Below are 288,358 nucleotides of genomic sequence, written 5' to 3' on the forward strand. Positions count from 1 at the left end.
CCAGTGGACCACAGTGTGTTCAGTGTGTTCCTAAACATGCTCATGTAACTTTATTTGAAAAGTAAAGGTGGCCCTAATTATAAAAGGTTAGTTCCTCACAAAAATGAAAATTAGACCATGATTTAATCACCCTCAAGCCATCCTAGGTTTATATAACTTTCTTTGTGTCAGAGTTATATCAGAGTTATATATTAAAAAGCGCATTTTTACCTACCCATCCATCAGCTATTCTATCCATCATATAACTGCCCCACACACAAGCGCATGTCGACTTGCATACCGCTGAAAGCTAGATATTTTAGTCTATACAGTTTTAAGTATGGATATTTTTCTTACACAAACACGCTACTTCGCTTGAATGAATGAATGAATGAATGATACACTTTTATGATGGATAGATGCACTTTTATGGACTTCAAAACAGAAACCACCATTCAATGCCATTATAAAGCTTTGAAGACCCATGATATTGTTTTATTTAACTCTGCGTATATGAAGAATGTCCTATACACCTAGAATGACTTTAGGGTGAACAAACCATCGGCTAATTTTCATTTTTAGTTGAACTAACCTTTTAAGCTTGTTCAAATTCAGCCATTGAACTAAAACTGATAAACATATTATATTTCCCAAGCCCAAACACTGCCACACCTGAACCTGTGCTGTTAGAAGCCATTTCAGCATTGATGTAATTACAATGCTGATTCAACAACAACTTGTTGAATTTGTGCTCTCAGATGAAATCAAACTGATCACTGAGAAAGTTTCAAATATGATTTTTCAATTTAGTATTTTTTACCATGACTTTGTACCCTGCTTTCGTCCCTTTACTCTGCCTTTTGGCTGACAGAGAGCAAATGATAAGTTTTGTATACCTAAAAGGACCTGATAAACAGCTGAACAGGTAAAGTATTTCAGGCATGAGTGTATATGCTGATGATGACACACATCATCTTACCAGGCAAGTCTTCAGGATGTTTCCAAACTTTTCTCTTATAAACAAAGGTCCCTCTGAAAGTTGTGGCCTTTCTTTGAGCAAGTACAATGGAGTGACTGAAAGACAGAAAAAACAAATATGGAACAAGTAATATCCAAGTTATATCCAAAGAGAGGCATGGGACTTAGCTTGACAGAGAGATGACACCATTCAACCTTTAATCAAACATATATCACATGCTAAACAATTACCTGATGTTCATGTTGGTCTAGTAAGAACTTCATCTCATCTCCATTCTCTGGACAACTAGATGTGTGTTCATCCAATGAAGGGAAAAGGTGCTCTCCTGTAATACTCAGCACAGACCCTGAAAAAAACAAAAACATTGTTATAACAGTAAAAATTAAGTGTACACTTCATTTAGATCTAAAAATAATAAACTCACCTGATCTTTCAAAAGGTCAAATTTTTTGCACATCTGCCAGATTTTTGTCAATGCATCACTGATGTTTGATGTTGTTGCTTTTTTTCTTTTTTTCTAAACAGGACAAATACAAAAACAAACACAAAAGCAGTTACAGTGTGTTAATTTAACGCGTAGCATTACAGAAATGGAATAATACAATGTGAAAACAACCCAATGCATAGTCTTCACTGTATTAATTAAATATAAATGTATTTATAAAGATACAAAAGAGCATTAAGTGATTTTGTCTTGTTGTTTGAGTAACAACAAGACAGCAGGTACATAGATTGCTGTCCCCTTAAGAGCTAAGGCACATATCTAATACATCCTACTAAAAAATCTTGGATTCACTAAATTATTTATGTTCACTTAAGACATAACCTACTGTGTTTACGGTAATGTTACCCACTGTGAGCTTTTTGACAAAATAGACCTGATAAACAGGTGAACAGGTGAAGGCATGAGTGTATATGCTGATGATGACACACATCATCTTACCAGGCAAGTCTTCAGGATGTTTCCAAACTTTTCTCTTATAAACAAAGGTCCCTCTGAAAGTTGTGGCCTTTCTTTGAGCAAGTACAATGGAGTGACTGAAAGACAGAAAAAACAAATATGGAACAAGTAATATCCAAGTTATATCCAAAGAGAGGCATGGGACTTAGCTTGACAGAGAGATGACACCATTCAACCTTTAATCAAACATATATCACATGCTAAACAATTACCTGATGTTCAAGTTGGTTTAGTAAGAACTTCATCTCATCTCCATTCTCTGTACAACTAGATGTGTGTTCATCCAATGAAGGGAAAAGGTGCTCTCCTGTAATACTCAGCACAGACCCTGAAAAAAACAAAAACATTGTTATAACAGTAAAAATTAAGTGTACACTTCATTTAGATCTAAAAATAATAAACTCACCTGATCTTTCAAAAGGTCACATTTTTGCACATCTGCCAGATTTTTGTCAATGCATCACTGATGTTTGATGTTGTTGCTTTTTTTCCCTTTTTTCTAAACAGGACAAATACAAAAACAAACGCAGTTACAGTGTGTTAATTTAACATGTAGCATTACAGAAATGGAATAATAACAAGATATTACAACCCAATACATAGTCTTCACTGTATTAATTAAATATAAATGTATTTATAAAGATATAAAAGAGCATTAAGTGATTTGTCTTGTTGTCTGAGTAACAATACACAAGACGGCAGGTAACGTACTTAGATTGCTGTCCCTTTAAGAGCTAAAGCACATATCGAATCCATCCTACTAAAACATCTTGGATTCACTAAATTATTTATGTTCACATAAGACATAACCTACTGTGTTTAAGATAATGCTACCCTTGAGCTTTTTTGACAAAATTGGGTATGTTTCACTATCAAATTGCAATAAACACAAAAAATTAGCACTTACATGCTGTCTTTAACATTTTTAACATCATGCACGTCCTTCTTATTCTTTTCTCGTTCAAACATGTGTCCTCACACTTGTCTAAGTTGTCAATAACGTTGAAGCTGTAACTTTTGGCGCGCGTTAATCAAAACAAAACGGTGTGCATGCGTCTTGCGGAAGAACATTGTAGTCGGAACTACTTCTCTGTTTATGTCTATGAGGACGAGTCACGCCGAAAGTACTGTGCTACTCCGCATCGACGCCGACTGAGCTAAAATAATCTCAAAATAAACATGTATTATAGGTGTAGCGTAATGATTCAAGATAAGACAAAAACATGGTTTGAAAAATGGATTCATAAAATACTTTTTCATTGTATCTATTTCGTCAATTTTGAACATAAAAAAGTGTTTACAAAGTGCAGCTTTAAATAGACGTTACTGTGCTACGTGGACAATCTCTAGCAATATAGACCTACATTTTATATAGTCTCCACAAAAATATAGTCCATCCAGCCATACTGTAGCTGTATATGTACATACCTTCAAATGTTAACAGACTGCTAAAAGCATCACCGAACATAACAGATAACAAACAAGATAACTAATAACCACATGCTTTAGTATGAGTTTAGTCTTTTAACATTTAACAAACAAGGTGTACCATGTACCTTAATTTATTCATAAAGCTTAAAGAAAACTTACCTCAACCAGATGAAATCCAGTCCCTTCCAAAGCGTGGTTGAAGGAGGAAACCCCGTGCAAGGTACAGCGCTGACATTCTGCGCATGCGCGATGACGGGAAGTTATGAATAAATTAAAACATTACGTTTTCTCAACTTACTTGTTTGTGTTCAGTGGACGACATATTAGTAAACTTGCAGTGAAATCGTTCTTATAAGTAAACTCAACATTGTGGTCAAAAATTTGTCCACTCAACTTAAAATCTGAAACTGAGTCAACAATTTGCAAGTTGGATTTTTTACAGTGTAAATTACTTTTACTTTAAAGAGAAAAAAGTAAAAGTAAAAAAAGAAAAAAAGAGAAAAAGAGAAAAAAAGAGTAAAAGTATATATTTTTAAGTTAATTAAGTATTTACTAAAATTCAAAATGAAATGTATTGCTGTAAAAAGTACAATATTATGTTTTTGGTAATGTTGTGAAGTAAAAGTTTCCCAAAGAAGAACACTGATAAAGTAGCCTACATATACTTGAAAAACAGAATTACTTGGAAAGTAAAAATAGGGCCTACTTCAATATTGTCTTGAGGTTTAAGGTCCGAAAAACAGCAGGGTGAGAAGAAAGAAGGATTTTTTTTTAAATTTCAGGGTGAACCATCCCCTTTTATTTTTTTAATTTTTTATTATTAATTATTTTATTATTATTTTATAATTCAAAGTAGAGTGTATACGTATAATTGTTAAAAAAATCAAATATATATGTTTTGGTTGTTGCAGGATTTACGATGCTGATGACCGTTAAAACGCGTCATCACTGCTTTTGTGAGAAGATCTTTGAATCATTCTCCCATCTGATTCTATCAAGAACGAAACAGCTGCTTCACTTCATGTGGTCTTGTCTGGAACTATTTTCGTTGGTAGACCATCTAAAATATTTCTTCTGAAATGTAAGTTAATGGTATTTGTTTCTAGTATATTGAGCTGTTGTCCTTTACAATGGTAATGTTACCTCGTGACAACAGCCTAAACAATGCTCGCACTATTCGCTAGCACTATGTCAGTAACTTACATTTAGCGCGTGTCAGAACCGAATTATTTGATAAATTAACGCGCAATCTTTTTTCAACTGGTGAATTTGACTCGGCGTGTTTGTGTTGTGTTTGCTTGGTCGCTATGATTGATAACTTCACCAGCGTGAGCTGTAAACTGGGAGGGCTTGAACAGAGACTGGGGACGTGGGGCGGCGATCGGAAACATATGCTGTTAGGAGAGGAGACAGATTACAGAAGAGGCCATGTCACAGATGCTGGTTTATCATGCCATCTTTTCTCTTTTTTCCCCTTCTCGATTCTCGTTTCCCCCTCACCTGGTATTTTTAGTCGAACCACTGACGTTTTTGTCAGAAAGACGCTGGAAAGAAATGATTACATAGGAGGGAGTCTCCACGCGTTCGATGGGAGGAGAGAGAGATAGAGACTCGTCCCCGGTGATTTGGATGACACTGTTTTGCATTATCATAATTCAAAAAGACAGAATGGGTTTGGCTTGTCGTGAAGACAACAGCTGTTTTGCTCCGCTGTGACATTTGTTGCCAAATTTCATCGCGCGGCTTTGGAGGGGCGCTGCGCGTGTTCACCGCTGACCTGCCGCTGGGTTTGGCACACTACGGCCCACACCGGGGAGGAACGTTGTGAAAGCCAGCAGGTGACAGCTTTTCAGAGAGAAAGAGAGAGAGAGAGAGAGAAAGAGAGAGAGAGAGAGAGAGAGAGAGAGAGAGAGAAGAGAGAGAGAGAGAGAGAGAGAGAGAGAGAGAGAGAGAGAGAGAGAGAGAGAGAGAGAGAGAGAGAGAGAGATGGAAACAGCAGTCCTTTCCATTGTGACACATCTGGTACACAGGATCATATTCGCGCTCTCCTCCCTTCAAAGAAAAAGAGCGCGAGTGAGAAAGTGCAGTGTCTCTAACTGTGTAATGATGGGGGAAAGTTTGTTCTTGATTGACAGCGTCGGCCTTGTCTTAATTGGACATAATTTGGTGCAATTTTGAGAGGTCCCTTCGACTGACCAAATAATAACAGAGGAATGGACTCTGCGTTGTTTTCATAAGTAATAGTCAAAAGACCCCCACACATCATTAGTTCCATTTTCACATTAGAAAAATAAGCCTTTTGAACTAATACACCCTTCAAAACACCCAGAATGAATGCGGTGGGTGGGTACAAACTACACGGCATCTCAGCGATACAAAACGTCAAGGCGCTCTAAGATCAAAAAGACAAGGTAGGAAGTTGATATGTGCATTTATATCAGTTACACTTAATTTTCCTCGTAACACATGAACTTTACATAAAAAGAGAGACCAAATACAATCCTATTTTATATAAATTAAATTGTATATAAACTATTAACATTTACTATACATTTAGTCAAGTTAGTGTTACTTTTTACGCAGTTTTACATTTATTCCAAAATAATAAATTGGAAGTAACAATTTAAAACATTTTTTCAAGTTTGATTTTGACATGACATTAAGCAGTACTATCTTTTATCTTAATTACTTTTTTGAATTGATTACCTTTTAATGAGTATTTCCATTAATACCATCATTGTCTTCATTCAGGTCGATCTGAGAAGACACACGAAAACAAGAGCATGATTTATCGCACAACCAATCATATCCAGTCATAACCGATCATATCTATTACTGAGATCATATCTATTCATTGTCAAATTACCCCCACTAAACCCAGAGGAGGCACGAGAGACTTGTGGATGTCGATGTTGGATACTGTTTATAAAAACAAGTGACTTTTGCACTTTTTTTAACGTCACATTTTTTAAATATTTGTTTAATTGTTTTGTAGTTTTTTTAAAAAGAGATACTGCCTCCCTGATACACACGCACGCACGCACGCACGCACGCACACACACACACACACACACTCACACACACACACACTTCTCTTTAGTTAGAAAAGATTTCTATTTTGAATAAATACTGTTCTTTTTAACTTTTTATTCATCAATAAATCCTGAAAAAGTATCACAGGTTCCAAAACAATATTAAGCTAATATCCATTTACACTGATAATAAGATAATAAATCAGCATATTAGAATGATTTCTAAAGGATCATGTGACACTTAAGACTAGAGTAATGGCTGATGAAAATTCAGCTTCTCATCACAGAAATAAATTATATTTGAAAGTATATTAAAATAGAAAACTATGAATTTAAATTGTAATAATATTTCACAACATTACTTTTTTTCGTTTTTTTTTCTTCTGTATTTTTGATCAAATAATTGCAGGCTTGATGAGCATAAGAGACTTCTTTAAAAAAATTAAAACTAGTAATGTTTCCAAACTTTTGACCAGCTCCAGTCTTCACTATCGCATGCGGCATGATCCTTCAGAAATCATTCTAACATGCTGATTTGGTTTCTTATTATTGTTGAAAACCATTGTGCTGCTTAATATTTTTTTATAAAACTGTGAACCAAGAGTCTTTGATTAAAGAGAAAGCTCAATAGTAAAGCTTTAAAAAAAAAAAAAATTAATCTCAATTAATCTATCAATTAATAGAAGATCTTCGTATATAATGATGGAACACAATTAAATGTAATAAATAATATTTTTTAAATAATTTTAGCAGGATGTTATGTTTTTTCTTGTTCTATTTTGACATGATCTTTGCTTGTTTTTGTACAGGCGAGTTATATCACTTCAGTTGTACAGCAAATGTGAAGACAGATGAGCAGCAGTGAGAAGCTCTAGGGAGTGACGGTGACATCCACTGCGTTCAGGTCAGTGTTCAGGTCAGTGTCTTCTCTGGACATACACACCTGTCATGCAAGACGGCTCAAATCACATGTGACATAAGAGAAAACAGGGCAGCATGTCTGTCCAAGGCCAAGAGCATGACACATTGCAGCCTGTGTAGTGCTGGACATGGGATTTAAAAAAATATCTATCTATCTATCTATCTATCTATCTATCTATCTATCTATCTATCTATCTATCTATCTATCTATCTATCTATCTATCTATCTATCTATCTATCTATCTATCTATCTATCTATCTATCTATCTATCTATCTATCTATCTATCTATCTATCTATCTATCTATCTATCTATCTATCTATCTATCTATCTATAATGGTGTAACATTGTTATGATTGTGACATCAGCATCCGATTCACTTTTGCACTGAATAAAACAACTTTTGTTTTAGGTAGTAAACTTTTACACATGCACGGTAGAAGAAGTATCAACTTTCAGTTTTATTTTTTTCCGCTTTCTCACACGTGCCGTAAATTGCACGTATAGTGGTTTATTTGAAAGGCGGCGACTTGAAAAGAGGAAGAAAAAAACAGGGCAGCGTAAACATGGTATGGGAAAACGCATGGCTGGCCCGGAGCTCCTGGAGGAGTTGATTTCAGCTTCACTTCTAAAAGTCTCTTTTAAAGCTTAATGGCCTTGATTACAAGAGTCTAAGCACTGAAAGAAAGAGGGGCGATCACTCGCTCTCATCAGCTCGCGCTCAAACGACTGCAAACTCTGCGAATATAATTAACTAAATTAAAGCGCTGAGCCCACAAGTTCTTCCCCTGCAAGCCCGGCTCATTTACATGCCGGATGTTTGTAATTTAAAAGAAGAGGCCTTTGGTTTCTCTGTGTGTTTGGGAAAATATGAAGGCTGGGACTGGGGGGATGAAGAAAGAGAGAAGGAGCAAAGAAAATTAGTCAAGTTGCAGAATTTAGGAGCAATAATATGCAAAAAGCTGAGGAGCATGTTTTCATAACAGCCCTGTGGTTATGAGTGAATTGTTAATTATTAATGGGATCTTTCACCCTCTTTGTTTCATCCTATCATGTATTCCAAAAGAAGAACAATCTGAGAAACTTCGAAAGAGCAGAGTCTGTATATTTTACAAATAACACAATGGATTCATGCCCCCGATACATATCAAATGCACGTCGCTGAAAATGTCACGCACGAGTGTGCAGACAGGTGGAAATACTTAAACGAGTAAATGTGCTGTAACTTAAATGTTTACCGCAGTAATCCGAGCTAAGTTGTGGTGTTTTTCGGAGTAGACAGCGAGAAGCGCTATGCGTGTGTGTATATAAACTCTTTGCGGTAGTGTGACATCATTAATAATTCTTCTTTTTTTAAAAATGCAATGTGATCTTTATCTTTCCAACTTCTTTGTTCTGACAACCCCATATCTCTTTTTTCTCTCTCTTTATCTTCCTTTTTCCTCCTCTTCACATGCTCGAGAGTATTATAATCATCTGTGTTTATTTTCCTAAATATTTCACAGATAAAGCATTCCGAGTGAAGGATTGCCTTAATATCGTTGCCGAAATTAAATGATAATTAAAAATTGTTAGTTTAAAGCAATTGCCCTCCATAAAACTTAGATTACTTGAACATTAACCACATTTCATTTTTATGGCTTTACCCAAATGATTACTCAATAATTTTATGTACTTTCCAAAGAGTATGTCAGAGAGAGAGAAAGATAACCAAGTTCATCGTCTGTAGTGTAAACACATGGAGTCAAATTAAGTATGTCTATTTCAAACTTTTTTGACAATAACAACGTTAAGGTAACAATTTCGAATGTGGCAGCCCAGGCAGCGTGAGGCAGTCTGTCAAAAATTTCCCTATGTTGCTCTGCCAACATCTGCGTTTATTTGTGATATTGTTTTTCTTCTCTCGGTTCTTCAAAGACAGAGAAAGAGGGATGTGCGGCGGAGAAGCTCGGGGGCAAGCTGCGACTCTCCTGCGTTGCCTGTACGACTAGTTTCCTACATTACTTAGGGGAAAATTCCTTTTCCCAATTCAGCCTGTCAGGGCCAATTTGGGTGAACAGTAAGCATGCGCCTCCTGCCCCTCCCGTTCGGCCAAGCCGCTCATCGCCATGGTGACAGCTTGATTAGATCATCAATCCTGGCCGTGAACAGCGTTCTTCCTGAACACCTGTGCGGCCAGGTCACCCAAGACTCTTAGCTACCGTTGTTTGCGTGACCCCCACATGCAGCTCCGGTCCGCAGTTACATCAACCTGGAGTGTAAAAAATGACCTGCGTGTGCGACGGACAAAATGAAGGGACGGATTCTTTCAGAGCGGCTAATTCAGGATAAATGTAAACAATATGTTACCGTTGTTGATGTGTCTTCCTCTTTCCCTGGGTTTGCATGCAGTGATAGAACGTGTGGCATAGTGTGTGTATAGTAGTAAAGTGGCATAGTAGTAAAGTAAAACGTTTTTCTGAAGGTCACACATGCCTGTCACTCATTTTTGCTACTTGAGTAGCACATTTTTTTTCACAACAAAAGGTAAAGGAATATAAACAGTTTATTTTCCTACAGTGTCCACAGTTAAAGAAACACTCATATTTTCCCCCATAAATCTTCAAAATTCCTTGAAAGTCATTTGCATAAGCTATCAGACATTGCGAATATGCTCTAATGCACTAATTAAAATGTAATTAAATGTCCTATTGAGACCCAAGAGCACTGGTGAAACACTATCTGAGAGTGAGATTCTAAGAGAGAACGTCGTCGGTGGATTGAGCTGCATTAAATGAGCCCGCTCTCGATAAACACTACGAACAAAGCGCTGCCCATTTATGCAGCGAGTCATATATCACAGAGGCTGAGATTAATTCTCCCCGAGCGTTAACTGGGTCTCCTGCCTCCAGTGTGTCTTTAGGGTAGTTACGAGTTTGGATCGTACAGGAAGTGCTCTGCTACTTTGTCCTAGCATAAGGCTAAACACGCAGATATTTGACAGCAAAGTCAGCAGAGTTGTACAGCATTAAACAAATTGTGTTGATGATCTGTTTGATTTTTGCTTTCAAAGGCTAAAATACTTCAATCAGCAGTTTTTATTTGGTGGTTAACTACGCAAATAGGTTTAGATAAATTAGCTCAAGTACTGTACTGATCACTAACTAGAAAATGCAGTTACATCAAACAGTTTGTAAACCAGGAATCTGCTCTAAAGAGAAGTTTAAAAAACGGAGAGGCAAAAAGGAGTTTGTTCCACTTATGCACACTCTCATTCATTATTTTGAAGCACCTCGCAACACCAGAGGAAAAACACATCAGGTTTTATGAATTAGCAGTTATGTGTGAGCATGTTTTTATTTTTTTCCTCTGATGTCCTACTTTCGAGAGGCTTGTCCTGCTGAGGGTGAGTGGAACAGGAACTCATTGAAGATTCTGTGCTGACACCGAGACCTTCCCCTGATACAGTCTTGTCTGTCTGTTACATGCTAAGAGGATTCAGTTATATCTGCTTTTTTTCCGACATACAGTCGGATAAATCAGACCCATATTCTGCCGTTTGTGAAATACATGGTTAATGAGTTTATGAGTGACCACAGTAACATAGATTCAGTATCTAAGACTGGTTAATAATTTTGACCCTGGACCACAAAACCAGTCATAAGTCACACGGACCGTATAGTTGTGGCAACAGCCAACAATACATTGTATGGGTCAAAATGATAGATTTTTCTTTTATGCCAAAAATCATTCGGATATTAAGTAAATATCATGTTAAGTAGAGATCAAGAAGATGTTTTGTATATTTCCTATCATAACAATATATATATTCTTTTTTTATTATTAGTAATATGCGTTGCTAAGAACTTTTAATTTGTAATGCGATATTCTTTATCTATCTATCTATCTATCTATCTATCTATCTATCTATCTATCTATCTATCTATCTATCTATCTATCTATCTATCTATCTATCTATCTATCTATCTATCTATCTATCTATCTATCTATCTATCTATCTATCTATCTATCTATCTATCTATCTATCCATCCATCCATCCATCCATCCATCCATCCATCCATCCATCCATCCATCCATCCATCCATCCATCCATCCATCCATCCATCCATCCATCCATCCATCCATCCATCCTACCTATTAGAACAGTTTTAATATTCAGGAATAATGGTAAAGCTAACTAAATAGCCTTGTTGTAGATGACAATTTTATAATTCATTTTAGATTTTAGATTTCTGTGCCAAGTTAACGTTGTTTTATATATTAGATGTCAAGGCATGTGATTGTAAAACAGCATCTGAAATGCAGTAAAGTTGTCTTCTCAAATCAACGGCACATTTGGCTACTAAAAATGAGTTAGTACTTCCAGTAATTTTTTTGTGTTTATTTTCACGCTAATGACAGATTAGGTTTTAAATGGCTCCGTGCCAATTATAAGACTGTTCGATATCATTAATTTTAGGCCACGTCTACATTGAGCATCTGTATTATAGTAAACAGCAGAAAACAACAGATAATTCACACAATGATGCTCATTTGTTTGTTGGTTATTAATTGCGCCCAGGCAGTTTTTCCTCAACACCAATAAACCAACAATAGTTTTCAAATCACCTGAAAAATGAGTCCAAGGACGAGGCGGCCCGGAGAAAGGCGTGGTGCCCAGCCTGAAAAACGATCAGCCACATTGACCAAGATGAATGGAGCTCAGATGGGTTTTAATTAGTGCAGCTGGGCTCATTAATTATAAACCCCCAATACAAATATTGTTATATTTGAGGAAATTTGTGATTTATTTTATTTGGTTGGCTGTTAGATGGAGATGAATGGTAGTTCGTCGTAAATGTTGCAGGGACACAAAAGCACATGAAAGGAGAGAAAAGAGAAGATCAGCCACAGGGCACATCGGTTATTATTCCGCACACAATCAAGCAAAACAAAAGGGAAGTAACCGCAAATAACCAACGAAAAGCTGCGTAACAATGCCTTTAATCTTAAAGGTGAAGTTTTTGCATGGTCCAAAACACCCCTGGAGCTTAAATCTGTTGTGAGTTATAAAGCAATCCAAACGAATAAGAATTCTCAGCTGTATATTTGTACAACTGGTCTTACAGAATAACATAAAAATAAGTAACTGCGTCATTAAAAAAAAGAAAAAGAATTTAAAAACATTTACAGTGGCACCAAAATATACACTAAAAAATAAATGATGCATTTGGCATATATACAAATTATAAACAAAGTTTTCAAGCAAAATCTTTTACAAAACTTTCTTTGGGCTTCAAATTCTAAATGAATATGATACTTTTTAAAGTTCTTCTGTTTTTTGATATTTTCTAAAGCAGTGACACCAGGCATTCGTAAAATATTTAAGTGACTTAAGAGTTCAAAAGTGAATTTTTGGCTATTGTATTTAAACATATTTACTGGAGATGCATAGCACATGGTGCCAATATTTCAAAGAACGTCTCTTTAGAATCTTTCTAATATTTAGTAATTTATTTTCCCTCAACTACTTTTCTCCTGCTTTTCCTGTCTACTTTGTCCAACAAACTTCACTCTTGTTCGCGTCAGCTGCATCGGTTGTGTGTGAGAAATGGAGCTGCGGTGAATCACGGCATGAATCATTCGCCCCAGCCCAGCGTGACTGTGGAGCGCCTGCCGGAATCCAGCGGAATGTGCCAGAACTGAAGCCTGCTCGGCCCAGTCATCCTTAGCAGGGAGACATTAGTTACGATACATTATCTGAATGGCCTGCCATCTTTTCAAAGTAAACCTCATGGATTTTAGCCTGTGCTGTTTTTTTTTTTTTTTTTTTTACTCAAGTGCACTTGCGCACAGACACACACACACACACACACACACACACACTCACAAGCGCGCACTTTCGAGTGGACACACGGGAACACCTATAATAGGCTTACACGACCGCGGTTAACTCGCACACCCTGCAATTACAAACATACAAACACACACACACTCACTCTTTATGTGGACCCCCACCCCCTACCCCGCTGCTCACACTCCTTGGGCTATAATAAATTTCTTTGAAACATGACTCTACACATGAGGGGATGGCAATCTAGAGAGCAGAAATTAAAATTTCATTATTTACTGCACTTGTGTTGCAGGGTGCAATTAGTATCTACAGAGCATGGAGCAGGAATATTTAATCTTTCTTTCTTTCTTTCTTTCTTTCTTTCTTTCTTTCTTTCTTTCTTTCTTTCTTTCTTTCTTTCTTTCTTTCTTTCTTTCTTTCTTTCTTTCTTTCTTTCTTTCTTTCTTTCTCTATATCTCCCTCCTTTCCACCTAGAAAAAAGTGTGACCATGGTAACTGCTGCTATGACTACTGCATTGACCTTAGGACATAGTGGTAAATTGTGTTTTTTCTTCCTTCCTTTCAGAGTTCTTTTCTGTACACTTAAGCAGCGAACTAAAAAGAAAAAGAAAGAAAAATAACATCCGGGCATTGGATTAAATGCAATCATTGTCAGCCCACAACCATGCCATTTATCAGCGTACTGTTTTGGACTGTATAATAAGTTTCGTATATTAATACAATTTTTCATGTTACACCACTGGCTGAGATTCATGACCAGCAGGTGATCTCAGGTGATCATTGAATTACGTGACCTGTAATGGGAGAGAGAGAGAGATAGATAGATATGGATATGGGAAATGGAGGGCGGAGCATGCCGATGTGCTTTGGTATATGTGAGCAATAATTTTTGAACACTACGTATTTTTAAGAAAAGTGTTTTTGCATTGTCTGACTTTTCTTTTTTGGGAATTTGGAACTCAAAACATGCTTAATTGCAATGTTTTTTGCATGAACTATATTTTTATGAATTGTATTTTGTTTGTCATTTTTATCAAATTTATAATATAAATTAGAAAATAATACCACATAAATGTTAGCATTTCAGTATAACAGTCTGTGGGAAACTTTTAATACTGTTCACATTTGCTTATTTAATTGGTACTTATTTCATTAGAAATTGAAAACCAATTTTCTCAAATTAGCTCAAATTAGCTTTTCAGCATAACAATTTGAGGAAAACATTGAATATTACTCAGATTATTTAATTGCTTGTTTAATTATTTATCAAAAGAAACAGAATCCGTAATATTGTGGTTTTTATATATATAAAAAAATTGTGCCACTTTAAAAAAAAAATATTTTTAAAATAAAAAAATATATATTTTCAATGTGATCTAAGACATTTAGACCCTACTGTATCAATTAAATAAACAAAAAATCTTCTTCCTTGTTACTTTGCAATAAAATAATGCATTTCGGTAAATATCACTGCCACCTCACAAACTCACGTGGACTCTTAAGGACCATGTCCTTTTCTACCTTTTTTTCTCTCCAATTTTTGCTCTGAATTAGCAATTATTTTGTGGCCATAAATTATGTGGCATGTGTTCAAATCCACTTACAGAGGGAATAACGGCCATGGCCTTATTCTCTGGAAGCCGTTATCCAAATGTTAACTCCTTGAAAATATTTTACTAAACAGTCCCTAATTCGTTTACGATCGACGTGACTCCTAGCTCAACCCTTACCCCTGTCTGATCCCTGTTCTGACGGCTACTCTGACAGCAACAGTCTCTGTCTGGTCTGAATTCATTCTTATGATTCATACTGACTGTTCTGATCGTCATAGTCATTGTCAAGAGGTGTCGTCTGTGAACATGGAAGCTTTCTTTAGTGCCGATCATCCCCTTTAAGTGAAATACTGTGCCAAGCATCAAGCACTGTGATATCCCTGATTCAGGTACAGCTGTAGAAAAAAGCTGTAGAAAAAGTCTGACAAATTTCTGTTGTCAAAGGCATCTCTTAGCATCTTCCTGTAATAAAATGGTAAAAAGGAAACAAGACAAATCTAAAAGAACCCAAATGAAACAAAATGGGTTTCCTCTGTTCTCTAAATCACTTGTTTCCCTCTGGCATAATTAAAATCCAGGCCACAACTGTTAATTTCCTTGATGTGCAGGTCTTATTAGCTTCTGTACTGGAAAACAGCAATAAAACAACAATAAACTGTGTTTTTAGATGATAAACGAGAGGTTTGTACAGCAATGTTTTCTTCGTCTCATTCTTCGCCCCCGGGACAAGGCAGGCATAAGTATTCATAAGATGACTGATATCAGACATACAGGATTAAACTGATATCTGATCTTGTAAAAATCTATTACAACTCTTCTTACATGTTGTTTGTGTAGAAAGGGAGCAATTTTTAATAATTTGGGGAATTATAGGAAAACATTGGCATGCAGGACAAACAACTGCTTATTTAACTCATAAAACAAGACTGTTAAGCATAATATTTACACACAAAAAATAGAACCACCATACTTCTCATTTATTTTCTTAGTATGTGAGTTAAATGTGATTTAAAAAGTTGGATAAATGTATTCATTATAAATGTATTAATCTGTGGCTGGTAATTTCTCCATTTACTAATACATTATTGGGCCCCACTTTATATTAGGTGGCCTTAAGTACCATGTACTTACATCAAAAAATAAGTACAATGTACTTACTGTGTTCAAATTGTATTGCCAAACACCTTTGCTGATATTGAGGTGGATACGGGTAGAGTTAGGGACAGGTGTGGTGATATGGGTAAGTTTAAGGGTAGGGTTAGGTGTAAGGGAAGTGCCAACGGAGTAATTACAAATGTAACTACAGAAATTAATTGCAGACGTAATTACATGAAGGCATTTTTTTAAATGTAAGTACAATGTTAAAACATGTATGTACACAATAAGTGCATTGTATCAAATGAGTAATTAAAATGTTAGAACATAGTAGTTAAGGCCACCTAATATAAAGTGGGTCCCATTATTGAAATCAAAAGTTGCATCTGTTAACATTAGTTAATAATGCACGGTGAACTCACATGAACAAACAATGAAAGGATTTTTTTTATTATTAGTTGACATTAGTAAAGGTTAATAAATGCTATAAAATATATTTCTTATATATTGGGTGAAATGCTGTTTCATGCATACTGATCTTTTTACACTGTTAAAGACTTGGAATCCCATACTAAACATGGACAAAGTTTCAAAAGTTAAGGTGGACGTTTGATGGGAGTATTTCTTTGTCAAAAATACTACTTCCGGTTAGTCATAAGTTTCGGCAAGTTTTTTGCGATCATGCGTCCCCTTTGACGTTAATGGGGGCGGAATTTCCTTGTATGGGCCGTACGGACAATTCTACCGGAAGAGCGTGAGAGAGAGAGAGAGGGAGGAGCGAAAGTAACAGGCTACGCCCATCAAAGCGCTGGCTTGTAGGATGCGCTGAACAGGTGATGTGCACAATTAACAATGACATCAAAAAGTGCGTTTTTGGTTGCCAGACCAAGACAGTCCTGCACAGATTCCCCAAAAACCCCGCGTTAAAGCAGCACTAGGTAACTTTTTAACCTTCATAATATATTTTTTAAGACTCTTGTGATGATAAATCGACTTACAATAGGTTGAATGACACGTCTGCCATAGCCTGATGGGGTCTGTATCGTTTTTAATCGTACTTTTAAACTTCGGGTTTCGGGTAGTAACCCGAGAAAAAGAAAAGAACTACAAAACTCGACTGCTTTACGGCATATACGTCACTTCCACCAACACACACACTTCCTTACATTCGGACGTGCGAGCCCAACTTTGTTCGTCGGATAATATAGTCATGTCTGAAGCAGCAGAGACAAATAAGAAAGAAAAGGTTTTGTTGGAGGAAAGCAATAAGAGGAAATGAAAAAATGATGGGATTAAAGTCAGGACGAGGATCAAAATGTGACCAGGGTTTGCTCGTCGGCGTGAGCTGAAGGAGGCGTGCCCGACCGATGCGGTCCTGCTTGTTACGGTGAGCTACCACTCAAACATTGAACTGAAGTATCATATAGATTGTGTAAAACGGTAACCAATAGACTACTATAATGACGCTGGCTTGTAAACGTGAGCATCGTGATTATTTGGTGTTTGAAAGAAAAAAAACCCCATGAAATTATATTCATATGACATGCTGGAGCATATGCCACTGACTGTAACGTTACCTGGGATGAAGACATTTCACACGCGCCGCCAGAAGAACTCCTCTTGCAGTTTTCAGGGGAACTGCTGCACCGACCCGCGGGACGCTTTTATGAAGTTATTTGGCCGCACCGCACCACTGTATATATTTTTACAACCCGCTGCGCACCCGCGACCATTAAATAGACATACGGGGTCCGCGGGTTATGAGACGAACCGCGCATCACTAGTTCAGGGCTATCAGGGCTGTCATGTCAACAAATGCATGCGCGATGGCATCCCCTGATGTAGGAGGACAGCTCTTACGACAGTATTTGAGGACATTATTTTTTCCAAACTGTAGGGGGACCCCGAGAGCAAAAGTAGCCAAGTGGGGCTTTAAGGCAACAGTGGATGGAATTTGCTTTTCCGGATCAGCAACTGAGTTGCGCGAATGTTTATATCTGTTCGCTGCATTTCGGTGCCGACTGTTTTATAAACAAGGCCCAGCTTGACGCCGGATTTTCCAATCGCCTAATGCTGAATTATGGAGCAGTCCCAACGATAAAGGTCCCAACGTTAGAACCGCGGGCGGTGAGTTAGACTGCTTCAAATGTCTGTGTTTTTGCCTATGCTCATCAAGTAGCCCAAACATGATCATGTATAGTTAATTGATCAATGGAGCATGCGATGTGTAGTGCGTGTACATTTGTTTAGCTGGCCACTATATGTGTAACTTTATGTTTGTGTATTGTAAAAGCACTCCAAACAACAATACACAAAGAGTGGGGAAATATGTTGAACTAAATAAGCGCGCTTCTTCATTCAAATGTGCTACTATTCCGTGTCTTTCTATATAAACACTAACTTAGCCTGCCGTGCAAAACCAGTCCGCTTACTAACGTTACAATTGTCTACACAAACCATGCGTAAACACACACACACACATGCACAACTGCACTTCTCACATGTACACCTTCAAAGACAAAAATACGACGATATAATTCAAGTATAAATATGTAAATAACACAAGCCGCTAAGCATATTATATAGTTAGTGTATAACTTGTACCACATAGAGACGTCCTGCTCTAGTCGTTTTTGCTGCTGCTCCTGTTCAACTGCAGCCTCTGGGTCTGATTCCGGATCATAGATGTATGGCTGTATCTGATTAAAAGCCATATTTTTATTTTGAATAAAGTTTTTCCCGCTGTTAGGGATGACACAGCTTTACGACGCACTCAACACAACAGCGGCGCGCACACGTCACTCTTTAGCTCCGCTCACACGATACGCCCCCACCCGCTCGGCTTTTTTCGGTAAGACTCGGAACAGCGCATCTTTCTTATATAATTATAAAAAAAATAAAGACTTTTCGGAGATATGCAGGATGCAATGCTACTCTATAGGTACTCAAGATTGACATGACACTGACTGAAACTGAGTGTTTCACCCCCCCTTTAATGGACCTGAGTTATATATAAACTAACAATGAACAAAGATTAATAAATGCTGTAACAAATGTATTGTTCATTTTAGTTATATATAGTTTAATTTTTCATTTGACAAATATGAATCAATTATGTAAATAAATGCGTGATGGAATTTGTGGACATCCCCCGTTATTTCATGTAAAGACGGTTTACCTTCATGTTGGTTACCATGTTGAGATCACATAAACAGGTGAATATTTCTCACTTGATAACCCTGTTATTACTGGACTTTTGATTGTGAAATAAATGACTTAAGGGTGGCTAATACACCTGCAAATAGAGTGTATCTGCTGTACAGTACGCATTAATATAAAGTGCAAGATTGTCACTGTCACTTTAAGATGCTCAATAAATACTTTAGCCAGTTACTGATTAATTGAGTACCGTGGGCTGTCACGTCATCCAGAGCTGGTCTGAGTGAAGAGATGTCGGCAGGCAAACGAGATGTGATTATATCTTTCACTGCTTTTGTTACCCAGTTTAGCTAATAAGTACTTTTCAAACCGTGCTATCATTTTGCGCTCGGTCGGGGAGCGCATGCTGGTGATGTTAACTTGAGTTTCCACCTCAACACTGTTATTAAAGATCTCACTCAGCTCTTCAGGGAAACTCACCTCAGTCGTTCACATCCCTACTCAAGCGCTGTATCCGATGGAGGTTTGCTTTGTGTTCTCGAGCCTTGCTCATCCTCTACCTGTCCAATCTCACCCTGCTGTGATGTGACAACAGGTCTGAAGGAAAGTTTTTAAGATTTGGGGCGTTTCAGGAAACTTTTTCAAGTGTGAATTGAATCCACAATCTTACAGTCTTAGAATAAATTTAAATGGTTGCAGGTTGCATTCCCTTGGGGTTTAATTGTGACATTTATTTTAAGATGTGATCGTTAGGTATTTGGAGATTGTACTTTTAATTGACTACGGTCTAGATTTGTGACCTCATTCTTTAAAAAAGGTATGCAGAGTCTGATTTGAGGGACTTTAGCAGTAAATTAAGTCGATATTAATGAGCAAAACGGCATATTATGCTTTGTTTTCCACATTTGTATGTTTACTTTTATATGGACAGCAGTTAACATTTTAGGACGTTTCTGCAAAAGGTCCTTACTCCAATATGTTTTTATGAATGAACAGTAGGGGTGTAACGGTAAACAAATCTGACGGTTCGGTACATACCTCGGTTTTGAAGTTTTGAAGTCACGGTTCGGTATGGATTCGGTACTGCAGTTTTTTAACTAAATAAAATTGCTTTTTATTTATTTTTATTCAACAGTGGTATATATACTGAAAAAAATGTGTCTGTCCTTACAATTATTCAATTATACTGTAACTAAAAGTTTCCTAAAGATAATGCTGTAAACTTTATAGGGAGTCCTTACTTAGGCTACACGTTTTAATAAAGGTTAAAAACAGAGCCCAACTGTTTGCCTCAATTCAGTTATTTATTTTTAGATATAATAATCAACACTCATAGCTTCACATAAGGCAGTTTTTGCATTAACTTCTAAGTCTAATTATAATTTTTTTAATAATTCGTTGTTGAAATATAATCATTTATACACGGCTGTCAAATCGTGACAGATTTATTTAAACATACATTAAATAAACAAGACATCACTAACAGGTTAAGTAGAATATAATGAATAGGCTAATATAATGCATTATATTTAGTGAAAGAGTTTGTTTCTCTAGTGAACTGTGGACACTGAATGACTGCCTGAAGTAAATGTGATGCTACGGGACAATGCAAGCTGTTTTGTCTTTCCACGACATTGCACAACATTTGAGTAAGTTGTAATGTATCCTCAACATACCTTAAGAGATATTAATTCATGTTTATTTTTTAGGAAGAGATGATTGCGTTCCCTCGCACACTGCGCTGCCGTTTGAACTTATGCGTTTGACAGTCATGTCACATTAAAGACAGTCAAAACGGCATTTATCGCACAATTTTTTTTTGATGAAATGGACTGAATACCTAATATGTTTGTGTGGGAACTCACCTTGAAGTGTGTTCCGTGCTTAAAACAAGCCGACTGTTAAAGATTGCATGTTCGGTACCATGTGCATTGTGCACTAAACCAAAAGCCCTGTACTGAAGTGGTACACCCCTACTGGACCGAATTTCTGATCATAAAGTAGCCATTTTGCACATTTTTCCTGTGTTCTTTCTGTATGGCAGCATTAGTTTATACACAGTATTTATTCATGTTTTGAATAATTAGCTTTCCAATTTATAATTTTTAATTTTTAGTAATCTTGTTTTGTGCTTTTGTGCTTTTTAAATTTTTAGTATTCTTCTTTTATAATTAGACTTTAGCTTTAATTATTATTTTTTTGTTTATTTTGTAAATAAATGTTTGTAAATTAATTTTTAGTACTTTAAATTATTTTATTGCCGTTAGCTGCATGCAACATTTCTTCAAAAGTTGAAATGTTTTATCTAATATCTTATCTAATTGAATAATGTTTTTTCTTTCTTTTTGTTCTAATTTTATTTCAATTAATGGAAATTATTTTAAACTGCTGTTGTCAAGATTATTTTGTTTGTTTTTGCTCCTGTTCTCTGTCATAGTACGTTGACCTAGGCTGAATCCGATATTGCCCCCTAATCCCTCAAATAGTGCATTATTTAAGGGGAAAGCCATATTTAGTGGTGTCAAAAAAACATAGTGAATTTTATCAAGTGCACTCATTCTCTGACTCAATGGCTGTCTGAATTCACTCACTGGTTTTCATTCACTCCTTCAAGTGAACTGTATTACTTAAGGGAATAGTGATTGAGGGTTTAGCATTTGTGTAGTGGGTGCTGGTGAACAACGATTCACAGAGGATGACATCAGGCCCACTCCAGGCCCAGAGCCCAGTCAGCCTTTACCCTGTCGGGCGAGTGCTTGTGGAGTTTGACGGCATGGACGCCATACCTTTGCCACTGTGAATGAGTTATGCCTGGCCTTTTAAAAGGTTTTGGGTGAATTTGAGGAGAAAATATCTCTTAATCTGCCCTTTAAGTCCTGCCCAGGTCTCTTGCACTCCCTGTTAAGCCTGTCTGAGTTTGTAGTTGGTAACTTATTAGTTAATCATTTTGTACAGCTGTTCCTGTTTAGTTCCCTTATTTAGTGTATATATGCTCCGTACTTTGTTCAGTTCTTTGCATGGTCTCGTTTATGTCCAGTCTCATACAGTCAAGTGTTTGTGTGTGCTTAAATCTTATTCGATCTTCTTTGATTTAATATAGACTGTGTTTGTTGGATACTCCTTCATTGTGCATTCTGTATACAACAGCCAAACGTTACAGCCGTATGCTTGTTTTCTAATAACTATATGGTACTACTGTATATGGTATTGCTGAGTTCACATTTTCCCTCCCTTAAATAGGGATGGAAATGATGAAGTGTGTTTGATAAGTCAGTCAGCTGGCCTGTCCTTGTCATGTGGGCAGGTCTTTGACAGAATAAGTAAAGTTGATCAGACTTGTAAATTTCAAATATAGTTAGAGGCCATGAACTCCATATTTGTTTAGGCTTAGTTCAGACCAAGTTCTTGTTTTAGATTAGCTTAATTCAGATATTCTTGAATGAGTTTGGGCTAATAGACGTCCTTACATCTACTGCAGTAAATTTGACTGTAACTTGCAAAAGCCCTGGGGATTTTAAGGTTAGAGGAATTTTTTAATTTAGATTAGCATGAGGGTTAAGGTGAGCAGCATCTGGGCTTCACACCAGATCTCTCAGAGTCCTATCATGCTGTGATACCGCAGTGGAAAATAGCACAAGTCTGTGTCAGACGCTTTCAGGTAGAGTGACAGCACTGTGCCGTGGTGTGGTCTCTCTCTTCCTGCCTCTCTCTCTTCTGTGTGTGCGTGTGTGTGTGAGAGGAGATGTTCTGGGCCTGCAGGGGGGCTGAACTGCCAGCTGCCTCATCGTGCCTTTTAAATCACACTCTTCACACACTTCACTCTTCTGACAGCTACTGACACACTGCGTATGTCCTCTGTCCTCCCTTGTTCACCCCCTCTCTCCTTCACTCTCTCTCTGTCCCTGTATCATCCTTCCGATGCAGGGATTCAGGCTCCTGGCTAATCTCAGCTGTGTTTAGAATATACTTTCCACCCTTCACTATAGATTTAAAGGGACAGTTCAACCAAAAAGTCATACTTTACTCTCCTGTCTTTCCAAACTTGAATGATTTTCTGTTTTCTTCAGAACACAGGAGGCAGATTTTGACATTTTAAGCTCTGAAAGCTCTTTAAAAGTAGTGACTTGAGCATTATAGATGCTTATAATGTGGTTCATAATTGATAATTATATTTAAAATCTTAAAATGAGCAACAGACGGACATTTAAGTTGTAAAAAAAACAAACTGTTTTCTTCTGTGTGAAGTTGTGATGCTCAATGTGTGAATTAATCATTCTTTTGAGTCTTGAGTGGATCAGTACAATACGTCCAGTTTGTAAACGATTCATTCAGACAGGTTTTGTTCATTGGATCAACTGGTATCTTAACTATAGTAATGTCCACACCAATGAACAATACCTTATTTTTTATGATGTCTGCTGCTTTAAAATTCTTTAAATTACTCTGTCTTTATCATAGCTGTGGTGTAGACTTCCCTGTTTTCTTAAATGTTTATAAAAACTTTTTAGTTCTAGTCATTGTCATGGGTGTGAACATGCCTTTACTGTCACTGAAAGTCAGCTGATTTGCAAACACAGTTTTTTTAACATCATGTAAATGATTATATTGTGTGTAATGCAGCTTTATGGATTTATTGGGACACTTGGGATGTTCTAATTTACTTTTGCTTTTCATTTAAGGTAGAATTGCCCAGAGGTTCAAATATTGATCAAGCCTTATTAATTTAGTGGAAAATGTTTAAGGGTGGCTTTTGAAACAACCCTGGACAGTGGTGAGCATGTAGAAGTGGTTGTCCCTGGATTTATGTTTTTAGGTTTTCAATGTGTATGTCACATGTTGGCCCTGTTTCTTTCTCAGGATCTCTTCAAATGCCTTGAGTTAGAGAAAGAGGAAGACTCTTTATGGATTTTAGGTTGTTTTGGATCAGGAAATGACTTTGGTTTCTCAGATATTTGAGTCTTTTATTCTGAGTAGTGAAGGACATGCAAAGAATTTATAGTGTTAGAGGGCATTTTTGTGTTCTTGGATTTTTTTTTTTTTAATCATCTGTCACCTTGCCATCTACAGGGGGGGTCATGTTGATGAGCTGTCTCAGCTGACAGTCCCATGTCTGGGCTTTTAAGTCCAGGCCACCAGGGGATGCAGTGGAAGGTTAGCACCTCTGCAGCGAGGTTTGTGTGAAGCTTTTCATTTAGCGTTGGGCTGTGACAAGACCCCTGGCCCAGATAAGCGGAGCTTTGCCTCTTTTACAGGTGAAATCTATTCTCACATTTGCCTCAGGGGCACGTGGACTGTAACAGAGTTTCTCGGCCCCTCTGGGTCCCACCACAAAGCCAGAGAATAAATGGTGAAGGTGGCTGCAGTGGACAGAAAAATCAATGCCTGTTTATACAGACATGACAGTCCTGGAGCCCCTGCAATCGGCCCAGCCGCCCGCCTGCTCTCCCACGTACTTTTCCATTCTCCTGCTTTATTTCTCTCTCTGTCACACCAAAACTGTCTCCTCTAACCTCACGGAAAGGTGAGAATAGACCCTCAGGTGGTCCTGCATTTGTTTTCTCAGTTTCTGCTGCTGTAAATCCTAGTTCTGCTGCAATCCCATTTCCTCTGCTCATGATGTCTATTGTTAAAGGGCTTTGACTTAAATGTATTATTTAAAGTTTAACTGTATATATGCTGTACATTGCTTTTCAAAAGTTTGGGGTCATTAAGATTTTTTTTTATTTTAAATAAACATATTAATTTATTGTCTTTTAATAATATTTAATAATATTGGGGGTTGCTTGAATGGTGGGTTTCATTAGCCTATTATTCTTAATGAAAAACAAAACAACAACAAGGTACAATGACAAACTTTACATTTTGCTTGGAAACCAAATGTTCTACAATGATCTTGTCTGTCAGCTCTTCGCTCTTGTGACAAAGGAAATATGACTCCTTCATACACTTCATACCCCCTGGCTTGCCCGTCGTCCAGGGTAGTGAGGAGGGAGGAGCCACCAGGTCGCCCTTGGGCGCTAAATGGTGTTTTTCACGACCTAGTAAGCTCCTCATGCACCTTCGGGAAAAAAGGCACCAGGGCAGGACGTTGAGAATCAGCGCGGCCCGCCCCGAGAAACCAATCATCCAACCTAGAAGGTTCGGGACGTGGTGGAGGGTTCCACTCAAGCCCGACCTTTTTGGCGGCCCGGGAAAGCATAACAGTCAACTCGGGGTCCGACTCGACCGTTGCCACTCTCCCAGAGGGAGGCAGTACAGCCGAATCTTCATCCTCCAAGGACTGAAACTCCCCCTCTGATGCAGTGATCGACATCTGTTCGCCCGCAGGTGCCCCAAAGGACACCATCGGACGCCCATGAGAGGGGCCGACGGAATCCTCCGGAAGCAACCCCGGTTGCGGCGCTTGTGAGGAAATAGGGTCCCGCGGAGGATTGCTCGGCGGGTTTGCCCTAAACGTAATCCTCAGGTCACCCAGGCCATCCATCGAAGTAGGCCTATTCTGCTGGGCAGGAATAGACTTCGTTCGAGCTATGGGTAGAGGGACTCCACCCTCCCGGAGGTAGGTTAGTCTCGACCTAAGCGCCGAGATAATCATGTTCCCGCAGTGAGAACATGAGCTATCCACAAACACCGCCTCAGCGTGCTCTAAGCCCAGACACGTGATACAGCGTTTGTGACCATCAGCGGGCGACAGGGAACGACCGCATCCAGAAACGCACGGGTGGAATGCCATCTTGAAAAAGACGGAACGTCACTCGTGTAGCTCTTTTAGTGCTGAAGCACCCAGGGATCGACCGCAGCAGAAATACAGGAGAATAGTGCAGCCTGTACCTGCTCTCACCAGTATGAAACACGCCCACCGAACCAACTGTGTGTTGTGAGCAAATTGCTCAGTTTCTCTTTTGCTGTTAAAACAGCAGCTCTCTCAGCAGCAGTGAGATCGCGCTCGCGCTGTTTTGTGCTGTCTGGACAACACAAGAGTAATTTTCCCTGGCACACGCTCTCTCTCTCTCTCTCTCTCTCTCTCTCTCTCTCTCTCTCTCTCTCGCTGAATGACAGGCAGTCAGATGCTTCATCAACGGCTTTCGGCTCCGAAGTGAATAACAACAGTGCGTGGGGATCACTTCCGCTTTATACCCGGCGGGGTGCAATATGCAATGCACGCACGCCAATGTTCATTGGCCCGATTTCTATATCTCGAAGCTGATAGGAGCTCCCAGAAGTGATCCCAATTCGTCGGTCCTTCCGACGTACGTCGAAGTGACCGACTGGAAGGGAACTAGTTGGGGTCTTGATTTAATAAAAAAGTAAAAGCCTTACTTTTTATACTGTTTATATATCAATAGGCGTTTCTCAATGTCAAGGAAGGATCCTCGGAAGCCAGAATTCCGAGGATGCCACGTCATCAACACTCGTCGAAGGACTGTTCCAATGTCGAGGATCCTCGAATTTCAACCAAGGACTGAGTCCTTCGTTCGAAAAATATGTCATATACAGGAAAGGATGCATATGAGTAGCCTTCGCGCACTTCGCGTTCTCAAATCACCCACAATCCTATGCGCGCAGCTTTGCTATCAGACGTTCCCGGAGTCGGAGCGTGAACGGGGCAAATATGCTTGTATCGGGGTTTGTCGATGGGAAGGAAGGAGGCGGGAACCGGCGAACGTTCAACAACTTTATAATAAATAATAAACAAAACGAAAGTAACGCGGGCGACTGCCCGCACACACATAATAAAACATAAACAAACCATAACATAAAGTCCAGGTCTAGTCCTTCCACGCTCCTCCAATTATACTCCCGTCACTGCCGTGAGCCGAGACCGGTGTGGCGATCAGCTGCCGCTCATTATCACTCCACCGGCCCGCTCTCACGGTCCCTCACCTCCCTGCTTTCCACAATGCTTTTATTTACGTTTGTTATAACTGTAGTAAATATAAGAAAAGTTTACAAATTACTACTGTATTGATATAAAAAAATATACAAATAACGTTACACATAACGTTATTGATGGCCAACAGACCTTTTCACTGACGTAATGACGCAAAGACATGCACTTGCTAGCCTGTTCCATTTACGTGTTCTTCGAATGCTAAAGAGGAGCCTCGCCTAGCCTCTGAAGGAAGTGACTTGGAAGGATCAGTCCTTCCAAGGAAGCATCCTTGACATTGAGAAACACCTAATATTTGTCATTTTGCTTTTTCAAAAAAAAAAAAAAGTGTATGTCAAGTAAAGTGGGATGGTACTTTTGTGTGTCAATTATTTAAAAAAAATAAACTGGCTATATTTAAATTGCTAAATATGTTGGTGTTAGCTTAATGACCATGGGGAAATGTGACATAGCCTAACCAGTTAAGGATATATAAACCTTAAACATAATAATAAAAAAAACCTTTGTTTTTATTTATTTAATTTCAAACTAAGGCTATCAATTAATCTATGATTTTTAACCAGTCTTTAAATTGAACTTTTACATTCCGAAAATGCATTAAAAAAAATCTTCTTTCCTCTCCTCAAATATTCTGTGAATCCTCAGTCATCCCCTTGCGGGCTTCTTGTGTTCCAGATCAGTGTAAAATCTCCTAAATTAGCGCCCAAAAAAAAGACTGCTAAATTGTCCACAATAAACCCTGGAACATTTATTAATAAAATAAATAGTCAGTTTAGATCTTTCTGTAGGCCACAAACTGAAAACAATCAAACAAAATGAAAAGCAAAATTGGAATAAAATATTTCTTAATGTTAAAATGCATAAAATAAGTGATCAATATTGCCGAGCTGCTGCCCTTGATTAATGCAAATCTGAGCAGAGAGAAGATGACTTGTGTGTGAAAGAGCTCTAATGCTCCTCTGTAATAAATGCTTCCGTAAATCCGTCTGAGCAGTGATGCAATACCAGGCAGACGTGCCATAATTAGGCTTTTTACTTTCATTTGTTTTGTTTTCCATCATTCGCCATCGCCGGACGACCGTTCGGTGGAAAAGTGGGGGTGGAATCTCTTTGCAGATCCAGTACAGTGCGCTTGTGTTGTGTAAGCTAATAAATATGGAGCGTGTATTTAATGTGTGTGTGATGTACCGGCATCTGCGTGTGTGTTTAGAGATGGAAGATTTCCTCAATCACAGCGTGTGTAAAGTGTCAACAATTTGCCTGAGCATAAAAAGCAGTTCTGGGTAAAACGAATCAACTAGGATTCCTCTCTTCTCCTCTCGTGTGATTAGCTGCTATTACAGTTTCCAGTGGAGGATACAACAGCTGTAGTGACTGAGGCATTAATGTAGTAATGGGAGCATCTGCTTTAACATGACTGCGTCTTCTCTTTCCACACTAGTTGCCATTACCATGCACTGTATCTTCCTCAATTTCTTAGTTTCTCTGCTTTTTTCTCTCCTTTGCGCATACACTAAAGCATCCTGTATCTTCAATCTGTCATCAGTGACGTGAAAAGCTCCTTTCTCACAGGCCCTTTCGTCAAAATATAGAACCAGTTATAAATATTCATCAGGCACCTTTATAGGCTTTTTATGAATGGAACATATTCAATGTAAATGTGTGCAGCGATTTATCTGTTTAGCATAGATTTATTTGATGACTAATTCAATTACACAAATTGTTTTTGTCTATAGGTACTGTAAGAAACCTGAGGTGTCTAACTCAAAATATTTAGAGACTGGTTGCATGTAAAATTCTAGTTGGCTTACTAAAAGCCCTGTAGATTATTGAAATGAGAAGTATTTTGGCTCAAATGTAAAAACATGTATTTATGTATCGCAACAGATTTTGTAGCTGGAACAGCAGTGTAATGTTACAGTACATTACAGTACAGAGGCATTATCTAAAGCATTTTCCCTGAGACTAAAGCATTTTCCCTGAGATTGAACCCATCACCTTGATGTGAAGATGTGAAGATTCTCCTTATGTGAGTGATGCCACCAGATTTCATAATCGGTTAGTATTGTTAAAGCCCAGCTTTAAACGGATTGTAGTTGTTCTGTGATCCGTACGGAACTGGCCCCCCGGCTCGGCACATGTGATTCATGTAATTGCCAGTTTAAACAAGTTAGAGTGAACGTTTTGTCTTACACATTTACATTTTCACATCTCCTTGCATTTGGATGGACCTTTGCACACAAAAATTTCATCAAAATATCTGTGTCAGCAAGTATTCTCGTAAACACAGTTGGTTATGTCTTAAAGGGATATTTCACCCAAAAAATATATATGTAAAATTGCACGTCCTGGCACACGAAGAACACAGTCGGTGTATCTTAAATTAACATATAAAGAGTTGAATAATAAATTGGAGTTGTTCCAATTAATGTGGTCCATGCATTTTTTAAAGGGCCAGACCTAATATCTTTTTTGATTACAATTAAACAAACAACAAAATAAAAATAGAAAATTACCCCATGCTTGACTTAATAACTTTAATATAGAGCTCTGGGAAAAATTAAGAGACCACTGCAAAATTATCAGTTTCTCTGGTTTTACTATTTATAGGTATGTGTTTGGGTAAAATTAACATTTTAGTTTTATTCTAAAAACTAATGACAATATTTTTCCCAAATTACAAATAAAAATATTGTAATTTCGAGCATTTATTTGCCAAACGAAACAACTGGTCAAAATAACAAAAAAGATGCAGTTTTGGTCTACCTCGAATAATGGAAAGAAAATAAGTTCATATTAATTTTTAAACAACACAATACTAATGTTATAACTTAGGATGAGAATTTGGTGGAATAATCCTGATTTTGAATCACAGCTTTCATGCATCTTGGCATGCTCTCCACCAGTCTTTCACATTGATGTTGGGTGACTTTATGCCACTCCTGGTGCAAAAATTCACGCAGCTCGGATTTGTTTGATGTCTTGAGACCATCCATCTTCCTCTTGATCACATTCCAGAGGTTTTCAATGGGGTTCAGGTCTGGAGATTAGGCTGGCCATGACAGGGTCTTGATCTGGTGGTCCCCCATCCACAACTTGATTGACCTGGCTGTGTGGCATGGAGCATTGTCCTGCTGGAAAATCCAGTCCTCAGAGTTGGGGAACATTGTCAGAGCAGAAGGAAGCAAGTTTTCTTACAGGGCAACCCTGTACATGGTTTGATTCATGTGTCCTTCACAAAGACAAATCTGCTTGATTCCAGCCTTGCTGAAGCACCCCCAGATCATAACCGGTCCTCCACCAAATTTTAAAGTGGGCGCAAGACATTGTGCCTTGTAGGCCTCTCCAGGCCTCCTGACCAGGTGTTGGACAAAGCTGAAAATTGGACTTATTAGAGAAGATGAACTTACTCCAGTCCTCTACAGTCCAATCCTTACTGTCTCTTGCTAACCTCAGCCTGGCTTTTCTTTGCATCTCATTGATGAAAAGCTTTTTTTTCTAGCTTTGCAAAACTTCAGCCTTGCCCATAGGAGCCTTTTTCGAACCGTCCTCGCCATGTACTTCCCCCAGCTGCCTTTTGCCATTCTTTTTGTAGGTTACTTGATGTCATCCTATGGTTGTTGAGTGACATTCGAATGAGCTGGCAGTCATTCCAGTCAGTAAAGAGTCGTTTTTGCCCTCTGCCGGTCTGTAGCTTTGTTGTCCCCAATATCTGCTGCTTGACCTTGTTCTTATGAACCGCAGTCATAAGGTTGAAATTTTAAGGATGGAAGCAACACGACACTCACTGTAACCCTCTGCCAGTAAAGCCAGAATCAAACCCTTCTTTTCCTCACTCAAAACTTTCCTTTTCAACTTTTTTGGCATGGTCCATAGTTATTTTTTGATTCCAATTACTTTTGAGGTACTACTAGCACTGTTTTTGCCATCCAGCTGGTCCTACTGCTAGGCCTGTCACGATAGTCAAAAAATCAATTAATCGCACGATAAATAAAATGAGCTCGATAGTTTTTCCAGCCACGATAATTTCCATTTGTTTTCCTCGTCTCTCTCGTTGACTCCGCACGCGCCTTGTTTTGGGAGGTGTTTACTTTATTCTCGATGTGCAGACCGGTTCCCGGTGTTATGAGCCTCAAGCTCGGCCAGATTCGTCTGGAGCTCGTGCATCTTCGGTTGTGGAGTCGCAGGCAAAGTTAAAAAATTTGACATGCACAGCGCCATGCGAAATGGGGTCTCCCGCACTCCACGTTGATGTTATTTTTGCCGCACGCACCCTCGCGCTCGTGCAGACCCGCCGAGTATAAAAGAGGATTAAAGCTACACTGAAGTTGCCAGTTTGATAAATGCAAGTTAATTCTTCAGTTCAATCTTTGTGTGCTAAAAAAGGCACATACGATCCTGTAGAGATAGCAATACACATTCTCCTTTTTTTGCCAAATAAATGAAAAGCATGTCATCAATGTTTTCTCTCTTTCTGTATCAAAATCTCACCTAGCTTTCCTCAGAGATTGGGGAACAACCTCCTTCCCTCAGTTAAAGCATTGAAGATGGGTCGAGACTGGGTCTTCCAACATGACAATGACTCAAAGCACACAGCCAGGATAACCAAGGAGTGGCTCTGTAAGAAGCATATTAAGGTTCTGGCGTGGCCTATCCAGTCTACAGACCTAAACCCAATAGAGAATTTTTGGAGGGAGCTCAAACTCTGTGTTTCTCAGTGACAGGCCAGAAACCTGACTGATCTAGAGAAGATCTGTGTGGAGGAGTGGGCCAAAATCCCTCCTGCAGTGTGTGCAAACCTGGTGAAAAACTTTCTCAGGTGTTCAAATCCTTATTTGCTGCTGTATCATACAAATAAATAGTAAAAAAAATTCATACATTGTGATTTCTGGATTTTTTAAATTTAGATTATGTCTCTCACAGTGGACATGCAACTACGACGACAATTTCAGACCCCTCCATGATTTCTAAGTGGGAGAACTTGCAAAATAGCAGGGTGTTCAAATACTTATTTACCTAACTATATACATATATATATATATATATATATATATATATATATATATATATATATATATATATATATATATATATATATATATATATATATATATATATATTTATTAAAAAATCACCCGCTATATTGCTAAATGTACCCGATTTTTTATATTATCAGAAAAATATACTTGGATAACCTGGCTTCTATTGAGACTGCCGTTTCGCATCATAGTAATGATATGCTGCAGCGCGTCCAGACATTTACGTAATTGGACACAAGGTATTGTGACATAAGGAACAATGGCTATTTCAAAATGTTTTTTTTTCCACTACAGTTGTAAGGAGAAAATACTACCAATGGTGTTTAGGGCTGGGCGATATGGCCAAAATTTCATATCCCGATGTAGCTCATTTGATATCCCGATAACGATATACATAACGATATAGCATTTTAAAGGTAATATGGACTACATTTTTTTTTTATTTAGAACCTTTTTTTCAAGCAAGACTGTTGGTAAAGTTAATACCTGCCTAGGGATGTTAACCGATGATCGTTTGACCGATGGTTAACCGTATCAACGCTAACCGATCAAAGTTGTCGGTTAAAAAAAAAAAGTGATCTCTAAATTAGGCTATTATACAGTGGACTAAACGCGACTACAGTTAGCCATCTCATTCCAAAATCTTTTTGTGTGAAGTGAACATATCTCTCGCACTCAATTTTTCATAACTCGCCTGTTTGTACTTAATAAATCAATAAAAACATTTGGCGCGAGATCACAGCATTTGGGTTTGCGCGATCACGGTTTACAAAAAGTAAACAGGCTAAAACACTCGAGGTTAGAGTCAGGGCAGACGACAGTATGAATCGTCATTCCGCATAAGATGGGCTTACATTTGGAAATATATTACATCTACATTTCAGTGGTAACACATAAGGTGTTGATCATCTTTCTTAATTATATTTAGCACTACCTCGAACTAAAGCGCCTTCTCTTCGGAGCTGTCATTTTCTTAAATGAGCCGCGGCAATGTTTCAAATGAGCTTCTAACGCTAGACAAATGCCTTTATTTTCCATGCGATCACCTTGTACCCAAACAATTTTGAAACTAAGGAGCCATTGTCCTCAGATTACAAACAAGCTCCTCGGCGGCGCGTTTGCGGGACTCGTGTTTCGCGCTGTGGGGGATTTAAAAAAAGTGACGTGAGTGGAAGGGAGGCGGCAGCGCTAGGACAGTGTGTGTGTGTGTGTGTGTGTGTGTGTGTGTGTGTGTGAGAGAGAGAGAGAGAGAGAAAGAGAGAGCGAGAGAGAGCGGGAGCGCGGCTGTTATTTCAAATAGCGCAGCATATTTTAAACTAATCGGTTAACCGGTTTCAACCGCATAATGAGGCTCGGTGGTCGGTCAAGAAAATGTTTAGTTTTCGCCATCCCTACACCTAGGGTTGGGCATCGTTTTGATTTGAACATTTCTGATTCCGATTCCGATTCTTACTTTCGATTCCGGTTCTTTTCGATTCTCGATTACGATTCTTTGAGGGGTGGAGTCAAAACATGTCACATCGATATTCAATGCTATTTTCAATACCACGGGGGAAAAACGCTGCATATACTGTCAATTAGATATTTTTTATATAATTATTATTTTTTGTCTTTTTTTTTAAAGTCTCCTATATAAACATTGATCCATTACTATTAAAATTCTCTCACAAATATTTGCTAACTCAATGTATTTTTTACAACGGGGTAATTGTGTTGCATAGCTTACACACAGCACAAGTAAGCTTGATTCCGAATGGTAAATTTAATTTAAAAAGACGACTAAACAGTAATTAAACAAGAACAAATAAACATATTACAAAAAATAGCACAAATAAATAAAATAGAATAAAATATATAAATGAAATAGACTGCTTTATTTTTTCAGGTAGGTCTAACATTCAGGTAAGAAACTGAATTAAAAAATGCAAAGTGGCTAATTAAATTTAAAATAACATTGGATAATTTTTTTTGCAAAAAATTAAATAGTTTCATATAAAACCATTAAAGTTGATCAGTTGACACTATAAAAAGCAGTGTGATCATTTGTCTTTTTGTAGTTTGACTTTGAATAACAAATGACTGCGGTCCTTTTAAGAACTGCCGCACTCATGGATCCTGAACACTGCTCCTGTTACTCATTCTTCATTTCTTCCTGAATTGTTTACGACTGTGTTTACATTAATACTCTTCAAAATGTGCACTGACAATTTGGTTGATTGTATTTGACCAATAATAGGCTGGAAAAAGAAGCAAATATTTGCACTTGTATGTCAGAGAGGGCTTTATTACGGTATGTGTGTGTGTGCGCTTCAGATGTGAGCTTGAAATCTGAGGGATTCGTAGAATTATGTGCAATCCCGGGCAATATTCAGACCGATCACACATACTAACACTAACACGCTGTCGTAAGGAAAAGTCCAGCAGAACGCGCGTTCGCCGTGTTCAGAGGGTTAACCGGGCTGAGTGAGAATATGCGGCTGCGCGTCCACTCGCTGTCGGTCAGAGAAGGAGAGGAGAGAGCTGGGATCGATACTGTAGAAGCTGAGCAGGCTATCGTATCTTTTCAGATATTTCAGTATCAATATTTTTGACAACACTAGTTGCACTGAGCCGACACAGGCTTTTTAAAAGTGAAATAAATCCACACTTCAGAGCGCCGTTTACCGGGCTTCCATGGCTAAAAGAACAAGCGGGCGCGCAAGCACCGGAAATCAGGTGGCCATGGAAACCAAAACTTGCGCGTTAGGAACCGATGATCGGAACCGAAAACAAATTTTCTAAACGATTCCAATGGAATCGTTATTTTTTAAACGGTTCCAAGTTGGAACCGGTTCTCGATGCCCAACCCTACCTACACCTGCCATTAAAATATTTTAATATATGGCTATATGGTGTGCCACGCGTAAAAGCCCGTTGCAGCGTCTGTGTCTGAAGTTTGTTTTGAGCGCTTATGCCACCACTCTGGGATAATTACTCTGAGAATTACCCTGGTCTGAACCGCGTCTACTACCGTCTTCCTCCATGTTTGTTTATGTATTGCAGCGTGCATGGGCATGCCGTGGCGTGAGGTGCATCTTGACGTAAAATTCTGCCGTAAACGCCTTATCGTGGCGTAAGCGATATAGCCTTATATAAAACGATAGACATTTTCTATCGTCCAGACGATATATTTCGTCATATCGCCCAGCCCTAATGATGTTGATGAATTTGCATAAGGTTTGTCTTAAATCATATTACAAGCAACACATAGACATACAAACAACATTAAATTTTTATTTTATTTTTTACCACAGGGGGTCTTTAAGACTACGTTCTTACGTAATTTCTGTATTCTTTTATTTCTTATTTCCTAAATAATTACACAAAATTGCTGTTAAATTGACAGCTCTAAAAAATTACATGGTGACTGATAAAGCACCTTCTTTTGTGTTTTTTTTTGTGTGTGCCATTTTTTGTTTCTTTTTAATCTCAGCATATATATATATATATATATATATATATATATATATATATATATATATATATATATATATATATATATATATATATATATATATTATTATTATTATTTATTATTATTTTTTTATTTTAATTTTTTTTACAGTGTATTAACATAAATCAGAGCACAGTTAGATCAGGTTTGTTTATTATAACCCCAAGGAGGCTGTTTTTAGTCATTTGAGTGTATCTGCATGCGCGTTAGTGACAGAGATAAGTTGAGGGCTTGTTTATGTGTATTATGTGTGTGGTATATTTTTGTGCACTAGAGAGGTTTAATGTGCGTAAGTGCGTGTGTGTGTGTGACAGAAAGAGGTTGAGCGCTTGAGTGTATTTATACATGATGCGTGTGTGTGTGTATGTGCTCATGTTCGTGCATGCAGTGCGTATGGTGTGTGTGTGCACCTGCTGTGAACTGCGAGGGTCATTTGTAACTCATTCTGATTAATGGTAGTTTGAGCTGAATAAATGAATGAGATGCAGAGAACAGTCAGTCTCACGGCGAGCTCGCAGCTCCACTCAGCACCGTGGGATTGCTTCCTGTCCACAGCTCCACAATTGATTTCCTCATTGCTTCAATTTGTCGCTTAATCTACTGATATGTTGATAAATTTTTCACACTTTGTCAATTAATTTTCTTGAAAAATGAGGCCCAAAATGGCGAGCGCATCAATACAGCCGGGCAGCGATTCTGTGACAAAATTAAGTGATAAAATTAATTGTCCCCCATCTTTTTCCTGTGAAAACAGAACTAATGAGAGTAGCAATTAGACTCACATGTGCTCTCCTCAGGGGGGTTGGGGCTAAAGAAAAACAATATATATAAAAAAAAAAACACTGAGAGAAAGAAACTCAATATAAGAGACAGAAATATGACAGTCGGCCTCTTGAAATGGCCTCTTCGAACAGGTGTTTTTCCCCTAAATTGATCCTTTTTTTGTGATCAGGTCTTTACTTCATAGAATTACAGAGTATTTATTTTTACCTGAATTGTGATTTTAAAATTGTGAATTTTTATTGTGTTTTTTAGTTGACAATCTACTCAGCAATGTTGTAGCAGTATGTGGCACTGCCATGATCTTTCTTTGGGCCATCTATTCCATTCAAATCCAATTCTATTGACTCAGTTGAGGGTTCTGGTGAGTTAAGATGCAACCTATTTACTTTCATAATGCACGTTCCTGGTCTTATTGTGCACGAATTAGTAATGCACGCAGAGATGGGTAGTAACCGATTACATGTAATCTGGATTACATAATCAGATTCCAAAAATTAAGTACTTCTAATTAGATTTTATTAAGGGTGTATTCACACTAGGCACAGTTGTCTTGTACTGTCCACAAACACGATTGCCTCTCTCCCCACTCCACCGATGGTCTGCACACACGTTGCACTTAACGTCATTTATAATGCAACTTTTTGTTTTGAAGAAAACTTCCTCTAATAGGGTGCCTAATTAATAGGAGGAATTTGCAGTTTTACTCGCAAACTACAATTCCTGTTCATCAATGAGAACCAGACCCGGAATGAGCCTAAGTATGCACTAATTAATTGTAAAGTGTAGTATAGTAGTATTAGAAGATGTTTGCTGTCTTAATGATGACAGTAGAACTCACAATAGTTGTAGCTTTTCTGTGCTCTGGACACAGTTAGAGCTCACACTACATATGTACTATGCCCGAGCCCAACTGAACCATGCTCTGGCCCACCTCTTCCAAGCCGGCCAGGGACAGATAACCGAGCCAGGCACAATACAGAGCGATTACACTTGTCAACTGAACCAGACTTTGGGGGTCAAATACGCTCTGGCACGGTTCAGATCACGTAGTGTGAGTACACCCTAAGCCTACTGCTTGTATATGTTCAGAGGGTCTTCCATGTTTGTGGAATTGCACACACAGACCAGCCACTGTGAAAACTGAGACCCACTCCGCAACTGAGTCACACTTTAATTATCTTTTGAATTATCACTCCGTTTTAGTGAGATATTTAACCATTAATGTCTTTGGAAGGCTTTTGTCTTTCAAACACATTACAATTTACAAATTCACATCATTTTATATATTTACAATGCAGGGATTCACCAACTTTTTTGTAAGAAATGTTTTAATGCTGAAATATTTATTTGAAGTACTCCCTGAGATTTTAATTTGTAAATTAGGTCAAAAATAAAAGTAGAAATTTTATAATAAATACTTATATATAATTAAATAAAAGTTTTTATTTTTTTTATTATTTTTGCATAGTAAATATTTTGTATTATGGTATATGTTATTTATAGAGAGTGTATCTTTTTTTTTTAGAGAGCTCTTAAATAGATCTTACATAGATAATATTTTTCCTTTCTGCTACTTTTCATGTCAGAAGATCTCTCAGCATGTCAGGATAGTTTTTAGTGAAGGACTGTGGGATATACGCTAGTGACAGGAATACTAACAAATAGTTATTTTTCAGCCGTGAAAGAGAAAATTATCCAAAAAAGGATTTTTTTTTAAACAACGTGCACAAATCAATCATTTATAATAAATAATGCAATATTCCATGCAAAATTAAAATTGTCAATTTTGAATTCATGGTGACTTTTAGGGGTTAAGCCAGGCTCTCACTACAGGAGTTTAAGGCCGATTTATCCCAGATTTTCTCCTCCTGAGAATCAGAGAATGATCCTGTAGCTCAAACAGTAGAGCAGGGTGCTAGCAACGCCAAGGTCATGGTATCGATTCCCAGATAAAGCAAGAACAGTAAGAAGTAAAATGTGTACCTTTAATGCTATGTACATCGCTTTGGATAAAAGTGTCTTCCAGATGTATAAAAAAAGTCATAAGCTACTTTTCAAATTTCAATGAAAGTTGAATTCACTGCATTGCTTTTTCCAATTAATATCCTGTTTTATTAAAAATTACATTACGATGTAAAATGGGTTGTGAATAGCATTACGTTTTAAGAAGTGACCATATTGGGCTTACTTTTATTTTGAAATGGGAATAGTGTCTGTAGATCCGAGGTTCTGTTGTGTAAATATAGTCGTTGCAGAGTAGTTTGTGTAAGAAGGTCTGTAAGTGGCCCCTCTCTCTCAGCCCACCTGGACAACGAAGCAGACAGCGATGGCCATGCTATCGAACCGCAGCTGAAAAGCCTGCACTCATGTAATTTATTGTCAGTGTTTCCTTCACAGGAATAATTGTGGCGACTGGCTGTAGATCAATAGTGTATAGATTTTCAGACACGGGTCTTGTAGCGCCTCTGTGTAAATGGGGGGAGTGGAGACAATGTGACCGAACCGTAATGGACGAGTGAAGGAGAGTGGATTCACACGTGCTCATCCTCAAAATAACGTGGTCAAAAGATTAGATAGACAATTGTGCGTGTGATGGTGTGAAACAGCATCCTGTGCTCTGAAACTGCCTTGCTCTAAAAATGGCCTCCTTCATCTGCGGCATCAGTGTAGCGCTAGTCTTGTGATTGCAGCAGAGGCAGACTAATCCACTAAGGAGTCTTTAACAGGAAATGGATAAGAGGTGTGCACACTGGATTTAAGGGTCCCCGGTGGACTCAAGCAGCCTGGAACAGCCACTTTCCTGAACAGAAACAGCTGCCGTGCGGACTGGCTGCAGGCCTCACAAATCGCAGCGAACGGCAGCACACAACAGCGTATTGTTCTGGGACATGAACGCATCAGCCATGACTCAAACAGCACGCAGTGCAGTTAAGTTCTGGAAGCAGAACAGATTGCGTCCAGCTGAAGTCGCTTCAAACTATTTATCTGACTGGCTGTACGCGAGTGTTGTGTATACCCTAATGAACAGACTAGCATAAACTAGCATAGATGGTCACCATCATGTTGTGTTTTTAAAACTAGTTTTCAACACCATGCATAACCAGCAGCCCGTCCTTTGTCAAACAGCTTCAGCAGATAAGATATTTGCCCAGGAGTGTCTTTGTGTGTTTATTAGTATATATATATATATATTAATCGCAATGAAAAACAGTTTATATATTTTTTTATACTGTAATAATTTCACAGCTCCAAATGAATGTAGAAACAACTTAAACATATAACAATCTTTACTTAAACCCATTGGAATAAATGTCATATTTACCTGTGGCCTTCTGTCTAACAGGTAGGGAATATACAGAAATTGAATAAAGTTATCAAAAAGTCTGCACTGCATAAATAATAAATGAAAGCTACAATTCTTTCTTTGTTACCTTTGCTCTTTGATTTACATTAATGATAGACAAGTGGATCTGATGCACTACCATGCGCATCTCATTTCCTCATAAATCATCTAATCTTATTTTTAGCATAATTCTGTTTTTGTTAGTTCAAGCGCGAAAAAGAACTGTATTCTGGCGCTCTGTGTGCGTGATACTGGTTTGCGTCTTTCTGTGCGTTGTATGTCACGCATTCACAGCGCATTCTCTTTTGTCTTGTGGAGCTTGAATGGTTTGAAAGCATTTGCATGAATTTGAGCATGTTCATATCATGTAATGTTGGCCCAAAGATGACAGCAAAAATGGTTGCTGTGTTAATTGCGTTAATGTGTTAAACTGAAAAAATGTATCATGCATTAACGTGGTAATTTTGAGACACTTTTTTTTTTTTTTTTTTAAAGAACTCATTCTGTATGATTTCTAAGCTTTTGTACCCATGGGGACCTCAAATTTAGGTCCCCACAGTGACACGAGCCCCCATGAGTCTGTGTGCATTCAGGTTAAAGTCCCCACCAAGCTAGAAAAACATGTACGCACGCACGCACGCACGCACACACACACACACACACACACACACACACTGGGCACGGAAAGTATTCAGACCCCCTTACATTTTTCACCCTTTTCAATGTTATATTGCATATTGTTGTTATATTTGCTAAATGTATTATTATTTTTTCTCATTAATGTACACACAGCCACCCCAAAATTGAATATCACAAGTGTTGCTTTCGTCAACGAAAAGTATGACTAAATATCGTCGTCCACGACCCTTTATCACATGACGTAAACGAGACGAGATGCAACGTTAATGCGGTTTATGTGATGATGACGAATGAAATCTTTGGGATATAGGTCAATTTTTTGTTGACAAAAAGAAACGAAATGTTATAAAATTATTTAGTTGTGTTATTATTAAAAGTTTGCAGTATTTCTGTGCGTCTCATTTAGGGCCTCAACGCACGCAGCGACTCCAACGCAGGAGACGTCACCCTCTTCAAACCCCACTCGCGGCATTATTTGGAAGATGTAGCTGCGGTGAGTTATTGTCACGACAACAAACAAGTTGAGGTTTGTAAGCCCTGGGGTCGTAAGGTGTTTTCATCATTGACAGGGGCTAGTCAGAGATTTTATTGTCTTAATCCAGAATATACGTGTTTTTCTTACACCACCCATGTAAAAATCCCTGGCTGAATTACCTTCTGTTTGACAAAAACCAAGGTGCTGTTTGAAACCACATCTCTGAGTTTTTAATAATATATCACTTCAGAATTCGCTGTTTAAGTTGCATCCTTTTTGCCCACTGTAGAGCACCGTACATGCTTCGCTGTCATCTGGATGCTTTGCTGTCATTCGGATGCATTTTAAAGATATAACGTTAACGTTAGACTTTACAAGAGCAAGATATTTCATCACTACTCAAAAAAAAAGCACGTAAACATTTGTAATGTGCAATTATAAAGGCAGCAATTATATAGGCCTATGTTAAAATAAGCCAGCATTATGTTTATCTCATAAGCGAATAAGAGTCTGTATTTACTTATTTTCACTCAGTTTCTTGCGGAATAAAAATTACCTTCATTTGAGGTAAAATGCAAGACAGACAGTCATTTTAACTATAATGTGGGTCTAATTTAAATAATTAAACAGATGTGATATGTGACCATGTGATATTTCAGGTTCTCTTTTTTAATAAATCGCCAAAAAGGTCAACAATTATTTGTTTTTCTGTCAATATTGGGTGCTGTGTGTTCATTAATGAGAAAAAAAAAGGTTTTAGAGGATTAAAGATCATTTTAGAAAATGGCTGCAATATAACAAAGAGTGAACAATTTAAGGGGCCTGAATACTTTCCGTACAGACAGGCCAAAACAATCTGATGCTGTCAAAATAGATAAGCTTAGACTGTAGTCTTAGTTTAAATGCAAACACATCTGCCACTTGTTTTATATAATGTGCTTCTTTGTCCTTCATTTTATTTCAAATGTTTAACTTGATCTTCTTATAAACAATGCTTACTTTTAAACATATACAATAGCTGCTTTTCATCTGTCAGACCAAACCGTTCTCATTGCTTAATTGTTCCATTTTTGTCTGTCTGTCCATATGTCTGTATGTTTCAGTCTTTTTTGACCTAATAAATTCAGCCTTGGAGAGTTTATAAGACTTCACTGAAAAACATTTGAATATCTTAACGGCACCACATTTTTGAATAGTAGTGTAAAAAATATACAATGTAAGTACGTATTTATAACATTTATTTTTCCTTTCCTGAATAAAAATAAAAATAAAATAGTAATGTAGAAAGAAGTAAATGTGTATGGTGCTTCTGAACCAGCATAAAACAGACTGGACCATCATGGAGATAAATTTTTCAGCAGAGTATCTTGTATTATCCTAAAATATTCTCTAGTCATCCACTCTGTTTGCAGTTCTCCTAAAACTATTTCCTGTGAGATTATATGTTGAGGGTCCTCTGCTACTCGCCTCATTTTCTTTTTCTCCTAAAGGACTCACTGAGCACTGCCATTAAGCATAGGTGTCTGTTTTAAAAATGAATCCATCTCCTTCTGCTGAGACTTGTTACCTCAATAATTCAGAGCCTGAGAGAGGTGCATTATGGGCCTGATGTAGATGTGACATGAGTAGGCCCGAGACAGTGACGATAATTGATATGATAATGGGGCTTGAGGAACAGGAACAACAGCAACAAATAATAATTAAAGTATGAATAAATGATGGAGGTAAAACTGTTGGTGCAGAGGAGTAACAGCACACACAGATGGGACGGGATGTGTCGACGTCTCTCAGCACGTGTTCTGGGACTCTGGTGGTGTGTGTGTGTGTGTGTGTGTGTAAATGTGAGACTTGGATGGATGACATACATTGGTGCCTCAACATGTGAGCATTTATGATACGTTTTTATGTTTCACAGCCCTGAAACGTAAACCAGGCTGTGATTTGTACGGTACGTGTTATATTAGGGCTGCTTTTACTGCTAATAATATATCAGACTTCTTTTCCTGTCACTGTTCGATGGAAAGCTGTCTTATGTTGCACAATGTAACCAGTTTTCTAGGTTTCAAGGAAAAGTTTAAGAAAATTGTCTTAAGTTTGGGTAACTTTACATTAATTGTGATTTTTTAATATGTAAACTAACATTAACTTACAATGAGTAATACATTTGTTACATTATTTATTCACTTTGTTTATGTTAGTTCATAAAAATACAATTCATTTTTAGTTCAGACCCATTCAATTAAATTAACAGATACAGACTTTTTTTTGTAAATGTTGGAATTAGCATTAGCATAGAAGCGTATTTTCATTGTTAGTTCATGTTAACTAATATAGTTAACCGATTCTAACAAATAGAACCTTATTGTAAAGTGTTTGTTTACCAAAATTCGTTTTTATTATCTTGGCCCAATTTTAAGTCTTGGCTGGACCTGTGACCTTTTTAAAGGCGAACACTAGAAGCAGAAGCAGTGTCTAAAAATATTCTGTTCCAGGTTTCCACCTACTATGACTTCACAGGAGTAGGGGCAAGCCCCGCCCGTTACTGGTGACGATCTAGTCTGCCATAGTCTTCTAATTTCTGCGCCACATAAACATAACGGATGTTCTATTTTTGGATGTACCAATGAACATAAGTGTCTGTATAGACTCTCAGCATCGGAGACACTAAGGACACAGTGGATGAATTTCATTTATGAAGGAAATATGCAGAAGAAATGAGGCGAAGTTTTATGATTTCACAAATTATTTTACACTGGACTGCATCGCAAATGAGGGTCAGTTCGGTTAGTTTTACAATCTTTTTATGAACTTTTTGAAGCACCAAAGTAGTAGTTGCATGGACTGTCAATGGAAGGCAAGAAAATCTCTCAGATTTCAATTAAAATGTCTTCATTTGTGTTTTGAAGATAAACGGACGTCTTCAGGTGTAGAGTGTCATGCAAGTGATTGATGACAACTTTTTCATTTTTTTGTGAACTTAACCCTTTGATTTTTGCCAGAATACATAGCTACTTTTGAGTCGTAATCAATAGTGAAACTTGCTTTTTGGCTACATAATGGTGTAGTTATAGCATCTACCAGCAGGGGCTAACTGTCAAAACATACTAGCTAAACGTAGATTTAAAAAAAAAAAATCCCAAAATGATTTTGTATTTTCTTTTTCCTTTTAAGATCTAAGATTTCAAGAACTAAAGCTTGTCAGGTCAAAAATATGATAAAAGTAGAATAACAAAGTATTTAAAGGCTCTATATTGCATGTGCTTTAGCATGTAAAAACCCTTTTAACTGAACTAATGTAGCATTCAGCCTCAACCTCTCTCTCCCTCCCTCTCTTCATTGCATAGACAGATGCATGAGATAGTGAGAGAGAGGGAGTTTAAAAAAAAAGTTGAGATCTGCATAAAAACTGTTCAAGTGCGTAAAGCAGCCCCATCTGGAAGGCATCGAACAGGAATGAAGTTGTACAAAACCATTCCATTGATAATAAAGCTAATTTTTATGGCTCTGACAAGTATGTAATTATGTTCAGTGGCGCTTTTCAGATTTTATCACAGTCAATAAAGCGCGGTGGTAATTTCATTCCCATTTGACATATTTACATGGCAACATTTGACTGGGAGAATTAGTAACCACGAAAGGCTTGATAGATATGTTTTAATGATCTGTGACCTCTCATCTGTTTCCTGCCTGTCCCCGGGGAAAGCAACTTCCTGTTTGACCTCTGTCCACATGTCGTCCCCTGCAAACAGCAGCTGGGTGCAGGTAAATCACGTGCCGTCCCCCTCCTCCTCGAAGAGAATCATGTGTTTTGTGTGCTAAGTAGGATTTGGGGTAATACAATGATTTAGGACTGCCATATAAAGTTTAACTACTTCAGGAACATCTGAGATTACTTTCAGCATCAGCACAGATGTGTCCACAGAATATCCTTGGTGTAGTCTTGCAGAGTTAAGACTGAAGGCTGTTCATTGTGGTTAGCTTTTGCACAATTAGCAAAACAGTTGGATCCTAACCAGTTGCACAATATGTTTGACCCCTATTTTTCCCTTGATCTTTTCAGGCTTTTGCGAACTGGTGTCCAGAAGGAATGGGGAATGTATTTTTTACAACTATGATTATTACTGTATTTTCTTATATATGGTAATTGTTTTGAAAATAAATCTTAATGATTATTTTATCTGTAAATTTAAAAAAAAGTTACTTTATAGTTCCAAAAATATATATTTAAAAAAATAATAATAATATTATTATGGTTTCTTTCTGCCTTTCTGGGATGACTCAAGAGATTAATTTAAATTTTATATCAATTTTATTCTGTTCACAGAAATGACAGAATTGATAGTTTGTAAGAAACAGTAAGAAACAGATATAATAAAAACAAAATCTGTATTTGACATTAGTTTAAATTGTTAATTCACCCAAATTTTTAATTCTGTCATTAATTACTCACCCTAATGTCGTTCGACACTCATAAGACCTCCGTTCATCTTCGGAACACAAATGAAGATATTTGTGTTGAAATCCGATGGCTCAGAAAGGCCTTCATTGACACCAATGTCATTTCCTTTCTCAAGACCCATAAAAGGCACTAAAGACGTTGTTAAAAAGCTCATCTCACTACAGTGGCTCTACAATAATTTTATGAAAAGACGAGAAAAATCAAAATGGTGACTTTATTCAACATGTTCTTATCTTCCATCTGGACCTCTGACGTGAACTCATGAAGCACCACGATGCATGTGCAAGAATTAAAAAACAACCATATACTTTTTAAGAGTCCTCAAAAATTCTGTGTTGGATATTTTCTGGTAATCAAATGAAGACATAAAACATTAATTTGAATTATCTTTTAATTTAATTAAACAAACTTTTTTTTCAAACAAAGTGCTGCACAACTGAGCTTACTGTTAATATTAAACTTTTTTTTTTTATTACTTAAGTAAAGTTTTAATAATATATTATTATTACATTAGGGTTAGTATTGTTATTGCATTGATGTATCTAAATTCTACTGTACAAACTTTTATTTTGATGGGTTGCAGTGAAGACCTTTGAGTTTCTGTGTGTTTATGATATGACGGTAGTTTTTCTCAAATGAAACGGTAAAATGCTTATGAGGTGACTCTCAGAGCTGCTCTGGAGATGAAGTTCATGCATTCCTGTCCTCGTATAAGATGGCAGAGATGAAAACGTGACGCACGCGCGATTTAGTGTGTGTGTGTGAGGTAAATTAAACCGCACGTCTATGCCTTTCATTCACCTAGAACATGTAGGATTTGTATTTAAATAGTCTTTTTTATGCTTTAGTATTAATAGACACTAGTCTATATCACCAGATGTTTTTTTTCATGTACCGAAATTTGGTGCCAATTGATTTAACGTGAATGGGTACTACTCGGTAGTACCAACGTAATTCGTTCAGCGCCCTTAAAAGTACAGAGTTTGGTACGCAACCCTATTTATAGCTAGTTTTGTGGTCCAGGGTCACATATATGAAGACACATTACTTGTGTACATGTAATATGGTCATTTTAGATGGAAAGGAGGTAGATCTCTGTAATTGTGTTCATAACTAAAGTATTACTGATTAAAGGGGTGCTTGAGTCTTACTGATGGGCCCGTGAGGGTACATAAGCCAAGAAAAAGGTTGGGAAATGCTGTTTTAGAGTGTTTGAAGCACAGGACAATCAGTGTCGGCCCATCTCAGTTAGCATATCCCAGCGGCCATCTTGCCTGCTACCTCTCTGCAGTGCAACATTAGCACTAGTTCATTGACCCCCACCTGGGGGGCCACCACAGGAGTTGATAGCAATGTGTGTGTATGTGTGATCATCCCATAGCCCACCGCTGAGAGGCAGAATCAGGTCCATGCCGTTAAAAGACCATCAAAAGCAGCTGTAATTACGCAGGAAATTGGCAGTGAAATTGAAAAACTTTGACCGGTGTGGCACTTCCTTTTCCTGAGATCCCTCTAGTGTGACAATCGCATTTGAAACCGCTGATAAAGAAAGGGCTTGATGACAAAAATCAAGAGGAGACACGGCAAGGTGCATCGTAGCCCACGCGGATGCCGTTTTGTCCTCTGCTATCCATTATCACCTTCTAGCACTTTATAGCGTCTCAGTTCTTTGTTGATAGATCATTTCGGGATATTTAGCAAATTGCCACATTTACAACTTTCAAATTCAATTTCCGAATGGCTAGCTGGAAAATAGATTTAAATGGGCATCATCTAGCATGATATGGTGGTCCGGGATTCATCTGGCTGCACAATGGAGCGCGCGCACACACACTCACACGTGTGTGTGTGTGTGCACTCAGAATTAAAAAGCCAGCCGATGTCAATGTTTACACCCGCTAACATTTTTCTGATCTTGGGGTGGTCCACTCAGGCATAGTTTATGAGCATTACGCCTGTCAGAGGGACACTCGCAGTGGCTAAGTAATGCAGCATGTCAATAATAATGAAGCAATGACATCCTCAGGAATGACCACGGACAAACACGCACGCAGCCATTGTTCTAATGATCCGACGTCCATCTCCATAATCAGACTGAAGCCCCTCACTGTGTGCCCAGACGCTTGCTGTGATGCTTTTGCAGCTGACTGATTGATTGAATATGAAGTAATGAGGGTTTCTCGGCCCTCTCCTGTTCATCTAAAATTCCACATTGGAAATCAAATGGAAATTTTATGCAATGAGATGGATTAATGGAATTCGCCACGCATTTTTAAGTCTTAATGTACAGCAATAATCCCCATAGGTTGTCGTAGGGAGATGGAAAGTTGGAGCTGTTTATGGGCCATTTCGGTGCATTACTGTCAGCTTGATGGACGTCACACAATATTTTTGCTCCAGTACAATTGAGCTTAAGTTTAGAGCGAGGTCCGGCAGGTCCTGGAGCACAGACAGATCAATCCCTCGCTGAAACGTTGGATTACTAATATCAGACACATTTATCTGCGCTGCGTCTTCAGAACGCGCCTGCCTCAAGCCTTAAAACCTGTTCGGCCCATTCAGATGCCAAACGTTAGTATTTTAGTGTTAAACGAATGGATCTGATTGTTTTTATTGGGAATGAAGCCATATTTAACCCCCGTATAGTAGACCCAAGCATTGATATATTATATGATGTATTATTTATTATTATTTTTTCACTCTTAAACTTGACTTTAGGAAATGACTTAAGTTATTAATTTAGTTTAGGGTAAATATAACCCTACAAAATAGGGTAAAAGGTGAAAAAACCTTAATGGTTGCAAAATTGCACCTATTTTTTGACACAGTAATTCAAGTTTTGAATTCACATTTTAGTTCGTTATGAAATGTTTAGAAATTCCACTATTTGACCATGTACTCATCAAAGCATATTTTAAATAATGCAGTACTATTAATATAATTTTAATATAATATATAAAATAATATAATATAATATACATATTTAAATTTTCATTTACAAAATATATTGTTATATCCATGACACAATGACCATGAATACACTTTTTTGTAACATTCTTCGAACAGGCTCCATTGTGTGAGAACAATAAAAGAATTAATGTCCATTAATGTGCATTTTTGCTTTTGAGTTAAAAAAAAAACAAACATTTAAAATGATAAACAAAATATTAGCGCCTTTTCCTATTACTAGACATAGAACAAAATAAAGAAAATATTTGATGTCATATACAAAATAAAATGTTTTCCCCCCCATCAAAATGTTGTTGTGATAAATTTTGGAGTGTCAGCTACTGTTATGTGTATTTACTGAACACTGGGTATTATTTAATTGCTTTGCAGTTCTGCTTCACTGGGTCTCTGAGCTCACGTTAGATGTAAATTTGTGTTTATTTGAATACACTTCAATGGCCATGCCACTTCCTGTGCCGCTTTTCATACCAAGGCGGGCGGCATTTTAATTTTAAAATCATTAAGATTATTATGTGATTATTGTCTTTAATTGATGTGTCAAGTGGCTGGTGAATGAATGAATAAAAATGATGTGTAAGGAAACTGTGAAAACAGCAATGGTCTCATCCAATCAACTGGCCTGAACGCCTGGGTCAAAGAGGCTTTTGTTTCTCCACTGATGGTAAATGATATATACAGATCGTGGCAAATAAAATAGCATATTTGAAGCCCAATTAACATTTTGTTAGCCCAAGGCTGTGTGGGGCCCCAGCTGGTTGGGCTACATCCATGTGGGGAAATTTTACATGGGCACCAGACAGCCTGATCATGTGACCGGCATTCTCATTAATCTGCTTGCATTCATTTTAATCTCATTTAAACGGACCAATCAGCAATTAAATCAGCTGAGCCAGAATAATATTGTTTTGATTGTACAAACAAGGGGTTTCCTGTGACCAGAAATGCTCTTGTCAATCTTAAGATATTCAGAAACCTAGTGATATTTATGTTATTGACACTTGCGGAAAAGTGTTTCCCCTGCACTTTTTGCTGAAGTGACTTTTTAATTTATTACAGTGTCTCCTTTTTCTTTTTCTCTCTCCCATCTTATTCCTCCTCATTTTCTTTCATTCCTTTGATATTTTGTGCAGGCTTATGGTACTTGTGTTTAAATATGCATGAATTTTGCATGGATAATTAACAGCTTTTCTTCATTGAATGTTTATGAACTGTGTACCCATACTGTGTAATTTCAAACTAGTTGCTAAAGTCGACTCATTTAGAACCATTTACTCAGGGGCGAATGGACATTTTAGTTAAGTTCTGGGAAAAGAATATTCAAGGAGTCATTTTATCCCTTTTTAAAAAAGTTCGGTAAAAACAAAAAACGTTTGTTTAGAATGTTTTAATCACCGGCTTAGTGACAGAGCCCACTGCTGACCTTGTTGTGACATGCTGAGGCAGAGAGAAATGCAAATGGCCTCCTTGTGTCTTCCTCTCCTCACTTCACTGATTTTTCAAACTCAGAAACACACTTTTTCAACTCTAATTAGCGGCTGCAATTCCATCCAAACAAAGAAAAGAGGAAAGCAAATTCAAAAGCGTTTCAAATGTAATTTTTGTTTCTTTTTCTGTCATCAGTTTAAAAGACAGTAACTAATCTTAACTGCATGCTTAAAGACCAGTCATGGCTTGGGAACTTAGCTAAACCAATTAATATTTTTAGTGCCTTCACCCTGATATGCAACTGACATGCAACGACTTTTACATTCTCGGTTTATAGAAATGACAATTATGTTATTTACGGAGTGAAACACTTACATGTCAATGCTCATCGCAAGGACTGGAGACTCGTAAAGTTGTTATTGCAAACAGTTTTTAAATCTAAATGAGGTCTTTCCATAGACATCTCTTGTTTTTATTTGATCTTAATTATAAATAGGTACTTTTTTTGGTGTACAGATCACAGATACTGATCTATTTGAAGCCTTCTTTTTTATCATGTATAATTATTTATAGGGATGCTCCAATTTTAGACATTATTTCAGGGCCTGAATTTCATTTTGGAAAAAATCCTTAAGCTCAAGCCTGATTTCAAATATTTCAAAAATGAATTCACAAAAACTACTGCTTTCAAAATTAACGTGTAAAATATTTAACGCAATGAATGCAGCATGTTTTTTTTCTGTCATCCTTTGGCTGCGCTGCAGTACATGATCACCTTTTAAATTCATTCAAGTGCTATTAAACCATTCAAGTGTGACAAGACTCAAATCTTTACTAGCACAATGCAGCGCTCCCCTGTTCTACATCAGAATGGCAGCTCTGTACTGGCCACTGATTGGCCAGCTCCATGGCATGCGTTGAACCTGGAATTAGAACCTGGAAGCGCTGCACTGTGTTGACTATGTGAACAGTGTTGGAGACTGACATGGAAGAGAAGAAATTGTTGATTCAAGTCATTATCTTTTTATTCCACAAAAGTATTCTTGTGGCTTCATAAAATTAAGGTTGAACCACTGGAGTCACATGGACTATTTTAACAATGTCTTTACTACATATCTGGGCCTTGAAAGTGGCAATAACGTTGCAGTCTATGTGGGGTCATAAAGCTCTCGGATTTCATAAAAAATATCATAATTTGTGTTCTGAAGATGTTGCTGGTTTGGAACGGCATGGTATGAATGTGAGTAATTAATGACAGAATTAAATTAAAAAAAAAAAAAAAAAAAAAATATATATATATATATATATATATATATATATATATATGCGATTAATCTTGATTTCAGAAAAAAAAAATCGATCACAGTGTGTAGTGTGACATCACAACAAAAAAGACAAGTAAAATGTTAGTAATAAAATAACAACAAATAAATCATTTACAAGGAGTAGCACATATAAATAAAATAGAATAAAGATACACATGGAATATATAGTGCTTCAATTGGATTTGGAGGCCAGGGCAACACCTTGAACTCTTTATCATGCTTCTCAAACCATTCCTGATCCGTGTGTTCAGTGTGGCAGGGTGCATTATCCTGCTGAAAGAGACCACTTTCACTAGGGAACGGCATTGTTGCAGGCGAAGCGCACCCAGAAAAAAACTCTCCGAAACTTGTGAGAAACCGGAAGGAGTATTTTTAAAACAGAAATACTCCATCAAACGTCCAACTTATTTTTTGAAATTTTGTCTATGTTTAGGATGGGAATCCAAGTCTTTAACAGTGTAAAAAGCTCAGTATGCATGAAACAGCATTTCACCCCCCCTTTAATGAAGTTCCAGCTCACGTGGGGAAGACATATTCACTTCATTTCACTGCGGGATCGTTTGTAAACAAATCTCCAGTCGATGCTAGATATGAATCCGACAGGAATGGTGCAACACACACACATGTGAATAAAACGTGTTTTGATATGTGATAGTATTGCATTGCTATAGATCGTTTTGCTTATGTGTACGTGTCTAACAGAAACATACCTTTAGTAAGCTGGACTCAGACACGTATGGGCCAGGGTTCACAAAGGCCGGCAGGCCGATGAATCTCATAATATTCGGTTCTTGTTCGAACGTGTATGTGTGTGCGCACGGTTCGCGCTTATATCGTCCGATCTTGCGGGCTATGTGTAATATAAAAATAATAGTCCAATCAATAGCAGGTCGAAGAGAAATAAAAAATTGTGTTTGTTTGATAAAGACGTTTACAAACCCTGTGATCGAGATAATCATTCTGGTTGCCGATTCTTCCACATTCTCTCCTCTCTCATGTCACTGAACTGACAGCGGAGCTGAAGTGTCACATGCCTGTCCTGTCTTGTGTGCACATGTGGGTTTTGTTATGTTGAGCATGTGCTCGTGTCATTGTTAGATCCCTCCCCCTTGTTATCTGATTAGTGTTATTATCCTGTGTTCCCTGAGTCCCTTTTGATTTCTTCTCTTTATCAGCTCCTTGTGTTTGTCAGTCTTGGTCCGATCGTTGTATGTCTTTTCTACGGCTCCCTGTGTTGGCATGTCTTCAGTTTATGTATTTTGCCCCTTATGGGTTTTGTTTTGTGTTTATGTTTTATTTTGTCATAATCAATTATAATTCTTGTGCACATGAGTCTTCACCTCAGTTTTCTTTAGTTATAACGTGACATGAAGCTCATTTAATATGCAAATCTTCTCAAATCCTAGTCGTGGGCATTTGCTTCCTGGTCTCTAGTGTGGCACCCCCATCAGAACCCAGCGTTTTGGAGAGAGCCTCAAAACCAGTGTAGAAAACAGTCTATTACTTATTAGTTATGATGTTTTTGAATGTAAAAACCACACAACGTCATTAGTTGACCTCAGACAACAGTATAAAAAAATAAAAAAGCCAGTTCATGACACCTTTAATTCTGCATTTTCTCACTCTCGTGTTGTTCTGGTCTGTTACGCAATCATCTGAATGTCCGTGTTTACTACAGTATGAGCGTCGTTGTAGATCTGTTCATCATAAGCCATCATGTCACTTCAAAAGACTTGGGTTTGGATTAGACATCGCGAATCATAATGTTTCCACCAATGATACATTTTGGCACATTTTTATATCGCCATACATCGTTTTACGATATATCGTTACACCCCTAGTGATTTTTGATACTGTAAAAAAGACGTGTCAACAAGTTTGTTTATTAATTTATTGCTCAATGTTTGCTTTATATATATTATTTATATGCATATAATGCAGTGTATATGTGTTTTGAGGACAGCTTCCCAAATTTTTTACCCGATTATTAGGTAAAAAGGATCAATTTATTTTTATATTTATATATATTTTTTTTAAATACTACTTTTGTCTGTGAATGGACGATGTCATTATTATGGCACTGATTTTATTTCACGTAGTCAGCGAGCACTCAGCTGCTCGTAAAATTCAGCCAGTGATTGTGCGTTTTGCTTCAGTTAATCACAATAGTGTCGCACTGGATATTTTTCTTCTCCCCACTGTGTTTGTGTGTCCTTCAGGAACAGAGTTATTTTGGATATGGTTCCCTTAATTCTTATGGGATAAACTTGCTTCAATTACGTCTCCCAGCTCTCAAAGCCATTATCATTCTCCGATTTTAAGCAGGCCTGAGGGAGCACCTGTTTATAAGGCAGTCGCGTCAAGGGAGCCTGTTAACTTTAACAATGAGCCTAGTAACTACTGAACCTTAATGAAGACACAAGTTTGCTCCCTCTAACTGATAGTTAATGGAAACACATGGATTCAAATGATAATCTTTGGGCCGGAGGGCGGAACACTGTTAAACTAGTTTGGATTGAGATTGGCAAAACTTTTTATGACAAGGTTAAATGACAGACGCTGAAAGAATGTTGGGGGAATTTTTGTAAGTCAGCCTTTTGAAAGGCATCATGATGTCCAATAAATGTGTTGAATATTGGAACCTTAGCAGCTACAGTATTTTCCAGACCGTGCTAAATTATTTCCAGAATTGTTTACACATGGCAGCGTCTCAGCACAAAATTGTGGAATCGTGTTACTTGTCACACAAAGATGATGTGTAAAAATGTTTTAATGTTAAAATAATCTCTTATCCTATTTTATTATGCAATTATTATTATTAATAATAATTTATAATAAAATGTTAATATCATAACTGATAATATATAATTATAAAATATAAATGATATAGTGTCATAGAATATAAAATAATAATAATAAATAAAATAATAAAAATAATTATTGATTTTAATTATATTAAAAATAAATGTATTATAATTGTGGATGTATAATATTATTTTATTATGAATTTATTTAATTTATAGGTGGAGTATATGAATTTTAACGGCATCACCCAATGCTCACCCCTCCCTTTCGAAGCACAAAGAGAAGCTGCAGTGGCCGACACAGGACATAAATGCCATCATAGGAGAGAGCAGAGAGTGACTAGCACTCTTTAGAGAAGTTTGTCCATTTAAGGCTACTGTAGAAACATGATGCCGCAAAATGGTGTTCACTGGGTATGGAGATAGAAAAGTTAGGTAATAAAAACATAACAGTACATTATGTAAGGTCTTTATACTCAACTGAAAACATAGTTATGTATATTATATTGCATTTCTGTCAATAGATCCACATAAATACTTCACATTGAACCTTTAAGTACTTACAAAAAGTAACTCAAACGTGTCTAAAATGTTACTTTTTAAATTCCATGAAACTGTAATTATGCTTAGTGAGCAGAAGTACTACTTTTCAAAGTAACATTCTTGTCAAGGGTGTAGTTACGCTCTCATTGCACAACTTTCTGCCAGCTTGCAGACCCAAACAACAGCCTGTGATGAGCGTAGCGAAAACAAAACTAATTCTGCTTTCATCCGTTTGAACTATAGTTGGGCTGGGAAGCTTTATTGTGGCTGGCAAGGTGATAAGAGAGAGTGATCGTTTATTCTTTGGTTTCTTATGAATTGCCTCAGCTTCATTTATCATAGAGAAGGAGAATACAATACAATAGATGCCTAGGGCCAACAGTTGTGTGTTTGTTTGTGTCCTTGCGTGGTTGTCCCGAGGAGGGTTTGCATTGGTGTGTTTAGATTTGTATGTGTGTATGTGCCTGTATGTGTTATCTGCCGGTCCGTTGGGCCACTCTAATAGCAGCTATGCTTGAAGCCACCTTCATTTTTCTCTGTTCCTCTCTTCTTCTGCTATAATTGCAACCCAGAGCACGACTATGATTCAGGTCTGTAGCCTGTCTCTCAGCAGGCTAAACTACAACACTAGATCCCCTGAGACAATTCCTCCTCCTGCAAAGCACAGGTCATCCAGCATATAGCCTGGCAGAAGAACTCTTTCTCTCTGCTGTTATGTCTCTATAAAATGAGACATCTGTATATAGAGCTTCTGAAGACAATTAATATAGGCTTGCTTCCTGTAGAACGATATGTGTGTGTGTGTCATTGCATTTATAATGCATTTTATGAAGCCTTTTAGGCTTGCTAGCTTTTCATGGCCAGCAATTAACGACATCTAACACTCCAGCAATATGGCAGCTCTTAAGCGAAGTCAAAAACCACACTTGAGGCGGGCAGCGTGTTGATTCTTTGTGAGGAAGGAGAAAACAGTACAGTGAGCTAATTAAGCCCTCCTGAATGGAAACCAAGGTGATTTTGTGATCAGCCTTTAATTGCTGATGTTAGAGCCGAGCTCCTTCTTCTTTCCAGGCAGTCAAGTGGAAATGGAAGAAGGCTTGATAGAGATGTCACTGTTTGTAACGCAGTAATGAGACAAGGCAGCCCTCGCTAAGGTAACTATTATGATGTCTGTTTTGTTTCACGTTGGGCTGTGTATTGAGAAGATTTCTTTTGTTAACTTTATCTCTGGTTTCTGCCATGTGTGGTATTTTTTGTGTGATGGCAATAAATTGGTTTTGTCATTTACAGTCATCATAAATGAGCCCTTTTCCCTTTTGATGTGTGTTCTTTTTTGATTAATGATCAGTATCAAACAGAATGGAAGAATTTGCTTCCTTTTTGTAATTAAAGTCAGCTTGAGGTGGAAGTTGCGATATTCTTTCTTTAAATAAAACTTGCTGCCTTAAACTTTTAAGTACAATTAACTTGGCTGTGTGGTCCGATCAAACAGATGAGCTACTATAGCTCAAATTGCTCAAGAAGTTAATACTGGAACACATGGCACCAGAATGCACAATGGGAAGAAGGCAAACCGGTGGAGGCAGTGTGATGCTTTGGGAAATTTTCTGCTGCCATTCATGTGGATGTTAATTTGACACGTACCACCTACCTAAGCATTGTTGCAGACCATGTACACACTTTCATGGAAACGGTATTCCCTGGTTGCTGTGACTTCTTTCAGCAGGATAATGCATTCTGCCACAAAGCAAAAAAATGGTTTAGGAATGGTTTGAGGAGCACAACGAGTTTGAGGTGTTGATTTGGCCTCTAAATTCCCCAGATCTCAATCCAATCGAGCATCTGTGGGACCAGAGGCCCCTCCTTAAAGGATCTTCTGCTTGCATCTTGGTGCCAGATACCACAGCACACCTTCAGGGGTCTAGTGGAGTCCATGCTTTGGCGGGTCAGGGCTGTTTGGCAGCAAAAAGGGGACTAACACAATATTAGGAGAGTCATAATGTTATGCCTGATCGTTGTATGTTGTCATGACTTATTGATCATGTTATTTTTTCAATCAAGAAAAAAGGGCCTCTTTTGAACATTCTGTGCTGTATACATTACTTTGCAACTACTATCTCTCATTAGAGTATTAAAGGTGTCATGAGGTATCTTATGTCTACTTATGTCTAAAGTCAACTAATGATGTTTGTTTGGTTTTTACATTCAAAAACATCATAAGTAATTTACTATTTTCTACACTGGTTTTAAAACTCTCTCCAAAACGCTGGGTTTTGATGGGTGTACTGCACTGGAGACTTGGAAGTATACGCCCACGGCTAGGATTGGGTAAGATTTGCATATTTAATGAGCTTCAGCTCTCCTGTTCAGTTCAGTTCACATGATGAGGGAGGGATTGTTTTGAAAGCGGCAACCGGATTAAATGTTTTTATCAAACAAACACAATGATTTATTTCTCATCCACCTGCGATTGATTTAACTATTATTTTTGTATTACATGGTCCGCCGATTGGTCAATATAAGCGTGAACCGCGCGCACACACACATGTTCAAATGTCAAGTCAAGAAAGAGAGAGAGAGAACACCGCAGGACAAGAAAGGAATATTATGAGATTCATCGGCCTGCCGACGGGCTTCCGTTTTGGTTAGCCCGTCTGGAAAACACATAGCCTCGGGACGTTGGGCTTTGCGAGCCCTGGCCCATACATGTCTGAGTCCAGCGTGCTAAAGGTATGTTCTGTTAGACACGCAAGCAAAACGATCTGTAACAATGCAATTCTATTACATATATATATATATATATATATATATATATATATATATATATATATATATTGTTTTACATTTTACTCACATAATATAGAAGAAACAACATTGTGTTTTCATCTTGAATGTCTACAAATCCAGCTAGACCTGAGATTTGTTTACAAACGATTCTGCAGTGAGATAAAGTGAACATGTGTTCTCTATGTCAGCAGGAACTTCATTGAAAATAAAGTTTAACCACACATTCCTAATATTAGGATCCGAAGGAAGCTTATGCAGCGACTGTTCTTCCACAACCAGGAATAGCGCAATAGCTTGCTATCTTCTTCGCAGCTCCATGAGTCGGTGGGTGAGGCTACTGAATTAGACCCGCTGTAGAGGTGGTGTTTTCGTCGCGCAATGATTTAAGGATGAAACGCACGATCGTTTTCTGGGCCTGGTGTCTATAAAAGCTTTTCTTTAACTAACAAGGACGTTTTCAGCTCTAAAACATACAGGATATTTGGTAACACTTTAGTATGGGGAACACATATTCACTATTAACTAAGACTTTTGCCTCAATAAATTCCTAATTTACTGCTTATTAATAGTTAGTAAGGTAGTTTTTGTAGCATTTAAGTTTAGGTATTGGGTAGGATTAAGGGATGTAGAATAAGGTCATGGAGAATAAGGAGTTAATATGTGCTTTATAAGTGCTAATAAACAGCTAATATCCTAGTAATATGCATGCTAATATGCAACTAGTTAATAACTGAACCTTAAAATAAAGTGTTACTGGATATTTTTATATTACCATGACTTTTATAAATCAAAATCTCAAGAGAAAGTTGATTTCTCAATTCATCACCCCTTTAATAGACTGCTTAATATCTGCTGACACTTTATTATGATGTCATCTAACAGACATTCTACTGACTATATATGTTAGTTTGCAACCCTAACTCTACCAGTCTATTAATATTCTACTAGCACTCTATTGAGAGTTAGTAGATGTTACTTATAATCATTTAACAGAATGTGTTAAAGGGACCATCAAAATAAAGTGATGTCTACAACTGTTTTCAAAGTTTTTGCTCAGGCAGACAAAAGCTCATCAGAGGGATCGGAGCGATATTGTAAAGAAAAAGATTAACAGAGCAGATATTGAATTAAGCCGCATATGATTGGTGGCTGTCACAGAATCCGTGAGTCTCCTGTGGAGAGATAAATGATTTCTGATGGCCACTCTTTGCTCTTTTCCTTTGAAAGCCGCAGATCAAATGGACTGCCTCCCGTCAGTGCCTCGGCACGGAGCTCTCGGGCGAAGCAAGGCAGAGGGCTGACTGACAGGAAGACGCCTGCTCCGTTTTAATATTTCTCATCTCTTCGTGAATTAAACCTCCACCTGGGATGAAAGACTCGACTCCCAGACACTGGGAAATGGACTCGGAACACCGAAATGATAGGTGGGGAAATTATGATTGGGGGTGAGAGGAATATCATATTAATTCAGGATCTTCAATATTACTGATGGCTCAGCTTTTTTTCAGATAAAATAGTGATGACAATTGTCTTTTCATGAGTTTTTCCATCAGAGCGAGACTGAGAGAAATTATGTCTTTCAGGGTCATTCTGTGAAACAGGCGCTTTTCCAGTTTGATAAGGTGATTTTAAAAGCCATTTGAGGTACAATCTCGAACATGCTATTAGACAAATAATGTTTTTAAGTATTAAAAAATTGCATCTCAAGCTTTGTTAATGTTAATATATGCAGGGTTATAATTATGATAATTGTAAAACTATATTTAAAATAGACATACCAATAATAAAGAAATAAATGCAAATATATACAAATATTATATCTAAACACACAAGGAGGAATAAAAAAAAAAAAATTGGCATCAGCTATTCATTAATGATCATTTACCAAGTTTTTTTTTTCTTTACACACATTTGTGAGTGTGGCAAATGGCACCTGTTTTGTGGAATTACTGTTTTACCCTTTAGTCCAACAGGAAGACCAGTCAAAATCACGTTTGTCCTTCTTGCATGGTGGATTTTATGACCTCTCCAGCTCTAAGCTGAAAAATCTCGTTGCGCCCACGGCAAACACTGTCTCTGTGGCCTCAATATTCTTTTCATATTACCTTAGTTAGCAGTAGAGAAAAATTTAATATGTTTACATAAAATAAGACATTGATCAAACTGTTTTTGCACTCGCTCCAGTACACCAGCATTCATAACCAAGGGGGCAATTTTTAAATTCATTATACATTAATTATCAATGCGCAATAACGATGATGAGCCCTGGTAAATGCTTTCTTAAGCACGGCCATGTTCACCCATGCTCTAAACATTAGCAGGGCCCGTATAGCATGCTATACGCTAATTAAAAGCAGAAATGGGAGTTGTTTCAGCTGAAGCGAATGTGACATGGGCGACTGTTGTCATTGGGGACGTGTTAATAAATGAGCCAGGGCTTCAGCCACTCATGTTGTTTTACGAGACAGCACACATAAAACGCGAACACTGTAAACAGAGGCGCTAATCATCAAAAGAGCTTGTAAACACAAAACGGTTGAGAGCGGTCTGGCGATGGACCACATGCAGGGCAATAATCTTGAATGTTGCCATCATACATAGAAGACATTGGTTATTTTTTATGGAGTAACACATAAAATGAACTATTATTAGATGTTATTAAACTTTATCTTTGTTAGATACAAGGTATCATGTGGAAATGAAAGTGCCATTCATATTTCGTCCGTATGCTCTTATGACTTACAGGAAGTACAGAAAATGTGTTTTTGTTCTGATCATCATTTTTTGTTTATCAATTTCCCAAGTAACAGGAAAAGTAATACACTCATTAAATATACACTACCTTAAAAGTTTGTGGTTAGTTTTTTATTATTATTTATTATTCAGCAAGAACTAAAAAGTGTCAGTGAAGACTTTTACATAAATTATTTTGATATATTTATTTATATACAAATACATACACACCCGATTCCAAAAAAGTTGGGACACTGTGCAAATTGTGAATAAAAAAGGGATGCAATAATTTTTTACAAATCTCATAAACTTATATTTTATTCACAAATAAAATAAAATATAGATAACATCAAATGTTAAAAGTGAGACATTTTGAAATGTCATGCCAAATATTGGCTCATTTTGGATTTCATGAGAGCTACACAGTCCAAAAAAGTTAGGACAGGTAGCAATAAGAGGCCAGAAAGGTTAAATGTATATATAATGAACAGCTGGAGGACCAATTTGCACTTTATTAGGTCAATTGGCAACATGAATGAGTATAAAAAGTGCCTCTCATAGTGGCAGTGTCTCGGAAGTCAAGATGGGCAGAGGATCACCAATACCTCCAATGCTGGAGTGAAAAATAGTGGAGCAATATCAGAAATTAGTTTCTCAGAGAACTTTGAAGTTATCATCATACAGTGCATAATATCATAATATCATGTTCAAAATGTAAAAACAATGCATTCTGTTTTTATGTACAATTTGTACAGTGTCCCATTTTTTTAAACTAGGTTTGTACATTGTGTGTATTTGTACTGGTAAAATAATATATTTATATACATAGATTTACATTAATCATGTTTTATTTCCCTGTCAAATTTACTTATGCCATATATATATATATATATATATATATATATATATATATATATATATATATATATATATATATATATATATATATATATATATTTTTTTTTTTTTTTTTTTTTTTTTGACTGACATGTAATGCAACCAGTCACAGTTAGTTTTGTTCCACATCATGTTTAGGGGCATAAAAATGTAAAGTCCCTGCAATAACAGAAATCTATCATCTAGCATCTGTGTTGCATCTATAAATGATTAATTAAAGAATGTTGTTCAAGTTTACTGCAACAATGGAGCCGCCAACTTCACATACTTTTGAAAATCCAGCGTTTAGTCGATCTATTAAGTGTTTATTGTCACAGTTGTAAACACAACAGCGTTCTTCTTCCACGAGGGAGTGGTAGTCACGCCGTTTGTTTCCAGACGGACCGTTAAATAACGCATCACACACATCTCGTGGACATCCTGTAGAATTCAACCAATCAGGTGACGACTGTGAAACTCCTGAAGTGTTTCCTTGACGTCTGAGGCTGAGACTATGTGTATCATATCTATCAGTGACATACAGTTTTATCCATCACACCTGAGATATTTGGCAAAACATTTTGTGAAAAATGTGACACAGGTACATGATGTTTTGTTTCGGCGTGAGTGTGATGTCTGTTTAAATATATTTGTACATGCACTTGTGCTGCAATAAAATATTTTCACTATTTTTTTATGTTATTGTATACTAGCGATGTTTACTCCTTTCACTGGAGTCTCAGTCCACTTCTACTGTGGAGAATCAGTCAGCTGTAACTTTAAAAAGTAACTTTATGTGTATTCCAAAATAGGTACCAATGTAACGTAATCATTTTCTTTTTATAATCAATATCCCAATATCGTATCATTTTTCTTTTTAAAAGTAATATTGCCCAATGCTGTTTTTAAGATCTTTTTTTGCTGTGATTGTGTTTGGCCCTGCAGGGGCAGATATAGCAGAGCTGCTGATTTGACACTGACAAACACACAAGCCACAGGCCTGAAAATGACAGCCACTAAGAGCCTCTCCCTTCTCTTAACCAGCGCGATATTGATCTGATCCACAGGATTTCACTAACCGGCTCTGACACTCCAACTGTAGCCTATCAGATCAGGAGACGAGACTCTAACCAGGGCCTACAGGTCTACTGTTTTTCAATATAATACAGTCCTTGAAGTCATTTTTACTTTTACATGATAAATTAAAGCAATCAATCACACAATATTGTGTGTTGTAGTGATTTTACAATGGCTATGGGGTCTTGTAGGCCCCAAAACTTCCTAACCATGATAAAATCACTGTAGTGAATAACCTTAAGGGATACCTCACCCCAAAATGAATATTTGATCATTATTTACTCTTCATCTTGTTCCAACCCTTTTGGACTTTTCTTCTTTGGTGGAACACTAAAGAAGTTATTCTGAAGAATGTTAAACTATTTATGTCCATACAATGAAAGTCAATGGTATCCATAACAACACTGGACCACTGAATTTCATTTACATTTTTCAGTTATCTTTTCCTTTGAGTTACTTATTGCTTTTATAAAATGGCAGCTTCGATTATGTGAGAATAGACAGCAATTTTAAATAATTACATCTATTATTAATAATTATCAGGTATTTACTGTTATTACTATGGTAAAAACATGTAACGTATGTAACAAGGACACTGTAAAATAAAGTGTCACCATACTCCGTAATAATTATGAACTTCACTTACTATGGGTTATGGTTAGTTACTTGTAACTATGCATTATTTGCTGTTATTCCTATAGTACTTTGTAACATGTAAGAACATGTCACATAACTGTCACACTAAAATACTGAAAATACTTTTTCAGTTGGTCAACGTCAAAATTTCACATTTTATTTAATGTCTTTCTAAGTAAATTGTACACCTGGATAGGTACGATTGTGGAAAAATAAAATAAAATGCATGCTTGCAAGTGCAAAACTTGCCACCAGAATGCAGAACCACTAATAAACATTTCTTCCGCTTAATAATATAGCTCATTAGCCTAACTGTAGGCCGCGTATGGTTGCCAAGCAACATTGCATAATATAGAATGCAACTAATGTGCAGTCACAGGTGTACAATCACAACAACTCATCCAGTCAGATTTTAGAGCTCCTGTTAGCATGTGATGTAATACCCATCGGATCCGTCAAGATTGATGCTATAGTTTCACAGCATTGCAACAGCAGCGGAGTCCAGGCCTCTCTGTTGTAAAGACTGTGCTGTAGCGCTGCAGTCACTTACGGAGTGTTTGTGTGCCGTGCATCGCTGCCGAGTCTCTATGAAGGCCGGCGCTGTGCTGACGGTTGTGTGCGGGAACCCTCAGCCTGCTCATTAATCTATATCACCCTCCGTCACGGCAGCAGACGCGGAGAACAGCTCTGTCTCACTCACAAACTCAGTCATACTGACGACAACTCGCCTCCTCAATTCTCTGAACTCTGGCCCATCTCTCTCTTTTTCTGTATCTACTTCACTCCTCGTTGTTTCCTTCTACTCTTCATCCTTGTCATTATTTCTTTTCCTGTTCACATTTTTGCTCCTCCTTACTGTGTGCGCATGTATGTATTTGTTGTGTGTGTGTGTGTGTGTGTGTGTGTGTGTGTGTGTGTGTGTGTTTGTCAAAATGACTGAATCTGAAGATGGCAACTGTGTGTTTGGGGGTTCTGACACTTTCACTTTCTTTTTCCACACAAACATTTTCTTTCGAACTGCAACTCTTTCTCTTTTATTCATTAACCAAACCCTTAAGGCTCCCACAGCCACAGAAAGCCTGGAAATATCAGCAAATTTTACAATTGTGATTTCCAGGGCTGGTAAAGTCATAGAAATAATAGAATATTTTAGTGGTTATACTCAGTTGTACACACACACACACACACACACACACACACACACACACACACACACACACACACACACACACACACACACACACACACACACACACACGCAAATATAATTATTGTTTTTAAAACTTGTTCTCTAGGAAAAATATATTTTAATCTAAAAATAAGAGCTACATTTAAAAATGTTAATGGGTCATTCCATGGCTACAGATTTTGATTTTTATCTTTTTTTTCTGCTGAAAGAAATACATAAATGAAGAAACAAGCCCAATATTAAATGCACTGGCTGTATATTTACTGAGTAATCTACTATTTTGTAGAGGGGGTCAATATGATGATTTTCAGCTGAGATTTGGAGCTAGATTACAGGTGGACAAACATTAATTTAGAAAGATCAGCATGATTGACAGCATCATTTTTTTATTTTTACACAGAGATTGGTAGGTCTGTTAGTAAAATCTGTTGATTTTAGCAATCTTTGTTGCATTATATGCCAATGGTGAATGTTCAAAAATGGGGAAAAAAACACGTCTTGTGTTTTTTGCCTGAAGTTTGAATGCACGTACCTCAAGAAGTTTTAAAGATATCTTAATATTCTTTTATATTCTGAATCTTAACCAACTTATCTTTTAAATCAGAATTGTTAAGGCCCAATTAGGTTAATTTCCAGACATTCTCCTAAATTCAGTGTGGCTCCTAAATTGTTAAATTGTAAACATTTTCAGTGGTCAAAATAAAGAATGTAGGTGACTTTGCTTACAGATACTTTTTTTTCTTTTAAAGATGGACTATCTGGAGGAAAAAAAAAATTGAAACTAAGTATGTAAGTTTTTTTTTTCTTTTTTCGATCAATATATTTGCATAGAAGTCTTTTTCCAAGTTTGTGCACCTGTAACTCTAATCTTCTTCTAGATTCTCATTCTTAATTTTGTAATCTTAATTTTTAAGGTCCTATATTGTTCTCATAGATATGGGGATCCCAATGTGACTCGATGTCCAAACTGTTGGATTTTACCCATTTTTAATGGTCAAAAACCAAATGTGGGTCACTTTTCAAAGATCTGATGCTTATTGTGTTAAAAAATGAAGAAGAAATATTGTTGAAACTAGAAACGTATCTAGTTTCCATAACTCTATAACCCAAGAACTGACAATGATGTAAAAATGTGTACATTGAATGCAATGTAAGTCGCTTTGGATAAAAGCGTCTGCCAAAATGCATAAATGTAAATGTAAACTCTAAGGTCTTTGATGAATAGACAGTTCAAAAGAAGAGTGTACATTTGAAATATTTTGCAACATTCTAAATGTTGTTACGGTCACTTTTGATCAATTTAATGCATCCTTGCTGAATAAATGTATTAATTTCTTTAAAATAAAAAAATAAATAAAAAATAATGTCCTTACTTTTGAAATGTATTTCAACTTTTGAAATGTAGTTCATATTTTCTAAAAGTGTTTTGCAGCAGTGTTGCTTCTCAAACAAATTATCTTCAAGGATTACATTTTTTAAACTGGGAAATTAGGCAGAAATATTCTGTTTTTGGTGTGTAAAACATCTCATCAAAAAGTAATGGCTAGTGAGTGATATGATTTTTTAAGTCCTTATCTATTAATCATGATGACCCTCCATGATAAAATAAAATTGGTCAGTTCAGTCGCCGAACAGCTATTTAATATCCATGAAGCTAGCTGAGAGAGTTTATAATCGGTTTCCCTCCCATTTTTTTAAAGATCATTCAAATGTTGCAAACACAAGCGTCACAATATGTCTGAGCATGCACTTTAACTGCTAGGCCACGGTTCCTGACCAGAATCCTTAGGGTTCTAAAGCACTGCAATCCAGAACTTGCTGCTGCATTGTCATTATGAGCAAGCATTTATTAGAAAGGTTCGGCTCCTTAAATGCTTGTCTTAATTGCACAGCTTTGGGGCACAATAGACACATTCTTAATTACGGAGGAGGCTGGTAACCATGGCATGGAAGTAAGTCGCCACACGGCCCAGCTCAAGCATCGCCTTCTTATGTCATTTAACCTAATCATGTTTGATTGATTACTGCAGTCTCCAAACACAGAGCCCAAATGAGGGTCATTTTACACAGGAGGACCGCAGGGCACAGGGGTTTGTGTACACATACAGGAATTAATTGAGAGGTTGGATAATTCCAGCATTTTGTTCACATTACTATTTACATTCAGTACGTTATGCATCATCCTAATTGCAGTAAAACAGAAACATACAGTAAAAATGCATTGGGAGATTATTTTTTTTGCTTATAGCGTGATCTTCTCAAAAATTCAAATAAGCCACAGTAAATTGGCAGTATATTAAAGCCACTTGATACTGACATTTTTTTTTCTTCATTTTTCAGGTTTCTTAATGATTTTCTTGGATATCGAGCTGTTGAATTAGCCCATAACTTGCTGGATGAGACACACCACCCCCCTGTTCCCAGCCTGGTCTGGGATCTGTTCAATATTTCAGCAGGAAAACATTTTGGTAAGTCGCAACGTAATTGAACTTTCAGTGCTAGGAGTTGAATAAACATGCTAGCAATGATTGCACTACATAAATGGCTCTTTTACAAAAAGGGCGGCTCCTCTGTTAGATATGAAGCTTGATCAGTTCCTTGTAAAAGCAAAAACACTCATTCAACTTTTGACTTTTTTACATTATGTAACTGCTGTAGACTTTACTTTTGTGGTTTAGATGCATCAGTAGGCAGCTATCGAAAGTCTGGCTTATGTCAAGATTTGATCTTTTGTGTAGCTTCATGATGTTTAGAAACATTTTAAACGGATGCATTGCACAAAATGTCAAAGTGCAGGAGGCAACGATGGCCACCATTAACCTTTCGCAGGTAATACTTCTGTTTATCGCGTCCTTATTTTGCTGTGCTTCTCAATCTCAGTTTCTTTCTGTCCTTTATTCCGTCACGCGTACACACTCACAAAAACAAAACCTCTCCCTTGTGTCTGTGAGCTGCGTATGTAGAGAAGGCATAATGAAGGAACTCAAAGCAGGTTATGATTGATGCTGTCCAGACCCTTGCAGGCCTGGTCTGCCCGTGCCAAAACTAGCACATTCAAAGACGGCTGTTTTCAAAACTTTTTCCTCACCAGCTTTATATTCGGCATGAAGTCTTTCAGATGTTTTTCTTCACTTGTATGCTTATACATAACCCAGTTGTCCTAAAGTATTGAATTTTTTTAATTTATTTTTTTAGAATTCTTCATTTTCTGATTATGAATTTGGGAGCAAAAGAGGAAGAGTGAAACACAGGAGGGACGTATATATAAGGGAATAGTTCATTTACTCACACGTAGGTTATTCCAAAGTTCCAGGATTTTCTTTTTTCTGTGGAACGCAAAAAGAGACGTTTGGTGTCTCAACGTTTAATGTTCATGCAGCCATTTGAAAGAGAACAGGACTAGAAGTTCTCAAGCTGCAAGAATGATAAGTCGTTTATAGGGCTGTGTATTTATTTTATATATATATATATATATATATATATATATATATATATATATATATATATATATATATATATATATATATATATATATATATATATACATATATATATATTTTGTAAAGATTTATTTTTGGTGATTTTTGGCTTCATTATGATAGGACAGTGTATTTATTTGATTATGTTTATTTTATTCTATTATAAAAAAAAGAGCTGTGTTTTTATATTTTTTTTAATTTTTTTATTATTATTAATTTATTCATTTTTTAAATATTTTATTTATTTTAAAAGAGCAGTGTAAAATCTGCCTAACATTGTCTTTTGTGGTCTATTTTATTTTTTATATTTTTTATATTTTATTTATTTTAAAAGAGCAGTGTAAAATCTGCCTTACATCATCTTTTGTGTTTTTTATTTATTTAATTTAATTTAATTTATTAAGTTATAACACTTATAACATAAAAATAAATAATTTAATTTAATTTAATTTAATTTAATTTAATTTAATTTAATTTAATTTAATTTAATTTAATTTAATTTAATTTAATTTAATTATTTTATTTTATTTTATTATGTTTGATTTATTTTAAAATAAATCCGTGTAAGCAGTGTAAACAACCTGCCTAAAATCATCTTTTTTGTCGTCTTTAGAAAAAAGTAAGTTGTGAATTTGCAACGGCATATGAGTAAATGATGACATAATTTTCATTTATGTGTGAACTATCCCTTTAAGATCTTTCTCTCACATTTGGCAACATTTATGTAATTTCTGCGAGTAATATCATAAGTGTTTAGTGAAACCAGGGGAGACGGCCGAGCACATCTACAGAGCGGCTTCACTTTTAATTTGAGGCAGTTTGGTGTCAAAGTTCTCAGCGCAGGATCAGGCAGGAGAAACTGGCATATTGTCCAGGCTGTCTTTACTCTCTCTTCTGTGTAATCATGGAAAAGCTGAGGCACTTCCTGGGATGGTGGGCTCTGTCCTTTATCTCAATCCTTTGCTCCAAATTGAACATTTTTGCATGTGAAAGCAACTGAACTGAAGGCATCTTCTTGTCTTTTTGACCTGTTAGTTTGTGACTAACAAAGTGTGTGTGTTAGTGTGTGTGTGTGTGTGTTAGTTAGCTTGGACTAGCTGATGCACTCGGTCAACTGTCGTTAACGCTGCACAATGGCAAGTGGAAAAAATGTGTTTAAATCAGCCATATATGTTTGAAACAGAAAATGATTCAGGAGAAGAAGAGGAAGAGTAAATTATACAGGGCTGTTTACAAGTCAGTGTATCAGAATGGTAATGCATTTTATATATTGCTCTAAACAAGAGTTTTGTTTAGAGCAATTTTAGAGCAACAAAAGTCTGGACTGCAGTCTGGACTGCATCTCATTTTCCACATAAAAATCTGATTAGAGCACAGTAAGAAATATTAAATGTGACCCGTCATGTCAAAGCTTGGTATGACCAAAATCACAGTCATGGTGGTCTGTCTCTCTCTCTCTCTCTCTCTCTCTCTCTCTCTCTCTCTCTCTCTCTCTCTCTCTCTCTCTCTCTCTCTCTCTCTCTCTCTCTCTCTCTCTCTCTCTCTCTCTCTCTCTCTCTCTCTCTCTCTCTCTCTCTCTCTCTCTCTCTCTCTCATGACACTTTTACTCTCATTCATAGAAATCCAGGCGTAGATCTCCTACCTCTGAGAGGCTGGGGTCTTCCTCCAAAGCTTCTCACTGTCCTCAGAGGGGAAGGACAGAGTCCATGTTGTGAAAATTGACCCATCTCCTGCTCTTTCCTGTGGAGGTCAGCATTAGCGTGTGTGGCGAGGACTGAGGTTTAGCTATTTGCTCTGCCCCCTGGTGCCCCTGAGGGCCGTTTAAAGGCGTTTAAATGTCTCTCGCCCTGGCTGCCATGTTTGTTTTTGTTCTGTAGCCGGCTCATGCTACGTTTAATGACGCAGGCCTGGGTTTTGACTGATTTATCAGGGGCCATTAAGTCAGCGAAAAGGGAGCTGGAAAACACTTTTACGTCTGTTTCTGAAAACACCGCGTCTGCCAAAGCTTCACACCGCCATGCTGCTCTTCTGGGAGCACAGCGATCGCAGGGTACATAAAGTTTTAAAGTTCCTGCTGGTGGTTGATTGTTGGTGTTTTATTCACGGTTTGTAGAATTGTCCGTGTGGCTAGGGGAAGAGGAAAAGGCTTAAAAACCCAAAATCTGGCCATTTGGATCAGGGTATTATTATGTTAGCGGTTAGCTTAAATACACAAAGACTGATTGATTAAGAATCTGCACACACAAAAGTAATCAACTGCCTAAATTAACATGAAATAGCACTCCAAATAACACAATAGTCTCAAAAAATATGTACAATGTCTATAACAGTGGCCGTCAGAAAGCTTGTGAAAATGAGCAGCTGTTTCCAATAAGGACGTGTTACAAATGACAGTTGTGTGTGTGTGAATGTACCTTTATCAGGAAGTGTTGTTGCCTATTAAATGAACCATCTGTAGGACAAGATTTTTGGGGGCCTTAGGGACACGGTTCGTTCCTGATAAAATGCTAGGAAATCAAAACCGCGTGTAAAAACGGCCCTGTAATCAACATCTGCACGAGCAGAACAAGTCAGAATTGGCTGTACGTGTCCCCGTCCTTGCCCTGTCAATCACTAAGGTGAGAGGAGACCGCCGCTGACGGATGCCGAGAAGATGAGCACGTTAAAACGTCTACGCCCACGGCTCACTTTAACTTCCCCTTGAAGATCGCTGGTGCCTACGCAAGGCTCATCTCCAGACCTGCAGTATCTGCTGAATTTCCAGATATAACGGTGTCGCGAAGTCATTAAACGAAGCGGTTCGCATTAAACTCATTAATCGCAGATTGCCGTTGTTCTCTGAGGTTTATTGCAGGATGAAGAATATCGCCGCGTCTGTCACTTTGAAAACTTCTCACCCGAGGTGTCACCTTATTTGTCAAAACAGTTCATGAAAGTGTTTCATCTTAGCTTAATTCATTCAACGCGAAGGCGCTACATATCCGCCACAGAGACACACAGTAGAACATGCCATTGCTCGACATTACACAGCGTTGTTTTCCAGCATTGTTTTTTTTTCTTGTCCTGTGTATTTTTGTTGTCTTGGCAGGAAGGGGTGGGGGTTGAGACATCATTAAGACTGGTGGGATGGCTGGTGTCTTTCCAGATCATTCTGTCAATGAGAGTGCCACTGACGGTAGACCATTGTTCGGCATGGCAGGCAGGCAGGGCCTCGTCTCCTCTCATCTGCGCGTGAGGCGGGCAGGCGGCCCGTCCCAGGCTCCGGTACCGGGGCGTTGATGATGTAAAGTGACACTCCGTCAGCTCTCATAAGACAACGGCCAGGCGTCGGCCCGCGCTTCCAGAGGCCATGCATAATTCAACAACAATGCAATATCCCCCCTCACCGAGACGCAACATCTCTACGTCCTCTCACAGTCCAAACCCTCTTCAGACCCTGTCTGACACCAGCCATGAGCCTCAGAGCAGCTACGCAGCCTCAGACACACACATGCATAGGCACATGCACAAATGAGCAGGTTGCCCCGGTAGTTAATGAACTATATGAACTGAGAGTGTCTTGTAAGGCATTGATCACATATACTGGGGATATTGGAAGGGCATTTTTAAGCTTTATATGAAATATGTAAGCAACTTATGGTCAGATTGAGTTTTTATATTTTTTATTGCTTTTATCGTTTTAATACTTCCTTTTTAAGAACCAAGATTTTACAATAAACGTCAACTGGCAACTAAAAGTATTTAACAGTATCATTTTATTTTTTATTTTTGTATAATTGTAATTATTATTTAAATTATATATATTTATATATTTTTGTACATTTTTAAATGTACACATATTTTTACATGTACCTTTTAGATATTAATATAGATTGTATGTAATATAGATGTACATTTTATATGTATTATTACATCAATTATTTATATATTACATGTATACTGTATGATATATTATACAAATATATTTTTTTATTTTTTTAAATTATTACATTTTTTTTTTTTGCATCACCACTCAAATGAATCAGGTTTTTTGAACGAATCTGAACAACACTTGTCACCACCTACTGTCATTTAAACACTTTAAGTGTGCGACATTTTCACCTCCCTTTTAAGTTGATAAGCCTAGTTATTTTGCTGTGCTATGTATTATTTTATGGTTACTTGTATTTTATTATTGACATATTTAGCAATGTTTTTCCATGACCCAAGATCTGCGACCCAAAACAATCACTCAGGAAGGGTTTACGTACCTCACAGTGACATTTGACTTGTGGGTAAACGTGTGTATGACACAGAGAACGCGTTTACTGGAGGTAAACGTAGAAGAAGAAAAAAATACTACAAGGAGTTTCTCTCACACAGGGCCACACATTTTAAAACACACAGGAGCTCTCTGACATTAGATCAAAGAGGAGAATAGCAGAAGTGTGGAGGGTGTTGGAAGTGTGTGTGTGTGTGTGTGTGTGTGTGTGTGTGTGTGTGTGTGTGTGTGTGTGTGTGTGTGTGTGGATTACAACATTAGATGAAACTAAGATGGAAGGGGCCTTTTTCACGCATGTGTGAGTTTGAATGTAGCTCATTCATCGCGGGGCTCAGAGATCCTGCGTAATAATAGGTGATGCTGTAACCGAGTCAGACCGGAATAAAAAGACAGAATGGACAGAAAGAAAAAGAGCGAAGGCAGCGTCTGCCAGTCCTTTTATTATATTGTTTTCTCCCTGTACCTACATGAAGACATTCGCTCACCATGCCGTTAACTCCAAACTACAGGGTGTGTGATGATAGACAGAACCGTCATTTTGGCAGTTTAGACTAAACAGGTCTGATGAATGTATCGGTGGAAGCTAAATGTGGATCTTGTTTCCCGCCTTTTCTGCAGCAGGTTTATCTGTGAGTTCTGTGGCTCAAGAAAACCTCTGGGTTTTGGAGCCTTGAAGCAGCATTTAGCACATGTTTAGCACAGACTCAGTCATATTGAGTCTGAGTGCTTATGTGTGTAGGTTCTAATCTCGCATTTGTTTTTGCCTTATCCTGTTTACTGTCTTTGTCCCCAAGAATATATTGCCTTCTATAGTGGAAAAATAATTTATTTATTTATTTTATTTTATTTTATTTTTCAATGTTTTGATATATATATATATATATATATATATATATATATATATATATATATATATATATATATATATATATATATATATATATATATATAAATATTTTTTTTTTTTTTTTGTGACTACTTCTATTGATCATACAATTAAGTTATTTGTTTTTTTAGATAAAATAAAATATTGCCAAATTCCCCTAAAATTAAACAATTAATAAATAAAGAAAAATCAAGATGCTGATTAGACATTATGATTATTGCAGGTGTGCCTTAGGCTGTGCACTAATCATGCTGTCTAATCAGCATCTTGATATGCCACACCTGTGAGGTGGATGGATTATCTCGGGAAAGGAGAAGTGCTCACTAACACAGATGTAGACACATTTGTGAACAATATTTGTGAAAAATAAGCCTTTTGTGTACATAGAAAAGTCTTAAATCTTTGAGTTAAGCTCATGAAAAAAAGCTTTGTTTTTGCCCCCATTTTTCATTAGCCTAAAGGGGTTCTTCAGTAGCCTAGAAATCTAGAAGCACCCTAGCGGCAGCAAAAAAAAATTGCCGCGATTGTTGTCTAGCAACTCTCAATTCACTTCTGAGCTGTAAACGCCAAACTCTTGTCGGCCAATCACATCATGTATAGAGTCAGTGGGCGGGGCTTAATAAAATGACGAGTTGCGCTTGCGAGTGCTTCTAGTAAACACAGAAACTTTCGAATCAGCTTTGACCGCGACTCTGGAAGTTTTTGAAGAAGTTAAAACACTTACATTGCTCTGCCCTCTGCACCGTGTCCATGAATGCCTGAGGCTGCAGCTGCGAGCTGAGTGCTGTGAGTGCGATCTCCCATCCCCCACGCGCGAGTTGAAAACATGTGGAAATGACTCCCTCTGCTGGCTGTAGTCTTTAGCCTCTGGCCAAAAATTTCTCCGGTGACGCAAATTGACGATATACAGGGGGGTAGTATGATCATTTGAATATAATCCAGGGTTTCTACTGATAAAAAGCCATATGCTAATCGTTGAAGTAAACCTTTAAATCAAAGATTTAAGACTTTTCTATGTGCACAAAAGGTCTATTTCTAAAAATGAATAAAAAAATAATCATTGTAGGTGCATGTCTACTGTGAGAGACATGTCCACTGTGAGAGACATCCAAAAAATCCAGAAATCACAATGTATGATTTTTTTATTATTTATTTGTATGATACAACTGCAAATAAGTGATAGTGATATAATTTGATACCTGAGAAAATCGATGTTAATATTTTGGTACAGTAGCCTTTGTTTGCAATTACAGAGGTCAAACGTTTCTTGTAGTTTTTTACCAGGTTTGCACACACTGCAGGAAGGATTTTGGCCCACTCCTCCACACAGATCTTTTCTAGATCAGTAAGGTTTCTTCCCTGTTGCTGAGAAACACGGAGTTTGAGCTCCCTTTAAAGATTCTCTATTGGGTTTAGGTCTGGAGACTGGCTAGGCCACGCCAGAACCTTGATATGCTTCTTACAGAGCCACTCCTTGGTTATCCTGGCTGTGTGCTTCGGGTCATTGTCATGTTGGAAGACCAAGCCTTGACCCATCTTCAATGCTCTAACTGAGGGAAGGAGGTTGTTCCCCAAAATCTCGCAATACATGGCCCCGGTCATCCTCTCCTTAATACAGTGCAGTCGCCCTGTCCCATGTGACGAAAAACACCCCCAAAGGTAGTAGGGATGGTGTTCTTAGGATGGTACTCATCATTCTTCTTCCTCCAAACACATTTAGTGGAATTATTGACCAAAAGGTTATATTTTGGTCTCATTTGACCACATGACTTTCTCCCATGACTCTTCTGGATCATCCAAATGGTCATTGGCAAACTTAAGACGAGCCGGGACATGTGCTGGTTTAAAGGGATCCCATGGTGTTGAGACTTGTATGGCTTAATATAACATAAATGATGTCTCTTACTGAATTATGTGGTAGAAAACCCATGAAAGATCTACGTTATTTAAAAAATCGATTTTATATTTGGACCATGGGCGGCGCCATTTTGTTTGCGTTCTAGGTTGATGACGTAGAGTGGTTGAACTCCTCAATCAGCTGGCGTTACCCGTTGCTATTTTTACCACAACGCAACTCGAAAATTGTTTCAGAGTTAAACAAAACAAATGAATTGCTTTGTAATTGTACTTAAAACACACTCAAACATACATGTGCACACAAACTCACCTACACAAGTCACAAACAGATCGGCGGGCGCGCACACACACACCTGACTGCTCTGTCTCAATCGCATGCATCATCACCAAAACATCCTGCCTCTCTTCCTCACGTTACTTTATCCCATCGTCCTACCTAGATATTTCCCTCTGCTGGTCACATTAGGCATTATAGTTAATCTACTATCAACAGTCTATCTGGGGAACAGGATGTGTTGAACAGGATATACACAGGGAATAGATTGAGGGTTATGTATGCGCGCGCAGTGCGTGCGTGTGTGTGTGTGTGTTCGCGCTGATCTGTTGGGCTGTGTGTGTGTTCGCGCCGATCTGTTGGTGTGTGTGTGTGTTGCTGTGTTCGCGCCGATCTGTTGGGGTGTGTGTGAGTCTGTGTGAGAGAGAGAGTTTGTGTGCACATGTATGTTTGAGTGCGTGAAGTCGGACAGCTGTTTGTAAATCGGCTGTACACTCGTTATTGCGGTGGAACGTGAGACTGAATGACTGCACTCGAACATGTCCACTATGGTGTCGGACAACACTACAAATGTCCGTCCCTTCAAATAATGCCCTATTTAAGGGTATAGGGGTCGATTTCAGATTCAGCCCCTGTCGTGGAGACTGAGCAGCCCAACATCTCGATTGAGACAGAGCCTGTCGTGTGCGCGCCCGCCGATCTGTTTGTGACTTGTGTAGGTGAGTTTGTGTGCACATGTATGTTTGAGTGTGTTTTAAGTATAATTACAAAGGAATTCATTGGTTTTGTTTAACTCTGAAACAATTTTCGAGTTGCGTTGTGGTAAAAATAGCTACGGGTAATGCCAGCTGATTGAGGAGTTCAACCACTCTACGTCATCAACCTAGAACGCAAACAAAATGGCGCCGCCCATGGTCCAAATATAAAATCGATTTTTAAAATAACGTAGATCTTTCATGGGTTTTCTACTACATAATTCAGTAAGAGACATCATTTATGTTATATTAAGCCATACAAGTCTCAACACCATGGGATCCCTTTAAGCAGGGGAGCCTTCCGTGCCATACATGATTTCAAACCATGACGTCTTAGTGTATTACCAACAGTAACCCTAGAAACGGTGGTCTTTTCAGGTCATTGACCAGCTCCTCTCGTGTAGTTCTGGGCTGATTTCTCACCTTTCTTAGGATCATTGAGACCCCATGAGGTGAGATCTTGCATGGAGCCCCAGTCCGAGGGAGATTGACAGTCATGTTTAGCTTCTTCCATTTGCTAATGATTGCTCCAACAGTGGACCTTTATTCACCATGCTGCTTGGCAAATTCCCGGTTGCCCTTTCCAGCCTTGTGGTGTACAATTTTGTCTCTAGTGTCTTTGGACAGCTCTTTGGTCTTGGCCATGTTAGTAGTTGGATTCTTACTGATTGTTTGTGGATGGACAGGTGTCTTTATGCAGCTAACAACCTCAAACAGGTGCATCTAATTTAGGATAATAAATGAAGTGGAGGTGGACATTTTAAATGCAGACTAACAGGTCTTTAAGGGTCAGAATTCTAGCTGATAGACAGGTGTTCAAATTTGCAGCTGTATCATACAAATAAATAGTTAAACAATCATATATTGTGATTTCTGGATTTATTTATTTTTTAGATTATGTCTCTCAAAGTGGACTTGCACCTACGATGACAATTTCAGACCCCTCTATGATTTCGAAGTGGGAGAACTTGCAAAATAGCAAGGTTTCGATCTATCTAAAATTATTTAGATGTTTTATTTATTCATTTTTCATTTCAAGGCCCTTTGGCTACTTCAAATTGATTTGTACAACTGACTTTTAAAACAAAGTGCATACATTTTTTTTAATTAAATGAAATGAAAAACACAAATTTTAAACAACAAATGAAATGAGATTATAAAATTTAAGAATTTAATTTAAAATAAAAAAATTCTTCACATTTTGAGGCAACACAATTTGTTTTTAAATATATTTATGGATTTATTTTGGACCCTGTTGGCTACTTCTGTTGATTGTACTTGAGTGATTAAGTGATTTCAAAATAAAATCTTGCCAAAAATGTAAATAACAGAATATATAAAACATTTGATTGAAATTGACTGATCTGCCCTCACACATAAATGTGATATAGCTGGAATGTCTGTCACCATTTTACATGGTGACAGTGTATATGTGTGTGCATAATATTATAGGTGTAGATTTTTTACCCCCTTTGTAGGATGGGCTCGAGGGCGGACAGTTCACTGTCTCTGAAAGAAGATAGATGAGCCATCACATCAGTCATCACCCAGTTTAACATGCCGCCCCCAGTCCTGCTGGGGGCCTGTCAGCGAGGCCTCCCCAGTCCCACCCTTCACCTCTGTCTTCCTCTTCACCCTTAAAGCATTCCTCCATTACTCTCCTCTTGTCCCACCTCAATTCTATTCTATTCCCCTCTTTTTGCCTTCCTGCTGTGTGACTGCATAATAAACTCAGGTAGCGGCCCTTCCTGCAGACAAATGAAGCCAAAGGTTCCTCCCTGTCAGAGAGGGGAGTATGATTTCAAACGCACAGACAGGCGTCACTTCCAGTCTTTATCCGTAATTCGTTCTGCTGCGGCGCACAGAGCGAGAGGCCTGATGAGGAGGAGGCGCTGTGCTGTTCTGCTCGGCGTCCCACTAAATTCGGCACTGTGGAGGTGAATATGGAATAGGGGCCTCCGCCGGGAGCCCTTGATGGTACAGAAAAGATTAAAATCACAGGGAGTTTTTTTGTTGTTGTCCTAAAGCAGTTTTTAGGCCCTGATAAGTATTTGGTTTAATAAAGTGTCCCCTGAAAAGTATTTAGAAACTTCAAAACGTATGAATGCCACTGTATTTGATAACAAATCATAACCAAGTGGAATTTTATTGAAAGAAAGATGTCATAAGCACATTTTTAGTTAAGACAAAAGTTAGTTAGGTATTAAAAGATTAAACTATAGATATACTGTTCAAGATGACTTTCGTGTTGTGAAACGTTAGTCGATCATGTGACCTGTTGTTTCTTTGCTTGGACACCTGTGCGGAATTGAAGGGAACTGACTTCATCCCCTAAAAATAACAAGTTACCTGTTGATTATATGTAAAAATCACAAAGATTGATATCACATAATATTCCACTCTGTGCTTAGATTGGGCCGGTATATTTTAAAGGGTACATACACACAGTTTCTGCCAATCTCATGTTAGTCTTGAGTACCTATAGAGTATTATTGCATCCTTCATATCTCCGAAGAGTCTTTAGTTATCATATTTATAAAAGATAGAAGCGCTGTACCGATTATTTCTGAAAACATTGAACTTGTGAAGCCTTGCAGTGGGTTTAGTTTTAAGAGTCACGAGTATTACACACACCCACAATACATCAGGGCATTATCCCTGGATAACTTTTGATTCACTATATGTTAGTGTTGTTTACATTTGTTTGCACTTAGACGTAGATTGCCAACAAAACTTTTGATGCAGTTTCACTCACCGTCTGCGGTTTCTACTCATGACCGGTGACTTGACTTCAATAACGTAAATGAAGTTCATTGATGGGCAAGCTCTTGCTCTCGCTCGGGTTGATGTGTGCACATGCTTATCCAGGAGAAGTGCCCATACAAGCAATTTTGCCCTTTATGATGTCATACAGGGCCATACTTGGAAAACGTTCTGAAATTTCAAATGGGCCAGAATTCAAATGGGTCCGATGTGTTTGTTGTTTGCGCGGACTCGCGCATAAGATCTGCGCTGCGCTCTCGTGTCTGCAGTCTAAATTTAGACCAGAGCCGTTGGTGTGTGTGCGCTGCCGTGGTGCGTGAAACTAAAATGAAAACAAACTTCATTCGCCTCAAATGAAAGCATATTTACACTGACTCGTTTCCTATCATATATACAGTGTGCTATGTGCCTTTCACCATGTAGAAATTAGTAAATGTGTGTGAACAACTTACCGATTTCTGCCGCAGCTTTGGCAGTGTAGGGGGCGGGCTTTAGATTCTAGAGAGCAGTTTGATTGGACAGAAGATTTGACGAGAAGTTGAAGTCTGCGATGATGTCATCAAAATCTGAGATTTGTTTTAACGGAAGTGAGAGACTGTACATTTTGAATCTCCTAAATGCAAATTTTGTCATTGTTTCGGAACATACCAGCTTATTCAAACAGTCATACTAAAAGCTAAAAAACTTCAATCTTGATTTCAGTGGGCCTTTAAGGTTGTTTCAGCACTTCTCACTTGTTTTATTTCTACCCTTCTTTTAGTCAGTGCTATTGAGCGTGTTCCTCAGTCTGCAGCAGTTCAGCGGCAACATCAGAACCAGAGGATAATGTGCTTATCGATAGATTGTAGCGATATCTGCATCTGCAGTTCTTTGTCATAAGTGGCATTTACATAACGTGCAGGAGACAGTTTCCCATCCACGTAAAGCTTTCATTGCATTCACCTCTCATCACACTACTCTTTTCCTCAAGTAAAAATGGAATGCAAAAACTCTTTAGAAATGTTATTTTCATTTGAATATTTTGAATATTTAAAACGTATTATTGTTAATGTGGCATTAGATTCACATCATGCACAGCAATTATTTAAGACACAATCTCTTAACATTGTGTGTTCATTTAAACTTTGTTGATGCAAAGAAAGATATTAGTTTAACAGAAACAGAAATATTATGTTAGACGAACAATGTTTGTGAACCTAAGCTGATAGCACTCAGTAAATGCACAAATTTAAAGGCCACTTATTCCACAAAATCCACTTTTATATAAATATGGTTTGCATATAAATGTGTTGACAGTGTGTGAACACATCCACCTTACAATGAGACAAATCCAACCGCCCACATTAGACAAGACGTTTTGATTCTCAGAGGAATGTGATGTCACATTCCTCATGCCCCGCCCATGGCCGCCGACTGAAAGCCCTTAATTACCATTTTTTCCGAAAACAACAGGCCAATCAGAAGAGATGCTCATGAATATTAATTAGGCCGAAAAGAAAATGAGCTATAAAAATATATTGCAATGGTTTTTGCTACTTATCCTGCAAATATGTATTCTTAAGGACATCAAGACCTATAATTAAAAACTCAAGAAAGTTTTACAATATGAGACCTTTAAAACTGCTTATCAGAGTGAATGACAGAGAAAGAAGCATCATGTAGTTATTTCGTTCCGCTAAATAATGACCCAGCAGCTAATTGTTACATTTATAGCCGTAGAGTAAAGGGATTTGTGTTTTTTTAATGTCACTTTGAATTATAGAAGTGGCAAACTGATAGATTCATGTTCTGTTATATATAAAAAAAACAAGACAAAAAAGGAATGGTATAATATAGGGCAGATTAAACATATTGCCAATCTTCTAGACAATTAGAGTAATGTAAGGCTTTCTAAATTAAGATTTTTTCCCATTTCAATCACTGATTTAACTTACAGTAGGTTTGATACTTTGTCATTTATATGTCTCAGCTCATACATGTTATGTTCCCTTGCACCTTTTAGATTCAGTTGTTGAGTTTCTTTAGTTTAAATAAAGGTCCTATTTTTTTTATTTTTTTTTATTTTACTATTGACCAAAGAGAGATTGACATATATTGTTGCTCATATGCATGAAAATTGATACTCAGTTACTTAGTTCTTGTAATTTATATTGTTATCCTGTTGCATGAGGTAAAGATGCATTTGTCAAGCATAAAACAAGTTAAAAGGCAATTAACACATATACATGTGTTAAGTAAATTTCTTTCTTTCTTTCTTTCTTTCTTTCTTTCTTTCTTTCTTTCTTTCTTTCTTTCTTTCTTTCTTTCTTTCTTTCTTTCTTTCTTTCTTTCTTTCTTTCTTTCTTTCTTTCTTTCTTTCTTTCTTTCTTTCTTTCTTTCTTTCTTTCTTTCTTTCTTTCTTTCTTTCTTTCTTTCTTTTTTCCCTTCTTCCCTCGGCTCTCCGTCTCCCTCCGGCTCCGCATGTGCAGGGGAATACAGATGTGTCTCGAAGTCCTGATTGCGATCACGTTGTAGCTGGTGCAACGCTATCTGCCCGAAAACCTGTGAATTGATAATCCTCCTTTTTATTACAAAGCCCAGGCCAGCTACATGTAATCATTTATACTTGCTGCTATCTCTCTAGAACAATACATCAGCTTGCTTCATGAAAGATGGTGCACGCACAAGCTCTTTTTCAAACCCTGCCCCCTCCGTTTTTTTTTTTTTTCCTGGTGAAAAAAGAAATAACCACCATGGATAACCGGAGGACGACAGACAGGTACATTTTAACACAACGTATGAATTTGCATTCTGTCGTGTAATTAAGGGGAGAGAGGGATTTCCTACACAACAACGACTAGCTTAACAAGCATGTTTAGTCAGCTATCGTTTACCATGCCAACACAGCAGTGTGCAAACAAGCCGACGATTCTGCTGTCCCCCCACTGATCCCAGCATGCTCGGGAAAAGGAGGGAGGGAAACGAACGGAGAGAGAGGCAGAAAGTAATGTGAAACGGAGTGATAATGGATCAAGGAACAGAAAAGAGGATTTTAAAAAGAAGGTGGCGGGGGTTTGCTTAGTGACTCCGTCTGATAAACCGCCTGTACCTATTGCGTACCGCATTGGGAGCCGTTCAAACGGGCGGCGGCGAGTTAAATCACATGAAACAGGTGATTACACTTGGGCTTAAGAAGCGTTTCAGACTCTGACTTGGAGACAGTATTGGCTCTGACACCTTCAAGAACACGGAATTGTCAATGATATTGAATTCCAATGGACTTTCAGAAGGTTCTTTGCCGCCCAATGTCACAGGGCCGTCACGAGAGACGGGATTGATTTTGTCATGCATACGGCCCTGCTATAAAGTACTGATACTCTTTGAAGGTAAATGCTTCGAGCAAGGACTCTGCTTATTTAGGGCCCTTTTTAGTTGAAATGTTTGTAAAAAAAAAAGTGTTGCTAACTTATTTATTGCTCTTTAGTGTGCAATGTTGCACATTGTGTAAGCAATAAAATGTAGCGCCCTATGATTTGAAAAACGCAGTTGCAGAATCAAACATACAAATGGAATTTACTGTAAACCTCAGAATGTCACAGAATTTGGCTGAATAAATCAAAAGGTATGCACACTTAATCAAATTGCAACATAATTAAAGCACAAAATGACTGCTATTTAAATATAAAGTCTACATGTTCTGCACGTCTTTGCGTGAATGAGCGGCACAGTTTGTCTTCCACACATTGTCAAGCATGCGTGGAACTCGTGATGTTTTTTAGAATCCGTCAACTCACAATATTAGGACACTCCACATGTACTTCATCTCTAAAGCTGCACTGAGCGCCACTTCACCATTCATTTGATAAAACTTCACACAGAAACTCAAAGCTCTATACTGCAAACCCACCAAAATAATAGTTGAACTTGAAGAAATAATGACTAGAGTCATAGTTATGACTGGAATATATTATTTGTAAACATTATTTTAGGACATTTTTTTTCAACCTTCTTTTAATTTAAAGGGATAGTTCACCCAAAAAAGATTTACTCACACTAAAGTCATCATCGTTTTTTTCAGACAAATACAATCAGAGTTATATTCAAAATATGGCTCTTCCAAGGCTCTTCCAAGCGTTATAATAGCAGTGAATGGCAGCCCAAAATTTGAAACCCAAAAAAGTGCATCCATCCATTATAAAAGTACTCCACACAGCTCCGGGGTGTTAATAAAGGGATTCTGAAGCGAATCAATGGGTAAAGTAAAGTGTCTACCTTCCAGCAGACCGCCTTCCGTATTCAACTTATGATAAAAGTATAACTGGCGCAACGACGTCTTGAGGTAAATTATGGGATAATTTTCATTTTTGGTTGAACGATCCCTTTAAACAGTAAACCTCTTTTGTGAAGCAAAACATTTTAAAGGATGAATTAGATGAGGATGTTGTTAAAGGATGTTGAAGTTGCATTCATTTCACTATTTTTGGTAATAAATTTGTATTAAATCATAAAACACAATTAAATGTTTTTTTTTTTTATTAAAACAAATTAAACTTTTCATAGGCCAATATACCTGTTAATATTATTCCATTGTTAAAGTTTTATGAAATCAGTTGACATTGACATATGTTTTTTGATTAAACCATTCAATAAATATTAAAACCGAATTTAAGAAAAAATCTCCTTGGGCCCTAGATATGGGCAACATCAGCCAGAGGACGTTTTGATTCCCACATATGTGTGTGCGGCAGTTTGTGCATTTCTGCTTTTGTCTGAACTTGTTTATGTGCATATGTGTGTGTGTGTGGCATCTGTGGAGGCCGTCCTCCCCTCTCTGAGTGACCCTGTGTTCGGGGGGCTTATCTCTGTGCTGTTTCACATTATTGATAGCCTGTGTGGGTATTGACAGGGGCATGTGGGGCGGAGGAGCGAATCCAGACTTTGATATGACATATTGTGCATCTCAGCAGCTCTCATAAATAATTCTGACACGTTTTTGTATGCATGGGAAGGTCTGTGATTCGGCCTCCCCATAAAAATAAACTTCTATTATGGAATGTATTTGTCAAGTGGGTGTTTGATGGATGGGGCGGCGTTTAGTGCATGGCAGGTGGAAGGCTCGCAGACGCACTACCTTCTGGGGAGGATTTGCCTGGGCCGAGCTGCTATAATTATTCAGTATGAGACGACATCACACACAGACACACACTCACACAGACACACACACACACACACACACACACACACTCTCTGCACCTGTATTCTCATCTTCTCATTCCACAACTGCATTATCTGCAACTGCTGCATGACGACATAGAGGGACTTAAAGAATGAAGGGATTCAGAGAGAGAGAGAGAGAGAGAGAGAGAGAGAGAGAGAGAGAGAGAGAGAGAGAGAGAGAGAGAGAGAGAGAGAGAGAGAGAGAGAGAGAGAGAGAGAGAGAGAGAGAGAGAGAGAGAGAGAGAGAGAGAGAGAGAGAGAAGAGAGAGAGAGAGAGAGAGAGAGAGAGAGAGAGAGAGAGACACAGAGAACATAAATCAAAGGAGAAACTTTCTCTGAATAATGCAGGAGGCTTGTACTGTATCTGGGTTGCATTATGGATTATTATCGGTAAAAGAGAAAAAAGGGAGAGTGACAGAAAGACAGAGAATCTATCACCCCTGAAGTGGTGCTCTGTGATGATATTGAGAATTCAGTACGTAGGAAGGACAAGGATCTTGTTTTGTGGGGTGACTTTCAAGCTCTCGTATTCCCAGCAGGCATATTGGTTCAACTGTTTGCTGGTAATGTCGCACAGCAATCATTCTTATTTATTTTAAAGGTGTCTTAGACACATAGGTGTCTTATTCCACCTATAATGATAGTAAAAACAAGTTTTACATATAATTGTCACCTTTTTGACTTTTTAAAACAAGAAGGGCTGATACCTTAAATATCTATGTAAATAACCTTTTACGACTTGTGAAACTCCGCTTATCATGGTAAATTAATCAGGGCCACTTGATTCAAAGGATGAATGCAAAAAAGGCATTTGTGCCTTTTAGTTCATTTAAATGTTTGTTGTAACACTGTAAGTTTAAAACACTGTGCTCATCAGACCTGCATTTATTTGATCAAATAGATACAGATTTCTTTTTTTAATATTGTGATATATTATTACAATTTAAAATATTTGGTTTTTAATTTATTATACTTTCAATTATCATTTATTTCTGTGTTGCAAAGCTGAATTTTCATGATCATTACTCCAGTCTTCAGTGTCACATGTGACATCCAGTCTATCACATGATCCTTCAGAAATTAATTCTAATATTCTGATTTATTTTGAGTGTTGGAGACAGTTCTGCTGCCTACTATATCTGATGAATGAAATGTTCAAAAGAACTGCATTTATTCAAAATAAAAACATATTTCAGATAATATAAATCTCCTTTTCTATCAATTGTTATCAATTTAACACATCCTTCATGAATAAAATTATTGATAAAAAAAAAGACTGACCCCAAATTACTGACCAGTAGTGTATATTGTTGTTACAAAATACTTATATATTTAAAACATTTGCTTCTTTTTTTATTTTAATTTTTATTTTTATTCATCAAAATATCAAAATATTACAAAAAAGTATCACAGGTTATGAAAAAATATTAAGCAGCAGAACAGTTTCAAACTTTGAAAATGAATCATCATATTAGAATGATTTCTGAAGGATCATGAGACAATGAAGACTGGAGGAATGATACTGAAAATTCAGCTTTGCATCACAGAAATGAATTTAAATCATTAAAAGTATAATAAATTAAAAACAATTTATTTTAAATTCTAATAATATATCACAATATTATCATTTTTTTCTGTATTTTTGATCAAATAAATGCAGGCTTGATGAGCTGAAGAAACTTCTTTCAAAAACATTACAAATAGTAATGTGTCCAAACTTTTGGCCTTTACTATATATGTATATTAAAAATCGTTAAAAAGTATTTTAGACTTATTTGAATATTATACATTTATATTAGTGCTGTCAATCCATTAAAGGATTAGTTCACTTAAAAAAAAAAAAAATCCTAAAAATTTACTCACCCCCATCTCATCCAAGATGTTCGTTAGTTTTTAAGGGAAACATTCCAGGATTTTTCTCTACATAATGAACTTCAATGGCAACCAAAATGTTGAAGGTCCAAATCAATGCGATTTTAAAGTGTTTTGATTGGCTTCAGAGGCTCTGTGCGATCCCAGTATAGGAATAGGGTCTTATCTAGTGAAACATCTGTCATTAAAAAAAATAAAACTTATCAAATAAATAAATGGTATATACTTTTTAACCTAAATTGCTCATCTTGCACTGCTCTGCGGCTCTTGGGTAATCAGGCTGGAATGGTCACGCTAGGTGGAAGGACAAGTACCCTGTGTTTACAAAGCAAACATGGGTAGACTAATACTAATGTTATTTACCAAAAAAAAAAAAAAAAGGTAAATCAACGATGTCGGATGATTTTGAAGTTGAGGATGGAGTGTTTTTTGGTAAAGGGCACTTATATTAGTCCTTGCACGTTCAGTTGGGCCAGTACTTCTGTCTACGACCATTCCGGCATGATTGCGCAATCACTAGAGCAGCGCAAGAGGAGCAATTTAGGTTAAAAAGTATATACATTTGACTTTTTTTTTTAAATGACGGATGGTTTCCCTAGATAAGACCCTATTCCTCAGCTGGGATCGCGCAGAGCCTCTGAAGCCCTTTGAAACTGCATTGATTTAGGCCTGGAATCCTGCAATGTTTTCCTCAAAAAACTTAATTTCTTTTCGACTGAAGAAAGAAAGACACAGACTCCTTGGATGAGATAGGGGTGATTAAAATATCAGGATTTTTTTTAACATTTTGAAGTGAACTAATCCTTTAAAAAAAGTTACTAATCACATATTTTCACACATTAATCGCACAAAATATTAAAGTTTTCAATATATTTTTGATATCTTCACATTTAATCTCAAAATGAATGGAGACTCACAGTAGCCTATATTTTAAATATTTGTTTAATGGCATCTTTTTATTAAAAGAAGCCCAGTATCACCAATACCAATACTGCTACTGATGTCTCTATGAAATAGATTTTTTCAACATTTTAGCCATTTAGCATTACAGTATAATTGATTACATCATTTTATTACGCTTTTAATTCAAGGCCACATCCACACAAAACCAGAGCTTTCCCTGTCCAATCTTTTTTTCCCCTCGTCTCAAGATATATCTGCGTGCACACGAAACCACTGAAACCCACTAAAAACGATGTATTATACATGCCAGACCAGTGTGTGGTGCTGTAATTCTGCCACAGAGATGCACTAAAAATGGAGAAGAAAACATGCAGTGGAGTATGCAGTGTCTCTAGATGGATCCCAAATGACACACTTCATGTGCACTTTTGGTCTTGTGGACTTATAATGGCTGCCGCATGCAAATGTCCATTAAGTCCACGAGACCATAGGGTGTCACATTCCTTATGTTAGGTTTGAGAAGGGTGCTCATGAGCACCCCCTTTGTGGCCGTTATGGGCTCTCGATGCACACTTAAGCTGAGGCCGCAAGTTTTTGAGCTACACAAAAGACATTACCTGGCAGTCAAAGTGGAATTATGTCACGAAAGTTCGGGAGGGTTTAGGGTGCCATTTGGGATCCAGCCTTACTAGGGTTAACGCGTGGGGTAATGACATCATCATTTCACAAAATATACAGATTGGTATAGTTAGGCCTAGCAGGTATGATATATATGGAATAAATTATCAAACACTTCACAGTCTATACTGAATAAATAAAACATAGATTCATCCTTAAAGCTACAAAAGTTAGTCAGTCAAGAGCAGTGAGTGATTTTCAAAAAAAAAAATTGTTATTTGATTATCCTTAAAGCTACACTGTGTAACTTTTTTAGTTTATTCTTAGCTAAAAACTCTTAGTTCTTTCGGAAATATATGTGCTCATTAATGTATATTTACTTTTTTCAAGTAATAAAGTATTTTCATAAGTTTATAATATGCTATTGAAAATACTTACGGGTGAGGGGTTCGAATGCTGGTCGCCATGCTGCCCCTCCATCTTGAAAGTACATTAGCCAAAGAGGGACATACCCGTAAATTCAAGCTTCTCTTCTCACGTTTTAACAGTCGATGGCAGTCATGAACGAGGTCGAACTGGAAGCCATGTTGGACTAAATCGTCCACCGTAGGAGTTAAAACGGAATCGGAATTGAGAGGAACAGAAACTAATATTTACTGGATTGTCATATACCTTTACACCGCTAGATGGGGGAAAATATCACTCAGTGTAGCTTTAATAACAGACAGCAGCAGGTTTTTAGGCTGTTGTCACTTTAAGACCTGCTGTGAATATGACACGCTTCCCATTTTCTCACAACTCTTTACGTTGATTTAAGACTTAAGATTTAAGTGTGTTTTCGTCCTTTCAAGAGCTGTCAGAAGTGGCTTTTTGTGCACGCGTGTGTGTGTCACGGACACAAGATTCAGAGATGCGTGTGAATGGTTTAAAAGCATTTGCATGAATAAGAGAGTGATAATATAATATAATATAATATAATATAATATAATATAATATAATATAATATAATATAATATAATATAATATAATATAATATAATATAATATATATCAGTAATATAGGCAAAGGATGATGGGAAAAAAATGTGTTAATTACGTTAAACTGAAAAAAAAAATGCATGCCTTAAAGCATTAATTTTGACAGCACAAATATATTATTTTTTTAAATTTACTTTTTATTCTAAATAATGACTATTTTTACATAGCCTAGTTCACTAAATGCACTAGAAGGGAGATTTGCGTAGAATTTTATAGTATAGCTACGTATAGAAGATTGTATGCTTTTATTTCAATTATGCCAGAAAATCATATTTCCTATGCTAAATAATTATTATTTATTATACTTATTATAACTGTATATAAATGCAAGAGAAAACGAAACACACATCTAATAAATCCTTTGACAGTAACATCAACAAACTGTAATATACTGAAGATGGTAGTTTATGTGAATGCCATGAATCAACAATAAAACAATAAAACGGGCCTACCACGATAGAACTGTCACGCTCACAGCCACTTAACTCAGACATACAGAATGCCCATTTACATAATAGATTATGTCTTTGTTGAGATGCGTTGCAGCTGCATTCATAATGTATTGCACTCACGGGCATCTAGTGTGTCTGCCTGGTGTGTTGAGGGCACTGAGTGAGTCTTGTGATGCTCAAGCGTAAGCCTCATGGGGGTTTTCTCTGAAATCACAGCAAAAGAGCACTAGACAAATCTAAATTGGCAGTTTGCATACATTTATATTGTCTGATGGCTCTGTGTAAGTGTTGCTTGCAAAAATGGCATCTAATGTCAAATTCTGTCTAAGACGTTGCAGTCCAAACAAGCACAGGGGGGCATAAGCAGGGGTTAAATTGTGCCATAACGTCATCTTTAATTAATCTTTAATATTTTTTTTTTTTTGGTCCACTCCACCCATGAGTGCTCCAGTCAAGTTTTTGTTTGATGCACGTATTCTGTACCCATTTGTTTTGCTCACAAAAAACTTAAATTACTTATACTTAACTTTAAGTTAATTAAATATATATATATATTACATTTTAAAATATATTCAGATACAAAACAGTTGTTTTACATTTTAATAATATTTCACAGTATTGTTTTGTATTTTTAAGAAAAATAAGTGAGTTATCACCAAGTTATCACCAATAACTTGGTGAGCAGATGAGACTTAAAAATTCTCACAAAAAACATTTCTGTCATGACAAATCTTACTGTCCAAAACCTTTTGACTGGTAGTGTATATAATTATTAGGGGTGAGATAAAATGGGACGAGATTTCTCGTCTCGCGTTATAGTCATGACGAAGTGTGGGGGTGAAGTTCGGTTAGAACAGTGTTTCCCAACATTTTTTCAGTAATGGCACCCTTTGAAAATGTTCACAATTTCGTGGCACCCCCTCGCATATGTTACGCTAGGGATGTAACAGATTGCTCATAATTTGGTTTGCAGGGTGTGAACTACGGGGGAGCTAGGGGGAGCTCGGCACCCCTAAATAAGACATGGGCAACCCATATTAAAGATACGTCATCAGATGTGAGATGAACCGCGGTGCAAGTGCATGCCGGCACCTTTTATACGGCACCCCTGCACACATCAGTTGGCACCGCAGGGTGCTACGACACCCCGGTCGGGAAATGCTGGGTTAGAATTTGCCACCACTATGTTTACATTACACCTCTACTGTCATTTTGCTTTTTATAGAAATAAAAACAATTTAATTCAGGTGGATAACAGTCGCTTCAATTCCATCAGCTCATCCAACACGAGCTGTTGAGTTGTATTTTTTTACGGTCTATGGTCATACCTAGTGCACATCACTGATCACTGAACATGTGACGAGAAGACTGACAGGACTGTGTTGGAGGAATCGTTGTGCAAAAGATGAGTCAGACAAATGTCCTGTTTAGTAAAATCCAGCCTGCAGCACAAATAACTGAAGCCTCCACGCCTCGATCGCCACAGGTGGCTGGTCCCTGTATAGCCGCCCCGCCGTGGATTCTAATGGACATGAGACAAACGATCAAATTACACTTCATGTAATTTTTTTCCCAACGTTGCTTTTTTGTCAATTTAGGCATTTTTTATCTTGATGGTTTCATTTCAAGTGTTTTTTTTTTTAAATAAGTTTATTTTTGTAGGTATTTGATGCTATAAAAACGGGGGCTGTGACGTCATGATTGAGATCGACGGCTTCTCTGAGTGAAATTGTCACTGAGTTGCCACTAACTGACTTTTCTCAGGATTTTCGGGAGGAGAGTGGAGCTTTCCTTTCTACATTTCCATAACTGTTTACTTCACAGCGACATAATGAATTGTTCTGCATCTGCGAGAGTGTGGGTATCGCGCCTCTACTTCCTGCTCTCTACCGCGCAGACTCCGGTCCTGAGATCACTACTGCGCAGTCTCTGTCCCAAATCTGCGCAAGATGTCAGTGCCGTGTGTGGGCCTCTGGAGGTTTCAACTCTCATCAGCGGAAGCCAATTAAGTCGCATCATCCTTATTTTTTTAATTGTCTATGAGTAAAATGCGCGTTTAGTACCACTGCTCCCTGTTCACAGAGTACAGACGATAGCGGAATTAAAAGTAAACGCGAGCGTTCATTCAAACATGGATTCAATACGCTCTCCTGAGGCATGCAAATATCTCCCAATATGAAACCTATCTTAGGCTGAGCTGTGTAGTTGTAACAATATCTTAGCTCTGTGTCGTGCTTGAAGAAAAATGTGGTCTCTTTTTGCACTTTGAATATTGAGATTGTACTTTGATTATGGTTGCACTTATTGTTTGCTCTTAATATCTATGATCAATTTGTGGAAAGGAGTTCAGTTAAGATGTCAAAAGTTGTAGAATCTCATACATCATGTGCAGTTCTAAGGTCTGAAAAGACAATCATACAGGAAAGAAGCCAGGCAATTTACGGAAAAACCTTTTACAGTGCTTGAGTTGTCTTTCACTGCATTTGATAATTCAAACTAAGAAAGTATAACTCAAATTACATTCATTACAAGATAATGAGTTAAAACATTTCAGATGCACCTGCAAACTATTTTTCTAATCCTGTGTTTCGTCATTGAGGATTTCTTAAAAAATTAATCTCGTCTAATTCTTGTGAACTCAGTCTCGTGTCTCGTCTTGTGAGCTAAGGGTCTCGTCACACCCCTAATAATTTTATAACAAAATAGTCCGATATAAGGCTACCCAGTTCATTCAACCTTAGGATAGGAAACATCCCCTTCTTTGCACTAGGAAATGAAGACCGTAGCTGCATAGCAACACGGGAGTCACAAAGATCAAAGGCTATTTGAGGAGGCCCTTAAACTAATCCATCTATCATAAAATCCTGTGCATTATTCTTCAAGGTCATTTTTGCTTAGGAGTACCTGTCAGACATTGGACATCATTATGACAAACTGCCAAGAGGGTTCAATCTTATTTTGTCCGGAGCATTGCATTTATCCAAAATTCAAAATGAAAAAAAGAATAATATTGATTACCAATAATGCCATTTTCATTTGTGCTAAGTATTTTTATGCTTATTAGAATATCATGCAGCTTAGATTCAGTGCGAAGAGCTTACATGCAGAGTTTCTGTCTATGAGAGCTTTCCAAAACAGTTACTTGTAAGGTTTCATGTCAGTGACAATGGTATCTTAGAAGGCAGAGAGACAGTTTGCTAGGTTTGGAGCAAAAGCCTTTGTGTGTTTGCATGCAAATCCGTGTGTTTGTGGGATAAAGTGTTTTACAGGAGTGGGCGTCAGGGTCAGTTTGCGGTACACATTCAGGTGGGTGTGACACCTGTTCGCCTGCTCTCTCGTTCTGTTTCCAGAACATCTGTTTAGACCCAGGCTACAGGACCTCTGAGAGCACACCAGGTTTCTTTCAAAGCTCACGCCGAGCCATTGACTGGATGATGCCGCCCACAGAACCAGCTCATCTGGCATAAGTCCATCTGCCGCATTCTGTACACCCTCCAGAACTGCACAAACTATCAACAAGTCTCAAAGGTGTCAGAAACTACACCATCTTGCAACTTGTTTCAATAATTTGTTTTATTGAGTCCAAAGATTTTAGGGCCGTTCACACAGGATGCGTTCATGTTATTTTTTAATCTGGCCTATATAATCATTTGGCTGATGCATTGTGTCTCGTTTTTTCTTTTTTCTTTCTTTCTTCCCAGCACAGTATTATACTACAGTATACCCTTGAGGGGCCTTCATCTCCTGAAATGCTCTCACATCAAGTCAATGCTCAGTGTCAGTCTACTTCAGCTAGCAGCTCTCTGATTGCTATCGTTCCTGAAGGCTGTTTAACTATGCACAGCTCCCTTTCTCCATTCGCACAGGCAGAAATGCTTAATCCCCTGTAAGAGTGTCTGTTGCAGCACAGGGTCGAGGTGAACCGCATGATTTGGTCAATAGGCTTACAATACTATCAGGGACTATTGATTTTGCTGGACCTTAACGCCAATGCTACGCTAATTGTTTCTTTTACTTGCCTGTAGCAAAGAAAACATTAAAATCACTGCTCATGAATTTTAAATCCTCCCCCCGGCTCGCAGTGGTGTTGAAGTTCACGTGAGAACCCCGGGACATGTGCAGCGTGTGTGTTTGTATGGGTATTTGTGCACTGAATGCATTGAAGGTTGATGGGTGGTCAGTTAATCACATTAAGATTATGTTTTACATAAGAACATATTAGCATTGTAGAATAATATAAAAAAGAGCCTGCATGGTCACGTTCCGCTGCATCATACAGCCAAATATTTCATCTTCTCTGAATCGCCAAGACTCTAGAGATGCTACCTGCCGGAGGTAGACGCTTTCAGAAAACCCAGAGTTAAACAAAGAAAAATTTGATAATATGCTTCCTTTGAACTTTGCAGAAACTGCTAAGCAGCATTGCAGGATTCTTCCATGACCTGCTACGACCTTCATGCGGTCACAGAATGCTCTGTTATGCTCACTTCAGCTGGGTTATGACATTTGGAGCTTGTTGCATATCAATTGTTTAAAATCGGGACCTAATCACAACTGGATTGCATAACTAGATACACGTGAGATCATTAAAAATGTAAAAGAGTCAATGTTCATGGTGACAGCATCAATTTTTTAAGAACATCATGATGTTAATTACATTAATAGCTAATGTGATTTGTACTCATTTGTGTATTTTAAGCTCAATTCTTGAGACTTTGTGTTTAGTAGTTTCCCCATTCTTGTTCAAACATGGACACGCAGGCAACAGACTGTAGTTATTTTATCCAATCACACCCTTTCGCGATCTGATAAACACACTAAACCATATCATGGGGATTGTAGTTTGATTGACAGATGTCAAAGCAATGGTGCAGAACACAAGGTTAGATATATTTTGTTATTATGAGAAGTGTAAAAATATTTTCAGTTCATTATGAAACAGTGGGGGGACAGATGACAGATGTGGCGGGTAACACTAGTTAATTATGTTATTCCATATTTAGTACTCTATTTATAGTATAGTAGGAAAACAGACTTTTTAAATATTTTACTGTTTTATTATTATTATTGTAACCCTTAAGTATAATGCAGTAGGTATAAGCATATTAGAAGAGCTTAGTATAGTTAGTTCTGGTGCTTTAATTTGATTGGCCAAGCAACATATTGTCACAAATTATATTCCGTATAGTTTGGTTTGCTGTCTTTATGATGATTTCCTATCTGTGCGTGTGGTGATCTGGTGTGTCTGTTTTGATGTTGTGGTGATGTAGTGCACATTTTTGCAAATCTGATTGTATTGTATTATCCAGCTGTGTTCACCTAGTTAACCTGTGATTTTAAAATTCCTGTGTGAATCCTCATTTGTCCGGTATCGTCAGTGTTATATGGCCTTCCATTATCTAAGTTTGTTCTGTGTGTAATTACTATTAAAGACTATTTAGTCTCTTAATCCTTCTCATCATGCTTTGAACTTCCGCGAGTTGTGACACATATATAAAAGCAATATCGCAATTGAATTACCTGCGGCCAAACAGCACTTTGCCCATGATGTTTTTGTATAGTGTAGCATAGCAAACCTGTCCAAAATCTCTCTCTCTCTCTCTCTCTCTCTCTCTCTCTCTCTCTCTCTCTCTCTCTCTCTCTCTCTCTCTCTCTCTCTCTCTCTCTCTCTCTCTCTCTCTCTCTCTCTCTCTCTCTCTCTCTCTCTCTCTCTCTCTCTCTCTCTCTCTCTCTCTCTCTCTCTCTCTCTCTCTGTGTGTTTGTATGATGGAGGACACTCAGACTTTCTCATCCAGTTCACATTTGTTCCAATCAATTATTCAAGCAGACAGCCAATTACAAATGAGAGGATTTGAGTGGCTGAATCCAGCTCTCCAAAGGACTGCATTCGAGAAGTCTACCAATGACTAATCGTAGCAATTAATTTGCTATTGAACACGAGAGGTGTTTCCTCTCTCCTCTACCATTAAACAGCATCGAACACAACCCTGCTCCCATTAAAAGCCAATGGAAAACTCCAACATCACAGCAAATACCTCATCAGGTCTCAACAGCCCAACCAAAAGACTTTTTAATTGTGTTTTTGATCTCTGATTTTGTGTGATGCTTTGTCCCACCCTGGTTTGATCCACAATTATTCTTTGTCCTTTGAGCATTTGAGCAGTATTATTTTCAGGTAGTAGTTAATGCACAGCAAAAAATAAAAGACCTCCGATTTATTCATGCCGTCACACAGAGAGGAATTACAGTGGATTTTTTTTTCTCCTCCATTGATCAATCCCACAATCCCCTGTCTGCTGTTTGATGGGTAGATTGACATGTGAGTAATTTATCTGTCTTCCGTGACTGACAGACTATAATGGAACTGCATCTAAGAGTGCTGTTACCTCTCTGAATAATTTCCAATTTACCACTCATCAGCGACACACTCAAAAGACATGGAGCGAGAGACAGCGATGACGGAAAAAATAGATTTATCACCTCAATTACTGATGGGTTCTATTGCAGCTTTGAAGATATGTTTTAAAATTTGACGGCCCTGAAAGATTCAGAGACACGTTTCAAAAGGGACTACTCCCAATCAAAACAATGTCCGAGGACATGAAGTGTCTTTACCGGATGGGCGACAAGTAAGTAGGACATAATGGATGCACGGTGTAAATCATTCTAAAAGGCCGTACTAAATGTTTGTATATATATATATATATATATATATATATATATATATATATATATATATATATATATATATATATATATATATATACACACACAGTTTAGATTGCATTTTGTTTCATTGTCCTCTTTAGACATTCTATTAACTATAAATAACTTTGCAAAAATATGTCAACTAACTCTCATTAGAGTGTTAGTAGACTGTAAGGTTAGTGTGAGGGCCCAGGCTAGTAGAATAAGTTGACAAGTAGTTGCAAAGTTACTTCTAATTCTAGCCATCTAACAATCAAAATAAAGTGTTAGCTGATATTAAGCAGACAGTCTAATACTCTAATGACTGATAGTTGACATGTAGCTGCAAAGTTACTTATAGTTAGCTAAAAGAATGTCTAAAGTAAAAACATAAATTGTTACCTTATTTTATTTTTTAAATGTGTCTAAAAAGTCTTTAACTCTTTCATCACCAAACCTGGATTTTTCCATTATTTGTGAGAAAGCACTTCCCCGCCAAACACAGAAATTTCCAGGTTTCTGTGTTTTCACTGTTAGATGCTAGGGGGCGCTTTTACGCATCTTCTGAAGGAGTACAGAATCACCTGTACACACGTGAGGAAGACGGAGTTAAACAAGTTATCATATGTAAGCAGATGTATATGTAAAATAACGTGATTGTAATACCGTTTGTAGATATGGAAAGGAAGGAGGCGGGAACCGGCAGACATTCAACAACTTTAATTCAGTAAATAAACAACACGAAAGTAAACCTTGGGCAGCCCCTCATGGACGACTGCCCACACACACATAACAAACCATAAATAAAACTCAACATAAAGTCCAGGCCTGGTCCTCTCTCGTCTTCCACTGTCTTCGCTCCTCCATTTATACTCCCGTCACTCCGCCGCTCTCACGGTCCCTCGCCTCGCTGCTTGCCACAGTGATCATCAACATTTAACATCATATAAATCAAAACTATCTAATGTTACTGAATGAAATGTCAATACAGGATGAGCTACAGGACTGTGCAAGCATTAGGGGTGTTGATTCGCTCTGAATTGGATCTGGATACTGTCTTTCACAAAAATGTTATTTTCTCAGCTTTTTGTTCAAAATGTTGCTTTTTTTAAATAAAACTTACCCATATTCAAGTGTTGATAAAAAAGGAATGCATGAAGCTAGAATAAAACATTTTAAAAGAAGAGAAGAGTTGAGCTCTTTCTTTTGATATATTGCATGCTAAGATATTCATAAAACCAAATATTCTATGGGCTATTCAATTTTTGTGAAAAATGGTCTGGCAACTTTTTTTTTAAAGGCTGGCAGGAAAAGAGTCAATAGGCTTTAACATTGTTTAATAGCAGCCCGTTGTGACAACTCACCCCATATGGTGATGTGATGTGTTTGAAAAAATGCATCTTTTCCCCCAGTCCATAATGGAAAATTCTGTATTTTTTAGCCACGACTTTAAGCTAAAATTGACTGTGAGAAAGAATGTGACTACTAGTCCCGGCCTCTTCTATTATGGTGCAGTTCCTTATGATGTTTTTACTTGCACTTGACAAGTGAATTACTGTATGCAGCCCAGCGGACTATCCTTTACAAATCCTTTATATTTTGGTATTGTAAGTCTTTCTCTCTTCTTCTTTTCTCTCTCGTGGTCGGAATCAGTCCACGGCAATGATGGAGTGGAGAGGTAGGGGCGAACAGACGGGACAGCTTGCTCAAACCCAAGGTGCTCAATCACTCTTTCCCCCTTCCCTTCTTTCATTTATATACCTCCAAAAGACCATATTCCCCTTTTCCCCTTGCCCCCGGTCATTATTACGTGCACCTGAGAAGCGTAATAGCATTCAAGTTGTAACACGTGCTATGTATGTACAGTATGTGAATGTGCACGAATTGTGAATTTCTTCAAAATGTGCCATTGTGTGTCACATTCATATTTATAACCCAAAGGTTAAATGCGTCCATGAGGTGAAGTCACATATGAAAGAGATATTTTAAGAGTATATAAAGAAACATTAAAAATCTATCTTCTCATGCACTGAAAGAGAAGACCATTTAAAGAACTATCAAATTGCAAAAAGGTCACCCTTATGACTTGTGTTGTGTTTGTGTTATATATAGTCTATTTGATAACTTTCACAGAAAATGAAATTGCATATAAAAGTGCTGATGCGCTGATGCCTCATACCAATTTTTGACGTAATTGACCAAATGTGAGGGGTTTGAAGATTTTCTTTGGTTAACAACAGAAGTTTCAGTCTGTTTTTCCTCAATTGTACATAGTGTTTTGGTGTAAATGGTGTGTAGTATCAATGACTTTGTTGTGGTATTTGTAAGTATCTGAAGCATTTTCTTCCCAGTTCATCCTTTCAGATTCCTCGGCAGCTGCTGTTCAGCGTTTGACAAACAAATAAGAGGCTGTTGCTGTAAGCTGAGCACTTGAAGACAATGATTCCTGGTAAAAGTTTCGAAGCTGTGTTTTGATCAGATGCTCCAGTGGGAATCAGAGAGTTTCCATTAGGCTGTTCTGCCCGTGTGTTTCACGGCTGGTTATCTGGCTGCGGTTGACAGGCGTTGAGCCACGGCGCTGGTGTTTGAGGCCTTTCTGCCTGTTCACCTCCCTGAGATGACATTGAAGGGAAAAGTAGCACCCGGGTACGTCTAAACCCTCATCAACATGCCATATGCCAGTTTAGGCTAAACGTACACACAGGCCTCAGCGGTTCTGCTTTGATTCAGCGCACAGAGGAAAGTAGCAGATCGTCCAGGTATTTCCTTGTCTGTCCTCTGATCAGATCCGCTTCTTTGGGAAAGAGAAATGCCAACATAAGCATTTAGCATTTCTTTTGTCTCTCTTGGGTCTGAAAATAGGACACAGACTGCAGCTGCGGTCTCTTCTCTATTTCACTCTTTTAATCCCACAATGCAGCGATTGGATAATACACAAAACGATTAGATTGAAATAAAGAGGGGGCTGAGGGTTGTGCCCAGTTGTACCCGGCAATAAGACATCGGACTCTCCTTTGCATGCGAATGCACGGTGGTACCCATCTCTCCCTCTCCACCTCTCCATATCCACTTTTATTCATATTCCTGAGTTCAACCTTGCGGTATTCAATCATTTTGATTAAAAGACCGATTTCTTATAGAAGTGGGCAGAGTTGGGAGCGGTGGAGCCAATGGCATTTGAGGATTCATATATTTTCATAAACTTTTAACAATGTCAATGAGACATGTCTTCAATCTTGGCTGCGCAACAGCAGGGCACTCAATCTTTCTTTAGCTTTCGACAGAAAATTTGAATACCAGCATAGGGTTATTAATGTGACAGTTCACATAGAGAGCTTCATGGGGATTCACCAGCTTTTTATTATTTCTCCCTCTCTCTCTTTCTCTTTCTCTCTCTCTCTCTCTCTCTCTCTCTCTCTCTCTCTCTCTCTCTCTCTCTCTCTCTCTCTCTGTCTTTGTCTCTCTAGCTCTTTGTGAAAGAATGAAAAGTTTTAAAACATATGAAAGTGACAAGTTGGGAATGTATAACCATGGACATTTGCAAGCTCAACTGAGCTTAAGACATACATTTAAATTAACCCCTAATTCTTTTGTCATTTCGAGCAAGCACAGAGCCGGAATATTAATTTCTGTTGCCCATATTACCTTATCCGACTGGTAATGCTAGAAAAACCACGTTCAGTTCGCATTCGTTTATTGTTTACCATTTTGTAATGTACAGTATTTTTATAACCCAATACTATTGTGCCATATTTCCGGTTGAATGCAGATTCATTTGTGTAGCAGCAAAAACAATAACTGATGTTAGCTCCGTGGCAACATTGATTCTTTTCTATTACCTTTTTGCTCTTTTTCACTAAGGATGTCTTACTCTACAAAAAAGAAGCAGGAAGAGTGCAGTTCTCATTCCGTATGTTTAACTGATTTAGGAATGTGTCTATATCTGGCAAAGTGGGAGCAAAAACAATAACTAGTTTAGTTCCACTTTGACAAGAGCGTCTATATGCTTACAATCAGTGACCCAATAGGGACGGCCTAATACATCCATTTCCATTTATTTTCTTGCCATAATATTATGCTTTCTTACCAAAGTGACTTACTGTGCAAGAATTTTTTGTGTGTGTTTGGGACTGAACAAACAAGAGAAATTAAGTAACTTGCAAAGAATTGCCTATATCAATGCAGTATTATTACAATTACATATTATTAATATGTGCTATTAGTAAACTAAGATACGTGAATTTTAGTTGTTGTGGCGTGGCATGATGCAACGCGTCAACGTTCTCGCCCGGTGTAGACTCTGTGTAGAACTGTTATACAAAAAGGTAGACAGTACATGAAAAAGTATTTTTGCCATTTGGTTGATGTCCAATGTCACTAGCTGAGCAGAAATACATAATCATGTTTCACTTGATCCCCTCAAAGTTGCATTGGATTTTTTCCTTAGCCTAAAGGTGGAGAGGTTCATCTAACACTGTTTTCCATGTTCATGGAGTAAATATATACATGTCAATTACTGTAACTCTCATTGGTAGACTGTATGGGTTAGCAAAAGAAGTTGACATACTTCAAAAGTTACTTGGGGGTCCATCAAAATAAAGTGTTAACAGATAGAAAGCAGTAAGTCTACTAATACGGTAATAAGAGTTAGTTGACATGTAGTTGCAGAATGTCTCAAGTGGACAATGTGTGCTCTGCTTCCACGACTTTTAGGCAATTCTGGCCAAGCAGGTACGTCTGTGCCGGCATCTTACCAGCTTATTATGATATTTTATTTCTTTAGAAATGTGTAAAGATATATCTTATATTTAGATGGCAGAAATAAGCCTTTTTAATAAAAATAAAGCTCCATGTTTAAATTGTTTTTTAATTAAAATAAATGAAAATATTTAATGTAATTAGAAAAAAAAGTGTTTTATACATATGTTCTCACATCCATACATTTGTTCTAATGTCACAAGTGATCAGTGCTGAGCAAGTTACAGAAAAGTAGTAATTATAGTTACTAGTTACTTATTTTAAAAGTAATTTAATTACTTTACCAATTACTGTATACCTAAAGTAATTAGTTACGAGGAAAAAAACCTTTTAAGTTACTTTTATGTATGCTTTTTAAATGTAAAAATGGACAGTACTGAACAGTCAAACACAATAAAAATAATTTTTAGAACTATTTATTGTAATCAACAGGCCTTCAAATCGAGCAGTAGTACGGTGTTTAGTGTCCACCAGGAGCAGCAAGCATTCCTTCGGCGCAGCTGGGAGAGTTTTTACACCTGGTCGGCAGAATTTTTTTGAGATGGGTTTAAATCACTCAAACAAACCAATTCAGAAGGTGGTCTGGGACACATTTAAGGCGAAACTGAAGGGAAAAGGCATCTGGTTGTTTAATCCACATATGTAAATGTTACTCCTGCTAAATTGTTAAAAAATAAACGTGAGAGCGTGTTTTAGGCTATACATGTTGTAGTCAGATATGACAGCGCTACCTACTGAAAGTAAGTCATAGATGCCCAAAAACACAAGGCTTGAGTGATTGATTACATTTTTAGGTGAACTAACCCTTTAAGAAGTTTAAAGCCGATTCAGTCCTATAACTTATAGCTGAAATTATAGTATGATGTACCAGGCCTAGATCCCCAGTATCACAATGGACTTGTCGGGCTGTGCTGAGTTGGACAGAATCTGGCTGTGGGTCAAAGGCAGAAGCTCAGAGCACCTGGACAGATCGAGAGAGCTCATGGAGGTCAGTACGTACAGACCACACCAGCTGTGGATCAGACAGAGGGGCTTTTACAGTTCATCTAGTTAGTGCCATTTTCTATTACAGTGCAACAATGTTTTTTTCCCCTTTTTTCTGAAACAATATTGATGTCGTATTTGTTTCTGGGGCTAAAAATCTCCTTCTTCCGAGGATGTAGGTTTGAGCGCAGACAGCGTTTTCCTCCCCAGCTCCAGATGACCATGTCCGCCGAGACCATGTTATCGGCCCACCACATCAATCCGCATCTAAGAAACGCAACCAGTTTATCCATCTTCTTCCAACCCCCCTAGACTCTCCACCTTTCTTTCCTTGTCTTCTTTGTTATACCTCAAATTCAGCAACTTTTTTTTCTCGTTTTTATCTTTTTTTGTGTTCGCAGTTTGTTCCCTCCTGGGCAGTCTCTTTCTTCATCCACCCCTCCTGCTCCTCCTCTCCCTCTTTCTGCCTGTATCAGTGCATCCTTGTCATAAGAATGAATTGAATTTGTCCCCTTTAGTGCAAACAACAATGGAGTGGGGGAGGCTGCTGGAAAACAAATCGGCATTCCGTCCCTTTTGGGGATGTGGGGAATGGAAGGGGGGAGAGTAGGCTGGGGACGGTGGATGAGGAGCAGGTCGGATGGCAGAGTGGCGGCTGTACTCGTTTATTAACATGTCGTCTTCATAGCGCCGGCTGAAAGCAAAGGTGCCGGGCGCATGATACAGACAAATGATGTTAATAATAATAGCTGGCCCCGTGGCGAGAGAACAGTACCTGGGGCCAGCCGAGCAGGAGCTCACACCTGATACTCTCTATGCTTCTTTTATTCTGTTTATCCCTCGCTCCTTCCTACATCCTTTTGGAGAGAGAAGAGAGGGTGCTGTGAAATAAGAGCGATTGTGGTGAAGTTTGAGTTTCGCTTTTCAAATGTTTATGCTTTTTTAACAGACTGTTTTAATGAGATATTTTTTAAAGCCAAGCAGTGGAATCTGGAAGTATTTTTAATATTATCAGGGTGTCCGCGGGGTTTTAAAAAGTATTAAAAAGTGATAAATCAAATTTGTCAAATTTAAGGCCATTAAAAGTGTTAAATGTGGTCTCAAAGGTATTATTTTTTCAGAGACTATCAGGTGTCCTATTCTGATTGAAACTCTATCTGCGTTCGCGTTAGTTCGTTTAAATATGGGCTTCAGCATATCTGGGCACATAATCAAAGATCTTTCGTCTCCGTCTCAACGTATGTTTGATGCTGACGTCATATTCAGCGGTCGTTCGGCATCATCTCAGAACACTGCGCACTCAACAAGTGGCTGGCTAACGTTTTATTTTAGACTTGCTTCAAGGCATATCTTCAACGACTATCCTCATAAGAGCAATCTTAAAGGATTTATATAAAGCCTAAAATGAACAAAAAGAGTTGTGAGAGAATGAGGCGCGATCTATATAAACAGTGAGATCTGCGTGTCTGTCTGCTCTTAAAGGGACAGCAGCCAATAAAGCTTCCTGTCAGTAAAGTTAAAGAACAAAGGGAACAGAGAAAATGACTCGCTGCTCTTGACTAAATAACTTTTGTAGCTTTAATAAGGATTAACTATTTAATTTATAGTTTATAAATTTAAGACAGGAAGGGCAGGAGTAAACGTGACATTTATTATGGGTTTATGTTAGCATTGTTTTAAGTTTACTTAAATTAAAAACTGTTATATTTTTGAAGCCTAATAATGAATGTAAAAAAAAAAAAAAAATCAGTAGCTGTATTAATATCAGTAATACTGGCCTTCATTCATAAAAAGATGCCATTTAAACAAGTATTTAAAATATCCTGTCTTTATGTTGTTTCTATATTAATTTGAATAACTGTGAAATTATTATATAAAAAATAATTAAAAACGTACAAAAAATCTTTCTTTATTGCAATTAATTGCGATTAATCACAGAAAAATATGTGATTAATCTAGTTAAAGTTTTTAATCGATTGACAGCACTAGTTTTTAGTATTTTGTTAAATTCAACAATTTATCACAGTTATAGAAATGTAATATTTGTCTCAAGTTTTGTTGTTGGAAAAAACACACTAAATAATTTAATAATTTAATTGCTGAATTGCTAATTATTAATTGAAATCAAATGTGTGTGCAGTAATGCTTCTCCTGAACCGACCTTTGTGAATGTTGAGATGTATTTTACTGTCTGAATGATAACTTATAACAGATTTCCTCCTGCTGTCGATTCTAAATCTATTCTTTTTTTGTATGTTATATATGTCAAAATCGGTGTAAATAATAGAAAGGTCGCTGATTAACACTTGCAATTCGGTGTGGTGATGGTTTTAAAAAATATTCTGAAGGTAGTAAAAAAGGTATTAAAAAGTAGTAAATTTAACTTAAGGATTGCTGTATATACCCTGATTATATATTTTTATTCTTTTTCTTTTTATAATTTATTATCTGATATGTATTATTTTATATTTTTAATTGTTCACTTTTCAAATGGGAAATGTGATCCAAGATTACTAATTTATCAGCATAACAGTTTGATTAAAATGTTATTGAACTTCCTATTGTATTGAATTTTCTTTCCTGTAAAAATGAAATAAAAAATGTGGGGGTTAGATTTAATTAATTAATCTATTAATTAATCTATTTATTATTAGTATAATAATTTAATAGATTACAATTAAATAGTAAGTATTTTACAGTGCGTTTTTATTACATAAAGTGATCTTATATATAAAGAATTAATTAATTAATCAATAAATTTATTTATTATTAGTCTAATAATTTAATGGCTAATAGATAAATTAATTTAATTAATAAAAAGTATTTTACACTGCATTTTTTATTATATATAGTGATATTATATATAGTGATATATATATATATATATATATATATATATATATATATATATATATATATATATATATATATATATATATATATATATATATATATAATAATTATGCTGGGCTAAATTAACCCAGTGGCATTTTAACCCAGCATGCTGGGCTGTTGAGAAAACCCAAAATGTAGTCAATTTTTTACCATTAAAGGTGCCATGTGTAAAAATTGAGGTAAAAATATCCAAAAAATGACCTACACGTATCAAAAGAATGAGAAGAAATAAGGGCGATGATGTCATTAAAAAAATGTCAAGTTATAGTGCTGCAGAGATATCAACTTTAATTAGCAGTAGCATACAAGCCTGTCAGGTCTCGTAATACCAGTCTCGGCCATGGGAGGCGGTATGTGGGCAACAAAACCACCAGCCAACCTGGCGTACTTGAACCTGATGTCAGTCGTGTGAAAAGTACTGCCCGTGTTTTTACATGACCGGAAAAAGCCGAAGTGCGGGCGCCCGGTGACTGTGTTCCGTCCCGTCATAATAAAAGTCCTGGTAATCACAAGCCGTTTAGAATAGGCGCCCTCCAGTGGACAAAAAGTTGCATAGTGCACCTTTAATGGATTTGCTATTCTGGGTTTTTCTTGCTGGGTTGTTCTTAAAAAATCTCCTGTGCATTAGCCTACTGTAAAACTAGACAATCATGAAAGAACAAATGAAGAATGCACGTTTAGACTGTTAAAACAATCATTTTTATTGCTTAATACACAAATGTATTAAAATTGGCAACAATGACAACTACAAACCTAATATATTCTGTCAATTTATTCACGTTGAAATCGAACTTTTATTTTTTACGGGTTGCCTTGACTTTTGAGTCTCTGTGTTCATGACACGCGCCCCCTTCATTCACACAGAGACGCAAAACATGGAAGAGTAACGTTAATATTTAAATAGTATTTAATATACACAGACACTCGTAAATATTCGGCTACAGTCTGGAGCCCTGCGTGACGCGACTGAATGCAGCTGCGGGACCGAATATAGTCTACTTGTGAGTCGATGCTATAACTTACAGATACTATCGTCACATTTTTAACATTTCAGTATGTACTTGGTACCGAAGTACCGGTACTTGACATCCCTACATACAACCATGTTTAATTTTCGTAAGGGGATCATGGTTCTGTGTAATCACAAACTGTATTAATCTATCGTCTCACATGCCTACCTAAACTAACACGAGTCAGTACATTGCATCGGATTCTGAGGTAAAACTTTTGTTGTCTTAACGTCATGTAACGTTAAGCTTAAGAATTGTTGCCGCGAAGAAGAAAAAAACGAATTATGCTAATTAAAATGATTATTAATGAAAATATATGAACTTATCTTAAAACATCTGCAACCAGTGGCTTTGCCTTTTGCATTGTCCTTTCAAAATGACAGTTTGGGAGCGAATTTAAACTAATCAAGGCGGGAAGCACGTGAAACAACCAAGCGCTGGGTAGAATCAACCAAGCATTGCGACCCAGCAAGTTTAACCCAACGACTGGAAATTTGAAACTACCCAATGGTGTTTAAAATGTGATAAAATTAACCAACAAAAATTACCCAACAGTCTTAACCCAGCATTTTGGGTTAAAAAATAACCCAGCATTATTTAGAGTGTAAGTGATTGTGTGAATTAATTCCAACCAATCACATGGCAGTTGCTTTAATGCATTTAGGGTTGTGGTCCTGGTCAAGACAATCTCTTGAACTGCAAACTGAATGTCAGAATGGGAAATAAAGGTGATTTAAGCAATTTTGAGCGTAGCATGGTTGTTGGCGCCAGATGGGCCGGTCTGACTATTTCACAATCTGCTCAGTTACTGGGATTTACATGCACAACCATGTCTAGGTTTTACAAAGAATGGTGTGAAAAGGGAAAAAAAAACATCCAGTATGTGGCCGTCCTGTGGGCGAAAATGCCTTGTTGATGCTAGAGTTCAGAGGAGAATGGGCCGACTGATTCAAGCTGATAGAAGAGCAACTTTGACTGAAATAACCACTCGTTACAACCGAGGTATGCAGCAGAGCATTTGTGAAGCCAGTACATGCACAACCTTGAGGCGGATGGGCTACAACAGCAGAAGACTCCACCGGGTACCACTCATCTCTATTACAAATAGGAAAAAGAGGCTACAATTTATATGTGCTCACCAAAATTGGACAGTTGAATACTGGAAAAATGTTGCCTGGTCTGATGAGACATTCAGATGGTAGAGTCAGAATTTGGCGTAAACAGAATGAAAACATGGATCCATCATGCCTTTACCACTGTGCAGGCTGGTGGTGGAGGTGTAATGGTGTGGGGGATGTTTTCTTGGCACACTTTAGGCCCCTTAGTGTCAATTGGGCATCATTTAAATGCCACGGCCCACTTAAGCATTGTTTCTAAGCATGTCCATCCTTTTATGACCACCATTTACTAGGGGTATGACAAGATCTTGTGCCACGAGATCTAGGAGCCTTAACTGTGACAAGATTTCTTGTCAAGGTGAAAAGCTGTCTCTTCATATTCTTATGACCTGGTCATGACGGAGTGTGAGGGTGAAGTTTATATTACACCTCCACTCTAGTTTAGCTTTTTATAGAAATAAAAAACTATTTAATTTAGGGGGATAATTATAACTAAATAAATTATATAATATGCTCATGTTCAATTTTACATTTCATTTTTTATATTTGTAATTATTCATTTTCAATAGGGGCAAATATTTTTCATGTCAATGTTTTATGAGGTCTGTTTATTGACTAATGGCAGACCAGGGCAGTTAATTTTTTTTAAATTGATTTTCGCTATTTGTTTGGAAATTACACTTCACATTTAATAAAATGTATTAAAATTCTAATTAATAAACATTTTTTAATTCACACTCTCTGATTTCATCATAATTCTTAAATAGCTTGTTTTCTCCCTGTCTGCTATACAGGTTAATGTCACCCTTTCATTCTGTTCCCACCAATCTACGTTGGTTTTTAGCCTCATTAGTGTTGGTATTTAAATGCAGCAAAGCACTCAGAGATGTCTACTTGTGCTTGTCTTCATACAGCTCTAGCTGTTCTATCAGAGGTCACAAAGGTCAGTGCACACTCTCCTGTTCTACTGTCATTAAATCAATTTGTTTGAAGGCCAATCATCTTTCCTTTTCAGATGTTGTAACTGTATTCATCAGAACAGTGTGCACCGATGACATGTGAGGTCTTTGACTGATGTTGGGGTCATTTTGAGAAAAAAAATGTAGCTGTATAAGTAGAATTTATTTTACTGAATTGCATGTCTATGCATGCAGACCAGACCCAATTTATGAAACTAAACTGCAAATTATTGAAAAAAATGCCACATTTTACTGCAAAAAGCTGTCTTATTCCCTGAGACAGAATTGTTTTGTACTAACTTTGGTATATCCCACCAAATAAGCCAGTGTTCTGAATCTTAAAAGTTCACCTTGTATTTATAGACGAAACCATCACGAGATGATGCATGATACGGTCACTGTTCTCTGTTTGACATGCTGGATGGATTGATCGGTCAGTCTCCGAGAAGCTCAAAGTTGGGTGCCGGTCTCGGATATCTGCGTCTCAAGCACCATTAGCACGGCCGATAGCACATTTATCCTTCGCTCGTTTCTCAGAACAGCTCCGTTTCGCGTCACTCCATCAGGACTCAGGAGACGTGCCGATTCTTCACCTTTAGCCCTGTTTAGCATTTGCATTTGTTATGTCTGTTTTTGGCTATGCTGACCTCGCAGCGGTCGTGGCTCTGGCGCCTCACTGCCTCTGTCCGCATTGATTTGATATGATATTTCAGAGCTCGGCTGAAGCAAGCCGGGAGGGGGACGCGGCCCACGATTCATTGCAGAGGGACCTGTATGAGGCCTTGGCTTGTAGTGTCAAGATCACATTGTGTATTATGGCCTTGTGATAATTTTTGGCCAAATCATGCTGCTCCTGTTTTGAATTTTACTTTTTACTTAATATTTCTTTCTTTCTTTAATTATTTTAGAAATTATATATATATTTGACTCAAACATACATACAAACCCGATTCCAAAAAAAGGTGGGACACTGTACAAATTGTGAATAAAAAGGAATGTAATAATTCAGCATCTCATAAAATTACAAATCTCATAAACGTATATTTTATTCACAATAGAATATAGAAAACTGAATGAAATGTCATGCCAAATATTGGCTCATTTTGGATTTCGTGAGAGCTACACATTCCCCAAAAATTTGGACAGGGAGCAATAAGAGGCCGGGAATGTACATACAAAGGAACAGCTGGAGGACCAATTTGCCCTTTATTAGGTCAACTGGCATCATGATTGGGTATAAAAAGAGCCTCTCATAGTGGCAGTGTCTCTCAGAAGTCAAGATGGGCAAAGGATCACTCACTTCCCCCAATGCTGGAGCGAAAAATAGTGGAGCAATATCAGAAAGGAGTTTATAATATCAGAAAACATTGTCGGTGAACACAATTCACCGTGCCATTTTCCGTTGCCGGCTAAAACTCTAGTTAAAAAAAAAAGCCTTGTCTAAACATGATCCAGAAGCGAAGGCATTTTCTCTGGGCCACGGCTCAAATAAAAAAAAATCAAAATTTGAAGTTCTTTTTTTGGAAAATTGGGATGCCATGTCATCTGGACTAAAGAAGACAAGAACAACCCAAGTTGTTATCAGCGCTCAGTTCAGAAGCCTGCATCTCTGATGGGGTTGCATGAGTGCATGTGGCATGGGCAGCTTACACATCTGGAAAGGCACCATCAATGCTGAAAGGTTTATCCAAGTTCAAGATCAACATATGCTCCCATCCAGACGTCTTCTCTTTCAGGGAAGACCTTGCATTTTCAAACATGACAAGGCCAGACCACATACTGCATCAATTACAACATCATGGCTGCGTAGAAGAAGGATCCGGGTACTGAAATGGCCAGCCTGCAGTCCAGATCTTTCACCCATAGAAAACATTTGGTGCATCATAAAGAGGAAGATGCGACAAAGAAGACCTAAGACAGTTGAGCAACTAAAAGCCTGTATTAGACAAGAATGGGACAACTTCCTATTCCTAAACTTGAGCAACGTGTCTCCTCAGTCCCCAGACGTTTATAGACTGTGAAAAAAGAGGGGATTCCACACATGGCCATGTCCCAACTTTTTTGAGATGTGTTGATGACATGAAATTTAAAAGCAGCTTATATTCCCCTTAAAATTATGCATTTTCTCACTTTAAACAATTTATATGTCATCTATGTTGTATTGTGAATAAAAAATTGAAACTTCCATGTCATTGCATTCTGTTTTTATTAAAAATTTGTACAATGTCCTGTGTTTGTACAGTGTTTTTTGAAACCAGGTTTCTGTATATATGGAATATATACTGTATATATATATGGATGGAAGTAGCCATCAGAGGATGGCTACATGGTGGTTTTAAAGGGATGGACATGGTCAGAAACAGTGCTCAGGTAGGCCATGGCATTTAAACGATGCCCAGTTGGCACTAAGGGGCCTAAAGTGTGCCAATAAATCATCCCCCACACCATTACACCACCACCACCACCAGCCTTTACAGTGGTAACAAGGCATGATGGATCCATGTTCTCATTCTGTTTACGCCAAATTCTGACTCTACCATCTGAATGTCTCAACAGAAATCGAGACTCTTCAGACCAGGCAACATTTTTCCAGTATTCAACTGTCCAATTTTGGTGAGAATGTGCAATTTGCATTTTCTTATTTTTAGTGGAGTTGAGTGGTACCCGGTGGGGTCTTCTGCTGTTGTAGCCCATCCGCCTCAAGTTTGTGCGTGTTGTGGCTTCACAAATGCTTTGCTGCATACCTTGTTTGTAACGAGTGGTTATTTTAGTCAAAGTTGCTCTTCTATCAGCTTGAGTCAGTCGGCCCATTCTCCTCTAGCAGCAACAAGGCATTTTCACTCACAGGAATGCCGCATACTAGATGTTTTTCCCTTTTCACACCATTCTTTGTGAACCCTTGAAACTGGTTGTGCGTGAAAATCCCAGTAACTGAGCAGATTGTGAAATACTCAGACCGGCCCATCTGGCACCAACAACCATGCCACGCTTAAAATTGCTTAAAACCACACCCCTAAATGCATTGAAGCGACTGCCATGTGATTGGTTGATTAGATAATTACATTAATGAGAAATTGAACAGGTTTTCCTAATAATCCTTTCAGTGAGTGTGTGTGTATGTATATCGAGAGAGAGAGAGAGATTTTTGAACATTTATGTATTTATTTATTTATTTATTTATTTATTTAATATATTATATAATAACATAATGGAAGTGAAAAGTATGTAAAAAATATATATATTTTTGAATTTTGTCAAGCATATCGATACAAATAATTTTAATTTGTACTACAAATTTCTTTGTTCTCAAATTTTTATCCTTTTTTAAGGATTTACTCTTGTTTATGCTTTCGGATGGAGTTATATGCCCAAGTGTTTTGGCTATATTGAAAGAATACGTCAACCATGGCTACAATCTCCTTTACAAGATTAAACTCCTATCCTTGACAGCTATTCAGATTTTTTTTCTCCCAATGTATGCCTGCTTTTCTCCTGTTTTTCCCTCAAAAACCTCTGGGTAAACATTTATTTTTTCCTCCATTGCCACATAATCCACAGGTCAAGTGTAGTTGCAGGCTAGTATACATCATTAGTGTGAGTAAAACTCAAGTGGGAGAGCGAGCATGATGGAGCTTTTTCACTTGTAGCCGGTCGGACGTTCCATTTGTCATCCTCGCCGTCTGTAAAGGCAGAAATTAGCCATGGCAGGCTTGGAATAATGTATAGCCCCAGTTGCTGAAATTAACCAATGAATCACCCATTTTGGCTGATTAGGGCCAATATATTCACGCTCTCTCGTGACACATTTTTAGTAAAACAGTGTGGTTTATTTAAAAGTTTGCCCCAATCTTTTGGCCTTTTCGTGCATGTGTTGCGGAGCGGTTGACAGTAGCAGTATGCTGTTGTTGTGTGTGCGTGCGTGTTTGGAGGGAAGAGGGAATTGTGGGTAGTTCAATTTGTTGTCAGAAAGAGGGATTATTTATAGATTCATTTACTTCCATTACTTGGGCAGTCAGGACATCATGAGTTGTTAGACCTCTGGAAAATATTTTGTTATAGGAACATAACTCTGGTTTTTAGCCTTCAGCACAGCACAGAGTGATGTACTGAGAGAAAGAAAGACAGAGAGAGATAGAAAGAGCGAGAGGGAGAGAGAAAGAGAGCTCGTGCATTGTGCCAGAGGCTGCAAGTGTTCTTTACCTCGTCAATAACAAATAGATTTATGACTGATTTGATTCGATCACATGGAGAAAATGGCCCTTTAGTATGACACATTTCTCTCGTTCCGACAGCTGTGGAAGGAGATGAAGCGGGTGGGGTGGGGTGGAGGGGTTGGTTCTGTTGCTTCTTTCTGCAGGACGACAACAGCCTGGTTTCTTGCATCAGCCCTTTATGTCAACGGATCCTGTTAGTCACAAATAACCCATTCTAAGTAAAATTGCACTTTTAAGAATTTGAGTAAAGGTAATATAAAGTAATTTATATCATTACTTCATACTGTAGATGTTTTCTCCCCAACCCCAATGAAAATTGTTCCAAAAGAAGCTGAAGCCAATCAGATTAGAGTACCAGAACTAACTGTAGCATAATACAGTGCAACAGTTGGGTTTGGAAGTAAAAACTGCTCTCATTTTCTCCATTGCGAAATTGATTTTTAACGATAACTCATAAACCATTAAAGACAGACTGAGCTCTGAGGTTGTTAATTGATGGAACATGCTGCTGTTGAAGCCATCAGCACACATTATTTCATTTTATTATTAATATAATCATGTTAAATAGCTCAATTTGCTGTGAAAACTGCATTACCCATAATGCTGTACAGATAATTCCACCAATCAAAGATAAGCAAATTGTGCTTAAGAGCTTGCCCACTCCCACTGTGAATGACATAACCTAGTCTCCCTACCCTGTTAATATATTTACTATTTGTATATACAGTATGCATATTTTACTGTATTGTTTCTATACATAATTAATCATCTTTATATTAGTTTTATATGTTTGATTTGATATTTGTGCTTCATGGGGTTTTAGTTCTTTCCCTCATTAAAGATGCTAAGTACATAGTCTTGTAACTTTTGTCTTTTTGTCTGATTTTTAAATACTTTTTTCATCTTTTTTTATGTTTTTATTTTGTTATGATTCACCATGTAGCTGATAGGCTTGGTTCATGGCTTATAAAACTTTAACAAAGACTTTAAAAAAAAAATCAATGGAAAAAAATAGCTCTGGAAGCAATGCCGCTGAAAAAGTCAGCAGGCTCTAATGTTGTCTATAATGACTTATATTTATAGAATGTTCAGCATTTATAATGCAGCTGACTGCAATGTCTTCATCAGTTGCATACTGGATTGTGATTGGTCTTCCTTCTTATGTCTATTTGCATACTGATCTTGTCACAACTGGTCTGTGGGCTTGTCTGTCTTGCATATATTTACCATTTTGTAACACAGTTTGTTTGTATGGGAAGGAAGGAGATGGGAACCGGTGGACATTTAAAGACTTTAATCAAAATAAAACACACAAAATGAAAGTTACGCGGGCAACCCCTCACGGACGACTGCCCGCACACACATAATAAAACGTGAACAAAACACAACTCAAATTCCAGGCCTGGTCCTCTCTCGTCCTTCACTGGTGTCGCTCAACCTTATATGCCTCCGAGCTCCCTCATGAGAGGACTCGAGACCGGTGTGGCTCGCAGGGGACACTCATTTCCACTCACGCCACGGTCTCGCTCGCTCCTCCCATGTCTTTCGCTCATCCACCTGGCCACACATTTATAGACACATTATCCTACATGATCAGTGACTATCATGTGCCTGAAGAATAGAATGACTGGAAACTTTGATATTGTATGAAAACCATTTTTTGCTACCCCGTAATATCCCACTGGAGCTTAGAAGCAATCACAATTGAATACTGAAGAAAAGAATTTGCAGCTCTTTACAAGTTAAAGTGCTTTTAGATACCAAGAAAGTTGTTCCTTGTTGGCTCGAATTGGTCGAATAGAAGGTTTTTGTTGAAATTAGTAGGTGCTGAAGTTGGTGTGCAGCTGACTAAAAACATGATGCATTTGATTTATCACCAAGCCTATACTTACCCGAATATCAAATGATTCTTTTGCTTTGTTGAGAGCACTGGTACTTCCTTCAGGACATGCAAATCTAGAAATCTTCAATGTTATGAGAGTGAATCAAGCAGGAAAAGGTCAAAACTGTCAATTTAGAACTATCTGCAATATGATCTGTTCACGTATTTACTGTTTCCATGATATATGTAAGCATTGGGGCAGATTTAAAGGCAAAAAACTTTGGCAGGGTCGCAAAAGATTCGTCACATTTTTAATCTCCTGTATCCGCCATCTCAGTGTAATTCATTCAGCCCCTGCAATTTCCAAATATGACTAGATCGTATTTCCTCAGGGCTTTGCCACTTACAACATGCACCTACACCTCATTATGGACAATTGTTGGCTGAGCATTACAATTCTCTAAACATATTGCCTACGTTTTAAGAATAACAGAAGACCGCTCGACAACGGCGGAAAAAGAAAAGACGTTTGCTGCAGTGGAGCGGGGATTTGTGCTGGGCTTATCCGTGGAGTATTCTGAAAGGGCTTTTAATAACCAGCATCGGCCAGCAATTAGAGAAAGAGAGAGTGTGTAAATTGATTAATGAGAGGGAGAGAAAGACGAATGCTAATTCAGGCCTGTAGGAAATCAATGCGGCTGGAACAGGGCAGGGAAACAAAAGAAGCCTTGAAGAGCCGTGCCGAAGACACCGTAGTAATTTCATTTTGATCATGAAACAATGATACCAGGGGTCTGTCATTTGTATGTTTCTGCAACGATTATATTAAACACAATGGAACTTTGTGAGAAATCACGACTGGACTCTAATTCTAATATAATACTGTCATTTCACAACAGGCCAATAGTACGGCACGCCTCTATAGCCGTCACTTTAGGGTCAGTCAGGATGTGTATAATTTCTTTTGAAGCTTCTGTGTAATTAGCGAAAAGCAAAGGAGAGAAGACAAAATGGCTCCCGTCTTTAATCGGGTTTAGAGACCGTGCTCGTTATTCAGCCTCTGTATTTCACAGAGCCAATCGGACGCGTCGTGCAAATGCAGCGTATCCCTGCACAGGCACAAAGAGGAACTCGTGTTCTTGGGATGATGGCTCATGAATACTGGCTTTGCACAGGATGGAAATGATTTTATCTGATGAAAGCAAAGTTTTTGATGATTCCTTGAAGAGGAAAGTGACCTCACAACCCTGTCAAAGTTTTGATCAAATGTAAGTTAATGCACTTTGAAAGGAATCACAATCCAAATGCATTACTGTTACATTTTTTTCTTCCACAAACAAGCAAGTAATGGCAGTTGTTCAACCAGTTGGATTTTGAGATATAAAAAAGGTTTTGTTCCTAAAAGTGGCAGACATGTTACTTACTTTCCGGTGAAAGTTCTTATTTAGGTTATACTATAAGGTGTAGAATCTATGATTCTGAAGTACAGTATCCACACCGGTGCGGTAATACCTCATACCTTGTTTGGAGGTTTTTTTCTTCTGGTTATTCAAGTTTATATGTAATCTATCAGTTGTTGGACGAAGAAAACATGATGATTGCAGATGTCCTGTGTTTGGTTAGTTTATATTAAATGCCCCCCCCCCCACACCCCCGCTTTTTTTTTATAGCCAATAGTGAGTTCAATTACATCACAGCCAAGAACCAGAACTTGTAAAGTAAAAAAGGGAAGGGACATTCTTATTCTAGGGAGCATTTGATTTGGCAAACATATGTGTAGCGCATGATGAATGTTCAATATATGTAGTGAAAAACTACATTTTAAAGCCACCAAATGTAATTTTTTGCTTCTGGAGTTTGCTCATTCAAAACAAAGGCATAGCTTGATGACGCCTGGATTTTGTAGAGCTATTATTATGCTGCAGACGACCGTTTCTGCTTTTTCCAGTCATGTGTACACAGTGCTGTTTTATTATATCAGATAAATTAATTGAACGTGTTGAAAGTAATGTTATAATGCTACTTTGTGTGTTCGCCCGGCAGCTAATATGAGACACTTGTTGAACACTGCAACAACGAAGATCGATGTTAAACATGGTACTCACGGTAAATCAAGAAAAACAGATTTAAACAATAAGACTAACTGTGTTGAGCTATATAACTGATTAGTTTTCTGTCAATGAATGCATCCAAACAGTTGCTCCCCTGTCTAATAAAACACATAATATATCAAAGCGTATTTGGTGTTTACATAGTTTTCGGAACTCGAGGGTAACGGGTATGGTGTCATCAATAGGTGACGGATTTAAACATTCTTGGAAACGTTTGGGCTAATGTAAGTACAAAAGTCAACAAAATATATAACATTGTTATAGTGGTTTTTGGATATTTTACCAAAAAATTCAAAGTTTTGTGTTTGTTTTTTAATGTCTCCAAGGATGAATTTATTTTATCAAAATACCAGTTAAACAATATTTTTTATTATAATATATTTTAAAATTGCAATTCATTTGTAATATGGCAAATTCATTTATTACAGCATCCTTACTCCAGTCTTCAGTGTCACATGATCCTTCAGAAATCATTCTGCTGATTTGCTGTTAAAAAACAACATTTCTTATTATCAACATTTCTTATTTTTCTGAAAACTGATAGCTATTTTTGGGATTCTATGACAAATAGAATCTTATGTAACATTATAAATGTCAATTTAATCTATCCTTGTTAAATAAAAGTATTAATTGAATGGTAGTGCATATCTGCCAATAACGTACATCATTTTATTATCTCAGAATATCTCACAAATTTGCTTATTGGATTTGTGACAAATAATTTAGAAATGTATATATACTTTTCTTTATATCATAGCATTTCTATGGATTTAAAAATATACATATTTTCAGATTTAAACCTGATTTCAAATCCCAAATTTGTTTTGTTGTCTCAGACTTTTCATAATGTGAGTTATGAAGGAAAATGTAAAAATGTTGCCCTTGGTTTCCCCCATTTATTATCCAGTAACACACTTTTTTTTCGCACACACTTTTATCTATCTCTGTCTCCTCTCTTTCTTTCTCTCTCTCTTTCTCTGTTTGTTTCTGCTCTTTATGCTCTGTCATTCAAATTTACCTGCAGTTGTGATATCGTGAAGCACAGCTCAGAGGCAGGACTTATCCCAGCTTATATTTATTTCATGTAAATTGGCCGCGTCATGCATAGCTTTTGGTGATTATGATAAATCCGATTATCTTCCAGATCTTGTCACAGTCCCCGATGGAAAATTAAAGGTGAGAAATGTATGAAGAAATGCATTTAAAAGGGTGAATTGATAAAAAGTGCTGACGTCTCCAGTCATTGACCCTCTCTGTGCATCCAAATATGTTTGTGATTACTGTAAATTGATATAAATATGAACAGAAATGTGCCTGTTTATGCGAAACGATGAATATGATGTTCAGCTATTTGTTCAATCATTTAAGAAATCGCCCTTCTAGACAAAAACAAACACGCTTTGTTTGAGATAAGATTTATACTGAGCTTACGGACCAGAATGGGTTTTTTCAGTCGTATATGATGTCGTCCAGCATTATGGCAATTCAATGACCATGATAGCTTGTAGTCCACAACCTCTTATGTTACCCTACGGATAATCTGGTCTCCTGAATTAGCAATGTAGCATTAGTCATTATGGTTGGGGATGAGGGACAGTTCAAGCGAATTATTCCAGATCAGTTGTAAATAGCGGTTAGTCACCTCAGCCCTCAATCTGCTCTGCAGAGCCGGGCGGTACTTACATAAGGTCTCTGGATTGTCTTTGGCAAGCCTTGCCACTGAGGCATCAATCCGTCCATCTGGGTAGAATCAGCAGCCAAGTCCAATGTGGCTAAATATTTACTCAGTCAAATACACACAGCCACACAGATGAAAAGAAGCATTCATCAGGAATTCTGCCTCTTGTCAGCCTAAAGACCAACAGTTGAACCGAACCTCCCACAGTGTCGCTGGGTGCCGTGGCTACACGGCTATATTTAGCCACGGTGCAGCGATAAATATCGCTGTATTGCTCCATCTAGGTAAACAGAAGATAATCATTGGAGCGTTGATTCATAGGTAATGTAAATAAAAGGGGATGGCTGAGGACACTGCGATGAGCCTGCCTGTGTTCTAAAACTTAGTGAGTCACCTCCATAGGCAACATTTTAAGCTCCTGACAGGACAGACCCTGTTTCAAAAGGTAGGCGATTTCACTGCCTCCTAAGACTGCAGAATTGCAAGTTTTCTACAAAGATATTACGAAGGCCCAAACAGGATATAATTATATGACATTTAAATTATAATATGAATAGACACTCATCTAAAGGATTATTAGGAACACCATACTAATACTGTGTTTGACCCCCTTTCGCCTTCAGAAGTGCATTGATTCAACAAGGTGCTGAAAGCATTCTTTAGAAATGTTGGCCCATATTGATAGGATAGCATCTTGCAGTTGATGGAGATTTGTGGGATGCACATCCAGAGAATGAAGCTGCTTGAAATGAAATGCTCTATTGGGTTAAGATCTGGTGACTTTGGGGGCCATTTTAGTACAGTGAACTCATTGCCATGTTCAAGAAACCAATTTGAAATTATTTGAGCTTTGTGACATGGTGCATGGTGCATTATCCTGCTAAAAGTAAACATCAGAGGAAGGGTACATGGTGGTTATAAAGGGATGGACATGGTCAGAAACAATGCTCAGGTGCTAAGGGGCCTAAAGTGTGCCAAGAAAACATCCCCCACACCATTACACCACCACCACTAGCCTACAGTGGTAACAAGGCATGATGGATCCATGTTCTCTTTGTGTTTACGCTAAATTCTGACTACCATCTGAATGTCTCAACAGAAATCGAGACTCATCAGACCCGGCAATATTTTTCCAGTCTTCAACTGTCCAATTTTGGTGAGCTCGTGCAAATTGTAGCCTCTTTTTCCTATTTGCAGTGGAGATGAGTGGTACCCGGTGGGGTCTTCTGCTGTTGTAGCCCATCCGCCTCAAGGTTGTGTGTGTTGTGGCTTCACAAATGCTTTGCTGCATACCTCGGTTGTAACGAGTGGTTATTTCAGTCAAAGTTGCTCTTCTATCAGCTTGAATCAGTCGGCCATTCTACTCTGACCTCTAGCATCAACAAGGCATTTTTGCCCACAGGACTGCCGCATACTGGATGTTTTTCCCTTTTCACACAATTCTTTATATATATATATATATATATATATATATATATATATATATATATATATATATATATATATATATATATATATATATATATATATATATATATAATATGTGTGTGTGTGTGTGTGTGTGTGTGTGTGTGTGTGTGCGTGTGTGTGTGACCCTGGACCACAAAACCAGTCATAAGTCCCACAGGTATAGTATGTCAAAAATCATTAGGATATTTTGTAAAAATCATGTTCCATGAAAATATTTTGTAAATGTCCTATGTGTATATATATATATATAAAGAAAATATTAGTAGTAGTAATATGCATTGCTAATGACTTAATTAGGACAACTTTAAAAGTGATTTTCTCAATATTTCGATTTTTTTGCCCCCTCAGATTCCAGATTTTCAAATAGTTGCATCTCAGCCAAATATTCCTATCCTACATACATAAATAGAGAGCTTATTTATTCATCTTTCAGATGGTGTATAAATTTCAATAAAAACAGAACAAAAAAAAACTTAAGACTGGTTTTGTGGTCCAGTTATCTCAGAATGTATCACAAAGGTGTTGTGAAAATATGCATGTTTGCTATGTATTCTTAGTAAAATACTATGCCATTAGCTTAGCAAGATGCTAACTTCAACTCAAGTTTCTCACACATGGAACTTTTTTCAGTTAGTATGCTGCTTTAGAAGGCAGCTCACTAGGTTTTGGAACAGAGCTTTGTCTGTGTATTTTTGTCACCCATTTAAGATGAATATAGCGGTTTTCATCACTGGCTTCCCCTCACCTCTCTGTTCCAGTTCAAAGACAAAGAATGGAGTCCTGCTTCAGCTGGGTTAACCAGGTCTGTTTACACTACAGGAACTGGCATGATTGACGAATGGCAAAGTAGACGGATACATTGACATATGGATAGATTGATGAGACCGTCACATTTCGCCCACGTTACGCCATTAGCTCAATGCAACATTCAGAAAATCCTCAGCGTGACGCGTCCCAGACGCAATGTAAACATTGTGTTAACCTTTACCGTTCGCTGCGTCGCATCCCCCCCCAACGATTCTTCATCGCTCAACACTTCCCATTCACATCCAACAAGCAGACGCACGCCCTGTGAAGACTAAAAAAATGGAAACTTTGTGGTTAATTACACCAGATAATTTAATTTTGATTAATAATTAACATCCCTTTTCCTAACTAAATATTCATAATTAATCAACAAATCATAAAGAGAGGGAGACGACTAATTAGCTCCCAGACCCAAACCTGACCACTTAATCCATATCGTGGAGTTGACACTGCTAATTGCGGGAGTAATCAACGCAGGGCCCGGTGGGATTTGATGAAGGAGTTTGTAAATGGGAGGGAGCACCAGCCTCCTCTGAGCCTCAGTGATGGCTCCATTTGTTACCATGGGGGAGCGTCGTCACGGTGACAACACGGGAGTGATGTCACGGTGAGGGAAAGGAGTTTTGATCCGACGGCTCTGGCTTCACTGATGTGCGTTGATCTGGTGATAACTGATTGTTTTGACTCTGAGGGAAATGTTTAGTTCAACTCATTTGCTTTTCCAAACTTGTGCCTCTGCTTCCTGTAGCACAACAAACGCACATGTGAGTCGAATTAAGCTCTTCAAGCGAGCCAAGATAATTGTTTTCATGCTGAATGTCGTTTTTTTGGATGTACATAGATACTCCATATGTGTTATCATAAGCTAATTAAAGTAATGAATGTTAATGAGGGCTTTTTCTAAATGTCATGATTCTGTTTAAACATTTACAGATTAGGGCATTAGTCCTTTCTAGCCTGATGTGTGTTTCAGAAACAGGACGAAGGTCACGTAATGCAAAGTTTTCCCAAGACAATTCTGCTTTTCTAACTTAATCAGTAGTTGAGCAACAGGAAAGCCACAGAAATACCGTTTAAACTATGATGTCATCTTGTGTCTAGGACTGGACTGGTTTTGTGTTTGCAGTCGTGGTGGTATTTTTGTCTGGTACTTTGTTGGCGCTGCTGCTTTAGGTCTAGTATCTTACTTAAAATTGTTTTGAATGAATAATTAATTATAATATTTATCATTTTATTATTAAAACAATCACAAGATCTGTAAGATTTTTAAAATGCATTTATTTCAGTAAGCGTACAGTAAAAAGAGTAATATTGTGAAATATTACCATTTTAAATAACTTTTCTATTTTGATATGTTTTAATGTAATTTATTTGATTAAAAATGTAAAGCTGAATTTTCAGCATCATTCCTACAGTCAGTGTCACATGATCCTTCAGAAATCATTCTAAAGAAACATTTCTTTTTATTATTAATGTTAAAACAGTTGTACCGCTTAATATATTATGGAAATCTTTTTTTATGATTTGCTGATGAAATTAAAGTTCAAAATAACATAATTTATTCTTATTTTATAAAAAAAATTATAAAAATTTTTTTGTGTCAAATTGTAAGTGTTTACTGTCAGTTTTGATCAATGGAATGTGTTTTTATGCTGAATAAAACTAGTAAGTAAAAACAAATCCTACTTACCACAAACTTTTTATCAGTATTGTAATAATTATAAATATTAAAAACTATTAATTCCATAAGTTTTGCCTCTTTGTCGCCATCTTTGATTGAAACCTGCAATTAATTGCAGTTATTTGCGGAGTTGTCATCTGTACATGAGTTGTGCAATGGCGGCACCCCTGTGCAGATGAATCTAATGTTTTGAGGAGTATGTGAGGCCAGGTATGAGGTATTACCGCACCGGTGTGGATACTGTACTTCAGAATCCCAGATTATACACCTTATAGTATAACCTAAATAAGAACTCTCACCGGAAAATGTCATCTGAACAAGTAACATGTCTGCCACTTTTGGGAACAAAACAAAACAATAAAATGCGCTACCAACTGATTAAATCTAACAATCACTCATATCATATCAAACCATGCTTTTTATTAGTATTATTATACTTTGTTCTCAAATTGTTAATGTTAACAGATTTAGCATTGTGGGACTACGTGTATTTAGTGTGTATTAGCATTGCCTGTAGATTCCATACAGTCTAAACTTTTGCTTTTGACTATGGGTGAATCTCCAGTTGTCACTAATGATGACATTTGGGCCTTTCTGGAGTACAATCCACCATCAAAATAATATGTTTAATTACTCCGGCTGCTGTGAGAAAAGGCTATTAATGTTAATGATACTAATGTTGAATGTTAATGATATTAATGCTGCAGACGCATGCTATAGCTTACTAGCCGGACTTCTCTTTTATGTATACAGATGTAACGTGATGACACAAAGACATGATTAACCTATGGAAATCCACCATACCACTCTAATTAATGCATGATTATAAGCTTAACGTTGTGAATGGGGCTAAGGTAAGGAGATAGTTTTGGATCATTTTTAACCAAAAAAAAAGTTATGGACTGCAACTTTAAATATCTTGAAATACTTTCTGAATTTTTAGTAAGAGACGACCGTATGTAATGTATATGTATACTTTTTTAAACACTTGCTCTTTTGGTTTGAGCGACACAGCCCAACAACCAATGGGGTGAGTTTGGGACAGGACTGTCAGTTTGTACAATCAATGGGGAAATGTTCAGGGAACTTTTTGGTGATGCTTGTGGTGCTGATTCTAATTTCTCAGAGGCTATTTCGATTACAAAGCATCTCGTGTTTAATTTTATAATTTAAAGGGGGGTGAAACACTGAGTTTCAGTCAATCTTTCATGTCAATCTTGAGTACCTATAGAGTAGTATTGCATTCTTCATATCTCCGAAAAGTCTTTAGTTTTATTATATATATAAAAGAAAGATTAGCTGTACCGAGTCTTTCCGAAAAAAGACGAGCGGATGGAGGCGTATCGTGTGGGCGGAGCTAAAGAATCACGAGTGCGCACAGCTACTGATCATCTAAAAGCGGTGAGATCCTCAAGCGTGGAAAAGAAAACGTTACCCTAATAAACTATGGCTATCAATCAGATTCAACTAATACATATATGATCCAGAATCAGATCCGGAGGCTGAAATAAATTGAACAGGAAAAGCATTTTATAAGTTTATTGCTTACCGCTCCATCAAAAACACACTTCTTTGGTAACAATGTTAATTCCGTTAAGTCCTGTGACAGCAGTGACTGTGGAGATCAATTTTTGCGACACGACTTAAGCGTGATGTTGTGACGCTTCCCGACATTTCTGCCTTCAAATCGGTTCAAATGAAACGATGCCTTCCCGAAATGCTATTCGGGCGTGTTAAAGTCGCTTGACGTCACCCACAGGAATAAAGTGGAGCTCAGCGCAACAGAAGTGTTGCACGGACGAGTGGATCTGCAGCTTGAGAGCAGTGTTTATGGGCGTGCATTTTTTATCTCGCTCTGGTCGCTCGCGCGTGCACCCTTCCGGGAGAAGAGCCCGTACGGCCCATACAAGGACATTCCGACCCGTTGACGTCAAACGGACTCATGCTCGAAAAAAACTCTCCGAAACTTGTGAGAAACCGGAAGGAGTATTTTTGACACAGAAATACTCCATCGAACGTCCAACTTAGTTTTTGAAACTTTGTCTATGTTTGGGTTGGGAATCCAAGTCTTTAACCGTGTAAAAAGCTCAGTATTTTTTTGTATTTTTAAAAAATTAAAATACAGTAATAGAACATATGATATTAAAAATAAGTATTTTCAAATCAAAGTATTTTATGCTGGCTTCATGTAAAAAAAATGTATTTGAGTTTTTGTCTATACTAGGATTGAGAAAAACAATCCTTTAATATCTACACCCACTATTGACATAATAAGTGCTACGGTGTACTTTAAAGAGCTTTGATGTCATTGGGAAAATATAGGGATATATATCTTGTTTCATTTCCACAGACCAGAGTCTCACCTCTCATGAAACATTCATGATCCGTTCAAAGGTATAACACCAGGCAGTGGCATCTTTAGCACTTTAGGTAAGAAGATGTCTTGAGATACTTTCGAATGTGAAAATGTTCATGCTTGAAAGAAATACATTAACCTGTTCAACAAGATTTTTTTATTTATTAATATGCGTTACCAGACGTATGGAGTCATTATGTGAGTATGGGATGTATAATAGATGAGTTAACCGAACTATGTTGTGTTTTCATTATTTTCTCTTCAAGATATTAAGTTTGTGTTGTCTACAATATTCCTTTAATGATTATCTAAAAGTTTGATTTGAGTATTGGTGATAGCCTGAAGGTTATGGAACTGGGCTTGGAGGTTTAGTTTGAAATAGGGGTGACCCGGGAACTGGAGAATTGACTTGAGATTACAGCCCTGTTCTATCAGCATTATGCCCTTGAGCACAGCACTTAACCCCATGCGGCTCCATGGAGACTGGCCCTGCAATTAGTGCGTTGCAAGTTGCTTTGGACAAATAGTATCTGCTTAAGTAACAAGTGACTGATTAGAGCTTCCATCACTAATTAGTGGATTTTACTATAATGTTGTGTTCCGTTCATCAGAGAATTTACTCTGCTTGTTGATGGCATGATGTAACAATTGTGTGAAACATAATCAGCTATAGGGTTGAATCTAACCTGTCAAGAGCATAAGTTACAGCATTTTCACTAGTACGATGAAAAATATTGGTTACACTTTATTTTACGGTGTCATTGTTAATGAGTAATATTAATTAACTACATGCACTTACTATAGGGTTATGGTAGGATTAGGGTTTGGTTGAGGGTTAATTGCATCTAATTATGCATAATTTACTGTTATTATTACTATGGTGAGTATATGTAACATTTAACATGTAAGGACACTGTAAAATAAAATGTTACCAAAATATATTATAGAATGTCATGAGGATCACCATTCAAGGGAATAAAACATATATAATCAAATATATAATATAATCAAAAAATATTATTATATTATATTATATTTATATATTATATTATTTGAATTATATAATTTTATAAATTATATATTTTTATATTATATTAACAATATAAATGATTAAAACTATATATATATATATATATATATATATATATATATATATATATATATATATATATATATATATATATATATATATATATATATATATATATATATATATATATATATATATAATGTGTGTATTTTTAAGCTATGGGGCTTTCTAACAACTATATGTTTTGAAGTATGTTTTGATCTAAAATATAAATTCAAATGTACTTTTTGTATGCTTTATTTTGTAGTATTTATTGATGAATTAATTTTCTTGGCTGACCTACAAACTTTATGTCATGACTAAACAGACTATAGACATTTCCTTCACTTGCAAATTTGGGACTCATTAGAGAAAAAGTAGCAATCTAAAATCTGTAATCTGAATATGTATAAATACAACAGAATATTTGCATTCCATTGTAAACTTTACATTGTAAATATTAACTGGTTGTTTCGTATAGTAGTGAAGATTTCATCATAGAGATGTCATTTGGTTTAACAGTTGAGATTAGCTTTGTAACGTCTCACCTCATATTTAAAGAGTTATAGCTTTTAAGTTCTTAATGAGTGTACCGTCCCTTCTCCATCACAACCTGAGAACTTATTTCCCAATCACTCCGATTATTATGCCACTGACGTTCATTAGCGGCAGACTTTGTCCTTGAGGCAGCATTCCTTCTTGTATTTTTTTTCATACTTCCCTCACACACCTTTCTTTTTGTGTCAATTCCTTCTTAATTGGACGTTTTGTCACCAAACAAGATTTATTACATGGACCAGAGTGGGACCGAATAGTGCTGAAATTAGAATAAGGTTCCTTCTGAGACTCGGGCACGTCCACTGAGGGTTCCGACCTTGCGGGTCGTTCCCCTGCCGTTGGGTGAGAGGGGGAGGGGGAGGAAGCTCACACCCCTTCTGAGAGAAAAAGGGGGTGGGGGCGGTGGGAAGGATACAGAGAGAGATACAGAGAGGTTTGAAGGGCTCTTGGGATGCTTCACCAGTGGCCTGAATACTCAGTCTGAAGCTTTATCTACTTATCCATGTCACCTTCAAACCTTAAAAACACAGACACTCTTTCCTGCCTGTCCATACAGAGCGATTACAGCTGATCTGGACTGTGAGCTGTGGGGCGTGGTCAGAGGTTACAGTGGGTGGAGTTATCAACAACTGCAATATCTTCTGCTGTTAGGTATTTTCTTATGTAGAATCTGTGTGTTGTAAACAGGGCCTAAACTGAATTGCCAATTTAAATAATGTGTGGGAAGTTATGTGCACACTCATCCGAAGCAATATAGTATACTGGATCCATGATTTAGGCCTTAAAGTGACAGCAGCCTAATATTTCTCCTGCTGTCAGTGTTTTTAAAATGAATCAAACAAAAATGGACAAAGAAAATTATCACTAACTTCTCTTGCCTGAATAACTTTTAAAGGGCACCTATTATGCCTCTTTATACAAGATGTGATATACACTCACCTAAAGGATTATTATAGGAACACCTGTTCAATTTCTCCCTTTCTGAATGTCAGAATGGGAAAGAAAGGTTATTTAAGCAATTTTGAGCATGGTATGGTTGTTGGTGCTGAAGACGGGCCAGTCTGAATATTTCTAGGCTCTAGTCCTGTGGACGAAAATGCCTTGTTGATGCTAGAGTTTAGAGGAGAATGGCCGACTGATTCAAGCTGATAGAAGAGCAACTTTGACTGAAATAACCACTCGTTACAACCAAGGTATGCAGCAAAGCATTTGTGAAGCCACAACACGCACAACCTTGAGGCGGATGGGCTACAACAGCAGAAGACCCCACCAGGTACCACTCAACTCCACTACAAATAGGAAAAAGAGGCTACAATTTGCACAAGCTCACCAAAATTGGACAGTTGAAGACTGGAAAAATATTGCCGGGTCTGATGAGTCTCGATTTCTGTTGACACATTCAGATGGTAGAGTCAGAATTTGGCGTAAACAGAATGAGAACATGGATCCATCATGCCTTTACCACTGTGCAGGCTGGTGGTGGTGGTGTAATGGTGTGGGGGATGTTTTCTTGGCACACTTTAGGCCCCTTAGTGCCAATTGGGCATTGTTTAAATGCCACGCCCTACCTGAGCATTGTTTCTGACCATGTCCATCCCTTTATGACCACCATGTACCCATCCTCTAATGGCTACTTCCAGGAGGATAATGCACCATGTCACAAAGCTCAAATAATTTCAAATTGGTTTCTTGAACATGAAAATGAGTTCACTGTACTAAAATGGCCCCTACAGTCACCAGATCTCAACCCAATAGAGCATCTTTGGGATGTGGTGGAACGGGAGCTTTGTGGCCTGAATGTGCATCCCACAAATCTCCATCAACTGCAAGATGCTATCCTATCAATATGGGCACACATTTCTAAAGAATGCTTTCAGCACCTTGTTGAATCAATGTCAAAGGCAGTTCTGAAGGTGAAAGGGTGTAAGTGTAAGTCTCAGGTGTCCCCAGAGTGTACCTGTGAAGTTTCAGATCAAAATTCCTAACAGATAATTTAATATACAATTTTTAAAATGGCATTTTTTGGGTTAAAAAAAAAAGCTGGTTGTGTGTGTCTCCTTTAAATGCAAATGAGTTGTTGCTACCTGACCCAGAGGGCGGAGCCTTCACAGCTCGTGAACACGCAAATGAAAACTGAAACATGATATCTGTTTGTTTTGATGATCGTCTCTTATTGCAGACATGCTCATGTGACCTTGCAGTTCTTCATCATCATGAAATATTATCATCTGCTTGTGTTTTAAAGCCACATCACTCTCAACTTGAGCACACACACCCGACGTATGTGCACAGAGCTTATTGTTATTTTATTGTTCTATCATTCTATCTATCCTCTTAGGATATCCTAAATTAATTTGAAATAAGTAACATTATTAAAGAAAATGTATTTATTTATTCATTTTTCATGCTGACTTGTAAGTTGGCATTAAAAAATAAAACTTCTGAAATGGCTTCTCGAACAAGGGGAAAAATGTTGTATGTAGTAAAGGATTTGATTTGACCTATCAGAAATTAATTGAATTGTTGTCTTTGCTTTTGCTGTGATCTGATGTGAGTGACAGGTTGTCTTGCATTCACGTCAGTAAACACGCCATCAGAGAAGAAATTCAAGAGGGAGGGGTTGTCAGTTACAAAAATATGGGAGGGGATGTGAATTTCAAAAAATATTTTGTGCCCATAAAAAAATAAGAATTGTTCATTTTGATTACATGGGGACTTTAAGCTTGTGCAACTAACATTCTGTGCACAAACTTTTCTAAAATGTAAACTATTCCATATTTAACATCGCAACAGGATGACACTCCTAACACACAGATGTTTTTCATATCCATCAATATTCTGTCATCGAGTTATTCACCTTCACTTTAACAGAATGAATGTCTCTCGTCTGACTGCACATATCCTGTTCACAGAGTGCTGAGCAATTTTTTTCATCCTCTTCTCTCCACGCAAACGACTGCCGAGGTAGAGCTGGCAGGTGTCGTTCCAGATGTTTCTCCCACACTGATGTCATTTAGAGCCAGCTGTTGAGGGAGAGGTGTCTCTGCTCCCCTGTCCGTCAGCATGTGTGTGGAGGAGAGCAGGGGGAGGACTGGGGGTGAGGAGGCTAATTTCTTTAATTGATTGTAAGTACAGCATGACAGGTCTCCTGATGCGGATGTACAAGCACGGGCCCGGCACTTAAAACTCAGCCACCAGGGAGGCGATTGATCCGGCCCATCGATCCTCACTCTTTTGCATCAGGCTCTCGAGTGCGGCTGAAGTTCTTGAACAGTTCTAATGGAGAGAGGCTCTCCTGTATGGCTACAATAACATGACTGCAGGCACTAAATACTATGCATGGACATGTACTCAGAATGGCTGATCATGACCTGTTCATGAGCCTTCTGGGTTGTTTAGGAGTGACAAACTGAGACTGGTATTACTCATGCACAGTATACACCCATCAGGCATAACATTGTGACCACTGACAGGTGAAGTGAATAACACTGATTATCCCTTCATCACGTCACCTGTTAGTGGGTGGGATATATTAGGCAGCAATTGAACATTTTGTCTTTATAATTCATAAAAGCAGGAAAAATGGACAAGCGTAAGGATTTGAGCAAGTTTGACAAGGGCCAAATTGTGATGGGTAGATAACTTGGGCAGAGCTTCTCCAAAATTCCATCTCCGTTCTGCAGTGGCCAGGATCTATCAAAAGTGGTCCAAGGTAGGAGCAGTGGTGAAACCGGATTTGTTGCGCAACAGAGCCTAAGCATCTGATAAATGTCTTTTCTTGTAGAATGCGTGCTCAGCAAAGTCACTCCCTATACACAGAGTACGCGTGATTGCGGATTGAGAGCGAAAGTAAACGCAAGCTCCCTAATGCAAGCAAATCTCCCAATATCAAAGATATCTTAGGTATCTGTAGTTGTAGCCATCTCTTAGCACTGGTATTTGCACTTTGAATATTGAGTACTTTGTTTATGGTTGCACTTATTGTTTGCACCTAATAAGGCTAAGAAAAAAAACGTCTCGTCTCGTCTTGTCTCGTCTCGTTCTCGTGAACCCAGTCTCGTGTCTCGTCTCGTGAGCTTAGTATCTCGTCACACCCCTATTGATTATATGTATTAAATGTGGTCCTAGTTCAGTTGTTTTACAGTTTTGAGCAGTGTTATCTCTGAGCGATCAGAATTCCTTATATATCTGTGTGCTTGTGTGCCGTAGGTTTGGAAGTTCATTTGTCAGAATTTTTTTAAGTAATTAATATTTATTTTACTTATTAATAATAAGTTAATAATAAAGATATTTAGCATATTGGAATGGGATCAATCATGGGACACTGAAGTCTTTGACTTGTATATGATTTATGTATAAATTACATAACATTACAGTACATACATTTTTGCTTTAAAAATACAGTTAATGATGATTTCTAGTAAATAAATCAAGAAACAAAATAAGTGAAATGATGAAACTCCACAACGTTCGATTTTTAGTACCATGGTCATTTTTTAGTACTTGTGGAAGTATTTGTCACCCCTGAACCAGGTACGTGTTTATTGCTCTGTTAACACGTCTCTTAAAGGGATAGTTGACACTCAAATTAAAATTCTCTCATAATTTACTCATTGTCACCTCTGATAGTTCACTCAAAAATTAAAATACTGGCATTTACTCACCCACATATTGTTCCCAACCTGTAACTTGTAAGATATAAATATATTTATTATTATTATTATTATTATTATTATTATTAATTATGAATTATATATATATATATATGAAGAGTATTTGTTTGTGTTTGATTGACAAAAGCAAGTCATACAAGTTTGGAACAATATGAGGATAAGTAAATGCCAGTATTTTATATCATTTTTTAACGAACTATCAAATCATTGTGTGAAATGTAATGAATCTAAGCTGTGTGCCAAAACATGGATTTGAACCACTAACTTCTCACTAAGCCTTTGTATATATTATCAGTATGTGCCCCTTCTTTCCCTGTATTTTCCCCCCCGATACCCGTCTCCTCCATCACATGATGTCAGCGCCTACGTCTTAACGAGCATCAGATTACCAAACATAATCACCTCGCCGTCACGATGATGGAACCTTATGGCAGCCGTGTCTTACAGAAGGTTCCATATTAAGCAGGGTTTGATATTTCCACTCATTCCCCCCAAGCCTTGATAACGTTAACCCTTCTAATGAAGCTATTGTGTTGCTGTCCAGGGCCATTGTTTTCACCAGGTCTCGTCTCCTCATCAGCCTGGCGTGCTCCTTGATGATCTTACCTGTGTCTGTCACATCCGGCAGATGATGGTTTGGTCTCATTTTATATCCCTCCTACGTGGATGTATTTACATTCAAATTTACAGGCCGTGCTGTTATTTGAATTCCTGCTGGGTAGAAGTGTTGCCTGCAGTATATCTACTTGAGGCAAAATGTCATCTTGCATGGAACTATGGTATAATTTAATAGCAATTAACGGTAAACAATAGTGTGGTGTCCACTTGTAAATCAGCAGACGGGGTGGTGGAGAAAACAAAAATGTGCTGTTTCCTTTTTTTATCACTCCCATCAAGATCTTGACTGTATAATTATAGTAGTGTAGTGAGTGTGTGTGTGTGTATATATATATATATATATATATATATATATATATATATATATATATATATATATATATATATTGAACACCCTTCTATTTTGCAAGTTCTCCCACTTGGAAAGCATGGAGGGGTCTGAAATTATCATCGTAGGTGCATGTCCACTGTGAGAAATGTAATCTAAAAAAAAAAAACTTAAAAAACAGTAATCACAATATGATTTTTTTAACTATTTATTTGTCTAATACAGCTGCAAATAAGTATTTGACCACCTGTCTATCAGCTAGAATTCTGACCCTTAAAGACCTGTTAGTCTGCATTTAAAATGTCCTCCTCCACTCCATTTATTATCCTAAATTAGATGCACCTGTTTGAGGTTGTTAGCTGCATAAAGACACCTGTCCATCCCCAAACAATCAGTAAGAATCCAACTACTAACATGGCCAAGACCAAAGAGCTGTCCAAAGACACTAGAGACAAAATTGTACACCTCCACAAGGCTGGAAAGGGCAACCGGGAATTTGCCAAGCAGCTTGGGGAAGAAAGGTTCACTGTTGGAGCTTCGTACGGGTTACGGAAGCCATTGGCAGTACTGTCATTAGACCACAAAATCAACAATATCACTAAAGAAGTGTTTTTTGTTGTAATGGAACCGCATTTATGTAATGTTTTAGCATGTTTTGGTCGTTACGTTATAGCTTTGATGACTTTATCAATGATTTACAATATTATGTGGTATTGCAGTGTCCAAACTTGTGAATGGTAGTGCAAATGGTAGCATGAAAATGTATCTTTATGATAGTAGAACACAGAACGTTCACTAGTGAGACAGAGTTCTCAAGCGCTGCCAGTTGCTGGATGGCAGAGACAGATGTGCGCTGAGAATTTCTTTGATGTCGCCGTCTTTCAGGAAGGAGATTTCAGCTGTTGTCTGAGCTTCAAGGCAAATGCTACTGTGCCTCTCCTTCTGAACTAGAGATGGCATCTCTATAAAGCATTCTCTTTAACAATCAGCTTTTACCGTTTGTCTCGTATTCACCATCAGACACCAGTTTAAGTTATTTTGTAGATTCGCACAGCATGACTGCTCAGCTCTTAGGGGACAAAAAAAATAAAAATCAGTATTTTCCCTTTCTATATCCATAGCCAATTAGCATTATGCTACCATAACAATCGTGTATTGTTGAAATTGAGCGGAACGTTGCGGAGGCTTTCTTCCAAGCAAAACAAATTTGAGGTTTACCATAATCTTCCCCTCAGTGGTTTTCAAATCATTTGTTTCTTTTGAGCAGACTGAAGCGCCAGATAAGTAAATAGATAAGATATGAGATGTTAAATGAGGGCTGAGCACAGCTATAGAGATAGCATACAAAAACTCAAAGTGTTTTAAAAGGCCTCTGGCTGTACTGTGGGGCGAATATGTGCACCTTAAAGCACAGACATGCTCCACTTTCCATAATTGTCCCAGTTGAATGTAGGAAAACATGATGCTAAGATCCGGAATCAGAAACCTTAAGCTGTTGATTAGCAGAACCAGTGGCAGTATTTTGCTACTCAGGGATATCCGTTCAAATGAATGGGGATGGGAAATGTGTTTTTGATGTTTAGTTATACCTTCATCTCCCTTCATACTCTTCATCTCTCAACAATGTATGCCAGGGAACTAATGCACACTTCCAAGACATTACATTTGCATTTGTTATCGACAGTATATAATGTTTTCTAGGACCTTTACTATTTTTTCCATTGTGACATTTAAGACTGTTACCCCCAATTCTAATTATTAGAGAATATTTATTACATGGTTTTTATGTTTTATTTTTTGTATTGGAATAGCAGTCATTCAACTTTTTTGATGAATGGAAAAGTTCAAAAGAACATCATTTATTCTAAATATAATATCTTTACTTCAACTTGATACATTTAAAGGGCACCTATTATGCCCTTTTTACAAGACTTAAAATAAGTCTCTGATGTCCCCAGAGTGTGTATGTGAAGTTTTAGCTCAAAATACCCCATAGAAATTTTTTTATACCATGTGGTGAGCAAAAACATGCTGTTTTAGTGTCTGTCACTTTAAATGCAAATTAAGATGCTGCTGCGCTCAGCCTAAGAGGGCGGAGCTTCAATAGCTCATTCTTTGGTGTCAGGAGCATTGACTGTTAAACAATATGGAAGTAGTGTCTGTGACGTCACCCGTTGGATCCTTAAGAGCAGTTTTGAAACATTAAGTAGGATGGAGCTGGCCTTTGCCATCTTGGCAGCGCGTCACCACGCGCCACGTGATTCTGCTCCCTTCTGAAGCCTGTCTCTAGTGGCAAGTTGATGAATTGCAGTTTAAGTTACTTCCGTATTGGTCAGGAGAATTTACTTACGGTTATAACTTATGTTGGGTTCTTTATTTTATAGACTATATTAGTACAAGACTGTTGTACAGGACCCGTTCAAATGATGGACAAAACTTTAACACTAGATACAATTAACAGTAAACAAATACAGACCTTATGCCTTTTGGGGCGGTGCTTAAAAAACTGCTGAACTTTATATCCATAAATCAACTCCGATGAACTGTAATAAAGTGTGTGCTCTCAACTTTATTACTGCCGTATCCAGTATCACAGTTCAATTAAATTCAGCTTTATTGGCATGACTGTAAGATAGTACAATGTTGCCAAAGCATGTAACAAGTTATACAGGACTCTGTAAGTTATATATCACTCTGGAGACTGTTGGATAAAGCTGGATCACCAACAGTTAATAGATCCATCCTAACAACTTTTAAGCAAAACAATTTAACCAAAAAGCAAAGTTTTGTATTGTCCCTTTGTATTGAAATTCGTTCACACAGCAGCCTGGTGTAAATGACTCGCACAGACATAAACTAATTGAAGTATATGGGGGAACGAATTAGAAACGAATTATAAATTAGAAACTTCAGTGGCTTTGACATCAGGAGTACATGGAGTAATGTTCACACTAACATCCAACAACAAAACACAAAACACCTCAATCCCTTATGAGACTAGCCTGGGAAAACCCAGACAACTTCCGGCAAATTTAGATCAAGCCCATTTCTAATCCGTTGAAATCGCGGCACCAATCAGAAACGTTGGGGCAGGCTTTACACGATGACGATGGGAAAGCACATTTTGTGCATTGCAAAGATGTATGCCACCGTGGAACATCACTTGTTCGAATCAGCTATCGCGTCTGTTTTAAGCAATTTAAACTTTTCCTTTTCATTAAAACCCAAACAAAGCACAACACTCGGCTATCAGATGTGGATTACACCGGCTACTTTGATGAGTAGGATGGGGAGCGTGATCATGTGCTAACACCACACAGCAGCTCTGGGTCTGGCCTTTCTGGGCTTATTTCCTCAGACTAGATTTGGTAGTCATGTAAAACTTGTACATAATTTTAAATAGATAACTACCGTAGCTATGCTCAAGGCTGAAAATGTTCTAACACACCTGAAATTTGAATAAAGTTTGTGAGACACAATTTTCCAAAGACTCATCAATATTTTTACTAATCGCAATACAAATGCCTTACAACGGGGCAAATGCGATCAGAGCTTGATGTTTTCTGTTCGACCGTCAATCCGAGACGTTTCAGTCAGTCTGAGATGCTATTAGGTTTTACAAATTTAGCAAAATGTTGATGGAGTGGCGGTGGACATCAGCTATTTTCATATTTCTTTTACAACAGCGGCAAAAGTCATCAGAAGCCATTGCAACATCTTCCTTGAAATCACAAACAGAGAATTGCTGTCTCAGATATTTCTCCATCACTCTGCTACGTCATCGTCCGTTGGTGACGCCCCTTTGGAAATGATTTGTCTATGAATATTTGCTTTTAACCAGGCTATTATGATACATTATTTTCACTACAGCTGTTCCAGCCTGGAGAACTGTATACAACTCGCTCAGGGCGGGGTCTTTGCAGTTGTGGGCGGGGCATGTAAAGTGACGTCACTTTGCCAGGAATCTGCAAACGGCTTGTTCTGAGACAATGATTTATCAGAATCAAAAAAAAATATATCAAAAAAGAAAAAGAAAAAAAAGAAGCAGTGGGTGGATTTTAATCATTATAGAATGGTTGTGTACACACACGTTTTGATAACACACATTTATGTTCAAACACCATGTAAAAGCTAATTTTGCCCTTTAATGAATCCTTTCTCATCAACAGTATTAATGTATTTAAAATCTTGCTAACCCCAAAACATTTTTAACTGTATCAATTATTTGATTTTGCTGTGACCTGGGCACTTTTTAACCAAAATGGCTAACAATAAAGTGCACACATCACATTAAATGGCACCAAGTACCACAGTCATGTTTTTATTAGGATTGCTTTCAGTATTTAAATGAAGCAACAAGCTCTGAACTATCAGCTATAAAAATCAAAAGGGCAGAAACTTTTTGTCATCGGATTCTTTTCCTAACTGAACGCATTACGGCCGTAATGGCAGTCAGTACTCTGAGCCATTTTTAAAAGAATATAAAAAATGAAATGTACCGTACATCTATTTTACAGCTGTGGGAAATGGGGTCGCTAGTGTCCTGGTCATGATAAATTCACTTCATGACATGATTCTGAAGATGCCATACACCTCTAATCTTTTTATTAGAAATCGTCTGCTGTTTGTAATGAAAACACTGGCAGCTTACGGTAATCACTGCAACCAATCTCTGCTTCTATTTCATCCGGCTGAATGATGTCATAAACAAGAACACATTCAATACATAATTTCTACACTTGATGAATACTAGCCCCAAGCACCGGGGCCCTGCGATGCTTTTGGCCCGAATCAAATCCCCACCATTTGTGTAGAATAATCGCATTATGGCGGAATAAAGGATGGAGAAAAACTGCGTGACGTACCGCGTTTAGCATGTACGGCAAGAGAACGTGTGTCATAACACAGACCGTTGGAGGCCGGCTGCGTTTTACCCGGACGAGCACTGAAGATGAAGTGTGTGACATAGGCGAGGGAGAGAGAGGGATGACGCCTTGACAGAATTAACACATGACGGTGGACGCCGGGCCCCTGCACGTGTCCCCCTCCTCCCCGCCGGTCTGGCTCGACACCGAAAATCTTTATCTGTTATATGATGCATGAAAACACACTGTCTTGTTTTAGAACTGTACGCAACCTCTGACCTTCCCACCACAGATGCAATGTGACCCCTCAGTCGCCATCCATTTCTGTGGCTGAGCAGATTCTATGAATTTTTATTAACATCTTTTCTCTTTTTTTTCTTCTTTTTTTTCTGGTGTCTCTTGACTCGTGACTTGAGCCTTTAAACAAATTGCTTGACATTCTGAAAATGAAGCTCTAGAAGTGGCCTGAGATAAGTCTGTGTTTCCCCGCTCTACCTGTGTTTTCTTTTTAAGGCGTATATATTAGAGAGAGAGAGAGAGAGAGAGAGAGAGAGAGAGAGAGAGAGAGAGAGAGAGAGAGAGAGAGAGAGGTGGCCCATAAATGACAGGATGGCTCCGTTTGATTAGTACACATACGATTGGTTTTCTGACCGCAGTTATTTAATATGATTTTGTTTCAATGACAACAAATGCTCAAATTGACTTGTGACATACTTTACATGACTAAAAGTATGTAATACCTAAAAACCATATCTATGTTATGAGACACTATATTGCCAAATTTTTGGGACGCCTGCCTTTACATGCATATGAACTTTAATGACACCCAATTCTTAATCCGTAGGGTTTAATATGGAGTTGTCCCACCCTTTGCAGCTATAACCACTTCAACTCTTCTGGAAAGGCTTTCTACAGGGTTTTAGAGTGTGTTTATGGGAATTTTTGACCATGCTTCTAGAAGCACATTTGTGAGTTCAGGCACTGATGTTGGACGAGAAGGCCTGGCTCGCAGTCTCCGCTCTAATTCATCCCAAAGGTGTTCTATCGGGTTGAGGTCCGGACTCTGTGCAGGCCAGTCAAGTTCCTCCACACCAAACTCACTCATCTATGTCTTTATGGACCTTGCTTTGTGCACTGGTGTGCAGTCATTTTGGAAGAGGAGGGGCCATCCCCAAATTGTTCCCGCAATGTTGGGAGCATGAAATTGTCCAAAATGTCTTGGTGTGCTGAAGCATTAAGAGTTATTTTCACTGGAACTAAGGAGCCAAGCCCATCCCCTGAAAAACAACCCCACACCATAACCCCTCCACCAAACTTTACACTTGGCACAATGCAGTCAGGCAAGAACCATTCTCCTGGCAACCGGCAAACCCAGACTCGTCCAGCGTGATTGGTCACTCCAGAGAACACGTCTCCAGTGCTCTAGAGTTCAGTGGCGGCGTGCTTTACACCACTGCATCTGGTGCTTTGCGTTGCACTTGGTGATGTAAGGCTTTGGATGCAGCTGCTCGGCCATGGAAACCTTTTTTATGAAGTTGTCTATGCACTGTCCTTGAGTTAAACTTTCAACACAAAGTTTGGAGGTCTGTAGCTTTTTACTCTGCAGAAAGCCGGCAACTTCTGTGCACTGTGCGCCTCTCAGTATGCACTGACCTCGCTCTGTGATTTTATGTGGCCAGTTCCCAATTGCTTTCACTCTGTCATAATACCCCTAACAGTCATTTAGTGAAAGTCTGTCATTTAGATCTGGTGGATTAATGATACACATACAAATGTCTTTGTTGACATAAGCGATAAAGATAGAAGAAACTCCACACAAACTTCATTGGTTTTCACGTGAACAATAAACACAATAGATTTGAACTAGGGAAGTCTATTGAGTCCTGTACACCCCTTAACTTTGAGAACTATTGCTTTAAACTAAGAGTACACTGAATATGTCCTTCGTGTTCATGTGGAGTGACTGTGATTACTTTCCTGAACTTCTTGTCATGCACAATATATATTCAGTTACAGTTGATTTCCAGCTCATGCCATTCCTTATGCAAGCCTGGGTAACATCCATGCAGAAACAAGTCATTGAATTCTTGGAAGGTTTACTTCTTTTTATTTTTATTCCCTTAAACAGAACCCCATGGTGCACTGGAATAAGGGAGTTCATGCTGTCTGTACGGCACATTTCCGCTTGTAGATTTTGATTAAAGACTTTAAATGGTGAGGCAGATATGCTGCCATCTTTAGAGGCACTGACATCCCCAGTGTGGTGTAGCGTCCCCAGGTCCCACACAGTGTTCTGAATGCATCAATTAGCACAATCAGTGGTCCCAACCCCCTCTACTTTACATCCCATTTTAATATCTCATTGGGAAAGCTGCAAAGGGATACAATTAATTTTTGACACAAAAATGAAGGTGCTAATTCACTCGCGAGAAGTTCTATTCTTACAACATGTTGATTATTTTTGTGCTTTTTTAATTTACTTCTCAGGACTTTGCTCAAACTTTGGCAGACTGTTGAGCATCACATCAATTCTTCTGTACAGACTGAATAAATTAAGAGTTACTGAACTTTTCATCAACACTAACTTTACTGAGAGGACAGAGTTTGATAACTAGCCTCTTTTCTGCATCAATTCATCACAAACTCTGTAAGGTGAAGAAAATTGAATACGGTTCAGTTATTTAAAGAAATGAATACTTTTATTCAACAAAGCATTAATTAATTAAATTGATCACAATTTTGTAAAGACATTAAGTAAAAAAAAATATATATATATTACTAAAATGCTGTTCTATTAAATATTCCTAAAAAAGATATTTAAGTTTTCTTATTAAGCATAACTGTCTTCAGCAGTGAGAATAGTAAGAAAGTTTCTGAAGTATCAAGTCAGCTTTGCCAACACACTAATACTTTATATTTATTTATTTAAAGTTATTTTAAATGGTAATAATATTTCACAATATTGCTGTTTTTACAAAAAATTATCAAATAAATGCAGCTTTGGTGAGCATAAAAAAATCTTACCAACCTTACCAACGGTAGTGTTCTATCTGAGGGAAAAGGACACTTGTTACAGTTTTTTCTTTGAATGCTGGGATACATATGAAATGTTTCCCACCATTCAAAGAAAAACCGGTGGCAGCCGGCTTTCATGACAACACAGAGCTCCTCGTCACTCCACTCAACTCCACACTACGCCAGTCCATCAACCACACGCTGCTCTGCCATCGAGTATTTAATTAGCGTAGTATTTATTTTCAAAATGTCATCACCTTCTTCGGCTAGAAATAAAGAAAAATGAAGGCGAGGGAGCGTAGTTATATAAATCAGTGAGTTTTTTTTTACTTCTTCCAAGGCTCTGTAAAATGTTAATGCTTTGTAAATCAGTGGGGATTTACCACCGATATGCTCGGGAGCAACAGGCTGGTCTTATCCCATTGTCTAATAGTGTTAAAATATTTCAACATGCCAGTCAGCCGCGACCATCTCCACCGCAAACATTGAGAAAAATGATATTAAATCACAGATGCGTGTTTGTGCTAATGACTGGGGTGCCACTGCATATTTCAGCACTAATTCATTAAGGCGGGACAGGGGACAGGGGGACACTGGGAGATAGTCGGCTCTGTGCGAATCTCCACTGCCTGATTGAGGCTGTTATGTTTTATGGGAGCCATTTTTCAAAAACCACCCATGACAGCACTTGAGGTTATTAAACTGCTGGATCAAACGAGAGACTGAGGAGAGATGGGGGAAGAATAGAGGTTACAGAAGTTCAGACGTCGAACGTCACTGGTCGGGTGGACAGAAAATGGGTGAATGGGGGGTGGGGTGTAATTGGTGGGAGAGGATGCGATTGGAGGTGTTGTTGGGCTGGATAGTCTGTGAACTCATGACCAGAGACATTCTTTTATAGGTAAAGCATCAAGTGGGCCATTCTTCTGGTATCTGTGGCATGATAGATTCAGTTAAATGTATATATATATATATATATATATATATATATATATATATATATATATATATATATATATATATATATATATATATATATATATATATATATATATATATATATATATATATATATATATATATATATATATAATTATTATTATTTTGCAATTAACCAATAATATTTATATTTTATAGATGAGTGATAATAAATATTCCATTGATATCCTATATTAAATACCTTATTTATAAACACAATTAATAATATTATATAGATAACCAGTAATTATACAGATACTTTTCTAATATTTTTTAAAATCAATACCTGACATAATCAATTCAAATCATAATAAATACCATAAATCATAATAAAACCATAACAAATATTGATAAATAAAAATAATCTAAAAAGTAAACATTTGCGTTTAACAATAGGTCAGTTAGAAATATTGTAGTATCCATGATCATTTCACTGTAATTTATTAGATTATATTTATATTGGTCTGTCTTATCGCAGCAATCATGATAAGATTAAAATGTCACATTAGACTTTGATACATTTTGCATTCCTAAATAACATTCATAAGCGTAACCATTTATTTAACATTAGCATCTTTTGTCACATTACTTTTTTCCACAGTGAAGTAGGTTAAAAGCGCCCATAGCTCATGGTAAAATCACTGTAACAACCAGCCTCTCATAGCTTATTGCTTTAGTGTACATTGTATTAAATTCATAGATAATAATTTACCCTGACAAACGCTTTAGCTCTCTGAAAATGCTTGTTTAAAGCTATCTAGAAAACATGACAAATGACCGCTATACAAAATCATTTATTGAGACGTAGAAAAACTTGTCATAGACAATCTATTTACAATGTGATATGCATCCCTCATGTGTGTATGAATGTGTGGGAGATAGCGAGCGGGAGATAGCGCGTGTGTGTGCGCGTGTGTGTTGCAGACTATGAGGATTTTTTCTGGTGTCAGCTCTGATTCAGGTGTGTGGAGTAGAGGAGAGAGAGGGGAGAGGACACATTTGACCGTTCTGACCTTGACACACAAACCTGCGGATTACACACACACAAAAACACACACGCCACTCACACACCACATACTCCCTGAGCTTCAAACCATGCCCTTCTCCTCCAGAGAAACACTTTCGTTTTCCTCAGCAAGGTTACAATCAACATATTTAACTTAACGTCTGAATAATGTGCCTGATTAATTGGGCGGTAGGGAGCAGCTTGTGAAAATCTGTACGTTCATATTTTCAGTTCCATGTTACAGACTGACAGCACTCTCACTCACTCCAACTCTCTCTTCTCACTGATTAAAGTAATCCTCAAAATGGCACATTTGACTTTATTTTCTGACATCTCAAGCCCTCCTCTCAAAAATAAAGATATCTGCACACCCATAATGTTATTGCTCAATTTCTCTAGCTTAGTAGACTTTAAAACACAGATTTTTTTCCATTTAGTCCATATTTTCGTCATTTACTTTTTATGTTCTCTAGTTATCAAATATTTTTAACACCATTACTTCAGTCTTCCAGTGTCACATGATTTTTTAGGTGGTATCAAAGGAAGGGACCGTCTCATTCTAGAGAGCTTTTGATTGGACAAAAATGCACAGATGAGTCAGCAATATTTGTGTTTTATTTTCTCAGAAGAATTTTACTATATACAAACCCGATTCCCAAAAAGTTAGGACACTGTACAAATTGTGAATAAAAACATAATTCAAAGATGTGGAAGTTTCAAATTTCTATATTTTATTCAGAATACAACAGATGACAAATCAAATGTTTAAACTGAGAACATGTATCATTTAAATATAAGTTGATTTTAAATTTCATGACATTAACACATCTCAAAAAAGTTGTGACAAGGCCATGTTTACCATTGTGTGGCATCCCTTCTTCTTTTAGGAATGTTGTCCCATTCTTGTCTAATACAGGCTTCTAGTTACTCAACTGTCCTATGGGTCCTGCACATTTTCAAAACAATCCACTGCAGGATTGTGTGCCAAATCTTCTGACACTGCCAGAATTTCGTCTGAGGTAAAATTTGATCGCAGCGCTCATTAATCGGCTGCCGGTGAACATGTCAGACTAACGGCCAAAGACGTCAGATTTCAGCCTAGGATCTGAGGAATCTTTTAGGATTTGCTAAATTTGTCACAGACGGCCAAATCGTGGCCAAAATCGCACAGTGTGCACCCGGCTTTAGGTCTTCTTTGTCGCATCTTCCTTCTTATGATGCACCAAATGTTTTCTATGGGTGAAAGATCTAGCTGCAGGCCATTTCAGTACCCAGATCCTTCTTCTATGCAGCCATGATGTTGTAATTGATGCAGTATGTGGTCTGGCATTGTCATGTTGGAAAATGCAAGGTCTTCCCTGAAAGAGATGACGTCTGGATCGGAGCATATGTTGTTCTAGAACTTGGATAAACCTTTCAGCATTGACGGTGCCTTTCCAGATGTGTAAGCTGCCCATGCCACATGCACTCATGCAACCCCATACCATCAGAGATGTAGGCTTCTGAACTGAGTGCTGATAACAACTTGGGTTGTCCTTGTTCTCTTTAGTCCGGATGACATGGCATCTCAGTTTTCCAAAAAGAACTTCAAATTTTGATTTGTCTTACCCCAGAACAGTTTTTCACTTTGTCACCGTCCATTTTAAATGAGCCTTGGCCCAGAGAAAAGGCCTGCGCTTCTGGATCATGTTTAGATATGGCTTCTTTTTTGACCTATAAAGTTTTAGCCGGCAACAGCAAATGGCACGTTTGTATTCACCGACAATGTTTTCTGGAAGTATTCCTGAGCCCATGTTGTGATTTCCATTACAGTAGCATTCCTGTATGTGATGCAGTGCCATCTAAGGGCCCGATAATCACAGGCATCCAGTATGGTTTTCAGGCCTTGACCCTTACGCACAGAGATTGTTCCAGATTCTCTGAATCTTTGGATGATATCATGCACTGTAGATGATGATATTTTCAAACTCTTTGTAATTTTTCTCTGGGAAACTCTTTTATTGCTCCACTATTTTTCGCAACAGCATTGGAGGAATTAGTGATCCTCTGCCCATCCTTACTTCAGAGAGGCACTGACACTCTGAGAGGCTCTTTTTATACCCAATCATGATGCCAATTTGCCAAATTGGTCCTCCAGCTGTTCCTTATTTGTACATTTAACTTTTCCGGCCTCTTATTACTTTCTTTCCCAACTTTTTTTGAAATGTATAGCTCTCATCAAATCCAAAATGAGCCAATATTTGGCATGACATTTCAAAATGTCTCACTAGCTCACAAGTTTATGTGATTTGTAAATTATTGCATTCCTTTTTTTTATAATCCACAATTTGTGCAGTGTCCCAACTTTTTTTGCAATCGTGTTTGTAGTAGAAATAGTTTGCTATTCCATGTTTAATTCAATTCTTTATATCAACTTTTCATATTCAGCGTGCATCATATTATTCTTGCACATGTTTTTTTGTTTTGTTTTTTTGATAGATTGATTTGGTCTTCAAATACAAGATATCAATTTGTTTGTTATGAGCATGTCCACGTGAACTCTAATGGCTATCGTCACACATATCCTAAAAAACAAACAAACAGGATATTTATTTTTTGAAATATTTTGACTAATTTGATTGCTTGCAGATACCAACAAGTTTGTAGTACTGCATTTTGGCACAAAAAAACAACAAAACAAAACAGCCTTTTCATTCGTTCCATACCTGTATGACTGACAAATGCGTCTATATATTTTTGTATCCGATCAGTTTTGGTTACCATTGACTTCCATTATATGGACCAAAAAACAGCAATACATATCTCTGTTTATGTTCCACAGAAATGAATAGCATGCTTGAGCTTCCATTTATCAAATTTGAGGGCATTATATACGTTTGCTGATGAAATGTTTACATGAATAAAAACCTAAATTAAGTCTGTTCATCATATAAAGTGTTTTTGCCTCTTCAGAATATATGGATTAAACCGCTTGATTCATATGGCTTTCTTTTACAATCTCTTAAAGGGGGGGTGAAACACTCAGTTTCAGTCAGTGTCATGTCAATCTTGAGTACCTATAGAGTAGCATTGCATCCTGCATATCTCCGAAAAGTCTTTATTTTTTTAATAATTATATAAGAAAGATGCGCTGTTCCGAGTCTTTCCGAAAAAAGCCGAGCGGGTGGGGGCGTGTCGTGTGAGCGGAGCTAAATAATGACGTGTGCAGCAGCACGCTGTGTGTTGAGTCGAGTCCGTCATCCCTAACAGCGGGAAAAAAACTTTATTCAAAATAAAAATATGGCTTTTAATCAGATACAGCCATACATCTATGATCCGGAATCAGACCCAGAGGCTGCAGTTGAACAGGAGCAGCAGCAAAAACGACTAGAGCAGGACGTCTGTATGTGGTAAGTTACAAGTTATACACTAACTATATAATATGCTTAGCGGCTTGTGTTATTTACATATTTATACTTGAATTATATCGTCGTATTTTTGTCTTTGAAGGTGTACATGTGGGAAGTGCAGTTGTGCACGTGTGTTTGTGTGTTTACCTGTGGTTTGTGTAGACAGTAAGCGGACTAAAAAAAACACAGACATTTGAAGCAGTCTCACTCACCCTTCTAACGTTGGGACTGCTCCATCATTCAGCATTAGGCGATTGGGAAAATGCGGCGTCGAGCTGGGCCTTGTTTATAAAACAGTCGGCACCGAAATGCAGCGAACAGATATAAACATTCGCGCAACTCAGTTGCTGATCCGGAAAAGCAAATTACATCCACTGTTGCCTTAACGCGGGGTTTTGGAGAATCTGTGCAGGACTGTCTTGGTCTGGCAACCAAAAACGCACTTTTTTGGTGACATTATGTGCTATGTGTAATTGTCACCTGTCCAGCATCCTACAAACCAGCGCTTTGATGGGCGTAGGCTGTTGCTTTCGCTCTCTCCCTCGCTCTCTCTCACGCGCTTCCGGTAGAATTGTCCGTAAGGCCCATACAAGGAAATTCCGCCCCCACTAACGTCAATGGGGACGCATGATCTCAAAAAACTTGCCGAAACTTATGACTAACCGGAAGTAGTATTTTTGACAAAGAAATACTCCCATCAAACGTCCACCTTAACTTTTGAAACTTTGTCTATGTTTAGTATGGGATTCCAAGTCTTTAACAGTGTAAAAAGATCAGTATGCATGAAACAGCATTTCACCCCCCCTTTAATGAAAACTTTTTCAAGTGTCACGGTTGTGGGTGAATAGACTTTCAATAGAGGGACAGAAATCTCTCATATTTTATTAAAAATGTCTTCATTTGTTTTCCAAAGATGAACGAAGACTTATGGGTTTAACGACATGAAAGTGAGTAATTAACAGATTTTTCATTTTTGGTTGAATTAACATTTATAAGATTGAAAATAAATTTTATTTGTGATTCCTAACAGATCTGTAGATTCTCATCCATGAAGCATCCAAGACTGCCAGTTAAGTTTCCTCACATTCAAAAGTTTCATGCGCATGAATCGCAGCACACGTGCAGATGTTTGTGTGCACACGCCGATAGGTGTCTATTAGCACATATTCGTGTTTGAGACCGTTCGAGTGCGCGTATGTTAGCGTCGACGGCGCAGCAGTAGTGGCGTCAGTCATGGAGCTGTGTGTTCCTTGCTTATTACCACTCTCTCCCTGAGGAACGCATCACACATCGTCAGTGGCAGGCTGGGAGAAGAAGTCCCCAGCGGGAGAGAAATATCAGGGGAATCAGGATTCATTTAGCCCTTAAGAGCCTCTCCCCTGTCTACTGCACACAAACACACTGCTGCAGATAGCGACTGATAACCATCACAGTAGAATGTACTACCATAGAGTGGCCCGATGCACAAATTCCCCCTCTCTGAGCAGGGCCACCCGCCTCTGACACTATGTGGGCTGCGCGGAGTGGATTACTGCTCTGAGATGAAGGCCACAGACATAAGCGCCTGTGAAACTGCTCGTTCATTTTGAGCCACGTAATGGTAGCCTGTAAGTCAAAATGGCTGACATGCTGCGCCTGCCATGATGGACTGTTGCCTGTGTTCTGAGTGGGACGTTTAAGTTCAGTTCAGTGAAGAGACACTTAATTCACAAACCTATTGCACTTAAATTGACACTACCTTTTAAACGTTTTTTGTGAAGATATTAATACTTGTATTCAGCAATGCATTCACTTGATCAAAACTGACACTAAATACGTTCTTTTCTATTTATCAAAGAATCCTGGGAATCCAAAAAATAAGCACATTTAATTTCTGAAGGATCATGTGACACTGCTGAAAATTCAGCTTTACACTCACATGAATTATCATTCAGTATATTAATTATAGAATAATAACTTATTTTCTATTCAGCTGTTCTCACAAACCACTCTTGTTTTTTGCCCAATCGCTTGCCTCACTTTAGCAATGAACATACATTGCAGCTCATTGTCCTCAAATGACTTGTTGAGTCTGTCTGAAAAATGATCTGTTAACTGGCAAACTTAATGACACCAGGGATTAGCAATTAACAATTTCTCTGAGTTATTTCATGTTTTGTCTCTGTGAATGATATGGAACGCTGAGGAGAGCCCTCTCTGGACATGTAGGAAAGAATAATTGAAGTTTGGACACATTTGTCACGCTTTTCTCTGAACAGAATTTAAATAAATGGACGACATAGCATGTGATTTTAATCTCTGATGCTAGTGATTAACGCATGTAGACACACATTATAAACTAGTATGGATCTGTGAAATCTTCACAAGAATAATGAACAGATTAATAGATGTTTCCAATTTTGGCTAGATAGAGGCTTTCCTGCAAATTATGTAAATTCTTATATCTTATAAATGTAGTGCCTTCGTTCTGTTGTTTGCAAGCGTTCAGTTTTGTTTTCTAAGACATGCAGTTAATACTTGAGGGTACTTTTCATTAATAGGGTAAAAAAAATTCATTTGATATTTTCAAGCAATAAAAATTAAATACAAATCTTAATATAATGTTGTATTTATTATGCATAATTAACAGAGTTTAAATATATATTATATATATATATATATATATATATATATATATATATATATATATATATATATATATATATATATATATATATATATATATATATATATATATATATATATATGTACATTTGTGTGTTTATATGTGTGTGTGTGTGTTAATATATATATATATATATATATATATATATATATATATATATATATATAGTGCTGTCAATCAATTATCTTAATCGCAATAAAGTTTGAGTTTTTGAGTTTTTAATATTTTAATAATTTCACAGTTACTCTCCAAATTAATATAGAAATAACTTAAATACAGTAGTTTTAAAAAAGTGTTGTAATGGCATCTTTTTATGAATGAAGTATCACTGATACAGTTACTGCTAGGCAATGAAATAGATTTTTTAACATGAATTATAGACGTTCAACATTACAGTGTAATGGAAAGCTATATAAATTTTAACATGTTCATTATAATAAATGTCATATTTACCTGTGGCCTTTATATATAATCAATATACATACAATGAATTAAGTTATTAAACAGTCTGCACTCCATAAATAATACATTAAATATAGCTATTTAAAATCAGCTTATTGAAGCTAATGTTTTCTCTGTTACCTTTGTTCTTTGATAAATATTAATGACAGATATCACAGCAACTGTTTTATTAGGCTGCTGTCACTTTAAGATCTGCCACTGTGAAACATGCAGACAATGCAGATCTGAGACAGTTATGCTCATTTTCTCACAACTCTTTCAGTTCATTTAAGACATTATTTAATGCGTTTAAGAGTGCTCTTATACAAAAAGAGTATTTTGGCATAATTAAGTGTGTTGTTGTTCATTTAAGCGTGGAAGAGAAGTGTGGTGTCTGTGTGCACGATACGTTTTTCTGTGCATCGTGTGTGTGTGTGTCACATAGACAGGACATTCACAGACAGTGTCTTTTGTCTTGTCTAGCCCAAGGATGACAGAAAAAACGGATGCTGCGTTAATGGCGTTGTGTTTATATAGCACGTTAATAAAATTGAACAAATTAATTGCAAGTGTTAACATGCTAATTTTTATATTATTTTTATATATGTGTGTGCGTGTATGTGTATGTGTACCATATTTTGTTTTGCCTGAGCAAACCACAGGTGAGCGTCTATGTGTGTGTGTGTGTGTGCAGAGAGAGAGAGAGAGAGAGAGAGAGAGAGAGAGAGAGAGAGAGAGAGAGAGAGAGAGAGAGAGAGAGAGAGAGGCCCAGCCGATCATGTCCCGCCACACCACAGGAGTGATAAGAGGGAATAAGCTGTCAGTGGCGCACTGGTTGGACCGTATTGTTCATATTTAGATGGGAGAACAATACAGCACTGTCAGGCTCCTATAGCTCATAATCTGCTGATGCTGACCAAGTGTCAGGTTGATCCATGAGCTGCACCCGGGATTGGCTGTGGCTCCCGCATCCCTAAGCAAAGCCCCTGCAGGAGTGTCAGGGGAAGTACAAATGGGGCTTGCATCTGCTGGACTATAGATAGATACATACATAAAAGAGAGGGCTGAGGAAGACAAAGAAGAGAGAGAGTGAGAGAGAATACGGGAGGAGACCAGAAAGGTTCAAGTGGTCCAGCTGTGGAAACAAAAGGAAGTGATCGTGAAAGAATCAAAAGGAGAGAATGAAAAAGAAAGTCTTGGGGAATCCTTCACAACACAATTTCACAGTCAATGTTATATTAAGGTCTGACTCAGGTCTGTGGAGCGGCTTGTTGTATGTCAGTGGTACATGAAAAATGTGCTAAAATAGGTCATGGCCGATATTGTACGAGTATGCAATGTCGGTGTGTGTGATAGATGTAATGGGTAGTGTTGACAAAGCTAATCTAAAACTAGCTCAGCAAGCTACAAGCTATTTAAAGTAATTAAACAATAGTCAAGAAATTTTAAAGCTGTTTATGGAAGGAAAATATTTTACAATATATAACTACCAGAGTATAAAATGTATCTTTTAATGACATCAGGCATAACACTGATCAGGCATAACATTATTGTGGGGGTCCTCCTTTTGCTGCCAAAACCCATCAAGTCATGGACTCCACTAGACCCCTGAAGGTGTGCTGTGGTATCTGGCACCAAGATGTTAGCAGCATATCTTTAAAATCCTTTAAATTGCAAGGTGCAACTCCATGGATTCAGACTTGTTTGTTCAGCACATTCCACAGATGCTCGATTGGATTGAGATCTAGGGAATTTGGAGGACAAGTCAACACCTTAAACTTGTTGTGCTCCTCAAACCATTCCTGAAGCATTTTTGCGCATGTGGTAGGGTGCATTATCCTGCTGAAAGAGGCATCAGCCACCAGGGAATAATGTTTCCATGAAAGGGTGTACATGGTCTGCAACAATGCTTAGGTAGGTGATACGTGCCAATGTAAGATCCACGTATGTGGATGGCAGGACCCACAGTTTCCCAGCAGAACCTTTCCCAAAGCATCACACTTCCTCCCCTAGCTTGCCTTCTTCCCCTAGTATATCCTGGTGCCATGTTTTCTCCAGGTAAGTGACACACATACACACAGCCATCCACTTGATGTAAAAGAAATTGTGACTCATCAGACCAGGCCACCTTCTTTCATTGCTCCAGTTCTGATGCTCACTGTTGGTGCTTTCGTCGGTTGACAGGGGTCAGCATGGGGACCCTGACTGGTCAGTGGCTATGCACGAGAATCAATGAGCCTTGGCCACCCATGACCTGTCACCAATGTTCCTTCCTTGGACCACTTTTGATAGATTCTAAACACTGCAGACCTGGATCATGCCATAAGAGCTGAAGTTTTGGAGTTTTGGACCCAGTCGTCTAGCCATCACACCTTTGTCAAACTCGCTCAAATCCTTACGGTTAAACATTTTTCCTCCTTCTAACACATCAACTTTGAAGTCAAAATGTTCACTTGCTGCCTAATATATCCCACCCAATAACAGATGCCATGATGAAAAGATATTCAGTGTTATTTACTTCTGATCGGTGTATATATGTACATACACTCCATTCAGTAATCATGTTCTGTCTGGTAGACCGCTTTCTGTGTGCAAGTTCTTTTGCGTCTGGAATGGACAAATACACACAAAATTATGTCAAAATGTTTGTCTTGATGAGTCGGTTAGGTTTTAATTGAATGTAAACAAATAGATGTGTTGCACTAATCACGAAAACCTTGTAAAACGTAAATGTAATTACGTCTGTAATTAATTTCTGTAGTTACATTTGTAATTAAACAGTTGGCACTTCCCTTACACCTAACCCTACCCTTAAACTTACCCATATCACCACACCTGTCCCTAACTCTACCCGTATCCACCTCAATATCAGAAAAAGTGCTTTGCAGTACAATTTGAACACAGTAAGTACATTTTACTTATTTTTTGATGTAAGTACATATAACTTAAGGCCACCTAATATAAAGTGGGGTCCAAAAAAATGCCAACAGAGACTTTGATTTCAGTGACTTCTGAGAAAGAAAGTCAGTTAAAGTATTTCAGTGTATTCAAATAATTTGTTTGAATGAACCAGTTCACTAAAATGAATCATAATTTCTAATGCTCCATAATACAGTGAGAAAGGAAGCTTTAGGAGAGTTGCCTATCCATCGAATTTCTATTAAGGCCTATGTTCTCGTTAAATGAATCGGGCAATGAATGAATGAATGATGCTCTTGACACATGGCCGTGAATCTGAACTGTCTCAAGCAGCTTTTTACAGCCTAGATACATTTATGACGTGCAAATTTGAAGGAGGTTCTATTGTTCAGAAAATGAGCCTTTCTGTTCTGTGAGAACAGAAATGAGCTGTGATGGTCACGACAGACTGTGATAAAGAGGTCTGGGGACAAAGCTTCCTGTAGCCACTGGACCAGACTGGCCAGACAAAGAGAGAGTTTGATTCTTGCCAAATCTGAATTACTGATTCAAGTAGTGAACAAAGCCAATTTTTTAAGGATTTAAAATGATTTAAGAAATGTGAACCTTGTAATTTTATAAAAAGCAATTACATTAATTCTTCGGTTAAAACGTGTTTTATTTGAGCTGTAATGCCACAAATGCTTTTGACCAAGCTTAACTCGTACTTAACTCAGAATATTGCTCAAGTTAACGGTCCTGCACTATAGCAGCATTTCATGAAATTTAGAATAAAAAATGTCACCCACCGTGGTCATGTAATGGTAAATTATGATATGAAATCTCACACTACTTGTAGCAACAGTTGTTTTGTGTATAACATTGTTCTGTATGATGATAAGTACTGTACATTGTACATGTTTTTTTGTCCCAAACATGCAGTACGGTTCAAAAGTTTGGGGTCAGAAAGATTTATTCTTTTAGAAATTAATACTTTTATTCAGCAAGGGTACATTGAATTGATCAAAAGTGTCAGTAAACCATAATGTTACAAAATACTTTCTATTTCTATACCTTTTTCTATTCATCAAAGAATCCTAAAATAATAATAATAATCAGCAAATTAGTATGATTAGAAAGAGACAGTGAAGACTGAAGTAATGATTCTGAAAATTCAGCGTCGTCATCACAGGAATTAATTACTATTTTACATTTAGTAAAAATCGTACCCTCCACACACTTTTGAAGGGTAGTGATATAGATAAATCAGCCAATCAGTAATCCGTATCTAGAGATGCCTAAAAAGTGAACTCGTAGACTTTGTCCGAAATATATTGAGGTCCTCCTGTCCCAAATCTTTTGTGATGTAATGTCACTTTGACTGTCTGAATATCTGCTGCGGAGCTTGTGTGCTCGGCAAAAGTGTGCATCGAGGGCGCATATCGGCCACAAAGGGAGTGTACAAAAGCCACAAGAGCACCCTTCTGAGACCTAAAATGACAAATGGGACACCCTGCAGTCTTGTGGACTTAACAGACATGCGCACGCTGCAGTCCACAAGACCGCAAGTGCACATGTGTGCCATTTGGGACAGGACCTAAGGCCTTGCTCTATCTGTCCACCTATTTGTTACGTAATGAGGAGCCTTCTGAGACCCACCTTGACAAACGGCCATTCAAAGACCTCAAATGCACCATTTGGGATGGCCTACTCCAAAGAGCATCTGGTCTCTTCCCATGATTCTTTCCCCCCTAAACCCCATCACAGCCCGCAAACGACACAGAGCAGAACTCAGTCTCCCTCCATCTGCAGAAATCATTAATCCTTCCCTCAGCACTGTAAGTCATAGAGACAGATTTCACTTTGAGCGATGCGAGTGATCAAAGCAGGCGCTTCACTCTGTGACAGGACCGCAGAAGGCACTGAGGACTCCTCTCTTTAAGAACACTGTACACCTAATCATCTGCAATGTCTGTGACAATACAATTTACATATTTATATTTTCTTTGTCTCTGACAAGAGATGTGTGACAATGTTCTCTCTCTCCCTCACTCTTTCTCTTTCTCAAACCCATAAATACGTACACGCAATAGCAGAGGCTGGCAACGTCTGCAGGTTTGTTTGTAATGAATTCCTGGTTGCGAAGACACTGAGACGTTGCATTGTGTGTTTACAGGAAATGAGCTGTGGTAGAAGATGTTTGCTGCTTGGAAAGTATTATTACTGTGAGTATGTGCGAGGAAAAGCAGAAAAATATTCTCAGCTTTCGCTATAAGGAGTTCTGCTAATGACTGTTCTTTCGAGAGTGTCTTGGTGTAGCGCTTCCTGTTTGGGATCCTATGGGTGTGCTGTTACTGATTTGAAATTGTACTTGCAACATCGTATCTCGGCTGTCTGTCATAATGTGCAATTCTAGAACAAATTCATATGAGCTGTAGACTTGGTAAAAATGAAGAAAAACTTCACAAAATATTAAACTTAACATACTGTTTATATATGTATTATACACAATATATAAAAGTAATTATATAATATCAAAAATGTGATTGTGATTACGTTCATTCCGTAAAGGAGTAATTTATTCATGAATCAGTCTACTAAGAAAGAATTGGTTCATTAGAGTCACTGATGGGAATCAGTCTAGTCTGGTTGTGCTATATGGCTTTGATTCACACGCAAAAAAAAGAATTGGTTCATAAGAGTGGATCTTGTCTACACTGGTCACACAGTATACTGTTTTCTTGATTGATCTTGGGATTTTTAATCAATATTGAAATCAGTGTTTTTTTTAAATCCAGCAATACTACTGTTTTAAATGTGCTGTTATGTTGTGCGCTGTTTTGGTGAGTCTTTTACTGCCTTCACGTGTTATTGTAATTATCGTAAATACGAGTTTCCAAGGTAAAAATGGCACATGAACGCCCTCTGATGTCATGTTTACCACTGGGAAGTTTGTGAATAATTTTGAAACCCAAGTTCCCGAGATGGGCGTGCCATAACAATTAAAAATGGCGGATGGGAGACGAATTTCTGCTGTGGCAGGTGTTTATACAATCACCTATTTTTTTTTATTAGTTTTTTGTGCAACAGTTTAATTGTCTTGTCTTGTCATTAATGTAGTACATATTTACATGAATTAACAATCATTTGAAGCATATTGTGTATTTTAAGCACATTGAAAATCGCATCTAGTTGACCATCATTCCAGAATAGTGAACAAGCTGACTATCTAGATAGTGTGGTAAAAGTAGCTATACAAAAGGATCATGTAGGGCTGAAAACTATTGCCTTTATAGTCTTTAAGCAGCCTTTATTGTCTACATTATGCCTTTATTGTGAATGTGATTATAAACAATATGCTTTCGTGTTGTGCTGCTATGTTTGCCAGTGATTCTATGATTTTCTGGGACTGGGAAATGACTGAAATGGTTATAGTGTTAAAATAACATTTTCCCAAGACGCACAAAAGTATGAACCTGGCTCCCTCCATTCTTTCCGACAACAAAGCACCTGAACACAACAAGCTCGTAATCACGACTTCTGAAGTGGGAAGTAGGAAACTTCCGATAGCGAGTGAAGGCAGCATATATGTATATTAGCAGTGTTCTGCTTCATAGTGCTGGTAACGTTAGAGACTTGTTTACCATAATGTGTCAGCGATGTGCTGTTGAGTTCTTTAAGGATGTTCTAGTCAGGTTCTGTCAGAAATTGTCTCCCTGTAAACTAATTATTTCTGTCCTTGAGATGTATTTGAGCATCCCCCTCCTTCAAGTGCTTAGCGCGTAATCAAGCCTCTTATCAAGCCTTTTCTTGTCGTTCTCAGAGCTACTGTTTAGCCCACTGCTATTCTGAAAAACAGGTGATTGAGAAGAAGTTTCCGAGGTGCTATATAGTTGTTCTTTAGGGACCTACAGAGAGCGGTCCCGCCGAGCTGGAAGCCCCTTGGCCTTCGCTTTACCACTGTCTGGCCGTGAATGGCAGCGGCGTCTGTGGAAGCGGTTCTGCTAGCGATGAGGCCATAACAACCTAATTACAAGCAGATTCTTTTTGTGTGTAATTACACTGCTAGCTCAGTTTTCATTGTTGACTAAAGGGGTTGTTTTGGCGTGAAAGAGCGCTTTCTTCTTCTCCCCACCCCTCGTTAGCCTTCTTTCTCTGTTTCTGCCTCTCTCATTCCACACAATTTATTACGCCAGCCAACAGATTCGACGGAAACCTCCCAGTATAGGACAATCTGTCATCTCAACATTATCAGCAAGCCACACCGCCTTCCATATTGTGCTACAAGAGCTTCAGCAAATTGCTATTTTTATGAGACATGATAAAGGAAATGCTACCTTATGTTCACATTTTTTACAGTCTGATGTTGGTGGGCGAAAAACGGTTGCGATTTGCCAGCGAAAACATCATGTGTGGCACGAGCAAGCGAGAGAGAGGGAGGGAGGGAGATTTAGGTTCAAAGATGTATTTTCTCTTCTATGCATCACAGTCACACTCATCCTGCATTCATTCAGCGTTTTAATTATGAAGTTTGATGGAATAAACAGCTGAATGGAAAATGCAAGGACAGGAAGTTTGATTGTATAGGAGGTGGCGAAAGGTTGCAGTTTACTGTTTCGGCTACAGCGCAAGGTCACGGGTGAGTGTAAAATGCGAACACTGAAAACCTCCCAGCAAATGCGAAAGCCCAGATAGAAAGAGAGAAAACCAGGTCTTGTTCTAGGTGTAGTCTGCATCTCTCCCTCCTTCTCTCAATCTGTCTCTCCTCCCCAGCCTTGTGCCTGCTTGACAGCCTGGGCAGCACCAAACTGACAGGCCCTCAAACTGCAGCCCAGAAAGCAAGCATTAATTAAGTCATTGCCGGACTGTAATTTCCTTGAGAAGTAAAAAATTCTCACACAAGAAAAGGTTACAGAGACCTTTTCTGTGTCAAAATTACCATGCGTCATGAATATTAATGCCCTTAATGAAGACAACCTTTGCTTCATCAAGAATGTACCAGAGCAGGTGCCATGCTGATAAACTCACTCGTCTGATACTCTCTCTCTCTCTTTCTCCCTCTCTCTCTCTCTCTCTCTCCCTCTCTCTCTCTCTCTCTTTGCATCTGCTGAAAATAGACAAGCCAAGATTTACTTGTTTAAATCAGCATCTCCCTTCGGGTTTGACTCGCCTCATTTCTCCCCTCACATTTTCCCTCTTTCATTCACTTTTGAGAAGCTTGTCCTCTTTGGCGTTCACCTCTTCAAATATGCTGACTTTTAAAGGGGGAGTAGTTTAAGGGTTTAGCGATAAGGAATATTTCTTAATAATAGTACCTTTTTTGGTCCGTTTAATAACGAAAAACCCTAAATGTTGACCATTGGGGTTGACCAATGTTATTGAACTTGTAGGTGAAGGTCTTATTTTCACCAATATTGTCACCAAGTAGAATTACAAAAATTCAACTGTTTTCAGACAGGTTTCCCTGTTTTACATTCCCATTGGTTGAGATTTTTGGCACAAAAAAAACAACAAAACAAAACAAAATAGGTTTAGCGATAAGGAATTTTTCTTAATAATAGTACCTTTTTTGGTTGGTTTAATAACGATAAACCCTAAATGTTGATCATTGAGGTTGAACTTGTAGGTGAAGGTCTTATTTTCACCAATATTGTCACCAAGTAGAATTACAATTGCAACTGTTTTCAGACAGATTTTCCTGTTTTACATTCCCATTGGTTGAGATTTTTGGCACAAAAACAAAATCATTTTTATTTATTTGTTTGTTTTTATTAGCAATATTGGCCAAATTGGAATTAACATTAACCTTTCAGGGAACCTATGAGTTGCTTATAGGATACATTATACATATGAAGAAGACATACTTTAACAGTGAATAAATTGCACACTTCACCTTTAAAGTTGTTGTAGCTATTGGACCACAGAGCATCTGAGAACCACACAGCATCTTAGAAAAGTGACCAAAATGTCCAATCTACTAGAAAAAGTGTTAAAATCTGTTAATGGAGGTAAAAATGAACACATTCTATACCACAAAGACTCAGAACAGAAAGAAAGCTTAAATTCTGTCATCTCCTCCTCCCTCCATCTTCTCTCCACAATTATAACAAACGAATCCTGGCACAAACAAAGGTAGAGATCTGTTAACAAACTGCGACTTTAGTCCGACTGCGATTTCGGTGGGAGGCAGCTTTTCTTCTCCAGCTCACCGGCGATCCCCGGCCGTGCCTTTCATTTGACTCTCAGTGTGTGTCACATGTTAATTAGATAAACGTACACATGCGACTCGCCCATTATTCCACATGCCGACAACCAGAACAAAGTGGAGACTGGTGGGAGCACCGCTGATGAGAGAGATGAAAAAAAAAACACAACGCCATTGCAAGGGATGACAATTACCAATGGCTTTGAAGTTTTATTTATGAACTTCTCATAGTTCCCTCCTGTGGCTACATGTTAATGTATGATTCCGTGAATGCTTTTAGGACCTTTCCACCGTTTTGGAATTTATACTGAATGGTTTGTTTTGTCTTTGCTTGTTCTGTTTTAATATTTGCCTGGATGTAAATTAGGTCAGTTTTTGAGGTGCTGGCAGTGTGTGTGGGGTCATTTTTCTTTGCTTTGTATTTTTGCTTGGAGACTATGGACCTTGGTTAACCCAAACATCATATTTAATATCGTCTCCCATCCTTTCCGCTATGTATTATTTGTTTTCACATCTGATGCTTTCGATTTTTTTTCCACTTGTGGAAATGTGTATGAAGCAGTTATGGGAATAACGGCGTTATAGATGAATGGCGTTACTAGCGGCGTTAATTTTTTCAGTAACGTGTAATCAAACGAATTACCGTTTCCCCCGTTACAACGCTGTTACCGTTACTGAGAATAAAATGCGGCATTACTATAATTGAGCTCACTGAAGCGGTTTTCATCCGAACAGGGGCGCGCTCTGTCAGTGGGGCGCGCATGCGATCAGGAATCAGAGCGATGGTATGTCTAATGACTTCAAAGGTAGCTTTCGCAAACTGGAAGTATAAGCACTACTTTCCCTCGTTGAGGTGAAAGGTAAGAATGTTTATGTAATGTGCAACTTATGCCCAGAAGAGTCTATCCACGTTGGTGAACGCAAAGGATAGTTATATTTAGGATATTTAGGATAAAGCAACCAAAACTATGTTTTTCTCCACCGCGAACTCTTATCACCCAGACATAATTTAACAAAATAGTATCTAGATATATCGTTGAGGACATGCTGTCCTTTCGGCGGTTGAGTCGGATTCTTTCCGGGCAATCACTGCAAAAATACCCGCGCGAGAGAGAGTGGGCAAGCACTTCTTGTTAAACTATTTACTTTTGTGAGGGAAAAAAATACTTCAAGCAGGCTACAGTATGTCTACCAGTTGTGTGACAGTTTAAGAATTTTAATGTGCACTACAAAGAGTCTAGGCTATGTAAATTAGGCTAATATATATTATTATTATTTTCTATTTTTGGTAGACTTTTCTTAACGAGCATCATTTATTTTTAGATTGGGGCATCATTTATTTTATTTGATGGCCAGTTGGGGTGTGCAATATATATTACAGTTCTAAACAATCTTTTTTGTTTTATTGTTTCACTATATTACTGATATTTACAATAATCTATTGAATTTGATAGGTGTCTCTTACATTGTCCCACAGCAACATTAAAATAGTGTAGATTAGTGTACAATGTTTTATAATAATGATTTATTCTATTTAGTGTCCATTTCATTAATTTAACATTTAATATTGGGGGTATCCAAGTTATTTTACATATTTGAATATTTTTTTTAAAAGTTACAAAGACTTGTCTGTTTTACTCAACTGACTTGTGAAAACTGGTTAAAAATAATCAAAATTCTATGACTTATAGCAACTTTTTTTTCTTCTTTTTTTTTTTACAGTAACGCAAATAGTTACTTTCCCTGGTAATGAGTTACTTTTATTATAGAGTAATTCAGTTACTAAATCAGTTACTTTTTGGAACAAGTAGTGAGGAACTATAACAAAGTACTTTTTTAAAGTAACGTTCCCAACACTGGTATTAAGACACATTTTTTTGTGTTTCAAGAAAGATGTTTATAACAATATGTCTCGTCTGAGTAAATAAATAGCTGCTGAATCTTTCTAAATGTCACATTATGCCAGTGAATCACTGAATATGAACATCCCTGAATCATTCATTCAAACGATTCATTTAGAAATGAATTATGTTAAAAAGTCATTAAAGGTGCAATGTGTAGTATTTATGAGGATCTATTGACAGAAATGCAATATAATACAGAACTGTGTTTTCAGTTGTATAAAGACCTTACATAATGTACTGTAATATTTTTATTACCTTAGAATGAGCCATTTTTATCGCCATACACCACGGGTCCCCTTACAGTGGTCAACATTTTGCGCCGTTGTAAGGGTGGATCACCTACAGTGGTTCTGACTGCAGGGTTGCGGAACGACTAAAGAAACGTTATCAGCAAAATAGTAGAAAACTGTACATTTCTTGTCTATAACCAACCCCTGCTACTTATACCAACGACGGAAATAAGCGCAGTTACAATAGCAAAATATGTGGGAGAGCATTGCTTTAATGTGCTATATTGTATTGCAGTAGGTAACACTTCAAGGTCAATACCAAATCAAAACTAGTTAGCAAATCATTTATAATTGAAAGAATTTAATGACAAAATCTGGTTATGGTTACACTTAAAATAGTTACAAAATAGATGAATGAGATATAAAAACGTATACCATTAATCGTATCCAGCATGTATAGAATGTTACCTGAGAGATAGAAAGAGAGAGAAAGAAAGAGAAAGAGAGAGAGAGACAAAAAGACAAATAGAAGAAGAGAGCAAAGAGAAGAGCCAAACAGAAGGCCCCTAGAAGAGACAGCCAGAGAATAAGAGAGACAGAGCAACAGTTCCAGTCTTCTTTTATCTGTAACCATGTGACTGAAACCCTGAGACATTCAAACTGACCAATCAGACCAAACTTCCCCCACTGTACTACAGGTGTGGCACACATTTGGCCTACAGGCCCTCAACATCTCATTGTCTTTAGGAATTCCAAATAGCTCTGCTGATAAGAGAGAGGGGAAGAGGAATGTCTTTGTTCAATTTCAAATATCTTTGATTATTTTCAATTCTTTCACCGTCATGTTTCTACAGCAGGCCTAAATGGACAAACTTCTCTACAGAGCGCTAGTTACTCTCTGCTCTCTCCGACGACAACATTTTTGTCCTGTGCCACGTTAGCTTCTCTATTTGCTTCGAAATGGATGGGTGAGCTGTGGGCGATTGCAATTCACAACCTCACCACTAGATGCTGCTAAAATTCACACACTGCACCTTTAAATCATTAACTGTAGCCACTGTAATTTATTCAGGAACACAACAACTGTCTGTATTTATAGCTGAGTCATTTGAATCATTCATTCAACCAATTCAGGAAAAAAACTGATTCATTCAGGATCAAAACAAGTTACTTTTTTATGAGTGAATCATTGTCACAGTCATGCCAGGCTCTCCTGTCACACCCACACAGCACTCACTCTCTCCTGAGTTCTACTCACCATCACCTGTTCCTCATCACCACAGCGCTCAGCACCAGTACTAAAGTGAACACCTCTCAGGCCCTTTCCACACTAATACGTTTTAGTTTGAAAACAAATCTTTTTCTCTCCGTTTTGGCCTTCCGATCACACTGAGACAGCGTATAGAGTCAGCGAAAACTTAGCTTTTTAAAAATGCTCTCCAAAGCGGATACATATGGAAATGCCGTCTTCGTGTCATAGAGTGAACAGTGAAGATGGAGATATTTGAAAAGGATGATGCATGTTTAGTAATGTGATGCATATTGTACCAAGAGATATGTATCTTTATAACGCTATTGTGCCAGTTATGTGCTATTCACTTTCACACAGTTGCTAAAATACATTACTTTGCACACTTCATAAAGTCTGCAAGGATGACAGAAAATTTGTTTGCATTTGCTGTCCTTTGGCAAACCATGAGTGGAGCTACATTTTAGACCAAACATAATTGTCGACCAAGTGCGACCTGGATGCATCAGTGAATGGTGAGAAATTTTGCGAAATAAAATGATCCTGCCAGAAAAAATATGTGATAACTTAATGAAGTCTGTATAATCTCAGTGAGTGTTTAAAATGTTTTACGCATGTGCAGTAAGTTGAATACTGACATTCGGATAAGTGTAGATTTTTGGAAAACTTTAGTGTGGACGGAGAGCTTTTTGAAGCGAAAACTCTTGTTTTCAAATCTCTCTGGATTAATGTAGACGTAACCCAGTCACTCATCGTCTAATCTTGAACGTGGAAACAGACTCCTTACCTGCTCTACTTACATTTGTGGATCAGCTAGTAAGCCTTGTTTATCTCCTGTGTCGATTATTGCTTGTTTCCTGTCTCTCCGATGATCTCCTCCATCTTCGTGCCAGAAACCTGTGGATTAAAGATTACCTGTATACTCATTTTGTTCATCAAGAGGTGTGCACATCATCCAGTTCCTCTACCATCATCACTATTCACTACCTGCAATGAAAGGTTACACAAGTTATCCACCTGCATTCACTCAATAACTGTTTGTGTGGCATTTACTCCACCAAACTGCCATTCATCCATCTGTTCAATAAACGACTGTTTGGATTGTTTATATCTTTCTTTGAGTCTGGTTTATCCTGACAGAAGGCCAGACTTACGATTTAACGTCTATGGATATAACAATCACATCCGTATTAAGAGCTGGTGGATAATCTCTGCAGAGTCCTCACAACACTGGCACATGCCTCTGCCCAGAGCACACCCATCACATCCCTGAACTCCAGAACCAGGAGATGACCCATACAAGTGGGCGATATATGAATAATTATTGGTAAAGCTCAGCCAAAAAGCCATCTGTAAATGTGTGTGTCCTGTCAAGCTGCAAGTTGGGTGCCTCCACATAGAAAATATCAAACTGCTGGTTCTGGGGAAATCCACCTTCAGCATTATGTTAGGGCACTCAGAGCACGAAAAGCATGATCCCATCCTTTCCTGGAAGAACAGAGGCATCTTGAAGTGTTGCTTTCTCTGACTGTTTTCCAGCCCCCCCAGTCTGTGTCTTCAGCGATCCAAGGCCACCACTATTACATTCAACTATATCGAAAGCCTGGTAGAAAGGTCTGTTGAGATTCCACCCTGCTACACCCACTTCAAAGACATCTCTCAGCTACCACCCCACAGACCATGGGACTGTGCCTTATACATTTTTCTGGGTGAGTCAGTGCCCTGTGAGAAAATACATCCACTTTCACTCCCTGAACAAAAAGCCTGAAGGAATACATGGAAGATGATGTATAACAAGGCAGCATCCACACTTCAACTTCCCCTGCTACTTCCAGTTTTTTCTTTTTGGCTAAGAAGAACATAGGCTTTGCAGAGACCACCAGGCACTCAACAAAATCTCAGTGAAATATTGCTCTTTTTGTTCCAGTGATGCCACTATTCACCAAGATCTCTGAAGCACCTATACCCCTTATCCAGATACAAGAGGGGGGTAAGTGGAAGACTGTATTTGTGACACCTACAGGTCCTTATGAGTACTGTGGCATCCCATGCGGGCTGGTTAACGGCACCTCCGTATTCCAGGGATTCATGAATGAGGTGTTCTGGGAATAGCTCCACCGCTTCATGCTGATCTACATCGATTAGATTATCGAGTTAATGAAGACGATCGAGTGCGTGAAGTCGGACAGCTGTTTGTAAATCGGCTGTACACTCGTTATTGCGGTGCAACGTGAGACTGAATGACTGCACTCGAACATGTCCACTATGATGTCGGACAACACTACAAATGGCCGTCCCTACAAATAATGCCCTATTTCAGGGTATAGGGGGTCGATTTCGGATTCAGCCCCTGTCGTGGAGACTGAGCAGCCCAACATCTCGATTGAGACAACGCAGTCTGTCAGGTGTGTGTGCCCGCCCGCCGATCTGTTTGTGACTTGTGTAGGTGAGTTTGTGTGCACATGTATGTTTGAGTGTGTTTTAAGTACAATTACAAAGCAATTCATTGGTTTTGTTTAACTCTGAAACAATTTTCGAGTTGCGTTGTGGTAAAAATAGCTACGGGTAACGCCAGCTGATTGAGGAGTTCAACCATTCTACGTCATCAACCTAGAACGCAAACAAAATGGCGCCGCCCATGGTCCAAATATAAAATAGATTTTTTAAATAACGTAGATCTTTCATGGGTTTTCTACTACATAATTCAGTAAGAGACATCATTTATGTTATATTAAGCCATACAAGTCTCAACACCAGGGGATCCCTTTAAAATACAAAACATCATGACTGTATCGTGTATAGGCTGGTATATACATTATATACAATACTGATGGTTTGGCTTCAGACCCAAATGTTTTTAAATTATTATCAGCACACTGCATGTCATGCAGCATGTCCAACCAGATTAGAAAATTGCAAGTAACTGTTGTATAATTTGTATTGACAGTGTATTGCTGTGATTGAAATCACATGCAGCACTTTCAGCAAACATCTCCTAGAATAGACATGGCCCATGAGAGCAGAGATGAGCTTTGATTGAGCTCCGTCCCTCAGTCTGGTTGTAAAAGGCCTCAGTTCTGTTTACTGTTCTGGCCTGCTGAGCACACGAGTGAGGGCCCTCACCTCAGCTTCAAGCTCTGAGGGGAAAAAAAGTGACATTTGAGGGGCACTTTACAAAACTCGCTCTGCGAAAGATCTTCTGTATCACCTAAAGAGCCTTTGTCAGTCATTGGAAAGCTGTCACCTGGCAGGGAGATACAGCCAGGCGACCGGATGACAGGTTGGAATTAATGAGAAGAGTATGACAGCAGCCGAAGAAGAAATAGGGGGGGTAAGAGAGAGAGAGAGAGAGAGTGAGAGATGTAGAAAGAGGTAGAACGGAAAAGAATGGCATGGTCTTTGTTTCTTATAAAGTAATGTGCTGAAAGGGTTGTGGACCTTCTACAGCCATAACAGAAATGAGGCATGAGAAAGAGGGCAGAGAGGGGGATTGAAATGGATAATGAGAATGTATGATAGTTTTTCTTGTACAATATTTGTGTTATAATTGAAAACAACAATACTAATGTCAGTCAAAGTTTCCAAGTTCCTACATTTTTAAATTCCCTAGTTAAAGAGATAGTTCATCCGAAAATGAAAACTTTTTTAGCACAAACATTTATGAAGAATATACTGTCCACTTTTTCTATATAGTGAAAGTGAATAATAATAAAAAAGATCATATTAAGTGATCAACATGAACTGTGTGCCATACTTCAAATCTTCTAAAGAAAGACCTTTCATTTAGAGGTCGACCTATATATGTCACATATCACATATTCCCTGTGTGTTTTGTGGACTTTTACGTTATTTCCTATTTCAACAACAGTCCTGGAGGCTTTAATGTCTGATATTCCAAAGTCTATGTCCATATATTTACTATATATTACAGAATATTAGTCTGATACTGCTCCATTGGGCTGTAATTATGGGGTGTGTTACAACCGAACCAGGAAAGACCTCAATTGGATAGACCTACGACCAATCAGATCAACGGAGTGACACGTAACATTAGTTGTCAAATGTCAAAAGAATTCAACTGCACTATGTTGCCAAGTCTGCGGTTTTCCCGAGGGTTGTTTTCCATGTCCGCGGGTTGAAGCGACCTTAATTATGTTATATATAGACCCAGGAATACGAATTTTAGCAGGGAACCTGGCCAAAATAGCACACATGACGTGGATGATTACATTACTGTTCATCATCTGTCCATCATCATCTAAAGCCCGCCCTGACAACTTGATTGGTCGCCATAATTACTCCTCTATGGATGTTGTGTAAATGTTAATGTAAATGTTGTGGGCGGGGCTGAGTTTGGCTGGCATCCAGGCTAAGTAAACTATGAAGTGTCAAAAAAAACGAATAGCTGTCGGGAACTGGCATAATGTTACAGCTGGTTGAAGGTTCGCTTACTTGCAGTTACCTTTAAGGACTGTAGTCAAAAACTAGCAGCACCTTCACTTGCGCGTGGGGAGAAGGCAGCAGCTCTCACAAACACTGCAGTGGGATTGAGGGCTATGTTACTCTGCCCGCTCAAAGACAGCACCCTCAAACGCAAGCCAAAGCACCCTCACCTGATACTGTAATAATATACTGGCGAGTATGGGCAGATTTGCATATTTGTGTTTGCTCTCTGATGTAGCCAATCACAGATATAGTTGTTGATCTCTAACCTAGAAATCTAGACACATCCTTTCGGCAGCAAATCTAATTTGCAGCCAGAGTAGTCTAGCAACTCTCCATTGGATTGTGAGCTGGAAAAACCAAACTGTGGTCAGGCCAATCACATTGTTTTTAGAGTCGGTAGTCGGGCTTAACATAATGACGGCAGAGTTGTTATGGTTCCGCCAGGGCCGGCGCTAGTTCAAATGCCGCTCTAGGCAGAGCACGATCGTGCCGCCCCCACCTCACACTCACAATTAGGTATCCTTAAGATGCATGTACATACAAATTAATATGTTCTTTATCTATAAAATTACACTAAAATAAAAAAGTGCAGGCATGTTTTCAGATTTTATTTTTCATTCTGCAACGTGGAAAAAGTACACAGTGCTACAGCTGCATATCATTTCTGTTTTATAATAGACAGTGTACAGAATAAAACTAAACATATGCAAACAACTTTTTAGCTCATTGGAGGTTTCGATTTTTTTCTTGACTGATACACACAAACACACATTCACATAATAGCCTACATTTCAGAAGGGTGCTCGTCGGGCTTTCGCAGCGGCAAACGGCTTTGATTTGCGTCCTCGAGTTTAACTTTTTCAGCAAGTTCGTGCTCAATTGCAATTGTTGCTAGTCCATTGAGTCTGTCTTGTGTCATTGTACGTCGGAGATGATTTTTAATCAGTTTAAGCTTTGAGAAACTGAGCTCACAGTGATGGGGAGAGTGAGAAGCACTCTCAATGCTATAAAAACATTGGGAAAAATCAACACAATCTCATGGTCATGCGTATAAATAGTAAGAGTGTAAAATCTTTTTTGCGTGCATATGATACGCACTTTATGCGTATGTATAATACGCCATAACCCTAATAATACGGTTCATATGTATAATACGCCATAAAGTGCGTATCATAGCACTCGAAAAACCACGTACCATATGCATGCCAAAACTCATTTTGGCGTATACATTCCACGAGATTGCAAACTATTTATAGGCTACGCATTTTCGTGAGATCGGGCTCAGAAAAATCTATTCCATCCCTTTTTCACAGATGAATTTAAGCGCATCCAGTGGTTTAGATCCAGCAACCAGGCGTCTACCCAAAGCAGTCAGCTCTTCAAACTATTTATGCCTATCAACATCCCGTGAGTCTCCATGAGTCAGGGCCTTTTCCAGTCTTAAGCAATCCTGAAGAACTATTGTAGGCTATTCTCCTTTTCTTTGAGAGATGCGATGTCATATAAAAATCCAAATACGCGCCCATGGTCTCAAAGCAGCGGAAAGCGCTCTTCCACGGAACGGATGGCACAGTCGAGCATATACTAATCGATGCCGCTCTAAGTGAGGTGGGGGCGCGGCCGGGCTGGAATTTTTATTTTTAAATTTATACTAGGCTAATGGAGTGGGAAAAAATGTTGTTGATATAAGTGCGATAATTGTAACCTACCTAATGTAAAACTAACAAATACTTTTTTTTTTAATTCTCTCTCTCGCTTACACTCTCTCTCTCTCTTGCCGCCCTGGCTGAGCCGCCGCCCTAGGCGGCTGCCTAGTTCGCCTATAGGCACGCGCCGGCCCTGGGTTCCGCGTGCTACTTGTAAACAAAGAAGCTGGCGAACAACGGCCTTTCGGAATGGAGTTAAGATTTTCTTTAAAGGTCCCATTCTTTGCGTGTTTTCGAAGCTTTGATTATCTTTACAGTGTGCAATATAACATGAGTTCGTGTTTCGCGTGTAAAAAAACACAGTATTTTTCACACAATTTACTTTTCTGTACAGCGCTATTTCCTCTGTCCTAAAAACGGCCTGATGATTTCCTTGTTCTATGAAGTCCCTCCTTCAGAAATACGTAACGAGTTCTGATTAGGCCAGCGCTTCCCACGCTGTGATTGGACAGCAGCTTAGCGCACATTGCCCGGAAAGGTCCCGCCTCTTACCATAACGGGTAGATACGCGCGCTCAATGTTATTGCAAACATGTCTATATGAAGAGTTTCGTTGCAAAACAAGATATATCCATTTTGAGAAATGTTGGTTATTTGACATTATTATTTAAGACATCAACAGTCAAGTTCATTCACAATTTTTTGTACATTAAACTATTACTTGAGCTCAGTGTAGGCCAGGGACATAATATTCTTCAAATCCAGGATATTTTTTATTTAATTTTATGTCCATAAATAGTTCATAAATAAGTCAAAAACCATGCCAAAATGCAACATATTTATCTTAACATTGTCAAACATCTTAAATTGGTTAAAAAAAAAACAATACATCATAAATATATGGAATAGTATATACAAAGATTGATTAATAATAATAAGATTCCGAGTTAGTTTTGGCCAGAACATGCGCGCGTGCGACACAGACCAACGTTACTCGCAGTCGCACGATGACCAAAATAAATCTTTGGATGTTTTCCCTCCCCTGAATGCCTTGCCCGTTTGGTCTTCTCCCTTTGATTATTTTCTTTAGATGCCTTCCTGACCGGCTGCAATCCGTCATCGAAATCCATAACGTTAGCTTGACTCTGATCTTGATTCTCTGACTGACAGACAGCTGTTGATCAGTGACGTAGCCTACGTGACTGACTGGTAAACCTTTTTTAATTAGCCTATTGAATCCTCTTTTTAAAAATATGTTTTTTGTTTTGCTATTATCGTTAAATGACTGAGCAAACTCGGAGCACTTCACCGGCGGTGACTCTCCTCGCGTGACATCCTGAGCTCGCGCAGCATCCTGAACGTTCTTTATCACACTTTGTAAAGAAACTGGGCTGGCGGATATCACGTTTTGTGAAAAAATATATTTTGTAGGAGGCTTAAAATGTACATTTTTAAATCTTATTAATGGCAGCAATTCACACATAGATTAAGGTACATCTAAACAGTGATTTCCAATAATAAAATCTAAAAGCGTTTATCGCGCTTTGCAACCGAACTCTTCATATTGCCTTATCAATTTGAGACGGAATCAGACCCGGAGAATATCGAAGAGGATCGATTACAACCTGCTCAGGAAAGACTTTTGCTGGATGTTTCAGAATGGTAAGCTGTCTATTCAGTAGTTTAAACTGATCATTACAAACACCAACAATCGATGGTGTCTGAATGAATTACTACACTTTTATATACTAAGTTTTTTGGATTAGTTTCAATTACCATCTAATGCTAGTTAACAAAGCTAAACAGCGTTGCACTTTGTGTCATGAGTTACATAAACGGTTAAATGGACAAACTTAAATAATAAAATACACTTACCGGTTGTGGTCCATAACAACGCCTTCTCCAGACAAAGAGGGAAGTGCGTCATCTTTTAAGAATAATCTTTCTGCGAATCTGGCATTAAACTGATTGAGATTGAGGAAGCAGTCCTCAGCAAAATGTGCTGCACATAGTTTTAAATTGTGATTATCATTTTCCGGAACAGAGTTAAACATAAACTGTAGCCATTGATCTCCACGTACATCGTCCGTGGGAAGGCCAAACAAAGGTGATTTGACTCCGGGATGAAAATAACAGCGTTTCAATGGCATGGTGACAAACACACTCTACAAAAACAACGCTTTCTATTCTCGACGTGTAAGAGCAACAAGACCACGCCCCCGAATTTGCGTGTTCTTGTGGGCGGAGGGTTCGTCAACAAACGGTTTTAGTTGCGTCATTAAAGCAGGAAGTGCAGGGCTGTAGTCCAAACCGGCTGTTCGCTGTAGGCTTTGAAAGGGAACTTCTGTTAAATAAAATATCTCGCTTGGCATTGAACTTTGAGCTTTATAATTTTACAGGTATTATTTATTCTCTAACAGCAACATTACACACTAAATAAAGTTTGAAAGATGGAATCACAAAGAATGGGACCTTTAAGAAAAGAACAAAGAATGGCACTGAAGTCATGCTTAAGAAAGGAAGATGTGTTCAGAGTTTTATACCGGATACAGTAAAAGTTGTATCTATCAACTAGCTCCGCTTCACCTTCGTCATTGCTCTGGTTGGTTGTAGCGCTATCCTATTGCGTGCGGAGGGAATTTGAAAGACAACCGTTTATCCCACCTCTCGGATTAAGCCCTGCCATTGTTGTGTTCCCAGCATCTTGATGTGGGTCTGGCTTGTCAGGCTATTTGATCTCTTGAACGCGATCACAATCTCACTGCTCAAAACGGCAGAGATTTTATTCAGTGCTGAGTTAATGCCGACTCATGAAACTCAAGGCTATAAAGTCTATACAATCCATTGAATAAAACTATTGGTTTTCATGCTGCTAAGAAGACCGACGGCCAACTGCATGCTGCAAAGTTTCGGAAGTGACATCTAAATATAAATGTTGGATTCACTCTGCACGAGACAGAAATATCCAGAATAGAGGTTTTGCCTCTGTATAGAACATTATATTTTAGTGAATTTCTCTTACAACATTCACAGTTTTAAGTCTTGGTTATTTTTATGAAATATTAGATTCTTATGAAAATATTCCTTTTTATTACATGTTTATTACATTACATAGTGCATAGATGCATTGCATATAATGGGACATTTTTGTCATTAATATTGTGCCGTGCAGTGCACATAATTAAAATTCGAGAGATGGTTCAAGTCAGTGTTCAATAAATGATGATGTTAAGTTTAGAATTGTTGTGCATCCACTTATTATTAGTATGACATTTTAGCATGCAAATGAATAAAAAAAACTTCAAGATATCAGCCCTAAAAGCCTGCAGCATATTTCAGCCATCAGCTGACCCTGACCTCTAAACATTGGCATCGGCTACTGAAAACCCCATTTCGGTCTATCTCTACTTTCAATCATTATTCACTAAACATTTCAACAGCCACTCTTGTTTCCCATGGCATATTTATGAGAGTTTGTGAAGAAAGTGGTAATGTTCAATTAATCAGTTGGATCTTTTCGAAGAATCAGCTGATTCATTATGTATATCATTCACAAATTGCTCCGATCTGGTTCTCGAGTTAGTTCAATGACTCAATAATCTAGTTACAGCAGGGAAAGACTTTCAGTGACTAACAGGTTTTGTTTATTTATTTTATTTCTTTCATTTTTTAATTACACAAAAGTTTCATATGGCTTCAGGTGACTTGAAATATAGATATGAATGCAATTTTTTGTGTCCTTTTTTAAACTTGAAAGCTCCAGTCCCCATTCATTGTAACTGCATAGAAAAAGAACAACCAGTAAGCTTCTCAAAATTCCTTCAATTGTGTTCCACAGGGGAAAAAAGGTAATAATGTTTTGAAACAACGTGCAGATGAGACGTAATTTTCATTTTTGTATGTAATAATCCTTTAAGAATCCAGTCTTCCTGAGTTCTGGGCAGAGGTGGGTAGAGTAGCCAAAATCTTTACTCAAGTAAAAGTACAAGTACTTACGGAAATATTTACTCAAGTAAAAGTAAAAGTAACAATCGTAATAGTTACTTGAGTAAGAGTAAAAAAGTATTAGATGAAAAAACTACTCAAGTACTTAGTTACTAGTTACTTTCGATCTGATTGATAAGATCCAAAAACCCTGAATTTCAGACTACTTAGAGCTTATATATATATATTATATATATATATATATATATATATATATATATATATATATATATATATATATATTATGTGTGTGTGTGTGTGTGTGTTTAATGATTAAACAGTGTAAATTAATGGTGTGCTGGGCTAACCACAGCACTTTTTAAAACATACTTTGTTCTTATATTTTTATAAGTATATGCATTCTTAAAAATACAGTCCCATTTTTAAATGTATAGCCTAGACTGCAGACTGTTGTCTGTCCGGATATGTGTATAAATGCAAGATGTCACATTAGGCTATTCAATTTGTTTCGTTTTTAGCCTGATCTCATCAGTACCTATGGCAACGTTTTTGCAAACCACAAAATATGTACCAATACGTACATATTGCGACAGTTTCAAAGTGAAATGTCCACTGGGTGGCGATAAAAGCTTATTTTTTTCCAGAACAGATTTGCGTGAATCTGACATGTTTTGTTACGTTGTGTTTTTAACGTACACCCACACTAAACCTACCCGAAAGTGTTAATAAAAGCAAATGTGACAAAAATAAAATTGTGTCCATGTATTTTTAGCTTATGTTTAGAACTCGTCTTTGAGCTCTTTTACTCGATCGTTCTTCATGGGGTTCGTTCTCAAGCTTTTCGCATTGCAAATACAAATCTGTATCAGCTGAGCTATCGAGCAAGTCTGGTGAATCAGAAAAGCAGAACATGGAGCTGTGACGCAAAATTCAAAATGTTTTAGTTTACAAACCATAGACTAAAAAAATGCAGTTTTTCTGCCTATAGTGTTCATTTCTGTTGGAATTCCTGCAGTGTGTATTGGTACGTATTTTGTGGTTTGCAAAAACATTGTCACAGGTACATTTTGCCAATGAGGTTGCTCTTTTATGAGAAAAAAAAGATATGTAAATGTGCAGATGTGAACGTGTGTTCGGAGGATTCAAACGATTTGTCAATGCTTGCACAAGAGCGCATATGAGGAAAACACTCGGACAGTGTGTGAAATAGTATTACAATAAAGGAAAAGTGCCCATAGTTACCAAATTACCATTAATAGTGTTCAAATATAGGCATCACACTTACCGCTGTTTTCTCAGGTTGGAGCTGGAATTATTGAATGCTGAGAAGTCAGTTCATTTTGGTGCACACAGCATGCATTAAATTATGAAACTGTTCTTTTTGACATCTTGGACTGAAAACAGGCTAAACTTGAGGCCACGTACGGGTGATCTGCCGTAACTCTCACACATCTCCCTCTGCTTCGGCCATCATCTTCTGACTAAACGCGCGCTAATTTTATGCGGGTGATGCGTATCCACCTCTCGCGAAGCAGCCTCTCCAACGTTTCGCGAGACTTGCGAACAAGTCATAACTTATTTTAAAATATATAATTAATTATCACCATTGACAGTAGCGGAGGAACGCCACCGAATGTAACGAAGTAAAAGTACAGTTTTTTCACAAGAAATGTACTTGAGTAAAAGTAAAAGTACCCATTTTTAAATATACTCTAAAAGTACAAGTTACCCAAAAAATGTACTCAAGTAAATGTAACGAAGTAAATGTAATTCGTTACTACCCACCTCTGGTTCTGGGCTGGTTGTGATCTAAATTCTGTCGTTCTTAAGGGCGCCATTCACAAAGCACATCTTGTCAGTCTAAAAAGCAGCGGAAGCTCTTTTCAAAGCCTGACACTCTTTAAATTTAATCAATCTCAAATCGTGTTTCAGCATCCACATAAATGCCTCAAACAGGTTCTCTGTTTAAAAAACAATCAGTGCATCAAGCATGAAAAGTGCGTCCTGTGTTTCTGCGTGTGTGAGAGCGCATTCGCCAGTGTGTTTGTATTGTTGTAACAATTTGTGTAATGCGAATGGGAACACACCTCTCCAAAACAGTAAATGAGTTCTGTCAATGTTTGCGCATCTCAATTAATCAGGGGGAACAATGGCCAGTGGGGCTGGGGGCTGTCAGGGATGGTTTGTTGGCGACACGTCAAAAAGAGACACTGCAGGCTGAAAGACGTCTCCACTTTCCCTGGCTCTCAGAGTCCTTATTTGAGAGTCTTTATTTGAGCATGTGTCTAAAATTAAGTGTTAAAATTAAATTAAAGTGAATTAGAATTCACTTGACTTTTCTAATACACAGTTTTTATTAGGGATGCGCACACTGTAAAAAAGAAAAGTTGACATAACTTAAAATTGTAAGGCAACTTGATGCACAGCTTTTGCTTGATGCACAACTTTTACAAAAAGAAGTTCACTCAACTTAATTAACTGAGTAAGGTCACATGTCTCCCAATTTAAGATCTTTTGTTCAGCTGATTGAGTTATCGTTGTTTGATTTTGTGTGGATTTTTTTTTATGTCACCATCATGGTGATTAGTGTTTTCTTTAGTTGGGCAGTTTGAGAACTTTTTAATGTTAGTGTCTCTCTGCTTGCTGAATAAGAATTTAAATCATTGTGTAGTGGTTTAATTAACCAAGTTTATGACTGATTTTAATATGAGCTTTAACGGTTAACTTTGTTTTACTGTGATGCTAGAAAAGATCCAGCTCAGATTTAATCAGAAAAAGCTGAATAAGGTTTAAAACCAATTGCAAATTAGGCCTCCTGTGAGATTTACATAAATAATCAGCCCATGAATCTCAACAATGGTGACATGCTTCATGCCGCAATTCATGCTGGGAGTCTTGGATGAGTTTTGCATGATGCACCCAGAATGCATTATTAACTTGATGCAACTTGTATGCATGTTAACTTGCAATTACAAATCGAATTCACAATTAATACTAGGTTGGTCCAACATTTGTTGAACCAACTTATTTTCACTCTTTAAGCATAGAAATAGAAATTTCTATGCTTAACGAGTGAAATCGTTAAGCATAGAAAAACAGTATAAAGCATCATCAGTATAAAGCATCAGTATAAAGTAGAAAGCATCATAAAGAAACACAGTATAAAGCATCAGTATAAAGTAGAAAGCATCATAAAGAAACAAAGTATAAAGCATCATCAATGCTTTGTGCACTATATTAAGTGTTCTAAAGCATTCCATAGTTTTAGGTACTTTAGAATGTAAAGTACATAAGTACTTTAGAAATGTTAATTTCTATGTAAAGCATTTTGAATTGCCATTGGGTATGAAATGTGCTATACAAATAAACTTGCCTTGCCTTGCCTAAGCCAACTTTTTTTAATTTAATTGTCCAGTTAACTAAAACATAATCATTAGCCTAAATTTTGTGAGTTGGATTTTTTACATTGCAGATCTGATACTCAGTATCTATATCGGCTCCGATACCACCATTGGACCGATCCAAATCCGATACTTTGCACATAATATTCTGTGATATTGTAATGCTCCAGTGCCACGCAAAAGGCACAAAAACAGTATAAAACATCATCAATGCTTTGTGCACTATAGAGACGCGCGTCATAATCTGAAAGCCACGCCCACCGGGGGAGAAAACAAACCAACCGTCTCCATTGACTTTCTATTACGGGAAGCGGCGTCCTTGTAATTTCTGAATTATTACAAAAAAACTAACAATATCTAAAAGCTGATATGTGACAAGGTGTACAGAAAACAAGCTAAAAATCCCACACGTAGGCATACTGAGACATACTGAGTGTCAGGATCCCAAAATTGACCCATTCTTCCTGCTGAAGCTTCACGTCTTATTGCCTGTATCCACTTTTGTCTACTTAAACGCTCGTTTTTTGGGATTGACAGCTTGTAAAAAGCTTAGTTATGTGTTTTTTAGCTTGCTTGCTGCACACCTTGTCACAAATGATCTTTTAGACATTGTTTCTTGTTATAAATAAGAAAAGACGAGGTTACCGCTTAACGCAATGCAAAGTCAATGGAGAGCGTTGGATTGTGTCTCCGGTGTGGGCGTGGCCTAAATACGCTCTGTCTATATATTACGTTTTCTAAAGCATTCCATAGTTTAATGTTTGGTACAGGTGAATATTTAAGTCATTAAATTTAAGTTCACGTCAATGCTTCCCTCTGCTGCTTCTGTCAGTGATTCTCCATTCAGCTTTAAACTGTGTCACGTTCGGTTACAACAGTAAATACAATGAAACTCTCAAAGATGATTCAATGTTCCTGACTGTTATTATGCTTGATCTGTAGATAACCCTACGCTACAGATAAACTACGCTTTGTTTGAATTTTTCAATGCAGACAGAGCACTGCGCGCTGAGACTCCATTTTGCTGTCAAGCGCATCATCTTGTGCACGAGATGTGCATAAGCGCTTTGTGCCACTCTGTATTGGAGCCTTTCTTGTTCTGTCCCATCTATAATATGTTGCTGCCTCATTAAAAAGCTGAGCTATACATTTAAAATAAATGTATTTTAATTTCTTAGTATATATAGGCCCTGTTTCTATAAATATATTTACTTGATTTTCATGAATGCAACAATGTGCATTTTACCAGATTTAGTGCTACACTTATTCACTTTTATTTGTTCCTCTTTTAAAACTTTTAGATTTTATATAATTATTGTGCACACAATTTTTCTAGAGGAACTTTTGCTGCTGAATTATCCGTAGTCTAGTTTATTTTCGTTTTTTAGAGCTCCTTGGTTCAGCTTAATGCAAAAATGCAAAGGCCTTTTTTTTTTGTTCGCTTGTTTTTTATTTTATTATTTAAATCGTAAATTTGAAATAATCTCTGTGATATCCATACTTTACATGGGTGACAGATTGATACATTTGGGTGTGCATCAAATATTGCTATGATTGAATGCAAAACTGCAGCTCACACCTAATTCTAGGAAACACAAGCAGCGAACAGACGAACACCTCAGAAAGTGTCACTTTTAGAACCCCACCACTCAACAACAAAGAAAATTGTCAGGTATGTAACAAGCTATCAAGACTAAACACTTTTTGTTTTCATCACATCTTGAGATTTGTCAAATTGGGTCTCGTTACACTAATTAAAATACCTAGGGGATGGAGACTTAACCATGTCAGCAAGACAGAGAGAAGGAGAAAAAAGAGGGAGAAGAGGAGATAAAGATAAATGGCGCATCAGAAACCAATTATCACAGGAAGCAGATTAAAACGCTTTCGCATTTTCACACAAAAGAGAATGCGAGTCACTTTTTACTGATTGCACCTTCCGTCTCTCTTTTTTCATTCGTTAACGTGTTTGTTAAATCCCCTCTTGTGTTCATTAGCTTCTTCGTTTAGATACTGCCGACATTTGTTCTCTCAGCACTGTTTGTCCAACAAGATCTGCCGCCTACCAGTTGAAAGGCAGAGAGATCCTGTTAGCAGTTATTCAGTTCGGCTCTGGGCCTCAGCAGAGATCACACATTGGGGTGACACCAGTGAAACTGATAAAGCTATCTGTCAGTGGAACCTGAGGAACCAGATTTAGCAAGTATTTACGACCTGTTAAAATATTTTCATGAATAACAATTATATGCCAAAATATCACTTCTGTTGCATGTTTTCTCCTTCTTTCTCTGTCTTCAATTTACTTTATCTTCAGTACTCTGTAATTTAAGCACTTATATTTATATAAGCCATATAGAGAGGGTAGAAAATTATAGCGAGAAAGGGAATGATGAGCAGAATTCGAACCTGCATAGCCCAAATAAGAACCACAGTTCAATGGTAGTGCACTAACCGCTGGGCCACAGCTACAAAACATCAGACATTTTTTTCACTGAAAATGTGCATTGTGTAAAGGATAAGGATAATTCATAAAATAAACCAGACAGAGATTGTACATCTGCTTACTTTACAAAACAAAACAAATAAATCTACAGTACATGCATTACTGATTTGAGTTCAAATTATTGTATCGCGTGATAATAAAGAGAGAACAGAGTAAATTCAAATTGGTTACTTGACCTCACAGGTTTGATTGACCGATCCAAATAAAGAATTCCACAGTGCCTTCGCTAACATTATTCCTCTCATTATTATTTTGACTATACCCAGTCATTACTATGATAATAATCCCCCCAAAATAGTTTATTTAAAGTAACAGTAACAAACCTTTATGCAAACTGAAGGGATCCTGCACCTGCAGGTAATGTAGTCTCTTTCAAGATGCTTAGCTAGGAGAAGCATCCTAGATTAATGGAGACTCTTTCTGGGGTACTTACCTGAGTGGCCTGCCTTTGAAGTCCTCAGCTGGTGCCAATGTGGGGCTCTCTGTTAGCTGGTGACAGATTGACTCTATTTTCAGCTGCGATGAACTGTTACAGTGAGGGAGATCGAGAGAGAAGTTACGTTTTGATGCACAATCCAGGGCTCCAGACTGTGACAAATGCTACAAAAAATGTGTACCAATAATATAAAGTCTTGTTTGTTGAGACAACTTTGTGCATGCCCGTGTGAAAAGTTTCATCAGATAACCTCTCGTTAGAGTGCGAGCCAGGTGCCATGATGTCTGATTCACAGACAAATGAATCTAGTCAGTCATAAAGATTCTCCAAACTTGCTTGTAAGTAAGTGGTTCACTCAGTCAGTGAATCGTTACTTAAATGTGTGTTTGTTTGTGTGTGTGTGTGTGTGTGTGTGTGCGTGTGTGTGTGTGTGTGTGTGTGTGTGTGTGTGGGGGGGGGGGGGGGTCTAGTGCTATTTCATCCATTCTGACTGCTCAAGAGATTCTCATGCTAAACATGGGCAAAATATTGATGTATATTGACAAATTGGATGTATGACGGACTAATGGTGCCAAATATACTTCTCCAGGATTCAAATAAGTTTTGGGATATTTTTTATTTTTTTGATTATAGCTCTAGAAATCGTGTTCGCGGCAGGGGGCCCCTTCAAGCACCCTATATGGTATATATATATATATATATGTATATATATATATATATATATATATATATATATATATGTATATATATATATATATATATATATATATATATATATATATATATATATATATATATATATATATATATATATATATATATATATATATATATATATATAAAATGTTACGATTACATTTCCAGAAAGAATGTATTTATTTTTGGTGTATTTTCCATATGTCATCATCTAAACGCATCACAGCTCCGAGGACCAGCACTAGTAGAATAGCTAGCCTTCCACTGAAGCTGCTATTTTCATTGGACCATAGCTTTGACTGACGTGTGTCATCAGCCAATCAAATTTTGATGTGTAGTGATAGAACGGCCCAGAGGCCCAGCGATGTGTCTGTGTGCTACGCCCTGCTGATGTCATCAGCCGTTTGAACTTTTCGCGGGTTGTGAGTGTTCTGTGTGAAATGAGCTATGGCCGCCGCGGATGACGGGCTTCGTTCGAATGATCGATCCTAATGTCAAGCTGGTAATGTTAACAAGCGGCGTTTTTTTCTGTTTCTTCGTATGTTCTGTCTTTCCGTGTTTTTGTTTGTTTTAGAGTATTTGTGCCAGTGAGTTGATTTTGATTTTTTTCACCATTTGCCTAAACGGTGACACGTGAGTGCAGTATCATCAATAAATAGTCAAATTGCCTTTTTGTCTCACGTGTACATTTTGCTTGCCCGCTTCCCAACGAACACTAAGCGAAGTTCATTATTGTATTCTGTGTGTGTGTGTGTGTGTGTGTGTGTGTGTGTGTGTGTGTGTGTGTGTGTGTGTGTGTGTGTGTGGACAAAAATGTGTATAATGACATGGGTATGACAGGTTTTACAAGGAGAGGGTGAAATATGAGCACATTGGCCATATCCCCACATTTTTTAAAATGCTTATAAATCATACTGGATGAGTTTTTTTTAGAAAGTAAAAATGCAGAATGTTTTCTGTAATGGGTAGGTTTAGGGGCAGGGGCAGTGTAGGGGGATATAAAATACGGTTTGTACAGTATAAAAACCACTACGCCTATGGAATGTGTCACAAAAAAAAACCTGTGTGTGAGTTGTTATGGCGATGGTGTGGTGCGTGTTTATCGTTAGTGAAGGCCCTGACTGAAACCCCACGGTACACTACTGTTTACATATGATAAAAGAGACTCTTCAGAGATATGAAGGATGCAATACTACTCTACAGGTACTCAAGACTAACATGAGATTGGCAGAAACTGTGTTTGTTATGTACCCTTTAATTTACAGCCGATTCCCTCACTAAAACACAAATCAGTTTGTTTCTGTTTCTGAACTGTTTGTGCATAATGTGAGTACTTGCGGTTTGTGACTGGTTGGACATATGACAGTGTGTAATTAAAGATACAGGAATTTTGTTGGCATGAATGAATAATGATATTAATATTATGATTATTATGTCCATTTGTAAGGGTGAATTGACTGTAACAAAAACCTTTTGTGGATAACATTGGAACCATAATCTCCAAAACATTTTACTTTTTTTTTTTCTTTTCTTTAATAGGCAGAAATATTATTACAAAAAGAGTGACAGCATCAACTTGGAACAAAAATAGCTTATACATAATACATGTAGAAAAACATCATAGATTAGAAGATGTTTTTGTCACTTTAATTAGATTAAATATATTAAAAGTGACAGTAAAAGCAAGTGTCATTTAAAAAAAGATTTATATTTCAAATAAATTCTGTTCTTTGGAATTTTCTATTCATCAAACAATACTGAAAAAAATGTATCACTGGAATATCGAAAGCAGCAGTTTACAACATTTATTTTAATAAGGAATGTTTCTTAAAGGTGCTGTATGTAAGGTTTTGACTGCATCTTTTATACTAAAGCATAAAAATTCCACAATATGTTTACAGTATATTTAGGAAACGATGACTTCACATAATTGTTTCTCTGAAAAACAATGCTACAGCCAATGATTGTGCTTTGAAATGTGTGTTCCATTTCGGAATGTCTATTTTGACATCACAGGTTGCCAGTTAACAGCATATAGCTGCCATGGTAGCCAGCGAACAAATTGGGTCAGAGATTGCAACTTCTAACCTACCTAAAAAGCCTCGGCATCCATCTAAAATATCTCTATAAACGGAAGCACATTAAAACAGATAAATCAACTCATCAACTCACAGTGTGTAAGTTTCTCAATCGCGCTCTTCCTGTTGTGTGTCCTTAAACTGGCAACCCGTGTGAGCGTTGAATCTGAGGAGGAGGCATACTATGTTTTTTTTGTTTTTTTGGACTGCAGTACCCATTTCAACCACTGACTGTCATTCTTACATACAGCACCTTTAAGCACCAAATCAGCATATTAGAATGATTTCTGAAGGATCATGTGACACTGAAGACTGCAGTAATGATGAGAAGCATTATGTTTTGCCATCACAGGAATAAATTGTATATTACTATAATTACTGACCCCAAACTTTTGAACGGTAGTGTAACTCAAATAATGTAGTTTATATACTGAATTGTTAAAAAGCTAAAGTAAGAAGCTATGCACCCATGAACTGAAATGCTTCTAAACTTTCTTTATCGAGTGATTTTGGTGACTAAAGAATTAATTTGACTCCTAAATGTTTCATTTTAGAGTCAATAACTCCCTTGTCATTTTTAAAGAGGAAAAAAGGGAGAATTCCCTTTTGTTCAACACAGAAGCATAAAAGGCTGGGATATCAGAACTAGAGATACCCCCCAACTGTTAGAAGTTGGATCAAAAAAGATGATGAAGAAGAAGAAGTGTATGAAAAATGCAGGAAGGACTGGGAGACATGATGGGGAGGGAGAATCCTCACCTCCTTGTCCCCGTGGCCTGTCTCTGGCCTGTGGATGACCTCTCATTACACCCTCTCTTGCGTCCACTTACTATCTCTCTTCTCCACACGTTGCCATGGAGAAGAGAGGATCTAACTCATACCACACTTACCTCTCTCTCTCTCTCTCTCTCTCTCTCTCTCTCTCTCTCTCTCTCTCTCTCTCTCTCTCTCTCTCTCTCTCTCTCTCTCTCTCTCTCTCTCTCTCTCTCATTCACACTCTTTTTTAGACTATAGGGGGGAGCCATAAAAGTGACCGCGCCCTGGGCTCCCCGTCTTCTCTTGGTAAAAAAAAAAAAAAAATCTTACCTCATCTCAGACTATCGTGTGGTGCACAGCCTTTGATCGCTCCTCTTTTTCTCTCTCGTTTAGGCTCCGTGTGGACAAATGATTAGATACAGCTGCTCAGTTGAACTACATGGGGGAGCATGAACGGTAAATGTGTTTGTTTAAGGCTGTGTTTAGCATATTGTGTGCGGGGAGATGAGATGATGGAAAGAGGGAGGATCTGAAACATTATTACAGAACTATATGAAACTGGGCAGGGACTGAGGAAGCCAATGGATTTTGTTATTCGTCATTTAGCAGATGCTTGTTGTCCAAAATGATTTACAGTATCTACATGTACATGATCATTCTTCCGATAACCATCTACGCCAAAAGACTATAGGGCCCTATGAAAAGAATATCTAATTATTTGAAATCATGAAACTTTTAGAATTTCACAATGTATTAAAAGTTCAACAAAACGTACATTTGTGCTGGTTTTTGCGGCAGTCCTTGGCTGCGTCTGAAAACATAAAAATGCTGCCTTTGAGGATATATTCCAGTGTAGAAAGGCATCAAGGCACGTCTGAATCTAATGCTTCACTTCCTGTCTTCTGAAATGCCCTAATCTGATTGATTGCAGCAATGATTTATCCTTCACTGCATTTGATATCCTACAATCCTGTGCTTTCCATTCTGTGACAGTTGAACTAAAAATAAAGATGGCGTCTGGAAGTTGCGGTGGGTGGCCACTTCTGATGTCATTTCTAGCAAGAAATTGCTGTTGTAGTAATTCAATATTTGCTTAGTTATCACCAAAGCTCGCTCCATTCTGCAGATCATTAAACCATTACGCTGCTTTAGAAGTCTGTCCGAAATTACTTTTGTTAGGTACCTTTGTACACAAACGCTGCCTACAAAGTCATAGCCTGACAAGGTAGTGAGGCAACAAGTCAGCTGGCTAAAGTTTTCAGACGCAGCTATTGTTTATGAGTATTTTAATGAGATTACAAGCTCTGAGAGCCTGTTTTAAAGTTATTTGATTCAGTGTCTTTATGCCATCGTAAGGTTTTAATGCAGTGGTCAGACATTGTAATATATAAAAGTTGTAGCAATCAGTTCACATATATATGATACAGTGGGGCAAAAAAAAAAAGTATTTAGTCAGCAGTGCAAGTTCTCCCACTTAAAAAAATGAGAGAGGCCTGTAACTTTTATCATAGGTACTTCAAAAATCCAGAAAATCACATTGTCTAATTTTTAAAGAATTTATTTGCAAATTATGTTGGAAAATAAGTATTTGGTCAATAACAAAAGTTAATCTAAATACTTTGTTATATACCCGTTGTTGACAATGACAGGGGTCAAACGTTTTCTGTAAGTCGCCACAAGGTTTTTACACATTTGCTGATAGTAAGGCCAATCCCTCCATGCAGATCTCATCTAGAGCAGTGATGTTTAGGGGCTGTCGCTGGGCAACATAGATTTTCAACTCCCTCCAAAGATTTTCAATGGGATTGAGATCTGGAGACTGGTTTAGGCCACTTCCGGAGCTTGAAAAGCTTCTTACGAAGCCACTCTTTTTTATTGCCCGGGCGGTGTGTTTGGGATCATTGTCATGCTGAAAGACCCAGCCACATTTAATCTTCAATGCCCTTGCTGATGGAAGGAGGTTTTTACTTAAAATATTACGATACATGGCCACATTCATTCTTTCCTTTACACGGATTAGTCATCTTGGTCCCTTTGCAGAAAAAGAAGCCCCAAAGCATGATGTTTCCTCCCCCATGGTGCAACTTAGCATTCTTTCTCCTCCAAACACGACAAGTTGAGTTTTTACAAAAAAGTTTTATTTTGGTTTCATCTGACCATATGACATTCTCCCAATCCTCTTCTCGATTATCCTAGCAAATTAGAAATCCTAGCACCCCCTCTCTAGCAAACTTCAGATGAGCCTGGAGATGTACTGGCTTAAGCACACGTCTGACACCGCAGGATTTGAGTCCCTGATGGCGTAGTGTGTTACTGATGGTATCCTTTGTTACTTTGGTCCCAGCTCTCTACAGGTCTTTCACTAGGTCCCCCGTGTGGATCTGGGATTTTTGCTCACCGTTCTTGTGATCATTTTGACCCCACAGGGTGAGATCTTGCATGGAGCCCCAGATCGAGGGAGATTATCAGTGGTCTTGTATGTCTTCCATTTTCTAATAATTGCTCCCACAGTTGATTTTTTCACACCAAGCTGCTTACCTATTGCATATCCACTCTTCCCAGCCAGGTGCAGGTCTACATCAAGTGTTTTGTTTCTGGTAGCCTTTGACAGCTCTTGGCCATAGTGGGGTTTGGAATCTGACTGTCTGAGTTTGTGGACAGGTGTCTTTTATACTGATAAGGAGTTCAAACAGGTGCCATTAATACAGGTAACGAGTGGAGGACAGAGGAGCCTTGCAAAGAAGAAGTTACAGGTCTGTGAGAACAAGAAATCTTGCTTTTTTTGTAGGTGACCAAATACTTATTTTCCACCATAGTTTGCAAATAAATTATTTTTAAAAAATCAGACAATGTGATTTTCTGAATTGTTTTCTTGTCATTCTGTCTCTCATAGTTGAATTGTACCTATGATGAAAATTACAGGACTCTCTCATCTTTTTAAATAGGAGAACTTGCACAATTGGTGACTGACTAAATACTTTTTTGCTATTTTCAGATGCTCCGTAATATCATTGCACCTGCTGCATCCATGTTACGGGAGCAGAGTTCCTTGATTTTTACGCAGGAATGAGAATATAATTCCTAGCCATATCGGTTTAGAAAATCATACTTTTCATTTCTGTTGGTCTTAGTGCACGATGTAACAACAGAAGAGTCAAGTTTTAAATAAGACAAATATTGAAACTCTTTGGTAAAAATTATTTTTTGAACAAGATGCTAATGATCTAATCAGAATCCATGATGTATGCTAATTTTGCTAAAAGTGCTACCCCCATACCCGGAGATCGGCCAAATGGATTCGGAAACTGTTTAACACTAGGGGAGTTGGAAAATGAGCCTGTTTTCAAAAATAGTGGAGTGTTCCTTTAAATAAATCTAGCTCGCACAAGCTATGCATGCACACACAGAGAATACTAAAGAAAGGTCTGATAAAAGGTTGTGCTACAAAGAGTGCAGGTAAAAAGCTAAAATATATGGTCAGTAGTTCACTCTAAGCAGAAATTAATTACGTAACCTATTGCAGAGTGCTTCAAAAGTTCACTGTGCATGAAAAAATTACTATGTGCTACCTTCACCTTTATGGGATCGTAAAAATTATACTGTTGTACTTAAATTTTTTAATAAAGTGACAGAACATTTATTAAGACTGGCATATGTTGATAATCTAAGGAACAGGCATCAAGTCTTAAAACACAGTCTGAGGCTGGTCTAGTGTCGCTTCTCAAAGGTCAATAATATTTTTATAATACACCTTTAATGGTTTCTCTCCTCGTCTGGGACTTCCTCAAGATTCAGAGTAGGGTGCAGAAATGGAAAGCACAATCGTTAAATGATCAAAGTAATGTCTACAGACGATGTGTGATATACAACGTGGTGTGTGTATGTGTGAAACTATGATGTCCAGCAAATGAATGGAAGGTCTGTATTGTGATCAGTTGAGGTTTGGTGTAGATCAGAGCTCGACCCGTTTCCTGAGGGATTTGAGCGTCCTGGTGTCATCTGAGGAGCGAGTACACACTACACTTGTTGTTGGGTGACTCAATAAGATGCAAGATTGGGAAATTCTGTGTATGCCATATGAGATCACAGCATCAGAGACTGTTTACATGTTGTTTAATCTATGTCCTTACAGTGTTCAAACTGGTTGAAAATGTGCTCTTTGGCAATCTCGGTTTTGCAACTCTAGGTTTTCAAAAACAATGGTTTTGCAAACTGATTAGTTTTAAGCTTAAAGGGATGGTCCAAAATCTAAAATTCTGTCATCATTTACACGTCAATCCAAACAACTAACTTTCTCCCATGGAAAGCAACATGAGATATTTTGAACATTCATATCAGATGCTGTCAGTCTCTATAAAAGTGGCTCATACGACTCACATTATATAGTCTTCTGAAGCCAAATTGTTGTAATTCTGTGAAAAAATTTCCATCTGCTGTAGCTCTCAAATCTCATTTACACTTAAGCACTGTGCAGACTTGGGGCCAGTTTTACCAACAGCTTGCGCCAGCGCAAACCCTCTTTTGGCTGTAAAAATGTACTGTCAGGATTTACTAAAGACATGCAGTGATAAATTAGCGCTAAAAAGGCGTGGACAGTGTTATTTTTGCAGCTGACCTCATTGCATATGCATTTGTAGGAGTTTCCCTTTTAGGTGCACAATTCATAGGAGGAGAGTATTTTAATGAATCACGCATGGTGATTTACTAATGTTTGCGCTCGTCAGTTTACTGGTGTTTGCGCCATTATTTTTGCTTAGAAATCTAGAAGCACCCTAGCAGCAGCAAAACTAATCTGCCACGAGTTTCGTCTAGCAACTCTCAATACACGTCTGAGCTGTAAAAACCAAACTCTTAACATAATGATGGCCGGGTTGCGCTTGCGTGCTACTAGTAAACACAGAAGCTGGCGCACAGCGGTCTTTCGAATCAGCTTTGACCACGACTCTGGAAGACTTGGAGTTAAGCTTTTCTCTGAGAAAAGAACAAAGATGGCACTGAAATCATTCTTAAAAAGGGAAGATGGGTTCGGAGTTTTGTCGCCCGGAAACAGCGAATGTTTAATCTGTCAACTAGCTCCGCTTCACGTTGCTCTGGGCCCGGTTTCCCGATAACGCACACTCTTAGTCCGCTAAGAAGACTCGAAAAGGTATATCTTACCAAAGTTGTTTATGTTCCTTAGTATGTTCCCCGAAGTGTCTCTTAGGAAGCTTCTTAACACCCTGCCTCTAAGAATGACTTAACAAAGGCGCTGTCCCAAGTGAAGGTGCTGAATCGACTGCTCAGAGATCAATATTCCACTTTAAGCGAAGGTGCATTACGGCTTTAAGAAAGACAACACGTTCTATGCAAATGAAACATTCCTCAAATTATTACAGTAACATTTATTTCAACATAGTTTAAGTTATCCGCAAAATATAGAATTTTAAAGCTATAAAATTGTCAGTAATATGTTCACACGATATGTTGTGAAAGGTAGACGGGTATCCCTTGCTAATCATCCACCCTCCTTATCCCGTTGTTCTTGACATGGGTTTAAAGACTTCTAAAAATTATGTAATACACTTTTATATTAATGTTACACTCTAAAAAATGAGGAGTTAATTTTAACACAATGTATTGTAAAGACATTGAAATGGACTAAATGTCTCCGTGGCTGGCGTCGTCTTTGATTTAATAGAAGGATACGTTGTATCACTGCCATAGTTGGTTGCTTACTGGACACCACCATGCTTACCCATTTATAGATCTTAGCCATTTAAAGCCAAATTGTTTGCCAGATGTTAATTATCTAAAGTGATTGCCAATTTAAACGCTTTAATGTCATTACAAAATAGCCTAATTACCACCATATTAGCTCTGATACCAAATAAAGTCAACTTTATAAATAGGCCTGTATCCATTGCAAACATATTTTATTATTAGTCTTAAAATGTCCATAACATAAAATCATTGTTTTTATTTTGTACAGTACTGCGCTGATTTTGAAAGACTGCTGCACAGTGGCGGCGACTAGCGTCTTGAGCTTAAACAACGCTAAGAGAGCGCTACGAATGGTCCAGACTCCAGACCAACCTTACGAAAGTGTGACTTACAAGATATACTTAGCGTACGAACGTTTCGGGAATCGTGCCATAGGGTTAAGAGAGAGGTTAAGGAATAGGTTAAGAACTACTTAGCGATAAGAATGTTTTGGGGAACCGGGCCCTGGTTGGTTGTAGCGATATCCAATTGCGTGCAAAGGGAGTTTAAAAGACAACCGTTTATCCCGCCCCTCAGATTGAGCCCTATCAATGATGAGTTTTCAGACCAAACATCTTGATGTGGGTCTGGCTTGTCAGGCTACCATTATTTACCCCCCAAAAAAGCACAGCTTAATCCAGGGTCATCAGTGGAAAGAGTACTGAAAAAGCACACTCAAGTAGAATTAAAAAAAATAGTTCTAGTAGAGTAAATAGTACTCAAAGTAGGAGTAAAAGTAGTTTAAAAGTACTCAAGAGTACACTCTTAGAAGAAAAGGTTCTTTCGGCGCTACGTATTTGGAACGCTAATTAAAAATGTAGCTTATTCTATTATGGATGATTCTCAGTAAGAACAAAAAAAACATCAGATCACCCACAATTTCAATTATTTCAATATTTTTGGACTTTTTATTTTTGACTACTAGCATTAAAAATACAGCCATGTAATATTTGAGAAAGCAACCAATAACATGGTAACATTTATGACAACCATGGAGACACAGGACGGATGGTTCGTCTTAGCAAATCTATATATATATTAATAAATATATTAATAAATATTTCAAAATATTGCTGTATTTTTATTTAATTATGTTATTTTTTTTACTGTATTGTACTGTATTACTGTAAACACAATAAGATTCTGCTTTAAAGCGGTTCTAAAAAGACAATAGCTAACAGTCCTTATTCTGTGTGTCCTTGTTTATATTACATTGTGGGGACCAAATGTCCCTATAAGGACAGTAAAACCTGAGATCACGGGGACCAGTCAGCAGTCCCCACTTTTCAACAGGTTTATAAATCATACAGGATGAGTTTTTTTTTTTGTTTTTTTGTTTTTTTGAGAAAGTAAAATGCCGAATGTTTCCTGTGATAGGTAGGTTTAGGGCCAGAGGCATTGTAGGGGGATAGAATGTACAGTTTGGTATAAAAACCATTACGTCTATGGAGAGTCCCCATAAAGATAGTGAACCAGACATGTGTGCATGTTTTTGTGACATATGAGGACACAAATGTGTATAATGACATGGGTATGACATAGGTATTACAAGGAGAGGGTGAAATATGAGCACATTGGCCATGTCCCCACTTTTCAAAAGGCTTATAAATCATACAGGATGAGTTTTTTGAGAAAGTAAAAATGCAGAATGTTTCCTGTGATGGGTAGGTTTAGGGGCAGGGGCAGTGTAAGGGGATAGAAAATTTGGTTTGTACTGTATAAAAACCATTACGCCTATGGAATGTCCCCATGTGTCACAAAAACAAACATGTGTGCGTTGTTTTCTGGGATTGGTAGTTTTAGGGGTAGGGTAAGTGTACTGTAGAAGGATAGAAGATACAGTTTGTACAGTACAAAAATCATTACACCTATGGAGAGTCGTCACAAAGATAGCGAAACTGTGTGTGAAGTGGCTGGCAAAAGTTGTTTGCTGTGTGGAGGAAATAAGATATTTTACCTCATAAAACTGGGATGCTACAGGTTAAAAGCATCCGAAAGTGTCAAATATTCAATGAAAACTCAGTAAATGTGGAGATATTGTGATCACACTCCTCTAAAATATTTAATAACATGGCTCGGCTTTGGTTGGATTGTTATTTGTGCATGAGCAGAGATGTGTTTAGCACCAAGCAGTTTAGATGCAGCGCAGCCCCTACAGCCAAATGAAGCCCTGCGCCCACAGACATGCCTGACTCCCCCATCAGGCCTTGCTGCCTGCGTCTGACAACACTCCAGCCTGTTAAGGTCAAGACCAACAGAGTGTCAGCGAGGATGATGATGATGTATTTTTTGACTCCCTCGTTTTTTTCCTCCTGTCTACTCGACTTTATACTTTCTCCTTGTGCTAGTGTCAGCGGTCCATCTGCCCACTGCCGACTCAAACCCCCGGCACAGGCGCGGGGATCCATCAGAACCCTGTTCCCAGCGACCCCCCCCCCACCCCCCCCCCCCCACACACACACTCCCACTCCTCCTCCTTATTCGCCGGCCTGCCATCATCGGCCCCCCTTTAAAGCAGCGATTGTGTGAACATGAGAACACACAAATACACACATATGCCACCAAACTCATGTCAGGTAAAGCACAACAATTACAATCTCACAGTCATAATGAAACGGTGACAAAATTATACCCTTCGATCCCCCCGGGAGTCACAAGATTTTAATATCTGACATTTCTGCACATTGACACATGTGCGGCAGCATCTGCTGCCAAGGCTGTGAAATCTGCTCTTCTACGATGTCTGTCTGTGAGTGGGTGTGTGTGCACGCTCTTGTTTCTGTAAATATATATATATATATATATATATATATATATATACATATGCGATTCTGTGTGTAATTCTAGATTTGTGCATGCGCTTCAATTATACGGATGTACAACCTATTGAGCTGCTTAAGATACCACATTTTGGACAAATTTTATTTATCTTTCAAAGAGAAGACAATCCCAGAACGCATTGCTTTAAAACATAAAGTCAGGGCCAGAGGAGATTCTAAATTTCTCAGTGTTTCTTAAGCATTATTTATATAATGTTGTAGTATTATTACTATTTTAAAATAATTTAGTTTTCATATCTTTCATTTTTATGTTTTAATTTTTATTTTAGTAATTTTATTATGTGCTTTTGTTCTTTTTATCAGTTTTTATATATTTATATTTACCTTTAATACATTTGTTTCCACTTTTTTCCAAAGTTTTTACTTTTAGCAAGTTTGTACTTATTTGTAAAATTTAATTTATTTCATTAAATCTTTTATTAGTTTTAGTTAACACTTAATACTTATGTTTTTAATAATAAAAAATACAGTTATATAAATATAGTTGTGTGTGCCATATGTTTTTGCTTGAGTATTATACTGTTAGCTTAGCAATAGGCTAATTGACATTTAAGGAATGTTTACACAACGATGTACTAAAAACAGAAACGTTTTTCCTTTGCGTTTTTCATGTAGTGTTGACAACCATTTTCATTTTTGGGTGAACTATCCCTTTAAAGTGTTTAAACTTCAGGTTCCCTTGGGATCGAACCAATGACATTGGTGTTGCTAGCGCTATGCTCTAATGTTTGCGCTAACAGAATGCTAATGCTAATGGAGAACTCCACTGAAAATGGTTATGGCGAGTGGCACTGCTTATGTGTAGTGTTCCTAATTAGTCAGGATGCTGTCTTAGAAGGCAGCTGCCCATGTAGGCAGTAGCAGCACGACAGCTCACTAGCTCTAGGAACATGTGCACCGTATGTGTTTGTCTATTTGTGGCTCTGTGTGTGTGAGCGCTACATATAACATATCAGTGTGTCTACACATAATTAGACCTCACCAACCGAACCAGCAGTCAGACTGCCAGTTGCTGGGATTGAATGAGCAAGACACTGGGCTGAACAGTAGAGTTCCATAAACACCTCTGGGTTTGAGTCTAAGTGTTTGAGACTGCTGCCTTAGGGTGACATGAGCGTGTGTGATTCTGAGTGGGAGCCCGGAGCTAAAGGCTGAGGGCGGCATGAAAGATACGCTGGCGTCTCCCTTCTGCCACAGGCTGCACACTTTCCCAGTTCTCCCCACAGAGCAGCCTCACTCTTCCCCTGCAAAGCTGTCAGTGCCACTTCAGCGATGCCGCTTGTCTTTGTTCCAGTCAGACGAGAATGATACAGATGAGAAGATAGATAAGATAGACTGCGGGCTGGAGAGGAAGTGTCGGCCGCTGTTTGGGAGTCTCTGGCTTGAAACGCCTCGCGCGTGGTTTCTGGTGGCGCGGAGGAAGTGCTAAATTGAATCTGTGCTCTGTGTAGTGTGAACTACTCAACGTATCTTAACGTCTTAACTCAACGCCCCCTTGCCAACTCGACACATCAAAGACATCCTCACCTCTTCCATTATATAACTATTTCAGACTGATGTAAGAGGAAGGGTCCTGTATATACACACGATCAGAAGTAGTGTAGCAGAGCGATGGTTAGCAATTATAACAAATGTAACAAATATAATAATAGACCAAATAGAAGACTGCATAAATTGGATGCAATTATATCTTGGTCAGACACAAAGAAAAGCACGAAAAATCATGCAGGATAAAACTACTGGACGCAAAGGATAAGGGCTCTTTTTGATATACAGTATTTATATGTTTCTCACACACACACACACATATATACAGTATATATACAGTCATTCCGACACCAGATATAATTGTTTTACTAGTGTTTGCAGGACACTATAGTTCATTTATGTAAGTGAGGATAGCAAGATAAAGTAAACTGTGACATATTATACCCAAAAATTCTTCATACAGTGGACTACCAGTAAAATGTGTAAAACTTTGGGACCAAAATTATTCAAAACACTTTGATATAACCATGTTTTTTTCTTTATTTGCTAATGTGACCTTTTACACCACAGACTGAACAAAATGTAAAAAATGTTGGTAAATGGTTGACCTAAATTGGTATTATCTAATTGGGAACTTATTGGTTGATTGTAATCCACTGCATACCTTTCCATTAAAGTTATCTGACATTATCAAGATGAATTTGTTCTGACACCGTGTTCTGAGCAAATAAACTGATAATGTGAGTAAAGGTGTCTGAAATTTTGTATACAGCATTTTACTGAAATGTTTATATGTTTGTGTGCTTGTATAAAAAAAGTGTAATTTTGTAATTAACACAACTGAGAAAAATATACAGTATATACCTTGCTAGTACCGGGTTGGGCCCCCTTTTGCCTCCAGAACTGCTTTAATTCTTTGTGGCAAAGATTCAACAATGTGCTGTAAACATTCCTCTGGATTTTGGTCCATGTCAAAATGATAGCATCACAGATTTGCTGCAGATTTGTCGGATGCACATCCATGATGTGAATCTCCCGTTTCTCCACATCTCAAAGGTGCTCTTTTGGATTGGGATTTGGTGACTGTGGAGGCCATTTGAGTTTAGTGAACTCATTGTCATGTTCAAGAAACCGGTTTGAGATGATTTGAGCTTTGTGACATGGCATGTTGTCCTGCTGGAAATAACCATCAGAAGATGGGTACACTGTGGTTATAAAGGAATGGACATGGTCAGCAACAATACTCGGGTAGGCTGTGGCGTTTAAACAATGCCCAATTGGTAATAAAGGGCTCAAAGTGTGCCAATCGAATATTCCCCACACCATTACACCACCACCAGCACCTGATCCTTTGATACAAGGCAGGATGGATTCATGCTTTTATGTTGTTTACGCCAAATTCTGACCAGAAATCGAGACTTATTAGAACAGGCAATGTGTTTCCAATTTTCTTTTGTCATATTTTGGCTAGTTTTAGCTTCAGTTTCCTGTTCTTAGTTGAAATTAGTGGCGCCTGGTAGGCCTGTCACAATAGCAAATTTAGCTGTACGATAAATCTGTACGACTGGCCAAGAAATTATTTTGATAAATGATAATATTGTCGTTCTGAGACCATTTTCGTCTAAAATAATGATAATGACATAACAATGCAGGTACATTTTTTCAAAGATCAATAAGCTTTTATTTCTAAAGACTATTTAACACTGAAAATGGAAAACATTTTAAATATCCACAATAAATGAACCAACCGACCAAAAACAATAAATAAAATGGATGAAAACTGCAACAGATGAGGTGCATATTAGGGGTGGCGTGGTTCACAAAACCCACAGTTCGGTTCTGTACGGTTCTTGTTTTTCTTTTTTTCTTTTAATCGTTAACACACTTTAGCATATGATATATAAATTAATTATCAACCATTTAGGATACAGCATTAAAAAAAAGTAATCTTGTAATCATGCACAAACTAAACTAAAAAAAAAGGAAAGCTAGGTGGATTTACTGTAAGAGAGAAGACATTGATGACATGCTTTTTATTTATTTGGCAAAAACATGCGAATGTGTATTGCTATCTCTACAGGAACTTGTGGGATGCTACAGGAACGAATTAACTAGCATTTATCAAACTGCCAACTTCAGTGTAGCTTTAAGCCTCGTTTATACTCAATGCGTCCGCATGAGTGTTAGGGTGCACCCAGCAAAAATGTGGTACTTTGCATGTAGCTCCGCAATCAAAGAAGCTCGAGTTCCAGGCGAATCTGGCCGAGCATGACGTCTCACAACACCGGCACCGGGCCTGCATTTCGAGTAAAAACACTTCCCCAAACGAGGCGCGTGCAGTCAGCGAGAGCAAACAAGCATGCAAATAGAAATTACCACGGCTGGAAAAATGATTGAGCTAATTTTTTTAATTGTGCGATTTATTGACTATCGTGACAGGCCTAGCACCCGGTGTGGGTCTTCTGCTGCTGTAGCCCAACTGCTTCAAGGGTCGATGTGTTGTGGATTCAGAGATGTTCTTCTGCAGACTTCGGTTGTCACGAGTGGTTAAAGCAGCACTTGGTAACTTTTGCTCTCGGGGTCCCCCTACAGTTGGGAAAAAAATAATGTCCTCAACTACTGTCGTAAGCTGTCATCCTACAACAGGGGATGCCATCGTGCGTACATTTGTTGACATGACAACCCTGATAGTCGTCTCATAACCCGCGGACCCCGTATGTCTATTTAATGGTCGCGGGTAGGTTGTAAAAATATATACAGTGGTGCGGGCGGTCCAAATAACTTCATAAAAGCGGCCCCGCGGGTTGGTGCAGCACTAACAGTTCCCCTGAACACTGCAGGAGCACATGCAGGTGTTCTTCTGGCGTCACGTGTGAAATGTCTTCATCCCAGGTAACGTTACAGTCAGTGGCATATGTTTCAGCATGTCATATGAATATAATTTCATGGGTTTTATTTTTTTCAAACGCCAAATAATCGCGATGCTCACGTTTACAAGCCGTTTTACAGAATCTATATGATACGTCAATTCAATGTTTGAGTGGTAGGTAATCACCATAACAAGCATGACAGCATCGGTCGGGCACGCCTCCTTCAGCTCACGCCAACGTGCAAACGCTGGTCCAATGTTGACCCTCGTCCTGCCTTTAATCCCATCACTTTTTCGTTTCCTCTTATTGCTTTCCTCCAACAAAACCTTTTTATTCTTAATTGTCTGTGCTTTCAGACATGACTATATTATCCAATGAACAAAGTTGGGCTCGCACGTCCGAATTTAAGGAAGTGTGGGTGTTGGTGGAAGTGACGTATATGCCGTAAAGCAGTCGAATTTTGTAGTTCTTTTTGTTCTCGGGTTACTACCCGAAACCCGAAGTTTAAAAGTACGATTAAAAATGATACAGACCCCATCAAGCTATGGCAAACGTGTCACTCAACCTATTGTAAGTCGATGTATCATCACAAGAGTCTTGAAAATATATTATGAAGGTTGAAAAGTTACCTGGTGCTGCTTTAATTGAGTTACTGTTGCCTTTCTATCAACTAGAACCAGTCTGGCCTTTCTCCCCTGGCATCAACCAGGCACTTTCACCTTCAGAACTGGATATTTTCTCTTTTTCGGACAATTCTCTGTAAACCCTGAATATTGTGTGTGAAAATCCCAGTAGATCAGCAGTTTCTGAAATACTCAGATAGCCTGTCTGGCACCAACAAACATTACACATTCAAAGTTTCTTAAATCAACTTCCTCTCCTATTCTGATGTTAAGTTTGAACTTCAGCAGATCGTGTTGGTCACTTCTACATGCCTAAATGTCTTGAGCTGCTGCCATGTGGTTAGAAATTTGATTATATTGAACAGGTGTCCCTAATAAAGTCACCAGAGAGAGTATATATGTATATAAATAAACAATTATGCAATTTTCTTAATTACTCTCTCTCTCTCTCTCTCTCTCTCTCTCTCTCTCTCTCTCTCTCTCTCTCTCTCTCTCTCTCTCTCTCTCTCTCTCTCTCTCTCTCTCTGTTATTTTATTTAAATGTATTTTTAGTCATAAAAATACACTATATTGCCAAATGTTTTGGGACAGCTGCACATGCACATGAACTTTAATGACATCGCATTCTTAATCCGTAGGGTTTAATATGGAGTATGCCCAACCCTTTGCAGCTATAACCGCTTCAACTCTTCTGTGAAGGCTTTCCACAAGGTTTAGAAGTGTGTTAATGGGAATTTTTGACCACTTTTCTAGAAGCACATTTGTGAGATCAGGCACTGATGTTAGACGAGATGTCCTGGCTCGCAGTCTCCGCTCTAATTCATCCCAAAGGTGTTCTATTGTTGAGGTCAGGAATCCCCAAACTGTACCCACAACGTTGGGAGCATGAAATTTTCCAAAATGTCTTGGTATGCTGAAGGGGCCAAGCCCAACCCCTGAAAAACAACCCCACACCATAATCCCCCCTCTACCAAATTTTACATTTGGCACGATGCAGTCAGGCAAGTACCGATCTCCTGGAAACTACCAAACTCAAACTCGTCCATTGCATTGAGAGACAGAGAATTGTGATCTGTCACTCCAGAGAACATGTTTCCACTGTCCAGTTCAGTGGCAGTGAACTTTATACCACTCCATCCGACACTTTGCATTGTACTTGGTGATGTAAGGCTGGATGAAGCTGCTTGGCAATGGAAACCCATTCCATGAAGTTCTCTACAGACTGTTCTTGAGCTAATCTGAAGGCCACACAGAGTTTGGAGGTCTGTAGCTATTTAATCGGCAGAAAGGTGGCAACTTCTGTGCATTTTCCGCCTCAGCATGTGCTGACCCCGTTCGGTGATCTGTGATTTGTACATAGCCTACCACTTCACGGCTGAGTTTCTGTTGTTCCCAATTGCTTCTACATTGTTACCATTTGACAGTGTGTAATATTTAGTAGTGAGTAAATTCACGAATGGATTTATTGCACAGATGGCAACCTATCAGGTAACACGCTTGAATTCACTGAGCTCCTGAGAGCGACTCATTCTTTCACAAATGTTTGAAAAAGCAGTCTGCATGCCTTGGTGCTTGATTTTATACACCTGTGGCCATGGAAGTGAATGGAAGACCTAAATTCAGTGATCTGTATAGGGGTGTTCCAATACTTATGAAAATAAAGTGTATATTTATTCAATAAAAAAAAAAATATATATATAAAAAAAAAAAAATATATATATATATATATATATATATATATTATATATATATATATATATATATATATATATATATATATATATATATATATGCAATCATTTTCAGTTTTTTGTATAAATGTACCCCTAGACACATATATGAAGAACCACAAAATAATAATTAAAAGTTTTATTTTCCTCTCATCGTGTCTTATATCTTTAAGTGAACAAGATTAGCCTGGACCTCCACAGTTTCCACCTCAAAAAAGCACAAGAACATCTTTTATTTAATCTTTCCTGAGCTTCTTAGGTTAAACAAGGTGTTTACTTCAATTCAATGAGTTGTTTTAAATGGTAAACATACTCTAAACACGTTACTGCTACATGATAGTTTCTGTATTTTAGTGAACAGAAAATCTTTTGTCTTGTGAGGAGGCATTAATTTATCTTTGCAGTGGGCCTTGACTGCGGTAATTGTTGTGTGAGGGCAGGCGGTGTGCCGAGTCAATCGCTCTCACTCTCTCGCTCTCTCTCTCTTTCTCACTCTCTCTCTCTTTCAGGCACGTAGATTCACTCTTTCCGACACGCGTGTGCATGCAAGAATGAGTCAAAATGACTTATCCAGCGGGGGATGTATTAACACTTCATATCCATAAACTCAAACCTGCTGCATGTCATGTCGAGCACATCAGTCAGAATGAAGCACCAACACAAAATAAATATTCCAATTTCAGGACCAAAATGGCTTTGAAAGACCTAAAGAGAGTATTAATAGTGGAAGCATATCATATTAAAGTACCCTACAGCCTCTGTGTGTCTTTGTGTTTGCAGAGTCTTCCTGGAGAGCAACTGAAACCCTCGATTTGTAGTGCTGAATGAAACAATGAATTTATGATTATGCTTTGTTTTCTCTTTATGTAGTACATAAGGCAATTTATGATTGTATGTTTGATGCTTTGTTTTCTCTTTATGTAGTACATAAGGCAATTTGTGATTGCCAGTATAGACAAGTACAACCTACGCTTACAAAATCCATGGTAACCATAGTTTCCACCATCATAGTTACCATTACTACAGTTATTGTTTTTACATCAAAACTGTGGTAAGTCGATATTATTTATATTTGGCATGAACAATATATGGCATGGCAAACATTATACTTCCGAAATGTGCCATATTTCAGAGGAGAACTGGATGTTGGATTATGCTAGATTGTAAAAAGTCTCACTATATGACACCAAAAATATATTTTTACAAAAGATTACAAATGTTTCTTTAGAATAACGAACATGAAAAGTAAAAAAGGTCAGTTTATATTTTATGTAGACTTTAAAATGCTACTTTTTTGTAATCGTAATAAGTGAGTGATCGTCATAATTTAATGAACAAATAGTTTAGAAAATATGTAGCGTTTTTAAAAATGTGATTGTTTGAAAAAAATGATTTATTATATTAAGAAGGGACTTTCTGCCTTAACTCTACTCATATTTCACTGCTGTCAAGCAACCAATAACATCTTCCTGAACATTACCCATAATCAAAACCCTCATGCGGTCATGATTCTACATAATCAACCGAAATACTCTGACATCCCTTTTTCGTTTCCCCCAAATTTCTCTCTAAATCTCCCCGTGAGCTTGCAGCAAACATCTCAGGAGTGTTTTCCACTGCTTGTGCTATTGAGGCTAAACAATTTCACTGCACTAATTGGCCAATGTCAGGCGTGACACTAGGATAAACAAACGCTGCTCAGGAAAACTGAGACAAATGTTGGCTAATTAAACTGATGGGGGAGAGAAAAAAGCTGACAAAAAATTAGAAAAGAGGAAGAAAAAAAATCCCACCATGTGAGGCAGGCTTCCCATTTCGAAACGTCTCTGCTCCTCTAATTAGTCTTTATTTGGCAAACGGGAGAATGAAATAAATATATGCCGAGGTAAATAAATAAAAGCGTTTGAGCGGCAAAAGTCAAAACGATTTTGTGGCGTTTGGCGCCGAGACCTTTGAAAGAGGACAAAGCGGGGCGGTTTTAGCGAAGGCCTCAGATCTGCTGTGTGATCACCTCCCTGCTTCTCTTCATCATCTCGCTCGCCGTTTAATCACTTCTGTCAATTTGTTACTCTCTGTCTCGTTTGCGAAATAAACAGTCACGGCATGACGACGGACCTTGGCTTTGTTTGCGTTGGACTTTGAGATGCTCTGGCTGGCACACAAAAATGCGTTTCTGTTACCTTCCGTCTGTTTCTAAATCATTTCTCCGTCTCTCCTTCCATAATCTTTCATGCTGTCTCTCTCCCTGTCTCAATTCCTGGTTTTACCACCCCCGCTCCACCACCTCCTACTCCGGAGCGCGTGTCACTGGATGTTTATAGGCTGTTGTTTTCGACGCTGATGACCATTGTCACACAGTGTTTCTATTACCCATCTGCCCTGATGGATGGCCCCTCTCTGCGCTCATGCTGATAGGAGTGTCCTTGATCAGCAGAAGAAGAGAGCGAGAGAGAGAGGGAGAGAAGAGGAGGGGGGCTGGCTGAGGTGGGGTTGGCACTACCTGTCCATCCGCGGTCTCGGCAGACTGCAAGCTTCAGCCGTGACACGTGTAGATCAGCCTACTTACAGACACGCGGTGACACGCCGGTTGTAAATTGGGCCGCTGCCAGCTGAGGTGGGTGTGGACGCCGAGTCCCTTTCACTGCTTAATTGGCAACCAGCAGTCTGCTGAGGACGGCAGCGTCTCTGCCGTACAGCTGTGTTGAAGGAGTCCGCGGGACAATGGAGATGTAACAGGCCAAAGCTTTATAATTAAAGACACAAGTTGAGTGTCTCTGCTGCACTTCTGTATTTTGCGAACATCTGCAGAAGTTGTTTTTGTTTAAAGTACAGATGTAAATAGTAAGACTGGCGATCCAAGAAAAATTTGAACCATATTGGTTCTTAAAATCCCAAGAATTTCCTAACACTCAATGCTGTTTTACAGAGAGTGTAGTCTGATTCAGAAACAAATTGCTCTTATGAACCGGCTCTTTTTAGTGAATCAAAAAACATAAAGCATGACCAGTGTAGTCTGATTCAGGAACAAAAGACTCTTATGAACTGTTTTTTTCTTTTCTTTTTGTGAATCAAAAAAACATACGACATGACCAGTGTAGTCTGATTCAGGAACAAAAGACTCTTATGAACTGTTTTTTTCTTTTCTTTTTGTGAATCCAAAAAATATACGACATGACCAGTGTAGTCTGATTCAGGAACAAATGACTCTTATAAACCGTTTGTGTGTGTGTGTGTGTGTGTGTGTGTGTGTGTGTGTGTGTGTGTGTGAGCCTGTTTATGTGGTTTATGAGGACACAAATTTGTATAACTACATGGGTATTACACTGTTATTACACTATAAATGTGGTTTATGAGAACATATCAAATGTCCTCATAATTCAAATGGCCTTAACACATTCTAAATTATGTTTTTTTTTTTGAGAAAGTAAAAATGCAGAATGTTTTCTGTGATGGGTAGGTTTAGGGGCAGGGGCAGTGTAAGGGGATAGAAAGTACGGTTTGGACAGTATAAAAACCATTACGCCTATGGAGAGTCCCTGTAAACCACATAGACCAACATGTGTGTGTGTGTGTGTGTGTGTGTGTGTGTGTGTGTGTGTGTGTGTGTGTGTGTGTGTGTGTGTGTGTGTGTGTGTGTGTGTGTGTGTGACTCTTATGAACCGGTTCTTTTTAGTGAATCAAAAAACATGGCATGACCAGTGTAGTCTGATTCAGGAACAAATGACTCTCATGAACTGGTTCTTTTTAGTGAATCAAAAAACATACGGCATGACCAGTGTAGTCTGATTCAGGAACAAATGACTTTTATGACCATATTTTTTTTAGTGAATCAAAAAACATACGACATGAGCAGTGTAGTCTGAATCAGGAACAAATGACTCTTATGACCGTTTTATTTTATTTTTTGTGAATCAAAAAACATACAGCATGACCAGTGTAGTCTGATTGAGGAACAAATGACTCTTATGAACCAGTTCTTTTTAGTGAATCAAAAAACATACAGCATGACCAGTGTAGTCTGATTGAGGAACAAATGACTCTTATGAACTGGTTCTTTTTAGTGAATCAAAAAACATTCAGCATGACCAGTGTAGTCTGATTCAGGAAAAAATGAGCCTTATTAGTTATTTTAATGAATCATTTAAAAAGACTTCTTAAATATATAACATTTTAGTATTTTAATAAAAGACAATAGAATTAATACTATATATAGCATATGTTATATTTATATATATATATATATATATATATATATATATATATATATATATATATATATATATATATATATATATATACACACACATATATATATATATATACACATACATATATATATATATACACATATATATATATATATATATATATATATATATATATATATATATATATATATATATATATATATATATATATATATATATATATATATATATATATATATTGTCTATATAGTATTCTCTATTGTAGTTCACAATTGAACCATTAATTCTTTAAATGAATATTTTCGTAATGCACATGAATAATTCGATACTTATGTATAATTGTAATATTTTAATATAATGCATTCAAATTTTATATTAAATATATATTCAAATTGTATATACTATATACAATTAATTAATTAATTAATTAATTAATATACTGCATGTGTGTGTTAATATTGTTAATGATAATAATTTGTTATATACTACATTAAACGCATCCCTGAATTTGTTTCATAAGCAGAAGTGACATTATTGAAATATGTCCAAATATATCCAAATAGAATCAGATGATCTGTACTAGCTAATAATAACTAGCTCCAATATATGCACTAATATATATATATATATATATATATATATATATATATATATATATATTAGTGCATATATTGGAGATTCTTCTGCAGCTGTTGAACACAGAACACATGTTCGAACATTCCCTAAGTATGTGTTTGAAGCGTGACATGAAAAGGGTTAAAAAAAAGTATGGTTATGATGAGCTCACTTTAAAAAAAATGGATTGTGCGCTATATGTGGAGTCGTTTCGAGTGTGTTTGGCTGTTTCATCTCTGATAAGAGTCATATTAATGATATTCTGTGTGGGAACAATGATAGCAGTGATTTGCCTCAGCATTGTCATTTACTGATTGATTATCCCGTGATTTATGTTTTAATATAAAGGGGTGGGGGGGTGGGAGGCTACACCAGAGCACATAATACAATATCCACAGTTAAAATAACTTAACGAGCTGGAGGGAAAGAAAAAACAATGAAATTTCAAATGGATAGAACAGCTTATCAGTTATGACCCCTCTACATATACGCTCTACGTGTGTGTGTGTGTATGTGTACATGAATAAGAAACAGAGAGAACGCAGGAGATTGAGAGCGAGTGAGTGTGTTTCCTCTGTAGACAGTAGGCTGATGATGAATTTTTAAACAGATCACACTGATAATTGTATTTCATATCTGTCAGTGACGAGGAGACTGGCCACTGAGATGCTATTTATGTCAGCGCACCTCGCTCGGTACAGCCCTCAATAAAACTCAAATCACGAGGGAGATTGTTAAGTCTTCCTCAAGAATTATTAAATCGAAGGAAAATTTATGGATGACACTTTATAACAATTAATCAAGAGATGTTGATTAATAAAGTTATCCTCCTCCTCCGATGTCGGGCAGCTGAGCCGTCGTTGTCGTCACAGATATGGTTTTGTCATTCTCTCTGATTAATGCGGCCCAGAGAGACGCCTCCTTCTTTGCCCACCACACCCTCGACTTAAAGCAGCCCGACACGGGAAACATTTTCTACCTGTTAACCTTGAGGAAATATTGGAATGAGTGGGGCAACAGAGAGTGAAGGAGATCATTTGGGACTGAAAAAAAAAAATCAAAATGTAGATTTTGGAGAATGTCACCCAGCCAACCTTGTCACTGTGATTAGGCTACTGTGATTAATTAGTTTAGTAAGATTGAGCATTTAGGTCAGAAGTTTGTGTATATGTACCTTTTTTTTTCTTTTTAACTACTTCCCAACCTAAAATCCTTAAAAACTAACACATAGTGCATTTAAATCAATCAATCAATATAAATAAATAAATAAATTGAATTATAAATTCAAATTAACAATATAAAAAATTAAGTTGTGTACAGAAAGCTTGAAACGGTAAGTAGGTCCTATAGTGTGCTAAAAAAAACCACAAATGAGAATATGAATGGGACTCTTCGGAGATACTAATAATATTAGCCAATGTGTATTGGAGAAAAAAAATCATAATATAAAATTCATAATTCATAATAACCCACTACCCCCCCCCCCCCACACAATATATATATTCATAGGTCATATAACAGGTTATATATCAAACAATATATATAACCATTAATCGCGATTAATCACATCCAAAAAAAGTTGATATACCTAATGTTTGTGTAATGTGTATAATTACACATTTGTATAATTATGTATAATTAAAAGACATATTTGCATGTATATAATGTGTGTGTATATATATATATATATATATATATATATATATATATAAATATATAAAAATCTAAATATATACATCCGTGTGTATTTATATATACATAATTATACACAGTACACACACACACATTTATGTTATGTAAACACAAACTTTATGCTATTAACCAAATGACAGCATTTTATATATATATAAAAATCACATCCAAAGTAAAAGTGTTTACTAAAAATGTGTAGTTTGTATAATTATTATATATATATATATATATATATATATATATATATATATATATATATATATATATATATATATATATATATATATATATATATATATATATATATATATATTTGAATACACATAAATGTAAATATTTAAGAAATATTTTTATAAAATTGTATATATTGTGTGTATATATATATATATATATATATATATATATATATATATATATATATAATTAAATTATATATATATATTATTATATATAATTATACATATTGTATGTATAAATATATCTTTTTTTCTTTTATTTTGGATGCAATAAATCGCAATTAATTACACACACATATCTTTGTTTTAATTAATAAGATGTTGATGAGACCTCGAAGAAAGTGAAAAAACAGAAAAACTCCAGCAAGTAACATAGCCAGTATTTGAGGAGCGAAAAAAAGAAGCTCTCATTGAGAATGAAGTGCTACGTGTGAACGTTTGCAGGGTAGTTCGGGGTGGAGCAGGGCCGTATACGTCTGATTTGCTGATAATATAGCCTTGAGGCAGGCGTCATCAGTCGCTCCCGCTGCAGAAACCAGCCAGAGCTAGCCGAGGCTTTTGGAAAGACAGGGCCGGCGTTCAGGCTGCTGCCAGGGTGTGGAGCGACAAACATAGGGCCGGAAAACCCGGCCTGGTTTAACACCCGGATCAAAGGCAGTGAGACTCTATAGGGCCGTTTGTTTGAATCAACCTACTTCTCTCAAAGAGAGTGAAGGGACGTTCAGTGTGGCAGAATGGTGGACTCAAATGGTGCGTACGGAGCCTCCTCAGTGTTACATAAACCAAAACCCCTACATAAACACCTCCTGACTACTGAATTGTGTTATGATAGGCAGCCATATCTGCTAAAATAAACAGAACTGGAAGGTTTGGGCTGTGAGATGTGACCTGCGTTCGCTAGGCAAGATTTTTTTTTTTCTGGTTATATTTATCATATCATTTTACTAAGACTCTAAGGATAGTTTCCCCCATGTCTTTTTAGTGAAAAAACCCACACATTTATTTGAATGGTCTCGGATGCGCCGTGTTATCCTAACAGTTTGGCACAGTGCAGGATATTTTAGCTGGTCAATGGAGAAAAGAGGAAAACATTTCTTGTTGTTCTTATTAATGCTTTTAGATCTTTTATATAAACAAACACGTTTCCACTAAGCGTCAGAAGTAGAGCACTCCGAGCAGCTTTAGGGGGCTGTTTTTCTCTTTGTTGCATCAGTATAGAGGAGATATCTCTCTCTAACTGAAACCCTCAGGCTATGAGTTGGACTGAAGCAGAAAAAACACACACATCCTATTCTGTTTCTCTTAAAAACCATACATTATCAAAGGCGTCTCATGCATATCTGTGATCTAAAGTGGTTACATCTTAATAATTACGGTTCAGAAGTATAAAAGAATCAGAGGTTTCTTTTTTTCATTCCGGTAGCGTTCGAAATTGTTCACCAACTTCCCTTTTTCCAGCGTGGAAAATAAGACCTGGGGAGCAAACAAACAAACTAATAAATAAATAAAAACAGACAGAACGGCGCTGCTATATCATTTAATGACAAGATCTAGAAAGCGGGGAAATATTCTTTTTAAAACGGAATATAAATCACGGTGTGTAGCTTTCGTGTCTCATCTCGATCTTTGCACTTTTTCTTTCACTCTTTATATTCATTCAGTCAATAAAACGCTGAGAGAGACGTTTCCAGTAATCCTATATGCTTAAATATGACTGGGAGTTTATCTGAATCGCGCTTTCTGGCCACTCTCCTTCCGAGATTCTGCGGAAAATGATGTTTTTACAGAACATTTCCCTTTGCAACCAATCAAAGAGGTGCAGTCAGTGGTAATGAAACAGGAAAACATTTCAGCACTCCTCTCTCCTCTTTAATGGCTGAAAAATGCTAATTGGAAGAAGACCGCATGTGTCAAAGAAAACAAAAGAGGTGGTATGGCAGGCAGCGGGACTCGTGCTGGAGGATGGTATTTTGAAATGTGAAATGTGTCACTTAACTCCCGCTGAAACGCACAGGGTTTGGAGGGGAGGGCCGCGGAACGGAAGCCCCTCCTGAACGTGGAGGTGCAGCGGAGCAGGAAGAGACGTTTATGAGGTAATAACCAGATACAGTCACACGGAGCATGAAAATCAGGTTGAAGAAACCTGGAAGATCCCGATAGGCAACTGCATGCGATTCCTAAAACGTCTCGTCGCTGATTTCCATGCGCATGACTTGTTGCATGCGTAGCGCTACCAGTATTGTTTTAATTAAAGATGTCTATTGTGCAATTGGTTGCATCTGAACTTTAAAACACTTTTCAACCACGTGGTTTACAATGAATCAAACAATAACACTTGAAATGACGTCTCGTGTTGGACTGGTAAAGTCATATTTGTCATGAATTAATCATGCTATTATTTCTCTATTATTTGAAGGGAATAAAAAGACTAAGATAGAGGGTTTCCACATGTCATATAAGTTTTGTGATCAGCATTTATTTGAAAGTACAAAAGTAATGAGTTACGTAAAGCTGTGTGATGGGCCTCCTTCCTCCAGAGAAAGGTGACATTTTAATTACCCTGCCTTATCTGATGGGTTTCGAGATATTCTTCCCAGTAAAAGCCTTCTCTTTATTATTTTTTGTATTATATATTCTTAGCTTTCGCCTGTCAATGACTGTACAAAATTCATTTGACCCAGTCGTTGATTGAAGCTGGAAGTTTTTTATATGGTATAAAATAGTTTTATCAAAAATCTCTTCGGTGTGAGAAGTGTCTCCTGCTTTTATGACAAAAGAAAAAAATTCCTGTGAAGGAATAATTGTGATGAAATAGATTTCTGACTTGAGCAATATAAAACTTGCTCGCTCGCTTTTTTTTTTTTAACACAATCATCCTATTAATAATCCTACAAATGATTACAAAAGACACCATAACTTTGTCCATTGTCTTTTATTTGCATGATTAAAAAACAGCAAATAAATGATTCAGCAAATTGTTTTTGTTTCAAATATTAGAATTTGCGTTATTACTTAAACTGTGAAAAATTCATATTTAATATATTCAAATGTAAAAATGTAAATAAAAAATAATTAGCAGTGCTACAAAAGCTCAGTGGCAACAACAGCTGTTCCAGCGATCCAGAACTGTAATTGTAATACTGTATAGATTTCAACATAAAAGTGATTGTAGAGATGTAGCAATATTAGTTTAAATAAACATAATTGCAGTGGTGGCATGTAAAATGGCTTTGATCATGATCACAGACGTAAGGTTACACCACAGAGCCCTTCTAGAGTATTATTAAAACTATGTGGGTTGCCGTGTTTAAGTGCACGGCATATAATTTTAGCAGTACTGACGTTAATCCCCAAGCGATAATCGCTATCAATAGCTGGATGACTCCATGTGCAATTGTGAACGGTGTACAGCTTTACAAAAAAACAAACAAAACAAACATTTAATTATTCTAAATGCAAGTGTTGCTGACCTCTGACCTGTGGACTGCAAGATTGTCCTTTTTGAAGAACGGCAACATCACCTACAAGACAAGAACAACATTTTGGAAGCATAATCAATTCATCTGAGTCACATGCGAGGTTAGGGTACTCTCTCACAAGATTCACAAAACAAAGCTATTTCTGTAACCCCATGGGGGAGATATGCTGCTGAAAAATAATGCTGTATCCTGTAATTGGTATTGATCTTGCCTGCTGATTTTGTGAAATACATGATTATTAAAAAAAGATCACTTGACACACATATTTGCATAACGTGTTGAAGTTTTAGGAGAATGGTGTGATTGTTTCTCTTATGTTGCTCCCGACTATTTACATCACCGCTAAAACCCACAGTCCAGAATTAGAACGTGTGTGTATTTCCAACACACGACAACTGTATGATCAAGTCCTTTTTTAAATAGGAAAATATACCTTTTTTGTCATTGTGACAGTCTGTAGAGTTCCTCTAGTCAAAAATGCATCAGTGACAGCTAGCTATGTTTTTGTTTATAAACCTTCAGATCTCGCCTTACATATCTGTGGACACTTATGACGGCATCCCGCCTCGTGTAGCGCGCGGGCAATTTGGATCATAATTTGTTGATGTGATGTGACATGCTACATATATATAAAAAAACGACTTCAAAGACTATCACCTAGAATCTCCCTCGGTTTCTCAGTCCCAGTCTTGTACCATCCGTCTGCTATCCCTTTAAGCAGACAGCGTAATATTGAGACATGAAGAATTTCTGCAACATATAATGTGCATTATAGCATGTCCAGGGCCAGCTACAGTAAACAGCAGATCAGACTGAAATGCGTATAAATTTGAGGTTATTTTTCATAAATTAAGAGAGATGAACCAAAATCCATTTGCTCCAGTTACTATTAAGTATCAACACATAAAAGCAGTGATAGAGAATCAGTTTAAAACACTATAACACCATAAACGGCATAAAATCTATTATCACTTTAACCAGAGCTGCTCTCCTAAAATACATTAAGTTAAACTTACATAGTTACATAAAATTAAAAAGTGTGTGTATATATATATATATATATATATATATATATATATATATATATATAGTAGGTGGGTGAGGACACATTCAGCATTCAGGGACATTTTTTTATTTACTCATTTATCCTCATTAACATTCATGTTTTCCAATAATTTCCAGTCATTTATTTCTTAAGAGAACCACAGAACTTATGTAGGAAAGAAAAAAAAAAGAACAGTTCTCCTATTGTAGAAGCTTTAACCAGGGCTATAAGGCTGAAAATGGCACAGTTCAGACTCCACACGAACCGTTAAAAGTGCGTTGGCATTGCATCTCGAGATTTACGCTTGTTCTTGCGTGGCAAACCTTCAGGAATGGCCTTTTTAAAAAGAATAAGATGTCCTACACTGAATAAGATGATAGGTACACACAAATATGGATACATTATATATAGATAACTATTCCCAGAAGAACACAATGAACACATAAAACCCACACACACACACACACACGCCGACCTGTCAACTCTAACTAATGTTCACTACCAAAATTTGCATTGCCGATGATGTGTTCTGGCACATGCTAATAAAATACAAAGTGCATAAATAAATAGTTTTACTTGTTTTTCACTGGGTGTTAGAAAAAGATGCAATTACAATTTCATTTAAGACAACAAATGCAAATACTGTAGCTGTTTGTATATCTATTAATCTAAAATTATTTCTGCTCATCAAGCACAGCTGGGTAATTCACCATGCCAAGACACGCTCTAGTCTGAGTTTGGAGAAACCCAGCATGATCAGAATGTTTTTTTTTTCTCTTTCTGATTTATTATAGTTTTTATTTTATTTTATTTACACTTTACAATGTTACAGTGAAATTACTGATACCAATGAACGACATACATCTATTGTGTTAATCATTTTGTGGATTTATTTACTCCTTTATTTACTTGTAAATACATATTTTTATTACGCTTGTAATCACTTATATTAATATATGTTTAGCACAGGCACTGTAATATAAAGTGTTAAATCCCTTTTAAGTGCACAACCCCTTTAAGGGAACTTCATCACAATGCTGAACACCAAACAATAAATCTGGAGGACAAAACTGGAAGAACTGCTCCAAACAAGAAAGAAAGAAAAAGGAAAGAAAAGCCCTGATTTGTAAGTCTGTTAGGATAATGCTAATTGATATAAATGCCACGACAAAACAGCACAAAGCAGTCATTGTGAATTTCACTCGGACAGTTACACAGGAAGAAACTGGTCAAGAAAAGTGGAAGAACAGCTTCAGATTTTCACGACAGCGATAATAAGAATCAGATAAATCAATAATAATAATACGAAAAAAATGTAATGATAATTATAATTAAACAACAGTTTCATAAAAGTTGAAATTAAGCTGTTAGAAAACACAGATTTTTTTTTTCTAACACATGCGTTTATTTGAATATGACAAGCTAATTATCATTGTACCGTTGTCTTGCACCGAGACCGAGAGATATCTGTTGTTAACACGCAATAATCTCGGGAAACCGTAGCATTTTTTGCCCAGCGCTACTCCTGCCCTACAGCGGGAGAAATCTTGGCTTCTTTGAGCCCGATGAGTTTCTGATGGGAGATTGGTGACGTAAGAGCCATCAACAGCGACAGGCTGATCGAGGCAGTCGCGAGGATGGATAGATGGACAGATGTTGGGGCGGAACTTGGACATATTTCCACATTATTAGACCCTACCGACAGGCGTACGGCATAAATGATCAGTTAGATTGCAACTGGCAATAGCTCAAGGATGCGCAGCACCGTCAAAGGTAAGAACATGATTTAAACGTCGCGTGCCGAGATATGAACGCTTCGGTGGTGGTGATGTGTAATATCCTAGCCTGGCTTATTCACACAATTTACACTATACTAACAAATGTGTACACTCACCGGTATGCGGTGTGCAAGGCGAAGCTCTCGCGTCGGTCCACGGGCTGAATCATCCGCTGAAATCACAGCAGAATCCCCGCGCGCCGAACCGCCGCGCGTCGAAGAACCTTAAAATCCGTTAGAAACATCATCAGGCGACCGGAGCGAGCCAAGGCCACCTCAGAACATTTCTCGCGTTCCCCTTCCGAGCGATTTAAAAACACACCCACCCACTCGCCAACTTACTGAAAGAGTGGACATTGCGTCAACGCTGGTTTAAAGACAAAAACAAAGTTGAGATTTAAGTGTGATTTTGGGGGGTGCCAGGTACACCGTGGCAACAAAGTACTGAAGAGCAGATATGCCGCGGCTTTTTTACGGTTCTTAACCTAATAGGATCCGAAATGTCTAACACCGTGGACTCGTTATTTAATTTCTGGATGTTTTGCAATTGATGAATAAGTAATGTGTAAGCGTTGTAGAGAGGCTTGTTACGGTCATACTCAACTTGTTCCAGGAGTCCCTCCCCTTCCCGTGCAAAGTGTTCACTTCCTAGTAAGGTGTAACGAATCAATCTGTAACTTCCAACTGTCCTTTTTTCGGGGATGGAAAAAGGTCGCAAATAATTTCCGTTTGGCGTTTGAACGCCTGGAATAGTTCGTAAAGTGCTGTTCGCCTTGGCAAACGTGGTCGAGACAGATCAACAAACCTGGCAAAAGAATAAAATACAGTGAAAGGATCAAAGAAATGTTGTTGTGTGCATGAAAAACGGACAAAATCAAATTAAATGTTTGCAGCGGACGTCCCGCCTTTATGCGTTTGAATGTTTGCGCGTGACGTGAAACTTATTTTCACGATGACTATTTGGGATCATAGTTTAATTTTAAATACCACTGTTTTTATGTTTTTTTATTATTATTATTATTATTAAATCGTATGCTGTGTGTATTAGTTTGAATGGACAACATACAAACAAGTGATGTGTTCTCCAAAAAGGCAGTTCGTTGTCTTTCAAACGATCCTGTTTTGTGGGGAGGGAAAAAACAGAACAATTAAAAAGATTGACAGGTGGGTTTTCACTGTCAGAGTGACGCTCTGGAGGGGTGGAGTAAAGAGAGAGAGGCAGGAAAGGCAACTCGATGTGTCTGTCTATCAGTTGAGACTGTCTGAACCGCTCACGCATCCTGAACGCGCGATACATATTTCAGCGAAGAGCCGCGAGACCAAGAATGCCGTTTCGCTCCCTGGAGTTTCTGTTTTTTTAAAAGAGTAATTAGTTTACGTTCGTTGCGAGAGAGTGTGTTTTTTGTTTATATATCGCTCTGTAGTAAACGCGTCACGCTCGCCCGAATCAACTGTCCACATGTTTCCCTGAGCATGGACGGACAGTGTGTTTGGTGAATATCGGGAGGAGCACGAGCACGAGCAGACTCTCCACTGCGCGCGTGGGGAATTTAGTCCGTTGAAAATGCGCACTGAGCTCGAGCCCCATTTGTGACTGACATTAACTGTCTCCTGTCTGCCTGTCTTTTCCCTTGGTTTTGTCCCGGTTTTTAGGCTTTCCAGCGAGCGAGAGGACGGAAATACACTTGGACGGGCTCTCCACAACTGGAAGTTTCTTCCGTTTTGCTACAAACTATTGCCATAATCCAAGGAGAACCTAAGGAAGCGTTTTTTTTGTTCTGTGTTTATGCGCCGTTAGACATGGACGGGAGATATATCTTGAGCTCTTGGCAATCATGCTATGACTTATAATTATTAAACGTGTCGGCCATACACACCTTCCTTTTTTATTTTTACAGACATTTTAGTCTGTAAAAAAAACTACAACCTCCCAAGACCTATTGACCCCTCTTAGACTTTGCATCGGCTCAAAGTGACTTTTTAAAGAGGTGGAATAAAAAGACAGACTCCGAAGAGAAGAGGAACGCGTTAATACATGATTTGTATTACATTTTGAAATTAATTCTTTCCCCCCGTCACTGGCATTTTGGTTCTGTATGAGAAGTCAAGTGGAGGGTGGGACGACAGCATGCCGCGGAGAAAGCAGCAAGCGCCGAGGCGATCTTCAGGTAAGCGGTGCATGCATGTTTTGTTTACGAATAGTACATAGGGGGGAAAACATAGTCACCCACACGTCATTATTATGTGAGGTTAAAATGCTTAAACCAAATATTGACTGCAATTTTTGACTTTTTGATTTGTTTTCTGTTCGTCTTTAACTTTTCAAGAATGTTAAATACAAAGGTAATTTCACTAGAATGCATTTTATTCATTTAGCAGAATTAATTTATTTTCAAATGAATGCGTGAGTTTAGTTTTTTTTTTTTTTTTTTTTGAAGTTGTGCCAAATTAAAACTTCACACTCCACCGTGGCCTATGTAGTCCAGTGAAATGTAGTTTCAAAGTGCTCAAGTTCTCCTATTTAGATGCGGATTGCCATCCTTGATTTGATGCTTGATTGATCGCCTGTCATGTGGCCGCCTTTGATCTATTCATTCCTGATAAACATCAGTAAATCATTCACCATGGAAACACGCATGCGCCTTGCAGCCCAAGCCACTCAAAGGACAACTTTTGCCCCCGTCGTGCGAGAAAATAGAGAAAGGAAAGAAGTTTTCGGCAGGGTTATACACTACTTTTTTTCGACATTCAAAGAGAGGGGGATAAGGGATTGCTGGGGCGTGTCGAGAGCACAAAATGTAGCAGAGAGAACATCTCTTCCCTGATAGATGTCACTGAGCAAGGCCTCTGTGCTAAGATCTGTTTTCCTCTAAGCTCAATTTATTCATGCGAAATGTACCTGTGCTCTTTGATGTTATAAGATTTCTGTTTTTAATGAATCTTCTATCAAGATCAAGAGAGCAGATCTCTGATTAGTTATGAATGCTGTTGAATATCTTTTAAGGCAATTGAACACAAACTAGCCATTATATATTTACCCGTTTTGTTGTATTATACTAAGGGAGTTCCATTTTGTCCTTTTGGTGTTCTCTTTTTTTTCCTTCGTTTTTTTTCTTTTCTTCTTCTCCCATTTAATCTCTGTGACTAACAGGTCCATTCTCTTCTGAATGAAGGCTCTCTTTCAAGTTCAAGCATCAGTAGAGTTACTGATCTGCAGAATTAGGCCCTGATATTTGACTGATGAGGGAACCGCCGACATACCAGACACACTGCTGTAACCGAGGTCGACTTTATAAAGGCTAACAAGCGCGATACACAGTTGACGCTTCATTCGTTTCCACTGACTAACATTTATTGTTCCTTGGTTTTTACGTGTACCTTTCTGCTCATTGGAGGGAAATGGTATTTTTAAGGGATTATTTAGTCTCCCTGGCTGTATGGCGAGACTGACGTGGGGAGTTCGAAAGCTCACAGAGGTGAGATGGCGCCTGGTAATCTGACCTGGCAGCTCCTCCACAAAAACAAGCCATCAGCCCCCTCCACCTCAGCTGAATATTGATTTAATTTTCTCTATTCTGACAGGCATGTTCATCATTTGCTTTAATGGTCATTCAAAAGTTGGCAGGCACATTGTTTCCGTTTTTCCCAGAGCCTGACACTTTTCCCCTATCCATCAAAATATAAATGTTAGGAATTATTGATTGAGGGAATAAAAAGAAAAGCCGCTTAGCGTGACAAGGTGATTTGTTTTTACTAAAACTTCTAAATCATTTGAGCTGACTGATTTTTTTTTTATAATTTATTTATTTTTTTACGCTTTGCGCTGTGTACTAAAAGCACTTTCTACCTCCGTTCCACCGCTCCACTTCTCAGTTATGCTCCACCTCTTTTAACGGATGAGTTTGCCTCGATTTGGTTGCTATCATTGCCATTGTTTGCTCTGAGTGATTTACATGCATCAGCTGTGGGCTTAGGTCGTTTTGGTGCAGTGGGATCGGAGTGGCCCTCTCTGTGTTGGGCTGCTGCAGTCATTTGTATTTATTTGCTGGCTTTTCTCTGAAACAGACACGGGCCTCCCACGTAGAGCACAGACTGTGTCTGTGAGTTTGAGCTCTAGCAGCGAGGAGAGGAGCCAGGGGAGGACTCGCCGATGAATGCGGTATCTCTCCGCTGCTCCAGGTTTCATTTGGTTTTGTGTTTTCACAACCTCCCACGCAGATAGACATGCTCGGTTTGCATCCATTCCACGCACCTCCGTCCTCTGGATAGCCGGGGTGTAAACACTGCCGTGAGGTGGTTTGAAATATTTTTGCTGCTTTTACTTTTTTCTCCAGTTTAACTTTATCTGATATGTACATCATAGATAACTGCCCTTTTTTTCTTTTCTTCCCTAAATGTAAGCGTGACAATTAAATTGTATTCCGTTTAGATTCGCATTTGAGATGAGATTGGGGAAAAAAAACAAGCTCACTCGAAAGAAGAAAAATAAAACGTGAGGAGGGAGTAACCAGCACGGGGAGTCATTAAAACGCATTCTGTCCTCAGCACCAGAGGCTTCTTAATTATCCGACATAAAGGTAAAGGTTCCTCTGCTGGCTTCATTAGGGAGGAACCCTAATTATCTGAGCTCCTGATGGATTTGTGACAGGCTCTAACGATTAAAGCTGACAAATTCAGCGAAGTGTCAGGTCTGCAGCTGCCTTGATGTAATCAAGTTGATATTATACAGTCCCTTTAGCCTGTAGTGCTGAATTAACTCAATTTTCTGGTGCAGGTGACAAATGGACTTTGCTACCTGACTAATCACGTCACCGTGGCAATGCTGCCTAATGACCTCGGTAATCCAGGCTCTTAACCGCACCGCTGGGCCCAGAAAGCATTTGAGGCAGCCAATCAGAATGCCCCTGCGTTAGCCAATCGGGCCTGGTGCTCTGCAAACACGCCATCATTCCGTCTCCATGTTGATGGACTTACCACTGTTCTGTGTCATTGGTCGCACTAACGTTCAAGCTCTGAGTGTACCGACACACCATGCTCCTGCTGACAATAATCGCACCACGCTCTCGAAATCTGAAAATACTGTCAGAATTTGAGTGCTGTTGAGCGGCTCGCTTTGCTTAAGTCTCTCAGTGCAACGTTACATACAAATCAGCCTGCATTTACAGATTATATTATGTGCAGTGCTGTTACAACTCAGTTGTGATTTATGTGTTTTTGTAGCACGAGTGTGAGGTTAATGCCTTTTTATTTTCTAACAAAGATTTATTATGTTGCATTAAAGATGTGGAGGTTTTGTTGTTGTCTGTTAAACAGCCTGGTGTCTCTTCATATTCATTCTCATATCTGGTGAGAAATGTGAAATATACTGGATTATCATTTCTCAATTTGTGATGTATTTGTATTAAAAGATAGGAGTTGACTACCACCATTTGTTTTGCATGTATGACACAAATAATAGAAATAAATCTATTGGGGGACATTTAGACGTCATGTTTTATCTGTCTCTTTCTTTAATGCCTATTTTCATGCTAGCAAAATAAATAAATCCTCCCACAAGACGAGAGAATGCAGCGTGACATCTGGGCTCACCTTGTGTTGGCTTCGCTGGAGGGTAGACTCATCCGCTCTCATGTCATTAACAGGTGACATTGACCCATTTAGTCAATATTCATGTTGGGACCCACCACTTACAACTAATAGTTTAATTTGCATTTGGGGATCAAGCCAGTGGCCTATAGGAAATCAAAGCGTATCCAGTTATTCTGAGTCCCGAGCTTGCCGTTCCCCTTGTCCGAGATTGTGGAGGTTGAGTTTGATTAATGAAGATCGATGACAGGTTTTATGGGAAGAGTGGATCAAAATGAAAATATGTTGGGACTTAGTATGAGCCAAGTGTGCATGGTACACAGTCTGCGGTAAACACTGCTCTGTGGTTTTAATGAGCTTAGACACATTTGGGAGTTATCTGGTTTCCTCAAGTTTCATAAAGTCTAAAATTAAGAATACTTCCAGACGTGTGTTTGTGCGTCTGCTGATAATTGCTGAAAAAAAACGAGCACACAGAGGACCACAAAAAGCTAGCGTGTCACCAGAGGAGGTTTGGATTAGAGGTACTGTAGCATTATGGGAACTCAACTATCAAAAGGGCCAGCTGTGTTTTTTCTTACTTTCTTTTTCTCTCTCTCTCTCTCTCTCTCTCTCTCTCTCTCTCTCTCTCTCTCTCTCTCTCTCTCTCTCTCTCTCTCTCTCTCTTTCTCGTCCTGTCTGTTTTGATCCCCCATGTTTCATTTCTCAGCTAATTTAGTCCACAGTGAGTCAGAAAGATGAGAGGGAGGGGGAAGAAAGACAAAAGAGAGAAAAGCTCAAGTCATGACCCAGCAACGGGAGTCTCCAAGCTAGAGGAGTACACGGAGGTCAACGTTTACCCAGGGGAGCCCACGTCTGCCTTCTCTCTGTCCTGCCCTGCACTCATCTGTTGCTGCTTTCCCTTGCTTTTTTTCCTGGCTCACAGGAAGCATGGGGTGTTTTTAGAGGCTCGGTGGAGTTTTCTCATCCCAGTATGCCGTTTTCCTCATGGAGCGCCTTATACATCCTCATCAGATAAAACACAAACGGCTTGGCCAACAGATCCGTGCCGATGTTTATAACGGGCCAGCAGGAGATTGAGGTTTGATGTTTGTGTTGTGGGATCTGAGGAGCGTGTGGCGTCTCAACAGGATGATGCTGTTTGTGACACAGTCTGATTAGTTGCATATTTTTATAGATAGTGTAGTTAATGTTGTATTTCAATGGTTGACATTTCATCAAGGACTGCTAAACGTACTGAGGTTTAAGCCTTGCGGTCATGCGTTCATATTTAGTAACTTCATTTTGACAGATGAGCATAAAACGAAAGGAAGCTCTTTGATGATGTTAAGTAAACAACCATGAAGCCCCCTCAAACTCAGGGAAGTCACGTCCTGGGACTCGCTGTTCCTCCTCCCATCAACCACTGTATTCTCATCTCAAAATATCCTGCCTGCTCGAACACAAAAGACCAGCTAAAGACAGATGAAAGAGAGAAAGCACAGGTCCCCTTAGCATTATTTTCTTAAACCAAAGTCGTACGCTGTATTGTGTAAGTTCAAATAATGTCTGCAATAAACAATATTGCGAAAAATATTCAAACAGGTCTACAAATCACTTCCCCTAATCTGTCATTGGTCAGAAAAATAGTAGTCCCGTCCCCAAACTCAAACTTGTTTGGGCTAGTTGGAGTGGTCAAAGATACCAAGCACTCTCTCTCATTCTGTATAATTTTATATTTGTAAGGAGTAATTCTCACGTAAACTTAGTACTCAGACTTCATGCACGTTTGGTGAATGAGACCCAATGTATATTTAACGTGCATGAAACTCATATGTAATTTTATATGAAAAAATTTACTTGTTAGTCAAGGTCTATGGGAAGAAGACTGCGAACAGGAAACCGAGGGTTTAGTGAGTAAACTGTTATATTCAAAAATGCAGGAGGAAGTGAAAAAAAAGAAAGGAGCGAGCGAGCGATAGAAGAAAGGAGTGGTGCTCAGAAAGGTATTAGAGCTGACAGATGAACAGGAGTGGGGAGAAATTCTCCCGCAGCAGCTGGGACTGCAGTCATTATCCTGACAGGTGTCAATTAAGAATTACTGCCTGCCTCAGTCCTCTGCGCAGCCCAGCTGTCTGCGCAGCAGAGAAATAACACTTTACCCTTGTCACTTTGTTAGTTCGTAGCCATAGCCTCCGAAAATGAGTCGCCCCAACGCTAATCGATAACCAGTGTATTAGCAATTATTTTGCACATTGATTTACGAGGGCCAACGACTTCTTCTGTGCTGTTATTAGCCCTTGATTAGATCTGCCCGCACACGTGAACACACACACTCACATACGCATTCATAGCATGCTGCCCTGTTGCCAGGTGGATATATGTTTCCTCCGAGGCCCCGGGGTCTAGAACAATCTTAGTGCACAGTCTTAGTGGCCCTGTTGGGCCTTCCATCACTCGTGGCCGTTACAGAGACAGGCCCCTCTTAGGCCCCACATGCACCCACACACACAAACATGTACAACACCTCTGTGGGGGTTGAAATACAGCCCCATTTCAGGCCGGCCTGAATGAACGCTGATAGGGTTTGAGTATGTGTGTGAGAGAGAGGGGCTTGTAAAAGGCAAGAGTATTAGTGAGGTGTCGTGGTCTGTTTCAGCCAAATGAATGGCCCTTTGCTGTAGAAGGTGCTCCTGGTTACCAAGAGTTATGGCTGACCAGATAGGGGGCTTCTGGGTAATGTCTGTGTGAAGGAGCACTGAACCTTTGCTACATTTATTTTCATGCCTGTGGATATTTAATACTCAACTTTAAAGCCATCGTCAAGAGCTTTGTAGGTGTCTTTATGACTCTGCAACATGTATGGCAATGCGAGATCTGATTTATTTTGACTGATTAGTTGTTAAAAGGTTACTTCCCCCAAAAATGTACATTATGTCACCATTTACTATTCCTTGGGTCATTCCAAACTTAGTTTTGTTCTTCTGTAGAACCTTAAAAATGAATAATAGATTTCTATGCTCCTTTTCCATACAGTTTACAATAAACAGAAACTGAAGGTTTCAAGATTATAATTGTTATTCTTCTGTTCAAAAGTTTAGAGTCAGTGATTTAAAATATATATATATTTTTTTTTAAATATATATAAAATTAATTAATTTAAGCAATAGTTTTTAATTTGTTTAGGAGATACATTAAATTGAGCAGATATGACAGATACTGTGTTGAGTGTTACTAAATATTCCTGTTCCAAAAGAAGTTTCAAAATGTATTGTACAAAGTATCCTGAAAAGTGTCAGTTTCCACAAAAATTAGCATACATTGCTATTTAAAATATATTAAAAATAGAAGAATTACATTTTTAAATTGTAACATTTCACAATATTACTGATTTTTTTTTTTAGTATTTTGATCAAATCCATGCTGCCACTGTGAGCCTAAAAGATTCTTTCAAAAACATTTTAAAAACTTACAAAAAACGTCGCAACGACCACTTTTTTGCTTGCTTTTGCATCTGTTTGAAACCTGTAAGCTTGAGCCATCATTTTTGTAATTAAATGGAAAAGATTGGTTGGCACAGTCTTCAAAACCTCTTCTTTTCCACAGAAAATAAGAAAGTCATGGCTTTGGAGCTGAGTAAATGATGTCAGAGTGTTTATTTTTGGGTGAACTATTCCTGTAAAAACTGTACTTTCACAAGCTCTAAGGTAATTGGGTTATCGTGTCACCTGTGAAAACAAACTTGCGTGTATACTAGGTCGTGGTGAGTACAACAAACTCTCAAGTCTGAAATCGTCCTCTCACCCATACGTAGTGGTGGATTATGTTCTTTATGCTCGAGAATGGGATTTTTGTTTGTTAGAGTGTGACCTTTGCCCTACAGGAACTAAAAAAGAGAACCTAATCCCTGGGTTCCCCTGATGTGCCTATGTAAGAATGGAGATCCCTCTCCCTCCACTCTTGATCAGAGGCGTTACGATTCTCCTCTATGAGCACTAAGCCACTGGACACACAATGAGTGGATAAAGATAAGCCTCCAGCTTGTGTTGACACTCTCATTGAGCCCCATAATGCACTGCTCCGGATCGCACTCATAAAGACTTGGCTCCCCTTTTTTACGAGCCATTTTCGAACGGTTGCACAAAATGCCTTGATTTTCAGTGTTTTTACCCTGACACTTTCATTGCTCGTTTTTCGTGCTGTGTTTAAGACCACATTTGCAGTCCATCACCCCTAAAGCTAGCTAAAGAGCCGCGTGTCACCCTCATCTCCTGCTGAGGGTCACTTTTATTAGCTTCATTGATAAAAGCCTGCGCACACAGACAATAGCTGGTAGGTCCTCCAAATAGCTGTATTTTTTTATTTAACTGATAGGACACTGGACTTCCTTTTTTGTCCTTAGTTTTATGGGGCTGATAAGGCATCTAGGGGATGTATATAGTAAAACAGTTTTCGTTTTAGATGGGCAACATATTTTATTTCCAATCTTTGATTTATACATTTAATCTCGTCTTCGAATCATCTCCTAAAGTATGAATCACTGGCATTCATATTTCAGGATCTTTGATAAATACATGCAGAGTTGATATCAGTTTTAAAATAACCTATGCAACTAAAATAACGTCTGGTTCTTATTTCATTCACGTACAGAAGCCTTGAGGGACGTGAACTGTATTCGAATCCTCCTCATATCCTTTAATAGACGGGCAAACATGTCGTGACTAGTCTCCCAGACTCAACTTTATAGGTGTTTATAGTGATTTGGACACAATCACATTCAAATGCCAAATGCCACATGTTCTGAGAGGCCTAAAGCTTGTTTGGAGACAGACTCGCCCAGACAGTGTCAATCATAGCGCTAAGCTTTGCTCTGAATCTTCTGTCTGAGAAATCAGTGGGGGGTGTCCCCTTCAAATCTGCTCCCACCTCCCCTCCCCTTTTCTGTTTTTTCCTTCTTCTCTACTGGCCACCGCTTTCTTTAAAAAAGCCATATGCTTCCCAGTTAGACTTCAGCGTGTGCACACATACACACGCAGAGGCTGCGACACACATGAGGATCAACCATTAACCTTGTCCAGCTGACTGAAAGCCATACGGTTGGTGGAACTTTAACCGAGGGACGCATCATTGATCATTGACTTGTTCTGCTCAGCCCCTAAAGTCTGTGAGCTTGGGAACTTGAGATGAACAGATGTGCTGTAAAGAAGAAAAGTCAGGTGACTCAAAACGAGGAACGCAAACATTTACTCTTCCATTAACAGATCTGAGCTTTATAAAAGCAAGACAAACTTTCTCAGGAAGAATTAAATCAACAATAGACAGTCTAGATCTTACTTTAGATTGAAAGTCGTGATATGTCAGGCTCACAAATTCAGTGTCGCAGGCCTAAACTGGTTCTAAACCAAAACATTACGATGTGTCAATCATATTTGGTAAAAGCATAAATGTGCCAGGATTTTATTTTTTTCATTGACCAGCAATAGGAGACAAGCCGTTTTCGTGTTCTGCTGCAGCGTGGTGTTGACGTGTGTGTTGGCATGTTTTTGTATGTGCGCGCGTGTGTGTGTGTGTGTGTGTGTGTAGCTCTTCTTCACTAGCGCACAGTTTCCATGTTAAATTGGTTATGGCAGCGCAATCCAGCCCTACTTAGAGCCGTCAGAGCAGCCGCCGTGTGACGAGCCTCAGCAAGGACGTGTCATAAATACTGAGGTGTCGTTTCTTTCATGTAAATATACCTCTGTTTCAAGTATCGTCCATCAATACTGCATATGGGATGAGATATCTAGCTGCTGCACAAAGTATGTGCTCTGAAAAACAGTAGCGGGTGCTATCAGGTCTAGTTTTGCCTGAAACATTTTTTTTTAAAGGGTTAGTTCAACCAAAAATGTTAATTAGCCCATGATTTACTCCCCCTCAAGCCATCCTAGGTGTATATCAATATCTTTTTTTCAGACAAATAAAATCAGAGTTATATTAAACCATTTCCTTGCTCTTCCAAGCATCATAATGACAGTGACTGTTGCTCTGTTTTTGAAGTCAATAAAAGTGCATCTATATCCATCATAGAAATATCTGACGACATTTGACAACCATAACTGGTGTGCAATGTCATCAGACATAGCGTAAGCATTGTGAATTGCGAGAGGTGCAGGCGCTACACTTTTCCATAAATAGTTATAGAAGTTTATTATTATGAAATATATATATATATATATATATATATATATATATATATATATATATATATATATATATATATATATATATATATATATATATATATATATATATATATATATATATATATATATAATTTGAAGTCTCAAAAAAATTAGCTTTCAGTAAGCTTATGTTTGGGGCGCAGTACCAAACATTTCCACTAGACTAAATGTGTCTCGTTCATTTCGAATGCAATTTTGATTGCCTGACTTTTTTTCAGGATCATTTAACCTTTTTTAATCTAGTCCTTATGTATGTGTGTGTGTGTGTGTGTGTGTGTGTGTGTGTGTGTGTGTGTGTGTGTGTGTGTGTGTGTGTGTGTGTGTGTGTGTGTGTGTGTGTGTGTGTGTGTGTGTGTGTGTGTGTGTGTGTGTGTGTGTGTGTGTATATATATATATATATATATATAAATTTTCCCAACCGACAACCGATGCTCATTAATCGATTATTAGCCGTTAACTGATAAGATTATAATATTGAATTGGCATTACATAAAAATACAATTGACGAGTGTCTGACCCGTTAAAAAAACTTCTTTTTGTAAGGTTTATTGTACTGTGCAAACAGCAGAACATACAGAACAGCTCAACAACAGAGCCTGGATTCACACATTGTCACATTTTCATGCACCTGCAACATTTCTGACACTGAAAAACAGAATAAAATAATTTAAATAAAAAGCATAAAATAAATAGGCCTACACTAAATATTTTCACTTAAATAATGACCAAACTGAGATGACAAAACAAAAATACACTGAATCCATTTAAAGCTTTGAACAACCGGAATAGTTTTTTTTGTCTGTCAAATAAAAATAGCAGGCCTACCTCAATCCACACCTTGACTGGTTTTTAATTGTTAAAAAGTAACATGTCTAAGTGATGTGGGTTAGTCTGGAGCACAGCCTGTTGACAGTTAGACCTGTGGAAGAAAGCCTAGTTTACTTTCTTAAGTCTCCGCAGCACGAGCCTCGAGGCTCCACGGATCAGCTGACTGCACGCGTGCCTCATTTGTTTGGAGAAGTGAATACTCGACACGCTCACAGTTGTGCTGTTCTTTGAAACGACAGAGGGCGACTCAGAGTAATGGTTCTATAAACCAACAGTGGCGAGAAGAACATACGTGACAATGTTTTCTTTAGTAAACGTGACCAAAACCGCACTAGGAAACACCTTAAACAAGGCTTCATATGGCACTGATCCCAGGGAAATACAGAGATAACGCTTTCATTTGCTTTCCTCCACCAGTCAAGAGCTTGTACTACTACTGTATTGTAATACCGCGTAGCATACTTTTCACGTAACTTCGTCACCCTTTCTGTCGAAATGGTCCTACGCAGTAGGCCGCTCCTTTCCCATTGCTTCAAACAAAAACAAAAGCGTAAAAAAAAAAAACACAACAACAACAACAACTTAACCGTTTAACTGATAGTATTAATCGGTCACAATTCTTACTATCGGTCAATGGTTAAACGGTCAATATGAGCATCCTTAGTTCCCATACCAAGTGCCAAAACCTTTACCAAGGTTCATATTATTCAGAAGAAGTGAAAAAAAAAATACTGTTCAAATGTTTGGGGTCAGTAAGAAGTTTCTTGATCAACAGGGCTGCATTTATTTGATGAATAATTTAATAAATATTTCATTATTAAATAATAATTTACTTTTAAATATACATGAAAAAAAATAACATATTGTAAAATTTTTAAAATGTAATTTTTTCCTGTGATGGCAAAGCTGAATTTTCAGAAGTCGTTACTCTAGTCTTCAGTGTCGCATGATCCTTCAGAAAAATATATGATTTGGTGCTCAAGAAACTTTTCTTATTATCAATGACAGAATACAGTTTTCAGGATTCTTTGATGAATGGAGAATTCAAAAGAACAGCATTTATTTAAAATAGATGCATCCTTGCTGAATGAAAGTATTAAACTTTTGACTACTAGTGTAATTGACCTCTCTTATTGTCTAACCTCACTTTCAATCATTAGGACAGGCCAAGTTGCTGAATCGTCATTGATGCATCAGCAGTCATACATCAGTGGTTGCTTTGTCATAATCATGATGATTTCCAAATTACCCTTTTTTTTTATTATTTCTCAAATTGATGTTGTGTGGATCTGCAAGGTCGTTATAGTTTTTGTGTGTGTGCATAGACAAAGGAGGGAAAGTTCAAGTTTTCCTTGATATGCCCCCTTAAAATCATAATACCTTATACCTAGTCAATTTTCTCTACCACACGGTTCCATCCATTTGTATTCAAAATGGCGGTGATGTTTGAATAAATAGCAGCTCTCAGGCTGAATGTTAGGACAATTTTGTGAGACAGACAGTGCTAGGAGGAGGGGCCTGCACTGTCTAAAACCCATCACTCATTGGTTAATGATACTCTCCTCTCATTTAGCCACACAATTCTCCCATTCCCTCCTTCTTTTAACCCTTCACAAATCAAACGTGGGGTCATCCGCAGTTCACGGCCCCCAGGTGGTCAGGAAAGCGCTACCACGCCCTCGAGGGTCCGTTTGACGGCGTATGTCTGTGTGTATGTTTTTCTCTAAACTGTTGTCCAGGTGCCGATTTCTCCACAACTTCATCGCCGCTGTTCTGTTTTTTGTCTCGCCGCCTGTTTGTCTAGTGTCTGTCTCGTGGTGTGTGTGCGCGTTAGGTGTTTTTTGAGCCCAGTGGCAGATTTATTGCCTCTGTGCTGTTATTGTGGTGTAAGAGCTGAAAAGTGTCTGTCTGTTCCTGTCACTAAAATATGTCAAGTTTTTTCTTCATCTTTTTAAGGTGTCTGTGTTGTGTTGATTGTAACCGACAGGCTGTATAAAGTTCAGGATTGCAGATTAAGACTTGTAAAGCATTTGCTTGTATCTGTATTTTAGCAGAATTGATTCTCATTTAAAGTTTTACCTAAGCTCCGCCCCTTGCTTATTGGATATTTTGCCTAATTTGTTTATGCGTTCAGCCACCAGTAAGAGTCCAATTTTTTTTAACGTTTGTAACCTTTTAAAACCACAATTTCCTTCCAAATCAGCACTGACAATGTGAAAACTTTTGAATTTTGGCCTTTTTTGTGTAGTACGCCTATGTCCATCCTTGAGTATTTTCCTCCCAAACTGTCAACCAACAAAATACAAAATGAAACCCCTCCCTTCTTGCAATGCCTCACTCTCTCGCTCTCTCTCTCTTCCCTTCCTTTCCACAGTATCCTCTTTTCTCACACTAAATTTAGGTCACAGCTGTAAAGACAATGTAGCTGATTTGAGTATTTTTCTAGTACTTCCTCTGATGTTTTTGTCAACGCAGACTGGAATAGACACATTTCCATTTGATGTTTTTATTACGCGTGTGTTTCTTCAAGTACAGTTCGGTTTTCTTAGTAGTAGTAGTAGTACTAGTAGTGATATTGTGTCTGTTTGTTTCCTCTCAGGTAAAGAGAAACCCCAGAGCTGTGGAATTAAAGCCTTTTACCCATAATCCATCTGACCTGGGTTTGTTATTCCCCCACCGCAAACCTTAAATCAATCTACAAATTCAGCTCTATGTCCCTGCTCATAAAAGGCTCTCCTTTCGCGTTCAAAAAAATGAGGAGAAAAGAATGAGAGAAGGAAAAAACAGCCGTGTAGGAAAGCAGGGACCTTATATAAAGGGCATGGTCTGCGTCCATGCCAGAAAAGCTTGATTTCCTTTTGCAGTGCGGCCATACATCAGAGGCCCTCCCAGCTGGACTGTCACACTCTGACAGAATGACATGTGTCATTTATCAAAGGGGCCAGAGCTTGGGAAAACTCATATGACAAAGCCTGGGAGAGTTCATTCCCCCTTATCCACAACACACACACACACACACACACACACACACACACACACACACACACATACACATAATCCATCTCTCTCGTTCTTTCACTCTCTCACACACAATTCCCTCCCACCTTTTCGACGCTCGCCTGTTGCCAAAAAATGGGTCTGTAATATTTCTGTCATCTACACACCAACTTGCTGTTCTTTTTCCCATTCTCTCTCTTGCTCTCTTTCAAAGTTTTTACAGTGTATTATTCTTCCCCAAAGCTGTTTTGCAGTAGTAACTCTTCAACCGCATAATTCCTGTGTTAATTACGGAATCATGTGTATTTGAAGTGATTAAACCCGGCGTAATGAAGCTGACGATCTCAGATATCCTATATTGCGCGAGCGTTGCTCTGCTGGAATCCATTCATCATTTCGAGCAAACTTCATTCTTAAGTCGACTTGCACCAGCTGAGAAGGAGAGAGAGAGAGCAGGAAGGAGAGGGGTCAAATATAGTTCACACCGCTGTGTACTACTCTACAGGGCACATTCACCCATCACTCAAAATGTGCTTTCTGTCTCTCACTCTGAGGGGCGGGAATAGATGAATTCCACAGACTCTGAGCTCTGGGTTCTAGCGCTCCGCGGCTGACCTTCGACCCCTTAAACGAGCTCTGAATATGTGGTGTGTAATGATCCTCGCGCTGTAAACATTTAATGACTCAGAGACTGTCATGGGAATTTTTGCATTCCCCACCCAGAGAGAACGTCAAAGGAAAGATCCTGTTTGTGAGTTTATGAAGTATGAGTCTTCATACAGATCTTTGTTCTGGGCATGAATCTTTTTGGCAATTAGATGCATAACATCTTTATTATCAAATGTGGAGACGGATTAAACCATAAAGTGTAGGTGATGCGACGTCTACTCTCTCAGTATTAACCTTCTGCTCTGGACGGATGATTTATACTCGGATCAAAAGTTTGTATTTGGGGTTCCAGCCATGTTGCTTGAATAAGGGCCACTCTCAGTACGACTCTTGCTCTGAAAAAAAAATTGGTGCTCTTAGTACCATTCTTCTGTTTCGAATATGATTCTTCTGCATTGAGCAGAAGATTCTTATTGAAAGCGAGCCAGATTAGACACAGAGCATGAATTTTTTCCTCTGAGTAATTCGCTTGAATAATTTTCTCAGATAAAAAAAGAACAAGTGCTCTGAGCAAAGATTTCAAATCAAAGTACCAGGTTTCTGCTCTTATTGTGAAACTTTTTCAAATTTTGTACAAATTTGGATACATGGAACCATGTTGCTTGAGCCGTGTTGATGTAAAATTTTATCTGGCTTGCCCTCAGTATGCATTTTCTGCTCTGAGCAAATGATTCGTGGATTGAGAAAAGAATCGGGCTCTGAGCAAAAGATTCATACTCCCAGAACAGTGGTAATCAGTGTGCATATCTGTTACATTATACATTGTCATAATGTGAAAACGAATATGGCTGATTCAATTCCTTCCTTCTCCCCATCAATCCAGAGTACGAATCTTCATTCCAAGTACGAATTAGTTAGAACTAATTAGTTCGTTCAGATACTTTGTTCGCAGGTCGTTTGTAAGCTCTTTTCCTCAGGATATGAAAACTATGAATAAAAGATGGAAAAGAAGAAGATTAAATGAATAAAAATCTGCATTTGTACGTGGTGCCGTACGACGTCATCTTCCCTTTAGGAGGAATTCTCTCTCTCAGCAGGTTGCTGCTCTTCCTTTCACAAATTCTCTTTTCTCTCTCCCCTCCACTTCTCCTCACGTTCCCCTCCCTCCCTCCATTTCTCCCTCCCTTGCGGTGGCGGGGCAGGCCTTTTCATTTGTCTTCATAAGCCTAATTTATTTTTGCAGCCAGATGTGAGCTGACAGGCATCAGTCAGTGGGGCCGCTGCCCCCCCCCCCCCATTCTCAGGTCAGCAAAGCAGTCACGTCTCTCCGTTTGACTGAGTCCCCCATCAACATTACACAAGATGGATGTGTCTTTAAAGGCCAGATTGATTGTGGATATCGGAGTTATGGCATCATTTATCATGGTGAATATTATTTAGGTGCAGGGGAAGAACAAGAGAGCGGAGATGGGGGGGACGGCGTATTGTTAGAGGGCAATTGGAAGGCTGTGAAAGTTTAATTGCGTGCGTGCGTGTGTGAGTGAGTGAGAGAGAGTGGAAGGAGAGGTAGTTTGTTTCTGGAAGGTTTAGCGAGTTGTGCTATGCTTTCGCTTCTGCATGGGAATATCATGTTGTGTTGAGGGATTCTCTCTCTCTCTCTCTCTCTCTCTCTCTCTCTCTCTCTCTCTCTCTCTCTCTCTCTCTCTCTCTCTCTCTCTCTCTCTCTCTCTCTCTCTCTCTCTCTCTCTCTCTCTCTCTCTCTCTCTCTCTCTCTCTCTCTCTCTCTCTCTCTCTCTCTCTCTCTCTCTCTCTCTCTCTCTCTCTCTCTCTCTGTTATTGATTGTGTGTGATGTGGGCCTCTGTGTGATTTAGTGCTCCTCTCAGGACCCTCCATACTCTCCGCTCTTTTCTCAGCCCACTTTCACGCCCGTCACAGAAGCTTCTGGAAAAAAGAAAGAGTTTCCAGCTCTTTGTGTGGCTAGGCCCAGGGTCAGAGAAGAGTGTTCAGGACACCAACCAACAAATTAATCATTTTCCATCCTTCGGCTTCAGTCTCTCAGTGAGACCAAGCTGAGGTGAGGCTTAGTGTTAGATAGAGCTTTTATCTAGTTATCATCTCTCTTTAGGAAGGTGGGATGTTCTACAAGATGCATAACTTCCTTATTGAGAAATCTGAACATTATAGAGCAGTTTCAGCAGATGGCGCATGCTCTTATACATTACCAAGCGCTGCTCATGTGGGTGATGTGGGTTCAAACTTTGTTCCAAATCTCTTCTGTTGTTTTCCGTCCAATCTCTAGCCATGGTCCTTGTCTTTTATTTTTTATTGCACACATAGACACATGCACATTATTAATTTAACTATTTATTTATTATTTTTAAAAGTGATTTGCAGTGCATTAAATATAAACATTTTAACAATGTTTTGTGTAAATATGTTTGTTCCCTCGTAATAAAAGCCAGTGACCTTGTCATTTTTAACACCATGCTCTCTGCCAGTTGAGCTATTAATTTGCATTAACTATTTCTATTTAAAAAATATTTTTGTAGCATTTTGGCACAGCAAATACTCCAGTTCATCTGTTTTTTTGTCACCTACCTCACTGATGTCATTGACGTAGGAGCCAACAGTTGACCCCGAGCAGACCAAGGGCATACTCAACACCAACAATCTCCTTTTGGAGCAGGCATGAATCGAACAAGCAAGCTAATACGAATGACATCAGACTTTTTTTTTTTTTCGTTTAGGGAGCGAAGGGTAGACAGTAGAGAGAAGCACAGAGCCGTCTGTTTTATGGGACGGTATGGAAGATTATTTATGATGCCCAGCCCCTTTTTTTCCCTAGCGTAGAGATGCTCTTTGGAGCGCAACCTGATATCTAGTAGTAACAGTCTGGTTTTCAGAGAGCTGCTAAAGTTTATAGTGAGCTGACCCTCGGGGGCTTCCATCACAGATCATGTAAAAAAAAAAGGAAATCAGGAATAATGTTTTTAATTCTGTACTCCTATAGCATTACAGGATGTTTAAAGGCAACATTCCAGAGTGTGTGTGTGAAGGGGCTCTCCAATGAAAATGAACTGCCTATATTTGCCTGTATCCTACAGGATCGCACTGTATATGTGTGTATACGTATGCTTCCGGGGATCTCCGCCGAATGGCTGGTACCCATATTTGTCTCACATGTGCAGGGTTTCCCGGTCAGGGAAGGGTCAGGCTCTGGGAATGTATGTATGTGTGTGTGTTAGCTGAGGGGTGGGATGACGGCACTGGCACATTTGATTGATGGGTAATTGTACTACCAGACTCAGCTAGACTGAACTGGTGAGGTCACGGCCTGAGAGAGGAGGTGCTTTTTGTCCTCTTCACTTTTTCTTGTCCCTCTGTGTGACGTCTTGCCATTCTCTTTCTTTTTATTACTCCTTTCTTTCTTGCTTTCTTTCTTTCAGCTGACCGTCTTTTCCTTCCTTTCGTTCAGTTTTCTTTGTCCAGCTTCCCAGGATTCAGCCTGTAGATTTGTGAATTATTTTCTGTAGTTGCATGTTGATTACGGCCATTCATCAGAAGTGTCCTCTTTCAAGAAACTTTTTCGACAAAGTGCTCCCATTGCAATCACTTTTGTTATGGTTTAGACCTTAATCTATGATCTGCTATCAAACCCTGTTTGTACTTTGCTGCAGTCATATTTTACTCCTCAGAGTTAGGAACTTATCACACTGAGCGATTGCTGGACGCTCTCCTTGCCGCGCTTCCAGGTGCTGAACTGAGCCTTGCTTCACGGCTGGTTTTCTTCTGATTCACTCCAGATTAGATTACAAACAACCCACCTCTCACAAAACAGCTGCATTTCAGTCACAGATTCGACCGGAAGTCTTTAGCATATGATGAATAGGACAATAGCCACAAATGTGTGTATGACTTTCCTGCTAGATTTTTTTTCTTTTTTAAATAATAGGGTAACGGGGTTGGGAAACATCACAAGATTCAAATTATTGACATGAGAACTTAGAATCTATTTCTTGACAACCATTTGGTCACAGCTCCAACGTAAAGTTGTTTTAGATGCTCATGTTTCTTCAACAGTGATTGGTGTTGATGTCTGAGGCCTTCTAGGGGTAAAGTTGTCTTTTACAGCCAAAGCTCTCTGCAGACTGACTGGAATTAAGGAGGAAGAGTATGATGGTTGAGCCGAGGAAGACAGCAGTGTGTTGATGAGGGTCGCACAGCGTTCGTACTGCTGGCTCTACTGTTTTTCATCTTTTCTCTTTCAGAGCAGCCTGATTTATGGTAATTATCCATATTTAGGATCATCTATCAACTGGTAGTTGCTAGGCAATAGGAGCAGCTGCTGTGTGTGTGTGTGTGCGTGCGTGTGTGTGTTTGGGCTGGTGAGTTTTCTGTCAGGTACTCGGCTCAGGTGATGGCCTAGTGGAGAGACTGTGCTGGGGGATTTAAAGAAAAAAAAAACAATTCTTTCCTTCATCCTCGTTTTCTCTTTCTCGTGCTCTCGGTTTCCTACATAGCTCCCTCCGCATGGGGGTTCTCTGTCTGTTCTGACATTGTTGTGTCTCTGAGCACCAGGGTGGATGGTGTGTTATCTGTTTCTCGACGAGGGCACGGCGTAAGGGAGGCGCAATATACGGGCTGCGTGTTTGGACTCCAAACCTTCAGGTTTAGCTCAGGATTAGGTAAGCTTTTGAAACCTGCATGACTGAACGTAAGCGTTTTTTTGTTTTTTTTTCCAACTGAGAGTGGTTTCCCCCATAAAGGGCCAGATGGGGACGAGACTGCAGTGCTTAGGATATAATGGCCATTGTCTCACGGCTGGGCTGCTCCTCTATGACAACGGCGAAAGGTGATTTATTGACTGCGCCTGACGGCACGGCGGCCCGCCACCCTCTCGACCAAACCTGTATTGGAAAAAAAAGACAGACAAAGCAAGACATATATAGAAACACAAAAGAAAAAAATCACTGCAGTACAGGAAGCAGCAGGAGATTGAGGATAAACAAACAATATGAAATATTTGTGTTTATGTTACAGCTGAGGAGATTATTAGAGACAGCTGCATGGATGGTTGGAAAAATCACTTATTGAAGTCATTATTGATTGCAATGCACATGCAGGGTTTTTTTTCCCTTCTCCCCTCAGATACCAGGATCAAGCAGAACCCCTGGAAATCAGGCCTGTTATATTCGTTCTTCTCTCATCTGACGGCTAGCGTAGTCTTCACCTTAGTTCATGCGAACCACAGGTCTTGCTTATCAAAAACACATTTTAATTGTGTACGAATGAAATATGTTTACAATAAAACAATGTCTGTTTACAAACATTAATTTACCTTAATTTCATTAAATATTCAAATATTTGATATATCTTTGTTAAATTCCATCTGAAACACACCTGTGTATCAGATGCGTGTCACACGCAGACACTCTATGAACAGCGCTAATTACAAGAAGGTAATTATTTGTGGAAGTATTCAGGTGAAGATTGAGGCACCTTCAATTACTCAGCAATCATGAGTGCTGTTTAATTAGCTAACATGCACTCGTTTAGCCTCTCCTTGTTTACTCGGCTCTCCGTAATTCACTGTGTGGAGCTCGCGCAATAACAACACGCAGCACAGCTGCTTCAGTCAGACTGGAAACGTCTTGGGGTGATTCTTCACTTTGGGGAACTTTTCTGTCCCCTAGCATGAATTTAAAAAGGGGAAAAAAGAATATAATAGAATAGCTTAACTTTTTTTTTTTTCATCTTTTGTTTAATTGCCGCTTTAGATTATTTGTAATATAACATAATTTCATTATTATTTTGACTTTTTTTTATTTAAATACAATTTTCCGGTCACACTTTAGATTAGGGTCCACTTCTCACTATTAACTTACTATTAACTACGACATTTTCCTCAAACTCCTAATTACTGCTAATTAATAGTTAGTAAGATAGTTAAGCTTGTCCATGCAGAATAAGGCATTAATATGTGCTTTATAAACACTATTAAACAGCCAATATCCTAGTTATAGGCTATATATATGCTAATAAGCTACTTGGACTCTAAACTGAATTTCAACAATGTTCTTACTTCCACTACAATAAGTTTAGTGATACAATCAAGAAGATATCACTGTACATGTGTATGTATGATAATTTGACTTTTTATTTTTTGTGGTTTAATCTATGAGCAGCTTTATTAGCTTTATATATATATATATATATATATATATATATATATATATATATATATATATATATATATATATATATATATATGTATTTCATACTCAAATTTTGATCTAAGTTTTTTTAAACAAAATATCCAAATAAAAATATTTTTTTTAGGTCTTAATTAATTGTACAAACTATAATACCGATCTGCCAAGATTGTTGCTATATGATAAATTAAAATAAGCTGATATCACCGTTTTTTCTAGAACGACTGTACAGCCAAATCAAATTTTGTTGCAATATTGTCCTGTTTAACACTGTGAAGCTGCTTTGAAACAATTGTCATTGTAAAAGCGCTATAAAAATAAAGTTGACTTGACTTGATAAGGTGTTACCAATTAATTAACAATTAGGTTATTATTAGAAAAAAATTGAGAAGTCTATTTTGAATTTGTTTTGTGGACGTGATGAAGGCTTTAACACATGGTTTGAAACGTGTTATACTGGCACGTGTGCAAGTTTATGCTACCTATTTTTTTTTTTTGTCCATTGTAGTTTCGTTTTTATCTTGAGTTAAGGGTCAAGTGTTAAATAAACGTAAACTGCATGTTTCTCATCCCTTTTTTCTTCAAGCAGCACAGCAATTTGTGTTATATTGAAGTAGCCAAGCGAACGTTAGCGTTGCACTTGCGCTTCCTCTCCTTAAAATAAGTGTGACCTCTCTGTACTCTTGCAGGGTGTATTACCTAAGTAAAGTAAATTGCTGTTAATAATTTGTTAATTGAGCCCTTTCATTATTCAGCAAGCATTTTGATATCGCCGTTCAGCAGTCTTGGGGGATGACAGGACGTGAGCGCCTTGTTGTGGTTTGTGCAGCCGTGAGATGTCCATTCACAGTCTGCTCTGAATGAGGACGTAACGGCAGCTAAAGGAGACAGACCCTGTCTCACTCCCCCGGTGCTGCTGTCACCTCTGCTTTGCTCTTCCCTCCCTATTGTTTGAAGCTAATGTAAAACGCACTGTCTATATGACCCATTTTAGCAGCCCATTAGCATAATTTGGCTGTCGCATGGCCACCGAGTTAATGTACTTGCAAATGACAGGGAAAGTGTGTTATACGACCTTAGGGTTTTTAAAAATTAAATGACAAAGTAGGCCGCACTTTGCATAAGTATGGACTTGACATTGGAGCGTGTGTGTGTGTGTGTGTGTCTGTGTGTGTTAGCGAGTAAGCGAGTGATACTATAGTGTGTCAGTGCAAGGTGAGGTGAAAGCACTTACACAGTAGTATTTTAGTTTGTTCATTTACTTAACAAAACTGTAGTTTTTTTTTTATTATTGAAAGGGATACAGAAAGCATTAGTAAAATGAGATTTTTAAAAAATAATTTTAATGGTTAATGGGTTTATGAACACGTGTGACATCTAAAAAAAAAATATATATATATATATATATATGTATATGTATATATGTATATATATATATATATATATATATATATATATATATATATATATATATATATGTATATATGTATTCTAACATGTTGAAAATGTCAAGCATTAAATTGATCTACTATTTATACAAATTTATATTTATCAGGGAATGTAATCTGAAGTAATTATAACATGTATCATTCATTAGTGCACAATTATCAGACTTTGTATTCCTGTTTATTTTGTTGTTGTTTTTCCTCTCCATTTCATGTAATGCTCAGGATTTTTTTTATGGAGCGGTCTGTTGCCCTACTTGTATATCTCCATCCATACTCTTCCGGAAGTATCTAAAGCAAAAAGATGAATTTGGAGCGCAGAATGGAATGCCACACCAGTTCTTCAGGGGCCTGAAGCTATTCCGCCATATGGTGGCCTATTCCACACGGAGGATAGTGGGAGGGGGCTGGGCCAGCCTTTTACAAGAGATGCTTAAAGAGGCAAAGCAGATATTAATTCAGAGAGCCTACTCCAGAGTGTCCGCAGGAGCACAAATCACTGTCAGCGGATACGGAGAGGTGGGCAGGGTCCGTGTAAAACGCCCGTCTGCACTTCAAAGCCTTCTTTTGTTTAGTCTGTAATAAAGTTAGATGTGTCTCGCTGAGAAAAGGGACGAAAAAAGCCCGGAGACAGAGCACAAAGGAAGTGCTCAAAGAGGACGATTGTGTGGAAGATGGTGAAAAATGTGAAGGCTTTTCTCCTCTCCTAGGTTCACATTGGGCTAGAGAGAGGGAGATAGAGGGTGGGGGTCAGATCTACTAGCCAAACCCCCCTCAGAAACCTGTCCATCTCCACGGTGCCCTTATTACTTTGAACAGCAGCCATCAATCAACGTGTGTCCGTAGAATAGAAACAACGATCATTATTCACAGCTCTGAATTAACAGAATGAAGAAAGTGAGTGCAAAAAGGGCTTACAGGCAGGGTCCAAAATGAACACTTGCCAAGCGATAAATGGGAATTAAAACAAAGATACTTAGTAGGAGCTGCAACATAATACGTGGTTTAAATTGAATTGATAGTCTGACCCTCGCTGAAGAAGGGATGCGAGCAATTCAACTCCCTAACCAATGAAAACATCTGCCGTGACCTTTACCTCAGTTAATAATTTACTATTAGAAGCCTAAACATTTTTTTCACTGTTGAATAATTTCTGCATTGTGTCACCAAATGATATTAGAAACCTATATGAGGCTGCAAGTTACAAAGTTTGTCACTAATGCGCAGTACACAACTTTTTATTTATGGCACCAAAGGAATATATTAGAAACGTATAAGATGTAGGTACGTAATGACTTGTGTAGGTTGACTCATTTTAAAGAGAGAATACTAAACCCTATTCAGGTAAATATACATAAAATGTTGTTTCATCACTGGTAATAGATGCATATTATTTATCAATTTACATCTCATTAACGGAATGTTTTGGAAACTTAACTTTGACACGGTTCACAGCATATTGTCCACTGTTTACTTTCGTAAATTCTTTTTTTCATCTTCTTTTTTTTTTTTCACCCAGTAGTTGTGATTTGTTACACACACATACACACTTTGCATTAATTTCTAGAAACGGCAGCTTCTTTTGCCAGTTCTGCAGACAGCCCTGCCAGATTGCAGCAGGCCATATAAGTGGACTGGGGCAGACAGCATCATGCTACTGAGGCCTTGTTTTAACTGCCCTGGAAAAAGGGGAGAGGGAGAGAGAGAGATTGCTGCATTCTCACTGACATGCAGAGCATTACCATAATTGGCTTTTCTACATGATAGGACAGAGGAAATAATAATGTCATTTTATTTACAGCCTTCAGTGTCCTGCCCCCTCCCCCTCCTCCCCTTCTCTTTCTCTCTCCATCTCTCTCCCTGTCTGCCTTCAGCGTGCTGCGTAGGTCAAAAGACATGGTTTGATCAGCCCTGTCCAAAGGCATCAAAGTTGAGTGGCATGTAATGGAGACCCAGTGACAAACCACATCGGCCAGCCAAATAAGACTTGCCAGTTTTCCCATTAAAATGTCGGGTAAACGGCGCGGCTTTCCTCTGCACACTCCAAAACCACTCTGACCGGCTAAATCAGCCGACTGAGGGAAGGCAGAATTGGACATTAGTAGTGCAAATGACTGTAGTGATTGCCCCCTCTCCTCCTCAATAAAATAAATAAATAAGGAGGCGGCGGCGGGGGAGAGAGGGAGGCCGCACAGTGACAGCCGAGGAAGGAGAGGCCATCGGCATCTGCGCTCTGTCCGTGAGCGTTCTCGTTCCCCTCTTCAAGTTTGAATACTTAGGCCTGACACTTCTCAAGTGCACCAGCCAGCCCAATCAGACAGACCTGGTTTTGTCAAGCGAACTGCTTGGAAGCGGCAGAAAGGATAGATTTTTGAAGAACAGCAGATGTTTTTTGCCGCCAAATTCACTCTGTTCCAAAACGCAGCAAGCTGCCTCCGTAGCCAATGTTTTAAGGCAAAATAAGTTCTTTACACTATACAGATTTTAAGATCAACTTCACATTAATAAACAATAATGCAGAAGACAGTCAAATTATGCTTTAAAGCAGCTTTTAAAAAGAATTATTCATTTCAGTGTTAGTTCAGTTCAATATCTGTGTAAAGTTCATCAATTGAGTTAAATTGAGCTATTAGCAACTCAATAGAAGTCGATAGTTTCATTATTCTGCTTGAGTTAAATGTCAATAATTCAAAAAATCATCAAATTGAATCTATACTTTAATCAAACTATAAAGCAGGTCTGCAGAAATATGGGTTCAGAAAAGGCTGGGAAATGTGGGTTTGAATCTAATTAGTCTTATTTCCTGTTATTTCAACTCTTAAGCAATAATAAATAGAGATGTAATGTGCATTTTCAGAGTTTCACTTTCAGAAACGATTCCATCTCGTCTAGAGTCACGGCTTGCTAATTCTCTGCTGTTTGTTGGGCAACTGTGTACGAATCTCAACGCTCGAGTGCTCGTATGTGGGTGGTGTTTCTAAGAGCTGGCACTGGCTGTGTTTGTATGTGTGGTGTCATGGGTGTCTATAGCAAGAAGGTTCACTCTGCGGCTGATCTTTGTTGGCTGAGACGGTGAGCTCTGCTCGTGTGTGTGTGTGTGTGTCCTGCTCATGTCCCGTTGCTGTGTCACCTGTCTAAAATCAGTGAGATCTCAGCAGCCACAGTGACAGCTCCACTCTGGACACAGATGGCCACGCTCTCCTGCACAACACACATACGCGCGTACACACACACCTCACATCTCGTACACGTCATACATGCACACAAGCACGAGGCCCTTGTGCTCTTGCTGATCGTTTTAGATGTTGGTGGGCACTCAAGAACATACACACCTTTGTTCTTGTCTCTCTATACTGGTGTGTTGTGTTTGAAAGATGTGCAAGTACATTGGCGGAAGAGCGTGTGTGTGTGTGTATGGATTTAATTTATAATAAAATATGTAAATGTGAATTTGTGTTATCATAGACACATGTACATTTATATCTAAATGAATCGATGTATGTTTTTGTATGCATGTATGTATGTATGTATGTATATGTGTGCATGTGTATAAGATTTCAAACTTCATAGAAAACTAAATGGGTTAAGGGAAAACATAGTTTTAGGCCTTGTTTTGGAAAATGCTGGCTTCTCTCAGTAAATCAAACTCTTTCTCGTTCTCATCCACATCAAAAGCATCTTCTTTTTATAGCAACTATTGATTCACTTAATTGTGTGTATTCTTAACAACTTATCTGTGTCGTTTTCTCCCGACAGTACAATGCGGGCTTATTTTTGACTGACAAACACAACAAGCCCCTCCCCCCCTCCTCTCCTCTTAATCCCTCTCTTATTGTTCGGCGTGATGTTTAAAAGCAGGCCCCCGATAAGAGATGTCAGCAGTCAAACTTCTGATTGGGTTATTAAGTGTGAGCTGTCGTTGCCGTCGTCTGGCGGGTCCCTTTTTTGACGCAGATGGCAAAAAATTGCCAAGTCGTGTTTGACGGCTTGATGCGAGGACAGTGACATGCCAATGCGCATGCCTGTCAGATGCCACGCGGTGTCAGGGGCTGAGAAGACGCGCTCGATTTAGTGTCAGGTTCTGCCCATCTCTTTGCGAAAAAAGCCCTCTCGTTCTGGCTTTCTGCCCCCCCCCCCCCCCCCCCCCATCTCACTTTTCTCTCTCTCTCGGCCCCTCTATCACTCTCTCTGTAATTACAGCAAAGATGAAAAACTTCTCTCTTTGTTTTAACGTGATAAGCTGTCTTAAATGCTGCAGTGACTTGAGGGAATTATCAGGGCTTCAATCCACTGAACCGTGTTGCGGCGGGAACATTTCTTTTAAAGCGATATTTGGATAAGTGATTTATTTGACAGTTCGTAATGTTTATTTCACCAAATCCTTTTCGCTTTACGCCGCCTACTTGATTTCTCAGAGGAATTGACGGATTGAAATCCATCTGAGAGCTTGAGGTGGAATCAGTGATTCCTCCGGATCAGAAGGCGTCCTTTAAGAATATCCCAGTAACGGGAACGCCACATATACCGCTCTCCCAGCTGTTCACGCCCCTACAGCTTCCTCCACGCAGCTGTAAATGGCACCTTACAAACATCAGGTACGGAGTCCGTTCTGATTACGTGTGCTCAGCTGCACGCCGTTTGAAGCTGACAGCACATCTGCTTCAACCACCGAGACGGATCTTGGCATCTCGGACAGACATCTCCTGGTGGCTCGCTGAGATAAAGGAACAACTCTTCAAGAGCTGCCTGTCTCTTTTTCTTCTCTTTACTCCCATCTCCTCTACTGCTCCCCTCTTTTCCTGCTCTGTCTCTTCTCATTGCCTTCACAGTTGTTCAGGCGGTTGTTGTGGCTTTTCTTCTCGTGTTGTGTTCAAAATGGCTGATAGTAACAATACCGCTCTCACAAAGCGAACGGGAGGCTTTTTTTTATAGCTGGACATGCTGTGAAGATGCATGCACACGCTCACATGCACACACACACACACACACACACACACAAGCACACTCGAAAGAGGTACTTTGATGTGTTTCGATGACGGAGAGCTCATTTTGTTTATCTCCCACTGCAGATCGAAACCAGCTGATGAAACAGGAATTTAATCCTACCGCTCCTCATTAAGCACTTGGTCTCATGGACCTTTATTCTCTTTTCATTAAGCGAATTAAACGAGTAACATTCTCTCTCGCTCTCCCTCTCTCTCCCTCTTTTTGTCTTGCAGCTGTGGGTGCCGACAGTGGGCTATCACTCCGTTTTTTTTCTGTCATAGCTCTGTCGGCACACAATAGAGTGAAGGAGCTTTTTGTGGCTGAAACATGAAACCTTACATTTGTGAACATTATTGTTCTGTTCCTTTCCCCACATGTAATACATCTGACAGTACATCTTATTACCGCACATTTAGCTGAGGAAAATAAGCATTTTCTAGTGTGTGGCGTAGGCAACATTTTTCAGTATCCTCTTTTTACCTTGAGAAATAAATGTGCACTTAGCAGTAATACGCAGAGCAAAAAAGAGCCGCGTTTTCACAAATAAGCATGAATGTGTATTTTTGAAAGACGCACTCATGGCCCGTTGCCGTTTTCTTTAAAAATCAATGCATTAACTGGTTCTTATTAATCTCTTGGGGCTTTTTGGTCAAATTATCGACTGAGGAAGATATTGATGCCAATGTTTAGAAACCAGAGTGGCCGATATAGTACAGAAATGCATATAAATCAATTTAAACATTAAATCCAAAATGACACTTTACTTTTTTAAATGAATAGTTCACCTAAAAAAAATTATATTCTTTCTTCATTTACCCAACCGTTGTTTCAAACCTATGTGACTCTAAAATCATCTTTTGCATTCTGCAACAAAATCATAGCTTTGGAGTTACATGATGGAAAGTAGGTGATGATTTTTTTCTTCCCATTTTTCATTTTTGTATGGGCTCTATCTCTATTGCACATTTTATCCCTGCATGGGGGTTGTTGCTTCTTTACCTCAAACATACATTTGCCTCAAAATTGGTCAAATGTAACACTTTAATATTTCACATTTGCAAACAAAAAATCTTGACAAATTTGTAACTGACACAAACTTATTCTGCTAATCACCCAAGCTGACATGGTTATCGGTCAATGCTGAAATATAATATCTATCACTAGAAGGAAGGCACACAAAAGGTGGTTATGTATCCTCTTGTCTTTTATCTCACTCTCTCTTTTCCCCCTGTGGCTGCACACACTCTTGACTCCCTGAGAGTTAGTACAGCATGGACCATGACAACATGACATGCCATTTCCACTTGCATTTTAGCATGACTCGCTGCGAGAACTTCCATCGCCTCTGCCAACTGCATTGAGGCAAGCTGCACCCCGTGCTGCATCCCTGGCAATAACTCAGACGCAATCTCACACTCAGAGGAGTCTAGCTTGGCTAGTGCATGAGAGAACTGGATCAATGTCACGCACAGTCTGTGCCCTCTAACTACAGGGAAAAGGAGGACAAGAAAGAGTAGTCGATATGGTGTTAATATTTAAGAATGACTTTTATGTAAACAAAGGGGTGGGGAATGGGGCTAACTTTGTAGTATTGGATATAAATGAATGCATATTTTTTACATTTTGAAATATCTTTGCTAATATCCCTAATAGTATACAGTTTTTAATGTTAATTTAACATTTACCATGTTTCTTTTGAGTTTGTTTATTTTCATCTATTTTAAAAAATAAAAATTTTGCCTGGATACCTTTTTTTTCCTTTAGAGGACTCTCATCTGCCCTCTTTACCCTTGCTGAGCTGTTACACAGGATAGCTTTGTTAGTCTCAGCAGTGAAGGGGGCTATCTATCATAGTCAAGATATGGATGTTTGCCACTTTATAATTGCAAACCTGCGTCCTCTGCCAGGACTATTGACAAAAAATCTCTTTAGGATCATTATGTAGGCATACACACACACGCACATGCAATGATACATTTTCCCACACCTGTTTTGTTTTGAACTCTTTTTTTAGCAAAGTGAATTTACTTATTCAACAATCATGTTAAAGATGCACATTTTGGGGGGTCTTGTCTCATCATCTCTTTTTTTTTTTTCCCTCTGTTTTGTTTTCTCAGCCTATGTGCCGGAGGACGAGCTTAAGGCAGCTAAGATAGATGAGGAGCACCTGCAGGACGACGGGCTCTCCTTAGACGGTCAGGACGCAGAGTACCTGTGCAATGAAGAAGACGATGGGCGTGAACAGCTGAGCTACCAGAATTCTCCACTCAGCAATGGCACAAACCCAGACGCCGGATACGGCTCGCCCCTCAGCGACACCAGCGATCACCTGGCTGACTTCAAAAGCACCTCCTCCAAAGAGGGCCAGGATAAAGATGAGGTTGAAGACATGGAGACAGATGCCGGACTATCATTGCAGGACAGCCTGGCGCAGATGAAAGCAGTCTATGCAAACCTGATCTCAGATGCTTCCTGGTCAAGTATCACAAAGGACATTATGAAAAGCAAGCAGGTTAGTGCTAGTAGCACTAACAGTACTCCAAGCAGCCACAAGGGGAACAACAGCGTTGTGAACAGCCATGCAAGTAATATTACAAGCAGCGGAGCTAGCAGCAGCAGCAATGCTAGTGCTAACACAAAGACAAATGTGACGCCAAGCAGCAATTCTACAAAAGCCACCGCATTAAACAGTGCCAACAATGGAAACATCAATGGTGCTAACAGTGGGGGTGTTGCATATGACTGGCACCAAGCAGCACTTGCTAAAACCTTACAGCATACGCCCTACCACCTCATGCCTGAACCAAGTCTCTTCAGCACAGTGCAGCTGTATCGGCAAAACAATAAGCTGTATGGGCCTGTGTTTACAGGTGCCAGCAAGTTCAGATGCAAGGACTGTAGTGCAGCCTATGACACACTTGTAGGTCTCACGGTGCACATGAATGAAACAGGCCATTACCGTGATGATAACAAGGACAAGGAGGAGGACCGGGGCAAGAAATGGTCCAAACCACGGAAGCGATCCTTAATGGAGATGGAGGGCAAAGAAGATGCTCAGAAAGTCCTGAAATGCATGTATTGTGGCCATTCATTTGAATCCCTACAGGACTTGAGTGTCCACATGATCAAAACTAAACACTACCAGAAAGTGCCTCTCAAAGAACCAATGCCAGCTCTTGCCTCAAAGCTGGTGCCCTCCACCAAAAAGCGAGCGTTCCAAGACCTGATGTCTCCTTGCTCACCTGAGTCAATTTCCAGCACCCCTGGCATTCCATTGGCAGAGACTGCGCCCACCAAAGATCAGAAGATTTCCAACCCATATGTCACAGCTAATAACCGTTATGGCTACCAAAACGGGGCAAGTTATACCTGGCAGTTTGAGGCCCGAAAAGCTCAAATTCTTAAGTGTATGGAGTGTGGGAGTTCCCATGACACTTTGCAGCAGTTGACGGCCCATATGATGGTGACTGGACATTTTCTCAAAGTCACAAATTCTGCCTCTAAAAAGGGAAAGCAATTGGTGTTTGACCCTGTGGTGGAAGAGAAAATCCAATCCATTCCTCTTCCACCCACAACAACACGTCTACCAGCTCCCACTATCAAGTCCCAGCCTGATTCACCAATACACCCATCCACCATGGATGAAAGAAAGGAGCTGGAAGAGGAAAAATTGGAGGAACCCGAAGAAAAAAAAATCAAGCAAGAGAAAGAGGATCCTGTTGAGAAGGTGGAAAAATCGGAAAAAAACAGCCATTACAAATATCTAAGAGAAGAAGATCTTGAAGAGTCTCCTAAAGGGGGACTAGATATTCTCAAGTCATTAGAAAATACAGTCTCCAGTGCAATCAGTAAGGCTCAGACCGGTACGCCGACTTGGGGTGGATATCCCAGCATTCATGCTGCTTACCAGCTCCAAGGATCTGTGAAATCATGTATACCTGCTGTACAGAGTGTCCAGATTCAGCCAACATTCAATGCCAGCAGCTTGAAATCTTTGACCTCTGACTCCAGCACTCTGATCCATTCTCCAAGCAGCCCATCGCCACCGCCAAACCATAAAAGCAATGTCCTAGCAATGGAAGAGTTAGTGGAGAAAGTAACAGGAAAAATCCCTTCAAAGAAAGACCGGGATGAAAAATCAACTGAACGTGTTTCCAAACATCAAACTTCTGAATTACCCTCTCCTGTCCTCAAAGACCGAAAGGAGCTACCAAGACCAGGTGATCTTAGCAAGCCAACAAAGAATGGAATGGTAGATAAAGACCTAGACCACATTTCGGTTCGGGATGGAGAATACAAGGAAAGCCATGCAGATACTCCTATAAAGAACGGAACAGATGTCCTCAAAACACAAGTCAGCAATGGTTGTGATAATTTAGGAATCATTACTGACCACTCACCAGAACAGCCTTTAGTCAACCCTCTCAGTGCATTGCAGTCTATCATGAACACTCATTTGGGTAAGGCTTCCAAAACAGTCAGTCCACTCCTGGACCCATTAGCAATGCTGTACAAGATCAGCAACAACATGATGGAAAAGCCCATGTACAATCCAGCTCAGGTCAAGCAAGTTGAGTCCATCAACAGATATTACGACAATGACGATGATCAGCCCATGGACTTGACAAAATCCAAAAGTGGCAATGGGCCCATAAACAATTGTTCTTCCACTGTTATCAGCAACAGTAATATCACGAACAGCACCCGACCCATCTTGTCAGCGTTGACTGAATCGGTCTCATCTCCTCTTCGGGAGAATGCTCTAATGGACATCTCTGATATGGTGAAAAACCTCACAGGTCGCCTGACGCCAAAGTCGTCAACCCCTTCCTCTATATCTGAAAAGTCTGATGCAGATGGCTGTGCTTTTGAGGATGGGCTGGAGGATCTTTCACCCATTCAGAAAAGGAAAGGCAGGCAATCAAACTGGAACCCTCAGCATCTGTTGATTCTTCAGGCTCAGTTTGCGTCCAGCCTTCGCGAAACCCCTGACGGAAAGTTCATCATTACAGACCTAGGTCCTCAGGAGCGTGTACATATTTGTAAGTTTACAGGTCTCTCCATGACCACCATCTCCCACTGGTTGGCAAACGTCAAGTACCAACTCAGGCGGACAGGTGGAACCAAGTTTCTGAAGAACATAGACTCGGGCCAGCCACTGTTCCTGTGTAGTGATTGTGCCTCCCAGTTCAGAACTCCCTCCACATACATTAACCACTTAGAGTCCCACTTGGGCTTTAGCTTGAAAGACCTTTCAAAGTTATCAATAGACCTCATAAGAGACCAGCAAGCAGTCACGAAAATGATCACAGATAAGACTTTCAGTGCCCTTGGCTTGACTGAGGAGGACTCTAATTCCATATTTCAGTGCAAACTGTGCAATAGGACTTTTGTCAGCAAGCACGCAGTGAAACTGCACCTCAGCAAAACGCACGGAAAGTCACCGGAGGACCATCTGATCTTTGTTACTGAGCTGGAAAAGTTAGAAAAAGCCTAAGGAAAGCAGGCTGGTGGCAGTGAAGTGACTGGATTGAGAATCATTGCACTACATCACTGTACTGCACTGCGCCTGAACTGAGCCTTCAAAATCAGTCCAACTTCTGTCGTGAAACTGCCTGATTGGACCATGATCTGTTTAGTTTTTGTTTTTTTTCCCTCTCGTTTTTCAGTCTCTTGATTTCAATCTCTTGCTTTGTACTGTATTTATCTGATATGTGTCGGTTATGTGCATGTTTTTTTTTTTCTTGTATTTTTTTTTCTCTGATTGACTTCATATTCAAACAGAATTTACAATTTGTACTCTGTTGAATTGGGAATGAAACAAACATGGTATCCATGGGCATGGTCTAAAACAAAATGGCAAAAGAACTTCTGAATAGAATGAGTTGCGTTGTACACATACTATACATCAAAAAAGACTGACTTCATTAAAGCACTCTGTAGTGTTGAATGTTATGAGAATATGTATAAAATGAGACTGACTATAAAATGAGCTATTTTGTTAATTTGAGCTCAGATTTTCTGATATTGGCTTGACATAAATCAAACTGCAACCCTTTGAAGTGAAAACAATGAATTGTAGATTTTGTTGAGTCTTCTAAACCTTGAAGGATATTGAAGATTTTGACAGGCTGCCTATGAGTATACACTTTGGTTTTTTCAAAGGCATTTCTTTGTTTTTAATAATCTTTGTTTGTTTGTTTTTTGTTGTTAAGTATCATTTTATACTGTAGCAATTTGAAACGTATGCTTTGGTACCACTATTTCTCTTTCTATGGTTTCGCTTGGGTTTCAACCTGTAAAGACTTATTTGAAATCTTATATACAGCACATATATTTAAATGATCAGCGAAGATGTGTAAATTTCCATCATCATATCTTGCCAATTGCCGCAGCTCAACATTGTTTGTATGGTGTGCATTCTTTTATATTGTCATTTTATATATAGTAAACAAAAAGGAAATAATATGTACAGAGATGTATATGCAGTATATGTGCTGTAGAACCACGATTCATCCTTTAGTTGAACTAAGTTCTCTGATGTGGTAAATATGAATTGACTGAAGGAGTTGCATCGCTGTTGATGCATGGCGTATGAGAGGGAACCAAGCAATGCAAAACATGAAATACAGTACATTTCAATGTTTTATCATGCCATTGTGTCCCATCAATTCCCTTAATTAAAAAAGAAAAAAAAATGTTTTTGTCCCTTAATTGTAAAATAAAAACTGAAGCATTTCTTGATTAATGTTGTTCTCCATTTGGTCATTCATGTGTTTTCTCTCTTTTCCTACATCAGCAATTAACTTGAAATTAAGGCCAAGTTGTGGGCTTTATTTTAGCTTGGCTTGAAAGTTGAAATATTCGGAAGTTCATTGTCCGTGTTTGCTTTTGTTATCTTTGAATGCAGCACCTTTTCTGCGCTGTATGTAAATGAGAGATGTTTGCAGACACAAAACCTGCCAGTAAACAGGAAAAACTCTCGCTGGAGCCAAAACGGGCAAAGAACTTGTGGATTTAACGCTCTTCCGTAAAGCCTGTATATCTGGCTTCTCAGTACCGATTCTGTAGCATTGATCCAGCTCTTCCTCTTTTTTTCCAAAGGATCTTAGTGCAGTCCCTGTACGTATTCTATGTAAATTACAGCAATCATGACAACTGCGACATTGTGAGTACCTGCAGAGCAGAGTGAAACATCGGCAGATAGACGCAGTTTAAGGAGATTTGCATTTTTTTCCCCCTCTCTCCTGTTCACCCAAGCACACTCCAAGCATTTCACAGGGTTTTCAGACTTAGAAAAAAATGCCCAGTTTCTAGTGGGAATCAAAGATTTACTCTTTTCAGCTCAATTACTGAGTGATTATACGTGTGGACACAGGGGGCTTGAGGGGAAGCGAAACAAGAAGGGGAAAGGACTGAAATATGCCGTGTTTGCACAATAATCTCAATCTCCATTTGAAGCCGCTTTGGGGAGTTGCAGTATCAAACCCCTTGTTAGTTGCCCTATTTGAGAGTATCCTCTCACTCAAATTGGCATGTTTTGATTTCCCAGTGGTCCCATACTGAATATTCTGAGCTTCCATCTGCTAGTTTTGCTTTCCTCAATTACTGTAATTCTTTTTCATTTTCATTCGGAAGGCAGCGTATCTATGCAAACTATCAGAAATATTAAGCCATATAAATCCTAAAGTATCCAACTACTTTTGCATAAATAGTCAAATTTGTCATCCAGAGAATTATTTTTACACATTAAGGAAACAGGTTTAGGCTTTGTGCAAGTTCTGGGGTAGATTTAAAACTATTAATTTATTCAAGTCATGGTTTTGGCGTAACTTTTCCACATGTTGGAATATCCTCAATATAATAGTCTGAAAGCATTATTGTTATTGAAATCAAACCTTCTGAGTATGGAGCAGATTTAAGTGTATTATAAAATTAAGCCTTCCATTTCCTTTCACATCTGGGGTCCCGACGCGCATGAAGATAAAGGGGCCTTGCCAGGTCTCTCAAAGATTTGACTTGCTGCCTTTGCGCAGATTTCACATGAAACAAAAGGTTTCACCGCTTACATTTGTGCCTTAAAGCTCAAGTTAAATGCAAGTGCAAACAACGGTGAGACGATGCTGAAGGCAGAACGTAAACACTGGGGTTTTGAATGCCCTGCAACTTTGTGTGTAAGAAGTGGCAAAAAAAAAAAAAAAATTTTAGTAGTAAAGGGTTTGTCTATACATGTCGCTGGCAAGTACTTTCTATGAACATTAATCATAATAGCAATACAGTTCTGTTTGTAAAAAAAATGCATTTGGAGTTAAATTCTTAAGTCCCATAATTTTGTGATTCCATTGATATTTAATGAAATATATACACCAATCAGGCATAACATTATGACAGATGAAGTGAATAACACTAATTATCTCTTCATCACGGCGCCTGTTGGTGGGATATATGGCAGCCAGTGAAAAAAATGTCCTTAAAGTTGGGCAAGTGCAAGGATTTGAGCGAGTTTGACAAGGGCCAAATTGTTCATGGTTGGCCAAGGCTCATTGATGCACGTGGCGAGCGAAGGCTGGCCCATGTGGTAAGATCAAACAGATGAGCTATTGTATCTCAAATTGCTCAAAAAAGTTAATCCTGGTTCTGATAGAAAGGTGTCAGAATACACAGTGCACCATAGTTTATTTTATATGGGGCTGCATAGCCGCAGACCAGTCAGGGTGTCCATACTGACCCCTGTCCACCACCAAAAGCACATGAGCAAAAATTTGAGGAGCACAACAAGAAGTTTGAAGTGTTGACTTGGCCTCCAAATTCCCCAGATCTCAAACCAATCGAGCATCTTTGGGATGTGTTGAACAAACAAGTCTGATCCATGGAGGCCCCGCCTCACAACTTACAGGACTTAAAGGATCTGCTGCTAACATCTTGGTGCCAGATACCACAGCACGCCTTCAGGGGTCTAGTGGAGTGCATGCCTCGATGGGTCAGGGCTGTTTTGGCAGCAGAAGGGTGACCAACACATTAATAGGAAGGTGCTCATAATGTTATGCCTGATCAGTGTAGTTTAGAGGTTAAAACAGATCTCCATGTGGACTGTCACCAGTATATATATACTAAGATGTTTCATATCAAGACGGGATGGAGGGTTGGAGGAATCAAGATTTTTGAAAGTCTTTGGCCATGTCAAACATCAGTGTCATTACGGATGCAACTCATCACTATGAATTCATCAGCTTAACTTTGTGTCTCATGTTTCATTTCACTTCAAGCAAATAGGAAAAAAAGAATCTCAGTCTGTTTCTTTGCTGCTCAATCTCACAGCCAGACGGTGAAGCATAAATATAATGCCACACAAAAGAATTCATTGATAGTGGGACTATGATGAATTTTAACTGGTTACAATTTGTCATTTTCAAAAGGCAAAGTGGTGAGAGACGTAATTCAAACGTGCCCTATCAAAATTGCACACTTTCTCCTGAGAGGAATAAGATTGAAAGTAATGAAATCTGGAAAATGACACATTGGGATATGTGAATGACAGTATTTTTGAATATTAAAATGGAAAAAGAAAACTTTTACCATCCATCCAAATGGACAGTTTGTTTGCCCCAAAACATTCATTATATCTTAAAAAAAAATCATCATTTACTAACCATGTCATTCCAAAATCCATATGAATTGATGTTTAGCAAAATGTTTTTAGCTTTTTGTCATTTTCGGTCACTGTCACCATTCATTTTATAACCCCTTATGCTAAACGGCTTCTTTTGTGTTCCACAGATGAAACATAAAACAGACAGCATGAGAGCGAATAAATAATGACAGAATTGTCATTATCGCGTTCATCACCCCAAAGCCTGGCTTCCTTGAGTCAAATACACAACTTTAAAAACACATGCGGTTTGAAATGCACCAACAGTGACACCTTAAAGCGTTCCTCAATCAATTTTAAATGTTTTAAGCCTTTAAAAACTCATTTGACGCCCTGTGAGCTGACTACTTCCAGACTGAATTTGTTATTCTTAAGCTGTCCGCAATGAGGCCTGTGTTCCTGTCAAACGACAGCTGTCAAACTACAAGGCAGAATGTGTAAAATTGAATCACAGTTGAACACTGTAGAAAACAAAGGGCTGTCAGATAAATGCACACGGCAGAATAAATTGTGAGCCTGTTTGATTGACAGCTCTAGGACGAAACGTACATTTCTGAGAATAAATATGGCTGGAAAACTTTGAGTCCCATCAGGTGATGGACTGCGGGATCATTGCATTAAGACTTATTTGATGCTTCCGTCCCAACGGATGTGTGAAGTGTTGGGGAGGCGGCGTCACAAATGGTTGTGTTCCTGTCAAAAGTGAGCCGTGTTTGGAGATGGAACGTCCCGCTTATTCATCTGCGTGCGGATAGCGGCCTGAAGAATGGAGATGTGACAAAATCGCTTCTTTATAGAATAATGACGGCTGACACGGGGCCTAATGGATGCAGTGTTTTTAATCTCTGTGAAGGCTCAGCTCGGTGATGGACTCGACTGCCAGGCCTACAGGTGTGCTGTGACAGCCTGTCTATTCTACTGCTCATCACTCACGCCGAGCAGAGACGACCCGCTACATCTCAGCCCAATCCGCTCAGCCGCTGTGTTGCACTCGAATGCAAAGCGGCGGGGAGTGGCGCCGTAACCCGCCCACAAGTTCTCTGGCTTCATTATGTAGAGTTTAAGAGAATCAAGTCCAGTGTTGCAAAGGATACGTCAAGTTGGGTATGATGGGAAGAAGAACAACTCCAGCTTAGTCAGGCACATGCTTTCTACGCAGGCAAACTGTAGATAAGCCGCTGGATATCTGAGAAGAGACATTCAGATTAAGGCCGCATTTACACTGCAGGTCTTAATGCCCAGTTCTGATTTCTTAACTATATTTTTTTGATGGCCAGCTTATATCTTCTTTTAAAAGTGACCCATATCCGATATCTGCATTTACAATATACACTTGGTGAAACAACCCAAGATAGACGTACTGAACCGGAAAAGCTCAGGCACTATTTGCAATGGACGCAGATGAAATGGTAATACAAGCTTTTTGCTTTCCGCACCATCTTTAAAGGTCAGCAAAACATTGGCTCCACTGCGGCACTGAAAAGTCATGTGATCATGGTTGGCGTCCACCTGAGTTGGCGTCATTCTCCTCCGTCGCTTTTAGAATGAACACATTGATGGAAATATCTGCTCTGTACGCTTGCATGGTAGACGCAAATGCACGCATCCGATTCATGACAGATTTATTTCCACAAATGAATGAGACCTAAAACTGATTTGAGAATATCGTAACCTATGTGCTTTTTTTCCTGCTTACTCATATGTGGGTCATATGTCACTTAAAGGGTTAGTTCACCCAAAAATGAAATTTCTTTCATTAATGACTCACCCTAATGTCATTTCACACCCGTAAGACCTCTGATCATCCTCGGAACACAGTTTAAGATATTTTAGATTTAGTCCGAGGCCTTTCTGTCCTTTGAATGTAAGTGAATGCCCACGTGCTGTCCACGTCCAGAAGGTAATAAAAACATCATCAAAGTAGTCCATATGTGACATCAGTTGGTTAGTTAGACTCTTTAAAAGCATTCACAATACATTTTGGTCCAAAAATAACAAAAAATAAGATTTTATTCAGCATTGTCTTCTCTTCCGCATTCCTCAAATAAAGAATCAAACGGTCATGATTCAAGATTCGGATCGCGTGTCAAACTGGCAAACTGCTGAAATCACGTGACATTGGCGATATGAATCACGAATCAATCTGCTGATTCGCAACCGTTTGATTCTTTATTTGAGGTTTGAAAACAAACGCGGAAGAGAAGACAATGCTGAATAAAGTCATATTTTTATTTTATTTTTGGACCAAAATGTATTGTCAACGCTTTTAAAGAGTCTAACTAACCAACTGATGTCACATATGGACTACTTTGATGATGTTTTCATTACCTTCTGGACGTGGACTAGCCTAGAAATCTAGACACACCCTAGCGGCAGCAAATTTAATCTGCCCGCAAGTGTCGTCTAGCAACTCTCAATACACTTCTGAGCTGTATTCCCCTAACTCTTGCCGGACCAATCACATCGTGTATAGAGTCGGCGGGCGGGGCCATAATGGCGATGGCCGAGTTGCGTTTGCGTGCTTCTAGTAAACACAGAAACTGGCGAACGGCGGCGGTCTTTCGAATCAGGTTTGACCGCGATTCTGGAAGACTTGGAGTTAAGCTTTTCTCTGAGAAAAGAACAAAGAACGGCACTGAAGTCATTCTTAAAAAAGGAAGATGTTTTTGGAGTTTAGCCGACCGGATACGGCGAATGTTTAATCTATCAACAAGCTCTGTTTCACCTTCGTTGCTCTGGTTGGTTGTAGCGCTATCCTATCGCGTGCAAAGGGAGTTTGAAAGACAACCGTTTATCCCGCCCCTCGGATTGAGCCGTCAATGGTGAGTTTCCAGACCAAACATCTTGATGTGGGTCTGGCTTGTCAGGCTAGACGTGGACAGCAAGTGGACATACACTTACATTCAAAGGACAGAAAGGCCTCAGACTTTATCTAAAATATCTTAAACTGTGTTCCGAGGATGAACAGAGGTCTTACGGGTGTGGAACGACTTTAGGGTGAGTCATTAATGAAAGAAATTTCCTTTTTGGGTGAACTAACCCTATAAACCAACAATGTTTCAAAATAATAATAATAATAATAATGTTCATATTAAAATCGAATCTCAATTGTGTTACATTGTTTAATGTTTGTGTGAAAATTTTTAATTTAATGTTAAAAGAACATTGACTCGCCTTAGAAAATTGTATTTAATTGTATTGAAATGATTAATATTAAATTATATTATAATATTTTTATAATGACCCATTCTATATAATGGAGTTTGTCATGTTTTTTTCCCCCTCATATTTGAATGAATGAAAAATAATAGAGAAAATACCACAATTAAGACTTTAAATCGGCTTTCTCATAGTGAATGTATCATCCTGAGGACTGTTGTTATCCTGTTACAGCGTTTGTATTTAAAAGATTTAAAAGTTCTTACAATTTCTGACCCTCTATTAAGATGTCTGTATGCACCTGGAAGTGATTTGTTGCCATTCACTCAACAGTGAATGATTGAATTTTGAATCTTTGCTAGACTGCTTTGTGAGACAAGCTTCTGCAAATGTTGCTGTGGGATTTGTATGCAATTTCAGATTAAATTGATGCAGGGAAAAGTCAGCGAGTGAGAGTGAGAAAAAGAAGGCAGGGAACGAGAAAGATCTGTGTGAATTAATGAGCACAAATATGCTTCCGTGCCATTATTCGTTGGTGAAAAATGTGTGTTCTTACTCCCTGACGGCCCGAGCAGCTGAGAGAAAGTAACTGACTTTGTTGTTGCATTTCTGTGATTGTTCTTTCAGATTCAGCTGAGTTTCCTCTCAAAGGCTTTAGACTGGCTGAATACATTTGTTTATCTTCACGCTGTACAGGTACAGCCAGTGTAAAGAGTTTCTTCTCTTTACTTTACTTTACTACGCAGTATTCATCAACAACAACTGAAAGACTTAAATGACAGATGGGTATTACTATTTATCAAATGACTTGTCATGTTTGTATCTTTGATTTAGTAAAAGTAACTCTACAAAAAATATCTCTAATACATTTTCAATATGGGAAGGTAATATCAGCATTTAACGCTTGCAGGGACTTCAATTGTTTGTAATACTTGGTGAACTATCACTTTTACCACTAAAGATATTTTTCTTCAGCATCTCAGATAACTTAGAAGAAGATGTTGCAGCAGAAACGATTGACTTTCTATTTTCCAGATCCTTGACGCTTATAGAAGATTAAAGAAAATAGTCCAACGCCGTGGTACAACAAACACTTGGGCCTTCAAGAGAGCAGCCAGAAAAAAGGGAGCGCGAAAACAAAAATAGTTTTTTTTTTTTTGCATTTTGTGGAAAGACACAACACGATCACATGGTAATGTGTATCAGTAGTATGAGTGTGAAATCTTGTGGAATGGATACGCCAAAATGAGTTTTGGCGTGCAAATGCTACGCAGTTTTTCGCGTGCATATGATACGTACTTTATGGCGTGCATATGACACGCTCTTGGGTAGGAATATGGTGGTGAGGCGGGGGCTTCGTACGCATAATACGCCACAAAGTGCGTATCATATGCACTCGAAAAACCGTGTATATGCACAGCAAAACTTATTTTGTTTAAGCCAGTCAATGATGCTCCATCCGACATACTACCATACGACTAACTTAAACTCATTTAAATACTTCTATAAAAGTTACAAAGCCCTTTGCAAAGCTGCTGTCACTTTATGGCCGAATGCACGGATCCAAAACACTGATACACTCTGATATTCTCCCAATTTGACTCTTCTCTTTCTCCCAGACGTTTATGTATTTTTAATATTTTATAAGACATGCATCAAGTGTATGCCAACTCAACTAATCTTGATTTTTTTTAAAAACTGAAGCCTAAGAACCTTCTTCTTCTATTTTGCTATGAACTGATCAGTGTAAAAAAAAAGTTGGTAAAATGTATATGACCCTATAAGAGTGATTCCTGATAGACTGTCTGCAACAACAACAACAACAATGTTTAAAGAAGGAAAAAAATCATCCACTGACTTTCAGAGCTGCTAAGTAAAAAGTACGATATTTGTCTTTCAAATGTAGTAAAGTAAAAGTCCAGAAAAAATAACACTCAAGTAAAGTACAGATACTCAAAAAGTGTACTTAAGTACAGTACTCAAGTAAATGTACTTAGTTACAGTCCACCTCTGAAATTAGGTCAGCCAGAACTGGGAACAGTTCCCATAACACCTGGTTTATTAATTACATCATAAGAAGAATGGCATCTACACTAATATTAGTCTCTCTGTTTATCCAGAGGTTTACCGTAGTCAGCCAGATCCGGGCCACATCCAGATCAGATGAAGGACCTGCACCTGGACATTACCACAATCTAGCCCTGAAGTGTCAGCAGAGACCGTGTCAACTGGACTTTCCCCTGCGAAGGCCTACGTTTTTTTTCCCTCTGTACAAATGAAAACGTTGTGAAAATGATTTCTGCTCACACGTATCCACAGATACGACTAAAAATGCTGTATTATGCATGCCAGACAAGTACACGCCTGCGTAAATATGAATTCAAAAGTGCATGCCTATAGACTAAACATGTTTTCACAAACTTACGTTTTTGAAGTTTACATGGAGATGATGGCGGTATCGTTTTCAAAATAACATATTTCAAAGTTTGCATTCTCAGGCCATTGTGTAAATGAACGGCCAGAATGCATTCAAAGTTTTCTGTTTTGGTTGAAAATGGTGTCGAGTAAACAGCCCCTAAGTAAAAAAAATAAAAGAAAAAAGAAACTTATGCTTGATAATGACTTTCTCCTAGAGCTGTACAGCCAAACCATTCTTTGTTGCATACATTTTCTATCATCACTGTAAAGCTGCTTTAAAAACAATCTGAAATAAGCGTTATATAAATTAAGATGACTTGACTTGAGTTTTCGAAGGTGCCACAATATTGAACAGCCTCTGGTAGTAAAAACCACCAAGATTTAATTTCCTTCAAGAAATGGGACAATCTTTTACAGGTGAGAATGTGTTGGTTTGTATTAACTTGTATTAACTCAATGGCCTGGTTTCACAGACAGGGCTTAGACTAAGCAAGGACTAGGCCATTGTTAAATTAGGGTATTTAAGAAACTTTTATAAACATGCCTTAAAAAAAAACATTACTGGTCTGCATATTGAGACAAAACTATGGCACTGACTTATTTGTAGATGTGTCAGTGTAAGTTGCTTTCAGTTAAAACAGCTCAAACATGCATTTTAGTCTGGGACTATAGGCTGTTAAACAACCTTGTCTGTAACTATGGTAACATTTTAATGTAGTGTTGCCTGTAACTTAGGTTAGGTTAAGGTTAATAAGGTTGCATAGTCAACTTAGGATCTTATTTCTAGAGTTCAGTTTGCTGTTTAATATCACATCAGACAAGAGGACCCAGCTTTTCATGCCCACCCCAATTTGTCAGTGGAAAACCAGCTTTCTGACAGATAGGCAGCAGCTAGTGAGACTGGGGAAACTCATATCCAGGACCCTCACTATCAGCATGGGCACTCCTCAGGGTTGAGTCCTCTCCTGAAGTTTGCAGACGACACCACAGTCATCGGTCTTATCCAGAATGGTGACGAGTCTGCATACAGACAAGAGGTTGAGCAGCTGGCTGTCTGGTGCAGTCATAACAACCTGGAGCTGAAAACACTCAAAACAGTGGAGAGGATAGTGAACTTCAGAAGAAACACCTCTGCACTCGCCCCACACCGATCATTATCATGAACAGTGCCGTTGTCCCACCACTGACGGAATTGTTTGTCATATAAAGGTAGGTCGCCAAAAATTAGCATATGTGATAAAAGATCATTATTTTCCATAATGTAATGATAAAAATTAAACTTTCATATATTTTAGATTCATTGCACACCAACTGAAATATTTCAGGTCTTTTATTGTTTTAATACTGATGATTTTGGCATACATCTCAAAATATTAGTACATTTCATCCGACCAATAAAAGAAAAGTGTTTTTAATACAAAAAAAGTCAACCTCCAAATAATTATGTTCAGTTATGCACTCAATACTTGGTCAGGAATCCTTTTGCAGAAATGACTGCTTCAATGCGGCGTGGCATGGAGGCGATCAGCCTGTGGCACTGCTGAGGTGTTCTGGAGGCCCAGGATGCTTCGATAGCGGCCTTAAGCTCATCCAGAGTGTTGGGTCTTACGTCTCTAAACTTTCTCTTCACAATATCCCACAGATTCTCTATGGGGTTCAGGTCAGGAGAGTCGGCAGGCCAATTGAGCACAGTAATACCATGGTCAGTAAACCATTTAGCAGTGGTTTTGGCACTGTGAGCAGGTGCCAGGTCGTGCTGAAAAACGGAATCTTCATCTCCATAAAGCTTTTCAGCAGATGGAAGCATGAAGTGCTCCAAAATCTCCTGATAGCTCGCTGCATTGACCCTGCCCTTGATAAAACACAGTGGACCAACACCAGCAGCTGACATGGCACCCCAGACCATCACTGACTGTGGGTACTTGACACTGGACTTCAGGCATTTTGGCATTTCCTTCTCAGTCCCAGTCCTTCTCCAGACTCTGGCACCTTGATTTCCGAATGACATGCAAAATTTGCTTTCATCCGAAAAAAGTACTTTGGACCACTGAGCAACAGTCCAGTGCTGCTTCTCTGAAGCCCAAAGTGGCTTGACCTGGGGAATGCTGCACCTGTAGCCCATTTCCTGCACACGCCTGTACACGGTGGCTCTGGATGTTTCTACTCCAGACTCAGTCCACTGCTTCCGCAGGTCCCCCAAGGTCTGGAATCGGTCCTTCTCCACAATCTTCCTCAGGGTCCGGTCACCTCTTCTTGTTGTGCAGCGTTTTTTGCCACACTTTTTCCTTCCCACAGACTTCCCACTGAGGTGCCTTGATACAGCACTCTGGGAACAGCCTATTCGTTCAGAAATTTCTTTCTGTGTCTTTCCCTCTCGCTTGAGGGTGTCAATGATGGCCTTCTGGACAGCAGTCAGGTCGGCAGTCTTACCCATGATTGTGGTTTTGAGTAATGAACCAGGCTGGGAGTTTTTAAAAGCCTCAGGAATCTTTTGCAGGTGTTTAGAGTTAATTAGTTGATTCAGATGATTAGGTTAATAGCTCGTTTAGAGAACCTTTTCATGATATGCTAATTTTTTGAGATAGGAATTTTGGGTTTTCATGAGCTGTATGCCAAAATCATCAGTATTAAAACAATAAAAGACCTGAAATATTTCAGTTGGTGTGCAATGAATCTAAAATATATGAAAGTTTAATTTTTATCATTACATTATGGAAAATAATGAACTTTTATCACATATGCTAATTTTTTGAGAAGGACCTGTATAACACAAGGCTTTCCCGCCATTGAGGAAATTCTCTGCAATCCATATTTTCCCTGTTATACCATAGGGGGCATGATTACGAATCTTATTAAAAGAGTACAGCATTTCTGGTTCAAAACACAGGAAAAAAGAAGAAACAAGCGATAGAAGCATTGCTTATTCTCATGTAAGCTATACCGTGATCATCAAACATTCATCAGCATATAATTCAACATTTTACTTTACAGAATAAAACATCAAAACCAGGAAGAGGTAGGCTACAGGACTGTGAAGCGAACTACTCAAATGTGCGTGTGTGTGTGTGTGTGTGTGTGTGTGTGTGTGTGTGTGTGTGTGTGTGTGTGTGTGTGTGTGTGTGTGTGTGTGTGTGTGTGTGTGTGTGTGTGTGTGTGTGTGTGTGTGTGTGAGAAAGCAGATGCTATGCCCTGTTTTTCTTTTGATATATTTTTTGCTCAGATATTCATACAACAACATTTTCTGGCCATATGAAAGTTTTGTGAGAATTATAAAAAAATGACAACTTAAACCAATGGGTAAGAGTTAGATTACGAAGGCAAATAAATAAAAATAAAATATTTGCACAAATAAATCATAAGTACAGCAATATTTCATTAAACAAAATGTCAATTTCGTTTTCATGACTTAAAAATAATTTGCCCCCTGTATTCAGTCCAGCCTTTTTTTCCCCCTTCGGACAAAATCCAGAAAAGTTTATACATGTCCTGCCTTACAAGATGTCCAGTGTGTTTCTTCCTGTTGTGTTGCAAGTCAGACACTCAAAACTGTGTTCCACACCATCCACCTTCCCACCTTTACAAACAACGCGAGCATGTCCACCCCACCGCCAGCTTAACCTGACACGCGTCTCCGCTGTGTTTTTTTCCCCACCTGCTTTTTCTGGTTTGGTTTTGTTTAGTTTTAATCAGATGGAAGGTCTCTACTGACGATGTCACGTCTGGGCTCACACACGCATACACACACGCACACTCAGAAGGACAGTGGGCTGTCCGGTGTAGCATCATTAGCTCAGCGGAGACGTGGCGGCCCTGACACATGTCGAGCGGCGTGCAGCCAACCCACGGACGAGCACGAGTCGCTCCTGCATAATTTGAAGGTAACTCCGCATTTCTGTGCAGGCATGCTGTCAGTGGTCCACGGAGAACAGGGGACACTGGGGTGGGGGGGAGGCAAGGGGAGACAGAGAGGGGAAGAAATGTATCCAGAGAGGCTGTAGTGGTCTTCCTTATTCCTGCTTCTCCTGAAAGAAAGAAAAAAACCTGTGTGCTTCTTCTTCTAACACAGCTTGGAACATAATTCACCATCTGACAAGTGAAGAGTTTTGAATGTCATCCATAGCTGATTCTTTTCTTTCTTTCTTCCTTTTTTTAATAAACTGACATTGTTTTTTATATATGCTGCTATTTAAAATGCCCCTTTAAATGAGAAATGCTAAAGTTAGGGTAATGGGAAGCATGATAACCTATAGTCTACCATTTCCATTAGCATTCCCAATCATCTCAACAGCACTGGTTCGGTATGCGATTTGAAATCATCCGTCTTTGCTCAGTGCTGCCAGGTTGCTCTCACCTGAGCTGAAAATGACGTCCTGAGAGCGCTGATTGGCTGAAGCCGTCACAAAAATGAGCACCGTTTGAAGTGCTTCTCTAGCAGCTGTCCTGAGCTATGACATAACATCCATGTGGACGCATAAACAAACGTCCATTTCACACTGTTATGAGCTCTCTGAAAAGAAATATGACTGGTAAAACATTTATGATATAAGGGCTTTTCAAAAGAGGGTTCTTGTGGTTAAGTCAAAGTTAAATGTTAAACTGCGCTGCAAAGATATTTCGTGAAAAGTGCTTTCAATTGGATTCAAAATGTTTAATATATCTAGAATTACTTAGATATAATAATGTGCAGAAAAAAGATAAACTTTATTCAAAGTCAGTATTTTCCATTTAATATTTTAATGATTTGCTATGGGTTTAGGGCAGTAACAATATGAAAGCCAATTATTTAATTTTACATGATATAATAAAAACTTTATGAAATTAATATTGAGTAACATTATTGACACAATATTTATAGTTTGAGTTATTTTGCTTTGCCAACTAAATAGTAAATAATCAGAATTAAACAGTTGACTGAATGAATGACTCAATAGCTGTTTCCATTACTCTTAATTAAAATTGTAAATTGAAAAAAAGTAGCCTGATGTGGTCATACTCAATTCTAGTCAGACTATGAGTCTGAAACTGCTCCATTGGGCTGTGATTAAGAGGCGTGTTTTAACCGAACCAGGAAAGACCTCAATTGGATAGACCTACAACCAATCAGAGCAACGGAGCGACACATTGTCGAATGTCAACAGACAGAGCTCAACTGCAGTGTGTTGCCAAGTCTGTATTTTTTCCCCGCGGGTTGTTTTCTACTTCCGTGGGTTGAAGTGACTATTATGTGAAAGATAGACCCATGAGTGTGAATTTTAGCCGGCAATCTTGCCAAAATAACACACATTTTACCCCCCAAACACCATTCCCCCCCCCCCCCCCCCCCCGGAGAAACCCCTGAGAAGCTATTGTTTAGGGCTAGTTTGCAGATTTTGCAACCCTGTCTGTATGTGCGCTGGAATCAGGCTGAAATAAACGATCTTAGCCGGTGTTGTAAAAAAATTAAAGAATGTAATGATACACAGAGTACTTACCCAACATGATCATCATTTCTGAGAGAAATTGTGATGGTGAATGCATATACAAACAAGCTCTCCATTTAGGATTCGAACAAATATAATCCAAGCCCCTTTGATGACGTGATGATTACGTTACTGTTTATCATCCGTCCATCATCGTCTAAAGCCCGCCCTGATGATTTCATTGGTCCGAACAGTTTCTGTTCGGAGATATTTACTCCTCTATGGATTGAGGCCAGACTGAACCGCCCAATCTAAAAAATGTGTGGGCCGGGCTGAATTCGGCTGGCATCCAGGCTAGAAAAAAACTCCAATACGTTGCAAAAAAAACAAACAAACGCTTGCATGAGGTGGTTTTTCAAGCAATTTGAAAAAGGAATATTTTGAAAAACTGCAATGGATCTGATGAGCGTGTTAACACAACGGCCAATCAGAGGTGTTTACGGTTAAACTTTAAACTTTTGACAACACTAGATCTGATGACTCATTCATAAATAATGTCACTTGTTGCCACCTACTGCTGTAAAATGCAGACGAGTCTTTATCAGCTATATATGTTGGACTAAACATCGGTACTTTTAGAACACCAAAAATGTATGTTAAAGGCGGGATTTAATGCTATTTCATGCATTCTGACTTATTTACATAGTTAAAGAGTTGGATTCTCATGCTAAATGATGTAATTGGGTAATTGGCGCGTAAGTGCATATAATATAAACAACACGGACGAATTTGAAAGTTATCCAGAGATAATGCAATGATGTATTGTGTGTGTGTGTGTGTGTGTGTGTGTGTCCTTGTTTATATTACATTGTGGGGACCAAATGTCCCCATAAGGATAGTAAAACCTCAGATTACCTACATTGTGGGAACCAGCCAGCGGTCTCCACTTTTCAAAATGCTTATAAATCATAAAGGATGAATTTTTTCAGAAAGTAAAAATGCAGAATGTTTCCTGTGATGGGTGGGTTTAGGGGCAGGGGCAGTGTAAGGGGATACGGTTTGTACGGTATAAAAACCATTACGTCTATGGAGAGTCCTCACAAAGATAGTGAACCAGACATATGTATTTGACAGGTTATACAAAATATATCATCAGAATACATGGGAAATTATGAAGGGTAAATGAATGGGGAAATTATTTATTTATTTATTTGCTGACAGGTTTAGTTACAATATCTACCAGAAGGGGCTAACATGGCATGACCCCCTGGTGGAAGCTCAGTGAGAATGGAGGCAGAAAAACAACCACTCCGGTGCACGATTGGTACCCATCATGAGTGATCCATAATTCTATTACCGACAATCAAACTCAATTGTACTTGAGTCATGTCTTTGCAAGAAACCAGAGTCCTGCTTTTACGAACAGTACATTACCTTTCAAGTTGCATCCATGCACAATCGATCAAAGGTCAAAGATACTATTCCTGTTTTCCAGCTCAGTGCTAATATATGCAGCAGTACTGCTCTGTAGGTATTTCACAGGCCTCATCCATCAGTCCATCCATGCATTATGCATATCAGAGGTCATATTGGCGGCTGCCTCCTCTGCAGAGGCGTTAATCCTTATCTTAGCTGTAATAACAAGATTAGGCAGGCCGAGGGGCTTATTGGGGCAGCTGGGGGTCCTGCTCTGACCGCAGTGGGGTTGACAAGGCCGAACCGATGGGGAAATCCTGCATATTGGCCCAACGGAGCTCATTGATTACTTTAACTTACTAAATTGGCCCGGGGTTTTGTTTGACGCAGTGTATGGAGTCCATCTGTTAAACGGTAGTTAGCTTCACAGGGAACGGGCTAATGTCACGCTAGTGGTGCTGAGTGGAATTTACTTGGACAAGCTGGGATAGAAGTGATGCTTTAGGCAGCTCACATCAGCTCGTGTGGTCATAAAGGTTTATGATGCCTAAGATAATTCCCCTCCGTGGATGTTCAATGTCGCCAGCTATGTTTTTCAGTATCCTATTAATTTGAACTACATTATATGGCCAAAAGAATGTGGACAATTGAAGACTACACCCGTAAGTGCTTGTTGAACGTTTCGTTTCAAAATCATGGGAATTAATTTCTCTTTGCTGCAATAACAGCTTTACTCCTCTGGGAAGGTTTTGCACTAAATTTTGGAGCATGGCTGAGAGGATTTTCTCTCATTAAAGGCACAAAGAAGCATCAGTAAATATTAAACCGAGTGGCATTTATTTTAAAGAATTATAGCACATTGAAAACTTTCAAAACAGTCCATTAAAAGAAGTCCCATTAATGTGCCTCAAACCTGTTCTTTTGAGTGAATCACAGACATTCAGAGAAACCAATGCAGTCCGATTTCTGAGCGAAAGAGCTTATGAGCTGGCTCTTTCTAGCGAATTGCAAACCTTAATTGCTGATGCCACCTGATTTGAAATTTGTAGCTGATCTAATGCAACATGTCACATAAGTGTATTTTTGTATGCATATGAACCTTTTTTTCTGGCCTGGATGCCAGCCGAACTTAGCCCCGCACACAACATTTTTAGGTCGGGCGGTTCGGTCTGGACTCGATCCATAGAGGAGTATTTATCTCCGAACAGAAACTGTTCGGACCAATGAAATCATCAGGGCGGGCTTTAGACGATGATGGACAGATGATCAACAGTAACGTAATCATGCACGTCATCAAAGGGGCTTGGATTATATTTGTATATGCATTCACCATCACAATTTCTCTCAGAAATGATGATCATGTTGGGTAAGTACTCTGTGTATCATTATATTCTTTAATTTTTTTACAACACCGGCTAAGATCGTTTATTTCAGCGTGCGCGCAGACAGGGTTGCCAAGTTTTTAGAACAAAACCCACCAACTACTAGCCCTTAAAAAAAAACTTCTTGGGGGGTTCTCCAGGACAAAAAAAATGGTGTTTGGGGGGTAAAATGTGTTATTTTGGCAAGATTGCCTGCTAAAATTCGCACTCATAGGTCTATATATCACATAATAGTCACATCAACCTGCGGACATAAAAAAACAACCCGCGGAAAAAAAACATGTACTTGGCAACACAGTGCAGTTGAGCTCTGTTGACATTTGACCTCCAATTGAGGTCTTTCCTGGTTCGGTTGAAACACGCCCCATAATCACAGCCCAATGGAGCAGTTTCAGACTCATATTCTGACTAGAATTGAGTATGACCACATCAGGCTACTTTTTTTCATTTCTGGCCAAGGAATCGTCATCTTCCCCATCCACAGAGTCATCCATGTGCTGTACTTTGAGAATTCTTCCCGGTGTTCCCCGTGACATGAACGCAGCATCGCTCAGTGCTGTGATGGCCTCATTCGCACTCAGGTATGCCCGGCATGTACTTGAGATTCATAAACATTTTCACCGTTAGCAATTTTTATTCCTCAAAAGCACACGTCCCATAACTGTCACAGACAGATGCTTGCTTGGAATGATGTATGAATGCTCGGGATGACATGGCTGGCTGCTTTGAGCGGCAATGTTTAGAGTCTATTAATTTTACAGTGCTGTTTGGAATTATCCATCTGTTTAAAGGTTAACTGCCTTCTTGCTTGTGAAGAGTACATTTCTCACACACACTCAAGCTTAACACACGTAAGAACATTACCATCATCGCAAGTTTTACCGCAGTACACCGTGCACGTCAAGCTGCAAAGCCCATTAAAGGGGTATCGGGCGGCGCGTCTCTCTCCGCTGCTTTAACAGGCCCGCTCGGATGTATACTTCTGTACGAGATGTATTATCTGGCAAACAATCCACTTAATGCCCAAAGTGAAGTGAAGAGGCGTTTTTACAAGTCTGTAGATGAGCCTCGCTTTCATGGACGCTGTCCGTACTCTGATTTAGCACATAGCCTGCCACTTGACTGTCAGTCGGCCAGAGTAATCTCTCTCCGTCAGCTGCCAGCGAGGGTGAAGTTCATCTTTGCAATAACGTTAAATGCACTGGCGCTTCATCCTTCATGAATATGAATGGCTATATAAATAGGAAAGTTGAAGAGCAGATAGATCGGGTGGCTGTCACTTCAAACTTCCTAATCATCTCCGCTAAAAGCATGCCTTGCCAAGCAGCACGAGTCAGTGGGACTTGAGATGAACCTTGGGAAGTAGCGCTGTTTTGGTTTGTTTTTATCATGCAACCTATCAAATGCATCTCCCTCGCGAGATTCTCATGGGACGGGTGTATCAGCTGCAACACGCTATGGCGGCCGATTACAAGACATGTCTTATCTTTGATTTTGCAGCGTGCGGTCTCCCGAGGGTTTGCACCTACTGTGAAGCACATAACGATTCCTAATTCATTGTAACTCAAAATAATAATTGTTGAAGCTTACTGTGTGTATAAAAATTCATATAAATAATTATTTAGGCACATCAGCAGAGCTAGCTCCTATGTCGTATTTAAAGGAACAATTCACCCAGATAGGATAATTCTGTCATCATTTATTCACCCTCATGTCATTCCAAACCTGTATAACTTGGAACCCAATAGATGCTATTTTTATCCAATTCCATCAAGTCAAATCATAGTTTTCTGTGTGAATCAAATTTAAAATTCAAAGTTACAGTAAGTCACTTAATTACTAAAAAAAAACAGTCAGTGAGTTGTACTCAATTCATTAACAAATCATTCAAACATCTCAATCTACTGATTTATTGGGAAGACTCGTTTGAGAGCCAGTGTGGATTTTAAGATTTCATCACACAAAGCTATTGTATGGCTTCAGAAGACTTAGTTGGAATACAAAGCGAGTTATTGATCACTTTTATATTGATCACATGAGTCATACTGACGGTGCTATTCTATTCTAATCTATTCTTTTCTAACAATTATCTCCATAGTGAAATCTTAGTTGGCCAGACAGTGATTTATTGTTTATGAGTCGTATGAGTCGTAAAATATTGGTGACACCATGAGCCCAGACTTTGCAGGGTACACCAAGCTTTTTAAGCTTAGCTATATAAAACAGCCCTTAAAACTGGTGTTACAATTACATCCTGTCCTGTCTGCACATGTTCCTGTTAGTCCTTGATTAGTTTATCTTTCTCCACCTGTGCCTGTTTAGTTCCCTCATTCACCCTGTGTACTTATACTCCCTGTTCGGTTCATTCCTTTGTCAGTTTTTGTTTAATGTCATGATGTTCCCTGCCTTTCTTTTTGATCCCGTCTCCCTCACTGGTCATGGCCAGTCCAATGGATCTCTTGGCACCACTGGTGTTGTGCAGCTCCTTGACTCTACCCTCGCCACTCATTCCGTGCGGCTCATCATCCGTGTCTCGGGCTTCCCTGCCACCAGCTCGGCCAGACGCTGAGTCACCAAATACACCTCAGGCCTCCAGGACCATATAACCACCTCGGCCTGTCAGCCTGTCACCATTGCCTCATCTCCTCCGCAGCTCGTCTGCCCGGAAAGTCCGCTGGGCTCCCTCGTCATTCCAGGTTGGCCTCCGGCAGTCGATGCACAGCCTACGCCATGGACTTCCGGATTTCCCTCACCCTGCACCCCTACAGCATCTCTGTGCTCCTCACTTCCTCCGGCCTCCCAGTCGGCCTCGCTCGGCTCATCATCGTTCCAGTCATCCGAGTCCCCGTCTGCACCTCAGTCCCGTGAGCCAGCAGCTCATCTCCTGGCATCCAGGCCTGTGATGTCGCCCCGGTCTGTCCGCCGATTGGTCCCAGGGTTCCATCCGCCCCCTGCAGTCAGGACTCCACCCTGGATTCTCCCTCCGTCAGTGCCACCATGGTACCGGTGCCTGCCTACCCCAGGCGCCTGTCTGTCACCAGCTCCACACCCTCCACCAAAGCTTTCTGCCTCATGGCTACTTCCTGGACTTCGCCGTCATCAAGGCACGAGGATGCGCCTTTCCGAAGGGGGTGTAATGTTACTATGTTCTCGTTAGTCCCTGATTAGTTAATCTTGTTCAATGTCATGCTGTTCCTGTGAGTCTTCTGTAAACGCTATGTTGAATGTAACCTGTTTCCTCATCCTTCTTCATCGGCTAGCTGTGACAACTGTTGAAATAGTGTTCTCACTTGAAATGGAGTAAAAACCTGGACCAGAAAGGAGCTTTTGATACATCACAGCTTAACAAGTGGATGGTGTTTTTGTCCTTTTTGAAACCTTCAGCCCGTGTTCATTGAAACTGCTTGGAAAACAGGACATTCTTTTCAAAAATAATGATAAAGATATAGATAAGATACAAGTATAGATAAATATTCTAAACTGAGTCGACACCACAACTATAACGATAATGGCAGAGGAACAGTCTCGTTGTAATCACTTTTAAAGTGATTTTTTACCCCCAGATAATCAATGTAAAAAACACTGACAGCCTTAAAGGGATTGTTCACCCAAAAATCAAAATTAGAGCATGATTTACTCACCTTCAAGCAATCCTATAGGTGTATTATGACATTTTTCTTTCAGACTAATAAAATTGGAGTTATATTAAAAATGTCCTGGCTCTTCAAAGCTTTATAATGGCAGTAAATTATGTTGCTTTTGAAGCCCATAAAAGTGCATCTATCTATCATATAAGTGCTCCACACTGCTCCACACGGCTCTGGGGGGTTAATAAAGGCCTTTTCAAGTGTAAGAAAAATATCCATATTTAAAACGCAAATTGACTTGCGCTAAAATATTAAACCCTGGTGCTACGTTTTGTTTTGCTCTATCCTTTGCGCTTCAGCGTTCGCCAATATGCATGCATCAAGGTTTCAAGGGTTACTCTTTTAGCGCAAGTCAACTCGCTTACCGCTGACCCTCGGAATCTAGTTATTTTAGTCTATAAAGTTTTAAATATGGATATTTTTCTCACACAAATGCACCAAGGCTTCAGAAGGCCTTTATTAACCCCCCGGAGCCATGTGGAGCAGTTGATGGATAGATGCACTTTTGTGGACTTCAAAAACGACATAACCATTCACTACCATTATAAAGCTTTGAAGAGCCAGGACATTTTTAATATAACTCCGATTGTATTTGTCTGAAAGAAGAATGTCAATTACGCCTAGGATGGCTTGAGGGTGAGTAAATCATGGGCTAATTTTCGTTTTTGGGTGAACTATCCCTTTAAAGCACATTTAAAGCAGCTGATGACAGAACTGCAGCGCACGCTTTTATAATAAACAGAACCTTATCATGCCTGGCCTTAAATGATGATAGAATGTTCATTTTTAGGGCCTCTTTCATTCCACCTCTTTGTGGTCTGCTACTGTTTCTATTGACACTCTTTGAAAAACAACAACCACAAGGCAAGTTGTCAATCATGAACTCTCGTCGCTCTCTGGAGTTGGAGAGGTAGATCTAGCTCTATCCGAAAGCTGTCTCAGACAACTACGGTCTCTACTCCGGGGCTGACACATCCCCATGCTGTTCCCTGTCACCTCGCACACGCACACACACACCAAGCAGAACATGTGACACAGAGTGCGAGTTCTTCCACACACACCGAGTTAATTCCCACCTGCGTATGTTTCTTCTTCCACATCCGGCTGGTGTTAACCAAACCCATAGATGGTGGAGAAAGCAGAAAGGGAGATGACAAAATAAAAAAAGAAAGAGAAAATTGAGCTTCAGCACATGCCAAAGCCGGGGCTGCCAGTCAGTGACACGTATTTTGACAATCATAGGCTGTCATCACTCTGTGATCAGAACTGCCAGTGGTGAGACAGTTGGGAGATGAGCCGAGGACTGGCAATCCTCACCTTCCTCCCCATACAGCACTGCCGGGAGAGTCACTTTTGTTATTTATACACACACTGCCGTGTTGGAAGGCAGCAAATCAAACATGTCAGAAGAGCCATGTGCCACCCAGTGTGAGTGTTACAGACATACCAAGGCGCAGAGAGTTTTGAAGAGTGTTTTGTCCTCACAGATGTCTCATGCAGAAATCTGTCCGTCAATGTATTTCTGAATTAAATGTATGACATGTTTCTGTTTAAACAGGTTTTACTTTTATTTAGTTTTTTTTTTTAAATATGTGTGGCACATTTTTTAATTTAGCTTCTCAAAGAAATGTGGTATTCCTGTAGATCATACAGTAGAGCATGGCACCAGCAACCGCAAGGCCATGGGATGGATTGTGTGCATTGTAAGTTGTTTTGGAGAAATGCATCTGCCAAATGTGACCTTCACTATGTACTAACATTTAAATTAATAATTAGATACAATGCACTTATTGTGGGCATACATGCTTTTACATTGTACTTACATTTTTTAAATCACCTGCATGTAATTATGTCTGTAATTAATTTCTGTAGTTACATTTGTAATTACTCAGTTGGCACTTCCCTTACACCTAACCCTACCCTTAAACTTACCCATATCACCACACCTGTCCCTAACTCTACCCGTATCCCACCTCAATATCAGCAAAAGTGTTTTGCGACACAATTTGAACACAGTAAGTACATTGTACTTATTATTTGATGTAAGTACATAGTAGTTAAAGCCACCTAATATAAAGTGGGACAATAAAAATCATAAAAACAAGTATGGTAGACATATTTACAGGGTAATTCAGTGGTTAAGTTAGAGAAATGGCAATTCTTTGAAATATTATATATCAAATAAGTATTTTATATTTATAATATTGGTCACACTACTTTATGTGGCTTTAACTACTATGTACTTACATTAACAATAACTACAATGTAGTTATTGTGTTGATGTTGTATTGCAAAACACTTGTGCTACTATTGAGCTGGAATACGGGTAAGGTTAGGACAGGTTTGGTGGTGTGGGTAAGTTTAAGGGTAAGTTAAGGTGTATGAGGTGGGTCAACAATTATAGATGTACTTACAGACAATAAGTATATTTAAAAAAATGTGCTTTCCCCCTCATATCCCCCTGAGACAAGAGATTTATGCATTTTATTTCTGGAAAAATTCCTCCTATGATGCAAATTGATGATATTTGCATCATAGGAGGGATGTTTGGCCAAAGGCTAAAGACTACAGCCAGCAGAGGGAGCCATTTCCGCATGTTTTGAACCCGTGCATGGGGGATGGGAGATCAGACTCAGAGCTCAGCTCACAGCTACAGGCACTCATTTAAACGGAGCTATGGTGAGCAATGTAAGTCTTTTAACTTCTCAAATGAATTTCTATGAAAGTTAAGCTTGCAAAGGCATTAACTAAAACGCGCCATACTGAACTTGCGTTGTGAATGTATGCCGCGAGTGTAGTCGCGATTACCTCAGCTCTCATCACGAGAGCTTATTCAGCTCATTTGTCTCACTCCTGCAGTTAGTGCTCAGTGCTGTGATGCTCGCGTGGCGACTCACTAATTATATTGAACAGACACATTCAGTTTTTAATTGTAGTGTCTTCTCCAACTCGGTTGGTGGCTTTGGGAGTGGCCTCACAGGGCAGCGAAGCATTCTGGGAATTGTAGTCTTTCGTCCCCATGAGACAAAAATAATTTTTCTGTCTTTTCTCAGTCTAGAAGGCACCAAATTCAAAAATAATTTCACATTTCTACTACATTAATGACCCATTTTAAATACAGATTCATCTTCCCAGCGCTGAAGTACCCCTTTAAAAAGGTTGGTGGTCGGTAAAATTTTAAATGTAGTTTTTTTTTTTTTTTTTTTAAAGAAGTTTCATCAAGGCTGCATTTACTTGACAAAACATGCAGCAAAACAGCAATATTGTGGAATTTGATTACAATTTAAACAGTTTTCTGTTTTAATATATTTTAAAAAGTAATTTATTCCTGTGGTGGCAAAGCTGAATTTTCATCATCATTACCCCAGGCTTCAGTGTCACAGGATCCTCCAGAAATCATTCTAATATGTTGATTTGCTGCTCAAGAAACATTTATTATTATTTTCAATGTTGCTTAATATGTTTGTGGAAACCATGATTTAAAAAAAAAAAATTCTCAGAAAAAATAATCATCTTTGATGAATGGAAAGTAGGAGCAGCATATACTAAAATACTTTATGTACATATATTAATTGATTAATAATAAATATTAATATAATTTCTGTGTTACAATGTAAAAGTCTTTACTGTCACTTTTGATCAGTTTAATGTGTCACTTTTGACTAATTTAATGCATCCTTGCTGAATGAAAGTTAATGTCTTTCAAAAAATCTTACTGACATCAAATTTGTTTTTCTTTTTTCAAAAGAAGTTTATATTTTTGCATGCAAAGAAACATTGAACAGTTGCTTGGTTTTGTCTAAAACTCACTTAAATCTGATTTCAGTTGCCAGACAAGGCAGTTGCATTTGAACTCCCTTTAATCAGAACGGTCTTCTTAAGCAGAGCAAAGATACTGAAGGAGGACCCAGAGCAGGTGATGATCACATGACCACATTGCCCTGATCTGTCTATAAATCACTCAGAACATTCAAAGCATCATTCAGATTTACAACCCAAATTTACCACAGCTGGCTGTACCAGGGACTTAGTAAAATCAGAAAGTGATGTCTTATGAAGGAGTGGTGGACCACATATCATGATGGAAGATTAGTTACAATAGATATTACTATTGTTAGTTAGTAGTAAAGATGTTAGCAAGTTGATATTACTGGTAATTAGCATTAGCCAAAGTGCTGGAAATATATTTACTATGAGTTTGTGTCATGAATTTGAACCGGGGTGGGCGAAGATTCCTGTGTTGTTAACCCCAGCAGTGACGGGGTTAATTTGAACAGTCTGCCCATGAAGCTGCGGGGCAAGGGAGCAGCTTTTTGATCTGTGTGATGGACAGACATTCAACAGCACCAGGGCACAGCATGTAACGAGAGAGGGGGGGGGGGGGGACATACAGCATGGCATCTTGTCCATCTTCTGATGTTCCAGCGCTCTGTCTGCCGAGTGTTGGGTGAGATTGTCGGCATGTGATTTTTCTCTCTGGAGAGCAGGTGGAAGGGAAGGGGGGATGCCGCACCAGCCCGTTCTGTGCAGTCATGTGAACAGAGCCCTATCCCAAAATGAGCCTAAAGTGGTCATTACATTACAGAGAGACCGGCAGTAAAGCAGTGGGAATAAAACAAGCCAAATCTAATGTAGTGCTGCACACACTAGAGGTTTGCTAAGAGGTCTCTTAATTTTTTAAATAGTTTGCAGGGCTAAATTCGCATGGTTCGATTGTAGACGCACACTTCTCAGTAGTCTCATGCTCAGAAAATAAATTCAGGGGTTATTAAAGTATGCAATTAGAATATTGCCAACAAATTGCTCTAACAGTTTGGTTTTGTTAATAAAAAGGTGTATCCCAGTTCGCATACTTGTGCAATAATTTGGCATTTTATCATATATTTCTGTGAGTAGTGTATTCACGCTGAAAATTCCAACAGCGAGTGCACTTGAAATACCTGGATGATGCACTTACAGTGTTTTACAGATAAAAACAAAGGACACTGTTGGACACTTCATGCATTTAACGTGCAGCTTTCCTTACTTCCATGTATTACACTACAAATTGATGTTCTTTCTCAGTATTTTTGTCATGTTTTCCTCTACAAATAGCTAAACATTCTTAAATCAAGGGGCATTCACTCGAGAAGAAAAAATTATATTAAGTCTTGTTTTCTAAAAAAACGGATCAAAATGAAGTAATTTCATGCTTAAGGGGGGGGGGGGTGAAATGCTGTTTCATGCATACTGAGCTTTTTAGACTGTTAAAGACTTGGATTCCCATCCTAAACATAGACAAAATTTAAAAAACTAATGTTGGACGTTTGATGGAGTATTTCATTGTCAAAAATACTCCTTCCGGTTTCTCACAAGTTTCGGAGAGTTTTTTTCGAGTATGGGTCGACTTGACATTAATAGAGCGGAAGGTCCTTGTATGGGCCGTACGGGCTCTTCTCCCGGTAGGGTGCGCGCGCGCGACTAGAGCGAGAGAGCAAATGCACGGCCGTAAACACTGCTCTCAAGCTGCAGATCAAGTCGTCCGGACTTCATTGTTGTTCTATGTAACTTATAACGTTACACTAGTCTGATGCGCAAAACCGTTTTGCTTGCTACTAAGGTTTGGTCGCATACAATAGTCCATAAACCGAATCATTTCCTCATAAACTGCGAGTAAAGACAAATGTTGACAGGCCACTAAATACAGTACATACCACAGAGACAGACGTCCTGCTGTTGCTGTTTCTATTTCAGCCTCCGAATTAGATTCTGGATCATATATCTATTAGATGAGATCGATAGCCATGGTTTTCTCCACACTTGAGGACGTCACCGCTTTGCGCATATGTCATTCTTTAGCTCCGCCCACACGATACGCCTCCAGGCGCTCGGTTTTTTCCGGAAAAACTCGGTACAGCCCATATTTCTTTTACAAATATAATAAAACTAAAGACTTTTCGGAGATATGAAGGATGCAATTACTACTCTATAGGTACTCAAGATTGACATGAGATTGACTGAAACTGAGTGTTTCACCCCCCCTTTAAAACAATAACATATGTCTGTCAGTGGGGTAAGAAATAAATGAAAGGGAAAACATACATTTTCGTACCCCAATGGCGGACTTTTTGTTGTTGTTTGTTTTTAGCATAAAGTCAGAAAAACAAGACTTCTCAAGTATAATTTTATCTTGATTTAAGAATTTCACAATAGATTTTACCAAAAAACAAAACAACAATGCAGAAGAAAAATATATTTTTTGCTGTATGTCAAAATAAACATATACATTCATATTCTAGACAGTTGAGTACATAGTGCATGGAAAAAGTGCATAGTGTATTGCATGTAATTTGGGACAAGTTTCCTGCAGTATACTATAATTATTCCAAGTAGTTGCTACAGTTAGCCACCACTGGCATCGAAAATTAACCATACAAAATGACAGAACAGTTCTTAAAGCTTTTTGCACAGTAGCTGGGTCTGAAATTGTGTAATTGCCCTGTTTTCAGTGAAGGATTTGCTTCATTAGTGTTAATGATGTGTGTTCTTTAGAAACGTTCAGAAACTGTTTGTCACTTTGGATATAAGCATCTGCTAAATGAATGAATATAAATTCTTTAGGTATGCAAGTGTGCAGTATGAGTACTTTCTTGTACTGCATCTGGTCCTTTGACTCAGAAATTATTTACTTGAGATGTTTAACAAGTACGATTTATTTAGACTTGAAAACAAAACAATCTTAAAATGTACAAGGAAACGTGATTCATCAGACCAGGCCATCTTCTTCCATTGCTCTGTGGTCCAGTTCTGATGCTCACGTGCCCACTGTTGGCACTTTCGGCGGTGGACAGGGGTCAGCATGGGCACCCTGACTGGTCTGTGGCTATACAGCCCCATACACAACAAACTGTGGTGCACTGTGTGTTCTGACACTTTTCTATCAGAACCAGCATTAACTCCGGAGCAATTTGAGCAACAGTATCTTGTCTGTTTGAGCTGACCACACAGGCCAGCCTTCGCTCCCCACGTGCATCAATGAGCCTTGGCCGCCCATTACCCTGACGCCGGCTCACCACTGTCCCCTCCTTGTTTTGAAGTCTAAATAAATTGTACTTGTTAATCACCTCAAGTAAATAATTCAAAGTACCAGATGCAGTAGATACAGGAAAGTACTCATACTGCACACTTGCATACCAAAAGAATTTATATTCATCCATTTAGCAGATGCTTTCATCCAAAGTGACAAAAAGTTAAAAGTTTCTGAAAGTTTCTAAAGAACACATTTCATTAACACTAATGAAGCAAATCCTTCACTGAAAACAGGGCAATTAAAACTTGCTTAAAACAAGAAAAATGTCTGCCATTGGGGTATGAAAAATAAACACGTTTTCCCTTTCATTTTTTTCTTACCCCATTGACAGACATATTTTCTTGTTCTAAGCATGAAACCAATTCATTTTGATCCAATTCATTTTGACTGTTTTCTGATCCTTTTTTCAGAAAACAAGACTCATCTTTTTTTTCTTAAGTGAATGCACCTTGATTTAAGAATGACCCATCAAGGCAAGGACTCCACCACACTCCTGAAGGTGTGCTGTGGTATTTGGGACCAAGATGTGAACAGGAGATCCTTTAAGTCCTGCAAGTTGCGAGGAGGAGCCTCCATGGATCGGACTTGTTTGTTCAGCACATCCCACAGATGTTTGATTGGATTGAGATCTGGGGAATTAGGACGCCAAGTTAACACCTCAAACACATTGTTGTGCTTCTCAAACCATTCCTGAAGCATTTTTGCTTTGTGGTCCAGTTCTGATGCTCACATGGACAGGGGTCAGCATGGGCACCCTGACTGGTCTGCGGCTATGCAACTCCATATGCAACAAACTGATACACTGTGTATTCCGACACCTTTCTATCAGAACCAGCATTAACTTCTTAAGCAATCTGAGCGACAGTATCTTGTCTGTTTGATCTCCCCACATGCATCAATGAGCCCAGGCCGCCCATGACCCTGTTGCCGGTTCATCACTGTTCCTTGTTTGGACCACTTTTGATAGATACTGACCACTGTAGAGCGGGAACACCCTACAAGAGCTGCAGTTTTGGAGATGCTCTGACCCAGTCCATCACAATTTGGCCCAAACTCTCTCAAATCCTAATGGTTGCTTATTTTACCAGACTCTAACACATCAACTCTGAGGACAAAGTAACTCAGTATGTATTGAGTAATGTGTAATATTTTTAGAATTTGAATGTGAATTGCCGTCAAGATTAATCTCCGATGCCGTACACTTGCCTCGATAGCCCACACGCTGTTCTGATTGGCTGTGGTTTTTGATTGATTTGTCGCATCTCGTGACTAAGGGCTTGCTGCGGCACAAAAGTGGGTATTTCTAAATTGAGAGTGTTGTCCATGTGATCCCCTTCACCTGACCCAACCCGACCCTACCCTACCCCCAACCCTACCCACACTGTGACGTGGGCAAATCAGGTAACACAGTGAAAAACGCCGCTCTATTAATGGCCTTGCCCACTGAACTAGTACCTATTATTATCCTGCAGAGACCTATACTTGCATCTCATAGTCACATCTGGTGTGGACAGACAAGTTGCTTGTCGCTGGAATTTCCGCGTGTAGTTAGGACACATTGTTAGGGTAAACTATCCCTTTAAGATTTGAAGGTACACTCTCAGGAAAAAAAGTGCAAAAATAGTTTCTTTAGGGGTACAACAGCTTGTCCCTGTGGCAGTGCCCTCAAAGACAAATGTTTGTACCTCCACTCTCATTCCTGCGTAATAATCAAGGAATTGCTGCCGTACCATGGTGCAGCAGGCACAATTATTATGCAGTGCCTGAAAATAGGCTAACTTCCGTCAACAGAACCAACATAACAACCTGCTTGCACAGAGAGCGTGGTGGTTATTATTTTCAGACGCTGTGTAATATACCCATGGTATGGCAGCAAAGTTCCTTGATTATTACACAGGAATGAGAGTGTGGTTCCTAGCTATATCGGTCTAGAAAATTGCAACTTTTCATTTTCTGTTGGTCTTAGTACACAATATAACTACACACTTCACATTATTGTAAATAGGAAAATGTTGCCGTTATTTTGTCACTTATTGAGCAGTAGACTAGATGGACCTGTTTACCTCCAGTCTTTGTGCTAAGCTAGGCTAGCAGTGGGTGCGTCAGAGTTATGGCACGCACGGAGGTATGTAAGGACTTATTGAACTCTGGGGGATACGGTGAATAATCTAAAGTCCCAAAAAGTCGGTGTATTCCTTTAAGAATACTGTATTATTAAGAATACTGTATTATTTGGTGATGTGACAAGGGACATGTACCCCTAAAGGAAGCCTACACATTTTTTTTCTGACACTGTATAGTAACTATAACTGTGGTAAGCATTTTAGTAGAGCTTTGGTTTCCATGGTAATTTTGTTTGTTAATGGACCCAGAAGCAATAACTCATTACTCTTGGAATATATGCCAACGCTGATGGCTGATCATCACTGCAGTGATATAAATTAACCGCAGTATCCTAAAGACTTGCAAATGTCAGTTGATTTTTTTATATTGAGTATTATGATTCAATTAACATCTGGCTTACTGGACAGCGTGAAACAGATGTTTCAATATCTATTATTTGAATCCCTTTTGTTTTGGTTAATAATCAGCAACATGTGTTTTGTAAACAGTGTGACCTGTATGGCCCTGATTAGCGTTTGAGAAGCAGGAATCTGATCTCAGGTCAGATATATTAAGCTGTGAATGAGTGGAGTGCTTCTAATTACCGCAGGTGTGATTTAATGCATTTAGTCTGCGTGATATTGTGTGTCAACAGCTTTACTCAGTGAAGGTATAGACAATGTTTAGTCACTCCGTCTGACAATAACGAGGGATTTTAATTAACAGCCTGTCTTATTATCCTCTCACATTGAACAACATATCATCAGAAATGGAAAGAAACACAGCTGACTTCATGCTGTCTCAATTTGTACACGGTAATTAAAATCAAATGACAATTTCATTTGACTGTTTAATTGCTCGTTTAGAGCAAACTTCGCAGAAATGCACTCAGGTAACTACATACAATGCCGTGTAAACACAAATATAAGCACAATACCTCTTTTGAATGAGCATATGCGTGCAGACAGACACACATACACAGACACATCTGGCAGACATTCCGCTACATGCCGTCTGCTATTCAACTTTGATGCAACTTAAGAAGAAATCACCTCCCACTTTTTTTTCTCTCTCGCCATTTCATATAGGCGGTGTGAACACTTTTTTTATGCAATAAAAAATATGAAAAAAAGTCTGTTAGTAGTCGAGGCTCGGATGTGTGCTTGTCACTGCGTGTTTATCGAAAACAAGTGCCTATCTCGTCTCAATGTCTAATTAAAGGGATAGATTCTCACAACAATAAATGAATATGCAGATGAGTCTTGCGTCTGGTGCTAATTTCATGAAGCGACGATAACGAGGCCGAGTTAATCTCCTCTCTTTTAACCCTGATTTAGTTGATCCACCATAACAAACAAACAGGAATAATAATCCTATTATTGTCTTAATAGCACATTTTGTTCTGAGAAGTCTTTCTGAAGACGGAGCTTTGAGGTAATGCTGCCTTTATTGAAACAAACAAAACTCAGAAATCAATTTTCATTCATGCTTTGTCTTTCGCTTTTTGCTCCCCATACGATATCTTTACGTCTCTCGTTGGTTTATTTGTTTATTTATTTATTTATATCCCCTCCTCCTTTTCTCAGCCCTCTGTTTTTACTGTTTGCCATTTTTCTCAGCTGGTCGAAAAATGATAATGAACAATACGAGCCCAGGTTGGAATTAACAATAAGGAGCTTATAGTCTTCCAATGTCACATGCATTTACCACTTGCCATTCAACGTTACCGTTTTATAGGTTTTACCTGGGTGTTTGTTTCAGCTAATCATTCACAGACAACTTTAAAGCTCTTTGGATATGGAGTCGGGGTGTTTATCTTTTGTCTGAGTTTTTTTTTTTTTTTTTTTTTTTTTTTTGGTCTGTATTTTGCCCATGACAATTTTTAAAATCAGCATGAAATTAAATTGATGTCGTTTACTTTCTAAATACACATTCTTGGTCATATTGTGAACAAGACAAACACACACATACACACACACACACACACACACACACACACACACACACACACACACACACACACACACACACACACACACACACACACACACACACACACACACACACACACGCACACACACACACACACACACAAACACAAACTTTGGTCAAAATTGTATGATTTCTTCCAAAACTGTTATGATAAATTCTAGCCCTATGTTGAATATCATGTTCCGAAATATGTCAGGTTTCAGAAATAAAATTGGTAAGAAATTAAAAATATAAATACACCATACTGCAAAAAGTATTGGGATACCCCTCCAAATCACTGAATTCAGGTGTTCCAAATTTGAGAAAGAATGAGTTGCTCTCCGGAACTCAGTGAATTCAAGCATTGTACCTCATAGGATGCCACCTCTGTGCTAAGTCCATTTATATCCTCACTAATTATTCCTCAACTGTTAGTGGTATTAAAGCAAAGTAGAAGCATTTGGGAACAACAGCAACTCAGCCACGAAGTGGTAGGTCACGTAAAATTCCAGAGCAGGGTCAGCGCATGCTGAGGCACACAGTGCGCAGAAGTCACCAACTTTCTGCAGAGTCGATAGCTACAGACCTCCAAACTTTGTGTGGCCTTAAGATTAGCTCAAGAACACTGTGTAGAGAGCTTCATGGAATGGGTTTCTATGGCCGAGCCGCTGCACCCAAGCCTTACATCACCAAGTGCAATGCAAAGTGTCGGATGCAGTGGTGTAAAGCACGCCGCCTCTGGACTCTAGAGCAGTAAAAACGTGTTCTCTGGAGTGATGGATCACGCTTTTCTGTCTGACAATCTAATGGAAGAGTTTGGATTTGGCTGTTGCAAGGAGAACGATACTTGCCTGACTGCATTTTGCTCCGTGTAAAGTTTGGTGGAGGGGGGTTTATGGTGCAGGGTTGTTTCTGAGGGGTTGGGTTTGGCCTCTTAGTTCTAGTTAAAGGAAGTCTTAATGTATCTGCATATCAAGACATTTTTTTGTGGCATAGATTCAGTAAAATCAAACATTCCTCAGAGATTTTGGTATGTATTGACATAGCATAACACAGTTACTGCAGATTTGTCGGTTGCACATCCATGATGTGAATCTCCACGTTCCCGTTCCTCCACATCCCAAAGATGCTCTATTTGATTGAGATCTGGTGACTGTGGAGGCCATTTAAGTTTAATGAACTCAAAGTCATGTTCAAGAAACTAGTTTGAGATGATTTGAGCTTTGTGACATACTGTGTTATCCTGTTGCCATTGGATGAGTGCACTGTGGTCCTGGGGCAATATATATATATATAATTATAATCCAGAAATTGTGTTTTAGCTCAAAAATCTCAGAGGGTTACATACCCCCTCTGTTTGATTGGGCATGGCGCTTCTGGACGACTGCGAGGACTGACGAGTGCCAGTGTGACAGCGTTGCAGGTGTGAGAGAGGGTTGGCATTTTGAAGGGCACAGTGGGTGAGGTGGGAGAGCAGCCAGGACTCACAGAGAAAGGCAAAGTGGCACACAGTGCAAGGCTTGGTGGACAGAACAGCACTTCCTTTGCGAGCGACAAGGGGAGGGACGCTGGCACACAGATAGTACAGGGTATTTATAGAATGCAGAGTGGGTGCCATAGCAGAAGTCGCTAACATATGGACTGATCTGTTATAGTTTTGTAATATTTTTAAGATGACAGAGTAATTGTGCTTGTACGAACTGGAATCTGTTGTATAACTTTGCATTGTTTTCTTGCTGTACCATTGAAGTAATCGAGTCTGCTTCTATTGTGTACAAATTGCGTGATAAAATAAAGTAACATTCAGTCCTAATTTTTGTCGATCAAGTCATTAAATACAACTACAGCATTCTGGTAATTATTTCGCAAAGACAAAAACAGCAAATCTTTGCATTTTAATATATGAATGTTTTTCAAAGCTGCATGTGTGGCAAAAAATACTTTCCGGGTGTATCTTTTGGCTACTGTATCATAAAATATATGAGAATTGTATTAACATACAGTCAGTCAAAAGTGAATGTGAATGATCAGAATGTGCTGTCAGTTTGAGGTTGTGAGTCTGTAAGTGGGTCAAAGGGTGGGTCTGTGTATCACATTTGGGGGGCATGGGTGGGGTTGGGCGGGGGGCGAGGGGGGTAACTCAGGCCTAAAGGCAAATCTCATATCAACATCCACAGTAATAACATCTCATAATTACCATAATAGCCCAGCTTATCTGATGCGTTTAATTATGTGGGCATGTCTGCTATCCATTTCAAGAGGATGTGTGGCATCAGTGGGCACGCATGCAATCCGGCTCTGTGTGACTTAAGTGCTGAAACACACTGCTATTGAAACCCAAGACACATCCCCCACTTTACCGTAGTCCAAAGGCATTTATATAAAATGTACATCAATTATGACAGCCTGGACCAACACATGGCACTGAGAATGAAGTGGATGTTGAATTGCATTGAGCCTTTTCCATACGCAGCATGGGTGTACAATAATAGCCCGGCCCTCAGGCCAGGAAATATAGCACATGACTTGTCTCTTGATTCCCGAGGGCTACATTAGCTGTTATCAATCTCTTTTGATAGCCTTTATTTGCAGATATCCTTAAGCCCTGTGCAATGATTTACATGGCGTAGCAGCGCAGGAGATTGTTCCTGAATGATAGCCCGTGGTAGGTCTTCCAGTCGTCCTCAGGACATGACCATCGACACATTAAAATGGAAATCGCTCTTTTTCTTTTCTGAAGCATTGATGTCGAGCATGTCCTAGTCTGTTCTCGTTTTCAGCCCTCCGTCTCTCCTAGGTCATTCTCATTTTGTCTTCATAAACTGCGTATTCAGTGGAACGTATGTATATCTAATATGTCTTGCAAAGACAGTGCACTCCTCGTTCTTCAGTCGGCTCTCAGAAACGTCAGAATGCTCGTTCTCTTTCTTCTCTCCAAATCTTTAATATCACCCTTTAATCTTCTTCATTAACAAATGTCTCTTAATTGTCAGAGTTGCTTCTCAGACATCAGATTTAGCGTAAGCCGATTGCAATAGCGGATGTTGTTGGACTAATTTGCTAGCATATTGAGAGTTGATGATCAGAGTAGGACAGGGCCCCTGGCTGGACATGGGATTGAAACTCTTTGATATGAGCAGCACCCTGCTGACAGGAATGTGGAAAAGCCATATGGACAGAGACCAGCCGAGTCCTTGGACAAACTGCAAAAAACCCCACACTGACCGGGACTGACTAGGAAGGGGAAGAGCTACTTATTCCCTCAGAGCTTGTATGTTTTTGCTCTGCGGGGCTTTGAACACACAGATCTAATGAATGTTGCAATGATGTGTGCTTGTAAAATTACTTGAGAATAAGTCTGGAATAAGAGGGGGAGATGAGCGCAAACATGTGTTCACTTAAAGACTAGAAATTTCCATTCATCTGTGCAACAGTTTATGTTGCCAAGCCAATTAGCTAATGATCAACCAGACAAATTTTGCTCGACAAAAACTACCATCATAGATTATTTATGGCCAAATGTGCGATGATCTTAAAATCCTAAAATTTTCTCTAAGGAGGATAGAGAAAACCATTCTTTACAACAGATAAAATATGACTATTTGATCTGAATAATGTTGAGAGGACATTGGTCCTTTTAGAGGTCACAAAACGTCTGTATGGAGAAGAAAGCATTCTTTAAGTGGTTGAATTGTATATTAATATATAAGTAATATCTGGCATATTACATCACAGGTTACATCGATTTACAAGTACGTGGTCTGTGAGGGGGAAAATGACTTTTTAAAGTAATTGTAGTAAGTTGGTAGGTAAGGAAGGAAGAGGACAAGGGGGTCAGCTGGACTGCTGACGTCTCTTTTATTATAACAAACTCAAAATACAGCGTGCACACGATCGTGTGTGACTTTCATTCAAACTCTTGTTCACTTCCGGGTCTTTTCACTTCCGGGTCTCACTCAATGTCTCTGGGATGTGTGTGGAGCGTCAGCAGTCCGTCTCTCTCTTCCCTGCTTCCGTTTCTCCAGGCGTTTTGTACTCTCTCCTCGCCCATTACTGAAACGAGATACAGGTGTTACCAATCTGCGTCCAACCCACTCACTTACCGCTCGTCCCACGGCTCTCTCTCCCGCTGCAGACCTCGCTGAACCACGCCCCACTTGCCACAGTAATACTTTACAATAATTTCATAGTTACTTTTTATGGAAAGTAATGTGTTGTGTTACTTTTTTCACACTTGGTCTGGACTTGCTTGGGTATTTTTAATAACAAAAAATTATATTATATAATTATAAAAGTTATATTTTTGGCAAATGCATTTAACTCAACTTTTAGACATACACTTATGAACTCGGAAACCCCACTGCCACTTTGACATTCGTTCAACTTCATCAAGGGGAGGAGGAAGTTTATTTGGACAGACCCGCAACCCCTCAATTTTGACTGATAGAGCGAGTCTACTCAGCTCAGTTCCGGTGGTCCCTGTGCTGGTGGATCGTGTTCCGGTGATCCCAGTGCCGGTGGTCCCTGTGGCGGTGGTCCGTGTGCCGGTGGTCACAGTTCCGATGGATCGAGTTCCGGTGGTCCCAGTTCCGGTGGTCCCTGCTCCGGTGGTCCTTGTTCCGTTGGATCCGAAACTGAGGAGGAGAAAAGCTTCCTCCGCGACTTTTCTGGTGGTCCCTGTGCCGGTGGTCCCAGTTCCGGTGGTCCCAGTTCTGGTGGTCCCAGTGCCGTTGGACACTGTGCCGTTGGATTCTGACTCTGTGCTGGTGGACTCTGTTCGGGTGGATGCTGCTGGGCCGGAAATGCCTCCCAGGCGCCTTGCTCTTCCTGCGCCGCCCTGGCAACCTGAACTCGGCGGGCCATCCCGGCTGCCTAAACCCCGCAGACCATCTTGGCCGCCTAAACTCTGTGGGCCACCATGGCCTCCTGAACTTTTTGTTTTCCCCGTTCCTCCCTTGTTTACCCCTCCCTTGTCTGTTCCTTCCTTTTCTGTTCTTCTAATCCCTCCTTGGTCTGTCAGTCCCATCCCACCCCGTCTCTCCCGTGCCCCCCTGGTCTGTCCCTCCCGTGCCCCCTGGTCTATCCCTCCCGTGCCCCCTGGTCTGTCCCTCCCGTGCCCCCTGGTCTGTCCCGCCCGTCCCAACCTGGTCTGTCCCTCCCGTCCCTAGTGAAGCGTCTGGTAGCTGCTCCTTAAGGAGGGGGTAATGTCACATGCCTGTCCTGAACATGAAATTAATAAGCCTCAGGCTGAAGGTCAGAAAATGCAAATGTATACCTCTACAGTAGAGGGCGCAGCTAAAACCTTTCAGCTGTTCTGCCATTCTGGATTGCAGAAGAATAGGGCACAGAAGAATAAAGTTTAACAGTTTTTGCTTATTAGTACAAAAATATTTTGAAGTAAATTATTTTATGTTTTATGAATATTTGTAAATTTTATGAAGTATGAAATAACAGCTATTGGTAAAACATAAAATAAATTCAATAAAATGAATACAGACTGTAAACCTACACCTCTATAATTAATAATAAAAGGAAAACAAACAGAATGACTAACATTTTCTGGTGATCCGTTATACAATCTGAATGCCTTATCACTAGGTGGCGATAGTAAAGCTTAAAAAGTGTGGAAAGTGAAGTATAAGAGCAGTACTAGCTCTTCAGTGATTCAGAGAGAGGTGCTGTGTCCCAATTCGCCTACTTATACTACGTCCTAAAAGTATTTACTCTTTTTGTAAAGAAAAGGTACATACTTTTGAGTGTGTAGCAGAAAAGTATGCAAGCTTCTATAACAGACTCCATCGCTTAGTTACGTGCATTCCGTCACTGTTTAAAACTGCCCTGTCAATCATCGTCAGATTCGTCACAGTTCAAATCCTCCACATTCAGTTTCATTTCCTACCGTATCGGAGAAATGTAGTCGCACGCTGATTTGCTATTTGTGGGTTTTTAATGCAGTGTGTGTTTGCAGTTTAAATATAATTATGCATAGTTTTTGCAATATCAAGTTAATGACCAAACGTCATTACAAAAGTTCACAATGCTGCTGCAGGTGAAATAATGTAGATAGCACTGAATAAATATATTTTCATCAGGTTAAAGGAAGTGTATGTAAGATTGTGGCCAAAACTGGTACTGCAATCACTTTCAAATGACTGTAGATTGGTGTATCCCTTCTCCCTCTTCCCCTGACTCGAGGTTGCCAGATAGACTGCAGGATCCAGCTGGAATGTTTGTAGCTGCAGCTGTAGTAACTAGAGCAGTTTTGGCAACCTGAATGCAGAAACACTACTGACTTCACGATTGGTCGATAGGTGGAGGGCGGAGCTTCAGGCCAAAACACAACATGTCAACATCAACATCAGTTGAGGGCTGCAACGACAACTTTTAAATGACAATATATTGGCCAGACTACTGTTGTCAGTGATATAAGTATTTGAAATTAACATGATTTCTTAATGTCTAGTGACATATCAGGGTTATTTTATGATTCATTGAAATACATTTCTTACATACAGTTCCTTTAAATACCTATAATTGATCACTCAAACCTTTATCTAAACCTCTCTAATAACCGTTGGACTCGCACATCCGTCATGTTTGTAGTTTTTTAACCCTTGAGGACCCAGTTTATATTAGGTGGCCTTAACTACTATGTTCTAACATTTTAGTTACTCATTTGATACAATGCACTTATTGTGTGCATACATGTTTTTACATTGTACTTACATTTTAAAAATGCCTGCATGTAGTTACGTCTGTAATTAATTTCTGTAGTTACATTTGTAATTACTCAGTTAGCACTTCCCTTACACCTAACCCTACCCTTAAACTTACCCATATCACCACACCTGTCCCTAACTCTAGGGTTGTTTTCACATTATTATTTGATGTAAGTACATAGTACTTAAGGCCACCTAATATAAAGTGGGGCCAGCTTTTTTATCCGCATTTGTAGTTCTCGCAATAGACCATCCGGGAATCTTTGGAATACTCTATATTTACGCTATATTTTCAGCATGCTACCATTTGGGATGTACTAATTCTATTTTCGAATACTAGTACGGATAGTATGTGAATTGGGACGCAGGGAGAGACTCTGAAGACATTCTGAATGGGTGTTTCATTGTACGGGGTGGAACCTGAGGTAGGGTGTGTAGTTTGTAGGACATGGTTTGTAGTACTGTGGGACACAGTAGGACACGCTCACAATAACCATCATGCTTACACAGCGCACACAACGCCTCTTTACTTACTCCTGATATCAAGACAGTAGAAGTGTCAGTCACCAAATGGGAGAACAAAATAACATGTGTTAGACTACGTATTTGAAAAAGTAACTGTTTACTGTCAAGTTACTTTACTAGTTACTTAAAAAAAGTATTCTGATTACGCAATGTGCTTTACTTGTACACCAAAATATTTATATTAATTCAAAACACTGGCTGATTTAGGAGCAAAACAATGAGTCATCAAATCATTTACGATTCATTCAGTAATGAAACGAGGGACTGCTTTATGAGTAAGTCTTTGAATCATTCATTCAACCGATTTATTAAAAAAATGCTAAATTAAAAAACACTAAAAAAACACTCAAGGGATTGTGTGTAAAATTTTAATTATATAATATATTTTTTGCATACTGAACTGTGGTAAAAGCAATATAACACTTGCAATCATGATGTTTTTAAGAATGTCCGAATGACTGTAATATCATTAATATCTATTTTATATGGTCATTTAACTAAATTCCTTCACAATGTGTTGTTTGTGTAATTACTGTAAATGTAGTATTTATATGTATTTTAAACCTTCAGTTTTTCACATTTTAGATTTTAGTATTTGATGGTATAAAGTTATCTGCATTTTGTGTATATTTTTATATGTTTATATATTAAATATATTTATTTACATACATATTTTTAGATCATAACATATATTTTTTGAAAAGCATTAATATGTATCCAAGGGAATGTACTGATAAAACGCATACTTAAAATGCACTGTAAGTGCGTCCGGCGAAGGAATAAATGTAAATGTACTGTTGACTAGAGCTGCAACAAGAGCTACAGCATTAGAACTCACGCTTGACAAACTGAACTGTCATAAAGGACAACAACTCTGATCAATGACACTTTGAGAGGTCTGAAGAACGAACATGGCTGTGAGCAGCAAAATAAGCTAACATGCTAAAAATCTTGATACCTTTGACACCGACAGCCTCGGCCCCGAGGTGTTTTGCACACCACTTTTATTGCTTTCTGTCCAGAGATGAAAAAACGGACAAGCAAAACATTTTGTAGGCCTGATGCTCGGATCTGATAACGTTTCAGTCTTCACAAACACCCCGATTTCTCTCTCGCTCACTCGCTCGTCCTCTCTCTCTCTCTCTCTTCCCATCTTGTTCAGGATTAGATGATTCTACTTATCCTCCAGACACAGAGACAGAATAACATGTGAAAATTACAATACATCAAGTAGGAGTCATTACGGGAACTGCTCCCTTCCTTGTCTCACTTCAAAGTCTCTGCAGTTTTCTGATCCATGTGACATTCACGCTCCTCCAGGGTCAAACAACATCTTGCAGCCTTCATAAAATGATTAAATATTTTAAACAGCTCGCATGCGTACCTCCGTGGCCCCCGGAGACTGATGCTGTTATCGTTTTTGTCAAAGCCACTTTCCATCTGCATTTGTCATTCCTGCTTCGCGCGTATAAGTTATCAATCGGCTTGTCAGAATGCAAAATAACTGATGTTCTTTGGGCGGTATTGGATGGACTATCTCGGGCTTTTAATCAATGCATATTTTTTCCACTCTTCTTTCTTTGCTCCTTCCTCATTCTCTGCTCTTTAATATAAATGTTTAGAGTCCCAGGCGCCTGTAATGTATTTGCAGAGAAAACGCTTTGACAGAAGCAGTAGTTATATTATCAAACATTACACCTTGGGGCTAAAAGAGTATCAGAGGCTTTCACGCACAGGCAATGCTGGGAATTACAGACATGAAGAGATGACTGCTGTACCCTCACTGTAAGGGATTGCCCCGGCTCTATATAAATCAGACGCGTTGAAAGCTAATCTTTCTCACTCACACATGTAGTGTATACTCTATTTATAGATTTGTCTTGCCTGAGAGAAGATTCCAGGCCATGTGAGGCCTTTATCAGTGGTAACAAGGTTGTTAATGTATCTGAATATGCTGTACATCCTCCATCTTGGCTCGGCATGCGGCAGTTGCATAAGGGCATGGCTAAATGCAAGCAGAACGCATCCACATCTGTCTCCAGCATGACATTATCGGACTAAATGGGAAGTTTAAGAAAGGAAGAAGAGAGATGCACTGTTTTGAAACACCCAAATTGTGCCGGGGAAGCTGTTTGAACACTAGTTTTTCAAACTGAGCGTAATTTGAAATTGCCGTCTAGCTACTTCTTTTTTTAAGAATAGCTAACTGCATTGAAGCTATAGTATATTAATGTAAGTGTATAACTGTCAGATTTCTGCAAATGTAACATTTAACTGGTACAAAACTGTCTCGAATAGGGTGATAATATTGCATTTAACTTTATTTTCTACACATTTACGAATTCTAATTAGACTTATAAAATTAGAAACAGTGACGAACAGGAGCATTTTAATAATATTTCACTCCAAAAAAGATGAATGATTTAAAATGAATCAGTGAATTGATCATTTGATCAATGAATCATTTATGTTTGTTTATCTACATGAACCAACAAATAAATTGATTCATATAATTTGGGAACAATACTATCTTACTATTTCCAATGTAGTATTTTAAATAACATTTCAAATCAGGAATAACACTTTTACATATACTATGTACTATTACACACCAATGAGCCAAAGCATTATGACCACCCGCCTAATATGCTGTTGGTCATCCACATGCTGCCAAAACAGCGCCGACCCCTTAAGGTGTCCTGTGGTATCTGATGTTAGCAGCAGACCCTTCAATTCCTTTACGTTGTGGAATTGGAGTGGAGCCGCTGTGGATCGAACTTATTGGTCCAGCACATCTCACAAAGGCTCAATTGGATTGAGATCTGTGGAATTTGGAGGCCAGGGCAACACCTTTAACTCTTCATCATGTTCCTTAAGCCATTCCTGAACTATGTTTTCAGTGTGGCAGGGTGCATTATCCTGCTATTGTCCCACTATTGTAATGAAGGGGTGTACCCAGGGTTTCATAGCAGAACAATGCTTTCCTCAAAGCATCACACTCGCTTCACTGGCTTGTCGTTGTCCCGGTGATGCCATCACTTCCCCAGGTAAACGCAGCACACGTATATGTACATCCACATGATGTAGAACAAACTGACCCCCCAACTGAGCCTGGTTTCTCCCAAGTTTTTTTTTTTCTTCATTCTGTCACCTGATGGATTTTTGGTTTCTTGCCACCGTTGCCTCTGTCGCCTTTGGCTCTCGGCTTGCTTGGTTGGGGACACTAAATATTCAACAATATAACGAATCTGCCTGCATTGACACCATTGAATGAGAATTGAGCTGAATGATGACATCACTGTTCTCTCTAGAGCGGCTGTAAAGCCAAAACAAAGTTGCATTAATTTCCTGTTATCATAGTCTTGTTCAGTTGGGGATTCTAAAATTTCGATCTAAGTTTTCAACTAAATATCCAAATAAAATTAATTACTAAATTAACTATATCAACAATATCACTGATCTGCCCACATTGTCGCTATATGATACATTGAAATGAGCACTGTAAAAAATGATATGTTCAATAAGTTATGACAACATATGTTTTTACATTGTTTTAACTCATCAAAATAAGTTAAGAAATGTCAAACGTTTTTATAAGTTATACAAGATGTAACTCATTTTTGAAAGTCAGTTTAAAGCCGCACTTGGCTACTTTTGCTCTCGGGGTCCCCCTACAGTTTGGAAAAAATAATGTCCTCAACTACTGTCGTAAGATCTGTCATCCTACAACAGGGGATGCCATCGCGGGTGCATTTGTTGACATGACAACCCTGATAGCCCTGAACTAGGGATGCGTCGGTCGTCTCATAACCCGCGGACCCCGTATGTCTATTTAATTGTCGCGGGTGCGTGGCGGGTTGTAAAAATATATACAGTGGTGCGGTGCGGGCCAAATAACTTCATAAAAGTGGCCCCGCGGGTCGGTGCAGCACTAACAGTTAACCTGAACACTGCAAGAGGAGTTCAGAGTTCTTCTGGCGGCGCGTGTGAAATGTCTTCATCCCAGGTAACGTTACAGTCAGTGGCATGTTTCAGCATGTCATATGAATATAATTTCATGGGTTTTATTTTTTTCAAACGCCAAATAATCACGATGCTCATGTTTACAAGCCAGTGTCATTATAGTAGTCTATTGGTTACCGTTTTACAGAATCTATATGATACTTCAGTTCAATGTTTGAGTGGTAGCTCACCGTAACAAGCATGACAGCATCGGTCGGGCACGCCTCCTTCAGCTCACGCCAACGAGCAAATGCTGGTCCAATGTTGATCCTCGTCCTGCCTTTAATCCCATCACTTTTTCGTTTCCTCTTATTGCTTTCCTCCAACAAAACATTTTCTTTCTTATTTGTCTCTGCTGCTTCGGACATGACTATATTATCCGACGAACAAAGTTGGGCTCGCATGTCCGAATTTAAGGAAGTGTGGGTGTTGGTGGAAGTGACGTATATTCCGTAAAGCAGTCGAATTTTGTAGTTCTTTTTGTTCTCAGGTTACTACCCGAAACCCGAAGTTTAAAAGTACGATTAAAAACGATACAGACCCCATCAGGCTATGGCAGACGTTCAACCATAGCCAATTCAACCTATTGTAAGTCGATTTATCATCACAAGAGTCTTAAAAAATATATTATGAAGGTTGAAAAGTTACCTAGTGCTGCTTTAACATAATATAAGTTTAAGTAACTTAAACATCTAAGTCAATTGTAGAAAAGTCGATTGCACTTTTTTTTTACAGTGAGCTGATAACATCACCATTTTCTCTAGAACGACTGTACAGCCGAATCAAATTTTGTTGCAATATTTTCCTGTTTAACACTGTGAAGCTGCTTTAAAACAATTGTCATTGTAAAAGCACTATATAAATAAAGTTGACTTGACTTGACAGTAAATCTGCTTTGAATCAATTTGTATTGTAAAATGCGCTATATAAATAAAGGGGAACAAAGAAAGAAAAGAAAACGGGACTCATCGGATCAGACAAACAGTTCCGATGCTCACGTACCCATTGTAAGCACTGGTGGACAGAGGACATTACATGCACTCTGATTGCTCTGAGGCTACACACACAGCCGCATACGCAGCAGAGTGTGATGTAGAGTGTGATGCACTGTGTTGTGACATTCCTCCAATGGCCATCATTAAAATTTTAAGTGACTTGTGCCACAGTAGACCTTCTGTTAGCTTGGACCATGTGGTATAGCCTTCGTTGCCTTCATGCATAGATGAGCCCAACACTGGTTTGTGGTTTGTCCCTCCTCCCCACTGTTGGTATTTTCTCAAAAATGCAGACTGGGAAAGCCTAGCTGTTTCAGATATACCCTGACCCAGTCGCCTTGCCATAACAATTTGGCCCTTGTCAAACTTGCTCAGATCTTTATTCTTGCCCATTTCTCCTGCATCCAACACGGTGATTACGATAATTGTTTTCTTACCCAGTGTTATCTACCCAGACTTTAAAGGGTTACTTCAGGGATTAGCATATGGCTTTGTATCAGTAGAAACCCTGGAGTATATTAAAAAAAATCCTCCAATGATGCACGTATCGTCATTTTGCATCATTGGAGGAATTTTTGGCCAGAGGCTAAAGACTACAGCCAGCAGAGGGAACAATTTCTGCATGTTGTCAACCCGTGCATGGGCGGTAAGGTCTCACCATAGACTGAAAAAAAATATGGACGAGTGTCCGTGACGTGACCCATCGGATTCCGATAAGCCATTTTAAAGCTTAGAGTAGGGGCAAGCTGGGCATAACCATCTTGCGAGCGAGTCATCGCGTGTCACTCCCGGATAACAGAAAATGGGCAAAAAGGCAGGATGTGGGCGGAGCTTAGGTGATGCAATGACTATAGACGGCAGATAAATGGCTATCTACCTGTAACCACGGCCTTAATTATGCAGAACTTTAAGACTTTATATAACGTAAATGAATGAGTTATACAAAAATTCACCCCCCTCACAGTTGTCATTAAGGTCAAAATTAGCCGTATAGGCAAAAACCACAATTTGTACCAGCCTGTAAACAAGGGGCTCAATAAGATTCTGCTCCCTTCTGGAGCCTGCCTCTAGTGGCCAGTTGAGGAATCGCAGTTTACATTACTTCCGTATTGGCTTCAAGAGAGATTGCGGGAGATTGCCGCTTGGAGCTCACTCACAGCTCAGCTCGCGGGCATTCATGTAAACGGAGTGGCCAGCGGAGCAAAGTGAGTGTGTCAACTTCTCAAATTAATTCCTATGAAAGTTAAGCTTCCAAAGGCATGAACTGAAAACGCGCCAGACTCAACACAGGCTTTGAATGTATGCGCGAGCGTGTTCGCGTTTACCTCAGTTCTCATCATGAGAGCTCATTCAGCTCATTCATGACGGTGAATGTAATCTGACTCTTGCAGCGTTTGTGTTGTGACACTTTCAGTTTTTTTATTGTAGTGTCTGTTCTCCAACTGAACTGATTTTATGAAAATTAATGTGGCGGTGGGAAAGTGAAAGTGATTCAGTAATCCAGTAGTGGTGGCTTTGGGAATGGCCTCACAGGGCACCGAAGCATTCTGGGAATTGTTGTCTTTCATCCCGATGAGACAAAAATACATTTTCTGTCTTTTCTCAGTCTAGAAAGCACCAAATTCAAAAATAATTTCACATTTCAATTACATTAATGACCCAGTTTAAATAGAGATTCACCTTCCCAACGCTGAAGTACTCCTTTATTATGTGGCCTTGTTAGGAGATGATCAACAATATTTTATTCACCTGATTTGGCTCATCAATGTATTGTGCTTTTTTCATTTTCTCATTAAATATTGTTCCATATTTTTCAGGCTGTCCAGCTAATTGCACATTCAAGAGTAAACAGACAGGAGATGCCTTTGTGAAAAATATGACTGTAACATAGATGTAAGTTTGAACAACTGTAGCTGTGTTATGATTTCTCCAATTTATTTTTATAAGATTGGACTGTTTTATCTCCTAGTTACTCATCAGAAAGTTAATTCCAGGCACAGGTAGTTTTAAGTACATTAACAAAACAGACAATTTATAGATTTAGGACCTCACAAATTGGGTGCTGGGGCACTAAATCCAGGTGCCTTTTAGGTAATGAATCCACTAATGAGAGATCATCCTAGCATCCTGCTGTCTTTCTGTCTCTCTTCTGTCACACTCACAAGCACACAAATTTTCCTCTAACGGGCCATAGAGTAAATTAGCAGGTAGGGCTGCAGTGGCTGATTGAAACAAACTGGTGTTGATTGCTGATCAGTCAGCTGTGGAGCAGGATAAGAACATGAGCTAATGGAAAAGAGCAGAAATACCCCCAGTCTATCTGTCTTTCTTTATTTCTCTCTCCCCCAGGGCCGTGGTTATGCTATA

The 288,358-nt window shown here is 38.6% G+C and overlaps 1 protein-coding gene and 1 long non-coding RNA gene across 5 annotated transcripts in view; one reads left to right on the forward strand and one right to left on the reverse strand.

Annotated features, from left to right (window-relative positions):
• Positions 1-3,791, reverse strand: part of LOC137048113 (uncharacterized) — a 4,333-nt gene extending 542 nt beyond the window's left edge. The window contains exons 1-7 of one of the 2 annotated variants that reach the window (XR_010899316.1): positions 3,510-3,791; positions 2,326-2,418; positions 2,132-2,247; positions 1,902-1,996; positions 1,383-1,475; positions 1,189-1,304; positions 959-1,053 (exon numbers count right to left, since the gene is read on the reverse strand). This is a non-coding gene — a long non-coding RNA (uncharacterized lncRNA). Of the gene's footprint in view, positions 1-958; positions 1,054-1,188; positions 1,305-1,382; positions 1,476-1,901; positions 1,997-2,131; positions 2,248-2,325; positions 2,419-2,826; positions 3,006-3,509 lie in introns of those variants that run through there. The other variant, XR_010899317.1, reaches the window with a different exon arrangement.
• A 523-nt stretch (positions 3,792-4,314) lies between these two features.
• tshz1 (teashirt zinc finger homeobox 1) lies at positions 4,315-242,285 on the forward strand. 3 transcript variants are annotated; one of them, XR_010899410.1, is made up of 3 exons: positions 4,315-4,431; positions 7,192-7,298; positions 65,772-65,843. XR_010899410.1 is itself a non-coding variant. In XM_067426622.1 (3 exons), the coding sequence occupies exons 1-3, from the start codon at positions 58,319-58,321 to the stop codon at positions 241,032-241,034; spliced, it is 3,534 nt and encodes a 1,177-aa protein (XP_067282723.1). In that variant the 5' UTR covers positions 58,304-58,318; the 3' UTR covers positions 241,035-242,285. The 3 variants fall into 3 exon arrangements, 2 of the variants coding, with proteins under 2 accessions (XP_067282723.1, XP_067282724.1); XM_067426622.1 differs by lacking the exons at positions 4,315-4,431; positions 7,192-7,298 and adding exons at positions 58,304-58,344; positions 237,655-242,285 and having other exon boundaries at positions 65,772-65,899; XM_067426623.1 differs by lacking the exons at positions 4,315-4,431; positions 7,192-7,298; positions 65,772-65,843 and adding exons at positions 208,701-208,841; positions 237,655-242,285.
• The last annotated feature ends 46,073 nt before the right edge of the window (positions 242,286-288,358 follow it).

Source organism: Pseudorasbora parva, chromosome 19, assembly GCF_024679245.1.
Source record: "Pseudorasbora parva isolate DD20220531a chromosome 19, ASM2467924v1, whole genome shotgun sequence".
Taxonomy (NCBI): domain Eukaryota; kingdom Metazoa; phylum Chordata; class Actinopteri; order Cypriniformes; family Gobionidae; genus Pseudorasbora; species Pseudorasbora parva.

Excerpts from the sequence above, each read along its gene's own strand:
- tshz1 (XM_067426622.1), top strand. The coding sequence starts at position 58,319 with ATGGACTCGGAACACCGAAATGATAG. Across the intron at positions 58,345-65,771 it reads TCGGAACACCGAAATGATAG|GTTTCTTAATGATTTTCTTG; the intron begins GTGGGGAAATTA and ends TTCATTTTTCAG. Across the intron at positions 65,900-237,654 it reads TTCAGCAGGAAAACATTTTG|CCTATGTGCCGGAGGACGAG; the intron begins GTAAGTCGCAAC and ends TTGTTTTCTCAG.